Source organism: Saccopteryx bilineata, chromosome 1 (assembly GCF_036850765.1).
Source record: "Saccopteryx bilineata isolate mSacBil1 chromosome 1, mSacBil1_pri_phased_curated, whole genome shotgun sequence".
In the NCBI taxonomy this organism is placed as follows: Eukaryota; Metazoa; Chordata; class Mammalia; order Chiroptera; family Emballonuridae; genus Saccopteryx; species Saccopteryx bilineata.
The window spans coordinates 204,713,071-204,998,465 of NC_089490.1; the positions used below are offsets into that span (position 1 = coordinate 204,713,071).

General features: G+C 50.2%; 4 protein-coding genes and 1 long non-coding RNA gene across 6 annotated transcripts; 2 read left to right on the forward strand and 3 right to left on the reverse strand.

Moving 5' to 3' along the window:
- Positions 1-10,858: 10,858 nt before the first annotated feature.
- Positions 10,859-35,496, reverse strand: MYOZ2 (myozenin 2). Its single transcript, XM_066253483.1, has 6 exons — positions 35,305-35,496; positions 34,634-34,722; positions 24,561-24,730; positions 19,799-19,931; positions 16,538-16,721; positions 10,859-11,295 (listed from the first exon to the last, which is right to left on the reverse strand). Exons 2-6 carry the CDS (start codon positions 34,707-34,709, stop codon positions 11,061-11,063), a joined length of 798 nt encoding a protein of 265 aa, XP_066109580.1. The 5' UTR covers positions 34,710-34,722; positions 35,305-35,496; the 3' UTR covers positions 10,859-11,060.
- Positions 35,497-59,871: 24,375 nt separating this feature from the next.
- Positions 59,872-198,471, reverse strand: SYNPO2 (synaptopodin 2). Its single transcript, XM_066233948.1, has 5 exons — positions 198,227-198,471; positions 97,151-97,302; positions 92,575-93,389; positions 87,982-90,143; positions 59,872-63,487 (listed from the first exon to the last, which is right to left on the reverse strand). Exons 1-5 carry the CDS (start codon positions 198,329-198,331, stop codon positions 62,945-62,947), a joined length of 3,777 nt encoding a protein of 1,258 aa, XP_066090045.1. The 5' UTR covers positions 198,332-198,471; the 3' UTR covers positions 59,872-62,944.
- On the forward strand, positions 136,344-138,820 carry LOC136307146 (uncharacterized). The gene is made up of 2 exons (XR_010725833.1): positions 136,344-138,046; positions 138,335-138,820. It is a non-coding gene; the product is annotated as an uncharacterized lncRNA (long non-coding RNA).
- A 20,012-nt stretch (positions 198,472-218,483) lies between the features above and the next one.
- On the reverse strand, positions 218,484-223,175 carry LOC136319445 (uncharacterized). Its single transcript, XM_066252704.1, has 3 exons — positions 223,150-223,175; positions 222,290-222,837; positions 218,484-221,521 (listed from the first exon to the last, which is right to left on the reverse strand). The coding sequence occupies exons 1-3, from the start codon at positions 223,173-223,175 to the stop codon at positions 221,235-221,237; spliced, it is 861 nt and encodes a 286-aa protein (XP_066108801.1). The 3' UTR covers positions 218,484-221,234.
- SEC24D (SEC24 homolog D, COPII coat complex component) lies at positions 221,893-281,753 on the forward strand. 2 transcript variants are annotated; one of them, XM_066233950.1, is made up of 23 exons: positions 221,894-222,090; positions 224,169-224,327; positions 231,655-231,781; positions 234,136-234,284; positions 235,423-235,686; positions 235,920-236,047; positions 237,686-237,797; positions 239,865-239,992; positions 253,565-253,703; positions 256,264-256,379; positions 263,087-263,211; positions 266,572-266,763; positions 267,720-267,813; positions 268,261-268,377; positions 269,067-269,237; positions 270,114-270,210; positions 270,325-270,470; positions 272,081-272,219; positions 273,680-273,798; positions 274,362-274,541; positions 276,336-276,527; positions 277,852-277,941; positions 281,124-281,753. In XM_066233950.1, exons 2-23 carry the CDS (start codon positions 224,210-224,212, stop codon positions 281,262-281,264), a joined length of 3,084 nt encoding a protein of 1,027 aa, XP_066090047.1. In that variant the 5' UTR covers positions 221,894-222,090; positions 224,169-224,209; the 3' UTR covers positions 281,265-281,753. The 2 variants fall into 2 exon arrangements, with proteins under 2 accessions (XP_066090046.1, XP_066090047.1); XM_066233949.1 differs by having other exon boundaries at positions 221,893-222,090; positions 270,114-270,470.
- The last annotated feature ends 3,642 nt before the right edge of the window (positions 281,754-285,395 follow it).

Here is a 285,395-nt window from a genome sequence, read left to right on the forward strand (position 1 = left end):
CAGCCTTGGCACTCATTCCAAAGCGGGTGCAGCTAGGACCTACAGATTGTAACACTGATTTAGGTGAGCTCCTGGGTAATTCCCGAGTTCACTTGAAGAAATAGGGTGAAGAAACACTTTGGGTTGCGATGGGCCAATAGGGCTTCAGACGGACTCCACGAGAATTTATTGAGCACTTACTATATATTAGGCCTTGAAGGAAATTCAGTGTGATTTAAAACATAGTTCCTCCAAGAAATGTAAAACTTTTGGAGGAGGCGGATAAAAACTCGACGTTTAAAAAAAATAGTCATAACACTATTAACTCCTCTTGGTTTCCCTGGTGCCACTGTCTCCTGGTTCTATGACCGCCTGCCTGATGCCTGTTAAATATTCTCCCCTGGTGTGTCCAGTGCCTCCGTTTTTGTTGTTGTTCAGCGTTCCTCCTCTCGTCTCCTTGGGCAACCCCTTCCCCATCATGGACTTACCTACCAGGTATCCTGTGCACCAAGGACTCTCCAAGAGTGTATCTTCAGGTGAGGCCCTTGTAAGCAACAGCATCTCCATTTGTACTCCTGTGCCTGGCACCGTGCCACCCTTCACACAGTTTCCTTAAATATGTCCCATTTGGACGCTGGCATCTACCATTACCTAGTCAGACTCTGTGTCTCTCCCACGCATCCGAACCGAGCCCATTTTCATTCCCTATTTCAGATAACGGCACCCAGTTGCCCAAGTCAGAAATCTACGCGTACCCCTCTGTTACATTTCTTCTGTCCTGTTACCAAATTCTATCAACTCTTACCTCCTTAAGTATCCCTCACACTCACCCCTCTCCCTGGGCGGCACGGTGCCTGGCTCAGATGCCTAGCAAGTACGTGTCCAGTGGATGGAGTGACATTTTAGAGAATAGAGACATCTCTGTGGACCAGAATTGTTGGGCAGGGCTTCTGTGAGAAATAAAGCTGGGAGCCTCTGCTTGCAGGGTTCGTAGGCGAGCATTTTGAAGGTGCCGAGGAGGACACACGACCGGTTCTAGAGCATATTTTTAGAAACAGCAATAATCAAGACCAGTGCAGAGGGCTATAATAGGAAGTTTCTGTGTGTTCTTGAACGGGATGATTAGTTTAGAACTCTATACAGAAGATGGGTAAGGGAAATGATAGCTAAGCAAGGAGATGAGCTAACTCAGAGCAATTTCAGAAAAATCTTCAGGCTGTGACTTGAAGGTGAGGTCACCGGAACAATGTCATCACCATCCACCGCTCCGCCCTCGACTCACTCACATTCCAACAGGAATGTGAGTCTCACAGGCAACAGCCACCCTCCCCTGGCTTTGCCCCAACCTCACTACCTGCTCCTCTTAGTCTACTTTTATCTTCTAAACCAGCGAGTCTCAACCTTTGTCATCTGATGGCACACATTAGCTAATTACTGCATTTCTGCAGCACCCCCAAAAAATGTTATACTTTTTGCTGAATGACACCCCCCCCCAAAAAAAAGCTATAAATGTGAGGGTCCTGTGTCCTTTTTCAGATAGGGAATCCAGGAGTTGAGTGTTCGCTGGACTCCTCAGAGTAGCATGGCATTTTGTGAGACACCAGAACAGCGGTTCTCAACCTGTGGGTCACGACCCCATAGGGGGTCGCCTAAAGCCATCGGAAAATACATAATGCATATCAAGTATTTACATTCCGAATCATAACTGTAGCAAAATTACAGTTATGAAGTAGCCACCAAAATTATTTTTTGGTTTGGGGTCACCGCAACATGAGGAACTGTATTGCGGGGTCACGGCATTAGAAAGGTTGAGAACCACTGCACCAGAAGATCAAAATCAGTATTCATGACCTCTTACCAGTCAACATTGGCTAACTGACCCTAGTGGCTTAACTTTTGCTGATTTACTGCCAGCCTCGGCAATTCCATTACCCTTGTGTGTTGTTTCACTCTGAAACATTCTAATTTTCTTATCAGTAAAACTGGGAGGAGAACTAATACTTACACCTGATGTCTGCTGACAAGGCCCTAAATAAAAGCAACTGTGAAGTCCTGTACTGTGTTATTACGGCCATGAGTGCTGTTCTTATTACTATTGTCATCGGTGATAATGTGGCGCTGTAAGGATTTATCTATGGTTGTCCTTGCTGTGGAATGTATCTTATCACAGCCTTAAAGACACAGGAGGCTTTAGATGTTTTCCTGGTCCAGCCTTCCTCTCCCTAAAGGATCATGCCTGACCTCTGTTCCTATATGCTATAGGGTGACAGGGACAGAAAACCTGACGCTTTGTGGGGCGGCAGCCTATTCCTTTTTAAGACACCTCTCTGTTATGACATTTTCATCACAATCGGTTCATTTTCTGATGATGTCCCACACACTGGTCTTATTTCTGTCCTTTGTAGCCACAGAAATCTCTATTCTCTTTTCTGTAAGACTGTTTGACTTTGAAAACATTTCTTGTGCCCTCCAGCCAAAAAAGACTCAGATATCTCCATGTTTGAAGGCCTGGCAAACATTAGACAAATCAACTCAACTCCACCTCATCCTCCTAAGGATTTAAGTTACCTTTGTTAAAAGGTAACGTGAACTAAAGTGAATTCTAGCATACACTACAAAACAGTGGTCAAATATAAGTAAGAGAAAGCTTCTGAGCTGCAGGGAATTAAAATACAAGGAGAACGTAAAGAATGAGATCAAAAGAACAGAGCTACACACAAGCCTGTAGCTTAAACTTGTTTGGCTCAGACCTAAAATAAAAAAATAATGATAAAAGCAGCCATGATATTTAAGTTATCAGTAACAGAAAAACATTTTTCTGTCATCACCTAAAATGCTGTCCGTCCCCCTCTCCCCCTGACCATTCCCACCCCCCCTTCATCTAGGGAGGCATCTAGGGAGGCTCTTCTCTGTGTTCACTGACAAGGCACTCGTCAGCAAGGCGTGTAGACCATCCACGAAGCACCGAATTCACTGTGCTCTTCTGTTATCAACTTCCGGGAAAAAGAATCTGGCATCCAGAAGTAAAAACAGGTTTTCACCAATTAGCCTGATTTATGGTTTGGGGACATTATACCCTCTCTTGCTTCAGACAACCATGGTTTCCATCAGGACACTTTAAGATTGTTCTAACTTATTTTGCAACTGTATCACTTTGTTGGCCAATGTAAATTTAGGTTCAAAAGACGGAATTTTCTATTTGATCATTGTGTCTTTATGAACTCACAGGAAGCCATGTTTCCCAAATCTCCGCGCCATTACGTTTTCTTAGACCCAAGTGCTCGCCCTGCCTCAGAACACAAGCAACTCCATCGTCTGTTTCCCTGGCGCGTTTGAAACATGCTCTTAGGCTTTGATGTTTTCACCATCTGGCTTAAGAGTCACTCTTCTTCCTAGGTTTTTGTGTGGCCGCGTGAATGTCTTTCTCTGTCTTCAGCTACCTCAGGGAGGGAAAGGTTGAGGAATGCTGGATTCTCAGCACTGGGCTCTTACCGCAGCCAAAGCGAACCCAAACAGCAGCACTGGAACTGTGTGCAGAGCCAAGAGGACGCACATCTGTGGGCAGCGTGGTGCCAGGGGTCAGTTCTGCTCCTGACCTCGCCATTCCAATGGCGCCCCCCTCCCCGAGCAATTTTTGGCATCTCCAACCCTCAGTGTCCCTCTCAGTATGTCGCAGCAGCGAGTCCCGGCTAAAGCCCCACTCTGTGGCTGGTGACAGGATCAGCAGAGTTGCCAACAGCATGCGGATGTTTATTTGCATATGGTGTTTTGTTTGTTTCTTTGTTTCTATCAGGTTTTTTTTTTTTCTTTTTCTGGAGCTGCTGGTGTTCAGAGAAAGAAGAGTGAAGGGAAAATTAGGGACACCAATGAGGGACACCTGAAAACATGGCAGTGTGGCTGTGGGCCGGTCACTTTACCACTTCCTACAAGAAAGGACAGGCCTGGACCCCGCACCTTTCCATGCTGATCTAATTAAATAACGACTGGTGACAGACCCCACTGTCTCTGTTCCCCGTCGTCATCTAAGTCCAAAACATGTGTCAGGAACTAAGAGGGTCACGCAGATTATTTTACGAGGCTCCCCCAAACAACCCCAAAGTGCTAATATTTAGATTTTACGAATATCCTTATTTCAGAGACAGGAAAAGTGAGGTGCCCAGCACCACATGTGGCAGGCGCTCAGTAAACACAAGCTGAGCGGCCAGAGAAAAGAATACGTCAGGTAAAGGGTACTGCCGGGTTGCGGCTGAGGATGCCCAGCAAGCAGAAACAGTCCAAGGCCGATGGGCTCTACTAAAAACTTCAGGGTTTAGTATGTCTCGGACTGGCCTGATGGTAAAGTAGTTCTCTAAGACTCCAACGGCAGGGTGACATGTGTGCTTGGCCCCTGGCACGCTGGCTGCTGCCCTGAGCCCAACCCGAGGAAGTTGCCCCGGAGAGAACATTTCTTTGAAAAGGAGACAGAAATATTCAGGGCACCAGTGTTTTCAAGTTGAACTTCCTTGTTGAAATTCACTTTACAGTCAAAAGAGGAAAAGAAGACTTTTTTATTATTATTATTTTGAATAGTGTAATAAAATTGTTGGAAAGTACTGAGTCACAGAAATACCTCAAAGAATTATAGGTGTCTATAAAGGCAGAAATTCTGGAGTACTGAGTTCATTTTTTTTCAACTTTCTCTCTCTCTCTGTTTTTTATTTTAATGTTTATTTTAGTGATTTTAGAGAGAGAGGAAGGGGGAGAGAGGGAGAGACAGGAACATCGATCTGTTCCTGTAGGTGCCCTGGCCAGGGATCAAACCAGTAACTTCTGCTCTCATGGATGATGCTGTAACTAACCAATCTCTCCGGCCAGGGCGTGAGTTTGTTTCTAATTCTTCATTGTTAGTGCTCTTGAGCCTTTCATTCTCTTGTCTATGAAGCAAGTCCTAAACCTGAAATTACACTGGAAATTAAAAAAACAAAAAAGGTATATCCCTGGAACGCATGTGAAAACTTTTCTGTACCTTTTAAAGTCCAAGTCTTCTGATTAAATGGTTTTGTACCAGTTTTATTCTCTTGTGTCTAGTACTCTTAATTCAGAAGAATGCTCCTTAACAAACGAGTTATGGTAGTTTCCGTGTGATGGAGAGAAGCCGTTTCAGGGGCTACAGACAATGTTAACATTTTACTCTGACACAGCAACCAGCAGCAGGCAGAACTCCTTGTCGCCGAGAGGAAGCAGCAACACTGTACAGCGTGATCCTGTTCACATGACACACGTGAAACTGAACCAGAAGTCGCTGAGACAGCCCTGTGACTGCGCGTGACAGGCTCTAATGCTTTATTTCACTTTATTGTCCATCTCGTGTGAAAAGCAGCCGATCACAACCCACTGGATTGATTTCTGGACCTCTTAGCGGAACACAGCTGTAGTTTCCAAGGACACAGAGCCAGAGTTGTTCAGTGGAAGGAGCAACATTCACTCTTTTTCTTCAGTGCGGCGTGGAAATTCCCTCTCTTCTACTTGGAAAAGGGTGTTCATTTTGGTTCGATGTCATCACATTAACAATTGCTTACTGATGAAAGTGAAACCTTTACCGTTGTAGAAAAGGCCTGGCCTCCCCTGGCTCCCTTGGCGGGAACTCACGCTGGCGGGCGAGACAAACAAATACATATAATCCATGTGGAGGCCGTGCTCCTGACGATCTTCAGGAACACAAGTGACCAAGGGCCCCATTCTCTGCACTGTGAAAGCCATCATGGCATGACATTCTCTCCCAGGCTGCCTTCCACAGTCTGCTTCCCAGCCAGCTACTGACCATGACAGTGACATGAGAGCAGGACCCCTCCTGATGGCAACTCTGGTTCAAGGATTCCCCCGACGGCCTTGATGAATCTTCCCAGGACTGCACAGTGGTCTAGACCATGCCCATGTCTAGAACATGTCCACGGGAGGCCTTGAGTCCCTCCCCATTTTCTCTCCTTGGGCAGTGTTTCTAATAAAATTCTTGCAGGTTTGGCTTGGGCTGGTTGGCTCTGTGGTAGAGCATTGTCCTGATGTGTGGATATCCTGGGTTCAATTCCTGGTCAGAGCCCATCTGGAGAAGCACCCATCTGCTTCTGCACCCCTCCCCCTCTTGCTTCTCTCTCTCTCTCTCTCTCTCTTCTCCTCCCGCAGCCATGGCTCAACTGAAGCAAGTTGTCCCCGGGTGCCGAGGATAGCTCCATGGCCTCTGCCTCAGGCGCTAAGAAGAGCTCAGTTGCTAAGCAACAAAGTAACACCTAGATGGGCAGAACATCACCCCCTAGTGGGCTTGCCGGGTGGATCCTGGTCAGGACACATGCGGGAGTCTGTCTCTGCCTCCCCTCCTCTCACTGAATTAAAAAAAAAAATTCTTGCAGGTTTAACCCCATCTTGGCATCTACTTCTCAGAGGACCCAGACTAGATAACATTATGTTAGGGAGTAACCAGTGCTATAAAGAAAAATAAAAGCACGATATTGAGTTAGCAATAAGGCCTCTTAAATAACTGTGGCCAGGGATGGCTTCAGCCAGAGGTGACACTGGAGCCACTTAAATGAGCTGGAGAAAACTCATGTCCTTCAGAGTGAAGTGAACTGCTTATGATCATATCACTGATTTGTGACAGATCATGGACAGCTAGCACCTTGGCACACTCTGCGTTCACGTGTGATTTGCAAGCTAGCTATGACCAAACGGGGGGAGAGCCTCTCTTTGGGTGACGGTTCACCTCTGCCAGTTGCACGGGCGCAAACAGAGCCGCATGGACGGGGCGAGACCGCCGAGGCTGTGGAGCTGCCCCGTCTGTCCGCTCCTTTCTGGGCAGCCTGTCTTGCGTTCCCCTCGGCCAGCCTCACGCTGGCCACCCTCTCTTCCCTGCGCTGTCAGATTTATTTTGCTGGTGCTGCAGCTGCTATTACTGGTTCTTTAATCAGTAGTTTTAAAATAGTGTTTGACAGGGGATTTATCTTTTTCTTTTTTCCTCCGGACTTTTCCAGTCCTGTTTCCTGGAACATCTCTGACTCCCACCCTGCGTAAGTGCCCAATACTGAGTCATAAATGCCTTCCTTTGGGGTGGGAACTGTAACCTCTTAGAAATCACTTATGTCTCCCATCTCTGTGCCTCATCTGCACCAAATCTTCCTGTGGAAATGACACGGGGAACCCAGGGAATGTTGCTATCCAGGGTTGACAGCTAGCTCTTTTATTTAAATAGGAAACTGACCCTCTCACTGACCTAATAACCTGTCAGCCTCAGCCATGGAAACCCTTAGACAATTTTACTTCTGTGTTAGCTCTGAAAAGTTGCACCTTTTAATTAAAGCATCATCATTTTTCTAAAAAGTCCTTTGACACATTCGCGGTCCATGCGCTCAAGAGTCAAGGCCCTCTGCCCTTCTGGGGAAAACCTGGCCCTGGTCCGGCCTTCCTGGGAAGTGAGCTGCCCATTTTTCTACAGAACGGGGTGTGCGGAGCTCAAAAGCAGCCTTTATAAGAAAAGGGGTCATCAGAGCCATGCGGCTGAGAGACGGTGGTGATGTCACACAGGTTTTATCTCGCACCAGCAACAGAGGGAGGAAATTCCAGAATTTAATAAGTCTGCTGGCACCGCTGTGCCCGGTGCTGGGAAGTTCACTGTGTTCTTTTCACACTCACGACGGGACACCTTGCTCCACAGTAACCTTTGTGTGAGAGGAATTGGCTCCCTTCGTGTCCAAGCGGCTGAAACCTGTATAAATGTGTCTGTTTAAAAAGGGGTACAAATTTAAATGGAGGCAACAGACATTGTGACTAAAAAGCATTGTTCGTGTCTGCACCCGATTTTGTAATGACCAAGAATTAGTTTCTGTGTTTTTTTTTTCTTTTCAAGTCCTTTCCAATAGCTAGGAATGGAAAAGGAGGCATGATTGAACGCAGTGGAGAGTTATAACGCAAGAAGGATCTTTTTTTCTTAACTGTAGTTCTAGTTATTAATGGAGCTCAGCTGTGAGAACAATAGATCATCAAGAAATGGGCTCAATGAAATAGGAAACGCAGTTTCCCAGCCCAGAATTCTAACAATACAATGGCAGTAGGGAGGGCTTCCTCAAGAGCTCGGAACGCAGAAAATGTTTCCATTGACAGGAATGCTGTCCCATGAAGTGACTTACTTCCTTCTTCACCATATATGGTTGTCACTGGGGTACCCCTCCTCCCCCACCCCTTATCGTTGCCAGCTCAGGGAGGTTACGCAGATTTGAAGGGGGCAGATGCCAGGCAGAAGTGGGCAGTGTTCATCAGAGCACACGCTGTGCTCCTCTGGTTTCCATAATGACACATGCCTGTTGCTTGTTCAGTCTAGGTCACTTCCGGCACAGCCTTTTCTGATTAAGAGAGTTTGAATGGACTGGGAGAGTGATTCTGAAATACCTTGAGGATAGCTGTATTTGCCCAAGGAAAACAGAGGTTTTTAAAAAAAAATTTTTTTTTTTTTGGTCTAGATGTAATAAAAGAATTTAAGGCTCAATTTTACTCTGAAAGAGAAGCAATGAATATTAAGTTCTTGTATATACTGCTCACAAAAATTAGGGGATATTTCAAAATGAATATGAAGCGATGAAAAAGCACTTGATTTTTTTTATTTTTATCAAACAAGAATATCAGAAAAGCAAACGACAAGTCAAAGAAAGTTGTTTGGTTCTGCAAATGAGATGCAAAACCAACTTGTATTTCCTTGGTGAAAACGCACCAGACAAAAGGCTGAGAGTACTGGAGTGTCTGCACAGCCCCCGACCCCCTTATTTTAGAGAGCAGTGTATTTTAGAGTCAGACTCGCCAGCTCCTTCCCCGGGTGAGCCGGCGTCTGGGGAGGGACCCGTGTGCTCTGAGGCCCCGTGTTCCCGTATAACACGGGCTCCTTCATAACACCTTCCTTCCTCCCGGGATAATTGTGAAGATGAAATAATATGACAGTAAATACCAAACCATGTCTGCAAAGCAGTGAGTGTAGCGCTCGGCATTTAATCACCCATCGACACATGTACAGCCACCCCTTTACTCTACATTTCCTTCTCCTTCACCCCATTTTCCACATACACAGATGTGGGCGGGGACGTGCCCCTCTCTCTGCTGCTCTGGACTATCATATTTCTTCAGGCTCCAAAAGATGTAGCTGCCTCTTGGGTCAGTGGAAAAGCCATTAAAAATTCCTCTGGAACTCTCCATTGGAGAGCACTGGCGGGTGAAATTCTAGCGTTTCTAAAGGTGTCTGACAGCTGAGCTAGACTCAATAGACACTTCCAGGACAGAAAGAGATACAATAGTGAACAGAGGGTTCTTCCAGCATTTCCTACCCAATCTTAAAATGAATGCTGCTACATGGTGCCAGAGTGTCCTGTTCTATAGCTAACATATCTCATTGCTGGTCCCCTGGTGGTGGTGGACTGAACGGTGATCCAATATGAGACAGAACCATCCAATCAAATTCCAGTTTATGAAAAACAGTAACTCGTTTCACACTGCCAATGAAAACTAAACCACTGCAGCAAAATGCATAATTGAGTATGAGTGATTTCTTTTTATCTTGAAAAGATGAAAATGAACCCCCCAAACGTTATTATTTTATTTTAATTTTCATTCTTTTTTACAAACCCTTGTGTTGAGAACGTTATTATTTTAAAACACATTAAGCCCCAAAACATAAACAAAAGCAATGCATCCTAAAGACGTATTTTAAATTATTCCAATTTTTATCTACAGGGATGAAATGTGAACGAATGGCAGCTTGATATTATTACTTTCTAGGGGTTGCATTTTTCAACAAGAAAAAAAATGTTTTAAATTTCTTTACTTACAAATCTAGAGGATGATTAACCACTGATTCCAGCACCAGGTACGGATTCCTTGTACATGAGCAGTGCTGCTCTGTGGCATGTTTTTTTCCTTCTACTGTGCACACGCTTTCTTCCGTCTCCTGAACTTAATCTAATAGATAAGTTCCTCCTCCATTTAAACATCTATCCTAGTACTGTTCTCTGAATTCAAATGGGAAGAATGGATATTTATTTCTTACCAGTTCTGTGTGACAATACTTAGTCATATTTTAAGATACATGCGTTTGAGTCTCTTACACCACAGTAGGGACACATAGCATGGAGGATATGTGGGACCTCCCCCTCACTGTTCTCCGGCTCTGCTGTTGATTAGTCTTGTCTGTTCCACAACATGTACTCCCTAGTGCTTAAGGATTTGAGCAGAACTGCAAGATTCATCTAAAATGTCTGCCAGTTTAAATTTCTCTCTCCCTCTCTTGTTTATTTCTATGTATATTCACATGTGTTTTATTTGTTTCTAGTCTTCCAAAAATGTATACATGGAGTTGAACCTCATCGGCACACCGCAGTTGAGGTGTGAGGACTCGAATTTCCAGTAACCTAGGTCTTTAAAACTAGGGAGCATGTGATGTCCCTTGAGTCATTGTCTCCGTCTCTTTGACTGAGTGTTAAGTGTCTATAACAACCCAGTTGAACTCTGGAGAATGTCTGGAATAATTAACCGATGACTCAGAGCATGCAGAAGAAGGCAGAGTCCTTCAAAAGTCGTGAGGACATTTGGTTCAACTGGACATGCTCATTCATCACAGTCACCAGGATGGACCCAACCCAACGCTCTTCTGTCAATGTCTGTATGTCACCCTCCCTAACTCTAATCCCTTAAGTCAAATGTGAAATCTTGACTGTGTTTGGATTCTCAACTCCCCATGAGAAGAGAATTCGGGACGAGCTCACGAAAGGAGAAAGAATGGAAAGCCCTTTGTGGTCGGTTCTCTCGGACTTCCCGGGTTAGAAGCCTGGATGCTTCAGGCCGGGTGGAAAACAAAATGAGGAACGAACACATGTGAGTTACACAGTTTTTAAAACAAGAGCATGAGTTGTTTATTAGTACTTTGATCTGAGGTTGAAAGTAAATGCCATTAGAGGAAAACTGCTAAGTGGCTATGCGATTATCGCTACTGACAGAGTGCGAGAGGCTTCACCAGTTAGTGGAATAAGGACACTCGTGTTCAGAGGTTTCTGGGGTGCATACAACTTCCGGTTTGTTCATAAGTCTTCTGATTCCGGCACCGTGGGGTCCTCTGTAGGCTCAGTGGTGATCACTATCGGAATATTCTCAGAGATCCACCCCTTAGGAGTCCTGTTAAAGGACCGTCTGCCAGAAAGGGGATTGGCAAAGGCCATGAACCTGGAATCCGTTAGAAGGAGTAGCTCAAAATCTGGAACCTTGAATTTAACCATTTTTGATGCTTTTTCAAAACCTCCAAATGGGGTGGCAACTCTAGAGGAAATGGGAGAGAAAAAAAAGTAACTTAACTTTTAAATGCATTTACTGGAAAGTAGAACACAACTGAACTCAAAATTTTATGGACATAGTAGGCCACATCCTCAGTCTGATTTTCAGCTTTTGACCTCTGAGACAAACATTTCCATGTAAGGACCATGCCTTGATGATAAGACCGATGCTTGATAACAAACTGGTGTGAAGGGACTAATCTCACCTATTCTCTGTACCTGAAGATTGTCACCAACATTTCTTGCCTTTGGAGTCTTTGCTCACAATGTTGCCTGAATAAGATACTTCCTCCATGGGTCCACTCCACCTGCGTTTGGCTTGTGGCCTGCAAGCTCTAACCTCCCAACAACTATCCCAGCCCACCCTCCCTTCCTGGGCCAGATTCCAGTGGCCTGGGTTCTCTTACGTCAGCCAGTCAGGGCTTATTTTGTCATTCATCTGAGAATTCAACCAAGAACTTGATCATCACTCAGGTGCCCTGTGACAGTAAATGTCACAAGGCATAAATAATGGCGAAAGCTGTCAGGGGCAGGGTAGCATACACCTAGCCCCGGTTCCAAGCGCTTCTCAAACAACGTTGGTACAGGAGTCACCTGGGGCCTCGTTCAAGTGCAGATGCTCACTTGAACATCAGCCCAGGGTGCTCCTGAGAGCTGTGCCTCTGACCAGTTCCCGCGTGATGCCCGTGCCAGTCTGTGGCCCGCACTCTCAGTACCAGGGCTTTCCAGGACTGTCTCATTAAGTCCTCAGAGCAACCTTAGGAGTTGGTCCTACTAATATCCCTTCTGTGAAAGATGACACCGAGACACAAGCCTGTTACGTGACTTGCTCAAAGTCATCCACCTACTATGTTGTAGAACCGGGACTTAAACCCAGGCCCCCGGACTCACTGGAGTCATAGCCCTCTAACTAAGCCCTCGTGAGATCATTCTCAAGGAGTACTGGGCCTTCTGAACTCACTTTCTATATACAGTGGGTTTAGGAATGTCCACCCACTTGGGCTGTGTCTGAATAATGTCAAACCCTGTGGCTGCCCCACCCGTGATGCTGCCATCTGACTCTGACTCCACGCCCCACGTTTGGCCATTCGATCTAACAAAGAGCCTCCGTGACTCAGACTTGATCCCGTATACAAGTGAAAGCCATTGTGCCTGGATGCCCAAGATGTGCAGGACAATGTTCAGTCATTGCGGAAATGCACCACAATATATAAAATGGTTCGTTCACTTGCTGACACACTCATGTATTCATCCAACAAAAGAAGCGGTTGCTCAGGGTAGCTAGACACTCTGCTACATGCTAGGAATGCAAAGCAGTCTTCACTTCAGCGAGCTCACAGAGAAGTAAAGCATGAAACACCAACAAGAGGGAAAGACCAGCCTGACCAGGTGGTGGTGCAGTGGATAGAGCGTTGGACTGGGATGCAGAAGACCCAGGTTCAAGACCCCAAGCTCACCAGCTTGAGCGCGGGCTCATCTGGTTTGAGCAAAGCTCACCAGCTTGGACTCAAGGTCGTTGGCTCGAGCAAGGGGTTACTAGGTCTGCTGAAGGCCCATGGTCAAGGCATATATGAGAAAGCAATCAATAAACAGCTAAGGTGTTGCAACATGTAATGAAAAACTAATGATTGATGCTTCTCATCTCTCCGTTCCTGTCTGTCTGTCCCTATCTGTCCCTCTCTCTGACTCTCTCTCTGTCTCTGTAAAAAAAAAAAAAAAAAAAAAAAAAAAAAAAAAAAAAAAAGAACCAAGAGGGAAAGACCAGCCTGACCGGGCAGTGGCACAGTGGATAGAGCGTCGGACTGGGATGCGGAAGACCCAGGTTCGAGACCCCGAGATCTCCAACTTGAGTGCAGGCTCTTCTGGTTGGAGCAAAAGCTTACTGGCTTGAGCCCAAGGTCGCTGGCTCAAGCAAGGAATTACTAGGTCTGCTGAAGGCCCATGGTCAAGGCATATATGAGAAAGCAATCAATAAACAGCTAAGGTGTTGCAACATGCACTGTCTGTCCCTGTCTATCCCTCTCTCTGACTCTCTGTCTCTAAAAAAAAAAAAGAAAGAAAGAAAGAAAATTAAAACAACAAAGAACAGCTAAGGTGTTGTAACACAAAAGAGGGAAAGACCAGCATGTCGAGGAACCGGATAGATACTCTGAGGGAAGAAGACCCTGTGACAGCTGCCTGGGTTCAAAAGCACCAGTCTGCCTAGGTACTCAGGAAACACTCGCTCAGCTTGGAGCCTAGGATAAGGACCACAGCAAGGAGATCTGCAGGGCCCAGAGTAAGATGAAACTGCAGTAGCCCTTGTTCAAATGTGTTAAGAACAGCCAAGCAGGCCCTGGCTGGTTGGCTCGGTGGTAGAGCGTCGGCCTGGCGTGCGGAAGTCCCGGGTTTGATTCCCAGCCAGGGCACACAGGGGAGGTGCCCATCTGCTTCTCTATCCCTTCCCCTCTCCTTCCTCTCTGTCTCTCTCTTCCCCTCTGCAGCCGAGGCTCCATTGGAGCAAAGATGGCCCCGGGCGCTGGAGTGGCTCTGGTCGCAACAGAGCGATGCCCCAGAGGGGCAGAGCATCGCCCCCTGGTGGGCGTGCCAGGTGGATCCTGGTCGGGCGCATGCGGGGGTCTGTCTGACTGTCTCTCCCCGTTTCTAGCTTCAGAAAAATACAAAAAAAAAAAAAAAAAGAACAGCCAAGCAGACACAGCCCGGCATCAAGCCCAGCATGGCCCTCCTCAGCATGGGGCCGCCCCTTTGGCCAGGCTGCAGGTCAGCCCTGGGGGGTTTAAGAATACATGGCTTCCCCTGGACACCAGAGGCTGGCCTTTGTGTCAGGATTTAGGCTGAATCAGGTCTATTGATCGTATGTTTATGAAGTCCAGAAACGAATTGGACTCATGTTTATTTTTTTCTGCATTACATCAAAGAAAAAATGTGTCTCAGCCCCCCAAATCCAGTATTTAGATTTGGGTATTAAGGGTATTACTTTTTCTCTTTTTTTTGTCCAGTTCCATGCTGCATTTCCCTCCCAATTTGGGGGTCATTTTCTTCTCCCGTAAATGAAAACATTCCTTTCCGTCCCGTTCCCGGGTTCCCGCCCCCCTCCACAGACCCGGGGCAAGCTCGCTGTTTGGAAAGCCGTGTTTTCTTGTCTTTGGCACCCTCGAGGCTATATCCTGTTTGTCGGAATTTTTTATTGCTTTGGAGCCCACAATAAAGAAAGTCCAGTCACAGAGATGTGGCGTTCAAAGGGAAACTGCTGGTGGGGTAGCTCAGATCCCTGAAAACAGTTTCAAGTTCTAGTCAAACATGGTGAAGCAAAAACTTTCCATTTGGGAACAGTCTACCAAATTCAACCATACATCCCTGTTAATTCCCACAGAAATTCCCCAAACACAGGTCTGGCTTCACACGGTCTGTACACTTGACCATCGATGGAGCGAGTGAAAACCCTGTTCCACTCAGAATCACAATCTGTGAATGCTTTCTTGTTGATTTTGATTGATCAGGGGCGGAATTGCGTTTGTACTAATTCATAGTGCTGGACTTAGAACACACTCTAATGATTATTGAGTATTCTATCAGGGAATGTTGTGAAATGATTGCATAGAAATTAAAATAAGTTATTCACCTAAATATGTAGCATATGTAATATATATATTTAAAGGTACTTAATCGTATGATCATAGAATTCATTTTACGGATGAGGAAATGACCACAAGGAGCATGAAGTGACAGAGGCCACACAGCTTTCTGAAGCCGATCTAGAAATCTTGTTCCTCGTTAAATTTTCCTCATACGTTACATGGGTTTAATATCGTATTATTTAAACATAGTACAATATTTATTTTATTTTATTTTTTTTCATTTTTTCTGAAGCTGGAAATGGGGAGAGACAGTCAGACAGACTCCCGCATGCGCCCGACCGGGATCCACCCGGCACGCCCACCAGGGGCGACGCTCTGCCCACCAGGGGCGATAATCTGCCCATCCTGGGCGTCGCTATGTTGCGACCAGAGCCACTCTAGCGCCTGGGGCAGAGGCCACAGAGCCATCCCCAGCGCCCGGGCCATCTTTGCTCCAATGGAGCCTTGGCTGCGGGAGGGGAAGAGAGAGACAGAGAGGAAAGCGCTGCGGAGGGGTGGAGAAGCAAATGGGCGCTTCTCCTGTGTGCCCTGGCCGGGAATCGAACCCGGGTCCTCCGCATGCTAGGCCGACGCTCTACCGCTGAGCCAACCGGCCAGGGCCCATAGTACAATATTTAAATAGTGTATTTAAAATGAATACAAGAATACAACGTTGTATTAACTACGGGCTATTTTGAAATCATGATTAGATGTCATTATCTGCCATTATCCATGCTGAATGTGACTAAAAGACCGCTTCCTGCCTAATATACTTCATTAACAGTACCTAATAATTATGTTTAATAGTGTGGGGCCACCAAATAATATTTTACTCTTCACAAAGGACCTTGGGAATATTTGAAAACTATTTCTCTCTCTCTCTCTTTCTGCTGTTCTCATTTGTTTTTGTAAAGATGAAAAAAAAAACATGTATTAGAATAAAGTCTTTATATAATAATACTGCATTATTTAAGAACGAGAAGGAAAGCCCTGGCCAGTTGGCTCAGCAGTAGAGTGCTGGTCCAGCATGTAGAAGTACCGGGTTTGATTCCCGGACAGGGCACAGAGTGAGAAGTGCCCATCTGCTTCTCCACCCCTCCCTTTCCCCTTCTCTCTTTTCTCCTCCCACAGCCATGGCTTGAATCGATTGAGCAAGCTGGCCCTGGGTGCTGACGATGGCTCCATGGCCTCCACCTCAGGTGCTAAAATAGCTCGGTTGCCAAGCAACAAAGCAGCAGCCCCAGATGGGCAGAGCATCACCTGGTAGAGGGCTTGCCGGTCGGGGCATATGCAGGAATCTGCCTCTCTGCCTTCCTGCCTCTCACTTAATTTAAAAAAAAAGAAAAAGAAAAGAAAGAAAAAGAAAGTGAAGGAAAATTTGTACTTATTACTTTTTAAAAAAGAAAATGTGTAATCATGATGTGAGGAACTATGTTTCTGGTCAAAGTATCTTCTCATAATCTTGAATAGTTTGATACAATAAAACCAAATATGTTCCCAGCACCCCCCCCCCAGGCTTAGGGGTGTTCTATCAGGGTTCAGATCTCCGTGCTGTGACGCGAGAACCGGGCCAGAGCCCGCCGACTGTGTCACCCAGGAGAAGGGACATACCTGTTGAAGCTCCTGTAATCGGGCAGCTCCGCCCTTCCTTCGGGCTTGAACAGCTTAGGGTACAAAGCCTCTAGAAGCTCCGGGTTGCTGCTAATGGCCTGCTCCCAGGGTGACTGGTAGTACCTGGGGACAGTGGTGGTGTTGAATCTTTCGGGAGGAATTTCCTTCAGAGGCCCAGAATAGCCTTGGGAAAAACAGAGCAAGGGTGAGTCAACACGTAGCGCCTGAGAGGGGCTGAGATTCCACCTGACCTCTTACCGTGTGCAATTGCCACGCAGAACACATACATGAAGGACGCATCCTTTCTATGACTTCTCAGAAATGAGTGGTCTGAAAGTATGTCAGCCGTGCCGAAGAGCCCTTTGAAATGAGTTTTTCAAAGAAACCACTACCTTAGTATGTGTTTATTTGCTCAGGGTAACTATTCATTTAATTTTATTTTTTTTTAACTAGGTTCCTGACATTAATTTATCCCAGGGGCCTTCGCGATCACAATGCATGAATTTGAAAATGTGTATTGAGCATCTGCTGTGGTCCAGGCTTTCAGGAAATAACAGTGAAGACAGAACGTCCCTTGTCTGGGAGTTAATTTGTTGGAGGTGATGCTCAGGTCTCATCTGTCTTAAAGTGCTGAGTGGTTCATATGATGTTTAAGCTTCAAAATGGCGAAATAATTTGCATCCATGGCTTTTGTCAGGTCCTGGTCTTCTTCCTCTTTTTTTTTTTTACATTAATTAATTAATTTTTTGTATTTTTCTGAAGTGAGAAGCGGGGAGGGAAACAGACTCCCGCATGAGCCTGACTGGGATCTACCCGGCATGCCCACCAGGAGGTGATGCTCTGCCCATCTGGGGCGTTGCTCTGTTGCAACCGGAGCCATTCTAGCGCCTGAGGCAGAGGCCATGGAGCCGTCCTCAGCGCCTGGGCCAACCTTGCTCCAATGCAGCCTTAGGCCCGGTTCTTCTTAATCCCCAATATGTCTGTCCTGCGTTTGCTCTGTCCCTGAGGGTTCCTTTCCTATCTCCTCCACATCTGGTATCACCTCCACTTACACTCCCCTGGCAAGAACTTGCTATTTTCCCCAAGTGACGTTTAAGTATCACCCCAAGGCCTTGGCATAAAGTTCACACCAACTTCCACATGCAGTGAGTGACAGGCTTCGCGTCTTCCGGGCTTGGCCCTGCGCTCTCCATCCACACGACCACACTGCCTGACCATGATGGTCAGGTAGTCTCTCCCCACCAGCCAGACCCTGCACCCAGCCCACCCCCCAGGGGGGGCCTCCTGCTCCCCATTCCCCTGCGCTCTCCCCCGTCTCTGAGAGTTCCTGTTCCCTCCGTCAAACCATGCCTCGCCTCTCTTCCCCCTTGGCAGCCACCTCTGGGCAGTTCTTGGCCGCGGTAGGGTCATCTCCTTCTGCTGGCCTCCACCAGCAGTCCCTTTGTCAAGCCTCCTGGTCTAGGCTTGCCACTCGAATACTGGTGTCACTCACAGTCCCTGGTTTATACTACACATTCTTCCCAGAAGATTTTTTATTCCTGGTTCTGATGGCGACCCACTATTTCTGTTCAGATGAATTTCCCATCAGCACATTTCCAGCCTGTCCAGACCTAGGTGCAGCTGTGTCCTAACACATCCTGCTTCTATCCCGTATGGTTGCCTCAGCAAACGGTGGCGCTCTACCCTCGGATGCCTGAGACAGAAATGTATCCCAAACTCCCCCTCAGTCCCGCAACAAGGCCCTAAGTATCACCAACCACACTTCTTAAGAATGCCTAAAACAGTGGCTCTCAGATTTTCTGCTTCTGAATCACCTTGGGGACCTATTGGAAATGTTGACAGGCATCCCAATGTTGAGGGCTTTTCCTTCCGGGGATCCGGCTTCTGTTGACCTCATGGAGGACTCACAAATCTCATGCCCGTACTTTGCAAGGAGCAAACTGGGAAACTGTGCTCTAGAAAATTCCTTCTGTCCTCCACCTTTTTAATGATGACTTCCCTGGGTCAGGCCCTGCCCACCCCCTGCCTGGCCTCTCACAATGGCCTTCATGTTCACCCTTTAGTTCTCAACCACCACCACCCCAAACTCCAGATATCTTCCACACGGCTGTCCAAGTGACCTTGTAATGGGAAGGCTTGATCATGTCACTCACCTCTCCAGGACAAAAATCTAAACCACTCAGCATGACACCCATGTCCCCACCAGCCTGTCCTGCCTCACCTCCTGACAGTCCACTCTCACATTTTCTGCGTAGAACCGCAGATCCACTTGAAGCTGTCATCCCTTACCTTTCCTCCTTGTTCCATGAGCTCCCTGGTCCTGCTCTGGGCAACTCCAGCCACCTGCCAGTTCCTATGCAAGCCCTAGCTCGAGGGGGCCTCTTCTGCAAAGCCATTCCTGTCACCCTGGGGAGGTCACCTATCCTGCGTCTGTCCTTCGTACGGCATACATAACTCCATGATCCCTACTATCACCCTATGTTCCTTCTTCCTCTTCGAAAGCCGATCGGAGGTCAGGCATCCAGAACCTGGAAAATTGTCTAATTTCATATTTTTTTAAATTTCTTAAAAATCTCATTACCTTAACACAATCATTTTATTTTTTGTGTATTTCCCTCAGTTGGCCTTCACCCCTCCTAGACAAAATGATCACAGAACGGTACACTGGGTACCAGACCTGGTTTTAATCTCCACCAGTCGATACTGATGCCTAGCTATGCATCACCTTGGTTTCTGAGTGTGTGAAATGCAGGTTGTAAAACTACATTGTGGAGTCATCAGGATGTGAAGGTAGACACACACACACACACACATATCACAGCACGTCACGCATTGTGCTGTTTAATACAAATAGAATTCCCGCATAACTACAAAGTTCTTCACTGTGAAGGTAACAGTGGATGACCACCAAATACAATGGGCCATCTGAAAGAACAGGAGCCCACTGGCAATGCTTGGCATGACTCCTTTAGGTCTAAATCTTTACCCGGACCTTGAACTTTACCCACAGACAAACACAGGGTGGGCAAAAGCAGGCCTACAGTTTTTCATAGGGAAAATACAGTAATGAGTAAACAGAAATACAAGAATAAACACTAGGTTCTGTGTACGTACAACTGCCAACCCACTCAGTCCCTGTGTGTGCTGAGGCGAGTGAGGTTAGGTTACTCTGACAGCACACACAAAGGGACCTGTGTGACTCGAGTCAGACACTTAAATGCACAGCAGTGTTGTTGTTCTCTTGGTGAGGTGATGAGTTACCTGGTGCAATGCTTTCTGGATTTGGGGGGGTCCTCAGATCTGGGGTGTTGGGAGGGGTAAATGGAGCTTGCAGTGGGCCACCATCGTCCAAGAGGCTCTCGTCCAGTTTCCCATTCTGCATGGCGAGGTTGTGCTGTATTGGTCAAAAGTAAACTCTGGTGAAGCCTCCGAAATATTGGACACACCAGTAAGACAGACATCATATGGGCTAGCTTCCATGCATACATTTAGGATGTAAATACAATGTCGCAACATTGTTGCATGGGGCCTCAGTCATGGTTGTTGTTTGAGCTGCTGAATGAGAAATTTTACTTAAATCAATCTAAGGTTTGTTTTATGGTGGCAATTCACTTCACAACAATTAACTGAGTCTTACTGCACACCAGGTCCTGTGTCTAGGGATTTGTATCAATTATTTTATTCACTATTCACAATATCCCTATAAGGTGAATCCACTTAATTCTTAAGTCTTTACTCACCTATAAAGACTTTACACCTATGGCAGAAAAATAGACATTCAGACCAATGAACAGAATAGAAAGTCCAGAAATAAAACCACATATATATAGTCAAATAATTTTCGATAAAGGGGCCAACAACACACAATGGAGAAAAGAAAGCCTCTTCAACAAATGGTGCTGGGAAAACTGGAAAGCCACATGCAAAAGAGTGAAACTCGACTACAGTTTGTCCCCTTGTATTAAAATTAATTCAAAATGGATCAAAGACCTAAATATAAGACCTGAAACAATAAAGTACATAGAGGAAAACATAGGTACTAAACTCATGGACCTTGGTTTTAAAGAGCATTTTATGAATTTGACTCCAAAGGCAAGAAAAAGTCTTTACTCTGTATTATATAATACAGCATACTGGTAAAATATTTGGGTTAGTCATCATGACATTACTTTTTATTCATAGTTGGGATTTAATTAGACTCTTTAATATGTCTCATTTTAAAATTGAATCTGATATTTGAATAGTAGTCCTGTGTAACAAAAAAAAATGTTCCTTACATTTGTAGAAGGAAGACTTTGAGATTTCTAGAAAATAAAATGCTTGAAAGATGTTTGTCTTTTTCATTTTAGGTGAATTTGTTTATTATTATAACTTATAATTTATTCTATGGCAATAATAAAGCACTTTAACAGAGAAAATAGACAATGTAACAGGTTACATCCTCGGACATGTGACTAGACCTTAACTCTATAATAAAGCATGGTTTTACTTATATATGGGAAATATGTGTGTGTATTTTTTTAAATAAGCCAATCTATGTATATAAGAAGTATATAAAGTCAAATTATCTTTTAAACTTAGAAAGAAAAATTTAGCAAATAAAGATCAACCTGCACTTTTTTCTGTGTGACATAAGCAGAAAATTTTTTTTTTTACTACTTTACATTCCCACCAACAGTGGATGAGGGTTCCTTTTTCTCCACAGCCTCTCCAACACTTGCTATTACCTGTCTTGTTGATAATAGCTAATCTAACAGGTGTGAGGTGGTATCTCATTGTAGTTTTGATTTGCATTTCTCTAATAACTAATGAAAATGAGCATATTTTCATATATCTGTTGGCTATTTGTCTTTCTTCCTGGGAGAAGTGTCTGTTCATGTCCTCTTTCCATTTTTTTATTGGATTGTTTGCTTGTTTGTTGTTGAGTTTTATGAGTTCTTTGTATATTTTGGATATTAGGCCCTTATCTGAGCTGTTGTTTGAAAATATCATTTCCCATTTAGTTGGCTGTCTGTTTATTTTGTTGTCAGTTTCTCTTGCTGATCAAAAACTTCTTAGTCTGATGTAGTCCCATTCATTTATCTTTGCCTTCATTTTTCTTGCCTTTGGAGTCAAATTCATAAAATGCTCTTTAAAACCAAGGTCCATGAGTTTAGTACCTATGTTTTCCTCTATGTACTTTATTGTTTCAGGTCTTATATTTAGGTCTTTGATCCATTTTGAATTAATTTTAATACAAGGGGACAAACTGTAGTCGAGTTTCACTCTTTTGCATGTGGCTTTCCAGTTTTCCCAGCACCATTTGTTGAAGAGGCTTTCTTTTCTCCATTGTGTGTTGTTGGCCCCTTTATCGAAAATTATTTGACTATATATATGTGGTTTTATTTCTGGACTTTCTATTCTGTTCATTGGTCTGAATGTCTATTTTTCTGCCAATACCATGCTGTTTTGATTGTCGTGGCTCTATAATATAATTTGAAGTCAGGTATTATAATGCCCCCAGCTTTGTTCTATTTCCTTAGCATTGTTTTGGCTATTCAGGGTTTTTTATAGTTCCATATAAATCTGATGATTTTTTGTTCAATTTCTTTAAAAAATGTCATTGGAATTTTGATGGGAATTGCATTAAATTTATATATTGCTTTGGGTAATATGGTAATTTTGATTATATTTATTTTTCCTATCAAAGAACAAGGAATATTTTTCCATTTCATTGTATCTTTTTTGATTTCCCTTAAGAATGCTTTGTAGTTTTCATTAAGTAGGTCCTTTACATTCTTTGTTATGCTTATTCCTAGGTATTTTGTTGTTGTTGCAATCGTGAAGGGGATTATTTTTTTTAGTTTGTTTTCTAATGTTTTGTTGTTGGCATATAGAAAGGCAATGGACTTTTGTATATATATTAATTTTGTATCCTGAGACCTTACTGTATTGGTTTATTGTTTCTAGTAATCTTTTTGTGAAATCTTTGGGGTTTTCGATGTATAGGATCATATCATCTGCAAAAAGTGATACCTTTACTTCTTCTTTTCTGATATGGATGCCTTTTATTTCTTTATCTTGTCTGATTGCTCTGGCTAGAACTTCTAGCATCACGTTAAATAAGAGTGGAGAGAATGGACAACCCTGTCTTGTTCCTGATTTAAGGGGGAAAGTCCTCAGTTTTATGCCATTTAATATGTTAGCAGCAGAAAATATTTTAAGGCCTTTTATTTTTATATTTATAAGGTGATAGAGCATGGATTGGGAACCTTTTTGGCTGAGAGAGCCATAAATGCCACATATTTTATTTTATTTATTTTTAAAATTTTTTAAAGATTTTATTTATTCATTATAGAGAGGGGAGAGAGGAGCAAGAAGCATCAACTCCCATATGTGCCTTGACCAGACAAGCACAGGGTTTTGAACCAGCAACCTCAGCATTTCCAGGTTGACGCTTTATCCACTGTGCCACCACAGATCAGGCCAAACACCACATATTTTAAAATGTAATTCCGTGAGAGTCATATAATGACCTGTGTACGTTACACATTATCCAATAAAAATTTGGTGTTGTCCCGGAGGACAGCTGTGATTGGCTACAGCCACCGGCAACCATGAACATGAGCGGTAGGAAATGAATGGATTGTAATACATGAGAATGTTTTATATTTTTAACGTTATTATTTTTATTAAAGATTTGTCTACGAGCCAGATGCAGCCATCGAAAGAGCCACATCTGGCTCGTGAGCCATAGGTTCCCGACCCCTGGTATAGAGTGAAGTATAATTTGACATTTTAATACTTATTTATAGCTTTATAGAAACATAAAGATAAAAGACTATGTTGTCCTAAAAACCTAACTACTTACCATAATTCAAAGCCATAAGTTAAGGGCCTCAACTGAGGGGTTCTATAAACATAGTCAAAGTTGTTTTGTTATTTCCCCAACAAAATGAATACATAGAACCCTGAGCATATTTAGTTTGGTCTTAGTTCAGAATAACAGTTTAGAGTATAACTTCCTATTTCCCAATAGCATTTAAGATTTCTAGGGATGTCACAAAGTCCCTGCTTACTCAATAGATAAGTGACCTTAACAGGACAGTGTGGGTTCTCTTGCTCCATATCCTTTTGTCGTGACTTAGAGAATTTTAATGATCACGAACCTCTTATCTTATCTTCCCTCAAATGCTTACTTTCTTCACCTGTTCCCCTTCTCGCCTTTTTGTGTGGGAAGCTGAATCGTTCACCACCCAGAGCTTTAAAACCTGCCCACGCTCAAGTGATGGGTCCTCACCTCTTTGTAGGGAAGCTGTGGCCTGTTGTGACTATGTGGGTCAGAGAAGGTTTCTGTGGCTTGAATCGGCTGGTTCCTGGGCAGCAGGATTACGCCCCCCACCCTGCCCCATCGGCACTTATATTTTCTATTTTTAAAATGATACTTAATAGTTTGAGCCAATGGCATTGATCACCAGGGAGTTTGCTTGTTTGTTTATTAGCTTCTAATTTTGGAAACCTTTTGTCCCAAGAGTTTTTTTTCCCTTGCTGGTTCTGTGGTTCATGAGGCACCAGAGGTCCCTGCATGACCCGAGTCCGTGCTTCAGGGGACCATGTGTGTCTGCAGGTCCTAGGCTCCCCTGGGGGCGAGGGTGTCCTCAGATAAACAAAATGCTCCTACTTGCTCTGTGGAGTGCCGTGTGCCCTGAGAGGGTTTCCACCCCCAACGTTCAGGGGCGATAAGACAGCGTTAACTCCCAGTACCAGGACCTCTGCTCCCCACCCAGCTCCCAGCAGAACAAAGAGTTTCCCCTGCCAAGTCCACAAGCTCACGGTGTCCCTGTGGAACTAGAGAGATAACCCAATCATACACAATGTTTCTTTTGTTTACCCACCAAAGCCACTCAGTCATGAAACAAAAGAAATCTATCAGGATCAACAGAGAGAGAGAACAGACGTAGGCTACTGGTTTGTGGACCCTGTTGTCCGTATCTATTTAGAAATGCTGCCCGTTTATCTAGAGACCAGATCAAGGTTTACCTACATCGATCTGCGCTTTCGTCTCATACTGGTAGTTTTCGAACGTGTACTTGTCAGACCGTCTCTGCCGCATCTTGAACAGCCGGGCACCGCGGTTACTGAGGTGGGACAGTTCTTCCAACATGATGTCCCTGGGGATGCTGATCTTTTTGCCCAGGTCCATGCTGTCCATGTCTGGAAAACGACATTGATGTGCATGAGAACCCCAAGGTAGAGCATTTAGTTGCTTGGCTAAATTTCACCGCTGGTGGCCTGCTCTGTGCAGGTGTGGTGGCAGGGACAGGGACCCTTCCCTCAGGCTGCCGGGGACGGGGTCCTGGCTTCACTACTTTCTAACCATGTGACCATAAAGAGATATGTTCCTTGTGGTTTCTACACCTCAGCACCCTCATCTCTAAGATGGGGCTCGTAGGAATAAGACCTACCACACAGGGTCGAAAGAAAATGCTTGGTATAAAGAATTGGCGAGTACGGGGCACAGAGGAAGAGAGAATGAACGTGAGCTCCCGTTTCCAGCAGGAGACTTTCATCTTTCCACCCCAAGTGCGTTTTCAAACAGCACGGCTTAGAGGTCCCTTCCTGAGCTCCGGGTCGCTCCCCCTCTTTCATGCATCTGCCTGGCTGTCCCTGTCACTAGAACGCCCACCCTCCAGCCCATGTCACCCCTTCTCTACTGCCTTCTGCACCCAGCACCGTGGAGCCGGACCGGCTGGGAGCAGGTGATGAGGGCCGAGGAAACGATCCTTCCCCACCCAGCATCAGAGCCTCTTCGCAAACCCCTAATGTCTAATGGCTCTGCTTGCAGTCTCTCGTGCCTTTGGTTTATTCCCACGGTGCCGAATCGCAGGGACTCAGTTCCGTTTTACTTATTCTGTGGTTTGAATTTTCTTTGTGTTCTCATCTTTGTTGTCCCCATGATTCAATAGAGTGGAACCCCTCTAGAAATCAGAAAGATAACAGGAAACTCTCCGAACCTTTGGAAACTAAGTAACAACACTTCTGAGTAATCAATGGGTCAACAAGGGCATCTTAGGAGAAGTAAAATAGTTCATTGAGCCTAATTAATGCAAAAGAGAGTAGAGCCTATCAAAATGTTCGGGACATTGTTCACACAGTACACAAGGGACAGGCATAGCACGAAAGGTGTACGTACATAAAAAAACAAACAAAAAGTGGAACAGTCTCAAACCAATAATCTAAGCTACTACCTCAAAAATGGAGAAAAATAAGAGCCAAATGAACCCAAATCAAGCTGAAGCAAGGAATAAGAAAGATAAGAGCAGGAACTAACAACAGAAAACCAGTAGACATGGAGTTGGTCTGTGAAAAGAGCAATAAAATGGACGATTTTCTAGCTACACTAACACAGAAAAATAGAAACCCGGAAGACACAGATTACCCATATCAGGAACCAAAACAGGTTATCACTACAGACACTGCAGACAGCAAATGGTTGGTAAGAGACTACTTCACACAACTGCACAGACATGGACAGAAATTTGAAAATAGGAGAAAACTGACTCCGTCCTTGAAAAACACCAAGTACTACATCTCACTCAATGTGAAGCAGACAATCTAATTACTTCTATATCCACAAGGCCACTGAATTTATAAATTCAACCTGTCTCTCAAAAAAGCATTCTTCAGAGTTGGATGGAGTCACTGGAAAATTCTACCATTTCAGGAAGAATTGTCACCAATGCTTCACAATCTTTGCCTGAAAACAGAAGAACAGGGAACACGTCCCCATTTCTCATGAAGCTAACACGACCCTGACACCAAAACCGAACGAGGGTAACACACAGAAAGCTGTGGACCGATACCCCTCACGCACATAGAAGCAAAAGATCTTCACAGAATGTTAGGGAACACAGTTCAACCATACATAAAAATAATTCTACCCCCTGAGCAAGGAGGGGTTTATTCCAGGGAAACGACACTGGTTCAATATTCGAAAACCAATGGATCGGACCCCCCATCAAGATAACAGGCTACAGAAGAGTCACGTGGCTGTACCACGGGATCTAGGGCTGGACGTCTTGTTAAAGTGGACACCGAAAGCACAGTCGACAAAAGAATAAACTAATAAGTTGGACTTTATCAAAATTCAAAGCTTTAATTCTGAGAAAGAGTATGTCAATGTCAAGAGGATGAAAAGACAAGCTACCCAGTGGGAAACCCTCTTTGAGAAACACATATTGGACAATAGGCTAGGCCAGTGGTCGGCAAACTCAGTAATGAACAGAGCCAAATATCAACAGTACAACGACTGAAATTTCTTTTGAGAGCCAAATTTTTTAAATTTAAACTCTATAGGTAGGTATAGTTTTATTAACTTAATTAGGGTACTCCTAAGCTGGCCTTTGCTAAAAACATCCTCAATCTGATTAAGCCACATGTGGCTCACGAGCCGTGGCTTGCCGACCTCTGGCTAGACTATATAAAGAACTCTCCGAACTCACCAGTGGGGAAAAAAAGCAAACAATGCCATTAGAGCGTGGAAGAGACATGTCACTGAGAAAGACACACAGATGGCAAATAAGCGCATGAAAAGATAATCAAAAATCACTATTCAAACTAAAATGAAGACTTGCACTGAGCTATCACTGTATATTAATGGCTGAAATGAGTCCTAGTGACAGCATCTGATGCCGGGGACGGTGTGAAGGAACTGCATCCCTCACACGCCGCTCTGGGAATGGAAAATGGCCCAGCCACTTGGCAAAACAGTTCAGCAGGCTCTGTTTCAACCAAACACAGAACTAGCAGCATTACTGGCTTTTCTCCTAGTGAAGTGAAACTTATGTTCACACAGAAACCTACATACAAATGTTCACAGCCACTTCATTTCTTAACAATAATAAAAACCCAGAAAGTAGCCAGATGTACTCCAGTAGGTAAATGGTTAAAAAAAAAAACCAAAACACTGGCCCGTCCACAGCAGGATACACAGCCATAAAAAGGACAAACTCTGACGCCTGCAACACCTGGATGTGTCTACAGAGAGTTACACTGGGTGCAGAAAGCCAGACTCGAAGGTGACATGCTGCGTGATTCCATTTATATAGCGTTCTTGAGATGAAAAAGATGTGTGTGTTATATATATACTCTCTCTCTCTCTCTCTCTCTCACACACACACACACACACACAGAGTAGTGAGTGGCAGGAGTCTCTTGACTATCTCAAAGTCTATATTCTGGTTGGGGTCCTGTGTATTTGTTTATGAGATATAATCATTGGGGGGAAAGGTCCATGGGTATTATTTCTTACATTTGCCTGTGAAACTACAATTATCTTAAAATGCAATAATTATCTTAATGAAGAGCTATCAAACCATGAAAAGACATGAGTGACCTTTCAATGTCCACTGCTCAGTGAGAGAAGCCAGTCTGGAAAGATTTCACACTCCCCAATGTCCACGGGTAAAAATGTTCAGGGATTCTGTAAGCCGGTACTTAAACTCTATGAACGCAGCCATTATTAAGATCAAATTATGTAAAGTTAACAACTAGATAAATTATAGTAACAACAAAGCAAAAAAATACTTTCTAAATCATTGACTACTTTTTGCTATTATCTGTGTTCTTTTTGTGTGTATGGGTATGTGAGTGTGTGAGAGATAGAAACAGAGAGAGGGAGAGACAAGAAGGGCAGGAGATGAGAAGCATCAATTTGTAGTTGCGTCACTTTAGTTGTTCATTGCTTGCTTCTCATATGTGCTGAGATGGGGGTGCGGAGGCTCCAGCTGACCCTTTGCTCAAGCTAGTGGGCCTGTGCTCAAGCCAGCAACCTCAGGGTTTTGAACCTGGGATCTCAGAATCCCAGGTCAACACTTTATTCACTGCTCCAATCCCAAGTCGAGCTATTATCTGTGTTCTTGATGTTCTTTATAGCTAATGTGTCTGTTTAGCGGAAACTAGATAATGTCCTATTCCTGCACATCCACCTCTCTTCTCAAGTCTGCATGCAGCAGCTCTTTGAAATTGGCCATGGTGGGAGTATTTCTACCACAGAAATTAGCCATCTCTACAAAACAAAGCATCCCCTACCCCAAAGGACCAGTGGTCAACTGTTTACTATCATATTAGTAAACACAGGCATATGTTAAGTCAACATAGTTTGCACAAATAGCAAAAGACATAAAATAAATTCTCCAAGGCTTTCTTCCCTTCCCTTCCAATGGTGACACCTGTGATGTAACCAGAGCAGGAGTCCCAGACCCTCTGCAAGGGGAGAAGCTAACATATGGACACTCTCATTACTTAAACCTCCAGAGTGAAGAAGGCTGTCAGCCGGGCACCCGGAGTCCAAGTTCAGCTGTTCCCTGCCCTTTCCTGCAAACGCCCTGCGCAGGATCTCGGCCGTGTATGTGAGCCGGATGCCTGATAAATGATATAACTCATGCAGCATATGCATCCTTGAGGGTTGTCTTTGTTGCATTAGATCATCTCTTGAAAATAAGATTGCCAGGCATTCTTTCCTATTGCTGTCATTGATCCTGACCCAGAACTTCCCCTGTATTCTTCTAATCATTTCACAGGACTGCACCTATGATATCTTGCTTCTCTTCCAAAGATATCAGGGATTCTCTTTGAATAGATATTTAACTATAAAAAGGTATCGACCTACACCTTGAGGGTCTTGACCAAAATCAAATTAATTTCCATTAAAAAACACCCCACAATCTTTAATCCGCTAGAAATATTAAATAATTATTACCGATATTCCTTCTCCGTCGTATCCTCAAAGGTACAATATTTTTGTAGTTAAACCAAGATTTTAAAATCTTGCATTCAAAGTTCACGTAACTCGATTTCTGAGTATCCCTTCCTTCCACGTTGCATACGGGGGAGCCCCACGGCTGTAAAGATGGAAAACCGAATGGAAAAAACCCACATGTTCTTGGGAGAACGTCAGTCACCATTAAAAATGGGATCAGTTCCTGTTTCAGATCTTACTTCCTTCAATGACTAGTCCGATGCTTAGACACTAGGCTTACATCCCTCCGGAAGGAAACTTAAGTAAAATTTGCATAGATTCACATTCTGAAACTAAGTCAACCCATGTTTCCGTGTGCCCGAGTCGTTCTGTATTTTTAATCTGAAACATTGATCTTCCCAAAGTGACACAGGTTGTTTTAGGCCAGTGAAGCCAGTTCACACTTTGTAAAGATGCCTGTTTACAAACGATGGATGTGGTAAGACGAAAGATCTTTTAAAACTACTCCCCCATGGGCCCCCCGGCAGCTGCAATTCGGGCAGAATGGGCAAAACCAGAACCAGCTGCCGGTGGCCTCGTGACTTCATTTTATAGTCTGACAGAGGCTGAGAGGCTCTGCCTCTCCCCACCCGCCAGCACAGGACTGTCCACAAACGACTGGCCCAGGCAGACGGAATACGAATTCAAGAAACACACATCGTGGCATAATACAACATAGCATATAAAAGGTAAGTAACAGTGCACACTGGGGCTTTGCTAAATCATGCCGAAAACACGATCAATGATAAAAAGTGTATTCATAATTCTTTTCCTACAGTAAAAAAAAAAATTGATATTGCAATCCATCTGGGATTTTTTTTTTCTTCTTTTAGACTTCTTCACTTTGAGGTCTCAGGCTATTTGATAAAGTTCTCAAAAATGTACTGTGAATTAAAAAACACTGTCATTTAATGGCTGTGTAACTCTATAAACATTTGAGAAAGGAGATGACAGGTGGCCTGACTGACACGAACTGATGAGACAGAATCATTTAGGATGGGTTATAGGATGTACACCTAGACCTACAAGTGACCAAGCCAACAAAGACCTTGGGATGATGGAACCATGTGGCTAGACTTACACACGGTCCTTTCAAGTGTGGCGTAAACTGGAATTAAGCCAAGTTCGCTGCTGCTCCTTTCCGGGGCCTTACTCGAGGGCCAGCGTCTAAGGCATGCCTAGGACATTGGTGAGTTCACAAGGTATTATTGCACACCAATTTTCCAAATAAAACACCATTTCTTTTTCTTCTCCTTCTCCTTCTCCTTCTCCTTCTTTTTTCTTTTAAGGATTAAGAGAAATTTTAAACTGAAGGAAAACTAACAATGTTGTACACTAAAGCATCAGGTTAAATTCTCTTTCTGCCTCCCTGTTTGATTGGTGGGATTCAAGGCCCTCCCAGCGTCCTTATTTTTATATTGATGACTTGATTCATGACTGTGTAAGGTAGGCTTAGCCAGGAAAAGGGTCTTCACCTCATCTTTCATCTGAAATTCAAGATTTTTATCCTTGTCCTTTTCAACGAGCCCTCATCACGTACACCGATGTCATCACTGCCTTTGTTATTGTTGGCAACACCAGCACACTGGCGTTTGACTTCGGCACATCGCTGAGTAAAAACAGAAGGATAGAATCTGAGGATCAGGACTGTGGGCACACCCAGCCTCCTCCTGGGCGGCGAGGAATTCGAGGTGTGATCCGGACCCGGGGCTCCTGCTACCATACCCACCACCGCCCTCCACCTAGAATCTGGGCTTCCTATTTGCACAAAGCTAACCCTTTTCCTTAACTCACAAACACCATCTGCCCGGTCCTCTTCTGGGTGCTGGGATAAAGCCCTTCACCAGTCACGAGGGGGAGGGGAAAACATACTCAAACAAACAAACAAAAGAAACAAACAATGAAACACACAACGCCCCCACAGAGCTCAGGTGAGGAAACTGAAGGGTGATGGAAACATCTTTAGAGACCCCGGGGTCCTCCGGATCTTGGAAGCTCTCCTGCTGAACGGTCAGTGATACCTGTGCCTGCAATAAGGGACAGCACAGTCCTGCAGTCCTGCTTTTCTCGTGGGTATTTCCTCTCCAGGTCCCACCCCTCTGCTTCTGAACAAATACTGGGTATTTGCAGCACCTCTCCTGCCACTGTATTCCCCCTTCTCCTTCTCTCCCTTGCCCCCTGCTGTCTCTAAGTCTCAGAGTTCCTGAGAGAGGAGGACAGTATGGAGAACAAACAGGTCCCACTCGTGTAAAGAGCCACCTCCCCAGCCCCCACAACTCATTCGTGCACAGAGAATGGTTAGACATTCTGTGTTTCTGTCTTTTAAAGGAGCACAGAAACCAGCTGGCGGCTCTGACCCTTCCGCACAGCACGCAGAGATGTGGCACAACAGGAACCCAGGACGGCGCTCACCATCAGTTCTGCTTCTCCTAAGGCAGGTGCCTGGTCACGATGCCGTGATACCAAAGCGGAGGGGGCGTCAATCCACACGCACCACCTTAGTGCCAGGGGACCCCTTGTCTTAGTTATTTGTGGGGACTGTGGTGTGTTTGCTTCTGGGACCCAACGTGACACCAAACGTATTGGGTCCATCATGAGTAAGGATTTGGGGTGGGGTTAGTTGAGGCGAGGAGTGTCCATTTTTACCCAGTTCCATCTATCCGGTTTCGTTCAGGTGTTTCGGTCCATATGGTGAGGCTTTCTCAGTAATTCTTTGAGGGTATTTCTCCTTAAGGTGGGATGAGTGCTGTGATGTAAAACTCTCATTTTTGATTCGGGTCTCTCTCTACGGATTGACCCCACGGGCTCCCCCAGCCGTGGTGCCCCCACTACCGGGGCTGGACTGAAACCATCTCAGGTTTCAAGGACGGCTCGGTAGGCTGTCTCCTCATCACATGACACTCCCCTGCAAGGCTACATGTTTGTTTGTTATTTTGAAACGGGACATAAAAATGTAGTTACCCTACTACGAAAAAAATAAGTAAGTCCTGATACACATGAGAAGAACGGCTTTGGAAACATCCTTCCCTGGTTGTTCCGATAAAGGATAATCCTGTCCCAATTTTTCCGAAGGGATCCGATAATTAAGACTGAAACAGTTGGATGCTCGATCTTAAACCTTCTAGATTTTTACTGTGGTGACGTGTTGGGAAGTCCTCAGGACTGTGCTCAGGGGGGTCTCTCTGTCCCCTGCCAGGCCTCATTTCTGCAGCCTTAGAGAAACACTAGTCCCCTAGGCTCCGGGTCCCTACACACCGAGTCCTATGAGAGATAGAGATGTCCCCTAGAACAGTGGTCCCCAACCTTTTTTGGGCCATGGACCGGTTTAATGTCAGAAAATATTTTCACGGACCAGCCTTTAGGGTGGGATGGATAAATGTATCACGTGACCGAGACAAGCGTCGAGAGTGAGTCTTAGACAGATGTAACAGAGGAAATCTGGTCATTTTTTAAAAATAAAACATTGTTCAGACTTAAATATAAATAAAACAGAAATAATGTTATTCTTCCTCTGCGGACCAGTATCAAATGGCCCACAGACCAGTACCGGTCCGCGGCCCGGGGGCTGGGGACCACTGCCCTAGACGATGTCAGAGGAAGCGGGAGGGGGATGGATGATTGAAGCTGCTTCATCAAGTGTGGCAGCTATTTCCCATCTGTGATGGTCCCTGTGCTATCTGGGATCCCTGAGCTCCGGACTAAGGCCAACCATATGACTCCACTTACGGGGCCAGGACTCGGGCCTTGACCGGGAGGGGGGCTTCCAGGGACTGGCCGTAGCCAGGACCTGCTGGTGCCGACAGGATCATTAAAGGTTTTCTTTCTCCTCCAAGATATAATTGTGTCGTGTTACATTTCAGAAACAAAAGTTATGCTATATTTAAAAATTAAAGATACTCAGGCCCCTTAAACTGGGAATTCACTACATGGCTCAACGGATTTATGATTCTGATGCAACGAGAAACTGACAACTTATCTCAGGTCTGGTTTTAAAGTAAATAATTCAGTCTCTAAACCCAAGTGGCCATCTGATTTTTTTTTTTTTTTTTTGCCATGGGGTCAGGAAAACTATAAGAACAATTTCAAGTAAGCTACCTGAAGCAGGAAATACATAGAACTATGTCATTTTTAAAGAAGCGTGTATTTTTGAGACTCTGGACTGATTTCAGGTCTGGAATCTGATGAAGAGTTATTCTCATTTAAGCTCCTCTGACATCATCACAAAACACGGGAACCGCATTGCGTCCTGCGTGCTGGTGGCGTCTTGCAGAAAACAGAAACGTTAAAAACGCAGGGCCCATCAGATTTGACTGCCCCGTGTGGGGAGCATCAAACACCGTCTCCTAGGGGCTCTAGTCCACTTTCTTCAGGGGAGGGGAGGTGAAAACTCTGTCCTACCCTGTCTCCGCTGCCACCTCCAGGTCTCACACCCCTGCGTCTCAGTGTGGTTCAGGTGAAAGGTCACATTCCTCGTCCTCCGACAGGAAGTACAAAAGCATCCCGAGAACACCGGAGATCTGGCGGGGACGGCTCAAAGCAGCCCTTCGCGGGATCTGGATACTCTACTTATCCTTGGCTGGTGACCAGATATGAACTTTCTTTCTAACCACAGCACCATAGGCAGAGCATCGCTTTCTGGGGGCTATATGCTGGAACTTACAGAAAAGGGGAACCCGGACGATCGCCTCACATCTCATTTAAATTGGAAACGTTTTTGAACCATACACTTGCAGACTATAAGAACTTTATATCTGTCCCAGAAATTAGGAATGAAAGATTTCCACCCAAAATATCTTGGTAAATTAAGTACTTGGTAGGATGACCAGTGTCCGGGTTAGAGAAATTATACAATGAATATGAATTTGAACCTAACAGGTTTTGTAAAAAAAAAAAAAAAAATGTTAGAATCTTAGTTTGAATGAATGACTTACGTAATATAAGGGTAAATGAATCAAGATTGCCAGGTTGGCTGAACAATGAAACCTGTCCATAGAGGGAAAAGCAGAGTTGAGGGTGACAGTCACTTCTATTGAGCAAGGCCAGCCCTGCAGAATGTACATCAGCTGTCTTCAGAGCAGTTGTTCATCTGAAAATAGCTTCCAGATGAGAAAGGGTGATGACAAAAGGGTTAGTTACCATAGGCTTCTACACACACACACACACACACACACACACACACCCAGAGCATCAGGTCTGTCTGTCATGACTGAACACCGAGACTTTGAGGGACGCCAACTAGAGACCAGCAAACACGCTCAGAAAGGACCCACGTTAGTGCTGAGTGACCATTCATGCGACAGAGGGGTTTTGATTGGTACCATGTCCATGGATTTCCTTCATGATAGCCGAGGCTTGTTGCTTCCTCTGCTTCACCATGGTGCTGTGTGACAACATGGCTTTGTGTCCCCTGTAAAAAAGCAAACAAACAAACAGACATGGCTGAAGCGCTGTGAGGAGGACGTCATGGAGAGTGTGTCTACCATCACCCTTGTTGAAAGAGAGCATCTTTGTTCTATAGGAAGACTTTACTATGGCCTCCTACTGAGAGGCTCTCAGATGCACTCCTGGTGTGGTGACAGGGCCTGCTATTCACGGGTGGGTGGCTTCCCCGTGAACAGGGGCGACAGTCACCCGTCTCAGGCTGGGTCTTATCTACACACCAGTACAATGACCATCAGACAATGAGAAACAGCAAAGGAGCTGGCCTCTGTCCCCTCCCCCTATTCTCTTCCCATCTATTTTCATCTGTCATTGTTTCCGGACCGGCTCCTGCGTGTCCCAGCATCCCCGGGACATCACTTCCAGCAGACTGTAAGCACAGAGACAGGACACTAGCTTCATTGAACCAGAACGCTTTGGTGAGGGTACATTTTAAAATTGGCATCAACAGCTGTCCTTTTTAAAGCAAAGAATGCCCATTGGTGAGTCACGTCCCTGAACCCCCTCGGACAAGTGAGCAAAAAAACCTGTTAGAAAATGACACACTCACCTTGTTCCCCAACGGTGCTTCCCGGCAGGGCGCGCCCGGATTCGTGGAGGAGAGGCTGGGCGGAGGGATCCGCGCGTGGCACTCGGGCTGATGGATTTTATCCTCTAGCCTGAGAAGGCATGGTCCCTCGCTCTGGCTCCAACGGGGACTGAACCTTCTGAAGAGACCGGCATGCAGCTGACATCAACCGACTATATATAGCACCGCATACTTCAGCTACTCATATCTTCCTGGCGGCCGGGAGGGCCGGAGAGAGATTAGGCTGTGTCCATTGTGTCTCTGGTCTGCGGGACCGCTGAGCTCGCACACACAGAGGGTTTGCGGACCGCCTTCTGTTTGAAGAGATGGGGGCCGGAAGGGGTTTTCTAAAGGTTAAGATGCGGCCTGAAGGCAAGACGCACTTGGATGAGAACAGGTGGGAGGTGGTGGAGAGCAGGGAGACCCGGAGCACGGACCATCCGATCCGTGGATGTCCAGAAGGCTCGTGACTGGGAGCCGGTGGGTCAGCAGAGTCATCCCTCGACGAGGCGACTGAAACGGACGCTGTTTGGGCGGCGAGGCGGGGAGCATTTTGAAATGGACGTTAAGATGAACCAGGAAGCCGTCTGAGTAAAGCTGAGACTCGTGAATGGGTCACACTTTATAAAGAGACTCCCCGGAGGACGATGCACGCAGAGTGGGCCCGTGCCTGCCGGCTGTGGAGGCGGCGAGAACTCCTGCTGAGGGTGGAGGAAGGGGTGATGACAAGAGGGCGCAAGGGCGGCACCATGTCTCCTCGTTCGGCACCACAGAGGCCAGCTCCCATTGCTGGGCTTTTGCTTCTCAGATCCACCTGCTGGACTATCCGCCTTCCTCCCCACCCACCCATGCAGCTCCCTCATGGGGACAGGACTCCCATCGTGTCTCATGGAGTCCTGTCCCAAGCCTCCTGCCTGAAACACCACGGGGTGCCACCCGCCGGCCCCCACACCTGTTTATATTTGTGTGTATCTTGTTGGCTTTGGCAACCTGATTTCTCACAGAGGCCTTGTGAATACCTACCAAACATTTGTGTGGAAGCCATGGCAATAGCTTTGCTTACACCCACCATCGACCACCATGAACCATCAATCCTAGGATCAGACGACAAAACGTATAACCTGTTTCAGTCTCATACAAAACACTTTATTTTGTTAGTGGTCATTTAACTGATTTAAGTCAAATGGGAGTGACAAAAAAAGAACCCAAAATGCAGAAATTACAGAGATGGAAACTGGTTTTCCCACACACATGCTCAGTCCGGAGGGAAATCATCTCAGGTTTGGTGTAACTAATACCACATCAGGGGCTCAGTCACCTTCTAGCGTTGACTCCATTGTCCCTGAAATGCAGACCCCTTGGACCTAAACGGCAGCCCCAGCTGTGTGGAGTGAGCCCGTGTGTCAGTCTGCAGGAAAAAAAGGTCATGAGCTAGGCACACTGTCCTTTGGAACATGACCCAGCGCTGCTCAGACCCCGTTCCTTCTGTTCTTCGGCCAGAACTTAGTCCAAGAGGCATGCGCAGCTGGAGAGGTTGGTTACGTCAATGATTCAGTGTGGCCATGTGCCCAGCTGACATTCAGAGGCTAACTTACTGAGAGAGTTAGCCTCTCAGTAAGTCTCAATGGAGAGAGACGGTCACTGTGGGAACATATCCCCATTATTTTATCTGTCATCCATCTCTCTCTCACCTATCTGTAGATCAATATATTTATCACCCATCTCTCTGTCTGTCCATCCATCCATCCATCCATCCCCCCATCCCCCATCTGCGCTCTGTTTTCCTTACTAAAACATGAACTCCATAAGGGCGTGGGCTCTGTCTCTCTCTTGAGCAGCCAGACTTGCATCCAGCCTGTGCCGGCACTCGGTGTGCATTGAACAGATGAGTGGATTAGCTGTGGATGGAATGCAATAAAGGTCTGGCAGCAGTTTGGGAGTCTCTTCCTGTTGCATCAAGTCCCGAGGGGAAGTGCGGCTGTCATCAACAAACTGTCACGTGAAGAGGAGAAGATGGTAGCCACGCACGAGGGATGTTGTTTTGCCTGAGATTGAAATAGGTGATAGACTTTGGTGTCCGATCATAGGGCTCGATGTGGTTCAAGGTGGTCGGTGACAGGTTTAAGCCAAGCTACTGAAACTGCTTCCAGCAAATATTTGCATTGAAGGTACCAGGGGGGTTCCAGTGAGAAAACGTTTTGCCAAAGCCAACAAATTTAAAATCCCTCTCAAGACCCGTCAAGGGTCTTTATATTGCTGGATTAGCATGGACTGTAGTGTGCTATTTATCTAGCCTCTGAAATTCTTAGTGTTTTTGTCTATAAAATGGAGATGACAGTTTCTACCACATAGTATCATGGGTATTTTATATGTAATAATTTTAGACATTTTTGATACCTAATAAAAATGTAATACTATTATTATTCCTGCAACAGGAAAGGATTTAGAACTTTAGGATTATTACCTAAATTGTTCCGTGAAATCTAAAAATACATTCAGAAAGCCTCAGTTTTCCTGTTTGATTGCTTCAGTACGTTTGCAACATTGTGTTCTTTAGTCCCTCAGGTTGATGTGCTCACAGGAATTTTGGTTTCCAAAATGGAAGGAGATATTTTAAGTGTTTCTAAAAACATATCAACTCACTTGTTTTTGTTTCTTTTTCAATTATACCTAACTGTTTTGTTTTTGTTTCTGCCTTATTTTTAAGCTCATTTGTAATGTCTTCTGAGCTGTTGTTGGTTCTGGGAAAAGAAAAAACCAACCAGGGTGATGTGGCCCCCAGCCGGCGTGGGCTCTCTGTGTGCTCACGACACAGGGGCTACGATTCAGAGAGAGCTGAACGGCTGCTGTTGGGCATCTTGCCGTGGTCCGCTCCGACAGCCAACGCATCTTCCCTTGTACATTGAGCCACAGGGGGGCGTGGTTCTCCTGCACCTGCAGAGACCTAGCTCTGGATCGAACTCCGAGGTTGATCTTCCTATGAATTTGTCCTGTGGCTTAGTCGTCCCCTTTGTCCACAGTCCCCAAGACCCAGGACTGTCCCCACCCTCATGCACACTCTACACCAGGGGTTGGGAACCTATGTGAGCCAGATGTGGCTCTTTAGATGGCTGCATCTGCCTCGCAGACAAATCTTTAATAAAAAAAAATATCATTAAAAATATAAAACATTCTCATGTATTACAATCCATTCATTTCCTACCGCTCATGCTCATGGTTGCGGGTGGCTGGAGCCAATCACAGCTGTCCTCCGGGACAACACCAGATTTTTATTGGATAATGCATAAGGTACACGGGTCATTGTATGGCTCTCACGGAATTACATTTTAAAATATGTGGCATGCCTGACCTGTGGTGGCGCAGTGGATAAAGCGTCGACCTGGAAATGCTGAGGTTGCCGGTTCGAAACCCTGGGCTTGCCTGGTCAAGGCACATATGGGAGTTGATGCTTCTAGCTCCTCCCTCTGTCTCTCTCTCCCCTCTGTCTCTCTCTCCCCTCTGTCTCTCTCTCCTCTCTGTCTCTCTCTCTCTGTCTCTCGCCCTCTCTCTCTCTCCTCTCTAAAAATGAATAAATAAATAAATAAATAAAAAATATGTGGCATTCATGGCTCTCTCAGCCAAAAAGTTTCCAAACCCATGCTCTACACCAAAAAAAAAAAAAAAAAAAAAAAAAAAAAAAAAAAAAAAATCTCCCTCACCTCCAGGATCTCGGAACCTACACTTGTCCTAATCACCATTCTTGTCTCCGAAGATCCCTCCTAAACCCACTGTAAGCTGAGGAGTACCTCACACTCCCCTCACAGCCCTGAGTACATTACATTAATCTGTGCTAAAGATATACAACCAGGACTGTTCTCACAGGTGGAATGATGGGACTGTTACCGTAGCCTGCGGTGCCCTGGGAACCTGGCGAGGAAGGTGTTTGGCATGGACACTTCCACACCTCTGCGCACCACGACTGCCGCTGCGGGGGCCGCTGCTGTGACCCACACACCTCCCTCACCAGTCACGGAAAGAGGACAAGTTTACTAAGGTGAATTCTGCTGCCGATAAACCATCTGACCAAAAGCCACACGGTGAGGCCTCGTGAAAGGCGACCTTATTTAGCCCGTGGAGAACAAGGTCGACATTGATCTTCCTGGCTAGACACTTGTTTGCAAGTCTGTGGCTCTCTCCGTCCCATGTTCAGTCTATATTTGGTGGCTGTGGGCAGTTTAGAGATTAGGCTGGGATCCAGAATGGGGGGGGGGGGGAAGGTGGGTGGGCAGGATGTAGGCACTGCCTGTCTGAGAGGTGGGCAGATGGCACACAGGTGCAGTCCAGGCTCCATCCTGGACCGACACACACACATCACCCAGACAGGGCAGCAGCTGGGCTAGTGTGGAATGAGTAAGCTGGGGACGGTCACCACCAGATCGTCACTAGCCTTCATGCCTCGGATGGGTGCTGACCCTGGGAGGGCGGGGCCTGTGTGACAGTCACACCTGCTGAGGCTGTGCACAGGGAGCATGGGCCTGGGCCATGCTAGGCTCCTTATGAATTCTCCTCAGGGGCTTGGTGGCCTGCCACGTCACCATGGCGCCACTGGCCGACACTGAGGAGGGTCCAGCTCAGCAGTCCACTCACAGGCAGAGCCGTCATCAGCAGGGCTGTGGCGACCGTGCTGTTGGCCCAGGGGAGACAGTTTGCAGGTGGGCTCACTGCGGTACAGATCCACGGGCCCAGCGGAGGGGTGAGGGGCCGCGACAGCCACCTTTAGTTAATGGGAGGCCAGGCGTTGCCCTCCTGTCGCACGAGGAGGCAGGTTCTGAGAGATTCGATCCACACACCCCCACACCGCTCATCACACTTGAAAAGATACCAAGATGGAGTGAAGCCCCGGTTCGGCCTGACCTGCTTTTGTGTTCTGCACTGGATGGTGCAGAAATCTCTCTCTTCCTAAACGCCGAACATCTCGGTATCGACTGCTTCTCGGCTCAATAAAGAAGCAGACCTGAGCGCCGGCGGAAGGATCCTCGACGCCCTCGGCAAGCCGGCCTCCTCACACCGACCTCTCCACTCGAGCTTTGCTCCGGCTGTGGTGTTTTTCTTGGATAGCATCAGTGGCCCTTTTCCAAACCGTGTTTTTCTGGTCTGTGCACTTCCTGAGGTTCCTCCTCCAGGTGCCTCTTCTCAGGGTCCCCGCCCCGCCCGCAGCTGTGCAAATACTGAGGTTGTTGCCACGGCCAGACCACGAGGGGCAGGTCGCTCCTTCCCTCCCTGGCCCGTGCACTACCTGCGCACAGGCACCACCCTCCTCGCCAAAATAGCAGGATCCAGCCCAGCTCTTTCTACCAAAATAGCCCCGTGGACGGGCGGGCCCAGGTTTTCTGGCTCTTCCTCTGCAAATGCATTTCTTCTGCTCAAAGTCATTTCCTCCTAGACCCTTAAATTAAGCCTTAAGGTAAACCGGGGAGGAAAGGAGAGATAAACAGAGCCCTGAGGACCAGCCCGCTGGGGACAGAAGCAAACGTAATGGTGTCCGGAACTTGGAAGGAAAAGACGTTTCATGTACAGGAATATGAAGATTCAAGTTGCCAAAGAAAACCCGCACATCATTTTTTCCCTCTGCTTGCACAGTCCCGGTCTTTATCCAGCACTGGGTCCCATTTCCCTCCCTGGGGCTGGCCAACCTGTACTTTTCCGCTACTAGTAGAAGGCAGTCGGTCAGAGCTTAGTCAATGCTTGCTGAGAGAGAGGGCGTGGGCGAAGGGACAATGAGAAAGAAGTTAGGGAAATCGGGAAAGAACCCAAAAAGCAAAGTTCCAGAGAAGAGAGAGTTTTAAGGTGAAGAGGTCACAGAGGTCGCAGAGGCAACCGCGTACGGTGGAATGTCATCGGACTTGGCAAGAAGAGGTCATTGGGCAGGATTTAAACCTCTTCAGTGGGGAGGTAGCAGAACCCAGAGAGAACAGATTTAAGGCAAGAGTGGTGGTTAAGGGAGGGCATACGGCAGGTGGGAGCGACGTATGTGAAGGACTGGACCAGGCCCTGGCCGGCTGGCTCAGTGGTAGAGTGTCAGCCTGGCATGTGGAAGTCCCAGGTTCGATTCCTGGTCAGGGCACACAGAAGAAGTGCCCACCTGCTTCTCCACACCTCCCCCCTCCACTTTTCTCTCTCTTTCTCTCTCTCTCTCTTCTCCTCCCGCAACCATGGCGCAATTGGTTCGAGTGCATTGGCCCTAGGCACTGAGGATGGCTCCCTGGAGTCTCTGCCTTAGGTGTTAAAAATAGCTCGGTTGTGAGCATAGCCCCTGATGGGCAGAGCATCAGCCCCAGACAGGGGTGGCTAGGTGGATCCTGGTCAGGGTGCATGTGAGAGTTTGTCTCTCTATCTCCCCTCCTCTCACTTAAATTAAAAAAAAAGAAAAAAAAAAGTAGAAAGAAAGGACTGGCCGTGAGCTGAATGGAGAGAGAGTGCAGTTGCTGAGAGTCAATGAGGCTGTGCACGCATGTGTGCGCACAGGCGTGTGTGTGCGTGCGCGTGTGTATGGCGTAGCTTCTCATAATCTTGTGATCTTTTCCTTTATCGTCCACTTTCATTCACAAACACAAGCCCTAGACCCTTCTACTCTGTTCCTCCAGAGAGGGCCTGTGTGCAGACCTGCATCCGGGTCAGTGGGCCCAGAAAAGAAAGCGTCCCCCCTACGACTTCCTTGCCAGGCTAACAGCGTGCACGTGTGGATCTGAAATCAGTCTGGACCTTCCGGGGTAGCAAATCCACAGGGGAGCTTTTGTGCCCCAGGGCCAAGTTTCTCTAGCTGTTTCTCTCTCTAGCGTGCCTTTGAGAAGGGTTGGTCACTGGCTGCTGGTGAGCGCTGCCCTGGGGCACGGCTCTTACTGAACGTGGGTGGAGTGGAGGACACAGAGCCCGGAGTGACCTGAACGGAGAGATCCACCCAGTGCCCCCCCCCCCCCCGCTCACCTCCTGGGTCCCTGCTTGCTTCTTCGCTGCCTCTCCCGTTCACCTTCAACCCTTCAACGTGGTTCCTATTTTATTTTATTTTGTATTTTATTTCACAACTTTTTCAGTGCATTAAGAGAATAATGAATTCATTTCTCTTTCTCAAGTAGCATTTAAATACCATTGGACATGGTAAGATATCTGTAGGAAAGGTCTCTGTGTAGTCGAGGGCCAATGCTGAGTGCCTCCATGAATTGGGGGTGGGGGGTGGGGGTCCATGGACCGTGACCGCACCAGTGATCAAAAATGGCGACTTCTGAAACGGCACACAGATGGGAGCCACTGTTTGCAGGGACACCTGTGAAAACACAGTCCCCTATAAATGATGCTGTTAACCACTCTGGGGTCCAGCCACCCTCAGGAGCTTGACTTTCCTCATGCCTAAAAGGACATCCCAGGTTTCCCTAGCATGTCCGACCGCGCAGGTGGGTTACAGAGGGCCCAGAAGGCACCCATCTCCTGGACCCCAGCCTTGCCTGGCAGCAGGAGCCCCCGCGAGTCATCCTCACTCTCCAGACATCCTGTCCCTGGTCTCTGTCCCAGAGTGCCGCACAAACACCCGTTCCCAAGCTGTGCACTGTGCGGAAGGTTAAGAAGCATCTGGAAGATCTAACAGTCCTTCTGCCCCTAAAACTCCGGATTTTCGAGATGAACTATCCGTGCACTCTCCCTCTCTGGGCATTCACTCAGAGAACAAGCATGCTGTATCAGCTGCATCTCTTGGTGAACAAAACATATCTCAAGAACTTGGTGCCAAGCGACTTGATGAGAGCCAGTCATGCCATTCTGGGAAAGCGGTTCTGATGACTTGGAAGCGCTAAGGCCCTGGACGTCTCATGGGACACACGCCACGCTCATGGGTAGCGGGACTTGCTGGGTGTCTTCCCCTCCATCACCTGCTTCCGTCAGTACCCTGCCACAGAGGTGGCCACGGGCCCTCAAGGCCTCTGTCCCTTCTGTTCTTATAGGTTACTTCTTTAAGGAAAAAAGGAATGAGATGGTGTTCTTTAAGAAAGGTGCTAATTCCCGGACGACTCCTTTCTTGCTGGTGGTCAGTGTTGCAGCCAAAGGGCCACGAGCTTGCGGAAGATGCTGGACCTGTCAGCAGCAGGTGCTGGTGAGCCCAGGTGCCCAGCAGGAAGAAAGGCCTCCTTGGTTGGCTAGCCCTTCCGGGACAGCTCTACCCTGGCCAGCGAGCCCTGGTTCCGGCTGTGCTCATGTGAAATGGGTAAGTCCAGGTAACTCATGGCGTCCGTGCTGCGCAGGCCTCCAGAAGAAGGAGCCAGTCAAGAAATAAACAGGGTCTTGTTCTTGCCAGGTGAGCTGGGGTGCTGGACAGGGTTCCGGCCACGGCGAGGGGCTGGGGCACCGGTGGAGCCAAGAAAGACCTTGTAACCATCACTGGACACACACACACACAAGAATGGGGTTGGTCCAGGGGAGTGACTGACTCGACGAGCATAAGCGAGCCCGGGTCGATGGTACAAGGTGGGCTCTCCAGCCCACCTGCAGCCGGGAATGGGATATCAGTCATCCACGCTTCAAGTGTCAGCTCCCACAACGATGGGCGCCAGGCCTGGCATCCTGTGGGTGCCGGGTACGTATCTGCAGAGCGAGCGGGTGGCACACCCCGTGCGGGCATTGGAGAGACATGTGCGTGGCTGGAGAAAGTGTTTTTATCTGGCTCACGCCGGTGTCATTTGTATTTTGGGGCATTTTGACATTGAAAGAGACACAGATGACACAGGAGCTGAGCCAGCATAGTGTGAGACCCACGGGGGCTCAGCTGGCTCAGTCTTGGGAACTCAGAGGGCACTGCCCAGAGGAGCTGAGCTTGGAGGTTGTGTACAGCACGCGGAGGAGGAGGGGGCAGGCCTGTTTATATTTGTCAGGATGGCTTCCTGTGGGCGTCGACTTGGAGACATTGGCGTCTCCTTTTAAATCCTGCAACCTTGTTGCCAGAGACAGACACCGGACAGAGCAGGAAGACCCAGCAGACGCCACAGCGCAGGGGGCCTTCCGCACGCTCATGGAGAGCCGGCTGTCTGTTCCACACGCTTTGCCAGGGGCCATCCGTATCCGTTCCTACGAGGAGCATGGTCAGAGATGGTGGAAGTCCTGAAGCTGGTTGGAAGGCGGGAGTGGGCTCTCGGGTGGCCACTTGGGTCATGTCATTGACCACAGTGGGCGAGCTGCCAAAGAGTCCTGCGTTAGTTTCTCCTTCAGAAGCATGGCTTTGTATGATGGCCTATGTGCTACTAACAGGCATCAAAAAACAAAGACAAAAACAAAACCTGGACTCAGAATGTTCGCAGTGAGGAGCACTGCTAGATAAGGGTTATTTTCCCTTTTTTTTTTTTTTTTTTTTTTGTATTTTTCTGAATTTGGAAACGGGGAGGCAGTCAGACAGACTCCTGCATGCGCCTGACCGGGATCCACCCAGCATGCCCACCAGGGGGCGATGCTCTACCCATCTTGGGGCGTCGCTCTGCCACAGTCAGAGCCATTCTAGTGCCTGAGGCAGAGGCCACAGAGCCATCCTCAGCACCCAGGCAAACTTTGCTCCAGTGGAACCTTTGGCTGCGGGAGGGGAAGAGAGAGACAGAGAGGAAGGAGAGGGGGAGGGGTGGAGAAGCAGATGGGCGCTTCTCCTGTGTGTCCTGGCCAGGAATCGAACCTGGGACTCCTGCATGCCAGGCCAACGCTCTACCACTAAGCCAACCGGCCAGGGCCGGGTTATTTTCCTTTTCAACATAAGTGTCCTGCTCCGTCCCCCAGGAGTGCGCTCTGCAGTTCTGACCCCTCACATAGAGATCCAGGTATGGAGCAGAACCAGCCATATTATTTCTCTTACAAAAGGAACTTTGCCTCTTCGGGCTCAGTGTCTTAAATCCACTGGTTCTGCTTGTCGCTAATGCGTCGTCTGACGTCTGGCTTGGTGAACTTGCTATAGCCGGCCTGCTGACCATTAGCACACTTCCCAGGGAACCCGATACATAGAGTTGGGACCCAGGGCCAGATGGGTCTCTGCCAGCTTCCACCAGATTCCAGAAACCTGCTGGTCTGAGGGGAAGAAAAAATAACTGAAAATCCACTTATTGGAGAGCATTTTATGTTGTCAAGATGCTTTATCATATTTAGAAACCCCTCACCATGACGGCGTGAGTTCAGTATTATAATTTTACCCATCTGATAGTTGAAGAGAGCTGGGGGTAAGGAATGTTGCCTCAGACCCAGGAGCTACTGTGCTGGTGTGTCCTCACGAGGGCCGCTTGGCCTGAGGGAGTTGTGTCTGTGCTAATCCCCCCCACCCCAACACACTGGAATGAGGTTTGATTCGGAGCTCATTCAGGAACAGGAAAACATCTTTGCCTGGTTGTTTCCGACCCTGTGGCCGTGGTCATGCTTGTTACACTCACTGGGCAAAGTGGCCAGGACAAGAACAGATACCCACGGAAGGTAAATATGCTGAGAGAAAGGAACATTAAAGATGAAACCAACCCGGCGTGCCCTCGGGCAGTTAAGAGAGGGACCAGAGTGAAAGAGAAGGTGTTGCAAGGTCGTGTGAAGTCCTATGTGTGTGTCGCCCACCCAGCTGCCGCGCTGTGTGATCGGGGCCAGTGCCCGGTCAGTGTGAGCGGGCTCCGTCCTCATCCTGCTCACAGCTTCTCCTGCCATTACCAGAAAAGGCCACCGAAGCAAACGGCAAAAAGCACGGGGAGCAGAGCCATCGCCCCTGGCCTGAGTGTTCAGGTGACTCACCCATCTGGGTTTACGGCTTTCCATGAATCCAGTGTGGTATTTATTTCTCTTTGCCAAGTCACCTGGCTTTCTCCGGTCCTGGCTTGGGCACCGTGACGCGCAGGGACGGGCAGGGCGGCATGCCCTTGGCTCCCAGAGAGCCATGTTTGTTGCAAGTGCCCTTTGTTTTATTTTTACTGTACATAGCTCACCGTGCCATGTAATGACAAGGCTGGACTATTTATACTTCGAGGCTAAAGAAGGCAAGGGTGAGGCCCTTCGCTCTGTTGTTCCTGTTTTTCCCGGGGCGTTCCTGCTGTGCCCTGTACTCTCAGATCCCACGCTTTTATTTGCCAGAACAGTGATCTACATGGTGACGCATGGTGTATCAATGAACTCTTCAGAAATAACTGACTGTTTTCATATTTGGGGGCGCTCTCAGATTTGATGCAGAATTTGCACTTATCCCCAAAAAGAAGCGACCCTTGGGCTATGGCCATGCTCGTTGCCCTAATGGGCAAAGCAGCAGCAGCAACAATACAAATAGATACAAATATTTGGAGTGGAAGAACATTGCAGATAAAAACCAACCTGAGATGCCCTTATTCAATTAAGGGAAGGGGCAATACCCGCTCTAACTTGGGGGTGGCCGGGAAGACTTTCAGAAGTCACTCTTTTCTAAAGAAGAATCTGTTATAAAGCTTGGAGTAGCTGAAAAGCGGATGAAGAAAATCACCCTGTGTGGCGTGGTTTCACTGTTTTCTCGCTTATAAAAACCAAGCGTAGTCAGGTGTCAGAGGAGGCATGAATCACTGTGTAAGTATTTTCTGTGTCCTTATTACACACGTATTTTTCTTGCTTCACCTTCACAGCAAAGTGCACAGATGAGGCCTCTCTACCTGCCTTTTGCAAATGAGGAGCCTGGGACTCCGCACGGGGAAGCTTGTCCTCCACCTCTTGCTGATAAACAGGACTGGGTTAGAGGCCAGGCCTATGGGTTCCAACATCTACATACTGAACCCCTCTGTCATACCCTTTCCTTTTTATTGTTATTGTTATTTTGGTTCATTAAACAGAACAATAAAACCAATGTGAATATTTATGTTGTGGAAAAGAGACAGCTGGAAGCCCTCGTTCTTCTGTCACACATCTGAACCCCAACACACAAGGGCGTGCCTCCTGAGCTGACGCAACAGACTTCCGGTCCGTTCTGTGAGGGTTTTTTTTTTTTTTTTTTGTATTTTTCTGAAGCTGGAAACAGGGAGAGACAGTTAGACAGACAGACTCCTGTATGCCCCCCATCAGGATCCACCCGGCACGCTCACCAGGGGGCGATGCTCTGCCCCTCCGGGGTGTCGCTATGCTGCGACCAGAGCCACTCTAGCGCCTGGGGCAGAGGCCAAGGAGCCATCCCCAGCACCCGGGCCATCTTTGCTCCAATGGAGCCTCGCTGTGGGGGGAAGAGAGAGACAGAGAGGAAGGAGAGGGGGAGGGGTGGAGAAGCAGATGGGCGCTTCTCCTGTGTGCCCTGGCCGGGAATCGAACCCGGGACTTCTGCACGCCAGGCCGACGCTCTACCACTGAGCCAACCGGCCAGGGCCCTGTGAGGGTTCTTGAACTGAGCCAGCAGGTGAGGACGCAAAGTCATGAGCACACAGTACAGGGATTCAGAGAAGACACTGGCATGCTTATTCTCACCTAGACAAGGAGCCAGAGCTTGAAAACCTGTTTGTGTGGAAAGAAACCGAACCCTCTTTCTTGAGTTAACTCCTCCAGTGCCCACATTGAAACCGCTCAGGGACATTGCTAGAGGGGCCACTGCCACCTTGGGGGTAGAGACACCAGGATAGAGAATGAGGTGCTTCTGCTTTACGCTTTATGTTTCTTTTCTTTTCTTTTTTTTTTTTTCTTAGTCACCTATGACTGTTAGCTGCTGATAATCATAAACAGGAAATTATCTCGTCTTTTCAGGATTTCTGAGCATTAGGTCATTGTTACTAGATGGAAGGAAGCCGAGTGCTTGGAACTTAAGTGACTTACTCAGGATTACACCAGTGAGTCACTTACTCGGCCAAAAAGAGAGGAAGGGACTTCCTGCTTGTGCGTAATCGCTCATTCCCCATCACGTCCCCCTCGGGCTCATGGTCTTTCTGTGAAGGTCACAGTGGTTCGTTCTTCTGTGTGACCACCGCCACTGCTCTCCAAGGAGACAGTGACTTGAATTAGGCTCTGTCTCTAAGGTTGGTGCTGGGAGCTCGTGGTTTTATTGTGAGCTCGCCTCTGAAAGTGAAGATCCCCTGTCAGCTGTTCATTCCTTTGGACAGACTGTGCCTTGAGAGCTGCTGGGTCCTGGAGAACATCAGGCGGCCTCAAGTCAGGCTGTGAGCAGGCTCAGGGAGGGGGGAGCATGACCCAGTGCCCTCTTACTGTACACCCACCTGGTTTCTCCGTGGTGTGATGTAACACTTCAGGAGAGGCTCTGTGGCCTCTGACTCCACACAGGTATCAGTGCTGTCTGAACAGGGATGATTATCTCTGAGCTGTGATTCACACGGTACGGTTTCATCTGCTGTTTCTTAGAAGTTCAGAAATAATGCGACATCTGTATTGATCACTCTTCATTATCAGGTTTGTTCTTCGCTGTGTCTGCTCCCAGTTCTCAGCTCTGTCGGGCGTCATTGTCCTGCACAGCGGGGTCTCTGCCACACGTTTTATCCTGAGCTTTGAGGACATAAACTTGGCCTTGCTGGCTGACGCCTGGATGTCTTTCGTGAGACAAGCGAGAGAGGACCTCGACTGGGAGGACCCCGACTGGGCGGGAACCACAAGCCTGCTTGTTGGCATCTCTTCTATAGCTGCTATTAACAGGTCACCTTGAGCATCACCTCGGACTACCTCTTCTCAAAACTCTCCAGGGCCCTCATGGGTAGGAGTCCTGCCGACTAAATAAAAATTTAAACTTTTAATAACATTTTCTAAGTTCTTCTGGGCACGCTCTGCCTCCCTTGAGCAAGGGCAGCCACTGTCCATTGGAGCACAGGCTCTCTGTGGAGCGGGGACTGCCCTCTGTCCAGCTCCAACAGCCGTCCTCAGGGCTGCTGTGCTGTCCACTGGTCAGTCTTCAATGTGCTTCCATCTCCTCCCTAATGCCATCTCTTGCCTCCTCTAAAGACGCTGCTGAATTTCCTCCTGTACATCGCTTCTCTGCCCACAACACTCTCTGAGTTTATTTTCTTCAGGGAGTTTAGAACTAGGGCCAAGAGGAGAGAGCAAGTGTGGGAGGAAAGCCCTTTCCGCCCCTTCCCATCAGCGATCAGAGGGAACACCATCCCAACTGTACAGGATGACGTACCTGCCTTCTTTCCTGTTGTAGATCAGTGACGGCTTGTGTATGGAACGGAGCCATCCCCTGTGACCGCCTTCCTGCTGTCATGAGAAAGACCGTCCCCAAGGGTATCAACCAGAAGCTCCCACACACCGTTGCCTTCTGTCCCTTCGGCCTGCTGGACTTTTCTTCAAGGCATTTCATCACCACCAGACATGACCTCACCCGTTTACTCCCCTTAGTCCACTTAGCAGACAGGGCGGCAAACAACGGCCTGTGGTCCACATCGACCCGTCCCCCATTTTAATAAAACATTTTATTTTTTATTTAGTTTTTGTATTTTTCTGAAGTGAGAAGCAGAGAGGCAGAGACAGAGATATGCACCCGACCGGGATTTACCCGGCATGCCCACCAGGGGGCGATGCTCTGCTCATCTGGGGCATTGCTCTGTTGCAACCAGAGCCATTCTAGTGCCTGAGGTGGAGGCCGTGGAGCCATCCTCAGTATCCAGGCCAACTTTGCTCCAATGGAGCCTTGGCTGCAGGAGGGGAAGAGAGAGACAGAGAGGAAGGAGAGGGGAGGGTAGAGAAGCAGATGGGCGCTTCTCCTGTGTGCCTTGGCCGGGAATCAAACCCAGCACTTCCACATGCCAGGCTGATGCTCTACTGCTGAGCCAATCAGCCAGAGACTCAATAAAACTTGCTTGGAACACAGCCATGTCACTTGTTCACCTTGGATGACAGCATGGGCACTTAGAACGGTGGGGTGAAGTAGCCGTGAGTGAGGCTGTAGGGGACGCAACGCCTGACACGGTTATTACCTAGTTCTTCATCGACAATGGGAAACAGTCCTGCTCTGGACTCTCAGCCTCAGACAGGGGAGCACGTCCCCCCTTTTCTTCCCCATGCCCAGCGCCTGGAAGAACACGGGCGCTCAGTGGGGGCAGAGGAGACGGCCGCCCACGGTCCCAGCTCATCCCATGGTCCTAGCCCGCCCTTCACCCTTCCTGTACTCTTCCGTTCTCATCCTTCTTCCTCCGTTTCCCAGAAGCTCTCTCCTCTGGCTTCTTTCCACTAATCTTTCCTTCATATTTGTCAAATTTCCAGTTGGAGAAAAATCCCTACAGTGAGCTAAGCACCCTTTGGAAATAGGAAGGTTAAGTTAGGGACTTGGAGCGTGGGGGGGGGGGGGGCGGCAATAGTATTAACATGTATCCATTTTTTCTTTGCCAGAGTCTGTCTCGTCCTGTCCATAGTGGAGTAAAAACCATCAGGAAGACATGCTCTTTAACGGGCATTCTCTGCAACGACTCACCTAGGATGCTGCTGGATACCCTTGGCTGTCTTTGCTAGAAGGTTGGCATTTTTTTAACCTTTTTTTGTTTTTAACTCCATAGTTTATGGAGTTTGGTTTTCATGGACTAGTTCCTTTTTCTATTTTGTTGACTGAGCGCTTGTTATTATTCATATCTTACCACCCCCTCTTCCATTTTTTGCTTGTGAGAGTTCATCTGAAACGTAAACTCTTCCTGACACACATAGTCTTCTGTTTGGGTGTCAAGACTAGTGTTGCCACAGGCACCATCCACCCCAGCCTTCAGCCCTTGGACATGGGGAACAAAACCAGTACGAGATGGTACTGGTCCATCTCTACGTCCACGCCCAGACCAAAAGGAAGCAAACTAAAGTCTCTGCTGGGTCCAATGACCCCTCAGTGACTAATAATCCTGGGCAGCTGGAGAGTCTGGTACGTGCTGGCAGCAAAGAGCCTGCGTTATCTACTGGAATCTTTGAGCATGTTTTTAAAATAGGAGGTTCGAGCTCTCTCGTGTCCAAAAAAAGAATCCCGAATAGGAGTCACTCCTGTTTTCCCTTAGACGAAATTTTACAACTGTGTAAAATCTGAAGAAGGTAAAAACACGAGACTCTGAGTATACAATCACTGATGCATTGTGGTGAGCACCTGAGCCGTCCTGACATGATCACCCCTGTAGTCTGGGTCTAAGGCCCCAGGGGGCCCCTCCGTCCAGGGGATTTGCTGTTGCCTTACCATGCGTGACGAGGAGGGAACTTGACCCTTCACTCTGCCTCCCACTCTGGCCTCATGGATTTGATGGAAACCCCAAGGTTCACTCCCAACAGGTCTCTGGGTCATGTTCAAGCTCACTGAGAGCTCCACTGGGGTGCCTTCCCTATCATCTATCTGGGTGTCCCACGTGGTGACAATGGCAGGGGACCCTGATGACATATTCATCACTAAACAGCTAAGTACATTTCTAACTTTATTTCAAAATGGAAACCATAAAAAAAAATTTCCCTGCAGTCAGAATTGCATTCCCGAGTAGCTTGGATGTAGCCTCCTTCTCGAACCACCAAGCTGGTCAAGACCGCTAAGATAGTGGAAAATAAGAATCTATTTTCCACCATGTAACAGAAAGGTTTTTGGTTTGTTTGTTTTTTTAGTGTTGTTGTTTGCTTTGTTTTTCAGTTCCAATAGACTGTTTTCACTTATTTTTCATTCAGTCTCTGTCGTTGGATACTCAGAAGAAGCTACATTTACAAAATCTAGCATAAGCGTGTTTATCATCTTGGGGGGAAAAGGAATCCGCTTGTGACATGACAGCACGATGCAGGGGAAACACATCAGCCCCCCAGGAGTCCGGAGCCCCGGGCCTGGACCTGCACCTGGCCCATGGTGTGTCCTTACCGGGGCACGGGACCTGCACCTGGCGCGTGGCGTGTCCTTACCGGGGCACGGGACCTGCACCTGGTGTGTGGCGTGTCCTTACTGGGGCACGGAACTTCTCTGGGCTCTGACTTCCTCCTCAGTAATGGGAAACAGCTAAGTTAGGTGACCCCTCTTCCCTTCCAGATTGAACAGTCTCAGCCTCTATTTTCGGACCTCTAGGATGTGTGCTGTGGTAACAGATTCACCAGGTGGAATCCGGCATGGCTGCCAAGGTCTAGTTTTCTTCTTGTTGTTGCTCAAGACTGCTTTCAATATTTCCCTTTAAAACGAGGATAAAATGGAATTTATTGAGCTTATTCATTCTTTTGTTATTCCAAAGGCACACCCAACCATGGGGTCAGTGAGAAAAATGTTCAAACATTTGTAAATAATCAGCTTTCCTAGGCGTGGACTTCTCAGAAGGGTCCACAGTGAGGATTGTTTGTTAACCAGGCCTCTTCATCTGTCTTTCTGCTACAGCTGAGCTGCCTCAGGCAAAAGGGGTGGAGGGGGCTCAGGGGGCTGAGTCATCGGAATCGATCTCAGCGTGAGGACTCAACCACTGTGAGTGTGTCTGAGGCTGTCACCAAGCAGGGTGACCGGGCAAGCTGACGCCAGCGCAGACCGCACAGACAGTGAAGGACAGCTGGAGGACTGCCCAGTCTGAGCCCGCTGCTAAAAATGACATAGGACGTTGGTTGGAAAAAAAGAAAAAACAAACAAACAAAAAACACCAGGTTTGTGTCCACAAGCTGGAATTTTCAGGCCACGGATTCCACGCAGATGGGAACCCAGAGAGATAAGTCGAGTCCACCCTTGGCAGGTGTTTTCTGACCTGGATGAACTTGTATCTTCAAAGTTTTATGGGGATGGAAAACAGAGCCTAGGGCCGGCCTGGCACGGGAAGCTTATTAAGAGACATGCCCTCCATAAAACTGGGACACCCAGCATAATCCTCCCAGCGCCAGGGCAGGGAAGAGGCCAGCCACTCCAAGAGTTAGTCTGAAGTGCTCCTGGAGTGGTCGTGCCCAGGCAGCGGATGGAAAGTAATGGAAGTCCTTCTGTAAGAACCCGCTTTTCCCAGGCCTTACTGAGTGCCCCAGACAAATGAGCAGCTTATAAAAACATAGATATATGTATATACAATACACAGAAGGAAACAAGGTATCAGGAGAAAGAGCCAAAAGACAAAAGGCACAGAAATCTATTCTCTTCTCTGCTGCTGAAGTGTGAGGCACCAGCCTGCCCAAAGCTAGTCCCACGCTGGGAGCAGCTCCCGGAAGCCTCACTAAGGCCTCCGTCCTGCCCCTGAGCACCAGGCCTGGCCATGGAATGGTCCCTCCAAGAGCTCAGCTGGGTGAGGAAGGGCGCCCCGGGCACGTGGATTTGCTGTTGTAAAAATGAAGATGTAACAGCAGGACAGAGAGGCCGAGAGACTTGTACAAGTCACAAAGCAAGGGAGAAGCAGAACAGGATTGGAGCCCAGGCCTCCAGACAACAGGTGAGTTAGAGGGGCAGGCACTGGAAGTCAGACACCTGGGCGGACCCCAGGCTCCTCCCCTGGGTCCCATCGACTGCAAGCACCCTGGACATCGTCAGCTGGACCAGGCAGGTGCTGGTCGGCTTTGCTCATCACCAAACATTGAGCAAACATATTCACCTCGGTGAATATTTCTGGAATGAGTGAAGTCAGGCGTGTCTGTGTGTCTACTCCAGACACAGGTCAATGGGACGCACACGCCAGAGCAGAAGTACTTTAAGTTGTTGTTCTGTTTAGAGAGATGAAAAGAGAATGATCACTAATAGACTCATGGGGATTAAAGGGATGTGCAATCCCAAATGTACAGGAGACAGTGCGGCTGGGGACTCAGCCAAGGTCACAACGTCAGTGAGGGCTAGGATGGGGTCAGAACCGGCCAACCAAGCCTGCAGCCTCAGGGAGAGAGAGAGAGACATTCAGCTCCAACCAACCTGTCCAAGATACAAATATCACACAATCTAGAAAGACAGTTATGCTCATTTCCACCTGCAGGTAAATCACGGGTCATTTATGAACACGAAAGTGATGTTTGAATTACATAAAGGGAGCCGGGCTGGACCTGGAGCTTCTTCTGTGCTGTGGCCTCCCCAGCTGTGGATCCTGCCATCCTGGACACAGACCCACTCCAGACAGACCGCCTGTCCCTGCGTCCTCGGCCTCCTTCCTGCCCCATGGCGCTGGGGGAGACACTGAGGAGAGTGGGGCAGGGGGAGGGGCGGGGAAAACCGGACCCCAGCCCAAGCAGGACGCGGACGACCGGGAAGACCGGGACTCACCAGCCACGTTCCTCGTCTTCGTCACGTGTCCTTCCTCTCATTGCTCTTCCCTCTCCCGTCCCTCTTCCCTCGATTCCCAGACGCAGCAAACACGTCTCGCCCTGACACCCAGTCATGTCCCAGGATCCTCGTGGGCCCGACGCCCCTGAGTGAGCCCGTGGGTGGGATGCACGTCGGGTAGCAACCAGGGCCGCTTGCTCTCTGGACATGCTTGTCCTCTATGTCCCCCTTCCTGTCCTCCAGCCCTTTCTGCTCTCTCAGGGTTGTGGGAGGTGCGACGAGGAGACAGCGGGACACTTGGGCTCAGAGGCCACTCTGCATCACTCCAGGGGACAGAGGGGCAATGGGGGAGTCTCGAGGGCTCGCCAGGTCCAGGGTGCCCCACGGGCAGGGGCCACGTGGTGACACCGGAGATACTCAGAAAGCGCACGCGGCAGCATCACCTGGTTCTTGGGACACACTCTTTCCAATTATTTTTCTGTTTTTGAAAAATCCACGATAAACCTAGTGAATTTCTGTTTAAATTTATATATATATATATAAATATATAGATAGATATAAATACATCTATCTATATAGATATAGATGTATCTATATCTATATATTTCTGTTCTCATTGCTGTTACTGTCTTGCACAGATTTCCACATCCTCCTCAATCTGCCCTCCTTGGGCATCTGTTAGAGACTGCAGGGGTCCAGATTCCAGATGCCCCTCTGTTGGAAGGAGAACCTGTGGGCATCCGCCCCCGGCTCCCTCTTTTAGAAGCACGCATGACTGTACGCCCTCCAGGACGCTGTGCTGAGTTCACGTTCCCTGTTGGGGGAGGGTTTCGGAATGAAGATGATGATAGAGTGCCACGTGAAACTCTCCTGTCTGCTGCCAGCGACCTCACCTCCGTCTGCCAACCAGGAAGGGGGGGGGCGTTAACACGAGCTAAGTGTGGGGCAGCGGAAGGTGGGTGCGGGTCGGCCAGGCCCGAGCCTCCTCAGAGATTAAAAATGGAACCAGCAACGTGTCCACCTTGGTCTTGGAGATGGCCTCGTCCCGAAGGCGGGCAGGGGTGCCGTCTCGAATCCGGCAGACGGCTGACAGAGAAGCTCTGTCATCGGTTCTCTGAAGGAACATGGTGTCGGTGTCGGCAGGAGAGAGGACCTGGGGCTCATTTGGGCTTTGTTAGCCCCTTGAGCCCCGCCCTGTATCCCCTTACATGGGTCTCTCGGTCCTCTTCTGGGGGCAATGGTCCCTGAGCTTGCAACACCTACCAAAAATCTATCCCCACTTCTGTGCTTAAGCTGTTAAAAGTTAACTTTCGGTACCAAAGTCTCCTTGCGTGCCTACTTAATTTTAAATACTTGGAAATCAAGATGACTCTTAGGCAAAGGATCAAATCTCCGAGGAACACCGCGGCAACGGAAGTTCCCTGTTTCAGGGTTCTGAGACAGTGTCACTTCATCTGCCAAGTGCCGATAAAAAAGGAAAAAAAGTTTTAAAGCTGTTATTCCTGTCAACCGGACAGTAAGTGTCCCAAAGTTTGTAACCACGTCTGACAAGGGGACAGCTTGGTGAGAGATCAGGTCCCCCTCTCCTCGGAAATCAGGGACACGGCTGCCAGGGCTGGTTCCGCATGGTCCTCTGTCCTCAGCTCCGCTGAGGGCTTGTCAAGGGGAAGCCAGCTGGCAGTGTGCTTGGGAGGGTGGTGGCGAGATGAGAAAGGGAGGAAGACAGGGGGGTGAGGGAGCAGGGCCTGAGAACACGGTGAGCAGCCTGGGGATGGGCAGGGACACTTGGGGACGGTCCAGGATTGACTGATGTGTTACACAGTGTTCCAGGAGGCACGGGCTGCCTGCCTGTCCTCATGGGAAGATTGGCAGCTCTCTGTGTCTGTCCTCCCTCTGTCCTGCTCTGTCTGACCTCCCTTCCCTGGCGCTGCCAGAACAAACTTCCTTCTGAGAGGCTGGTCCTGCCCATGGCCTGTGGAAACCCTTTAAGGGCGTTCTGTTGTTGCCCTGCAGCAAGGACATGTGATATGTGGCCCATGGGCTGTGGTCAACCTGCAGTCTGGTTTTGTACTGTGAGTCGCAAAGAGTTTCAACATTTTTAAGAGCTTAAAACTTTTTTAAAACTCAGTTTTATTTATTGAGCGACTTTAGAGAGGGCGGGGGTTGTTATTATTCTATTTATTTATACATTGGTTGATTCTTCTATACCCTGACCGGGTATCCAACCCGCAACCTTGGCGTATCGGGGTGACGCTCTAACCAACTGAGCTACCCGGCCAGGGTCTTAAAAAAATGTGTTAAAGAATAATATTTCATGACTTGCAAAAATGACATAGCATTCCAATGGCAGTGTCTATCGTAACTTTTCATGAAGCCTCACCCACGCATTTTTCTCTCGGCTGTCGCCACTTCGGCAGAGTTGAGTCGAAGCCAAGTGTTTCTCTACAGCTGGCCTTCCCCACCCCCGAGGGGTTGACCTTTCCTGTCGGGGAACAGCCCCCAGATACTGATCCCACCTTAACATCCAGTAACAACCCCGGCGGTATGCAGTGTGGCATGACTCGGTCTGCAACGGCCTCGCTCTGGCCCGGTGTGGCCTTCACTGGGCACTCTGGCTCAGCCTCTGGGACTCGACTCTACAGCTGAAATCCTCCAGGAAGCTGTCCATGGAGACCTGTGCTCACCCCCCCCCCATGCTCAGCTCTGCACCCTGCAGGGTAGGTTTCTCTTGCTGCTCTTCCAGTACTCTGGGTACAATTCTGTCATTGTCCTCGTGTCTTACACCGTACCCTCCTGAGAACGGTCAGCTCCCTCAGCACAGAGGTCACATTTAAGTCCCTGGGGCCTCCCTGGCAGCCAGCACCGTTTGGGCACGGGACGGGGAAGCAATTGAGGTTGCTGACGATTGACCCTGTAAATGCATCTGTTTCCCCGGACACCACTTCCTGGAGCTGACACGGAAGGGCTTTCTATGCCTTCCACAAAAGCGCTGCATTCTGGAGGAATCACCAAGCGTTCACTGGCCATGATAGGTCATTCTCCTCCCTTGGGCATTATCCTGACACTCTGCCCAGAGTCTATGTCCACAGACCATGCTGGACCCACTTATCTTAGCATCCCACTCAGGGACGGCGTCTGGGTTCGCTGTCACTTTAATCTAATTCTAGGTCATTTCACTGTACCAGGAAAAAGTGTCAGGGACAGGCAGAGAGATACCACTCACTGTTATTAAACCTGCTGCAACCATGCGTACAGATACAATGTAATGTCTGCCTTTGTCAGAGAAATGAATAAAGCAGAATGCAGTCACCTGCCGACCTTGAATTCTGGTGTCTTCCCCAAAGCCTCTCTCTTTTCTTAGTTGAAAATCAAATCTTGTCATCGATAACTTTCAAATAATAGCAACTGGGGGAAAATGTTAAGTTAGGTAATTTAATGCTTGGAATTTCTTAAAGGGAACGCAGCACACCTGCTTTATGGAAATACTAGTGCCATAAATATCGATGTCGTCATGGTGGTAAAAATATTTGTTTCATACATCTGGCTAAAATTCACTAAATTCACTCTTTCCTTCCTTTTTTTTCTTTTCTTTTTTAAATTATCTTGGAACTGTCTTCTTCCAATGTGCTTTAAGCATAAATTTATAGTAAAATAACAGTAACATAAAAAGGTGTTACAAATTCTTTTACAACTTCCTTGGGCAAAGTTGCGATACATACTGCTCACACCTTGGAGTTTTTCCCACATGGTAGCCTTTTAGACCTTGAACGGTTCAGTCTTGTTTCTTTCTCAATCTCTCCCTTTTTAGGGCAAGTGATCAATCCAGACACCTTGGTTATTTGAGCCTCCGGTGGCGAGTGCTACCTGCCAGGTCTCCATGGGACACAGGCTCTTCAACAGCTGCGCTGGGGGACACGGTAGAACACCACACCTCTGCCTCTCCTTTTGTTTTCTGCAGGGACGGGGACTGGTGCTAGGCTGGGCTGAGCATTGACCCTTGACTGTTTTATCACACAATCAGGGTTCTCTTTCTTCTCCCCAGCCCTCTAGTAAATACCAACTTCAATGTAGACATTTTTGTATTCTGACAGAACAGTCATTACTATAAATAGAAGCCAGACAGACGTCATCTGAATTCAGGGACAGAGAGGCCTTTAACTGGCATATAAAGGTCCAAGTGATACCCAGTTCTGGGAAAATATGTAACTGCCTCCAGCTTTTCTCGAAGGCATCTTCTTCTCTGTCCTGTGTGCTGGTCTAGGAGACAGCTGCGGTACGAATGACACACGGAGAGACTGGAAAAACCACCCAGCCAACCTCTGGGACGGAGGCTCCTCCTGACTGGTCCACAAGCTCCTGACCCCTGTCACTGTCTTCTCTGTGCTCTGGAAATGGTCACTCCGTCCACGTCCACATCTGCCTGGGAGTGAGTCAAGACAGTGCCTCCCCCAGTATAAGGATGGGGTGCAGGGCAGGGACACGGGGCTGTTCTCACGGTTGCTCTGTGGCTGTTGTCCAGTGACGACCCAGGGACTTGAACTCTCCCCACCTCAGGCCAGGTATTGGCCCCGCAGGGAGGTAACACAGCCTACCTCTTAGCACGTCTGGAAGTGTTCAGTCACAAGCACAGGGGAGTCGTCTGAGAATGGGGGCTTCCTACAGCATGCGCAGCGTAAGACCAGGCAGAGCTACTAATCCTCCTGGCCTTTTAATTATGAAAACAGTCCTCATTTCTCAAATATATTACAAAGTGTTGGCTCTTTTAAATATATATATAAATAAAATTTTATCAGAACTCTAACAGCAGCCATTTGACTCAGCATTTATCAAAAGAAAAAAGTATCCAGAAGTTGTGCTGCATGGTAACAACTAACCAGGCTACACATGTTCCAATGATCGTTTTACTCTCCTGTGAAAAGAGCCAAAGTCACTTATAAACAATTTTTACTTAATTATACTTTTATTATAAGGAAGGCTTCCATTTTGCAGAGGTTAGTCTTGGGCCAGCCTGAAGAGGATAAGTTATTGGTAGGTTCTCTGAGTGAGTCCAGTGTGGCTTTACAAATTCAAGCAACATGTTATCAAGTCATATTACCATCAGCTACAGCTGTGCTTAGGACTGATTTTCAATCTACTATAAAGGAAAAAATTTTAAAAGACTAATATAAAAACCTGGATCTCAAACTTCTTACCTTACATTTAAAATTGATCATAGCCCCAGGTAAGATTTTTCCTAAAGTTTTTCAGTGTTACAGTGAACATGTTGCCCATGAGCATGGAATTCTTTTGATGTGTGTGGAAGCTGATATTGTAGAAACTAAAATGTAAAACTATATAGTAGGTAAGATGAACTCTTCTTTGGGGTGAAGACTAACTTGAAACAATTCTGTATAAGGAAAAAAATGAAAAGCCTCTTTAGGTTTGATTTTCAAGTCACCTTTTATTATGCATATAATTTCGGGTTTCAGTATGCATCTTTCAAATACAGTGTGTGGGATAAACACCAGTGGGAATGTCATTCTAAACAGCAGGAAAACAGTCCTTTTCTTTAAAAAAAAGTGCAGACAGTGTAGATACTTCTTTGACCAGAAATCAATTGTGAAAATCTACTTTCTTTAAAACCAAACAAACAGACAGCTCTACAGTTCCTCTCTGATGAGAATAACTGAGCCTACTTGATACCATAATTTTTATTGTTTCATTCATTGACACCTTCACGTGAATCACGGTGCCAAAACAGGAGACAGACCTACTCAGAGATAAACACACTAGAATCGTGCATTTTTAAAACTCCAAACACTAGACAAAGATTAAAGCCTCTTAATAGCAAACTTCACACACACATGCAATGATAAGATACTTCAACTCAGGATTGAGGGAAGGTGCTAGGTTTGTGTCCTTATAACTGGTACGGACTGGCATTTAATCCACGGTGAAACAGGAACTCTTTCTGCCTGTGTGGTTGCTACTGGGGGGAAAAAATAAAAAGGCGTCACAAGGAAGATGGCCTGTCGTCACAGACCCCAGCTCCTGTCCTCCAAAGGGGCCGTTTGCACCTGACGGTTACCCAGATATGTGTCCCCCCTCACAGCCCTTAGCTCCCAGGTGGCACAGGCCCTGTCCCAAACGCTGCTTGAATGTCAGCAATCCAAGGTTTTTCTCCTCTTCAAGTAAACAAGAGCTAAGAACCCACAGAGCACCTCCCATGACGGTGTGACAGTGACGTTTCTGCATGTTGGGATTCTCTCTGCAACGTGTGGCTGAAATGTGGGTTTCTAATAAGCACACGAGAGATGCTTGTCTCCCCATGAGTGTAGGGTGGGCGGCTTCCCTGCCGTGGCGTGTCCTTTTCCTGGTGTCTCAGATGGATTCAGAGAGCTTCGCACAAACGAGCATTTTGATCTAGGGGGTGTGTGCGTGCAGAGAGGGAGGTGGCTGTTTTAGAATAATCCTACTCAACATGTCTGTTTCTCTTTATTTTGAGTCTAGTAACAGTGTCAGGGACTGTTATCAGGTGTATGAACCTCAGGAGTTGGAGTATAGCAAATCCTGTGTGTAAGGGACATAACTTCTACAATTTATAACAGAAAGCAACAAAATACAACCTGGTCCTGTCAAAATCTTTTCCGCTAGTTCACTAATCATACCTTAAAACACGGACAGCTTCACAGTGTAAAGGTGAAAAACAAATAAGTATTTTACGTGGGGGAGTCCCGGGAATTTGTTGACAGATTAATCAATAGATCAGGCATTATTTTTAAAGATTCCATAGAAACTCTCAGGAATCAACAATGACATCATAATGATAAGTTCAAGATTCCCGGCCAGGGCACACAGGAGAAGCGCCTATCTGCTTCTCCACCCCTCCCCTTCTCCTTCCTCTCTGCCTCTCTCTTCCCCTCCCACAGCCAAGGCTCCATTGGAGCAAAGTTGGCCCGGGCAGGCACTGAGAATGGCTCTGTGGCCTCTGTCTCAGGCGCTAGAATGGCTCTGGTTGCAACAGAGCGATGCCCCAGATGAGCAGAGTATCGCCCCCTGGTGGGTGTGCCAGGTGGATCTCGGTCGGGTGCATGTGGGAGTCTGTCTGACTGCCTCCCCGTTTCCAACTTCAGAAAAATACAAAAAAAAAAAAAAAAAAGTAAGACAAAGCAAAAGTATCACTTTGAAAAACCTAAGAATATTTTCGATACCCAAAATGTTTTTTTTAATTTTAAAATATTCTTAATTACTTGCTTCTGATATGAAACATTTGGAATGGCCTTGTGGTCAGTACTTTGTGGGTATGGCCATAAGGAGCAGGTGGTTGACTGACTGACAGTCTCATGGTCATGCTCACGAGGCCTGGGTCACAGAATTGACCTGGCAGGTATCTAACTTCCTTGGAACATCCTAGCCGTGGCTTTCTAAAGAAACACCACTTGTTGCATAGGTGACAGTGGCATGTTTTCTATAACTAAATAAATGGTCATGGCCTTCAGTTGCCTAATCACAGACACATCCATCTACCACTTCCTTAAATCCACTAAGAGCTTTTTGATTCACATCAACCCGCATTCCACATAACACATAGCACACAAAACCTGCCGGCCGACAATTCCTTCTGGGTCTTTAAATGCTACACCTAGTGACGTCGTTGGGTCTGATCCACTCCTAAAGTCAACCTGCTATTTATTTGATGAGCCACCAGAATGAACATCCAAAGTCATCCTACGAACGAGAGACTCTCAGAATATCAGAGCTGTCAAGGATATAAGAGGTCAGGTCCTCTGAACTTCTCATCTGACCGGTTTCTCCCTGTCTCAGGCTGCTGGCTTTAAACAGATCAAAAACAAGTCCTACACCTAAATCTTTCTATTCTCCACATACAATACCATTTACCTCAAAAGTCCTTCTGAAATGTAGAATTGTGTAGTATTGTGTTACGCCGGCGTCACTTTCTTTCTAAGAATGCCTATATTGCAACTCTACAAAAATAAAGTCTGAATTTTATTAGATTAAAAAAAAAATGTTTCTGAGAAGTGCTTAAAATAATACCAAGGAAATATTTTTTTTGTATAATTATTATTCACGGGCGTGCTCCCATTGATAACTTCCCCATGTTATATTCCTGGCAGGCATACACCATATTACATTAATTCCTTCTCGGACCAATTCACATAGGAGAAAAGACCCAATTTCATTTTCATCAAGCAGGGTCTAGTTGTGTAGACTACCTCGTATCAAGGGAGTAAGTGGACTAGGGTGATGAATCAGATAAAAGGGCCAGCATGTCAACACAGAAAATGAATTTTTTTTCCTCAAAGAGATTCTCTGTGTGTCCACAGACAATGAAATGATTTGTACTCACGTGTTCGCATACTCACACACACACACACTCAGATAAGTGCCTTCTGGGACCTACCTAAGCCCAACATGAATCTAAAAGAACTGAAGAAGTCAAAAACCCGGCAAAGGAACTTTTGTTTTTCTTAAATTACTGTTAAGGGTGCCCACGATCAATTCTCCTAATGTTCATGTTTGGCGTCTCCACCCCCGTGGGTGTGGATTATAGTTGGAATCGGCTACTGAAAGACAGTAGTTGGACCTGGTCTCCAGAGACATCATATCCGAATCATTCCTGGAGGGCTGCCTGTACCACGCATATGGCATCGGTGAGCCACACTGGGAGCTGGTGGGCATGCTACTAGCGGCTAGGGATGCGACATTAGACTCTCGTCTTCCAGACGCGCTCACACTGGCCTTTGGGGCCTGAAGAATGGAGGGGAGCCTGTCCATCCAGTCCTCCGGGGGCCCTGGAAGCACCTTCCTCCACGCTGCTGAGACCACATTGGCTGCTATGGACTCCTGGATGTTTCTGGGTTGGAAGGCGTCATCCACTAGACCAAGAGGAGACTTGGCGGCAGCCTCCCAGGGAGTTAGTCTCCTGTTTGCTCTCTGCAGCCCATCGGTAGGATTGGGAGGGTGGCTGTTGGCAGGCTGGTGCTCCCAGACGAATGCCACAGGTGTGGTGGGCGGGACCAGTCTTCCAGGAAGGGACAGGGAGCGGCCACTCTCCTAGAAACGAGGGAAATGTCAGAGTATCTTATTTCTTGTGGTTTGTGCCCACTGCCTGTTATTCTAAAGCATCCATGGCCCCACGACCAAGCCCTAGAAGACCATGTCCCACAGTGCTTAGTTAGTCACGCACCGAGGGGAGGCTGCCTGTGCCTGGCGTGGAGCTCTGGCCTGGAACCCGGCCTCCCAGAGGGCCTCCTGGTCGCTCTCTGTCTCTGGACCCATTGCCCTGAGGCGACCATGTCTCTTAGGTTTGATCACCATCCTCACCGGAGTCCCCAGACTTCTGTCTGCCCTCCACCCACTCATGTCCGCACCCACAGCCCACCCTCCCTTGAGTCCTGCTTCCCGGCAGAAACAAATCAGGCTTATTTACAGCCCAGCAGCAGACCGTGACCTCCGGGCTTTTTCCTTTTCCCAAGTGACTTTCTAAGTTATCTCAGTTTAATCCACCGAATAGAGCAAAAGCAAACATAAGCTACTTAGCCTGTATTTAATGTTGCTAGTCCTTTCCTGTCCCTGCCTAGTTCTGAGTGGATGAGGATCATGTGGGTCTTTACAGCCTGGCATGTGGGGTGCTGCCCACTTCTCTGCAGGGGGACACTCCCCTGCTGCTCCATTGGCCTTGTTCCCCTGCAGTGAATTTCTTTGACAGGTGCATGCATCTGTCCCCACCACACTCCCCGGTGGGAGCTACTGTTCCATCTGTCTCCTATACAACAATACAGTTTATTGGAAGCTCTCCACCCCTCTGTGTTCCCACATGCCCTCCTGTCCTCATGATCTGCCCTGAGACAAACTCTGGGCTGAGACAGCAGATGTCCACCTGCGCAGACGTCCACTTGGGGAAGTGAGCCGCCCTCAGGGGGGCATCATAACAGGGTGTCTCCCAAACAAAAAAGCATCAACGTGCTTATGAATGGGTCCACGTTTACGGACGGTTTTAACAGCTTTTCTTTCTTAAGTTCTTAAACTTTAAGTGAACTACTGCTCACAAAACTTAGGGGATTGGGGACCATGCAGACACCACAGTACTCTCAGCTTTTGTCTAGTATGTTTTCACCCATGAAATAAAAGTTGGCTTTGCATCTCATTTGCATAATTGAACAATTTTCTTTGACTTGTTGTTTGCTTTTCTGATGTTCTTGTTTAATAAAAAATAAATCAAATGCTTCTTTTTTGTATTGCTTCATGTTCATTTTGAAATATCCCCTAATTTTTGTGAGCAGTATAGCAAACCTGCATCTGACAGAACAGCTCTGACCCTCAAGTTTTGTGAATACTTTAGTTCCCATCAAGCACGCCAAAAATGTACACGGTTCCTTCTTGGTTCACCCATGAAGCATAAAGTGGTCAATCTAATGGGTTCTCATCCCTCTTTGAATCATTGAAACTTCAGCAATATGGGTTGAATCCTAGCAAAAACTTATTTCCATTAATCTTATCCTAACATCCATCCAATAGTCAAGTCTTCTTCACTCTACAATCAGGGCAGGGGTGGTGGGCGGGTAAGCCTGATTTTAGTCACCACTGAAGGACCTGACTTCCATGTGACATTATTTACGCATTGGCTTCATTCATTCATTCCAGGACCGTTTTTATTGAACACGTACTATTTCCAAGCATTCTACTCGGAGCCGGAAAACACAAAGACCGTTCCGGGACGGCCTGGCCCTCAGGAAACACACTACGCAAGACCATTTTGAGCTCTGCGAGGGCAGCTTAGTCACAGGAGGTTAGTTTGGAGAAGAGATTCCTGCACCTTGGCTGGCACCAGCCTCTGAGCCCCCGCCATCTCTGCCCTGGACCATTGTCTCCTAATCAGTGTCCCTGGTTCCAACCTCCTCCTCTGGTCCACTCTCGACACGGCAGCCCCAGGGGTCCTGCTCACACCGAAGGCAGGCTGTGGGTCACTTAGTCCTCTGTTCAAAATCATCTCGTGGCTACTTATTGCAGAAAAGGAAAATCAACGTCCTTTTCACTGACCCCCCAACAAGGCCCTCTCGAAACTGCTGCCACCTCCCCCCTACACCTCTGACTACATCGTCTGTGTCTCCCTGTCCCTTTGATCCAAACACTCTGGCCTCTTCCTCCGCTATGAGTCCACCAGGCACGTGGGGGCCCCAGCACATCGACCCCTGCTGATCCTTCTGTGTGCGGACAGCTGTGCACAACTCTGGCTTCCTCTCCTTCAGGCCATTACTCCAATATCATACAGTCATGATTGGGCTAGTCTACCCCTCTCTCTCTCCCTCAGAATTCTCTACACCCCCTCCCCCTGCCTTATTTCTCCCCTTAGGCTCACAACTACCTAATAAATGTTTTATTTAGGTATTTTGCTTCCCTGCCTCTTCCCACTAGCTCTATCTAAGAGTAAAGGCTCCTCTCGTTTTATTCGTTAAGACAGCCTTAGACCTATGACAGTGCCTGACAGGTAGATGCTTAGGAAGCGTCCACTGGAAAGCGGATGGCCACTTCTCTATCAAACATCCAAACCCAGGAGATTAGGTTAGCTTCACCGAGACGTCTGGCTGTGTCGGGACACATGGCCCAACTCCCATGTCAGTTACATACAGTGGGGCTCGTACACAAGTGAACTAACTCATCCCCGCTGCCCCCAACACACACAAATGCATTGACACGCATGCCAGGTCACATTTGGAGAGAAAATCAGAATTAATCAACATTTACAAACGATACAGATGATGTAATATAGACTCGTGTACACCTGAAATTTATATAATTAATCAATGTTACCTCCCAATAAATTCAATAGAATATATAAAATAAAATACGAACTAGTAAAAAAAAATGAAGATATTTGCCAATGAATCCATTTTTTAAGCAGGTAGAAGATTTTCAAATAAAAGATCAGCCGCTGGGCCTATGGAAATGTGAGGGGTTTAAACTGCTTTGACTCTGCAAATGAGAAGAGTCTTAGAAAAAATCATATATAGAGATACGAGTTCCTTTATCTGGATCTTTAAATACAGGACAGATGTTCCCTGGAGGTAACCAAGATATTGTCAGGCTTGAAGACTGGGGGAAGAAGGAGAATTTTAAGGTCATTTCTGTTCTGGTCTCTTAATAAAACAGGCTCTCGCTCTCTCCTATTCCCTGGGACCTGCCTTCTTCAAGTGAATCTTAACATTTTCTTCTGCCAAGGGGAGTTTTTTGGAACTGTTGGCGGCAATGCTGGCTTGTCTCAGGGGAGGCGGCTGTCCCTCTCTGCTCCCCGAGAATGGTGAGGAGACCCCAGGACTCCTGAGTATTTTCTATTGCGTAGGAGAGGAGCTTGCACTGCTTACATAGCTTCCTGAGTGCCATCAACGTCCTCGGGCGTGAAGGAAGAGATACCCCCTTGTAGAGCGAGTTCTCAAGCTGATTGCAGCTGGATTCAATCCGGATTAGTTTAGATTACACTTTTGGCTCTATGGCAATGGCCTTTTCCTCAAGTTTTAGTTTATGTTTGAAGGTACCCCTTTGTGAGAAAAGGTCGGGGGTCGTGACTGTGGAAGCCAGTACGATACTCTGGACATGTGAACTTGGATGTCACTGTGGCCCGGGAGTCCTGCGCGTTGACCTCTGGTTGAATAACAACCAGATTCAATCTCACAGCCTTATTTTCTTTGGTTGTACAATGGTCAGCGTGCTGGCTAGCCTTTCGAGGTTGCAAGGGGAGGGGACAGACGGTGTGTGTAAATCAAACGCCACCGAGCACGACAAACATCGCTGATTCTTGTCACTGGGAGGCGGGTCTGTGAGGTCCCTAAAAGGTGTCGGGAGATCTGGCAGAATCTTTTGTTTAAGAGGCAAGTGCACGGCCAGGCTTCTGACCTGGGATAAAAATAGGAGGGTCCTTGCCTCTGACATGGCATTAGCAGCCACGCCTCAGATATAGCAGGTGCCACCAGAACCAGGCAGGAGGCTGGCCAGAGACATGGCGCTGACCGCACCGCCCTGCGGGCTCTAGGCAGGCCAACACACAGACTTCTTTGTGTTCCTGAACCTTCTATTACAAACTAATAAAAGTAACCACACGCGTTTAAGGCCAGGGGGGCAGGTGGAGGGAGCTTGGCAGGTACATGCGTCCGCGGTCCCTTTCATCTCAGAAGCAAGAATGACAATAACACACGAGTTCTTCCTTGACCTACGGGAGGTCTGTCACTCTGAAAGCAGTGGCCTACGAAAGTGGCCTTCCCAGAGGCCACGTTCTAGTCAGCTGGAATCGCCCATTGTGGCTTCCTGGCAATTCTCAGAGAAAAGCCGATCTATATTTATAAAATCCTACCTTAATTGGTTCGAACATAAAATCTTGTAAACACATTTCGAAACATTTTCTGATGACGGCTCTCTTGCGCCTCAAGAGTTAAACAGTCAAGGTCAGCTCGAGTAATAGCAGACATCAGAAGTCTGATTCTCACCAGTGCCCATGGAGAACAAAGTACTTTTCACACGAAAACAGAGGATGTTGAGCCAGGATGAAACCAATGAATTTTTTTTTGACCCAGTGGGAGACTTTTGTAGAGAAAAATGTCCCTTCCTGGCACATGTGAGCATGTAATAAGATTATAGGTATAGAAATTAGCAGTAGTAGAAAACGAATACCATGTGATGCATCCTATTAGCATTAGAATGATGATAATTACAAGCCACTGAAAATCCTTCCAGCTCTGTGAGCCCAGCTTCCGCTGTCCTTATAACCTAACTACCTTTCCCAAAACACGCCCGGGCAACCCTCTCCTTCCTTCCTCGTTCACAAAAAGCAATGCCACTGTACACGTACCTTGGTCTCTACAGGAGCAGTGGGGACCAGAGAGGAGGTTGTTTTTTGTTTTTTTTTAAATAGATGATATGCCTATTACAGTGCTTACAAAAATCAGGGGATATTTCAAAATGCATATGAAGCTAATCCCCTAATTTTTTGTGAGCAGTAGATCTATGGGTGGAAAAGGGGTCATAAATAATAAACTCTGTAATCCATTTCTAACTGGGCAGGTCACAGTGGGCAGTCACACCCCCACCTCATCCCCAGCCTGTAAGTTCTTTCATGAAAGGCTGTAAGCTGACCCCATCCCCGTCCCCTGTGCGCCTGTGGGTGTAGCTGAGACACCTTGGAAGTGTCACAGGCCATACCTGTCGAAGGGGATGTTAGCCCTCAGGAGAGCGCAGGGCCCTGTCGAGGGTCCTGGAGTCCTTCCCGGCCTGGCTTTCTCCTGCCTCCACGTCACCTCCCCGCCGCTCCTCCTGAATTCTGCACGCACAAGAAAAGCCGCAACACCGGCCTCCTCCTGAGCCTCTGAGATCTAGCTCCTGGCAGGTGTCATCAGTGTGGCTCCAGTCAACGCCCCGATACAAAGTTCTCTCCAGGTGTGCACATCTCCCTGCAGCGAGCCCACTTCCCAGGTCGAAGGGCTGTGGCTTGCACAGAGGAACATTTGTCAGTTGTGATTTTAAGAACAAGAACTCTTTTGAGAAACGTGCGTGTGCTGTCCAACACCCTGGCCTGGGCCCTTTGCACAACAACGTTCTCCACACCTCCCGCGGCCATGTTTTTAAGCCAGCCTCGGTCACCACTGCTAATCCCATCCAGAAACTGACAGTCACAGCTGGTGAAGGGTCAAGACGGAGCCACCCACAACTGAAACCGTGCAGGGACACTCCGTTTCTGTAACCTGACCCTTTCTCCCTTCTGTCCGTCCACTCCCTTCTGTGATCATTAAAACCCCGAGGACATCAGACGCTGGTCAGCATCAAACTCTCTTAAGGACAATGATCACAGACACGGAGTTTTGGTGAAGCTACAGAAGACATCATGGCTCATGATGTGTTTCAGCCCCAGGCCCATGGGAGTGGAGGACCCTATAGACCAGTGTTTCCCAACCTTTTTTGTGCCATGCCCCATCTTAACCTTTCTAAAATTTTTATGTCCCCCCCATGTAACATACATAATTTTTAACATTAAAAAATTGATTTGTTCACTTAATAAACATAAATGATAGGTTCTAGGAAGAAATCACTATGAAATTGTTAACAAAACACAGTAAGTAAAATTTCAAAACATATAATGAAAAACAGAAATTTAAATTCCAAATAATTTTAATACAGATTTTTCTATATTAATTTATTATTTTAATTTAGTGTGATCCTTGCGCTTGATGCTTGCTGCACAGAGATTTTATATTAGGTTCCAATTTGGTTAGCTTTAGTCTCAAGTCTCCACGTTGTGTTATATCCAGCCGATTTCTTTTTTTTTACCAGTAAATCACTTACAGCACTAAATCCACATTCAGCTAAAAATGAAGATGGAAACAGTAGCAATAGTTTTCTTGCACATTTGGTTGAATTTGGGTATTTGATATCTGTTTTCTCACAAAGCCATGCCATCGCTCCTTTGATATTAAATAAAGCTTTAACTGACTCATCATTTAGCAATTCTGCGAGTTCTTCTTGATACTGCATATTTGATATATCAGACAAATCCACTAACATTGGTTGCATCATCCATGTTGGGAAATCAATTTGTTTTAAATCAGAAAATATTTCTTTTAAATCAGCCGATAGAATATTCAAATGATTGACAATAACAAGTAAAGCTGTATCAGTTACTTCACATTTTTGGAGCCAATGAAACTGTTTAAAGTTTTTGTTGTTAATATGTTTCTGACATAACTCAATATTGGTAATGAAACCAAATATCTTTGCTTTTGCATCGACAAGAGTTTTATTTGTTCCTTGAAGTTGCTTATTTAATATATTTAGTTTTTCAAAGATATTGGCTAAATAACTCACAAATGCTTTACCATCTATTGTTAACAGATACTTCATTTCAGGTTTGTCGCTTAAAAAATCACTAAGAGTATCAAACAGTTCCATAAATCTTTTCAGTTTCCTTTAGATAGCCATCTTACTTCGGTATGAAGTAAAAGTCTCACATGGTCTTCATTTTGTTCTTCACAAAATAGCTTGAAAAGATGCTCACATTTGGGACTAGCTTTAATAGCATTAACACACTTTATTACTGTATGTAATACTTCATTCAGAACAGACGAGATGTTTTTAGCTACCAAGTGTTCCCTATGAATAACACAATGCACAAGAATCATTTCTGGATTTGCATCTTTCATCAATTTTAAGCAGCCATTTTTCTTGCCCATCATATTGGGAGCACCATCTGCAGCACAAGATGTTATATTTTTCACTGGTATTTCATTGACATCTAAGTAGTTTTTTAGCTTATTATATATATCTTTGGAGGTAGTGGTGCTTTCTAATCTTTTACAGAACAACATTTCTTCAGCAAAATGTCCTTTATCAATATATCTTACGTAAGTTATCAATACTGCCTCACTGTCTCTCAAAGTTGATTCATCCATTTGCAAGGAGAATTTTCTTGTTTTCAGCTTTTCAATAAGTTGTTTTTCAATATCCTCACTCATTTCGTCTATTCTTCTGCTAACAGAATTGTTACTGAGTGGCATAGCTTTTACATCTTTGTCATCTTTTTAGAGAACCGTTTTAAGAAATGCTGATATTGATGGTTTTATTAAATTCTCTCCTATAGTGTGATTTTCTCCAGTTTTAGTGATGAATAAAGAAATTTGATAACTAGCCTCAAGAACATGATTATTAGTTGAAGTATGAGCAGTAAATAGAGACTTTAATGTTCTTTTTTTCAAAATTTTTCTTTAAAGTTTTAAAGTAACTCAAATCTGAATTAATATGAGCACTATGTTTCGCCTTCAAATGTGCCTCAAGACGACCTCGTTTCATTGATTCGTTGGTCAAGCATTGCTGGCATAAAAGACAAAAAGGAATCCGCTCATCATGAACAGCGGGTATGAACCCAAATTTTAAACATTCCTCCAAATATTGACGAGTTTTTTTCTTGCTTGCACCACTCATTTTACTATGAGCTATAATAAAAATAAGATCAATTAAAAACTAATATTAAAATATGTGTTAAAATATATTCAATGTGACATAGAGTAAACGTATACTAAAAATTCATATTTATTTAAATGTATATAACAGATTTACTACACTACCACCGCAAATCAAAAGGTATCTATATTTTTTCCACTTGACAAAATTTTCTGGAAAGTTATGCTTCTAAAATTAAAATTGTCGTGCATGCACTATTATAGCCCCAATAATATTTATAAAATATTAGTGCTTTCTAGCCCCGATGCAAGAAGTACTTAATAAAGAGTTTAATATTGATAAAAATAAAATCAAATACCAATTATATCTATACAATATATATATGTATATTTATTAAATCAACGAGCTTTTACAACAGTTTTGACTGACACTTATTTCAAATTAACACCAACTGAATGATGTGAAACACTACAGAAGTTGTGATGGGCCAATTAGGTGAGAATAACTGCATTGTTTAGCGAGTTTTTAAAACGTCCAGGGTTCCCCGCGGCAGATAGCACGCTCCGCGGTGAACCCAGGACGAAGTTTACTTGACGACGCCAATCACCCAGTTGATATTTTGGTCTCGTCAAACGAAATTATACTTAATAATTATTTACCGCAATTATTTAAGAATTGCATTTTTTGTTAAATTTGGCACCGATATCTAGCATTGCATTTAAATAGCCCAGGGCGAAAGAGTTAAAGTCGTGTCGAGTCCATTTTCAAATTGCCCCCCTTAACTATCGAATTGCCCCCCTGTGGGGCATGGGCCCCACGTTGGGAAACACTGCTATAGACCCTCAGGAAACCGGACAGAACAATGCCACTGACATCAGGAGCTGATGCGGGGATCAACTACCTCCTACCCTGGCCCCAACCAATCAGTAGAGGCCAGGACCCACTCCCTTAGTCACCATGATTAGTGATTTTCCCCTGTGTAACCCACACCCTGGAAGCCACTGGGGAACCTGACCTTTGAGCACTGGTTTACCTGTGACTCAACCATTTCCTCAACTAATAAACCTCTACTTTCTTGGCTGCAAACTCCTGTTTGTGTTTCATTGGGCTTTGATGTGTGCAGGTGAATGGACCCCTTTAGTCTGGTGGCCAGCACAACTACACAGCCTGTGACAGCATTTTGTCACAAGGACGCGAAAAATAACGGGATAATAAAAGTCACTTACTTGATCTTGATAACTGTTTCTATGTCCATTATGTTTTTAAACTAATAGATCCTTTGATTCATATCTTGAGCACTAGGGGAAATGTTGAACCTCCTATTCTTGGGAAAATTCTAAAGATTTACTGCCAAACCACATTTATGTTTCCTTTGTCAAACACATGGCCTCGGAGTGATATTGAAAATTAGGAATAATAATAATAAAATACAATGTTTCATCTGGAAAATCACCACCTACTTGTTTTCTTGAGCACAGAGTGGGAAAAAATATCTTGCTTAATCATCTTACCACATTTCTGGGGCGGCCAGTCAATTTTATCTTAATGACATCTTTCGTATTTGAGGGAATTTACAGAAAAATCTCATGTATGTCACTCCATTTTAGAGGCACAAGAACAGCAGAAGGCAGGTGGGGTTCGAATGACTGTTCTTCTGGACTAGATAGACTACTGGAGGGAGTGAAGAGGGTGGACAGGAGATTAAAGCAGAGAAATAGAAGATAGCAATGATAGTCATGAGGGTGTGCTTTCCCAGGAAAACTGGGGAACTCAGAAACATCTTCTATCAGATGTGTCCCAGGCATATGTCTTCAGAACAGGAAGCACTTGCCTCACCTGAAAATACTTGGGCACCTGAATGACCGGAGGGAACACCTTGTAACCTCTATGAATGGCTGACCACGGTGCGGCACACCTGATACTAATACAAAACAGTGTTGAACGCAAACTGTAATGATAATAATTAAAAAAAAAACTAAACAGAAATAAATCAAGAACGATAGCACAGAGAACCATAGATCTGGTATCTTCCCATCATGGCGGCATCAGAGCACGTCATGAAGGTCCCATGTATCTCTGATTTATATACCTGGAGCTTTTCATAGCTCAGGCCTCCAGGCCCACACAGATCATTAGAATGCTGTGACATGCAAAAAGAAAAAAGAAAAAGAAAATACTACTCCCAGGCAAATCCGTAATCCCCTGAATGAGTCAAGGCGATGTCCCGTGAGGTAACAGTATGTCTATTCATAGGACTTCAAACATAAGAGACCAAGTCTTTCATTTTGCCATTGACATTAGGTGCTAACACAGCTCTTCCTATTGACATCGCTTTCTCCATGTGCCCACAGAACAGCCGTGCGTGATTATCGGGACCGACACCGCAAGAGTTGCTATGTCAGCCACGCAGTTATTTCCTGGATCTCACTCCTCCCCCCGCCCCCTACTCCTCGTGTCCAAGTTCACCTTCATCTGGGTAGGCTGTTAGGTCATTATTGACTGTCCGACTGCTCAACAACAGTCTTTTTCACAGTGCAGCATTGATTCATGCACGTGCAGAGCGGACATCAAAAAAGCCTATGAATTAGCCGCAGACACCTTATCACCCCTCTGAGCCCCTTTGCATGGCAGGGGCTCAGCTCGAGGTAAAAACCTTCAAGAGATAGAAACCTTGAGGCCCACAAAAACACACAGTTCAGAGCAGTGAGCCTCAATAATGTGTGGGTCTGAGTTTCTTTTTCTTTTTTTGTTTGAACTTCTTTAGCAACTCTTCATTAAAAAAGAAAGAAAGAGAGAGGGAGGGAGAAAGGGAGAAAGGGAGGGAGGAAAGGAGGAAGGAAGGAAGGGAAGGAGGGAGGGAGGGAGGGAGGAAAGGAGGGAAGAAGGAAGGGAAGGAGGGAAGGAGGGAGGGAGGGAGGAAAGCTGGGGAAGAGATGGAAAGAGAAACGTCTAGATCTGACCCTCAGTGACCGCGGATGACCTAGAGGCACACACAGTGACCTGAGCCAGACTCCCTGGTGTGCGTTTTACCCCGAAGGCTTGTTATCTCCTGGTTCTCTCATGGAAAGGGCCTAGAGGAGAATCTCACGATTTGTCACCGTGGGTCAAATACTGCCAGATCGGTCTCTAGACCAGTCTAACTGGGAAAACCTGAAGTCAGACAACAGGTTGGTAAACGGTTTATATGTACCGTGTCCACCCCAGAGTTCTGACTTTGAGCACAGTGGACAGTATCAGGTAGAATATTTACAGAGGTTTTTGAAAAAAAAGAAGCGAAATGACAACAGGGCAGGTTGAAGGGTGAAACAATTCCTACAGGAAGAGTTACTAAGTGGTTCTCCTTTGTAAACAATTGCTTTCGGTGTGAATGCCCAATTCTTTTGACATCGTCTTCTCTAGCGGAAGGTGCATTTGACAGCAAAGGCTGAGCATTCTCGTGATTCAAGGGGAACTACTGGCAGAAGGTTCTAGAAGTTCTACCTCTGGCATGGCGAGCCCATTCCCTCCCTGACTCTGAGTGAGCGCCTGATGGCTGTCTGAGGCCTGGAGGTCCCTCTGAGCCTCAGAACACTCACGTCTCGGGAAGCATCTGTTTTTCGAGAAGAGTCAGGGCAGCACCATCATCACATGGTTGAGACACTGAGCTGAGAGCCCCGTGCTTCTGCTCACCGCTCCGAGGAAAGAATTTGTCTCTCACCTCCTAAGCTCTCTGCATTTTCTGTCATTAGAAAAATGACATAAAACAAAAAGAAAAATGACATATATTTCATTCTAAGATGTCTTTTCTTTCAAATATCCTGGCATTAGCATGGTAGGGATAAACAAGTATTATCTTGCTGGGTTTTAAACTGGCCTTGGTGTTTAAACCCGAATGGTTTTTTTTTAGATGTTTATATGAAATGTTATAATCTTGGGAGCGGGGTTTCAGGGTTCCTCTGTGCGGTTTCCTGGGGTGCAGGAGTTCCTTATGCAAGAGCTGGGCACCGGCGTGGCGTGCAGAATACACCGGAGGTGAGAGTGGACAGGCTTGGGGTCACCTGCCGCGTCCGCCCCCTTACCAGCTGAGCTCTCTGGGCAATCTTCCTACTCTCGCCCAGCTTCAGGGTCCTTCTCGGTGAAGGAATAATTTCGTTAAATTTTCCTTAAACGAGGATTATTTTCGCCAAAGAAGGTCGTTGTGAAAATTCAGCTACGTCCATGCAGTGAAAAGCCTTGATAACACATTGTATATGCCGGGTGCACAGGGTCAAGTCCTTCTCCGTCCCTTCAGTTCAGCTGTGGGAGGTTTTCTTCAGTTCAACGGCAATGTACTGCATGCTGGTCAGTTCTAACTTCTTCTCTTTTCACCGAGAGAAACCTCCGCTCGCTTGTGCTCCACATCGGCTCCGCTGCCCCCCCGCCCTCTGTGTCCCCCCCATCGGGAGGTAGACAGACGTAGACCACATGTCACGGACCCTCCAGACACCTCACCACCCTTTTCTGTTTCAGAAATACACTTTAGTGTGTCAAAGGTCTGAAAACAATACTCTGGCTGGGTTCAAAGCGGCCACTCAGTGGGGACACCTGTCCCGCTGTTCCGCACACCTTCCTCCGACTGGAGGGCCGGTCAGTCCACCATCGTACAGTGAAGGCTCAGCGAAAAGACTGGGCTCTCTCCCTGGGGTCTGGAAAGTGCATGAGCTTCTTTTTTCAGTTTTGCAAATTTTACAATCATATATCTACAGTATATCTATCTCTATCTATATATCTATATATTTCATTTTGAGAAGCTAACAAGCACTCCGACTGCTTCCCCATTTTCCTCTAGCCTAGATCCCCCAGTGAAAATGTTTTTGATTAATGCCGGAGAGACTTCGGTTACTTATGGCTGAGAACATTTTTGATCGGAGATAACGGACCACTGCCCACCAGCCACAGGAAGTCATGCGGTCCCGTTCCCAAAGATAAGGAACTTGGGTACAGTCCCTCCTCTGGGTGATAAAACCGTATCATTCTGTCCCTAGAAATAGTTATCCTCTGCCTGGATAAGAAGGTGGGGGCGGGGCGGGGGGAGGCAGTCAGATGAAATCGCATTCTTCTGTTTCAGAAATAAATGAGAGAGAATGTTTGATTCCAATTCTGTGCCAGCAGGTTCAGAAGGCTCAGGAGGGCGGCCGGCGGTGGAGCCCCGCCCGAGCGGGGTGCCGGCGTTTGCTGCCACCTGCTGGACCTCGGCAGCAAAGTCGCCGATGGCACTTGACGCTCCCTCCCTCCACGCAGACACAGGAGAGAGGGCCTGCTGCCAGGTCTGTGAGGACAGGAGGACCTGGAAAGCTGCTTGCAGGATTCAAGAATGAGGTCGACTCCAGTGTCCCGGGTGTTCAGGAAGGACTTTTCACAATGGGGCGCCCAGCCCAGTAGCATCAGAATCGCCTGGGGGTCTCTGTTACAGAAACGGGTGCCTGGTCTTGCCCCAACCCAGACCCACAAAATACAAATTTTTCAGGTGGGGTCAGAGGACCCTCACTTTCCCTGGCGGGGGGGCAGAAGTTGGGAAGCGATGTGGGGGACCAGGGCCGTGTGGCACCAAGCGTGGGCGTGGGGCCGGTGGAACAGCTGGGCGCCAGGCGGTCAGGTCAGGGAGTTGGTGAATTCCAGAGTAAAACTGAAGTGAAACCCAGAGGTTCCAAGCCACGTATATTTTGCTTTGTTTACTGTGTCTCAGTAATGCCGCCCAGAATGAGCTGTGACATTCTGTAGGTTGTGTTGTAACATAGGACTCAAACTCCACATCGTCACTCTATGAAAAGCAATGCTTGCCCTTAGAAGTACCTTGGCCAGGGGACCAGACCATCAATATACTCTATGTGATTAGAAGAAAGAAAGAACCCAATTGTGGAAGGACTGGTATGATAAATCAGCACTTTATATTACTCCAACCTGTCTCTTACTGACTCTTTTAGCTTTAGAGGATGGTTTTGTAAATTTTTTAAAATCAATCAAGGACATGCTAGGCAAATAAAAAGGACTAAGTAAGGGGTATGCAATGCAAAATACAGACCTAGTTGGGGGTTTTTTTGTTTGCTTTATTTTTTATTTATTTATTTATTTCTGAAGCTGGAAACGTGGATAGACAGACAGACTCCCACATGCGCCCGACCGGGATCCACCCGGCACGCCCACCAGGGGGCGACGCTCTGCCCACCAGGGGGGGATGCTCTGCCCCTCCGGGGCGTCGCTCTGCCGCGACCAGAGCCACTCTAGCGCCTGGAGCAGAGGCCAAGGAGCCATCCCTAGCGCCCGGGCCATCTCTGCTCCAATGGAGCCTTGGCTGCGGGAGGGGAAGAGAGAGACAGAGAGGAAAGCGTGGCAGAGGGGTGGAAAAGCAAATGGGCGCTTCTCCTGTGTGCCCTGGCCGGGAATCGAACCCGGGTCCTCCGCACGCTAGGCCGACGCTCTACCGCTGAGCCAACCAGCCAGGGCCCCTTTTTTTACTTTTAAAGAAAACAATGTGGCCCTGGCCGGTTGGCTTGGTGGTGGAGCTTCGGCCTGGTGTGCGGAAGTCCTGGGTTCGATTCCCGGCCAGGGCACACAGGAGAGGCGCCCATCTGCTTCTCCAACCCTCCCCCTCTCCTTCCTCTCTGTCTCTCTCTTCCCCTCCTGCAGCCAAGGCTCCATTGGAGCAGAGATGGCCCGGGCGCTGGGGATGGCTCCTTGGCCTCTGTCCCAGGCGCTAGAGTGGCTCTGGTTGCGACAGAGCAATGTCCCAGAGGGGCAGAGCATCGCCCCCTGGTGGGCGTGCCGGGTGGATCCCAGTCGGGCGCATGTGGGAGTCTGTCTGACTGCCTCCCCGTTTCCAGCTTCAGAAAAATACAAAAAAAAAAAAAGGAAACAATGTAATAAAATGTCAAAAGGAAAAATGAACTGAATTCACTTAATTGCATTTGAAATAAAAGCAATGTTGCAATCAGATACTTTTTTTCCCCAGAATTTCAGCTTGTGTTGATGTATTTTTTTCTCTCCGGGCTCAGTCCCGGCTTCTGCGTCTGACTCAAAAGAATTCTAGAAGTTCCAGAAAACCCACAAAAATTCCCTGGGCAGCTGGGATGTCAGGTCCCTCCCTGTACCCTCCGCTCGCTACTGCTTCTGAGAACTGCTTGTCATCGCTGGCTGGGCTGGCCAGCCGGCTGGCTGGCAGGAAGCAGGGGTTTGTGCCTGTGTGCAGAGTCAGCTCCACCCTTTCAGTGTTTGCAAACCGATCCCGCTTACTCCTGGGGCAAGGGGGATCGGTTACTCTGAGGAGGAGGCCAGGTTGCTGACCCTTTGTCCTGGGACATCGGTGGGGAGAGGGATGGGAGCAGCTGTCCCCTGTGGCTGAAGGCTGGCTGCCTGTCAGCATGGGGGCAACTCTGCCCACAGCCCCCCACCCTCTCCGTGGGAGAGGTTTCTTTCAGCTTCCATCCTCCTGGTCTGTGGATACATCTAATGTACAAGCGTTTTTCCCTTGTCAGACCACCCTTTGCCAGGGCACCTCGCTGGGTCTACAATAGTTAACCCTGGGGCTTGGCATGGAACACAGCTAACGTTAGATTTCTTTAAAAAACAAAAAACTACGGAGCCAGTGTTTTTAAACCCTGGTCTCAACTTTGTACATCACTCCGACAGCGCCAGGACAGTAGATGGAGACAAAGAAGGAAGAACAGCAGCAGGCTGGCCAGAGAGGGACAGGGCGTGAGACAAAGGTCTCTCATGGCAACGGGCCACGGACAGATGCTGCTTGAGCTCTAGTAGCTGTTAGGCCCCCTCAGCTGGGCTTCCCACCAGAGGAGCACCTGTTTAGCTGGTGTGTGTGTGGTGTGTGTGTGTGGTATGTGCGTGCGTGTGTGTATATGTGTGTGTGATATGTGCATGTGTGTGGTGTGTGTATATGTGTGTGCATGTATGTGTATGTGTGTGCGTGTGTGTGGTATGCGTGTGTGGCATGTGTGTATATGTGTGTGTGGTGTGTGTGCGTGTGTGTGGTATGTGTGTATATGTGTGTGTGCGTGTGTGGTGTGCGTGTGTGTGGTGTGTGTGTTTCTCCTCAGAAGTCTCTGAAACAGCAGCTCGTGTTCCCCGAGCGCCCTTTACAATATCAGTTGGTGGGCAGGGTGGAAGGTTTTCCGTGTACCGGTCTCTGACGGGGCGCACACGGATCCCTTGTGCTCTCACGGCTTGTGGGAGACGCCTGTCCCTGTCTCTGCATCCTAGCTGAGTGGACTGTCGTGTCCCTAGCTGGTTGTCGGCAGCTAGAGAGGTTCACACTGGGTCTGGGCGGGTCACAGGAGAACCACAGAGCCTAAAGGCATTGGGCCATTCGCCAGGGAGCAGGGGGAATCGCCCGCGGGGCACATAGCCGCAGCCTTACACAGACTGCACACGAGTAGCACTTTCCAATACGTGCTTACCTCATTGAGTGTGCAAAGGCACTGCAGCCGGCAAACAAGAGGGCAGGTCCACCTGCAGCCTCTCCCCTGTGGGGACCAAGGCAGAGAGAGGCGCCCTGTCATCCCGTTGGGGGGTTTGGCCCATCCATGTCCCCCAGCACAAAACGTGCCTCTAAACACCCCACGCCACCTGCCTGCAAGGGGTCCCCCTTGCCCATGCATTTCCTTTAGGGACGATGACCTCTTCCTTCTCCTACCTCAAATCATGTTTTTTGTTTTAATTCAAACATTGTGGGGGAAACTGCTCGCACTATCCTTACTGAATGGGAGGACTTCCTTTTTCCTTCTTTTTCCTGGTGTGACTGTGGGCAGCCCCAGTATTATGGTGTGGGTTTGCTGGGGCATGTGTCTGGGGCATCTGGCCAGGGACCTCGCTGTGTCCGGTGAGCGGTAACCGGCAAAAGGTCAGGTGTCCCCGACCGCTGACCGGGCACAGGGGCTGCCGGAAGTAAAAATGACAGCTTGCCCATCCCTCCCACCCGGTTTACAACTGTCTCTCATTCAGGGATGCCCAGCTCCAGGAAGTTCTGTCAACGTGTCTGGCTTTGATGGAGAAGATTTAAGTGCCTGAGTTATTTCTGAGACAGTCTGTCTGTCGATTCTGACAGGCAAGTCCTCCCTGGGGACGCTCCTGGGATGGAGAGGACTGGTGGGGCCTGTGACTGGAGAATCACAGTGGCTCAGGAGCCCAACACGGCAGACAAATTCCTTCCCTTGTCTTGACCTGTTTCCTCCTCGGTCAGGTGGGGGATAACAGTCCCTATGTCATTCTGCAATGATGAAGAAACGGAGTGTGTTGACTGTGCCTCGCGTACAGTAAGCCCGCAGCTAATGGGCAGCTCGGATTTTAAGTGAAGACAGCGGAGCTCCGCGGGTTACACACGAGGGGTTTTTACAAATGACCGAGAAGCTCACGCCTCCTCTCCTTGAACTGAGAGAGAGGGGAATGTTCAAAACCACCCGCTTTCAGAATCCACCACGCTAGTTCCTCGGGTGTTTCCAAATAACCACAGGGCCTAGGGTAAGGGGGAAAAGACTGTAAAAAACGTAAGTTGTAAAGACGTCCTCGCTGAGAAGTCTTCCAGTGAGGACAACGGGGGCGGGAGGGGACACTGTGTTGCCCTTACACCCGGTGACAGCGGCTCCTGAGCGTGTGGCTGGAGACACTGAAACCTCATGATTCTTGCAGCATTATTCAGATTCAGAATCACTCCTGCTGAGATGTCTCACGTTATTATCAGTGCAGCAGCGAGCCAAGCTGGACACGGAGTCTCTCTCCTCCCGAAGAAGTTCCCCTGCATGGCGTGTGGTCAGGATGGCCGGAGGCCCAGGGGACACTTCCTGCTATGTGGGGACTTCCATCCTGCTTTATTTTTATATTTGATATTTGTTCCCACTGCCAGCCCATGATCTCAACCTATTTGTCCCAAAATAGAGAAACAAGAGAGCAGGGGGAGGAGGGGCGACTCACACGAGATCGCTGCCCCGTCCACCTTCTTCAGAACCCAGATGCTTCCCCGCGGACCGGCTGTCCCCTTCCATCACGGTATCCGCCCTCGCGAGCAATCTTACGGGAGGGCCGGGGTCCTTTCCTGAGGTCGCTCGGCATGGCCAAAGCCATCCACAGAGCAGCCACGGAGTGGGCTGTTGTGGACGGGCTTGGGGAGCGCACCCGGGGCAGGTCTCAGGGAATCCAGGTCCAGCGGGACCACGGAGACCTTGAGGTGCGCACTGTGGGGACAGCACAGGTCTGGGTGTCTGAGCTCTAGGTTCAATGCCAGCCCACTGCTGACGAGCTGGGGGTGCTGGAGAAGGTGCTCTGGATACCCCGTCTCTAACATGGGAACAAGAGAAGACTCCCTTTCAGGCTGGTTCTGAGAAGCGGAATAAACCCCCCAGGCAGCAGCTGGCCACGAGTGCCCATCCAGACTAAGTGTGGGGTCTTCTAGGCTGAACAACGTGTGATCTCGGGCCAATTACTCAGCCTCTCTGTGACTCAGAACCCCACCTGTGACCTGTGAATGGGGGTCATCTACCCTGAAAGGACTGCTGATGAAAGGAGATCATCTGTGTTTGGGGGTGGGAGTGGGGAGGGCAGAGGGTCCAAAGGTGCAGACTTCCAGTTATAAAATAAGTCAGTTCTGGGAGGTGGAGTGCAGCCCAGGACTCTGGTTAACAGTCCCGGGTGTCGTGTGTGTGGATGCTAAGTGTGCAGCCCGGGGACTGTGGCTAACAGTCCTGGGTGTCGTGTGTGTGGAAGCTGCTAAGTGTGCAGCCTGGGACTCTGGCTAACAGTCCCGGGTGTCGTGTGTGTGGAAGCTGCTAAGAGTGCAGCCCGGGACTCTGGCTAACAGTCCCGGGTGTCGTGTGTGTGGAAGCTGCTAAGAGTGCAGCCCGGGACTCTGGCTAACAGTCCCGTGTGTCGTGTGTGTGGAAGCTGCTAAGAGTGCAGCCCGGGACTCTGGCTGACAGTCCTGGGTGTCGTGTGTGTGGATGCTAAGTGTGCAGCCCGGGACTCTGGCTAACAGTCCCGTGTGTCGTGTGTGTGGAAGCTGCTAAGGGTGCAGCCCAGGGACTCTGGCTAACAGTCCCGTGTGTCGTGTGTGTGGAAGCTGCTAAGTGTGCAGCCCGGGACTCTGGCTAACAGTCCTGGGTGTTGTGTGTGTGGATGCTAAGTGTGCAGCCCGGGACTCTGGCTAACAGTCCTGGGTGCCATGTATGTGGAAGCTGCTAAGAGTGCAGCCCGGGACTCTGGTTAACAGTCCTGGGTGTCGTGTGTGTGGAAGCTGCTTGAGAGTGTACCTGCTAGAAGTTCTCATCACAAGAGAGAAATCTCTGAGACTTCTGGTGTTGATCATTTCAGTACATGGAATCATTATGGCTTACACCTGAAACCGATATATGTCAATTACGTGTCAGCAAAAGAAGAGATACATCTATGAAAGACACACAGCAGGAACCAGGGCCGCAGGTCTGTGCTCAGGTAACGTTACCTGGCGTTATAAAATGTGTGTGAAGTATGTAACCTGGCTCTGGGGCGCAGAGGAGCCACTCGGTCCTGGGGCTCCCACCACCCCACCCCACCCTGCCACCCTGACTTAGACCTCAGTGCAGGCCTCAGGGCCTGTGGGTGGCCTTGAAGATGGGTGATCCTGCCAAGCACAGGTACCAGAGAGGCTGGGCTTCCACAGAAGCCTCTGGAAGAAAACGAAAGAAGACCCTTCGCTGTCTGCTTTCTCTAGTTTCCCCAACTGGACATTTCTTGTCAGCTCAGAACCAACTGTAATCCTTTCATTTTCCATGAACAAACCATGATTAAAGGGATTGAGGCAGGAGGGTGTGTGAGGGTCAGGGGTTCCCGTGGTCCCTGTGAATGTCATCGTCAGTTTGAGTGTTGTCAATGTCACTGGGCTGAGGAAGGAAGGCAGGCAGGCTGCAAGGCTGTCCTGGTGATTTTACTTTTATTAGGGACCCTGTGTGGAAATTCCACCAGTCACAAAGCACACATGACTTAGATCTACATGAAAGAAGCACTGAAAGCCCAAAAATAAAAACAAAAACTTAAAAAATTCTGTTACTAACCAAAAAAATAATTATTTAAATTACAGGACCTTGTGGAAGCCTCACTCTCTCTCTTTATGCTTGAGACCTCCTTGATCAGCTCGCACACCTCTCGGTTGGAGTCTGAGACGTGTTGGACAGGATCTGGCATTCAAACTTTTAAATTAAAGTTCTCTACATCTGGTTGCCTTTGGATGGGAAGCTTGGCGGTTTCCCGATGCCCGGTGGGAAGTGAGTGTTTTAATGTGCGTATCGTGGAAATGTTATTTTTTTTAAAGAGCTGAAGAAACTGGCTCTGCCTGGCGACACCAAGGAAAGGGGGTGCCGACTCAGGGTTCCCCCAGACTTGGTGCCTGTGTCTTCCTGCTCCCTAGGACGGCCTGTGGTTTTTGTACTTTATTTATTAAATCATTAGTGGGGAAACAGAGGCTGGCCTCTCTTAGCAGTTCTGCCGGGCGTTTGGGTCCTATGGGCGGTCAGCAGCCAGCCTGCTGGTGGGAAGCCCGGCAACGCGGTTCTGCACTTTCCCAGAATACTTGTTGATGACTTCAGCAGCACTGCCGTGTTACCCGAGTCCCCGGGTCCCCCAGAGTCTGGCAATAAGGGGACATGGGACTAGCCAAGGGTCAGCATTTCTGGGAATATGATGTTGGGCCTTAGAATGCACATATTTTTCTCATGAACTTTTAACGATTTTTAAAACAAACTCGATAACTCTGATTTCAAGAGAGGACGAGCTCACAGCTTCCCTTGGGAAGCCCTGTGCCCATTCAGCTTTTCAGAAGATGGTCACTTCCTGGCGACTGTCCCCAGGACCCTCTCTGCCTAGGCGGCTCCAGGACTGCCCCTGGGGACCGGTGTGCTGGCAGGTGCCCGAGGTCAGACCACAGCACGGCCATCTGGTGGAAAGAGTCAGCTCAGACGTGTCCGTGCACTCTGAGGCTTCTCTGTGAACGCTCAGAATCAAGTGTTCAGGGTGCTTGTGACAGCAAAGTGAACAGTTCCCGAGACAGGACAGTGATCCTCCCTATGCCAGCACCCCCTCAAACATAGATCGCTGGGTTCTGGCATCTCAGAGATGACTTGTCGCCCAGCTAGAATTCAGGTTGCAGGAGAAGACCCAGTTCTCCTGCAAAGCCCACCCACTTCCAGACGGCCCTGCAGAGCTCTCTAGATAGTTGCGGGAGCCCTGGCTTACTTTAAACCACTACCTGTCGCCCAGATCAGTTTCCCTCCGGTCAAAATGAGTGGCTTCCCGTGAGGATCAGATGAGATATATGTGATCATTAATAGTCACACCGGATATAGTCTAAATGACAAGCGTTTCTGTGCTCTTGCATGGTAACCCGAATGTGTGCTATAAACATAGCCCTAAAATGTTTATACTATCAATGAAGAGTCAAAATGCAGAAATGGCGTGGGTTGTTTTTTTTTTACCTGCTTGCCTCAAAACAGCATGTGTCTATTGTTGAAGTATTAGGAAAAAAAATCTGAAAATGCTGTGAGGTCCAAGGGGCAACAGGGAGATGCCCAGTGTGACCAGCTGTGAGATCCACCCTGCCCTCCGAGCAGGCTTGGATACCTAGCGCTGTTCAGACTGGCTGGGGCCGTCCGTCTCTGTGGATGGGAGGTTCGAGACAGCATGAAGCAGGAACTGGTGGGAAGAAATTTGCATGAGGTCCTGCCGAGTCTGTGCCCGTGGTGACATGTCACTTCACGTCCCAGTGTCTGTGAGCCAGGCAGCGGGTTCCTGGGGTGAGGCTCACAGGCACCTGACATCACACAGGCTCTCAGTCCATCAGCGCTGCCCTTGTGCTGACGATGAAAACCTGACCTCACTGGTGCCCTGCCTGGACATGTAGTTGACTGAGGACAACGGGGGGGGGGGGCAAGGTGTTAGAAACCAAACACAAATGGCCTCCTCAAAACCCATCACCAGCCAACACAGCCCACACCTGCCACCACGGCAAAGCCAACAACACCCAGGTTGCAAAGGGTGCCCAGTGGGCGGGACGTGAGCTCCTGAGTCTTAAGAGTCCCATCTGCCATGCTGACATCATTAACAAAGTGCCCTTAGGGCCCTCAGTAAGTTCAGGGCGGAAGCTGGTCAGGGAGGAAAGGCAGAGGACACCTCTCTTTCTCCCGGAGCAGGCATGGTCCCTCTGCTTCCCACCGCCCATCTCTCGAGGTGAGGTCCATCTCCATGTGGGAGGGAACCTGGGATTCGGGGTTAGAGGGGACCAATGCTCCCAGGTCCCAGGTGAAGCTGTGGGCTTGCCACCTGCATGCCTGGCACATGTCTCAGAAACTTTCTGAGAACCCCATGGCCATCCCAGTCATGTCTGTTGTGTCGTTAGTCATGAACCCCCAAAAGTGGCTCTGTTCAGATCAGCACCTGTCCAACAGGAAGTGGACAGAAAACACGTGTCGTGACTGCAAACCGCAGAACGCCGGACAACTGGGAACACCTCTGGGCCGTCACCACCACCCTGGGCTCCTTTTGAACTGATGAGCTCAAACTGACTACCTTGTGTTCAGTGATCTTTCCTCTAATTTATGCCGTTCCTTAAATGCTATGCAAGGAATGCAAAGTAATAAAAAAAAATCTCTCCTCTCCTGCTTGACCTGGAAGAAGCCTTTTTTGGTTGTTCTGTTAGAACAGAATGCGACATGCACAGCACCCAACAGACTCCTTTGCAGGAAGGAATCCCTGCATGCAGGGCTGTTCGAGGACAGACAGACGGCTTCTTCCTTTATCTTGCACGAACCTTGTCACTGACTTCCCGAAAAGCAAATGAGAGACCCAGCGGCATCCTGTGTTTGTCACTTCTGAGAAAACTGCCACCAGAGGTGACAGGAGAGCTCCCAGAGACAGGGCAGGAGAGGCAGTGGTGCAGAGAAGCAGACAGGCTTGCAGAACGGAGAGGCAGGTGTCTGAGGAGCGGTAAGGGAACGTCAGAGAAATGGCACAGACCAGAACAGCTCATAGACAGGGAAGGTTGTTGTTGTTTTTTGTTGTTGTTGTTGTTTTTTAAAGTACATTGAACAGATAAAGAAGAAAGTCGTATTTTAATAGGAGAGTGGAAACAGAGCAGATTGACAGGGATGGCAGGAAAAGTCAGGAACACAGAGGCTTCCAGAGGGTTACAGTAGTGCCCTGTCCCCCACCCCCTCCCGAGCCCCAGAGAGCGGTGGGGAGGGGCTTCTGAACAGACCCCCTGTGTGGAGTAGACAGTTTCCCCGGAGCTGTCAGAAATGCTTTGTGATTCTCTACGCGAATTCACATTGAATATTTTCCAGGGTTGGTCAGACTCAGACTTAAAATAGATATGAGAAAGGTCTTTGGGTTCCTGTCAGTAATGTGGCTCACTTCATGGCCAACTGGGTGACGGCATGGTGTGGGACCAGTCCAAATTTACAAGGTAACCTTGTCTGAGTCCTCCTGGTCCATCAAAGAGAAATGATCAAAGGTAGGGGCAAGGACGGAACTGCTAGGAGCAGTGGGGGAAGCAGTTGTCAAACAGCAAAACAAACACGAGAAAAAAAGAACAACAGAACCTGTGAGGTCACTCAGAAGTGGTGTAAATCATGGCGGGGGCTCACCCTGCGGCCTCCACACACCGGGTTGCCCTTGCTCCACAGTCAGCCTGCGGTGGGTTTCCCTCCTCTCTCCCAACCACGCGGTCTCTCGGGAAGACGATGGTCAGGTGGACCCTTAGCCACAGCCCGCCTGTCCCTGCGTCTTCGGACGCCTCTGTCCAGGAAACCAGCTGCGCTCTCTGGGGCAACTGGAGAAATGCTCACTCAGTCTCCCAAGTAACTGGCGAGAGAGGGAGGCGCCGTGGAATCACTGTCCCAGGGCAGTTTTCCTTCTCGTCCTATCCACCTAACTCTAAAGATGTCTCTCAAAATGAGTTCCTGTGCTTCAGACATCCCGCAAGGAGCCAAATACAGCATAAGTGCTCAATCACTTAGCAACAGCCTCTCTCTCACCCACTAACAAAACCATGTACGTTCCCCAAATCCCTCTGTGCCCGAACTGCAATGTCATCCAGGTGGCTGAGGTGTGCAGAACAGACCACCCTTGCCCTGATAAACTTCTTCTCCCTGAACACTAGTAATAGAGATACATCACTACTTAAAAAAAAAAAGAAACCTGTCGATGCGTGTTATGTGCTTGCAACTCCCAACTTGTCACCCTACGTGCACAGCTGTCCTGTCCCAAAAGGGCTGTGCCCTGATGTTGGAGAACAGTGGTCACTGCTGGCTTGTGGCTAATGCATGAACCCTAAGTCCTCTGCTTACTTAATGTCATGGCACATGTCTATTTGGGGTGTCCCCTGATTTTTTTTAAAAAAAAGAAGATAAATATGGTGGAAGCCTATCTGAGTCAAATTTATGACTCAGTGACAATATTATGCTCCTTGGACCCACATTGGGAGGTGACATCTGAAATTAAGTAAGTGAAGGACTTGCTAGGCATTCATGGGGAATCAAGTAACACTGCAAACAATTTGCTGCAAGCAAAGTGGATACCCAGCTTCTGCCACAAGGTTACCCTTCTGCGATTGAGGGTTTCCACACCTGTGCTGTGACACCGCTTTTCTTGGCTGAGAACTTGGGCCTGGGTGCCGCAAAATACGACGTGGAGGCTGACTCTGGCTTTGGAGAGCTGGGGACGCCCAGGGGCACTGGGGATGCGCTGGCCTGTGAGGTGGCCTTCGGGAAGAAGGCCGGCTGGGGGCTGAGGGCTGGCGCCAAGTACACGGAGGAGGGCTGCGCGTGGGTGGGCGAGCTGGCGTTCACCATGGGGGTTGGGAGATCCTGCTTCCTGGCCGGCACGGACTGGACCTTGGCGGATGACCTTTGGGGGAGGGCAGCCTTTGCATCCGGAGGTTGGAACGTGAACAGGGATGCATTTAGCTGATATGGTTGGTGCTTCATGACATCCAAAGCGTTGAGGGGTTTCTTGCCCTTTTTCTTGCTGGTTTTGGAGGCCTGTAGGGCTGACGGCTGGGACTTGACAGCGGCCAATGGGTAGGAGGGCGAGTGGATGGGGTTGTAGGCCACCGGAGGCGGCGCTCGGATGTTGGAGGAGTACTTCCACCCGGGCGGGAGCGACGGAGTGGGGGACTGGGTGCGCGCGGCGTGGGCCTGCACGGTGTCGGAATCCACCACGTACTTCTCCATCCTCGACTGCCTTTTGGCGAAGAGCTGGGCCCCTTTCCCCTGCATCCTGGGAAGCTCACTGGACGGCTCTACGGCACCCACGTGGTGCGCAGCGGTGCGGGCTGGCGTGGGAGCGGCTGGCTTGGCATGGCTGACTGTGTAGTTGACACTGGCCACGGCTGCCTGGGGGCCTCTGATGGGGCCGGCCAGATTGAGGGCACTGGCGGGCCGCGCGGGAGGGTAAGGCGGCTGGGCTATTTTGATGGATGATGCAACCGGTCCCTGTGACTGGGTGGCCATCGGGAAGGCTGGAGGGTGGGCTGGGGCCACGCCCAGTGACCAGACTGGAGACACAGGAGTCGCTGGCTGGGAGGAGGAAGACTTGACTGAGGGTTTCGGAGCGACAGGAGGGGGAGTCTTCTGCTTGGCAGACGGGCTCTGCATGAAATTGCAGGCCTCTGCCCCTAAACTGAGGTAGTCTTCCTCGGGGCCCGAGTCGCCCCCAGCCCCGGCGCCGCGCTTGCCTTCCGAGTTTTGGAGAAGCGACAGGAGTTCAGGATTCGGGCTGACTTTGGGCTCCTTGAACGTGAACATGGGTTTGGTGGTGCTCCTGCGCTTGGCCTCCTGCAGGATGCCGGTCCTCTTGGCGGGCACCGCGATCCTCTCGTCCCGGGAGGCGATGCGCTCTGGGGACCAGGGCGCGGGCTGCGGCCACGGCGGGGGCGGCGCGGGGCTGGCCAGGGGGCTTGTCGCTGCTCCACGGGCCGAGACTCCGGGGGGTGGCGTGACCGAGGAGTAGGGCGGCGGCGCGGGGAAGTCGGCCGTGGGGCTGGTCACGCTGCGGGGCGGGGAGAAGGCGGCCGCAGGGAGGGCCCCGGAGCCCGGGAAGGGCCGCGCCGTCCTGTTCATGGGGACCATCCTCGGGGGCTCCGCCGCGTTGGGCGCCGCGCTGAAGCCATTGTGTTGCGGCACGCTGCTGGGAACGCGGCTCACCTCAATGTAGCTCCTGCTCACCGACCGCTGAGCGCTCACCGTTGCCTCCTCCGTCCGTGGGTAGGCGATCACCGGGCTCGGGCCGTCTTCGCGCGCCCCCGTGCCGGCGGCGTCCTCCTCCTGCTGGGCCGAGATCTGGTCCATCCGCTCCCTGCGCCTGGCGAACATGAGGGCCCCCTTGCCCGACGTGTCAGGTAGCATCTCCATCTTGTCCCCGCGGGTCAGTTTCTTCTCAATGTCCCCGAGCCCAGAATCCCAGTCGAAGGTCACAACTGGCGCGCTGTCGTCCGTGCCGGACAGTAGCTCCTCGTCCCCGTCCGAGTCGCTGGCGCCCAGAAGCGTGGCCTCAAAGGAGCTATCCCAGTCGCCGTCCTCCGGGTCCCCCAAGTCCTCCCGCCGCTGGAGCTTCCCGGTCCCGTAGCTGACCAGCGTGAACTTCCTGGCCCTCTGCCGGCGCTTCTTAAACATCAACACGCCCCGGGAGTGCGGGCTGGGCGCGGCCGTCAGCAGCAGCGCGATGCTTCTGCATTTGGACTTGGCTTCCTTAACCTGCTTCTCGGAAAGGCTCTCGCTCCTCCGGAGCCCTGGGGAAGGACAGAGTCACATTGAGCCGGGAGGGCGAGGCAAGCGCCCAGCTACTAGGACGTGCCCCCCTGGAAGAGGAGAGGGGGAACCCTGCCGGCCACTGGGGACTGCCGGTGGGCTGGGGGGGCCTTCCAGCCCCCTTCTGCTCCTCATCTCCCCGTCTGCATGGCCACAATGCCGCGTGTGTCCACGGTGACACGCAGAGGTCTGCCTGCTCCTGAAAATGCACGGTTTGTGTGTGCGGATTAGAATCTACACCTCATTGTTGGTTTCTAGGTAGACCCTTAAGCTTTGACAATAAATCTTGGCTGCCAGGAATACCAGTTACTCAGATGCGATCAAAAGGGGATAATTTAAGGACAATATTTTGTGGAGAGAAAAAAAGTTAAGACACAGCTTGTACATCCATATTTTTTAAAAAATAAAATGTCAATATAAAACTATTCTCAAGCATTTATTTTTTTTTAAAAGTAGGGGTGGTATGAGAAGGGGGGTGTTATTTAGCTTAATTTACTTTTAATGTAATGACTTTAAATATTCAAGGTTTCTTTTTACTTAATTTTTTTCTGACTCTGATTTCCCTCCAAAGTCTTTACGCTCCTGGAGACTGAATTAGTGCAAATTCAGAAAACTAAATGAATAATAACTGAATAAAAAATGAATAATTCACTAATCATGATCAACAATAATTCAGGACATTAGATCATTGTTCATGTATGTAACTTCAGCTACAAAGCTGTCTAGATAAATCTGTGTATCATGAGTTGTTATAATTTAGAAATATACTATTTTAGTTGCAGCAAGAATAAGTGTAAATCTTGGGATCATTTAAAAGTTATACAACTGGTGACCCTTTTAAATGTGGGTAAGAGCTGCTACAGAACTTAAATAATTTAAAATGAGAATTGGACAATTCAAAAATATAAAATGTTATCATTGTTATAAAAAATCGGTGGCAAATGAATTTACAGCCTCTATTATTTACAACCATGTATTCTATGATAACGAGCACAATTCACAAGGAAGTTTTGAAGTCCTCAAACAGGTAAAAGGGAGTTTCAGAAAAAAAGTTTTGCATATTTTATGATTGAAAATTAGCTCTTTTTGCATAAAAAATAAACAAGAAATTAGCCTTCTTAGTGAACTTAAAAAAAAAATTAAAAAGAGCAGAGTTGTTTTATAACCAAGTTACAGATATTCACTGGTAATAAAATTTTTACTTAGAAAAAATAATAAACTGTATGGTGACTCCTCGATGTAACTTTTTCATGATGGGTTATACAACTTAACGTGAAATTGACAGTCACAGTTGCTGCTGACATCACTGCCAACATGTAAAGTATGTGAGTCCGCCTTAATACATTTGTTTAAAATCTATAAATGTGAAGATGCCTACAGACGCTTCCCATGCATGAAATGATTAACAGCACACTTGCCAATAAAGCTGCAAGTGGTCATGCTAAAAATATGCTTTGAAAGGAATGACGACAGGTTAGAAGACTCAATCGGCTTTTTTGAATAACCAAGTTCATGACTGTTGTATATCATTCAGACATCTGAGTGCCTTTGCCCACCGGCTTTTACCTTCTCAAAAGATGTTCCAAAATTTGTTGGGGGGGGAGAAAAAAGAAAGAAAATTTGCACACAAAAAATAATCATAAAACTTCATGGCTGTTCTTATCCTGGTTCTTCTTTCTCTAATCACTCCCCTGGGTAAAAACCAAAACACTGGGAAAGGACTCGAATTTAAACACATTTTTCTGTCTGGGGACATTGAAATGCTTCCACGTGGCCCTGGAGACTGAACTTGGGCGACCGGGGTGGGGGGTGGACTGAATGCTCTGCAGTTCTAGTGAAGACTTACAAAACGGAGTGGATCGGGTAACTGCCCGGGACCCACATGTTCTTGTCCGTCAACTCACTTCTGCAAGCATCATCAAGCTGCACAGTGATTTGTTTCAAAATGAGAATCTGCCCTGAGAATCGGTGTGCAGCCTGCATTTTACAGACACCTGTGAGCAGCAGGCTCGACAGTTCCTGACATTTAAACTCAGAGTCCACGCTCCTTCAAGTCCTGTCCTGTGCCCTTTCAACATGGAATAGAACAACATTCCGAGATGTATCAAAAGAGGCTACATGAACCATGTCATCATCCTTAACAATTCTTGTGCCTTTGGGGGATAAAAGAAAGTGCATTAAAAACACTGAACTCTCTACTGCACAGCTCAAACGTACTGCCTCCAGTTCAGAAATTGGTATTGTCTACAGTTTCATGGTTGTTATTTTGTGCATGAATACTTTTTAAAAGCCAATGAGAGACAGAAGAAAAAACAATATTTTGAAAGAAAAAAAAAAACCATCCATGCAGACCAAGCAGCAGAGTGCCCACGAACCCCCAAACCCCTCGGCCAGCCCCCCGGCAGGACTCACGTGCGTGGCGCGCTCTGTGCTTGTGGGGTCTGCTGTGATCCCTCTCTGAGTGTGGATCTTCCCCCTGCTCCGTGCCTTCTGATGAGACTGCGAAGGCTACCAGAGGGGGAGGTGCTTCTGACTGCCCTCCTTCTACTCGAGAGTCCACACCCCCCTCTCCTGGCGGCAGCCAGCACCCTCCTGTCTGCTGCCTGTCAGAGCAGTCGAGGATGACTTCCACTTGGGGCAGCCCCGCGGCCCCCGCTTCCTGCCCCGGGATCACTCTCAGCTCTTGGCCGCTGCAGATCTGGATGGTCTTGCTGGACCTACGAGAAGGGTCCCACTTCTCACGGGTGGAGGCTGAGTTGACGTGGGCAATCCCACTGTGGTGTATGTTAGGATCTGGGTCAGGACACTTAGATGTTTCAGCTCCCAGGACAGCCGCCACTGCAGGGTCAGCAGGGCCTGTGTGTGCCTCCCGTGAAAGAGACAGCTGTCGCTCAACCACAGGGCCTGGCCAGCCCATGTCCGCCTTCTCCTGTAATGTAACCTCCCCTGCTGAGCATCCTCTCGGGGTGTCCGGCACGTGTGGGGGATCGGGGTAGCAGAGGCCTGTCTCTTCTTTTTTGCTCCCAGGAAAAGTGGGACCACGTCCTTGGTCCTCAGCGAGGGGAGCTCCACTCTTGGCTGGGGCGATGCAGGGCTCGCCATCCTGGCTCTCAGCGGCCGGTTGGATCTGCAGTGTGGCACTTTCCACGTACCCCCCGTGGGGGAGGTGCTTGTGGGCTTGGTCTTCGGTTCCAGAGATCAATGCCTCACTTATTCCACTGGAAGTTCTGCACACAGAAAAATCACCCCAGTTAGAGCCAGTGCCTAACACCTACCTGTCAAAGGGCTTCCTGACGCTTTCATACATCTAATATGTGACACAGTCACAGTGCTTCCTCCGAAATGTCAGTGGCAGTATTTGAAAACAAACATTGGCAACATGTATATATCTTATGTATGTTTAAAGATCTCCCAAAAGAATTTTTCTTTAAAGCCAAGCTTATAAGAGATTACAAAAGCTAAACTCATCCTAAATCCAGCTTTTTTTAAAGGACAGGTTTTAGCCACATGGATGCTCTTTATCTATAATTATTTGATTGTTCCCCCCCCAAAAACTGTGTTTGTTACAATGCAACAAAGCATTTGGGTGTCTTAATGGACTAAGTGTAAGGTCTGGGGAGTATAAAGTCACATAAACACCTTCAGCAGCGTCCGAGCGGTATTAATACACAGATTATTCAAAGAGTCCTTTTAGAGGCTGCGCTTTCTCGAAGGGAATGGCACACAGGCTTGTTTGGTAAGCCCCAGTGAGTGTATTTGGTCATCAGTGGACCCCAGCCCAGCACTCCAGGGGAAAGAGAAACCCTCTCTGCAGGCTGCAATGAATCAGTGCGTCATGCAGTATTTATACCCGGGGACGTCTCCCCTTCTCTCGTGTGAACCTGCCTCTGGGAGCATTTTCTTTACAGGACCTCTGAGGTCAGACTGTCCCCCTCCCCCTCCGCTGAGAAGCGCAGGTCTCTTCTTTTGAAAAGACCCTAAAATTCCCATTTGGTTTTGCAAATGTGGATTGGCAAGGAGCAATGGCGGTCCATGGGCAGAAATTCTTGCTAAAACTCTGTAACCTCTGAACGGCGCTTGGAAGCGAAGCCGTTGGAAGACCAGCTGGAGGAGATGCCTCCTCCATGTCTCCTGTTGGTAAGCTCTGTTTTTTTAAGGAGCAGCAAGGGTCTCCCTGGCCCTCTCTCCCACCCTCCAAGTGTGCCCCGACTCATGCGGAACCCCTCAGATGAAGGGACGGAGGAACTCCTTCTTGTCTGCTACAGCGAGTTAGCTCAGGATTTAGGTGGTTGTGCCATTTCAGATGAATATTATACTTGGCTTTGGACCGCATTTAGCCAAAGAAAACTCAACAAAAACAAATGAAACGCAGCTTTTTCTAAGCATGTAAATCAGTACAGCTTCCTAGGGATACAGGGGAAAAAAATTTGTAATGTAGTATTTTGAAAACACAATGACAGAAAATCAGCTCTTTCTTAAGTTGGAGATGATGGAGACGCTCTCAGCAGCTGAAGCTGAGGGCACCAGAAGGTCAGAGTTTTCGTGGGCGAAGGCCTCATGGAGGGAGCTGGATCAAATCACTTCGAATTATGTGAGCAATCACTTCGGAAGCAGAGCCCAGTCTGAACTCCTTCCAGCCGCAGAGGCTGTCAGACAGGTTTGTTGGTCAGATAAATGTTAGCCCTCCTTGGTCGCCAAGGTAAGAGGACATCCAGGAATAAAATCCGGAGAGCGCCAGTGGTTAAAGGTCCACACCCTGAAGGGCTCATTTCCATTCGGTCTGCACAGGTCCACCATTCCAGGATCGATGTCTGGTCGGTCGGGCAGCCAACCCTGACACCCCAAAAAGGGTTTCTCTGGCAGTGAGGGGGATCATTTTATTTTGAAGAAACAGAAGACTCAGGAAGAACCTTTGACCTCTGCCCTCACTGCCTAAAAGAACTGAGACAGGCTACCTCTTCCCAGAACAGAGCTGTCACCGGAGACATCTACACAGAACGGGAGCCAGGCGTGCGGGATGGGGAGACTGAGGGAGCCCCGCCATCAGACTCCTCTCTGTGCCCCGTTGTCCCTTGTGGCTCCCTCTTCCCCTTGCAAGTCCCAAACCCCAACCTGTTTCTTTAGCTCCAGGTAGCATACGACCCTACCTGACCCCTCGGACCCCTTGTCTTAATGAGCTTCATACATACAAACATAATTAAATCTGCTTGTTTGCTTCTGTTGGTCTTTCTCATGTCAAGTTAGAGCAGCCAGAAGATCCTAGAAGATTAGAGTAAAATCTCCTTCTCTCCCATGCATAGTTGTATTATTAAAAATGTCTTATTTTAATAACATTTAAGAAAATAGAGACTCAGTGATGAAGAGGTGGCCCAGAAAAAGTAAACCACCTGCCTTAAAGTGACCGAGGGCAGTCACATGAGCGGGAGAGAGGTTTACACCCGGAAACCATGGTCAGACAACCGAGTGGCAGTGATGACGACGATTACTTCACCAATTACTTATTTGGTGAAGTCAAAATACTTAAGAGAAACTAATAATAGTCATGATTCTATTTATTGAAGGACGGAACCAGTCCAGTGATTTCGGACAGTTCACATATACGTAAGACTCAACTTTAAGCCACGGCAGGTTTCCCTGGGGAGAGTCATCCCAGCCAGACCAAGAGCTAGTAGGGAATGTCCCAACCCGAGCACATTCCAGAGACGCTGGCCTCATTAGGTCAATGCAGACACTGAACAGGGAGCCAGCCAGAAAAGGCATTTTCCCCGTTTTGGATGTGATGGAACCTTGTCAAAGAGGGTAGTGTTCAAACGAATCAGGTTCCTATGGGCCCGTGGCATGCACTGTGACGGCACAGGGCGGTCTTCCTGCTGGGTTCCTTTGAAAAGCCAGTGGGGGCTCTATCAATAAGCAGCACCCTCAGGGCGCACACACTGGGCTCCACGGGTAAATCTTTAGATGGGAGACACTGTGGGCAGTGCCAGGTTTCTTTCCTATTCATAGGACATTGGCCACAGTGTGAGCTCCTGTTTGTACAGAAACGCAAACATGCTGACTGGTTGTCGGAGGGCGGATGCTGTATGTCGTGTCTCTGTAGGATGAGGACAGAACCTGGGGGTGAGGGGTGGCGGTTCTGTCAGGGGACCTCTGACACCTCCAAGCAAGCCGCCCCCCAGGAGGCCAGCGTCTTGCTCTTTGGAGTCATTAGAAGGCCATGGTTGGGGTCTAACTGCGACGTTGGTGTAGACTGGGCTCTGGCTTGCACACACATGAAATGTGGATGCTTCAATCGTGTGTGTGTGTGTGTGTGTGTGTGTGTGTGTATGTGTGTGAATGCCTTCATTGTTTGCTTTTACCTTTAAACTTCACGTCTGCGTTTTCAAGCAGTTAGTGGGGAGGTTGGATTTGAGGAGATCAAATTAAACAAGTAATGTGTGCTGACAGCCCCCAGACTTGATTCTAACCACCTGCTCTTGCCAGACTCAAGCTTTGGTTCTGTTGGGGGTCCTGGCAAGCAGGAATTGGACTGCTTTCAAGGTGTTTTGTGGTTGTTTGTGTCTTTCTCCTACGTGTTTTCTTTCGATAAAAAGGAATAGGTGGGTAGTGCATTGGTTTAACGTTGAACTGTTTTGAACTCATCTGTGAATCTGGGGATTATAAGTTAGTGATCTCGGTCCACCACACAACCCTGACCCGGGAGGATTAAATTATGCTCAACCGACTGAACTTTCTTAGAAACTAGTTTCCAATAACTCAGCTTTTCAACGAAGTTCTTGAAACAAAGCTTATTCAAGTTAATTTTTAACGAAGCAGAGAATCCAGTGGATTGGGTGGAGTCGCCACTTTTCCCAGACGAAGTGGTTCTTCTATTTAACTGCCCTGACTTCAGCCGAGGACCCCCAATTGCCCCATGAAGGACCACCGTGCGTGTGCCGGAAGCCGGAGTCAGCTTCCGGAGGAAGCCCGTGTGCCGGCCCAGGGGGCTTACCGTTTGACGAGCATGTGCAGGGAGTCTGCTACGCTCTCCATCAGCCTGATGACCTGGGAGTAGGTAAGGTCGGAGCATGGGTTGCCGTTGATGGAGACCACTTCATCCCCCTCACAGAGCCCGGACCCTGACGCTTTGCTCTGCCTGCGGATCTGAGTGGAGCCAAAAAAAAAAAAAAAAAAAGGCAACAGTGAAAGGGGTGTAACTTGTCAAAACCACGCCACCATTGCCAAGAAACCTGCACTTGGGACAGGTAAATTGATGGGCCATCTATAACATCAGCCCTGAGTTTTTGTTCACCTGTTAACCTGTGAGACTGTCTTAAACATGTTCCCTCCCCTCCCCCACACACATGTAGTATGCACCAGGATATCTCTATTTCATTCACAGCATTGTAGATAAACAGAAAAGGAGAGGAAATCTATTCCATGGGAACGAGAACACAAGAAATAAAGAATAGAGAATATGGACTCCGACCCTGATCAGAGAGTGACTTCTCCCATTCAGATAAAAGGTAAAAAGCCTGTCCAACTAGGAAGGCAGGTGGGCACTGACCGTCGGAAGGAGAGACGGGACCGGCAATCCACTGAAGGACGGAGCCTTACAGTGGAATGAACCCAAGGAACTACCCTAGCAGAGCGGGGAGATTAGACAGCCAGGGTACTAAGTATGATGTCAAAGGGAAAAGACCTACAAGACCCCAGGAGAAGAGACACGCGGGATAAAGTAACGGCAGAAGACCCCCGCCAGGTCTCGGTGAGGAGCGACTGAGGGGTTAGATATGTATCCTTACGATAATGTCAGTGTTGGGCTGGTCATCGTCCCTCTGCCCTAACAGGTCCTTTCCCATGGGCGCCTGGGGGACTGGATCTGGCCAAAGGGAACCCCGGTCAGATATCGAAACACGAAGGGAACATAGTCTGTTGTGGACCGTTAATGGCAAAAAGCCATTATAGATTCGAGGTTTGGCAGGGGGCTAAGTTCTCCCCCCTCCATCTCCATATTTGGCTTTGATGCTGAGTATCTGCACCCACTCCACTTCCTTCCTTGGGTTGCAGGAAGCAATATACATGCCCTTCCTCTGACTCTTTGTTTGTTTCAGATGTTTGTAAATTTCACTAATGTATCCTGTTTTTGCCTTGGGAAAGTTCCTGTCTTAGCCTTTGATGTGCAACTTTGTATCAGGGCCCTTGATTTGTATAGGTCTATATAATAAAGAGAACTGGGGCTATGAGGCACTCAGATACTGCCAGGCAGTTTGAAGAGTCCTCCCGGTCCCATCGGTTTTGTTTTGACAAAGTGTGTTTCCTCAATTCCGCACCGTTATTTGGAGCCGTGCTGGTCCGCGGCAATAGTCAGGCAGGGATCTCCCTGCTGGGCCCCTGGCTGTTTACTGATCCAGATGGCCATAGGTCCTGTCCCATCTGTCTGCCCCTCACCACGGCGGAACTCTCGTCCTGCCCCAGTGTGTGCATCCCTGCACACCACCTCCCTGCGTGTTCGAGCCCAGGGGTGATAAGCAGCTCCTGCTCTTGTCTCGGGTAAGGAGTTATCATCGGTGCGCGGAGCCTGCCTTTCTAGTCTGTGCGTCACCTCGTCTTTGAACATGACTTCCTGTGGGAACCCCAAGTGACAAACGTGTTCAGATTTCACTTTACAGTGTGAGTTCCACAGTTCTCCATGAACTATGTGCTGTGATCCCACACTCTCAAACTCGAGAACACTTTAAGGTACGAGTGTTGACACCTTCTAGGTGACCCCTCTCTGACCGTTAAAATCAAGGTTCTGAGTCAGAGAGGTCGCCACCAGGTCAGCAGCTCCTCTGAGAGGCTGTCTTCACAGCCAGGCTCGTGGTCGATGGGGCACAAGACGGACTTCGGTTCCTCTGCCAGGCGTCCCCAAACTACGGCCCGCGGGCCGCAATGCGGCCCCCTGACACCATTTATCCAGCCCCCACTGCACTTCTGGAAGGGGCACCTCTTTCATTGGTGGTCAGTGAGAGGACCACTGTATTTGGCAGCCCTCCAATGGTCTGAGGAACAGTGAACTGGCCCCCTGTGTAAAAAGTTTGGAGACCCCTGCCGCTGCCCACTATTTCCTCCTATGGTCCCAAATGATCATATGTTCGCTGACCAAGAGGTGAAGTGGGTCTCTCCGAGGACGTTCACATTTTAATCGAGAGCTCCTGGAAGCAGAAGAATGTCGTTCCCTGCCGAAGCACCGACCTGAGTGAGGTGGGTCCCGCAGGCTTTGTTCCAGAAGGCTCCAGCCTCTCAGGGTCGCAGTGCTCATCTACAGAAGGCCTTCCCCTTTGCTGACCAGCCCCTCTCATTCCTCGTGTTTGGGAAGAACACACGCTAACTTACTGCAAAAAATCAAACGGGCTGAATATTCCCAGGCCCATAAGGAAGCAACAAATGGCAACGAGAAAAGAGTATGGACCCACATTGTAAAAATAATCTGTTTAACTGTCAGATACATCTGCCTTCTTTTGTTTCACATGAAATTGTTAAAATAAAGACTCACGAGAAAGCAGCCAATATGTGGAGGATAAAACAATGTGCAACAATGAACATTTACAGTTAGGGGTGAGAGTTTTCTTGTTTATGTTTCTTTCACTTAAATATATTTAATTTTTTACAAAATAAGGTTAGGTGGATAATAAAACTTTTTTTTGAAGCATAAACCCATTCGTACACCCCTGGAGTATGGGGGCCCAGTGGATAAAGTGCTGACCTGGAACACTGAGGTTGCTGGTTCATTCAACATCCCTGGGCTTGCTGGACCAAGGCACGAATGACAAGTAACCAATGAATAACGAAAGCGAAGCAACTATGAGTTGATACTTCTCACTCCCCCCTCCTCTCTCTGTAAAGTCAATAAATAAAATCTTAAAAAAATAAAAATAAAGACAAACCCATTCGTGCAGTCCAGTCAGATGTACCGGAATACGGACAGAAAATTCACCCTCCGGAGAACCAGAAAGGTTCTTTCTATTTATGTTGCTGAAATGTGTGACGGAACGCCCTGCACCCCACATGGCCGGCCTATGGGGGGCGTGTTCTCTTTATCCACTGTGAGCTGTGTGTGTTTTAGCAGCTTCATGGGTTTGCAGGGCAAGGTGAGGAGGTGGTCCTTGCGAAAGCAATGAACCCTGGATGGATGGAGTGGTCAGTCATCCCGACGTGTGTGTGTCGTTGCGGGGAGGTCGCCGCCCCGATGGAGGATGGCTGGGCTCACTGCATCTCTGAACTTAGATGGGTTCTCCTGCACCCGGGCCTCAGTTTTCTAACGAGCTAGTAAGCGTGGCCTCTCCCGACAGCTAAGGTGGACTGGAAGCGGTATGTGTGGGCACAACGGGAAACAGTCCTCGGACATGCTCACGGGAGGCCAGAGTGAGGCTGTGTTGGCTCCTTACACACACAGGCGAGGAGCATGCCAGGTGAAGGGAAGGGGCATGCAATGTTGGTATTTGGTCACAAGATGCTTGAAAACATCTGGGTGTGGTTCTGTTCTGGCTGGTTTGCCCAGTGGTAAAGTGTCAGCTTGATGTGTGTAAGTCCCAGGTTTGATTCCTGGTCAGGGCACACAGGAGAAGCAACCATCTGCTTCTCTGCCCCTCCACCTTTTGCCTCTCTGTTTCTCAATTTCTCATCATCTCCTGCAGCCATGGCTTGATTAGAGCAAGTTGGCCCCGGGCACAAAGGATGACTTCATGGCCTCCACCTCAGGCACTAAGAAGAGCTTGGTTGCTGAGAAAAGAGCAAGGGCCCAGATGGGCAGAGCATCGCCCCCTAGTGGGCTTGCTGGGTGGATCCCAGTTGGGCATATGTGAGACTCTGTCTCTCTGCCTCCCCTCCTTTCACTGAATTTCAAAAAAGGAAAAAGAAAACATCTGGGTTTATTTTCAGTTCTTATCCATATATTTTGCATTATCTTTCTGTAATACAGTGTGTTCATAAAGTCATGATGCACTTTTGACTGGTCACAGGAAAGCAACAAAAGACGATAGAAATGTGAAATCTGCACCAAATTAAAGGAAAACTCTCCCAGTTTCATACCTATTCAGTGCAGTTCGATGTGGGCTCACACATAGATTTTTTAGGGCTCCTTAGGTAGCTATCCAATATAGCCTCTACAGACTCGTCACTGACTGATGGCCTACCAGAACAGGGTTTCTCCACCAAACTGCTGGTTTCCTTCAACTGCTAATCCCACCCAGTAATGTTAGTCCTATGTGGTGGCGCTTCGTTATAAACGCACTGACATTCACTTTGCACTTTGGTCACGAATTCAAATTTAGCAAGCCACAGAACACACTGCACTTTCCTCTGTACCGTCCACATCTCGACTGGCATGGCTGTGGGCTGCTCCTCTGTATACATGGTGTTACGTCATCATCTGCGCATGCGCACATGCTGCCACATCATCCTACAGAAACTAGGGTGACAATGGGTGAGGGCAGGGACTAAGGTCAGGGAGGACACGGAAGGGACTGGGTGGAGGTCACAAACCCTGTCCTGCTCAGGGTATGCACCATGGTTGAGAAAGATGGGTTTTGTTTGATCGTGTTTTCTTTCTTCTTCTTCCTCCTTGGTTACTATGTTAAGAGTTATATATATTCTTGAAAAATTGGGGAATACTCAACAGTACAACCCACTAGGTTACGAATGCCAAGTCGAGCATGCTCATCTTTTGCAAACTGTGACCCATGTCAGCACCTGAGGTAACCCCCTTTTCTCTGAGAGCGTCCACTCAGAGACACCGTTCCACACTGTGGACGCCCCCCCAGCCATCTCCCTCCCAGTGCCTCTCGGTGCCATCAGACCACAGGACGAGCTGGGACGGTGGCAATGTAAGTCTTTACTAAGTATTCTGCCCTCTTGCTTACGACCTCTTGACCCTGCCAGGGACAATCTACTTCACGGCAACCAAGTGAAAGCGGAAGCTGAGGTTTCCTGGGAAACACAGCCTTATTTTTGGACCACGGGATGGATCCCTGAGGAGTGTCAGTGACGCTACATAGTTTCCCAGATGGACACTTCCTTGGCAAAATGACAGAATTCCTTCTGCCTGTCCCCTTATGATGGCTTCATTTCTAAGTCTTCCAGGGACTGGCTTAGAAGCTAGGATCAGGTCTGAGCTCTCCTGGGACCCTGCCCTTCAGCTCGCCTGCGGCGGGTATGTCTGCCACATCTACCCGGTCAGCTTCCTGTCAGTGAAACGAACCTCGTCTCACGGGCTGCGTGTTCACGTGGGAGTCCTCGACAAGTCCTCTTGGGAGGTGTCAGTCAGTGGCGGAACCAAGACAATCTCCTCAAATTCCACGACTCTTATCTGTTAAAATATATGAAAACGATCTAGCCTATGGAATGGAGGAGGGCTCTTCTTAATCTGTCCAGTGCAGTCTGGGAGACCTGGCGGTAAGTGAGAGAGGGTGAGAAAGATGACCGTGGACCATGGGCGAAGTTTGAGAGAGACGCCCTGATGGGAAGGGGAGAGCAGCTCTCTCCGAAGTCCCCGCCCTCCCCCCCCACATCAGGCCCTGGACAAGACCCCCCCTCACACCTGAGCCGAGGCTGGGTGGGCATCCCCTTTGCCCCGCCCCCGGCTCCCAAACCAAAGCCCTGGGAAAGTCTGTAATCCTCAACTGACCCGGGAAATGGTCAGAAAGGTCTCCAGGAGGCTCAGCAGAGCGATGAAGACGCAGCTCAATTTCAGACGTCAGGAACCCGCTTTGAGTGGCTGGCTCTCTGGACTCTGAGGTCCAGCCTCAGTTCTTGGCAGGGTGGGGTGGGATGGGGTTGGGGGTCCCCAGCACCGAGGCTGAGTGCACGGCTATTGGGATTCATGCTCACAGGGGGTACGACGTTTTAGGGAACCAACAGGGGAGAGCAGTGTAACTGTCAGGGAAACGAGGGGAAAGCAGGCCAGGATCTGGTGGGAGGAGTGAAAGCAGCAATGGCCCAGGAAGCAGAGGGCATCCTGGGACCGAGACCAGGAGCTCAGCTGGTCAGCCAGAAAGGACGGCCGAGAGAATATCGGGAATGCGGGGTAAGTGAGCGGGAAACAAGTGGCAGCTGAGGAAGGTCAGAGAGAAGATGGCGGCCAGCTTCTGTTCCGAGCTCCTTCCAGGCGCTGGTGCGCTGCAGCGTGGAGACGACAAAGTGCTGTCCCGGACGCCCCCGGGGCTGGACCTGGTCTGGAACTGAGTGACACAGAGAAGGCCTGGGACGCCGACAATGGCTTCCATCATGTGGGGCGGTTTCCTCTGGACACAGAGGGGCCCCCGGCGGCTCCTCCAGCCCAGATCAAGGCTGAGGCGTGAAACCCACGACCCAGTGCTGCCCCACTGGCTTCCTGACTGTGGCAAACGGTGCCAGTCCCGTGGGTGGCCCGTTGAGAGTGTTGTCTGAAGCCATCCTGGAGGCCTTGCCTCAGGCCAGCCTTTCCAGGGCTACCAGGACCTACCGAACCCCTTCCTGACCAGAACAACTCCAGGGGGTGCTCTTTCCTGCCAGTGAGCTCTGAACCGACACCGAGCAGCAGGACTAGTAGCTCTTATGGAGGGGCGGCTACGTCTCCATGCTGCCAAGGAGAATAGGTGGGCGCTCTGGCCGGGGGGCAGGGCAGAGCGGGGGTGGGGAGTGGGGGGCTGGCACAAGGTGAGTGGGAGGGGGGCACGTCTGCAGAATGAGGGAGGGGCCGAAGGAGGCGGCTCCCGAGGAGCAGGAAGGATGGTCAGGGAAGCCCCTGTAGATCACACAGGAGGACACCTGCGTGAGGGAGACGAGACGCTGTGTGTGTGAGTGTCTCTCGCGGGGAAAGTGGGCGATGACTGTCCACTTGCGCAGCTGTCCAGAGGAGGGCAGATGATTCTGGAAGGGCTTTTCTCCTCCACGATAGCACCGGTCAGCGCAGACAGAGCCGAAGACGGGACACGATCAGACAAACTGCTCATGTCTACACGGTGAAAATCAGCCTGCGAAGGCACACGCAGGTCGGAGGCCGTGGGCGTGGAGGCGGACCACCCCGGGTGTTTCGGGGGTCCTACCCTCAGCACCTCACTTCAGGCTCAGTCGGGTCGTTGTCACATTGAGTGTGGGGCTGAAGCCGGAGCACTACTGCTCCGGGCGCTCCTACACATCCAGAAACTTGGCAGAAGTCTTCCTCTCAGGTGACTGGCTGGATCCTTAGGGACCAAGTGTCCATAAAAGTAGAAAGCATTCCTGATAAGAGGCCCTGGACAGGCTCCCGGAGTAAATAACCGGCTTCGACAGGAGCAAGAGCCCTGATCCATGGGCCGAGCGCTGAGGCTGCCCTGTGGGGTTGGGAGAGCACGTTCAAATATGGAATGGTATTCTCCGTGCCCCTGGCCTCCCTGGGGATGTAAACACCGGCTCCTTCAGAAGGATGCAGCCCGGGCAAGCATGTTCCTGTCTGCTTTCTGTTGGATTCCGTTGTAAGGATCGCACCAAGGCCCCGAACGACAGACAGACTCTTTTCACAAACATTTGCACAGGCTCTGAAAGAAGACTTTGGAAAGAGCTCATAGAAAACACACGTGAGACCTAAAAGGTGAGATAAGGAAGTCGTGGGTATAATCAGGGTTACTCAGAAAAGACAGGAATTAGAACCCCTGTGTGGGTTTCCTGGATCTCTGTGCGGGTTTGTCAATGGCACAGGCTCCCGTCGACTAAGTGGTTCCTATGCCACAACGCCTCGCCTCCTAAGATCTTGGTTGCTCGGCCCTGGCCAGCTGGCCCAGTGGTAGAGCGTCGGCCCCCTGCGTGGATTTCCCAGTTCAATTCCCGGTCAGGGCACACAGGAGAAGCGACCAACTAAGGGACCCCATGGGGCACCAACCCTGGTGGTCTGGGAGATTGGATTAGCGGACCATTCCAGCCTGGTTCTGGAGGTTAAAAGTCCACGGTCCATGCACAGGAGAGACACAGGGAGAAGAACGTCTCCCCTGTGCTGGAATGTCCAGGTGGCTTTGGAAATGGCGCTCTGGCACTTTGAGTCCGACTCCAAACGACTGGCTGGCTGAAGTGAGCAGTGAGTTGTGACTGCGTGCAAGAACCTTGTACCTTGTACACCCTACACAGGTCTTGCACGCAGTAGGCGTGCGATAAATACGTGCTGAATACGTGGCAGTGTGGGTAAACTGAATTTTACCCAAATGTCGGTCTCAGCTTCCTTCAGCCACCAGGCAAAGAGTGGCTCCCAAACCTTCCACTCTCTGTTCTCTCCTCATCTCCTCTTTCAGGCGTGACGCTGCTACACACGTGCTGAGGGGTCACCAGGGAGCACCTGCAGTACCTGTGCACTGGACTGGACCCACTGCACATGGGACATCAGACATGATGGAGGCCCCAGCCACACCATGGCCACCCTGGGGCTCAGTAAGCAGCCCGTGGCTACTCCTGCAGACACTGAATTGCCCCAGACCCCTCCGCCTGCAAGAGGTGAGGTCACAAGGGAGAGAGTGGAACCACCCACCTTGGTAAGTGTCTGTGGAGGTCAGCACACGTGTGGGGTGGCACGTGGCTGGACCTACACTAGCAGGACATGGCCACAGGGCATGGGTGCCCGGGCGGCCTGGCAGGTCCTCTGCAGGTGGACCTCTCCAAAGTCCTGCACTTCAACAAGGGAAGCCGACATCTTGCCAAGCGCCCTCTGCATCCTCCGCAACCGCGTGAGTGTTCTGTAGAGGCGTTCAAAGCCAGTGACGCTCCCCATGGGGACTGAGGAACACACCTGTTTGTTTCTGCATGGGCAGACCCTGCTCCAGTGCCAACGTGTTCCAGACACAACCAGACCAGCAGAACCTCGCACAGGTGACAGCAGTTTTTCTGTGACAACAATGTCCTGAGCCCTGACCTACAATGGTGAATAAACCGAAGATGATGGAATTCCAGTTTCCTCTCTATAATTACATAAACCTGAAGCCAAGAAACGGAATTACCAAGCACTTGTTTCTGTTTCATTAAAAAAAAAAAAATCTCCACGTTAATTAAATTGGCTGTGCATAACATGGCATCTTCTAATATTTGAAGGAAATGGCCTGGTTCAAATAGAAGATAACCATATTAAAGTATTTTAATGAGTGGAAGTTAATATATAAACATTGGCTATCACTCGAGACAAGTGCCCAATAACCTATAGAAATTGTCCTTTTGAAGGTCAAAACAATACAGTATTAATTTCTTGAAATAAGGACTCTTCTAATTTTACAAATTTGTTGCAAAGGAAAATTTAAGCCATAATAAGTCTCCCCCTCTTTCTTTAAAAGAATTTGGCTCAGAGCTAAAGAGAAAATGGTTAACCTAACTGAGCTGTTTCTAGCAGATGTGTCTGCTATAAAAAAATAAAATATTACAGGCCCTGGCCGGTTGGCTCAGTAGCCCAGCCTGTGGAAGTCCCGGGTTCAGTTCCCAGCCAGGGCACACAGGAGAAGTGCCCATCTGCTTCTCCACCCCTCCCCCTCTCCTTCCTTTCTGTCTCTCTTCTCCTACCGCAGCCAAGGCTCCACTGGAGCAAAGTTGGCCCGGGTGCTGAGGATGGCTCTGTGGCCTCTGCCTCAGGCGCTAGAATGGCCCTGGTTGCAACAGAGCGACACCCCAGATAGGCAGAGCATCACCCCCTGGTGGGCATGCCAGGTGGATCCTGGTCGGGTGCATGCGGGAGTCTGTCTGCCTCCCTGCCTCTCGTTTCAGAAAAATACTAAATAAATAAATAATACTAAATACTAAATATATATTACAGATAACATAAAGAAAATAAAAAATAGACCACCAGCATGTTCCTTTGGGAATCATCTCAAATTCAGGGCATGGTTTTATACGCAGATAATAATGGTGCTGGGGGCTCTGCGCTAGTGTCCGCCTAGATTCAGGGCAGTTTCGGATAGGGTGCCTGCCTCCAACCCTGAGAAATCATCTGTGGGCTCGGTGGATGGGAACATCAGCCGCCTGCCTGCTTCCTGTGTGAGCAGGTAAGTGCCTGACTGAGGACAATATGAAGATGCTGCTTTTGTTTCGGCGCCTGTCCTCGGTCACGGCCAGTCCACAGACACACCGATGTGCATGCGTTTCTTATCAGCGGCTGTGTTCTGTACGTGAAGAAGCGCTTTCCCTTTCTCTCTCTCTTTGTTGTTTCAGTCCAGTCCATCAATCCATTCTCCCTCGAAGTGTCCGTGGCAGGACCGCAGGGCCAGGACGCTGCCAATGCCAGGGGCCCCAGCGCGCTACATACACGTTACCGACACCCCCCTTGGGGGCACAGAGTCGGGGGGACAGTACAGGCTGTGAGTGGCAGTGAGTTCTGACCCCTCACAGGGACCTGGGAGGGCGGATGAAAGCAGTGTGAGGCAAGAATGAGCCAGTGGTCAGCACAGAGGAACGCCCACCTCCTCCACGTGTTTGGAGCCCTGGACCCCTCAGACCGGCGCCCCTGGGAATGACTTCAGAGCTCTGGTGCTTCGAGGCTGTCTAGGCTGGGGTCCCAGCAGCAGTTCAGAGAGAAGGGAGGGAGGCAGGGAGGAGGGCTGCGAGGAGGCGCAGACCCCATCTGAGCAAATGATAGGAATGACCGGTTTCACTTGTCCAACCTGCGGAGTTTGGCTGCTTCTCCGCCGTCGACCTCCCTCCCCCCTTCTCCTGGCACCTGGCTCTGGCAACTCAGACGGCGATGAGGTCACAGGCTCCAAAATATGGCCCTGGTATGGAGACAGCCGCATAAATGTTCCAGCAGCACCGCTGCCCTGCACCACAGTGGCCAGCGGGGAGCCTGTGTAATGTAAGCAACGGAGCTCGGGCTGTTCGGTGGACCCGGGCGCTGACCCGAGCATAGACCAGGGCGTGGACCTGGGCTGTGTTCCGTGGGCGTCTTCTTATGCAGTCTCCTGTTCTATGTGGCAATCACCAGCAAGTCCTCCCCTTCCCTCGCATACGACAGGAGGGAAGGAGGTCACTGGGTGTTCACCCGAACTCGGAGGTTCTTGCCTACGAGCAAGGTCCTGCACGTTAGAAGCAAAGAGGGGTTGAAATGAGAATGACCCTCTCTGCCGTCCCTTCTTCTGGACTCAGTGTGAGTCCATCTTGGCTTTTTGACACGTCATTAAGTCATCAAACCTTGCCACCTGGAAAGAGAGGCTGACAGAGGGGTGGCCCCAGCTCTCTCGTCACACTGTGGGCACCATGTGTGTCCCCAGGGGGGCCACACTTGGGAGCCCCACAGTGTCTCTCTCTCCAGAGTCCTTTCCCTGCCAGACCCTTCAGGGAAAATTCACTCTTGGACCACTATGTGGTGGTACCCAACATCTCTACGTCAAAACCCCTAGAAAGTTCCAGGTGACAGTGCCTGTGAGAGGTGACTCTGGCTGTGGACTGGAAGATAATTCTTCGCTCTTCAGGCTCTCCCCCGCTGCCTGCACTGTTCACCCGTCTTCAACTCTGGTGTTTCCTTCAGGGCTCAGATCCCACAGGCCCCTCCCTGAGGCCCTTCCCCCGATCACCCGCCTGCCCCCCATGCAGACATATCCCATCTGTAACCTCACGAACGGTGGCTTTGAATTTCTTTCCTGGCACTTTGTCACTTGTGTTCTAATGAGGAGAAAACATCATCTCCGCTCCTAACTCGTATCTTCACGAAAAACACCAACCTTGCGTTTACCTCCTCAGTCTCCGATGTGGAGAAGCGGTGATCTCAGGACCCTGGCCACACCACTGGCTGCACACCTGCCCTTCCCCAAGCTCGCAGCAGCCAAGGGGGCCGCATCCATCTTGCAGAAGAAGAAGAGGCCGAGTCTCTGAAGCGTGGCATGGCTCGCCCAAGGTCACGCTGTCGGGAAGTGGCCCGTGTTTCCCCGAGCCTGCCCTCCCAGCCAGAATCTGCCCTCTTACCCTCAGCTACACACTAGGAGCGGGGAGGGAAGAGAGAGGTGAAAATCTCAGCCTTTCACCCGTGTGGTGGACCCGCTACTTCGCAGACTTGCAGAGGTGTGGAGTTGTGAGACTGAAGACGCTGGGCATACCCTGTCCTCGCTGTTTTCACAAGAGGGTCTTCGGGTCCAGTGGCTAGGGTCCTAGCTCAAGGCCGCATGGCCAGTGAGACTGCTAGAGAGTACGGACTCCCCCCAGCCAGCCCCAGGGGAACATGCTGAACGGGGAGGCACCCGCCCAACACCTGGACTTGTCTGTCTGCTTGTTTGCCTCAATGTGTTTCCTCTGGCTGCCAAGAAGCAAGAACGGCCATTTCTAGAAGGGTTTTCATTATTTTTTAAAATAATTTTCTTGTCTCCAAACACGCAGACTCATACTTAAAATATACAAGGTAACATGCTTGTCTTTTGTTGGGTCACCAACAAAGGAGATATTTCGCCTTCCCAGTGTGCTTCCTCCTCCGTTGTCACCACAGCACTAACAGGGACGGCTCCGCTTGGGAGCACCTGCTGGGTTCATACCTTTGAGCAGCACAAAGGCAGTAAGTTTAGAACATGACCACGCGAGTGGGGGGCAGGGGGGGTGGGTATGGAAATTTCTTTAGGGCCAAGTTCAGGGCCTTGTAATTTTCCCCAATTAACTGATATCTGCTTTCAGGAAAATGTGTTTGGCCAGCATGGGCAGTCAGCCAAGTGCCAGATGACCACGAATCTAAAACACAGAACCATGTGCTCTGGCAGTGTGTGCCAGCGCCCGCCCCACCCTGCATCAGAGCCTCCCGCTGTGGCTGCGGGCATCGGGGACGTGGACATCTGGGAAACAAGGCCGGGCGTTGCCTCTGAGCACCAACTCTGAGATCGCAGGCAGGCACATTTGAAATGGCTTTTAGATAAATGGGCGGAGCTCAGGCCTGGGCCACCTGGTGGAGGGTCACAACCACGTCTAAGGAAGGAAACAGAAATCAGACGATAGAGTAGGAGACAGTGCCCATGTAAGTGATGCCCAGAAGAGCAGGCGCCCAGGCCGGGGGCTCGGTCTGCAGGGACAGGTGCATCCCCGTGAGCAGGTGAATCCAGTCTGGCAGACACCCTCCGTCGCATGTACCCGCCTCGCAGACTTGGTTCTGACCCACACACCACATAGACCCAGCTTTGCAGACCCATCTGGATCCTAAGGGAGTGAGTGAGTCCTTGGCACTGGCCGAAGGACGCGAGTGTCTGGTCTCCATGACCACGTCCTCACTTCTCTCTGAACGAAGAAGTCAGACTCACAGCCTGCCCCAGCCCCGTCTTTGTCTGCAGGTGGCGCGAGCTTCGATGCCCAGGTTGGGTTACTGCTTGCACAGGGACAAGGCTGTTGTAGAATCTGCACAACCGAGGGTGGGCCCACCTTCGACATAGACCCTTCTACCAGGCGGCCAGTCAGAGGTTCCCACTGCAGTGTCCCTCCTTTCAAACGTCCATCAAAAGCGGCCGAGTCTGCTGCCCGCTGGTAGAGACACTCGCTGACCTCTCTTGGGCACAGCCTACGCCTTGTGTCATGTTTATTTTTGTTGTACCAAAGTGCCTCTTCCTGGGAGCAGGTGTTTTGCTGTGTCTCTTCAGTCCCTGCTTCTCGGTGTCCACGCGGAAGTGAGAAAGCCCTCGGGACAGTCAGGCTTGTGGCTGGGGGAGGGGTGACAGGGACCACGCCTGTGGTCAAGGCAGCAATAAAAAGCATCAGGAATTCAAGGATTGTAAGAGGGAGTGGCAGCAGACAGGGCTGGGGGGCCTCCTGTGGAGGTGAGGTCCGAGCTAGGCAGAGGAAAAATGAAATGTCCCCGAGAAGACCAAACAGGACTCAAAACAAAAGGGGACAAACATGTACAAAGGCGAAAACATAGGAAATGACCCGGGACCCAACACACAGGTCGGTCCTGCGGAAACATGTCAGGTCGTGGAGCCTGGAGAGTGGACCAGGGTCTGGGGTGGGCTGCTGGCCTCGCCCCCGTGGAGTCCAGACGGAGGATGATGTAATCGGGGCTTACTGAATCCCGGGCGTGGGGGCGCCGCACCTATGGACAGAATAACGCCAACAGTGTCCACTAGAGAACGCGTCCATCGTTCGAGCAGCCTTCTTAGTGCCTTCCGGATGTGAACACATTCAGTCCCGCAAACAACACTGTGAGATGGGTACTTCGCCCGTCCCACAGGGAAGGGACGGGCAGCGTGACATGCAGACACGGGAAGTCACTTGGCCCGGTCTCACCGGAAAAGCAAAGATTCAAACCCAGCTGGTCTGGCTGCCGTGTCCAAGGCCATAGCCACACGCTGTCCTGCCTCCCCGGCTCCCTCCCTGTGTGGCTTTGAGCACACGATTTAACCGTGGGATTAGGTTTTCTCATCTGCAGAACGGGAATAACAGGCGTATCCCACGGGGCTGTTGAGAGGAATGAGCAGCAGAGTGCATGGACAGTGGTCACCATGACGCAGGGCATACAACAAGCAGTGAGCAGGGGCCGCCGTCACTACCACAAATGTCGGGCTTGGAGCTCCAGGTTGGGACATGTATTTCCCTTCAGGTGCCCACCAGGACATCTGGTCTGGGTTCCGTCTTTTGAAGAAATGACTTTGGTGCATGACAAAGGCACCTCTTTAAAGAACTCCACAGAGGAGAGCTATCGGCTGGAGTCACCCCACGGCAGCAAGAGCTGTGACCAGCATGGCCCCCAGATCGCCAGACGTTGCTCGATACCCCGTGGCACGGTGCTGAGGCACTGTCGGTGCAGAACCTCGCTCTTCCTCCGAGGCATCAACACAAATGCACTAAACACATTGGAAGAACCCACTTTTTTCTGCTCTTGTGTCCTTTTGTGAGCGATCAAATACTCAAAATGATCAGAGACAGGGCTCCGTGACTAATGCGTGGTTATAATCCAGGCATATTGAACCACGGGTCTGGGTTGACCACATGTCCCATCCAGATGACATCAGTATCTTGTGGGCAGGCACGTGGATGAGTAAAGGAAGGACAAAATTAAACAGCCAGACACCATAAGGCAAGAGCTTGCTGCTCTCCTGACTGGGCATGGTGGACACGAGCTGTCCAGCTTGTGCCTGTTAATGACGTGCCATTTCCCACCATGTAGGTGGCCATGTGGCACCGCCGGCATGCGCGGGAGTTAGTGTTGTCTTTCACAAACCGCGGTGCTTTCCTGCTCCGTGTTGAGATGCTGGGTGAGGAGCCCTCACGATAGTTTTAAAGAACACCTCAGCACCCAGGGACCCCAGCACACAGGTGAGGACAAGCCCTCAGGTATTGCCCCATCCAAGCGACTGCCGCCCCGTCCCTCCCTCCACTGAGGCCACGCAAGGCGGAGGCCCTGCCTCACATCCCCTCTGGGCTAAACCGACCACCCATCAGACACTCCATGCCCAGCTGCTCCAGCCCTTCTCTCCCTGCACCCCATCCAGAGGCCTCGGGAACCTCTCTCCCCGTGAGATGCTCACATGGGCCTCACACCTGACTCGCCCGACAGGTGCAGCAGATGAGTACCTGGGGCGCTTCTAGATTTTGTGGTCCTCCAGCTGTTGCTGACGTCAGGGTTTGCTGCCAAAACTGTGTATTTCTGGCATGTGCCTCACCCCCTGGGCAGTTCAGACATCACCGGCCAGGCCCCAGGAACCATGGGGCCACACTGCAAAGTGAGAGTAGACTGCCCACAGACCTTGTAGTGCCTTCTCTTCGTTAAAAAATAGTAAACAAACAAGCAAATAAATTAAATAATGTGGTCACACAGAATAGGAGGCATTGAGTGGGGCCAGAACCAGACTTTGAAAATGTATCTGACGCCTGGGACCAGGGATGCAACCCACGTGGTTCCATGTCTACATCCAGGAGAGCTGACTGGAAAGGCCCAAGCCGGTCCGGGTGCTCTTCTCAGAAGACCTGGAAGAGGTGTGCCCAGGGCAGGCCCTGGTGATGACAGTGCTGGCCAGACTCTGCGCCAGCGCTGGAGAGGGGCCGCCGCTTTGGGACTTTGGGCTGCGCACAGGACTCGCAGGGATGTCTGCGCGAAGCAGGGAGCAGTGGAGCGCACAGTGAGCTGGAGGCTGCGCTCCAGGGCCTCACCCTGGTTTGTGCCTTTCGCTAAGTGCGTCCTGGGCGATCTTAGCTCCCTCGCAAGCCCGAAAGCATCTGAGACAGGGAGCGCGCTATTTTTGATTTCCCACAAGAATTTGCCAGAGTCATCGGCTCATCCTGCTGAATGGCTGACCATTGGTGGTAGCAGTGACTTCAGCTGCAAATATAGAAGGCCAGCTTGTGTTCCAAGTGACAAAGGACTGTCATGAGCGATGCGTCTGTGGTATTTCATTGACCACCGAGGTGGAAACAGACTATGAGGCACACAGAGGCCAAGGGCGCGCAGCCTCTGGGGACCTGGTGGCAGGGACAGAAGAAGCCAGGGCCTGGGTTAAGCCACCCAGGGCCTGACTTGGGGGCACACCCCCACCCCTGGGAGGCTCTCTCCAGGGAGTCCCTGAGAGCATGCCCTGAGCCTTCCCAGACAGACCCGCACTCATTTGTGTTGGGCTCTTCCACCCATATGGGATGGCTGGCAGCATGCTCTGAGCTATGAACAGAAGGTGAGGGGTGTGATCCTGCCTCCCCGGTGACACAGCCCTGTAACCACTAGTTAGGGACAGGCTGTGCACGGCAGGGCCGCGGGGGGATTTTGTGGAGGGTTCCACAGACGCGGGCTGCGGCCAGTGGCGCACAGAGGCTTTTCTCCGCTACCGCCTGTCTGTGTGTGCGGACTGCTGACTCCTCCAGGGAAAGAGCATTTTTGCTCAATCTTGAAGAATTCAAAAGCCCCTCCTCCAAGTATTTCTTCAGCACACAAGTACAGGGCACCCGTTTGCGCCAAAGACTGTGCCTGAGGCTGGGGACGGAGTGGTCAGTGGAGCAGACGGGACCCCTACCCTCACAGAGCTCACCTGTCACAGGGGAGCAGACCAGACCCAAGTGAGCTGGGTGGCGGGGACAGGATCCCCCATGCTCGGCTGTGTGTCCACTCTCCAGGGCTGGGCACCGGGCCGCGCAGCCTGCGGCCCAGCCGGACAGCCTCAGGCCTTTCCCATCAGCTCCGCTTGGTGTAAACATGAAACTATGCCAGCCACATCCCTGGTGTCCCAGGGTTCCAGGTGCATTTCCAAAGCTCAGTGCTGGCCCCACCCGATGCCCCCTACTTAGTGTGACTGCCTTTAATCCTGAGTGTTTAATCATGGAGAGGAACCACGAGGCCTGCTGCTCAGCACCAACACCTGAGAATCCTTCCACAGGAGTGTCCTCAGGGCCAAACCTCCCATCTAAGTCCAGAGACCCTCAAGCCTGAATGGCCCGACTCTGAGGCTCTGTGGCCATTGCCTATGCAGAACGCCTGCAGAGTCCGGGCCCAGCCCACCGGCTGCTCCCTCCTCCTGACAGAAAAGGGGCTGCGGGTCTGAACCTGGAACCCCTCATTAGAACGTAAATTAATTTCCTTCCTTCCTTTATCAGTTTACAAATAAAAGTCCAATTCTTGCTGATCCACACTCCATCCTCGGAGCGCTTCTAGAGACAATCCAGGATGTAACTCCCCGAACTTCAGTTAGAAATCAACCGGAAGCCAGAGCTTCACTTGGTGGTTCCAGGCAAGTCCTATTTTTAGAACGAGGCTGTCACTCAACCCACCTGCCTCGGGAGCTGCTGGGCCCGGAACCTCTGCTTTTAGGGCCGTGCCTGCCTCACTAGGAGCAGGGGGCCCCCTGTGCTTGTCCACGAACCGTGTCCTCCCTCCCTCGGGGGAGAAAGCTTCCTTCTGTCCAGCGGTTTCCTTAAAGGTATAAACATGCCCAACATGAAAATCAAGAAAACAAAACTGATGCAGAGCAGGTGAAACCAGGAAGCCACACAGGTGTGCGCGCACGTGAGCGGACGTCAGAGGTAAATGTGGTCTTCTGCACCGTGGGCTCTGCCTGTCCCCATGGACAGGGCTGAAATGAGAGTCTGCTCACAACAGCCGGTCTGAAGTCTGAGGCAGCCTGGGTCTAGCAGCGTTTGAGCTGGAACGCAGAGTCTCTTGTTGAGTAGCCTGTGCGACCCCGGGGAAGAAAACGGTAATTCCAGCGCACGGTTATTGAAGCCGTGTTGCGCGTGTCAGGCACTGAGCTCGTGATTTCACACCCCACAGCTTTCCTGAGCTGTCCCCTTCTCTGCAGAGTCCGGACGACAACGTGGACTTGATGGGCAGTTGTGAAGGAGATAGGAAACGCATCTTAAACAGCTAGACGTGGGGTGAGTGAATACAAAAATGGATAAAGATGAAAGTGGAACACAGAAAAGCCTCAGGCCATGGCCGGTTAGCTCAGTCAGTTAAGGGTCTTGTCCCAAAATGACAAGTTTGTGGATTCGATCCTTGGTCGGGGCAAACACAGGAAGCAACCAAAAAATGTACGACTGAGTGGAACAACAAATGAATGCTTCCATTCCCCCTCTCCCCCTCCTCTTCCTCTCTCGGTCTCAAAAAAAAAAAAAAAAAAGTAGGCCCTGACCCGATAGCTCAGTTGGTTGGAGCATCATCCTGACACACACAGGTTGCTGGTTCGATCCCCAGTCAGGGCACACACAGGAGCAGCTCAATGTTCCTGTCTTTCTCTCCCTATCTCTCTCTTTCTCTTAAGGGGGGGGGGAGCTCTGCTAGTGTATTTTAACAGCAATCTAATTCTTACTTTACCCTTAGATGCATCAGAATTATGGGAAGAAGAGATTCTAGGAGCTAGGATTAGGGTGCAGATGAGGTATTTTAATAAGTGAAGGAAGTGAAATAGAAACTAACAGAACTTTAAAGCAGGGTGGGATCCTGAAGAACGAAAACCGTGTTATTCAAGTCCTCCTGAGGGTTCTTGGGTGGGGACCGTCGGTGTCCCCAGAGAGACAGTTTTCTTGCAGCCCTAGGAGAAAGTCACCAGATGTCACTTTTTTGGTCGGTTCTACCTTAATTATCTTGCTCTGTGCACTTGACCCAGATAGTTAACTTTTTCCCATGTCCACGTCGATACCCACAATTCATTCCCTCACGGTCTTTATTGGCAATTTCACCGAGAACAAGGGCCAAGGAACCACACAGCCCCTGAGGGAGGCTTCATCCTGGCGGCTTCGTGAGTGAGAAGTGGAACACTTCTCAATCCACGGGGAAGGACAACCACCCGCCGGAATGTTCTGGCTCGTTCAGAGATGCTGACGGGGACGCTGTTGGAAGCTTCTGGGGCAACGTCAACGGCGCACTGAGTAACATTCTGTTTCCTGGTTCCTGTGACCCAGCCAGGGGGTCGGTGTCAGGGCCAGGGGACGGGGGGGAGTGGGGGGAGGGAAAGTGACCGGCTAGATCCCTTTCAGGTGCTCAGGCCTTGCTCTAAATCCAGCCTGCTCTGGACGGGAGAGGGTGCCATCGTCAGGTATCACTCAGGGAACGGCCCACACTGCGTCCCAGCTGTGCCCTGCAGAGAGCAGGGTCAAGTTTTCCGTCTACCCTTTCAACCACCGGGGATCCAAGCAAAAAGGAGGCCAGGGTCTTCCAGGCCTCACCATGGGGCTTTGTACCAGATCCCCTGAAGGTAACCAGGGACGCCTGAATTCTGGCTTCCGGGATCCTGAATGACCCTGCAGAACGAACAGTGACCTAGGACACTCTTGGCCCAGATGTTCCGGGCTGAGCTGACACTTGGACACCTGCTGAGCTTGTTTTACCATCTTTGGTCAATAAAAGAGTAAAGGGAGAGAACAGAGAGGAACCGGTTGTGGTCCCCACGTGACTGTCACCAGAGAAGTGACAAGTGCTCGTGACGTCAGCCTGCGCTCGAGAACATGCCCTCTGCCCGCTGGTTCTGGTCAGGAGCCCGGGGCTGGGCACAGGACTGGGTGTCAACGGTAACCATAACCTGTAAAGCAGTGGTCCCCAACTCCTGGGCCACGGACTGGTACCGGTCCGTGGGCCATTTGGTACCGGTCCGCAGAGAAAGAATAAATAACTTACATTATTTCTGTTTTATTTATATTTAAGTCTGAATGATGTTTTATTTTTTAAAAATGACCAGATTCCCTCTGTTACATCCATCTAAGACTCACTCTTGACGCTTGTCTCGGTCACGTGATACATTTATCCATCTCACCCTAAAGGCCGGTCCGTGAAAATATTTTCTGACATTAAACCGGTCCGTGGCCCAAAAAAGGTTGGGGACCACTGCTGTCAAGGGCTCTCTTGTGACGACGAAGACCGCAGATGCTGATGGCGGGGGTCTGAGTGTGTGCGCCCGGGTTGGGGGAAGAAGAGAGCTTCTTTCATGGGGTCACAGACCTGTCCGCGGAAGTTCTCATGTTAACCCCATGCGAGACCGAGCGAAACTTAACACTGTCGGAGGCACATGGCACGCGCAGATCCCTGAACAGCTGGTCACCTCCGAGCAGCCCATCCCTGCTCCTCTGGGCTTTCCGAGGGCTGCTGAGTTGCGTAAACAGTATTCGTCCACGTGAAGCACATCCCAGGGAGCTGGCATGGCCACAGAGGCGGCCCAAGCAGACAGCATGGTCCAGATTTAGATCCTAGATCAGGGATAACATAAGGTCACAGCACCGAGTTCCGACAGGGCCAGGCCCAGCCAGCAAATGCTGGGACGCTTCTGGGCACCAAATCGGATTTCGGTAAATACTTGTTGATTAGTTGATCGACTTACTGATTGACAAAGTGCTCAGTGGGAATGCCAGGCTGGACGACAGGGCTTTCAACAATCATTCTATTCATACCTCAGGGGCTTAGGCGGGTCTCCACACTTTCCTGCCTCGGGACCTTTGTGTCTAGACCCAGAAACCATCCCCTGCCTGCAGCAGTTCCAGGAAAGGAGAGAAGACGGGCTAATGGCTGAAGTCGGAGGCACCCTTTTCCAGGCAGAGGGTGCCAGTCCAGCTTTTCTGCAGGGACTCAGAGCCTGAAAGCTCAGCTGTCAGCCTCTGGGAAGGGGAGACCAAGGGTGAGCGGGGCCAGGAGCCCGGGGCACAGCTGGGCACAGGCTGAAGGGCTGGCAGGAACCCAGGATGCGGAGCACAGAGGCAGGGTCAGCTGAAGGAATCTCGGGGAGTCTCCGCCCCCAGAACCTCCCTCATCCTGCCCTGTCCTCTGGGAGCCAAGACGCTCACACTTGAGGGGACACAGGGTCACTTGGGATGCCTGCTCTAATCTGAGACCACCCGACCCAACCCCAGAGATCCTGAGGCAGCAGGTCGGCACAGGAGCCTGGGAGCCTGCATGTTGGCTAGCGCCGGGGCTCCTGTCTTGGTGCTCTGGGCCCCCAGCGGGAGGAGCACTGGCTGAGAGGGGCCCCTCACGTTTGTGCTTCCTAACGGCACAGAGAAGCCATTGGCCTCATATCCGTTCTCACTTTGGATCCTCAGAGGATCCAGGACCGATGACGTTCAGACACTGCTTACTGAGAGCCCATCAGGTGAAAAGCATTGAACTAAAGTGCAAAACATATGAGGAGGAGAGCCGTCCCATGCACAGGTGTGAGGACCGGGCTGACTCGGGTACACCCGGCTGGGGCTCGGGCCTGCGGTGCATGGGAGAGAAAGACTGGGCCCCACATGCTGGGATTGGGGAAGGGCCTGCAGACACTGGAGGGAAGAAGGAAAGGAGGGAGGGAGAAAGGAGGAAGTAGGGAGGGAGGGAAGGAAGGAAGGAAGGAAGGAAGGAGGAAGGAAGGAAGGAAGGAAGGAAGGAAGGAAGGAAGGAAGAAGGAAGGAGGAAAGGAGGGAGGGAGAGAGGAAGGAAGGAAGGAAGGAAGGAAGGAAGGAAGGAAGGAAGGAAGGAAGGGAGAGAGGAAGGAAGGAAGGAAGGAAGGAAGGAAGGAAGGAAGGAAGGAAGAAGGAAGGGAGAGAGGAAGGAAGGGAGAGAGGAAGGAAAGAAGGAAGGAAGAAAGGAAGGAAGGAAGGAAGGAAGGAAGGAAGGAAGAAGGAAGGAGGAAAGGAGGGAAGGAGGGAGGAAGGAAGGGAGAGAGGAAGGAAGGAAGGAAGGAAGGAAGGAAGGAAGGAAGGAAGGAAGGGAGAGAGGAAGGAAGGAAGGGAGGAAGGGAGAGAGGAAGGAAGGAAGGAAGGAAGGAAGGAAAGAAGGAAGGAAGGAAGGGAGAGAGGAAGGAAGGAAGGAAGGAAGGGAGAGAGGAAGGAAGGAAGGAAGGAAGGAAGGAAGGAAGGAAGGAAGGAAAGAAGGAAGGAAGGAAGGAAGGAAGGAAGGAAGGAAGGGAGGAAGGAAGGAAGGGAGGAAGGAAGGGAGGAAGGGAGAGAGGAAGGAAGGAAGGAAGGAAGGAAGGAAGGAAGGAAGGAAGGAAGGAGGGAAGGAGGGAGGGAGGGAGGGAGGGAGGAAGGAAGGAAGGAAGGAAGGAAGGAAGGAAGGAAGGAAGGAAGGAAAGAAGGATGGAAGGCCCACTAGTGGTGATCTGTTCAGCAGCATCCTGTGAAAACGACCAGGTGGTTTTGATGCTGGTGAGGCAGGTTAGAGATGAAGGCTCAGCACGCCTCCCTGTGATGGGGGTCCCTGTGGACCTTTCCCCAGAGCGTTGGTTCTGCAGGGACAGGGGCAAGCCTTCCTCCTCTCTACCTCTCCCTCATGAACTACCCCCCTCACCCTCCTACCTTCCTCAACTTGCTCCCAGAAATGCGGCAGAAAGGCAGCCCTCCTGATTAGGCTCAGAGGGGCTCTAATGGGGACAAGGTCCTCTGTGAAGAGCTGTGTCCCCAAGAAGACCAGAAGGACCTGCAAAACCACCCACGATTTTGCCCCCACGCTAATGGCAGGATACGTTTTATTTTACTTTGTTTCTATATCTTCCGGGACTTGGTATTTTGGTAAACCTTCTGGTAGTTTTAAGTCTCTGCTCACAAGAATGGTTTCTGTTGTGCCTGCCTCTAGCAATTATATTACACAAGAAAACAATGTAAGTACGTTTAAAATTAGACATGTATACCTTCATTCTTAAATGTGAGACAGCTGCCCTGGGCGGGGGTGGGGGAGGGGCAGTATTCTCACCACCTGTGGCTTTATTTCCTGAATTCAAGTCTGCTGCAAGAGCGGGTCTGATCGGCTGATCCTAAGGCTATGCTGCCCCCCGGTGGTCACGTCGGAGAATAGGCAGCGATTTTTTTTCTGCGGTTTCCAACCAGACTTGTGTGACTTAACCCATCACCCCGGACCTAAAAAAATCTACATATGTTATAATGTGTCAAGTCCGAGGGGCATGAGGAAAACAGGGAGGCTTTATTTTCCAATATTCCCTCGGAAGATATAGTTGTAAGAAGAATAGCAGCGGCACCACGAGCTTGTTTTCTGCTGGTTACCCAGTTACTGGGTCCTCACACGCGGCCCTGGGGACCCAGCCAAGGGGGGGCTGCTGCGCTGGCCCCGGTGGGCCTTTGGGGGCCAGTCTTCAGCTCCTCAGGGGAAGCCCTCATCAATGCTGGTGACATCATGTCCCAGGACTGAGGACGGACGTTGCCCAGAAATAGGGGGCTCAGAGAAAACATTCAACCCTTCCCCTGTGGCCACAGCTCCCCAAGGGGGTCAGTCAGGTGATGGCATGAATCCCGGGGGTGCTGGAGAGCAGGGCTTGAATGTGGATGCCCTGGGAGGGCGGCTCAGCTTCCCCGGTGTCTGTGCACAAGGGACAAGCAGCTGGGCTGGCCAGCTCAGGACCAGGTGGCTCTCAGGGCTGGGAGACTGCCCGGCCAGGAGCCCTAGCCACCAGGCTACACATGCGGCTGTGCTGTCCCGCTGGTTATCAAGCAGCTCCTGGGAACTTCCCTGATTTCTGTAACTTTCTAACAAGCCCAGGTTTTCAGTGACAGAGGGGCTTGTTCCCGTGAGCTGCTTCTGGGCACAGAGGGGAACAGGGCTCATCCAGGGAGTAGGAACGAGTGCTAGCAGGTCCCTGGGGCTGCAGGGATCCGGGAGGGGACCCTGTGCTTAGAACTCGGGACCTAGAGTTAGCTTGGGCACAGCGTGGTCGCGTGACAGACCGTGTGTGAGGCGCCCCGCCTCCCTGGGCTCCGCGTCCTTGCCTGCACATGGTGGGTCTGAGCTCAGGGCAGGGGTTGACGTGCGGAGGGCACGCCTCGTGGACAGCCACCCTCTCTACGCAGATCAGGACCTGAAAACCGCTTGATTCAGTGGTCTGTCCGTCCGTCCTTCCCTGCTGTGTCACACAGGGACGGGGACAGATGCTGTGGACAGGACAATGGTGACACGTAATAAATTCTTTCTCTTTCTTAGTGAAATGATGTAGGGCTCTGGGCCAGAAACGTCCCCATAAACAGAACGCGCGACACAATGACCCTGAGTGTCAGAAGCCCGTTGGTGACAGAGATGGCATGGAGCCCAGTTTCCCTGCAAGTGGTATCCTTTTCTCATTAAAAATAAGGATGAGACCCAACCCTTTTGTCTCTTACTTCCCCTTTTTTATGTTAGAAAAGTGACATTAAAAAAATTTTTTTAGATGGTATTGGACAACTGAAGAAAACAACTATCTAGAATTCCAAAAATTAAGCAACCTGGTCACAAGATGTGGTCGCGGCATTGACAGACAGCAGCGGGCTGGCCGCTCACCTGGAGACAGCTTTGGGGGAAACCAGGAGGAAGAACCCCTCCCCTCACTGGGGGAGGCGGCAGTCCCTCCAGGCACATCTGGCTGAAGAGTGAGTGTCAGCTGGACATAAATCACAGGGCAGTGGGCTGTGACACGCAGAGGAAGCCATCGAGACCTCAGTGACTCCCCGTCCTTCCCCCACAAGTATTCACGCCGCCCCACGCCAACTTGGCTGCCACGGGGGCCATGACTCACCGCTCAGACCAGCACTCCCGCGCGGAAGTCACGTCCCCACGGGGTCACGGGGCGGTGCCATGACGCCTGGGGATTACCTGCAAGAAGTCCGAGCTGGGACAGCTGAGCCCAAGCCCGGTCCAGTGCTGACGTGTGAGATGCCCGCTCGGAAGGGGCTAGAGAATGGAGAGACCCCGTGCGCGGGAAATGCTGACGCCCCCCAGAAGGGGCGGGCGGTGTTGAGGAGGGGTCGTGTTCCCGATGGATGGTGCCAGTGAGGGTGGAAGAGGGGGCGCACCCCAGCGAGGAGTCTCACCAGAAGGATGGATTTCTCGCCTCTCCTCTGCCTTCCGTGGAATGGTGGGGTCCTGCTTGTGGGGGTGCTCCTGAGATCAGTCCTTCCCCTGGGCAGCAGAGAGTCCAGAAGCTCTGGCGGAAGGCAGGGAGCCTGTTGTTCAATGGCAGATCCCACGGCAGGCATGGTCCTTAACCATCTGACCGCATCTGCGTAATTTCTCATTCTTCCCGTGTTTATATATGAAGAAATTGAGGCTAAGGAACTGACCCACGATCACACTGCCAGAGGCAGGAGAATGAAACCATGTCCGAAGGCTCTAGCCACGGGAGAGTCCCTCTCAGGCTCTGGTGCACACGTGAGCAGCCCCGTGTGCTGGGTCCCGGGCCAGGGGTGCAATACCACCCGGCTCTGACGGGGTGACCCGGTTTTGACAGGCAAGTTGTTCTACAGAACAAAGCCCATAGCCACCTTCCAGCCCTCATAGCCTCTGCAACCCAATCCTGCCCTTGGTGAGGTGCACGATGACCCAACTCCTCTATGGTGACAGGCTTCTCTTGTCCTTGTCACACCTCCCTGCTTCCTCCCCAGGGTGGGGTCCTGCTTGTGGCCTTCACAGGGATGCTTGGGCTCCTCCACGCCTCTCGGCAGCTGAACCGGGTGCTGTCTGTGTGCCGGGTTTCTCAGCATGCTGCCCCACCCTGCACCACTGCAGGTTCCCCCATTTTTTTAAAAAGAGGGAAGACAGAGAGACAGACTCCCACAAGTGCCCCAACCAGGATGCTCTAGCACTGAGCTATCCTCAGCATCCAGGGTGACGCTCCATCGAGCCACTGGCTGTGGGAGGGGAAGAGGGAGAGAAGGGGGAGAGGGAGAGAGAAAGAAGCAGACGGTCACTTCTCCTGTGTGTCCTGACCAGGAATCGAACCCGGGAGATCCACACACCAGACCAATGCTCTGTCCACTGAGCCACCAGCCAGGGCCTGGCTTCACTCTTGCAGTCTGTCTTTTTTCTGCAAGAAAGACGTGCCCAGACCTCCCCCATCCTCCCATTCTCCTCCTTGTCCTGAGCTCTGGTCTACCTGGTAGATGTGTCTTCCTTCTACTCCTGGGACCCCATCTCCCAGATGGCTGATCGCCCTACGCGGAGTCTTTGCTCAGCCCCTCCAGCCCCATCATGGGATGCGTGGGCCCTTCCCGTCCCTCTCCCTCTGGCAGAAGCGGGGGAGGGGCGCGAGGCAGGTCAAGGGAGGAAGGTGGCCTCCTGGGCTGTAGCAGCAGCTTCGAAGGCCAGGACGAGCCATTCGGGTGTACCCCGTCGTGACAGGAAACCATCACAGCTCCTGAGCGGCCTGGGGAGACCCATCTGTGTGCGGGACGGACCGAGACGACCAGAGGCAGAGGAACCAGGACACCGCCCGGGCCGTGCAAACATGACGTGGCGGAAGCCTGCCTTAGCATGTGTCCGTCACCACCCGGAGGAGGGAGATGAGGGGCAGGACGGGGAGCACAGACACCAGGGGAGAGCAGGGGTCCCGGGGGAGCAGAAATGTGAGTGACGGCGAATTCGTGATGGGGTGGTGTCACTGGCAGAGGAAAAGGAGTCTAAGGAAGGGACTGAAACCACTGGGGACAGGACCCTCGATGCCAGCTAAGACATTTCAAGGACAGCGATCGTATCAGGGAACACTGCTCACAAGGATTTAAGCGGAGGGATGGTGAAAGCATCCCTCTTACAGCCTAAAGGTGTCAGAATTCGATTGTTGCAACGGGACTCGAATGGAAAGGAGATGTCAGAGCCAAATGGATCGACTGGGACGGATGTGGGAAGAGAGGTCACGAACGTGGGTGGATGAGGGAGCTGCAGGGAAGTTAAACCCAATCCGGCAGGAAGTCCACAGCACCCAGCATCCTGGGGTCTGGGCCTCTTGGGCCCATTGGCCGAGGATGGGCCGGGGAGTCAGGGACGGACCGAGTAGTCACCCCCCAGCAGAGCAGTGACACAACTTGGCTTTGAGAAGATTCGCCTCCGGAACTGGACTCAGGCACATGAGAACGCCGGAGGGAAGACGCCTGAGTAAGGTGCCCGCAGCTCCGCCTGTGAGGGGAGGCAGACGCGGGTCTCTGTGGCCATGTCCCCCCCCCCCCCCGTGCTGACCGTGTTGTCGAAAGTGCCCCCTCTGGGTGGCATCTAACCCTCGTTCTCAATCCTCCTTTCCAAACTGTGTGCCCCGTGACCCGCATGACCGCGTTGCTGGCTGTCCCTGAGTTGGCCTCGGCTGTCGAGGGGCAATGTGAGTGGCTGCCCTTTCTTCCTGAGACGAAAGGGACGTCTCCACATTGGTCAGCACAGAATCTACACTTCCTAAAATATGGTCAGAGTGACGGCGGGTTACTCTCTCCAGGGCGATTCTTTAGGCTCAGAAGCCACTGGTGGGTGCGGTCAACGTAACTGCCCTGGAACATCGGGAACAACCCAGGCTTCTTTGGGTCCCGAGCCTTAAAATCCAAAATTGTGGTTCAGAAGGCCAGGAAGGAAACACAAAATGTGGACATTTATGACGGCTCTCTGGTGGGGTGGGGACGTTAGGGGTAGATGCGGGCAGTTTGCCCAGTAGCCCTCTGAATTTGGTGACAACGTCGGCACGCGTGGGTTTAATTTCCAACAAAAAACACGAAGTTTAAAAACTGGAGAGTACTTGGCAGTATCTGTGCTTACGTTTGATGAAGGGAAATTCTGACAGTGGATGGTCAAACCTCCTGCCCGGCCCGGGGATGGACCCACCTCACGCGCCCCAGTGACAGAATGATAACAGGTCAGTTAGCAGCGGCACCGGTGGCGGAGGCATCCTCAAACAAAGGGGCCCCACCCGGAGAGGAAGCTGACCTCCCAGTGTGCACACCCTCAGGGCGTGGGCCACTCCTGACGGAGTTGTTGGGAGAGGCCAAGACAGTCTGTCATACCGAAAACCTTTCTAACCTGTAAGGAGTCCGATGCTGGCTCCAAGACTCTCTCCCGCCCACCCGAGTCTGGCTGTGGGGCTCCTTTCCCAGTGGGACGGCCTTGTCAGCGTAGTGGACAGATGAGACCTCTTCAATGACCCTCCAGCTGCACAACTGGTGGTGGACGATGGAATGGGGACGCAAGCCCACGACGGTCTCACACAGGGGCTCAGCCGCTGTCCTCTGCGCCTGCTGTCGGCCAAGTCGCTGTGTGGGACGCAGCAGCAGGCATCAGAGGGGACAGCCAGCTTCCAAAACTAGCACCTCTGCGTCCAAGATAACTCATTCATTTCTGATGCTCAAAGGAAAGGCGTTAAATGTATCAAGCACTTCCTCTGTGGTGCAAAACCAACTTAGACTCAGAGATTTCAGTGGCCTGGATGAGGTCACAAAGCTAGCCCCTGTGACAGCCAAGGGTCAAACCCGGAGACGTGTGACTTATGTTAGGTACAGGGAGAGATGCTTCCACCCACGGAACCTCAAACCTGACGCCAGTCCCAGGAGAAGGCCAGAGGTGACGGAGAGAACCGGGCTCAGCGCCTGAGAGACGTCTGCCCGGCTTCCCTGTGGGTTCCTTCCACCTGATTAGCTCCTGCCTTGTTGGAGGGGGAGGGGAGGAACATCTGTCTCAGATGCTTGATTTTCCCAGGTGGGGACCCAGGGGTTGTCCGTCCGCCTTGCTTGCGGGCTGTGTGGTAAATGCTGTCTGGTCTCCCTCTCTCTCTTAGGCTCTGTCGGGGTCCATCGAGGTCAGGTGCATCCTATGTTAGGATGTCTGCGAGGATTCGGTTGAGTTCTACCTGTCAATCTGCAGCGGCTCAGGGCCCTGAGAGCGCCAGGAAGGTCCCAGGCCACCAGCACGGACGGACAGCACTGTGAGGTCCACCTTGTAGAGTGACCTGGGGCTGGGAGACCTTTCCCAGCTTCCTCACAGGAGGGAATTCCGTTCTTCTCGTAGTTGAGACAGGACACAGTTCTGCGGGCTCCCATCACTCCTCTCTGGAGGGCAGTGGCTAACTGAATAGGGGGAGAGCCCCTGACCTACGCCTTTCCCCAGGATTACAGGTGAACTGAAAAGCGGGGGGTGGCCTGTTCTTTGTTCTCCAGTCCGGGACCAGGCTGGCCTGCGCTTCAAGACCCCAGGAGGAAGTGAACATTTCCCTGAGAACGAGTCAGGCTGGCCCCCACCAGAGGCGTGATTTTAGCCTCAGGTCCGAGTCATGGTGCGGGGCCCACCTTCAGGGTAAGCACCACAACAACCTGGAGGCCGGCCCTGAGAGCGTGTGAGCACGGCTCCGCCGGGAACACTGGACCCCAGGGAGGGCCGCCGTCCTCAGCCGTCCTGCACCCGCTGTCCCGGCGTGGCCTGGCCTCACAGGTCAGCTTCCTGCTCTCGAAAATTGTGGGCTCGCTCTGTGTTTTTCTTTGCTTTCTGTTTAAAAGGCTCATGATAAATGTCTGTTGATGGAGGGCAATGAGTTACTGAACAGCAGCTGGTGTTTAAATTAATCCCCCTTGAGCCGGAGCAGCTGGCCTGAGGCGCTGAGCAAACCCCAGAAATGCAAGCTGTCTGCCTCCGGTTGGAAGGACCAGGCTGCGGGTTAAGATGGAGCAACGGGGTGGGGGTGGGGGGGTGTGAAGGAGGGTGGCCCTGCAGTGGCACCAGGACGTGCTCAGCCCCCATGCCAGGCCAGCTCTGCCACTGCTGAGGGGCTCCTGCCGGCAGCTGGCAAGGCCCCCCCCCCCCCCCCCCCCCCCCGGTGCAAGGTAAAAGGAAATGGGCCACGTGTTCCGGAATTTACATGACGTTCCCAGGAGCAAAGCACAACCTGTCCCACTGGCCACTTCCTCTGCCCACTGCTAACAAGGGGCTGGTCCTGGGGCCATGCCCATGGGTACACGCTTCGGGGGCGAGGGGACCGCAGAAAGCCCACTGGGGCCAGCTCTACCAACCAGAAAGCTGGCTTTTTATTATTATTATTGTTTTAATGTTTAGCTCCATATGTCAAACTCTGGCCTATCTCTTAATTGATTCAGAAATCCGGGGAGGGAGGACTGAATAATGCCCCTAAAATTTCAAAACTCACTTATTGTATATATATAAAAAAATTATGGAGCATTTTCTTGAACTATTCCTTAGAACAGACAGGTTTCCATCGGCTGGACACTGGGTAAGTGTGCACACGAGATGTTACACACTGACAAGTCCCTATCGCTCACCTTGCTGGCAGACATGCTGGCCACAGGATGGAGGGGACAGAAGGGAGCTGTCCAGACAGAAGGCCATGCTGTTCCCACGTGCTGGTGGCCCCCAGAGACAGGCTGGGCTCGGCTCACTCAGCTTCTCAGGGAGAAGTTTGGGGTTTCTGTTCAGGGCTTCCACATATGGACAGGCAGCCCAGCTCCTGACTTACACACCACACAGTGACTCCGACGACATACTCTGAGGAAAAACTGGAGCCAACATAACCAAGTCCCTACTTGACCACAACAGAATGACATGGAGCAGCGACAGGGCCTGTGTATTCGATCCTTAGGTGGCCTTTGGCAAAGCCACCTCCCCCCCCCACCCCCAATCCTTGTGTTTTCAAAACATGCTCTTGGTGACCGAATACTCTAACTTGCTCAATAGGTTTACTGAGGCCTCACTGGTGACATGTCATCATCTCCCCCTGAAGCTGTGGAGGCTGCAGCTCTCTGTCTGGGCAGTAATTGGATAAGGTGGGACCATTTGCTATTACAGTCCCTCCAGATTTAAAACAAGAGGTTATCACCTGACCAGGAGGTGGCGCAGTGGATAGAGTGTCGGGCTGGGATGTGGAGGACCCAGGTTTGAAACCCCAAGATCACTGGCTCATGTGGTTTGAGCAAGGCTCACCAGCTTGAGCCCAAGGTCGCTGGCTTGAACAAGGGGTTACTCGGTCTACTGTAGCCCCCTGTGGTCAAGGCACATATGAGAAAGCAATCAATGAACAGCTAAGGTGCTACAACAAAGAATTGATGGTTCTCATCTCTCTCCTTTCCTGTCTGTCTATCCCTGTCTGTCCCTCTCTCTGCCTCTCTCTGTCACAAAACAAATAAAAAATAAAAATAAATAAAAATAAAAACGAGATTATCTGCACCTGAATGTACATTATCTTTCTATTAGTCACAAACACTCTTGTGACTAGAGAACAGGTGGGGTGTTTAGGGCAGATGCATGTACCCTGTCCCAGGGAGGTATCGAGTTATTAACAGGTATACAGTTAAAAAAGGAGAGGGAGGCATGTCTTTAGTGAGTATGGAGGGCTAGCGAGGGGCAGGAGCAGTCATGAGAGACCGTGTCACAGGTCTCGATGGAAAAGCAGCAAAGAAGCAAACTTCTGGGGCTCCAGCTGAGAACAACTGGGACATAACCTGTGGAAATGTCTCACCAAAGCACCTGTTGACCTGAACTGTGAGCACCGTAGGACACAAGCACAGTTCACTCATATGAGTGTTTGCCGGGCGCCTGGTTGACATCTGACACCCAATGGGTAAGTGAGTAGAATCTGTTGATAATGTTCTTTCTTCTTTCTTTTCTTTTCTTTCTTTTTTTTTTTTTTTTTTTTTGACAGAGGGACAGATAGAGACAGACAGACAGGAAGGAAGAGAGATGAGAAGCATCAATTATTTGTTGTGGCTCCTTAGTTGTTCATTGATTGCTTTGTCATATGTGCCTTGACCAGGGAGCTACAGCAGAGTGAGTGACCCCTTGCTCAAGCCAGCGACCTTGGGCTTCAAGCCAACGACCATGGGGTCATGTCTATGATTCCATACTCAAGCCGGCAACCCCACGCTCAAGCTGATGAGCCCATGTTCAAACCGGATGAGCCTGCACTCAAGCCAGCAACCTCGGGGCTTTGAACCTGGGTCCTCTGAGTCCCAGTCCAATATTCTATCCACTGCACCACCGCCTGGTCAGGCTGCTGGTAATTTTCAATTCAGGAGTAGACCAGATGTGAGGTGACACTTTTCCTGGGTGAGCAGTGAATACATATGATAAGCAGATCTCCAGGGAGGCTCTTGGGTGTCCGTTATTAATTATTTTTGCTGCTATTATGAAATAGAAGCTCTGGAGAGAGAGTGGACAGAGATGGCCCCGATGTTGTTAATTAAAAGTTAGAAGAAGACAATCGAAATGGAGAGCGCCCTCTCCATTTTCTCCTTATTCCAAGAACCCACTATTTAATTGCAAATGACAGACCATTCCCACAAGAGGAGGCAATTCTATCAAGTAAGCTTCACTCCATTTTTAAAGAAGAGAGGCTCTCCAAGATCAGTGTGGTTGCCATTTCTACTAATTTTCCCTGTTTGAAAAACATAACTAACATTTTACAGCAAGAAAGAAAAAAAAAAAAAACTCTTGTAACCAATCTCTAGATAAACAGCTTTTGCCATTGTGAGGGACCTTGTGGAAAGAACATGCAGAACTCCATAAAACCCTGAACCCTGCAGAAAACCCTGACTCACGAGAACACTCTGCTCATGTGGCTTCAGGCCACTGGCGGCTTCACTGTTGGGAAATTCCAAGTCCGGTGGTGCTGCGCTTGCTTGGAATGTGCCTTGTTCCCCACCCGGGGGCAGGGCCAGCTCTCCAAGGCCAGCCTTCCCGGCGAGGGCGGCAGAGGGCAGTGGAGGCTCTGTGGACGGACCATGCAGGCTCTTCACGAGGATCTGCGGGGGGAAGGAGTCTATTTCCTCCCGACCGACCGCAGGCTCCAGTCTCAACACCACACGTGTGGGTTGGTTTGAAAGACAACACTTTTCCGAGCCCCGTGCAATGGAAAGTCTCTATAGCATCTTGGGGACTTCAACGTCACACAACCGAGAAATGTTTCAGGGGATTATAAAGACCGCGGAGAGACGCCGGCCCCCAACGGGCCGCTGCGGCGTCACAGCCACGACCACGGTGCTGAGCTATCGGGGACAGAGCACTGTGATCCTGCTCTGTGCCAGGGCCCTGGAGCCCACTGCGCACCCACGCCCCGTCCTCGGCAACCTGGACAGAGGCCCGGGGATAACCCGGGACCCCGGTGTCCTCACGCCCTTCGTCCTGCGGACTCGTCACACCACGCTGTGATTCCCGGTGTGGAGCAGCTGGAGTTCTGGCCGCTGGAGCGCTTCCCCGGGACACCCCACCTGGGGCACCCCACCTGGGGCACGCGGGCACGCAGCCCCGCAGACGCACACGCACACGCACACGCAAAGGTCTGCTCAGGCCCCGGCCCAGCGCGCTTCGGTCTCAGAGAGGAAATCCCTCCGCGGGGCAGGGGGGGATAAACCCGTGATGTCGCCCGTGGGAAACTCACAGTGTTTCTCTACCTATTCACAAATTGATTTTGTTTCACGTTCTTCCCAAGGCAGACCTCGTTACTTGGCAACCCAAACCCTAGGGCTCAGGGGCAGGCCCTGGTCTCTCCCGCTCCGCAGGGTCCCCTGCCTGGCGGCGTGCCCCAGCGCTGCACCCTGGCTACACATTCTACTCCGTGGTGCGGCGACTGGCCCCCCGCCATGAGCTTAGCTCTGATCGTCCAGTGTCCGGGCTTCCGTCTGGAAGGTCTGTCACTCACACGCCCTACTGAGTTGGGGATGTCAGCACGGGGAGGGTGGGTTAAATGGTAGTTTTACATAGAAAATAACAACGTCGGGGAGAGAGAACATCTTGAGGAGGCCAGGGCCTGGCTTTCACAGTTCCATTGAAACCATTTCCTCTGGACCCAGGGTCTGTCTGGAGCACAGGAGGCCTGGCTGGCCTTAGCAAGTTCAAGGGCCGCCAGTGCCCTTCTCCTGACTCCAGGGCGTTCCTGCCTCTTTAAAGTACATAAGCAGCTGGGGCTCCCCCCAAATTCCTCCCGGCATCCGGGGGGCCAGACTGACCCCAGCCGGTCCTTCCACTGCCAGATGAGGAGCCGTTTGGCTGGTCCTTGACCCTGAAGTTAATGCGTGTACTGGATGGTGTGGGTCCCTCACCAGCATTAGACTTCTGTGGATTAGCCGCGTGTCTTCATTGCATCACATTCCCCAAGGTCACAGGTGCACAGAAAGGTCCCCATTTTAAGGGGGTCTACTTTTTGTTAAGTTATAAAGCCCCCACCCCACCAAAGCCAAGTAAAGGGGGCTACCTCCCACAGGCTCTGGTGTTACAAAGCTTAGTCAGATGTTGCGTATCTCATGTTTTCTTCAGGAGATGGTCGGTACCTCAGGGAATCACCCAGAGGTATCCAGACACACAGGAAAAGCGTGGCACCTCTCTGTACAGCAGCGATCGGGGGTCCTGCAGAGGTGGGTATGGGTACAGCAACCCCCCTCAGCCCTCAGCTGAGCTGTCCGTGAAGCCCCAGGGCCTTGGCCGAGGACTGAGTGCAGCTCGGTGTCCCTGGGCGCTGACATGGGTCACCACTCAGCAAGGATCAGGCTCTGGGCGTGCCGCATGCTGGTCGGGAAGCCCGACGCCAGGACCCTGGGGAACCCACACACACAGGGGGGAACTGTGTGTCTGCAGAGCCCCGTCTCAGGGAATGTCAGTGCTCAGGGTCCACGGCAGAGCTCTCAGGAAGCTCAGTGGCTGCCTCTTTACTCCCTATGGGGGGGGGGGGTAGAGGGGGCAGGAGAGAGGAGGGGAGGGAAGGCAAGCCGATGGGTAGCAACACAGGGCCTGGACTGTGATGGGCTCTCAGTTAGGACCCACTGACGGGCTGAGTCCCACCTCCAAAGGCTCTAAACATTAAGTGGAGGAACAGCGGCCACCCCAGGCACGCGCAGTCAGGCAGCCACCATGACGGGTACTTTTGTGTAGCTGGTTAGGAGGGAGAAGACGCACCCACAGTGCAGCTTCTTGAGGATGGCCGTTTCCTTGGTGACTGTTCAGGGCTTTTGTGAGGAGGAGGAACCTACCCTCCAGGCCCCTCCCTCCCTCCCTCGGTGGGTCAAGTTCCACAAGACCCTCATCAGTCCTCTGGGCCCACAGCAATAGAATCCACACAGCTGGGGACAAACCGGGTCCCCACTGGGGCCACACCCTCCCAAGGGGACCTGGTGGGGGGCCCTATACTCTGTCTCTGGGATGCATCGCCCCAGAAGTGGTGCCAGGATGTTTTTAGTTTTGCATCAATGGTCCATCCCAGCCCCATAGTCCTTCATGGTCAAGGCAAAGCCTCCCAGCCATGCCATGGACCCCCTGGGCCTGGCACTGCCCAGGGGAAGGAAGCACACACTAACTCTCCTCTCTCATCTGGTGGCTCAGCCAGAAGCTGCAAATCCAGGGCAACCTGCCGTTCCCTCCTCCCTGGGGACCTCACGCCTCTGTTCTGCCCATGAGCCCTGAGGTACAGGAGGAGCCAGAGGGGAGAGGACGATGACAGATCAGCCGCGTGCATTTCCTCTCTCCACTCCAGCAGCCCAGCGCTGGGAGCACCCCAGGGGCAACTCAGGCCTGGAGCCCCTCTCTGTGCGGCTGTGGTCTGGGGTCCACCGAGACGCATGCCACCTGTGCTGTGACCCAGCTCCTGGGCCAGCAGCCCCATCCCAGTACGCGGAGGCGGCTCGAGTTCTTTGCAGCATCTCGTAGGCACTCTGGGACCTGTGTCCATGAGGATGGCGCCTGTGCCTGGCTCGTACGGTTTCCTGCCTGGTGCCAGAGCCTGGCACGGAGCAGACAGACCCAGCATGTGCTGCTGCAGGAGCACGGAGGTGAGTCGGCATGCAGAAAGGAGTGGCGAGCGCATGCTCCCACCCCGTCTTTCCCAGAGAGGCTGCAGCGTGGACGCCAGGACGCGAGAGGACCTCTGCCCGGGGCCAAATCAGGTCTGGACAGAGCGGGCCTGGGTCTGAATTTGGGAAAAGCGCAGAACTGCCTGCACAGCAGAGAGCAAGGACGGCCCAGAGCAGACAGAGGGGGCGCAGGAGGGGCTGGAGGTGGGTACGCTGGACAGAGGCTGGATGGAAGCCTGGGCATGGGTGGGCGACACGGACAGTGAGAGAGCCCTGGCGGTGGGGACCGGGGAGGCCCACAGGAGGAACGTGCCCTGTGTCGTTCGACCTTCATGGCTGTGCTATCCCATGTCCCCACCGTGCTCCGGTCAGCTTCTGAGGCACACTATCAGCTGTCCTCGTGATGGCCGTGTGGGAATGGAGGGACCCGGCATTGGGCTGACGTCAGATCGGAGATAAAGGAGCAGCTAGCCGCACCACGCAGATGACCGGAAGGCAGATGTCCGGGCGGAGCAGACGCCAGTGCATCCGGGGTTGGAGGCTCGCTCTGGCCTGTGTGGGGACACAATCACGGGGGCTGGGACGGTCAAGTTTCTTGTGTGGGACCCCCTGGGCTACGAGCTCCTCGGAGGCAGGGTTATTTCCACATTTGTAGGAACATCTGCATCTCTAGCCCAGTGTCTAACAAATGTAAGGAAGTGTTTGTTAAATGAATAAACGACCGTTTTATCATAGATCTTCTTCAGTAAGAACAGCCACAGATGAATGAAAAATCAAATGAGAGGACATGGAGGGAGGGGAACGGAACCCTAACATACCGAGAACTGAAGTGTCCTCGGGTAATGTGCTTTCCTTATCTCTGACTTATTGCTGACTCACTGAAACTTCCTGGGCACCTCTGAATTTTAGCATTAGATTGAGTGGACCCAGAAGCCTGGCAAGTGGTCTTCCTGGGGCCCCGCCCTCATCCAGAGGCCGTGCTTGTCCCAGCAGGCTGTGTATCCAACCCAGCGGGGACTGTGCCTTGCCTGGCCAGCATGTGACTAGAAGTGCTCACATTTCCAGGACAGCATGTGTCCAGGACTGCTCTGGCCCCCGTGCTGCTGTGGGCTTGTCTGGAGACAGCACTTCAGGGTGAATGACAGGTTTTCTAGCCCTTTATGCAAAAAAAGTTTTGGTTTTTTGTATTTTTGTGACAGAGACAGAGAGAGACAGAGAAAGGGACAGATAGGGACAGATAGGAAGGAAGAGTGATAAGAAGCATCAATTCTTTGTTGCAGCTTCTTAGTTGTTCATTGATTGTTTTCTCATATGTGCCTTGATGGGGGGGGGGGTCTACAACAGAGTGAGTGATCCCTTGCTCGAGCCAGTGACCTTGGGCTCAAGCTGGTGAGCCTTGCTCAAACCACATGATCCCACACTCAAGCCAGCAACCTTGGGGTTTCAAACCTGGGTCCTCCGAGTCCCAGTCCCACGCTCTATCCACTGCACCACCACCTGGTCAGGCTGTAAAAATAGCTTAATACAAGCTGTCAGGTGGGAGGGCCTAAGGACACACCCCTGCAACACTGGGTTTGACAGACGATGCGATTAAAATCATCACAACATGTCATAACACTACTTTTAAAAAGCAAGCTGAGCCCTGGCTGGTTGGCTCAGTGGTAGAGCGTCGGCCTGGCGTGCAGGAGTCCCAGGTTCAATTCTTGGCCAGGGCACACAGGAGAAGTGCCCATCTACTTCTCCACCCCTCCCGCTCTCCTTCCTCTCTGTCTCTCTCTTCCCCTCCCACAGCCAAGGCTCCATTGGAGCAGAGATGGCCCGGGTGCTGAGGATGGCTCTGTGGCCTCTGCTTCAGGCACTAGAATGGCTCTGGATGCAACAGAGGGGCAGAGCATCACCCCCTGGTGGACATGTCGGGTGGATCCCGGTCCGGCGCATGCGGGAGTCTGTCTGACTGCCTCCCTGTTTCCAGCTTCGGAAAAAAAAAAAAAAAAAGCAAACTGGTCCTCGCATCCCTTTGTATTAGATGGATAGATAGAAGAAATAGGTAAATTCAGATGTTTAAAGAAAAAGAGTTAAAGATGCAGAACTTAAAAAAATAAGTTTGGGGATCAGCTCTAAATGCATGAGAACCCAGATGTCACCAGTCTGCCTCATTGTCACCGAAGATGGATGACAGCCCCGCAGGGCAGGCCCCGAGGTCTCTGAGTACGGAGGCCGGTGCAGCTACGCCCTTAATCTGAATTAATTCAGCTGTGAGGTTGTAGACAGGAGTCAAATTTAGTCTTTCTGGGGTGCAAACATGCTTAAATGGGACAGAGACTCCTGTCCTGGTCTCGCAGGGTAGATATCTGCTCACGGTGCCTGGCGGAGAGTCTGACTTTGGGCACAAGAACGCACTCTCTCCCAGAAGGTGTTCCAACAATGGTTCTTTCTTAGAGTCGGATGCAATATTTACCCCTCTCTCTCTCCACTCTGCTTTAAAAAACGTCTCTCCTTCACCTGTCTCCTCACACGGAGGGACAGCCTTCGCCGCCGTGAGGCCAGCCCGGTCCTGTGTGGCCATCACGTGGTTGGTCCTCCTGAGGTGGCTGCACCCACACGTCACGCACGTGCCCTCCGTTTACGTTCCCTTGGGTTCCGGGTGCTGTAGACGGTCTGCATTCCTCAAGGTCAGGACTGTGGCCACGGTGGTCGGTGCAAGGTGGGGGACAGGGGGGAGTACCCGTCATTCTCCCAAGCCATGACAGGCCAGCAGAGTGCGGACACGCTGATGAGACCATTTCTCAACACGGACGCAGGGCTGGGTCCGTGCGGGGTACAGGGCGGCTTCTGCCAGCTCTTCCTATTGCCAGTCCCCTCCCCCCCCCCCCCACAAGCTGATTTCTCAACACCTGGCCCAGCATAAAAGGAAGCCAGAGGCTTCTAGCTCTGGCCTTCTGGAAGGAGCTTTGGGAGAGGATCAAAGCCTGGCCCGACAAGTCAGACAGACACTGGGGACACGAGGGATCCTAGGAGGGCCTGGACACCCCTCACAGTCACGGATGTTTCAGAGCAGGGGCTGCGGTTTTTGGAAAGTCAGATCTGAGTCTCTGCATGACCTTCCTGTGTTGTAGGCATTTCTTCAAAGCGACGTTTACTTTTGCTTTGCCAGAAGATGTTTAGCTACTTGCCGATTAATAAAAGGAACGAACAGCCCAAAACACATGCTCAAAACTCCAGCATTGCACGAACAACGCTGCCTTTATCCGGGCAGACTTCCCTCGCTCCGTGGCTTGGGCATCGGGGACCTTGTGACTTTGTTCACCTCGGTTTTCCTAGTACCTGTAAGGTCGGTGGATGGGGGCATGGTGACGTAGGGACTCAGACCCGCCTACTTTGGCTAGGACCGCCCACAATCAAGCCCGCCAAAGGAAGATTCCCAGGAACCATTTGGAAAGAAGCGATCGTCTGCCAGCCAGTGAAATTTCACCACGTCATAGTAGCTCCACCTCCCTAGAGGGACCCTTTAAATATCTGCCATGCAGTTTAATCTTTGCAACTTCCCTAGCCTCCATTTTCTCCATCTTTCTTTCCTTGGGCCAGGGAACCTTGCCGGGCGGGGTGTGAGCTCTGTACTCAATAAAGCCGTTTATTATTCCACACTTTGCGGTTCCAAGCCCTGTTCCTTCCTTCTCGGCGGGGAAAAATACCTTACATATTTGGTGCCGAAAACCCAGAAGGAGTTAGAAGTCTGCAAGGACCGCTACTTTCCTTTCCCCCAGGAGAAAGAACCAGGATCTCCGCTCTCCAACTTTCACCCACTTCGGTGCACGGTGCAGTAAGTCCCCTGCCTCCAGCTTTCCTCTCAGTTCTTTCCTCCGAGACTCCCTGTCCGAAACCGTAGCTATGTCAGGAAAGTCTTTTCCGTCCGTCTGAGTGAGCATGTGCTTGTGGAGACCTCCCCAAGCACATCCACTTTCATCCGTGGCTGGACATTGAGTTTTTAGGACGCTAATGCTCAGGTCTGACCACTCCGAGAACTGAGTGCGGCTGTTGGGGCACAGGAATTTCCCTCCCTAAGGAAGAAGAAACTGTTCTTCTTCTCCGCTGTGGCCAGGCCACAGAACCCACTCAATTAGCCTCCTGAAGGGACTTTCGGTGTTAACACCCTCACCAATTTAACTATCGCCAAAGAAAGCTGGGAACTCATTGGAGATCTCTTTCATACACGGCTCCTAATTATTTGCGCAACCGTCCTTAATCTCTGTGCCACCTGTTCCACACCGCGCAGGCCTTTTTCTGGCCAGAGAAACCTCACCTGAAACCTCTATTCCTAATCTTTCCTTCTCCGCGGACTCCAAACTCTCTCTCCCCTCCCTTCGCAAAAACCTGTTTCTTATTCGCCATCTACTAACTACCTTCTCTTTCTCCTCCCCTGCTGGCCAGGGGCCCCTCCCTTCACTGTGTTCTCTAGTCCCGCCTCCGTCAGGCCTTTCTCAGCCTGGCATTGGCTCTTACACCGGTTTTCCGGAAGTCCAACCCCAATTTTCTTACAGGAAGTTCTTGCCCTGTCCTGCCTTTGGCTCCAGCGTTTTTCCTGCAGGATCTGGGTGCCGGGCTCCGCATGAACCCCTCCTCTTATTCCCAAACCCCTATCCGGAACCTGTGAACACGGCATTTAAAGTTTTTAACGGTCCCAACTAGTAAAAACAGGCCTGTTCGCCAGGCCCCCATGCAGCAGAAGGTAACGCTCCAAACCCAAACTCTTGTGGCAACCCTGAGGCCAGCAGAGCCACCAGCAGCTTGCTTCAAGTGTGGCAAGCAGGACCACTGGTCCCAGCAGGGCCCCTGCCTGCGGCTGCCCACTGAGCCCTGCCCTGACTGCAAGCAGCCCAGTCACTGGCGGAGAGATTGCCTCTTTGGGCAACAGGTTTTTTCCTCAGCGCCTCTACATGGAGAACAAGCCGCCCAAATGGAAGGCCAATCCAGCCAGGTGGGTGCATCGCTCGAACTCCTAGGACATGTCCTGGACTTGGAGAACCCAGGGTTCTGCAACAAGTGGGTAAGTCAGTCCACCTCATTTCTTGTGGACATGGGGGCTGCCTTCTCTGTTTTTGCCTTCATACTCTGGACCTCTAGTTCCCTCACAGGTTTCGGTTATGGGAATGGATGGGACCCTCTTCCTTTCCCCTTTTTACGCCACTCCTGACATGCATTTTTGCCTCAAGCTTGCCTCCTTATAGGACCTCTGGCAGTCGGAACCACTGGACTCCATCCATCTCCAGCTCACCAAAAGGCTGGACCCTGCAAATTCCCCTATTACTCCTCTCTTTTTTTTAAATCCTTACAGGACCGCCTCTGTGAAGTTTCTCCAATCACGGCCACACAGATGTTCCTCCTGACACCCCTCAAAGCCACCACCTTCTGATCTCCCCCTCCCCATGATGCCCCTATTCAGCAGGAAGTAGCCAGACAAATAAACGGCGCCCCTTTTTCTATTTAACACAAAAGGTCAGAATGTAAGGTCGGTGGATAGAGGGATGGTCACATAGGAACTCAGACCTGCCCACTTTGGCTAGGACCGCCCACAATCAAGCCCGCCAAAGGAAGATTCCCAGGAACCATTTGGAAAGAAGAGATCGTCTGCCAGCCAGTGAAATTTCACCACGTCATAGTAGCTCCACCTCCCTAGAGGGACCCTTTAAATATCTGCCACGCGGTTTAATCTTTGCAACTTCCCTAGCCTCCATTTTCTCCATCTTTCTTTCCTTGGGGCCAGGGAACCTTGCCGGGCAGGGTGTGAGCTCTGTATTCAATAAAGCCGTTTATTATTTCACACTTTGCGGCTCCGAGCCCTGTTCCTTCCTTCTGGGCGGGGAAAAATACCTTACAGTACCGTATTTCCCCATGTACACGACACACCTTTTTCTTTGAAAACTTTGGGGTCTAAAAACTGGGTGCATCTTACACAGTGGTTGTGGCATTTCAAATGCCATAGATGGAACTGAGGACGAGGCGATCTATAAAGACTGATTCGTCATCAGACACAGAGGACAAGCTAACAGACGGGAGTTTTGACAGTGATGAGGAGTTGTATGAATTTTATGATGAATAAAACTTCAGTTCAATCACTTATGTAATATATATTTTTTCAAATTTTGGGCCCCAAAATGAAGGTGCGCCTTATACATGGAGCGCAGCAGCCAGAAACCTAGAGTTCTGTGAGCCATTACGGTTGAGGTACATCAATCAGCTGTCCAAGTGGAGAGGTCAAGTGGGCAGTTAGGTGCATGGTCTAGCGCTCTGGGGACAGGTCGGGACTGGAGAGTCAGATCTGCGGGGGGAGGCAGGGAGGAGGGTCTGAGGAGGAGACGTGGATGGGACCGCTGGGGTACCTGCTTCCCGGGGAGCTGTAATAAGCGACTGCAAACCGCAGGCTTCACGCAACAGAAACTTGTTCTCTTGCAGTCCAGACGTCAGAAGTCTAAAAATTCCAGGTGTTTGTGGGGCAGAACTCCCTCTGGAGGCCCCCAGGAGACCCCATTCCTGGGTCCTCTCAGCCTGAAGCGGCTGCAGCGGTCTCTGGCTGGCAGCCTTGTGGCCCCATCACTCTGAGCTCCCCGTCTTTGGTCCCACTGCCGTCTCTCTGCTGTTTGTCAAGCCTGTCCCCTGTGTCTCTTACACGGACATCTGTTGTTGGATTTAGGGCCCGTCTGAATAACCCAGGATGATCTCTTCATCTCAGATTCTGTCCCTCAACGACATCTGCAAAGACTCCTTTCTCCCAAAGGAGGTAACAAAAGGGAACCATCGCAGGCTCGGGGAATTAGGGGGACACATCTCTCCTCGGGGTCACCCCTCAGCCCACTGCACCCTGGGAGAGGGTGAAGAGAGAGAAGACAAGAGGCCTCCCCGCCCCCCGCTGACGCTCGAGGACAGCCCTGTGGGGACTCCAGCACATGGAGTAGTTGGGAGAGGACCACGGCTAGGGAAGAATGACTGGGGAGGGGGTCACAGGCAACAAGCGAGGGGGGCTCTCTCTTTCTTGATTCTTTTATATCTCCCTGTTTCTTTGTACCAGATGCACCCCAGAGTAATTTAAAAGAGGCCTTGGGTGAAAAAAAAAGTGAATGTATATAGCGATCTTTTTATAAAGCACATTGTCCGTGTCCTTAAATTGCCCAGAGGTGGCTGGAAAGCCTCAGGGTTATCACCCGCACATGTTCTGCTTTAGGTGATCATGTGGAGGGAGGGGGGAGAGGGAGAGAGGGGGGGAGGGAGAGGGAGAGAGGAAGGGAGAGAGGGAGGGAGAGAGGAAGAGAGGGAGAGAGGAAGGGAGAGAGGGAGGGAGGGAGAGAGGGAGAGAGGGAGAAAGAGGAAAGGAGAAGGAGGGAGGGAGAGAGGGAGAGAGGGAGAGAGGAAAGGAGGAGGGAGGGAGAGAGGGAGAGAGGGAGGGAGTGAGGGGGAGGGAGAAAGGGAGAGAAGGAGGGGGAGAGGGAGAGAGAGGGAGAGGGAAGGAGAGAGAGGGAGGGAAGGAGAGAGAGGGAAGGAAGGAGGGAAGGAGGAAGAGAAGGAGAGAGGGAGGAAGGGAGGGAAGGAGGGTGGGAGGGAGGGAAGGAGAGAGGGAGATCGTTTCTTTCTGTGCCGAGCTCTCACTATGACAGGACCATCACTCCTGTTAGACTTCTTCACTCCCGAGTCCACAGCGCTAACATTTGAAACCAATTTAGCAAATTCTTTGGCACTTGTGGCAAGCTTCCAAAGCTAAATTTAGGACCCAAACCCCTGTGACTCAGTCAGTGAACTGAACGGGACAGAGAGGGCTGATTTGAGGAAACCGTTTCCACTCCGTCAGGGGATACACCTCGGAGATGCAATTATCAGTGCCCTGCTCCTGAGGAAAATACACGCTTGTCTTGTTATAAAAACAACAGAGTCCGCGTTACCAACACCTTTAGAGTCAATGCACTTCGGCTTGACTTACTGATGAACAAAGGTACCCCAAAACCCTTGAGTGGAAATACACCATGGAGGGTCCAGGTGTCCCCTGTCTTACGTCAGAACGGATCCCTCAGAGAAACACATTTCAAATCAAACCACAGTGGAGTGTCTGACCTCGGAACACAGAACCACTGGGGTGTGCTTGCAGGCGGAGCTCTCTCAGTGGCTGTCGGGGCACGCCGGGGCTGAACCCTCAAAAACTCGAGGGCGAGCAACGGAAGGGAAACTTCAACTTTTCGTCTGACAGAGTTCTCCTGCCTCTAGAAGAGAAACAAGGATGGACGTCGTCTGTTTCTCTGGATGGCCGAGGGGCGGTCCACGTCTCCCTCCTTTCACACACGGTGGACAGGCGCAGGGCAGAGCTGTTGGGGGAGGGCTGGAAACTGCAGCCGTGAACTTCTGACCCCTCTCCATGCTCTCCCCCCCACAGCCCCCCACCTGCCCCAAGTCCTAAGGGGTGAACAAAACCACATAAGCCCGGGACCGGCCTGTCTGGGGCAAGTTCAGCACTTATTCTATAATGGACCGCTCGATCACGTAGCTTGGTAAACAAAATGGAGAAAAGCGCACTTTACTCTTAAGATTGGAGGATTTAAGGTAACAGGACAGGTCTGAAAATCTGTGAGGTTAAATTTCACCTTCACTTTCCTCAAGGTGGCCAGGGCTTGAATCCAGGTCTGATAACTGAGCACACGGGCCCACTGAGTGGGTCACGAGGATGGAGGGTCAGAGAGGGATGGGACGTGGCCCAAGGGCACGGGTGGGTGCACAGACAGCCCCCGCCCACTGCCCTTCACTAATTCTCACAACCGTTTCAGCTCAGAGCATCACATAGATCGGGGCCACGGAAGATGGCAAGACCTGCTTTCCACGGGGTCTCAGCTCACACGGCTGCCCGCCCGTGTGTAACACCCGTGCAGTACTCTCTGACGTCTCCTCGGCTCCATAAGTATCCAGGCAACTCCTACTGACACTTCCTCAACGATGTTTCTAGAATGTCCACCTCTCTTTGTCTTCATTTAACACCTATCTGTTGAATTTCAGGCGCTCAGCTTGAAAAAAATGCACCCAGTGCTGAGTGGCCCTGTCCCTTGTGGCTCCCCAGTAGCCTGCAGGTGGTGGCTGGATCGACGCCCCCCACTGCACGCGATCTCACTCCCCTCCCAACCTCATTTCTGACCTCGCAAGACAACTCTGCTTCCTCTGGACAGTGAAGTCCAAATTCTCGGCCTGCTTACCACGTCCTGGGAACTTCTGGATGTGAGCAGCCTCCCCAGACACATCTACTTCTCTGGACTTGAACCGGCGCCCCAGGCACTGGCCCCCTCCTGCTCCCCTGGAACAATGCCCTGTGCCATCCGAGCCCTGCACATGTCCGCCTCCCTTTGGCACGTGGTGGCGTCGATCCGGCCACCACCTGCAGGGCACTGGGGAGCCACAGGGGACAGGGGCCACTCAGAACTGGATGCACTTTTTCAAGCTGAGCACCTGAAATTCAACAGATACATGTTCAATGAAGACAAAGGGAGGCGGACATTCTGGCCTCAGGTCCCCCCTCCCTCCTGCGCGCCTCCTCCTGGGCACCTCCTGTCCGCATCCTGGACCTGCCCTGCGCAGGCCCTGTTCAGTCCTCTCGGAAGAGCTTGCCTGCTCACCTGGGGGCACAGGGAAGCAGACAGGGCACATCCTCGCGCTCACCGGGACTGGCTGGGGGCCCACACGCCGCCTGAGTGCACAGGACGGTGGCACAGTTCGTAGCGTGGGGTTATTCCGCTTTCCGTCATGGTGCGGACATGGAGAGTCCCCACTGGCTCCAAGGACAGGAGCATGTGGCATTTATCCCCTTCCATCTAAATGCCTCCTCCAGCTCGGCATATCTGTCATCTGTCCTCATAATAACCCTCAAAGCAGTGTCGGGGATTTCCAGTCCCGGCCTCTGGTCTTTCCGGTGCAGGGGGGGGGGGGACGGACACTGTTGTCTGCTGTTCCATCGCCGGTCACTCACCTCTTAAGGAGGAAGGGCAGCACTTTGCCCGATGGCCGAGCCTGGGAGGAGGGACTGAGGGAGCCTGGCTCAGGTCAGAGCCCTCTGGGCCCCCCACCCAGGAGACCCCCTCCGCGGGATACATCTCAGTGGTCCTGAGACCAGGTTAGAAGAGGGGCTCTGTCTCCAGCTTGGCTAAGTCTGGGTGGGGGGCTCACTCTGGGGGAATATCAAGAGGTCCTTAAGGCTTCACCTCCGCACATTCAGTGTAGCTCTCAAAAAATCTTTCATTTAAAACTTCATCCGTTCCCTACGTGTGTTTCTCAATGGCTTCTAATCTCAGGAATAGATATAGTCAGCATTTCACGATGAAAAGAAGCTCACGTCTGGAGAAACAACACACGTAGCCCGAGGTTCGCTGGTCAGTGAAAGGCCGCGTGAAGACGTGGGTCGCGGCCACTTCCCTGCACAGCTGGGAGTCAGGGTCCTCTTAGGACCCGGCACTGCCTGCCGCTGGCTGGACGGTGGACATAACCACAACGATGATAAAACTCCTGGTCCTGTTTGGAGCAACACGCTTTCACCCCTGGGTCCCAGCAAACTGGCCGTTTCTTCCTGTACTGGTGCTGTCCGCTCACAGGGACTGCCTGCTCAGAGCCTCCGCTTGCTGACGCTGCCCACGCACACCAGCACAGAGACACCAGACAGGAGCCCAAGCCGACCAGGCCAGAACACCAGTCAAGCCCCCTCCCGCAACCCCTCCCAGTAGGTCTCACGGTTCGGGACGGCTGATTCTTCCTGACCCGTGTGCACAACACCATGGAGACGAGCATACATACATGGTTAAAACCGCCTGCTTGTGTAGAGATGGACCAGATGGAATTGTGCCCAGCTATGTGTTCTCCACAACATCTGTCTGTCTCTGTCCTTCTCCACAACCAAGCTAGTGTGTGGCTCAGACTTTCTGGGATACAACCTTGCATTAACTATGCTTAACAATAGTCATTATATTTCCTTATTTTCTGCAGTCTTTCTCTCTTTTTTTTTCATTTAAATCTTATTTTTCAATGACAGTTTACTCTCAGTATTACTTTGTATCAGTTTCGGGTGTCCAGCACAGTGGTCAGACAACCAGCATTCCTGATGCTCTGACATCTGTGACACTCTCCCCATAACTGGGGATGGCCCACCCCGCCCAGGGGCTGCCTACTCCTAGAGACAGTAAGCGGCTCACTCGGAGGACACCTTGGATACGCAAGCTCGTTGATGCTGAGTCCACACCCTCCGCTGCCTCCTCTACCCGGCATCCTAGGAAACTACCTTTCTTCCCCTAATTCTCTCAGGGGCAAAACCAAACGGCTGGGGACAGACAGACACACACACAGACACACACACATACATACATACACTGCCCGTCCCACACCTGCTCACCTGGGAAGCACACACAGGCTGTTGCCCATGCTCCCCACCTCCTGACCACCCCGCCTGGCCCCTCCCTCTGTGGCCCTGCAGGGCCTGGCACAACCCCTCCCCTTGAGAACTGGGAGGGGGGACAAACCATCTTCCCAGTGTCTCCTGATTTGTTGGCTTCACTCGGCCAGAATAAAAACTAACTCCTGAGGGACACTTTAAAACGAAAATGTACCCTTGCACATAGCGAAAGAATGCACGCAGTTAGAGATGTTTTGATTTAGTTGCTTTTTTGTAGCAAGTTATACTCTAAAAGTTATGTTATTACAAATGAATGAAATGATAATTTACTAGAATTCTTTAGAAAAATGACATGCTTGAGACCAGGACACAGCGGTGGCTGTCCCCTGTGAGGTTGTAGCATGAAACATTGTGTCGTGCATATCTGACAATGGTGGAGAGTCAGAGCAATTGGAAGGTGCTTGGTTGCCTTACAGGTTAAAAGTGGATTTTTCTGTAAGTCACAGGAGGATGGACATTGTCTTCATTACAAAATACATTGCTCACAAAAAATAGGGGATATTGTATAGCTTCATATTCATTTTGACATGTCCCCTAATTTTTGTGAGCAGTGTATATTTTGAGAGTGAAGCTGAAGCCAGAATCAAACAAAACTAAAACTTTGATGTATACTTTAAACAAAAAACACAGGGTGGCCCTGGCCATTTGGTTGAGTGGTAGAGCGTTGGTCTGGTATGTGGAAGTCCCAGGTTCGATTTCTGGTTAGGGCATACAGGAGTGACCATCTGCTTCTCCATCCCTCCTCCTCTCCTCTCCTCTCCTCTCCTCTCCTCTCCTCTCCTCTCTTCTCTTCTCTTCTCTTCTCTTCTCTTCTCTTCTCTTCTCTTCTCTTCTCTTCTCTTCTCTTCTCTTCTCTCTCTCTCTCTTTCTCTCTCCCTTCCCCTCCTGTAGCCATGGCTCATTCCAGCAAGTTGGCCACAGGCGCTGAGGATGGCTCCACAGTCTTGCCTCAGGCACAAAAATAGCTCACTTGCCAAGCAACAGAGCAGCAGCCTCAGATGGGTAGAGCATCAACCTCGAGTGGGCTTGCTGGGTGGATCCTGGTTGGGGCACATGCAGGAGTCTTTGTCTCTGCCTCCCTGCCTCTCACTTAAGGGGGGAAAAAAAACAACACAGGGTAATGAGGAGTTAATGGGTAATATTTATAAAAAGCACCTAGCTAGATGACCCACGTGTAATAGAATTTTAAAATGCTATTTTTCCCTGTCAGTATCTATAAGAGCATGCTGCTGGATCTGCATTGCAATGCAAAAGGCAGGTGGATCCCCACACACTAACAGCAGTCTCCCCGAGGCAGAGAGACAGGGCAGAGTTCCCCAATCTCGTTTTCACGATCTCTTCCCAAGTACTCTTTTCTGTTATCACCTGGTCCCTGTGAAGTGCTAACACCACAGTCGGACTAGACACCTATGTGTGTGTGTCCCTTTGTTACAGATAAGATATCCCCCCACCCACCCAAGAACCAGTGTTCAGCCCTGGGGGCGCTATCACCCACTGAGAACCAGTGAGAAGAGCTATCAAAGGTTCCACACCCCGGCTGCACTCCCAGCTACCTGGAAGCGTCTCCTAACCGAAAACATAACTCGTCTGGCCCCAGACTCTGCTATTTTAAAACCCTCCAGTGGGTGAGAGTCGGTCAAGAAAGACACTCCAGTGCGATGCAGAGAGGAGCACATCCTATAGCTTATTTGTTGACGAGCTGACCAAGAAGCAGGGCAGGGTGACTTTGCAATTCACCTTACTTGTGACACACATCGCTGCTTTCCCAAAGCAATAGAAACCTGTTTATGTATGTGTATGTGCATGTGTATGTGTGTATATGTGTGTATGCATGTATATGCGTGCATATATGTGTGTGCATGTACATGTGCATGTGTATGTATGCATGTGTATGGGAATATGTGTGTATAGTATGGGTGTGCACATGTGTATGCGCATGTATGTATACATGTATGTGTGTGTATATATGTATGTGTGTGTACGTGTATATGCATATGTGTATATATATATATGGATTCACTGTGTCCCATCAGGGGATGGATGTAGTGGAGGAGAAATTTCTGGAATAAAAGGACATGAGCAAAATTAGGATCCCGGAACATGGCGTTTGAGGGAGAAACTCCCCATCTTCCTTTGGGGGTTGGCAAAGTGGCATTCTCTGGGCCCAGAGCGCCAGCCCTACAGTGGACCCCCAACAGCCTGTTCTGAATGCAAATTATTGGGCCTCACCCCCAGACCCACTGAATCAGAAATTTGGGGGTGGAGGGACACAAGTGTGCGGCCAAACAACCCCGCAGTGAGAACCTCGGTGGTCAAGGGGTCTCCTCCATGTCCTGGGTCCCAACTGCTTCTTTTCCTCCTTAAGAAAACCCTCTTTTTATTCCTACTGCTTTTTTTACCTTGTTCTAAGTTCATTTGTTCTTAATTCTGTTCCCATGAACCACGAGTGTTATTAATGCAATCAACTAACTTCAAAAGTTCCATCTTTCACAAACCATAACTGAGAATCTTGAACCGACACAGCTCTCAACCAATCACTTTGAATCTCTCTTTAAACCAGCAGTTCTCAACCTGTGGGTCGCGACCCCGGCGGGAGTCGAACAACCAAAACACAGGGGTTGCCTAAAGCCATCGGAAATACATATTTTATTTAAAATATGTATTTTATTTAAAAATGTATTGTATAATAAATATGCATTTTATTTAAAAATGTATAATAAATATGTATTTTATTTAAAAATGTATTGTATAATAAATATGTATTTTATTTAAAAATGTATTGTATAGTAAATATGTATTTTCCAATGGCTTTAGGCAACCCCTGTGTTTTGGTCGTTCAACCCCCACCGGGGTCGCGACCCACAGGTTGAGAACTGCTGCTTTAAACAAACTCTATAGAAGGAGAAAAAAAGAGAGAGAGAGAGAAAGATTTATTTCTCCTTTTGCTTACAGACTCAGCTGGCCAAAACAGTTTCCTTTTCGATCATTATGAACCACTGTAATTTTTTTATGTTTGCTGGAAATACCAAACAGATCCCCCAAACTTGGGTGACACCAAATGAAAAGCAATTTAGACTATGGTGATAGTGGCACCCAGACTGGCCTTTATTATTTAAGTCATACCAATGCCTGAGCTACACTGTCCTATGATTAATTACACACACAGAGCTATGGAGGCACATCTTACCAGAACCTGAACATATCCTCCATGCTAGAATTGAACAGTTGTTTCAGTGTTCTGTGGAGTTCGAGTGGGCAGAGTCCTCCTACCCCCAGGCCAGGCGTCATGAATGCTGGACGGTCAGCCCTTCTGGGGAAAGGAACAGCTGAGTCCCCAGGGGACAGAGAGCAGAGTCTGGGGCCATACCATATACTTATTTCAGGTGGCTTTAACCAGACTCCAGAGGGCTGGGACCAAAGTCCTCTCCTCAGTCTGCTTCAAGAGGATGTGCTGCTCTAAATAAGGTTCCGCTGGTGGACACAGACGTGCTTAGACAGTAATATCCCATGGAAACCAGGCGTACCAGTGAGCAGGGTGTCCCATCTGGGCTGAAGCTGAAGGCTGGCTGCCTGTCCCCCGGCCCATAAAAGGCAATGCAACTCTGCGGTGACCTTACTGTTCAAATATACATCAGGCCTGATGTAAACCATCTTTCCATCTGACTGTGAAAGAGATAGCGCAGGGAAGACAGGGACATGGATCATCAGAGACTCCCAAGTTCACAGGCGTCCGGCCAGCGCTTCAAGATGAATTAAACTGACTTGAAGCCAAGTAAAAAATGGGATCTCTTGCACAAAAACCACAAAAACCTGAAACATCCACCCAAGATTTCTCTTGATAGAACAGAGAGACTAAGAAGAGTCTTTAGTCAAAAATCTCACCTGCAGTTTCACAAAAGCTCGACCAGTGAGCATTTCAGTGTTTAAAAAAAAAAAAATGGTTGAGACCCAGAAGTGCGAGCCTAACCGTGCCCCTTCTAAACCACGCTGTTCTCAGAAGATGGGAGAGCCTTTGACGGTTTCGTTCTTAAGGGACCGGGAGCATTTCCTCGGCGCTTACCATGAGACACTTAGAAAAGAGAACATGCTGCATGGGTGTTTTTAATAGATTTGAAATGTTTAAGAGTGAAAAGGTAAGAAAACCAACATAAGTACAACGTTCTAGGATCTCAACATCTTCCACAACATTAATGAGGACATAAATGTACTGTCATGATTCTAGGAAGGTTGAAAGAAAGAACACAGGAGGAGTGACCAGCTGCTGCTTTAACTTCAGAGTGTGGACACAGCTGGGTGTGAGCCAGTGACCTGGAGGACCCAGATTCCCGGGGCTGACTGCTGGACTCTTCCTTTGGGGTGGCCAATTCTAAAACTGGGTCCCAGAAAGAACCAGAAAGAAATACTTCCTGCTGACCGCCGGCCACGTCCAGAAGAGCACCCCACCCCCATCCCCGCAAAGCCAACCCCGAGCCCATGTCTGGCTGCAAAGTGCTGCTTTTGGCCTGACCTCATACACCTTCAAGGTCAGGTCTCACGCAAAAAATAATAAAACTAGATAAACGACAACAGAATACGTATTTTTAAGTATGTAGTGTCTGGACCTACTTCCGGTATTCCATGAGGCAACCTTTCTGGGTGGAAGCTGCCTGGTGTAGCCCCTTCTCTTTGCTTTCAATCTGTACCCAGTCATCCAGGATGGACAGCCACCTGATCCTCACATACCTTTATCTACTACGCCCTCCAATGGACACACCGGGCTTTCTCAGGATATTTTCCTAGTAGCGTTTTTTTTAAAGAGTGTTGAACTATTCAGCCAAAGAGCTGCTTTTCAAATCAGCTAAAAGAGAAGCTTTTGTTTTTGTTGACTGTTTTTGATCCCATCTGTGACACCCTTGCGTGAAGTCAGCGAGCTGTGGGACAGGCGTGCAGGGAATCACGAAGTATAAGCTTCCAGTTACAAGGCGAGGATGCGGTGGACACCATGGAGTCTGCAGCTACCAACTCTGTCTGGTGTCTCTGGAAGTTGCTAAGAGAGGAGATTCTGTATATTCTCATCACAAGAGAAACATTGTAACTGTATATATGATACTGATGGACTTTAACTAAACCTATTGAGCTCATCATTTGCAATATAGACACATACAGTGTGTCCATAAAGTCATGGTGCACTTTTGACTGGTCACAGGAAAGCAACAAAAGACGATAGAAATGTGAAATCTGCACCAAGTAAAAGGAAAACCCTCGCAGTTTCTGTAGGATGATGTGGCAGCATGTGTGCATGCGCAGATGATGACATAACATCATGTATACAGAGGAGCAGCCCGCGGCCATGCCAGTCCAGATGTGGATGCTCCAGAGGAAAGTTCAGTGTGTTCTGTGGCTTGCTAAATCCATGACCAAAGTGCAACGTGAATATTGGCGCATTTATAACGAAGCACCACCACATAGGTATAACATTACTCAGTGGGATAGCAGTTGAAGGAAACCAGCAGTTTGGTGGAGAAACCCTGTTCTGGTAGGCCATCAGTCAGTGATGAGTCTGTAGAGGCTATACGGGATAGCTACCTAAGAAGCCCTAAAAAATCTGTGCATGAGCCCACATCGAACTGCACTGAATAGGTATGAAACTGGGAGAGTTTTCCTTTTATTTGGTGCAGATTTCACATTTCTATCGTATTTTGTTGCTTTCCTGTGACTGGTCAAAAGTGCACCACGACTTTATGGACACACTGTATTCAAATCATTATGTTGTACACCTGAATGAATACAATGTTGCCTGTTAATTATATCTCCATAAGAGTGGGGGGGGGGGTTCCCTCTCAGTCGTCCTGGGAGGTGGGTCTGTGTTTCCCTATGGTCAGCTTGGGCTTCCCTGACGCCAAAGATGGCTGTGCTCTTGGACCTTGGAGTAAAGCTCCCTCAAAATATTCCTAAATAGGGCACAATGGTGAAACTGGTGAAGCTATAAATATTCCAGGACCAGGGTATATTTTTGTCTTCCCTTTGCCGTGCCAGAGGCCGCTGGGCAGCCGTTAACCGTTACCCCGCGAGTGTCGTTAATGTTGTTGTGAGGGAATGTGGGTGGCCTGTCGAGGCTCTTTTAAATGCTGTGCCTTGTGTCACATTGCTACTTACCCAGAGGAAGGTGTCCCAGTGGAAATCGACACATGGTCACAATCCCTCCACACAGACCAGTACTGTGACTATGCAGACCCTGTAGAAGTCCTACCAGGAAAAGAGGGAGTAAACGAAAGGGAAAGGTACCATTCTCCGCCAAAAGTTGGAGTTTATAAAAAAGAAACAAAATCCTTGTCGAGAGGCCCAAGCAGTTTGCTGTGTGTTTGAAATGTGCTCAACTCACCAATCTCAATGGAAAAATATAAAAAGGCATGGTGGATTATTTGTATACCATCTAAAAATAAGTACTTATATATAGATATACAAATTAAAAGAAAACTCAATGTAGTTCAAGACAATTTCAGAGGGAGAGGTGAAATTATGGCTCAGTTGAAATCTACTGCTCACAAAAATTAGGGGATATTTTATCGCCTCATATTCATTTTGAAATATCCCCTAATTTTTGTAAGCAGTCTATTTGACGATGAGAAAAACACGCTTAGGGAGAATCGCATATTATCTGTTAAAAAAACAAACAAACACAGGTTTTCAGTGCTGCTCTAATTTGCATAGCAGCAACTTCTCTAGTGACATTCTGGAATTGTTCAAGAAACGGCCTCATTCCCTAGCATCTGGCCTAACCTGAGCAAACGCACCCTGAAGGCAGCCGCAGGGTACGGACAACCCACACACAGGGCGCAGCTGTCTGTGCCAAGCACCCCGAGCACACCACGTGGCCTTGTGATATGATCCTTCAAACAATCCTGTCACAAAGGGAGGGTTATGTCCTCTACTAGGACAGGTGGGGAAACTGAGGCTGCATAAACAAGCCCGTGTCGCTGCCCAGGGAGCGCATGGGGGTCACCGGGGGGTCCTGCAGTCGGCCAACCCCCTCTTGCAACGAGATGAGATGTTCTTACCTGTCTCTTCCCCTTGAAAATTATGTTTCTGTCCTCGTACGCAGCATCCCAACTTAGAAAGGTGCATTGTAGCGCGTTCTGGTTTGAAACAGACATTGTGGATTTTTGCCGGGGGGGGGGGGGGGTGCCAGGTCATCGGGTGCTTCCTTACTTCATCACTGGTCACGGACAAGACTCCAGCCCCTAAACATGGGGGGGGGGGACGCTGTCGCCAAGACCACACCACAGGTCCTCGGGATGTCTGCCCAGCACACTCCGGAAGCCAGGTCCCGGTTCCCACAGGACGTACCCTTGAACTCTGACCGTGCCTGTCAGCCGCCGTCATGAACAACAGTAACTGAACATGTGGGCTTTTCGATAGCAGAGAAGAAATTCTTACGCAGGTGCTCGTACATTTCAGCTTCACGCTGATGACACAGATCACACCGTTTTATGTCAAACGCCAACCCTGAAGAGGGCCCGTGTCCAGTTCCCACGACGGTTTCTCATTTAACCAGGATAAAACCGCTGATGGTGGATAATGCATGAAGTCTAGGTATTTGTTGGCTAAAGTGAGCAAGAACCATTCAAAGCAATTTAAAACTTTATAGCTAACAGAAGACAAATTGCTTCTAGGATGCTTGCTTTCGTGAGATGAAATGTTGTTCCCTTATAAACAACTGGTCCAGCACAGGCACCTTCACCAGCTCAGAACCACTCTGTTTCTGAAGGTGGGGGAGGGGAGCCTCTCAGAGTGAGCGCTCTGTTCTCTGAACCCCACCCTGAATGCTGCCTTGTCCCAGTGTGGTCCACGCTGCCTCTCTCTCTCGGGACACAAATAGCTCAAAGAAATTGCTCTCCTCTGTTTTCCAACACCCTGGAATCTTTGAGGTGAAAACTCTTATAAATAGCAGGAAGCCTATTATTTGAAGTCTTTTTGGAAACTAAGCCACTTAGGTCAGGAAAAAAAGAAGAGAGAGACCCGGTGAGGGAAAGGATGGCAAGATTGTGGAAAAGGATGAAATCAAACGTTTTACAGCAGCGGGCTTACTGTGTGTGCTGTCCCGGGCTGGGGGCCACGCCTCCCGGAACAGGGTTGAGAAACAGAGGTGTTCCAACCTGTAGGAATTCTGAGTGGTGACAAGTGTCCCATTCAAGATAAAACTGTAACTCAGCGGAGTCCAGTGAATGGCTGGTGTCGTAAGAAATTTCCACCTGGGAAATATACAAATATTTACTGATGTTTAATGATGTGTCGGGTCGGTCCTGGACGAACCAATCTGTAAATGCCTTGGCCTCTGCTGGCACTCCTGAGCCAGGGGCTGCTGACTCTGTGAGCTAGAGGAGCAGGCGAGAGTGGCCACGGGCCGTGGGTGGGGTGTCACAGCTGGGTGTAGGGTGGGAGCCCGCCGATCTGCTTACCCCTTTTCCCATACCTCCCTCCCTCCCGGCTATTTCTGAGCTGGGCAGCAGAGCTAGGTTCTGTCTGCGGCCAGATGATAAAATCAGAGGAGTCCTAAGGGTTCATCTTGGCGTCTCTGTACAGCTCCTCCTGGAGGAAGTCAGGCTTCTTGAGTCTCCAGCACGGCTGTCTGACATTTGTCACTATGTAGTCTACCATATTGTCAGTGTTCCATAACTACTGAAAACTAGACGCTGGGCCCTGGGGGAATTCAGTGTTCTCGTAAACCGAAAGGTCCCTGTGACGTGGCTAAACACCCAGGCAAGGACCCCCACTCATTGTCAGAGGCCCATGTTCTCATCTCAGCTCTGCCCCCACCCCCACCCCCGAGCGCCGGCAAATGTTGGGTCACACACGCTTTGGAGCTTGGTTTCCATATTCATGAGTTTCTAATTTCTCAGGTTTATTGTGAGAATTCAGCAAATGAGGTTCACAAAACCGTGAATATTCTAGAAGAAGACACAGACAATAAAATCTCGGACATTTCTCATAGCAATATTTTTTTCTGGTCTATCTCCTTGGGTAAGAGAAATAAAAGAAAAAATAAATAAATGGGACTACATCAAATGAAACACTTTTTGCACAGTGAAGGAAACCATCAAGAAAATGAAAAAACAACTCACTGAATGGAAGAACATACTCAGCCATGATATATCTGACAAGGGGTTAATAGCCAATATTTATAAAGAACATATATAACTCAAAAGAATGTATACAATGCAACACCAAGAAAATAAACAATCCAATTAAAAAATGGGCAAAAGACCTGAATAGACACTTCTCCAAAGAGGACATACAGATGGTTAACAGACAAATGAAAACATGCTCAATGTCACTAATATTCAGAGAAATGCAAATTAAAACTACCATGAGATATCACCTCATACTTGTCAGAATGGCTATCATCAATAAACCAACAAACAGTGAGTGTTGGCGAGGATGTAGAAAAAAGGGGAACCCTCTTACATTGTTGGTGGGAACACAGATTGGTGTAGCCACTGTAGAAAACATTATGGAGGTATCTCAAAAAAATTTAAAAGGGAACTGTTTTATGACCCAGCAATCCCACTTCTGGGTATATATTTAAAGAAACCCAAAACACTAATTCAAAAGAATATAGGCACCCTTATGTTCATTGCAGCATTATTAATAATAGCCAAGATTTGGAAGCAGCCCAACTGCCCAACAGTAAATGAGTGGCCAGAAAAGCTGTGGTACACTTATACAACGGAATACTATGCAGCCATAATAAAGAAGGAAAGCTTACATTCTGCGACAGCGTGGATGGACCAGGCGAGCATGATGCTAAGTGAAATAAGCCAGTCAGAGAAAGACAAATACTATGTGATTTCACTCATATGTGGAATCTAATGAACTAACAAAATAGAAACAGATGCACAGACACAGAGAACAGACCGACAGCTGTCAGAGGGTAAAGGGATTGGGAGGTTGGGAGAAAAAGATGAAGGGAATCAAGTGAAAAAACAAAACAAAACAGAAAAAACAGACATAGACCACAGTATGGTGATAGCCAGAGGAGAGGGGTGGGGGAGGGGATAAATTGTCGTGAAAGGAGACATGACTTTGGTTGGTGAGTGGACAATCACATATGCAGATGAGGCTTTATTGAGTTGTAGACCTAAAACCTGCACGATTTTATTAGCCAATGCCACTCCAACAAAGTCAATAAAAACAAATAAAGTGGAAGGCCCTAGAGGGTGTGATATCTATCTATCCATTGGAATATCTGCAAAAGATGTGATAGTAATTCCATATCTTAGTCAACACAACATAAGAGATACAATTCAATGTTCTTTGTGATATTAAATGCTCATTGAATAGAACACTCATGCCAACCCTCAATTCCACTCAATATATATTAATGTGAGTCATCAGCATGGGTAAAGGAGTCGCAAGTCAGAGACTTCGTCACGACCTAATGGTGACAGACCCAGATACCACCCCTCATTTATTGGGCAAACATTTTGCTGAGTTTCCTCCAACCAGATAGCAGGCCCTTCGCTACAAACACAGAACACAAAGATGTCCTCTACCATGACTTCATGGAGCTTGCATGCTCCTGAGAAAGACAAAGCTTGTTTTTTTTACGTTGCAAATGATTCCTGTACGGCACACAGACGCTATGACAGAAATCCCAACACAGCTGAAGGGCAGGTGTGGCAGGAAGGCATGGGAAGACGTAAGAAAGTGCTAAAACATGGTGGTCAGAACACCTGATGGGAGAGCGGCTCAGGACCCCTTACGGTACATTTCCAGCCACATGACCTTTTCCAACTTCCTTCTCCATTAGTTTCTAGGTGTGTCAAATGGGAGCAAAATAACATAATTGCTCATAAGACTTGTGTGTGGGTTACGGTTAACACTCAACCTGGCATGTGACAAATGCTTAATAGATATCCACTTCCTGGTAACGCACACACACACCCCATCTTATTCTCTCTGCTTGAGGGACGGATACAATGTTAACACACCAGACAAGTTCTCCAAAAATGCCTGGTTACAATTCCACAGGGTCATTCTTACAATGTTTATCTAAAGAATGATCATTATAAACATCTCATCTAGCAATATAATATTGAAGGTGTAATTCTTGTTGACTAAGTTAACACTATCTACTTGCTCTCTTAGTCCTTGGCCTATTACTTCTACAAGCAGAACGTAGACACAGATAAACCACACACAAAGGATACATGTCCCTGATGTATCACTGATTGCAAAGTCTGGTTCACGGAATCTGACTTAGATCAGTTTGTCTATGAGTTATGATAACCACTGTGTCATTTTATTTTAAAAAGTGCACAAGTATATTTTGGAACTTTCCCTCAGGGCTAACTTAGTGGAAAAAAATTTTTATTTTGTCAACTCTTGAAAGATAATTGAAGGACTCTATTAGTTCAAACAAACAAATAAAAATATTATGAGGATGTGAAGAAATCTAAAGTGAGGGGTGGGATTCAACTAAATAAAATAATAAAGTATACATTTTTCTATTAGAAATTAAAAGCCAGCTATACATTCCTTGGGAAAATATCATAAAATATATTTCTATTTTCCTCTACATAATTAGCCAAAAAGGAGACTAGAAATCTCTTGATTTTAAAACTTTGAGAGGCTATTTAATTTTCTCAAGGCACATTCTAAATCTTTCTGTTGACCTAAATTTAAAGATAGAAATGATTCAGTTATTCACGTAAACCAAAAAAACATTCATCTACTTTTAAAAAAGGTCCCAGTTCCTTATTTTTATGGTAATTAAAAAAACAACCACTCAACTGGCTTTTTTTTCCCTGTATGCATCTATTCCTTGGTTTTGTTGAGATATAATCGACATATAACATTGTATTAGTTCTAGGTATGCAAGATGATGATTTGATGTATGTAAATAATGCAAAAATGATTACATAAAAAAATGATTACATAGTTAAGTCAACATCCATCACCTCCCATACTTAAAACATTTTTTCTTGTGATGAGAATTTTAAGATCTACTCTCTTAGCAACTTTGAAACGAGCAATGATACAGTATTTTTTTTTTTTTTGTATGTTCCAAAGAAGCCAGGAGGCAGACACAGAGAGACTCCTGCATGCACCCAACCGGGATCCACCCGGCATGCCCACCAGGAGGCGATGCTCTGCCCATCTGGGGCATTGCTCTGTTGCAACCAGAGCCATTCTAGCGCCTGAGGCAGAGGCTATAGAGCCATCCTCAGTACCCGGGCCAACTTTGCTCCAATGGAGCCCTGGCTGCAGGAGGAGAAGAGAGAGACAGAGAGAAAGGAGAGGGGGAGGGGTGGAGAAGCAGATGGGTGCTTCTCCTGTGTGCCCTGGCCAGGAATCAAACCCAGGATTTCCACATGCCAGGATGACACTCTACGACTGAGCCTACCGGCCAGGGCCAGTACAGTATTGTTAATGGCCAGTACAGTATTGTTAACATTGGTCATCATGCTTCACAATCACTTCCAGAAGTTACTCAACTGGCTTTATTTTTTGCTCCTGTTACCCTCCCCTCCTCTCTCTTCCCCCCATCTTTCTCTCCCTTCCTCTCTTCTTTCATTCTTTCCATTCTTCTGCCTTTCCTTCCTTACCTTTTTCTTTCTAATTCTTTACCTCTTTTTTTCTTTCCATAGCCAGGGACCCAGAACTTTCCTAAGTGCTGGCAAAGAAACAATGAATAAAGCAGACAGGGTTCCTGTCTCATGGGGCTATGATGGATGGAAAACTGTTAATTACACAAGCGTGTTCACTGTAAGTGCTATAATTGGGCAGGAGCACATGGCTGTGGAATGTGGCTTCAGTTCAGAACAAGAAACAGTTCAGTACGCAGGGTTTGTGAAGTTGCTTTATGGTTGACTATGTATGTAGTTCTATGTAAGTACATAAGCATTAAAAAAAAACCACACAACATAGTAAAACTTTGCCTCACAGTATCCCTGGGGAACTGGGTGTTAAATATTTTAGCTCACTTTGATAAACAGGCTAATCTCCTCTTCACCATGCATTTAAAAATCAGAAACAAATAGAGAGAAAGCATCTTTCTGTATCTATGTGAAAGTGACCTGAGCTTATTAAGTGACGTTTAACCTCTCCAAAGCATCGCCGCTGCCCACATTCATTCGGATGCCGTTCGAACTGGCCTGGATGTTCAAGCCTCCAAGTGTCGGCTGTGAATTCACGAGACCGGTGCCCCCTGTTTTCTCTCGCTTGGGGGAGCTTTATAAAGCTTACTATAGAAGGACATATTTTACACGTGTTTCTTCCCACCCGGAGTCACGTGCAGGTTGGCAGGCTTTCTCAAAGATCAACACTCCCGACCCCATCACAGGGTTCTCTCCTGCATGGTAATCACAGCGGACTATTTCCCAAATGCTTTTCTGTACATTTTGATCCTGACCAATTAGCTAATAGACCCCTACATGGACCGATTAGTTCTGTACAAATAAACCCCCTGCCAGAAAGCATCAACGCTTCTTAAAGGGTAACGTATCCACTGCTCCAATCTGTTCTGATTTACGGCACCCCCTCACCCCTGGAGTGGCAGCGGGCCCAGCGGGGGACACGTTGGCACTGTTTGCAAGCATGGGCTGGTTGCCTAGCAAGCCCCAGTGCTGGGAGCCAGGCAGTCCGGCCTCTGCCGACACCCTCTGCTTGCTGGGACGAGGTCCAAGAAGTGTTTGCAAATGGTTTTTTAATAAGAGAATACTTGATTTGTTTCTGTAATCAACCCATGTACGTGCTTAAGACAGTGCCTTATAAAGGTAAAATCAGGGGAAGACATTTCATGTTCCTAGAGCAACATCGTGTCCTGGCCAAGTTCTATGTGATGTCAGCACAACCCATACAAGCAGGATGCTCTTCTCCAAGACTGACAGCACGGCTAAACTTCCCACAGTAAAAGAATTTCAGGTGTATCTACAGAATATGCGTAGAACTAAGAGTGGCTACAGTCCAGCAGTAGCAGCAACGGCCTCTGCAGTCTCGCAGTCATCAACAGGACATGAAGCATCCTTGCCTTTCAAAGTTCTGCTACAGTTGTGACTTCTCAATCCCTTTTAGGAAGAAACAGGCTCTAGATCAGCACCATTAAAAGCCTCCCTGGTCCCAACTGGCACGTGTCCTGAGCAGAGGGACCATCGTCTACATTCAGAGGCCCGCAGAGCAGCCCGCCTGCAGCGCTGTCTGGAAGGGCACAGTTAACGAGAGGTTTCTTCTGACCTTCTTCCTTTCCAGCAGAGAAGGCTAACGCTTCTAAGCTAACAGATGCACTTCTTTCTTCTTCCTGCTGGCGCAATTCCAGGAAAGAGCCAGGTGGCAGTGTAGCCAGGGGAGGAACACCTCCTTCGAGAGGCGGGGCGCTCAAATGCAGACTCAGCTCCGACCCTGCCTGGTTGTAGAGCTTCCAACAATTCATTCATTTCCTGGGCCTCGGTTTCCTCACCTGGAAGAGGACAGGACTGAGGAAGGGTGACTTCAGGGTACCTTCTGATTGCAACATTTTCTGTCTTGTCATTCATGTAAATGAAAGAGAACCCAGCAGCCACTGTGAGTTAAGGCAGTGCGAGTAGGAATCCAAAGGCTGTCACATTTCAGGGGCTTTTATATGTGGCAGGAAATTCTTCTTGCCCCTCTGCCCAGCACCTTGGAGGGGTGGTCCAGGCGAGGCTGTGCGTGGTGGGCAAACGGGTGAGACCAGACTCAGAGAGGGCCACCAGGGGACAGTGTTGGTTTTGTTCTGGTGGACGCAGGAGCATGGAGGACACCCTCCCCCAGCCCCCCAGTGAAAAGCACACTATACTATAAGAGTAATACTTTACCTTGATGACTTTCTGTAACTTCAGAGCATTTTACAAGTTTGGTTGTATTACAATGTTTAATAACCTAACTAGTAACTGACTGCATTTCTTCTGCTCTGCCTACTGGACAGTTTGGAGACCAAATGGCCATAGGGTTGTGGCACATTGTGAGATAAGTCTACTCCACACAACTCCAGGGGGCGCTCTAGTCCCTTCTGAGTAGCTGCCAGCACCGGTTAGTCGAGGTGGAGAGAAACAGATCTCTGGTCACCACTCCAACTGATTACACAAACTTTTCCACCGCATGGCCCAAATGTGTCATCACCACAACACTCCTCACTGTGGACACACAGGCCCTGTCCCCACCAGGTCCCACGGTTGCTGTGGCTTCCCAGCAGCTCTGGACATGGGTGGAAAAAAACAGATTTTCCCCTCCCGGAATCACGTGACTAAACGTCACCCTCGCTAACTCACTCCCTAGGTCCCCAGGACACACTCCTAGATGAGACTTGAAATCTGTATCTTGGTTTGCAAAGTCCTCGCAGATGGGGCCCCCCAGGTCATGCTCTGAGACCCAGCTCTATTCTCCATCCCCCAGGTGTCTGGAGCTCTTCAAAGTCACACCATACCCCGTCTTCTTGCCAATGCAAACATGGTTTCATTGGATCCAACTGACCCCTCATCTGCCTGGTGAAAATCCTTTCCCTCGGCCCCCGGCGAGGCGGGGCACGCTCTGGGAGCCGGATCCCGGTCTCTGTTAGCGTAATTTTCCCGGCATCTAGCAAACATCCTGGTGCCTGACCTGTGGTGGCACAGTGGATAAAGCGTCGACCTGGAATGCTGAGGTTGCCGGTTTGAAACCCTGGGCTTGCCTGGTCAAGGCACATATGGGAGTTGATGCTTCCCGCTCCTCCCCCCTTCTCTCTCTCTTTCTCTCTCCTCTCTCTAAAATAAATAAATAAAAACTTAAAAAGAAACATCCTGGCATTTCCCAGACACTTTGAACACATTTTGGAATTTGAAAACAGTTCTGGGAACGGGTCACGCGAAGGTCTCTGGGCTGTGACTGCCTGTCAGGCTGTCTATACTGGTACCTACACCTGGCTGGGCAGTGTGCGAGCCTCACACAGCCCACCCACACGGTCCTGGAGAAAGGAGGACACCTCTTCTCCTCAGGACGGTTCCCACCTCCTTTTTCTCTGAATACACCAGAGATGGATTTAACCTGATGCAGTGATTTATAATAACACCCGAACACAGTCAGGGTCCCTGCTGGGGTCAGACGTTAGTGGGCCTGAAGGGGACACATGCTTGGGGGAAAGTCGTGGAGCTCAAGATATTCAGGCTTCTGTCCTTACAGAACAGCCTTAAAGGACAAGAAAGAGGACACAGGTCACAAACCCTGAGATTTAAGTGATGACAAGACGTGATGACCAGCCCCAAACCCAACCACTGCAGTGGGATCTGGGGGTGGAAAAATAATGTCGAGGTCTTATGTCCAAGTGGGCTGGGCTTTGAGGTTCACAGCCTTGGGGTGTGAGGCTGGCAGGTTCCTGGCTGCCGACTGTGGACCACACGCCTCCCACTCAATGCCTACCCTTACTGGTGAGTCCAGGGGATGTAAGTCAAATTTCCTTGCGTCTCTTGCCATGTCACAAGTGCTTCCATCCTAACGCCATCCTAGCACGCGTTTTCTGGGTTACCACGGCACTGGAATTACTGCCCACTGGAAGCTTTGGTGCCCTTCAGGAAATGGATCAGACTACAGATGGAGGCGTGAGCAAACCGCCGTGACTCACTGTAGGCGAAGCATGGTGTGGCGGGAACATGGCCCCTGCAGGGAGGGCCGCCCTCAGTCTGAGAAACATTAGTTACTGGACTAGCTAGCGCGGCTATGAGGATTGCGAATTATACTTTATTGCTTTGGACAGCAGTTTGCAAAATAGTTTCCCAACATCCAGTAATATGCTGGCTACTCGATCCAATGCACATTATATGGGCTTTTACAAGCGAGAGACAGACAGAAATAGGATCGGGGAGAAGCTGCTTCAGGGACTAGAGAGCAGCCCAGAGGGAAACCTCCCTGGAAAACAGTGGACCTGCTGGCAGGACCGACTGTCCAGCTCCCAAGGACTGAGCGCTACCCACCTGGCCGGAGAGGGCACAGTCTGAAAATTTCTCCACATCTCCTTGGAGATTCTTCAGCCCTTCACCATGTCCATACAGAGGCGGTATGCCAAACATCTCGGGATTAGGGCTATCGCCCTGTCAGGTACCTGGGTAGGTGGGCATGGACAAGCAGGGACAGGAGAGGATCCAACAATACGGACCAAGGTCCTGATTATTTCTGCTACGAATCCCCATATTGGCTTCAATGTTGCCAACACACAGGGTGCATGTCTGGGGACACATTCCTACCCTTGTGAGAGCCACATTATTACAAAGAAATGGAGTCAGAGTGCCCGTGGCTTTGTCCCATCCAAAATGGTAACACTTCAAAGGCTGCCATAGTTAAAGTTTCCATCCTTCTCCTTAGAGTCAGGCCACAGACCCCTCTTCTGTGGCTTCTGAATCCCCGTGTCCAGGAAGAATGGGCGAAGATTCCCCGCAGAACCGTGCAGCACTGCAGTGAGGGTGTCCCTGTAACAGACGAGCCACTCTGCACTGAAGCCGCTGGGGCACGCCCCTGCCCCCACAGAGCCCCGGTCTCTGCCTTCCACACTGCCACCCCCTCCCTGGCAGACGTGTCTGATCTGAAGACCCAGACAACCATTGTCAAATACAAGTGCGCAAAAGCACAGATGACAGACAAGGGCAAACCATTCCAGTTGAGCTCAGAATTAACTGGAACTCAGAATAACAAGACCCTGGAGACCTGCTGGAAAGACTGGCGGCCACATGAACTCCGCTTTGTTGATGTTTTCTGGGCACCCTGTTGACACATGTGCCCTCCCCCGGGCAGGGGGCAGGGGTTTTTCTGTGAGGAGAGACCCGTGGAGGCTGAGAAGGAGTTGGCACTGAGAAGGCACAAGGACTGCAGTGGTGTGACGGGCCTGGACCCCCTCCAGGGGGCCATCTGGGGGGCCGTCTGCACCCTCACAGTGGACTTCTGTATTCTAGATGTGATGACACCCTCAATTACACATATATTCATATTAGTCAGCAATCCTTTAATCCCTCAATTACCAGTCGCATTTAGACTTAGAGCTAGGAGGCAACCTCCAAGGTCAACAGCATGGTTCTTAAACTACATATTACGTGTGAAATTCTGAGGATGCCACCCTGCTGTATGCACGTGTGCGTGCGTGCGTGTGTGTGCGTGTGTGTGCGGCTGCACGGCGAAGACTTTGTCCTTCCCAAATATATGCAAGGAACATGAACGCTAGTGCCTTTACTACATATTCAGGGAATCTGTTTCATTTGAAGGGTTTGCTTTCTGCTATGAGCACAGGGTATCAACAAAGATTGCTGTACTATGTGGACACTTCCTTCTAGTAAGAAAAAAAAATCTCCTCTCTTCTTGACAGGCTGTCTGAGATCCCTAAATACAACATGCTTCTTATGGGACACTTTTCCTTTGAGTTTAAAGTGTAAGACGACAACACTATGTCTGTCTATACTATTTTAACGCCAGCCTTATATTTACAAGTAACATAAATTTTAAAAAATGCTCAGGGTTCACGTACTGGAAAAAGCTGTTAACCCTCTTTGGCTTCGTAAGGAAACCTGGCATGTGAGTCTTCAAAAATCACGTATTTGTAGGTAGAAAGGCATGATGCAGGCTGAAAAGGGTTAAGAGCAAACCCATCTGACCAAACTGTCAGGCCAGAAAGTATACCGTGTGACCTTCCTTGGGGAATTCTCTGGAGGAATGAAGTTAGGAACACCGCAAACCTTACCTGGTTTTCACTTCTGGAACGAATCGTCTACCTACAGCTCCTGGAGCAGAGAGCCAATCTTTTCTTCTCTCAGACTGAAATATTTCTGGAGGGATGGGACAGACAGACAGCCCTGTCCGGGAGGCAGACCTATGTGTCGACTTCAAACAACAGTATCGGATGAGGAATCCAGGATTAGAACTAGTAACACAAAGCCTGGGACAGTAACAAATCCGGAATCATCAGTGGCTAAAATGTTACACTGAGGTACAGACTGAGTTTTTCTTTGACCTTCACTCCTCCCTCGTTTATTTGACCTTTCTGTAGCACGTGCTCCAGGAGAAGGAGGCGGAGAGGAATAGGAAACAGCCCCAGCTCCCAGGGCGCCCGGGGTCGTCATGGAGACAGACAGCCATATGCACCGACAATTGTGAAACATTGTGTTAAGTGACAGAGATATGCCGTGTTACAAAAACACTGAGATGAAGTAATGGATTGAGGGCCAGGCCAGGCAGTGCGGAAACAGGGAAGGCTATTATCAGGAAAGTGGCCTGGGCCCATCCGTGATTCAGCACAGAGAGATCCTGGCAGTTGGCAGAAGACAGACGTGAAATGAAAGATCCGAGCTGGACACGGAGGCGTGGGTGCCGGAAACAGAAGGAAGGGGGCGGGGCCTCTGAGCATGAGACAGCCGGTGAGGATCGCGTGGTCAGTGGACCGACCACGAACCCTGCAGCCTGCAGGGAGCAACACTTAATGGCTAGGTGAAGTCCCTCTGTGGGTCTTCCCTGAGGTCTCCTCTGACCAGAGGAGGTGATTCTTGATTTGACCAGTTCTCCCACCTTCTGCCTGGTTATTCCACGACTTGACTGGTGTCCAGAAAAGTGGTTTCGTATGTGTATTGTGAAAGTCTTCGTTTAAGATTTATTTCACGCTCGGCCTAATTGTTTCAGCAGGCAATTTTAATAAAGTTGGAGCATGAAATACATATTTCTTATCCTATCACACTAAAACTGCAAGGAGTTTTTTATTTATTTATCTTCTTGTCTTAACCAGAGAGGAAGGAGAAGAGAGAGGGGAATACCGACCTGTTCCTGTCTGTTCTCTGACCAGGGATAGAAATGGCAACCTCTGTGCTTCAGGCCAATGCTCTAACCAGTGGAGCTGTCCCGCCAGGGCTCAGGAGGTTTTTGTTTTGGTTTTTTTATGGCTTAATTATTCTGCAGTTTAGAGAGAAAAAGCCCACGGCACTGCCTGCCTTCCCTTGTTGCACTGAGGTCTCCGTTCTCAGGGCCCTCGATCTTGGCTGCGTGCCCCCTGTGGGTGCCAAGTGGGCTGCATCTGCTCCCAGCACTTGGATAACTTAAGTGGGCAATCTCCCCCACCAGGGGCACCCCCACGGATCCCCAGTCCCTCCCTCCCCTGGACTCGGATCTGTGCACATGAGTTGAAGAGGCTCTGTCTACAGTGGCCTCCGGGAAAGTCTGTGCTTCGAGTGCGTGAAGATAAACGCTCCACATTTCCCGTGCACCTGTTCCTTCTGTAATCCCTGTCTCCCAAGGGGACACAGGCCTCCAACCAGCTTATCCTCAGAATCTCGTGGTCTCCATCAGTGACGTCATCTCCTCTTTCCTGCCCCACCCTCTGTCCCCTTGACTCGGACAATATCCGTGATAGCTCTCCCAGCCTGCCATCTCTGACCTCACCAGTTCTTTCTCCGTGAGTGGATCATGTTATTCCTTGAAGGTGGAAAAGGGTTTTAGTGGGTTCCCACTGCCTTTATAAATTTCTGACTTCCTAGAGGCCCTGACGGAATACCTGCCTGACTCTACCTCTCTCTCTGGTCTGCTGCTCTAAACCCTCAGCCTGCCCCATGGTCGGAGCAAAGCCCTGTATGCAGAGGCTCTTACCAGACATTCTAGTGTCAGCCCAGGACCCCAATGGATGTCCTCTCGCATGTCAAGCTTCAGTTGATGTCCCACCTTCTAGAAAATATCCTGACACCCCTCCCCGTACCCTTTTGTATCTCCACTGTCCCCAACACTGTCTTCTACAGGAACATGCACACAATCTTATTACACTGTGTCCCCCGTGTGACCCCGCTGTGATACGGGAAGCTTTCTGAAGAGAAGAATCTTATAAAGTTCATGTCCCCCCCCTCCACCCCAGGGACCTTGTGTGCTTCACGGCGAGCCTTAATGGATGTTTACTAACATCAGAACAGTTTTAAAACTTGATATATATATATTTTTCTCTTTGCATTACATTACTTTGGTATATGAAAGTAGCCGAAACCTGAGGGGGAAAATTGCCAAGTGCAGTGATTGCAGAGATTTTGGCTCCAAGTCCAAGTCTAATCAATTGCAAAAGGCTCATTGGGTGCAAGCAGAAGGGACAGGCGGTCCCTTCAGGCCCTGAAAAAGCAGAGTGGCAACCATTTGTGACCCCCCCCCCCCCGTCACATTGCTGCCCTCAGCTTGCTCTCCCTTCCCTCCATGTGAGTCTTCAACGAGCAAGTCTTTTTGTTGAATAAGTGCTGAGTAAGAATTTTTAGAGATCTCCCTTTGGGCACATGAGTAAGGAGGTGTCTGCATTTTCAGAGAATATATTCACAGTGGGAACTCCAGGCGAAAACCCACCATGGGCACTTCTGTTTGACACAGAGAGCTGTCCTAGAATTTTGCAACAGCCTCAGTTTTAGCCTGTGTACTCCACCTGGTGCAACTACCTTCTTCTATGTACGCTGATGGAGTTGGTATTACCTTTGAAATGTCTGAATAAAAATTAAAGGATTGCTGACTAATATGAATATATGTGTCATTTTTTGGCAAATATGAAAACTAGCTATGCTGAGTTAAAAAGGCAAATGAAAATCTTATTTCGATGTTTGGACTGTCTTTTTATTTATTTATTTTTTTAAGGAACAACTTATTTTTCTTGCAAAGCAGATTTCAGAAAATGTAACCCCTACAATGCCCTTTTTAAAATACCCATCTCGGCCCACTAGGTCTGATGAGGGTCCGTCCCGTCCTACTCTAATCTGGATGCAGACGCTGTAACACGGCCCTGGACAGTGAGTCAGAGGACAACCATCCCCAGCCTGTAGCCAATTCTCCAGAGAAGCGAAGGAAAAACGAAACAACTGCCTTTTAAGGAAATCAGACCTGTTTCTGGCGATAAACCTCTTTCCATTTCCATTTGAACAAGCTCTCAACAACGGAAGAAGACCGTCCTACAAAATCCATGACCTGACGGATGCGCCCCACAATCCGGTCCGTCTGTGGGCTTGTTCAATATTTTCTCCTGTGCTGTCATCTGTGATATATAAACACGTAGCATAAACATATGCACCTGGGCACCCAGGGGATGGGAAGATCAAGGACATTTCGTCTGCAAACAGGAAAACATCTGGTCTCAGTTTGAATTATATTTTGGCTGCTTTGTTTAAAGAAATTTGTTTTTAAAAGTAAAATAAAGTGTGTGTGGGGGGGGGGACTTGCAGTTTCTAGGAAAGGTATAAAGCTTAGAATTTGTATTGCAGAGGATTCATATACAAAGATGAACAGGAACAATGGTTGAAAGTGGGTTTTTGTAGCAGACACGGGCCCCTGGACCCCCCCCCCCATGCAACCGCTGATGGGCACACGGTCACTCGCCAGTAGACTTCTCTGTGACCCTTCTCATTCATGGAATTTGAAAGGGAGAGAATGGAAAATTTTAGTATACGGTGGCTGGATAGTTCTTTTTCTAAATTTCTCCAATCGTTTTAGTATTCCCACTTTATATCGAAATAGTTCTACCCTTCATCTTTTTTGTCAGTGTCTTAGAATGAACTAGAACCCTGGTCGGCAAACCGCGGCTCGCGAGCCACATGCGGTTCTCAGATTGAGGATGTTTTTAGCAAAGGCCAGTTTAGGAATACCCTAATGAAGTGAATAACAATGTACCTACCTATATAGTTTAAGTTTAAAAAATTTGGCTCTCAAAAGAAATTTCAACCATTGTATTGTTGATATTTGACTCTGTTGACTAATGAGTTTGCCGACCACTAAACTAGAAGAATGACCCCTGGCATAATGAAATTCTTCTTTTAAAGACAAGGGTGACAGGTGTTTACCCAGTCACACAAAATCATTCTTACAGATTAAAATGTTAGTGTTGCTCCCTAGAAGTCACACACACATGCACACAGGCACGCACAGCTACATAGTATGTAGAACCAGGCTTTGGTTTTGACTAAAGTCTTTCCTACTTTTCTTATCTGAACAACAAAGCTGGAGCTAAAGAATTAAAAAAATTAAAATACTCGATTCCCATCTTTTAAGTCACAATGTATCAATGCCATTTCCTACCAGGGACAGCAAAGGTTCACATCTCTGAATCCGAGGGGTTTGTTTCTTTTTAACCAAATTACTTTTAACCTTTAAGATGATTAAACTAACTTTTTTGGAAGTAGTAGAAATTCTCTGGAATGTAAGAAAAATAAAAGGTTTATTGATATATATATATATATCTGGTAAAAACGTCTTAGGAAAGGCACTTTAAAGTAATTTCAAAACTCAAGATCTTACAGAAAGTACGATGTTGGCATCAATCAAAGATTTCTCTAAAAAGACCCCAAAACATGAACTACAGAAGAAAATGAATTGATGCTTGGCTACAGTAAAACTGTCGTTCATCCACAGAAACCTTAAATAATATGCAGGCTACAACATTGGGAGAGCATTCACTATACACATGACCGACAGGGTTTCACATAACGAGAAAGGACAGAACCGTCCTAATCGATGTAGGGAACGCAAGGAGCCAAAGAGGAAAATATCCGAAAGCTATGAAGAGGCGATTCACAGAAGAGAAAACACAAATGAAGAGGTAGCCAGCTTTCACAGAGGTCAGAGAAATACAAACGAAGACCACGGAGAGAGAACACTGCAGAGCGGAACTGTGACACCTAGAAGGTCCTGTCAGACCACACTGCGGAGCAGAACCGTGACACCTAGGAGGTCCAATCAGACCATGTGTCGGAGAGGATGTGGACCCACCACTTATGCAATGCTGGTGGAATGGTAATGTTGGCATCGATGTGCAAAGGGGCTGCCTCTTCTCCTGAACCTGCTCGCTCACACACCCACAGCCAGGCACGTCCATCACTCCTCCTGCATGTAGAACTGGAGGAGACCCGAGGGAGCCACAGGGGACATGGTCTAGCAGCACTGCGCTCAACGGCAAATGCAGGGGAAACCCACCCGCCCACGGACAAGACGCTGGTGAACAAACTGTAGGACAGATGACCCCGAGTTCAGGGGTGGGATTCAAATAATGGAACCACCGGTTCTCTGCCCTGATAACCGTTTTAAGTGTAAAAGAACAATATACCGAAAGGCAGCTTATTATTTCATGCATTTAATACTTAAGAATACATAAACAAGAGGTATGCAAAACTGTATTATGTTATAAGAAAGTTTTAAAATATTGATGAAAAATATTAAATAATACCTGAAAAAAACAATCAAACTGTTATTTAAGCTATTTCCATATTACTTCTTGATGGGCGTCCTCACTCTCAATGTTTTTCACCTGCGGACAGAATGAACACGACCACAGGTGCTTAGAACACGCTGTTGTGCAGATCAACGTTACAAAAGAGTAAGGAATGTAAATGTGTGATTTCCACATTGGGTGGCTGCCCAGATGCCCATCTTAGAGAGAACCCTGATGACAACGGCCATTTTAACAACCTATTTGCCAAACTCAACAAAAAATTAGGTATCGGTTCTGCTGAACAGTTGCAAACCCGCTGACTCCCACCGCTGCCTGAGTTGCAGACAGAGGGACAGGTCCTACCGATGACGCCTTAAGTGAGGGCATGACACCCTTTTTGTAAAGCTAAAACAACTGAAATAAAAATACCAACTTCTGAAGAATGCATAAATATTCCAAAAGACTACACACAAAGAAAGGCAAGCAGTGATAGATGCGGAATTCAGGATGGTGGTCCCCCTGGGGTGGTATGTGGGGACACATATTGTCTTAGTTTTTGTTTAGGGAGTTGGAGTCACATGTGCTCGTGAGGTGATTAAAAATAACTCAGGATGTGTCATATGAACCAAGGATTATCCTTATTCCAATTCTGTCCTTCTGTTGCCCAGAGTAAGAAAAAAAAATTAATTTCAATAAACAAAAACTCACACTCCATGGATCAAATGCTTTGGAAGATTTACAGATAATGACCTGATTTATATAGTATTTTTTTTCTGTTCTTTTACAGGAATTTTTAAAATCTAATATTTTTATAATATAAAAAACACTTCCAAATACCATAATGAAATCTATAAAATATCAATATCAACGTATTAAGCACTAAGGCCAATGGGTTTATTCCTTCCACCTCCCCTGGTTTTGCTAAGAGGAACTACGTGGTCTTACCTGCCATCTTTCTCTCTTTCTCCACCCAGTGTTCTCAGAAACACGCTCCAGGGCCACCTTCTCCCTCAGTGGACGCCATCTCCCCTCTTCTGACCCGCCATCGGTCACACCAGTGCTGTCCCTTCCCCGTGGTCAGAGCTCCCACAGGACAGTCACCCCTTGTGTCTCCTGCTCTCCGCCAGCCCCACCCTTCCCAGCAGGTACTACGTGGCTTCCTTCCCATCATTCCCCGGAGGAAAGGCCACCCAAACCTCCAGTGTCGCGGGTGTGTTCTCACCATCCTCCTCCAGGGACCCTGAGAGACCTGTCCCTGAAGACCCGTTCCTTGCAACAGTCTCCTTTCACCACTTAATCAGAAACACTCACGCTTGCGCTGTCTCACTGGTGACCTCTTTTGACCTCTCTCACTGGCTCCTCGGTCTTGGTCCCTGCTGTCCTTGCAGGTCTTCCCCAAGCGTCTGTCTTCTGTCCTCCACTTCATGGAGTTCAGCTATTGTCCCCTGCTGTCCTGAACCCAGATCAATAACCCCACCTCTTCATCACACAGCCCCTTCTGTAAGTCCCCAGGTAACGCAGATTCGATTTATTGAAGATTCAATTTAGTCTCTTCTCGCCCCACCTGCTCTTCCCGTGCAATGTTTCGGCACACGTCACATCCACCCTCCTCCACGTGGCTGCTCCCTCTTCCCCTCTTCTTGTTATCCACCTCCATCATCCTTACAATTTGTCTCTGTTCCTTCTTTCTCCGCCCCAGAGCTACGAGCCTGATCCACAGTCTCCTGTTAGTCACTGTGGTATTAGAATCACCTCCTCCCTGGTCTTCACACGCAGCCTGCACCTGCCCATCACCTGCACATCTCCACCTGTCAGCTTCCTAAGTGGCACCAGGACGTGCCACGCCCCTCGATGAACATCTTCCATAACAACTGGAGAGGGTTAGTAACGCCTGAGACGGTGAGTTTCAAAGGAGGAAGCTGGTGAGTATGAGCCCCTGGTTCTTCTCAACTTCTGAGTCAATGAAGCAAAGAATCTGAAATGTAGTGTCCTCTAACTCTCTCCACGAGGGCGAGGTGGCCAGACTGTCACCACAGTCTTTCTCACAAAGAGGCTTCCTTTCAGTCTGACACAGACCTCCCGTGAGCTATGAACGAGTATTGTCTCCAGTATCACCACAGAGACGCACCAGTGAGCTGCTGTGCTGCACAAACACGAAACCACAAAGAGAAGAAGGCTCAGGCATTCATGGGGGACGTTCTGAACCCTGTGCAATTGAACTGCCTTATTTAAAACTCACCTGCATTTATGCTACATCATGGAAGAAGTCACCGCAGCACCAGGACGGAACGTTCTGTCAGAAGGCTCATGTCTCTGCCGACCACCTGCTGTCCCTGAGCACGCTGCAGTCTCGCAGGTGCTGGTGTCCCTGCTGGATGGGCTCCCAGGCCAGGAGGCCAGGAGTGTCCCCTCCACAGCAGGGTCCAGTTTGGATACGGGGACGCCTCTGCTGCTCCCTGATGTCACTACGCAGAATTAGTCTGTTCATGATTTTTATTTTAGAATACAGGACCTCTGTCTCTATTGAAAAGCCTTGTCACCTTGTGCAACAGTTACAGCTCTTCCTCTTCCATGGAAGTTTGTTTCTCAAGATCAAGAACAATGTCTTGTTCACTCCAGAATCTAGCATGGCCGTGGTAGAGCCAGAAATAAATTTAGTCTTTGTCTCAGGTACCTGGCTCAAAACTTCTAAGCCCCTGGAATTTCCTGAGTGACAAGGGCATCCTTTGTTACCCATAAAGAGCTTCTTTGACACCCTTGAGTTGATGCTAATGAGGTGACTTAGGGTGGGACCCCCTGACAGCCTCAAGATGGGGCTGGTCACCAGAAAGACCAAGTGAATAAAGGGTGGGCGCTTGCAGCCCTGCCTGCCAGGCTCCAGGAAGGGGAAGGAAACTGGATGAGGCTGCAGAGCCAGTGCTATAAAAACTCTTGAACACTGGGGTTACAGAGACGCATCCATGTGCCGGAAGGGCGGCTCCCCATCCCACAGGGACAGAAGTGCCAGCGCTCAGGACCCTTCCTGCCCTCACTCTGTATCTCCCCACCTGGCTCTCTCCCTGCGTTCTTAGGACAGCATTTGCGGTAAACTGGTAAATGCTTCCCTGAGTTCCATGAGCCGTTCTAACCAATCAACGGAATCCAAGGTGGAAAGGGGTCTTGGGGACCTTCCATTGATAGCCAATGGGTCAGAAGCACGGGTAACTATCTGCATCTATGGCTTCTGAAGAGGGGGCTGTCCTGGGGGACCAAGCCTCAAGCTGTGGGCTCCAACACCGTCTCCAGGCAGAGGGGAAAGGGGACTGAGCTCACTACGTCAGATACCTACCTGGTCAGTGTCCGCAGAGACCTGGAGAAATGCCTAGTGTTCTTAAGGGGGAAAAACAACCATATCCGAATAATACTTTTTGCAAAGCAAGTGGTGAGTATGCTTACCTTACCTAATTAGAAGGCATCTCTGGAGCTGATGCTAAAAATTAAGTCGGACCCACAAATCTGGGTAGTGTGGTTGATTTTATCCTGAATCCATTCCCCTAAGGGGTGCAGACCCAACTTGGAAAGTTACATGGAAAACAGTTCTGACGATGAAGCTGAAGTGATAAACATTTAGCTGAACACCTGCCTAATTAGTAACAATGTCTGACATTATTTCATAGTGGCTGAACCTCCATGTAATGTGACAGTGAGCCTGGCCAACTTAAAACCCTAAATGCCGGCCCTGGTCAGCTGGCTCAGTGGTAGAGCGTTGGCCTGGTGTGCAGAGGTCCCGTGTTCAATTCCCGGCCAGGGCACACAGGAGAAGCACCCATCTGCTTCTCCACCCCTCCCCCTCTCCTTCCTCTCTGTCTCTCTCTTCCCCTCCCATAGCCGAGGCTCCATTGGAGTGGAGATGGCCCGGGCGCTGGGGATGGCTCCTTGGCCTCTGCCCCAGGCACTAGAGTGGCTCTGGTCGCAACAGAGCGACGCCCCAGAGGGGCGGAGTGTCGCCCCCTGGTGGGCGTGCTGGGTGGATCCCGGTCGGGTGCATGCGGGAGTCTGTCTGACTGTCTCTCCCCGTTTCCAGCTTCAGAAAAATACAAAAAAAAAAAAAAAGAAAAAAAAACCCTAAATGCCTTATTTTTTCTCAACAACTATCTAGCTAGGGTCACCCCCATCAACTTATAAAACTGATTATTTTTAAATTAAATGCAGAGCTCTGCATTTACTGGCATAGCAAGGGCTTTGAGGTTGATGCGTTCCATTAGAAAGGGCAATCCCAGGGGAAGAATGATTGGAATTTCCAGAAGTCTTCATTTGAACAGCTGTCGCCGGAAGAAGGGGTGGACAGTTCAATACTTCAGTAAAGGCAGAGTTTGAGTCACGGAGTAGAAGTTACAAGTAGGAAGATGTGACCTAAACGTCAAGAAAATCGTTCTGTGGATAATGGTGATCAACAATGAATTCTTTGGATTTCACTAGGTCCCAAGACCAGAATTTTTTTTTTTCCCTTGCAGGCTGCTTGTTTATCTATGAGTGACATTGTCAAAATAAGTCCTCCATCCAGGGGCCAGCTCCATTAGATGAGACGCCTCTTTCAAGTGGAGGGTTTTATGATCCTATGAATACGTCCCATAGCTTTCAGTTGCCGCTATCCTGCAGTCGGTCTTATGTTTCCCTTAGACTTAATCCTGTCGATTGGGGTAACCTGTTAATTCATGCCTGTGCCTCTGGGGAAATTCCTCTTTAGAAAATAAGTCTGTGTTCTCACTGTGTACAGATATTATAAAGAGAGAAAATGGGGCTTGTGAACAAAATGGTTTTTAGTACACATCTTGTCTCAGTGCCTAGAACTAATGGTCTAAAGAGCCTCTGTTTGCTGGCACCTCACCTCTTTCCATGACGGTGAGATGGTCGGACCTTCAGTGTGACCTCATAGGCAGAGGGCTTTCCTTTGACTCTGACACAGAAAATTTCGTGAAAATGATGGAGGAAGAATGTAGAGTTTGTAATGAGACAGCCAAGAACCTTTCTCGTGTGCACGAGGAAAGAACAATAACAAATGAAGGAACAAAGGATCAGGCATCCCAGAACGTGTTGGTATTTCTACTCCGGCAGCTTGAAAGGTGACTAGATTCAGTGGGAAAGGAAGTGAGGGAAGAGGAAAGACAGAGACAGACATAGCCACAGACCATTCACCTGGAGTTCCTCAGAAGGGAGCAGAGACGTGCCACGTGGCTGATCTGTATTAATGGTGACTGAGAAGTTTCACATGGGTGCGATGCAGGCAGTTGCCAATCACCAGTGACGATGGGACCAAGGACAGCAAAAAATGATTAGAAATATCAGAAAACTCCAAATCTGAATTCCATCCTCATGCCCATTAGGTTTTCTTTTACTTTTACTTTGTGTGTGTGTGTGTGTGTGTGTGTGTGAGAGAGAGAGAGAGAGAGAGAGAGAGAGACAAACAGATAGGAAGACAGACTAGAAGCTTCAACTCATAGTTGTGGCACCTTAGTTGTTCATTGATTGCTTTCTCATATGTGCCCTGATGAGGCGGGGGGGGGGGGGTCGGGAAGAAAGCATCACATTTTGCTTGGGGAGGGCTGCGTGAACACAACTGGGCTGAACTAGACTTGAAAGGCTTATTAGGGAAATTAATGGATTGCGTAAGATAAGAAAGAGGGATTTTGGTTGGGCCCCCCCTCCGCCACACACACACTCAGTGAACTTTTAAACCACTTGGCTGTTCTATGAAATCAGTTAAAACCCCCTAAAGCACTTCTGTTTTTTGTGGGGGGGGGGGTTCAGCATATCCCAGTCTTCCCTCTCTATCCTACCAACTGATAGAAGCAGGCAATTCTTAAAAGCTCCCTTTTCCCATAAGTACATCTACATACACGAAATTAATCAAGTCATCTCTAAGCATCTGTGCTCACGACATTTAAAGAGCTGTGGATGCTGTAAAAACGAGGTTCCCAAGGGCCACACTCCTCGTTCAGCAACGAGTGAAGTCACGTTCTGCAAGGTCAAAAGCGAATTGGGGGACACGGAGAAACAAAGTCCCAGCACACAGAATGGGAACAGCCACATAGAGTGACCCCGTCCGCACGCCCCTCCATCCCTTTTCCTGTATCTCCCGCATCCTCTCCCGTGAGGGGCCTGGGGCACAGGCAGGCGGGAGGTGGCAGGTCCGGGCTGCCCCCTGCACCAGGCACCACCTCAGAGCTAACACAACGGCAGACCCGGCACTGTGTGCTGCTGCCAAGACAGAACACAGACCGACAGCAGCCACACAGGAGGGATGGGGGAACCATCAGTACTGCAGCTGGGTCAGTGCCGAGGCCTCATGGCGGGACTCGGGTTCTGGGGATGAAAAACAAAGACATGGCTGTGGGAACCACATTCATCCACCTGCAACAAGCGGGAGTGTCCCCGAATGGGGTGGCTCGGTGGGAGCGTCATCCCAGTGTGCCCAGGCTGTGGGTTCGATTCTCGGTCAGGACACACACAAGGACCAAGCAATGAATACGGAAATAAGTGGCACAACACAAGAAATGTTTCTCTTCCTCTCTCTCTAGAATCAACCAATGAATAAACATTTTAAAAGTATAGTTAGAGGGACAGGCACACAGTATGACCATCCATGACCACACTGTGCTGATGCCTTCATCTGTTGGTGAGTACTTCCTTCAACAGTTTTCTTTTTTTTCTTTTTTTTGTATTTTTCCAAAGTTAGAAGCAAGGAGGCAGAGAGACAGACTCCAGCATGCATCCGACCAGGATCCACCCGATATGCCCACCAGGGGGCGATGCTCTGCCCATCTGGGGTGTTGCTCCATTGCGACCGGAGCTATTCTAGTACCTGAGGCAGAGGCTACAGAGCCATCTTCAGTGCCCGGGCCAACTTTGCTCCAATGGAGCCTTGACTGTGGGAGGGGAAGAGAGAGATAGACAGAAAGGAGAGGGGGAAGGGTGGAGAAGCAGATGGGAGCTTCTCCTGTGTGCCCTGACTGGGAATCGAATCGAACCCAGGACTTCCACACGCCAGGCTGACGCTCTACTGCTGAGCCAACTGGCTGGGGCCAACAGTTTTTTTTACCTGGAATTGAATGTAAATATGACTGTTGGTTGGTGTGTGTATGTGTGCACGTACACAGAGAGAGGGGTCTCAAAAGTATTCACCAAAGTGTTAATAATGTGCTATTTCTGGATGGTAGGATTTTTACTTTATTTTATCCTTTTCAATAATGTTTGAATATTTTTACAATGACAATGTGCTATTTTTTGTAAGCTATTTTAATTTATATATATATATACATATATATATATACATATATATATGTGTATATATATGTATATATATATGCGCCATTTGGTGCAGAGCCACAACTTGACTGAGAATCCTGCCTTTTGATATGTGGGACTAAACTAATCAAGGCCAAGTCTATCGAGGACTCTCTCGTCTTCCCTGACACATTCCACCCACAGGAAAGGGTTTCCGGGACTCGGAGGAGACTGGGACACACAGTTGCCTTCCCCACGCCGCCGCTCAGCCTCCCTAGTGGTGATCGCACAGTCCGGTTCGTGAATGGCCTGACCCTGACGCGGTCCCTTCTGTGGTCTCTCTGCAGGGTTGAGCAGGCTGAGAACAAGACTTAAAAGCTAAACATCAGGCCCTGGCCGGTTGGCTCAGTGGTAGAGCATCGCCCCCTGGTGGGTAGAGTGTCGCCCCTGGTGGGTGTGCCGGGTGGATCGCGGTCGGGTGCATGCGGGAGTCTGTCTGACTGTCTCTCCCCGTTTCCAGCTTCAGGAAAAAAAAAAAAAAAAAAAAAAGCTAAACATCATGTTAGATCTAGAATTTGAGTAATGAAGAAATGAAGACAGATCTATTAAAAAAAAAAAAGTCAATTGTTTTAAGTCCATGAATGCTTAATGTCATTTTAAAAAACACAGTGATAACATTTACACAAAAGGACTGGGGTTGTCCTTTGCCCCCCTGGCTCCAGGACGAGGCCTGAGCAGGCGTCCAGGTCTGGGGGCAGTGAGGGCACTGAGCGCAAGGACGTCCATCCCCTTCCGTCCAGCGCCCAGCCCCTCCCGCCTTTACGGGGCCCTCCACCCCGAAGCCCTGGCTGCCGTGATGCAGGTGATGAGTGTCAACCCACATCTTCATCCATGGGCTCTGAGCACCCTGTGAACTTCCCCAAATGCTATGCACTGGCCCTGAATGGAATGAAACCTGTCACTTCCTGTGTTAACAATGGAAATCACTACTAATCGATGTGGTAAAATCATAGTCTTATTGAATGATAAGAATAATCTTTATTAGATACATAGCAGAGGCTGGAAAGAAGTCCAGAGGGGAACTTTCTGTTTCTGAAAAGACCACGGGACCAGGCACAGAGGCCTGGAGGAGAGACCAGGGGGCAGTTCTCAGAGAAAACGGGAGCAGCCTCACAGGAGGGCAGAGCCACTCTGACCAGACAGAGAAAGGGGTGAAAGGGCCTAAACTTCTTACAAAGGAGTTTCTATGAGTGAGCTGCTGGGCTGTCGGAATGCACTCCTGGAGAAAAGTTAGGAGACAAAATAACTCTCCATTCTCGTTCGTCTGATTGCCCAATTTGTGTCTGCTCTCCCTCTCTCTCTCTTCCTCCCTCTCTCTCTATCCCCTCACTCCCTCTCTTCCTCCCTCTCTCTTTCTCTTCTTCCCCCTCTCTCTCTCTTCTTCCCTCTCTCTCTCCCTCTCTTCGTCCCTTTCTCCTTCTCTCTTCCTCCCTTTCTCTCCCATCCCTCCCTTTCTCTCCCTCTCTCTCTTTCTCTCTCCCTCTCCCCCTCTCTTCCCCTCTTTCCCTCCCTCCCTCTCCTTTACTCTCTTCCTATCTCCTTCCCTTTCTCTCCTCTCTCCCCCTCTTATCCCTCTCTCTCTTCCTCCCTCTCTCTCCCTCCCTTTCTTTTCCTCTCTCCCCCCCACCACAACCACTCTCTTTCTATTGCAGATAAGGCAACATCAGATTCGATGTCCTGGCTTGCTCAGGAAGCTATGGGAGGTGTGAGAACATAGAGACAGAGGACAGAGAATAGGACAGGGCGACAGGGATAGAGTTTTCCTTCCCAGACACAGAAGCGCAGAATCAGGAAATGAAAGGTAACAAGCACAGAACAAAATAGCCGTCATCAGGGGCCCCTTACTTGAGTTTGTGTCTATGCTCAGGCCTGTGCCTGCCTCTGAGAACCCCTGGTAAATCAGTGAACACAAGGAGGCAGCATGGTGACTTTGGCAGCAGGGACACAGGCAGGAAGGGGTGTCCTCTCCTGAAGGGCTTTGCCCCAAGGGGACACTGTTCTGACCGCAGCTCTCTGGTGGCTGACCAGCAGCCAGAAGACAGAGGACCTACAGTGGCCCCCGCATTCTGACTGCCTGCAGCAGCTGACAAACGTGACATAGTCTTACACAACACGATCAGCGTCAGTTGTGCTGCGCACCGGCCAGTGGACAATGCTAACATGCTGTGTTCTTCACGGAAGGAATAAGAACAAAGGTGACCTCTGGGGCCGCATCAGACTCCTGAGGCCTGTCACAAGTTCTGCTCTTCCCTTCGCTTGATTGTGATGGATGAAAATAAGCCACCGCTCTTTGGAGAGCTAAAAACACCGAGTTGAAAGCATTATCATTTACTTAGGAAAAGCAGCCTTATATAGTCATAACTTCTCATTTAGCAGACAAGAGTGTGGGGGTGGGCGGGAAGGAGGCGGGCTCATCCGCTGGCCCTGGGGGCTCTGGCAGGGAGCCCTCCCGAGTCATCGGAGATCTGTGTCTTCTATTTACCCACCAAGGACAATTTATTTTCTTTTATATCTTCAAAAGCATCTAAATGACGCCTTCCCTTGTGATAATTTTCATATGCTGCTGTTCTCAGAGGGAGGAAGGCCTGTTTGGAAACCATAAAAGGCCATCTCACGGGGAGGGGCCCCACGGGCTGCAGGAGCCCGTCCACTGACACCGAGATCCGACCCCAGAGGCGGCCGTGGCTATGGTAGACGGCGGCTATCCCTTCAACGTCACGCAGGTCAGCCGAATAGAATCCGAACCGCCACAATGTGAGCAGAGCGATGCGTTCAAGACCTTGGATGTTCCTGCTGTGCGAAGCCACTTGACATGTGTAACGTCTAAACCCTGAGAACAATCCTTGGGAGACAGGTGCGGACACTACACCCACTTTACAATTGAGGAAACTGAGGCACAGGCGCTAATGTGACTGCAAGAGGCAGAGTCACCTGACCTGCAGTGGCGCAGTGGATAAAGCGTCACCTGAACGATGAGGTTGCCGGTTCAAAACCCCAGGCTTGCCCGGCCAAGGCACATATGAGAAGCAAGTACAATGAGTTGATGTTTCCCGCTCCTCCCCACCCTTTCTCTCTCTTTCCTCTCTCTAAAATCAATAAATAAAATATTTTTTTAAAAAAAGAAAGAAAAGAAAAAGAGTCAGAGTTGCCTCCTCCTAAATGCAGCCCAATGTAATTAGAAACGACCAATTCTGTACAGGCTGAGGGATTTTCCTTTTAAAACTCCGTACTGTTTTTAAGTGGGACATTCTATTGAGCCTTATAAAATATATAACTTTAGTATAACTTTAGGACCCATGGCCTCCAACTTATTAAACTGTATAACAAAGAACTCTTGATAAGTAATTCATGCCGCCAACATTGTGTGAAATGTGGCATTTCACCAACAATGAAAATTTTCCCTGGATGAAAGAGCTATCACAAGTCGTTTTGTTCAACTTTTGTGCCCTTAACTCTCATCTGTGTATCTGGAGCACAAGGAACTGGATTACTGCTTATCTTCGTTTCTGAAGAAAAGGAACTTGTATGGAAGACACTGACTTCCATCCCTGAACAGGATAATGAGGGCAGAGCCCTCTGCTGCCCTCATTACACGTAGTATCGAATACTACGTGTGAGGTATTTATTCCCTTACTGTGGAATCCTCACAAAGTACTGCGAAATAGATGATGAACTGATTCCCTGGGTCTTGGATGCCTCACCTGTAACACTGGTGACATTTTCATCTACAAACACAGCCATTCCATTACACAGTACCCATTTTGCTGATGAGGGAACTGAGGCTCAGAAATGTGGGTTTCCAGCTACACAGGAAGCGGCAGTCAGCACTGAGATGCTTCTCTCTAATCAGTGGGTCAGCTTCCAAACAACATCAAAATGAGAGCCTTTTTTTTTGAAGGAGAAATGAAATGACACATTAGAAGAAAATAACAAAACTCTTCTTTCCTGATATCAAGGTCAAAATAAACAGGATCTTTGTGGCCAGTTCTCCGGAACACCCCTTACATTCTTCTCTCACCGGAGAATCAATTTCAGAGGGAGAATAAAGATGATTTTAATGTCTTTTTGGAACCAAAGTTCTCCATAAGAAGTGGTGGCAATCATTTATTTCAATAGAGTAAGTGCCCTAGAGACTGGCCAGGAACCTGCCACTGTCCCAGGAGCTGCCATGGATGAAGAGGACCGCTCCTGGACCCAGTGTGTTACTGTCTCACGTTGGGGACACGACGCATGGTCAGGGGCCCCAGGGGAGACAGTTTTTCACTGGGAAAGACAGGACTTCTTGGAGCAATTCCTCACGGAGATACGTCCTGGCTACACTGGCGTCTTTGCGGTCCTTGGACCTGCGCGGCACGCCTCTGGCCCAGGGCCCTTCTATACTGGGAGTACTGTGCCTGGAAGGCTCCCCGGCTTACCTGCCAAGACCACTAGAGCCCCTGCGAAAAGGAAATGAGCACTGATAATGTGTCGTCTATGTTAATATGTGAACTGACACGTCTCCTGGTCCAGACAGTCATCAATTTCATACTTCAGGTGACGCCCCCCAGCAGGGGACCTCCTCAACATGGTGTTGCCATATCTTATGTTTTACGGTCCTTGGATAAGTGAATTTCCCTGTTATTATCTGGTCTTAACTCCTACAAAATGACACAACCTTGAAAACACACCTGAAAAGAAGCTTTTAATACAAGGTAACACATCACGAGCTCACGAGAAGAATACGGCAGACTTGACTTTTCCCCACGTTCCTATGGAAACCTCCATCAGCCAGGCTGTGAGACAAAGACCGTTCCTGTCTTATCGTAAGTGACAGGCAGGTAAAATACTCAAAACTCCCAGGAAGACTCTTTGGAATGCGGGTGAAACCCACTTTGTCAGAGAGGAACTTCGCCTTGTGGCCTGAGGTCTCAGCTCGCGTCCCTGTGAAGCAGTCAGGACTGAAAGGGTGTTTAATAATGAAGCAGTCATCACGTGAGAAACTTCCAGATATTTTTTTTTTCAAAAAAGGGTAAACTCAGGCAATACTTGATTTCAAACTTGACAGAATTTAAAACAAAGGAGGCGTGACCGGTGGTGGCAAAGTAGATAAAACGTAAACCAGGGACGCTGAGCTCCCAGCTCCCAGGTTCGAAACCCTGAGGTTGCCGGCTTGAGCGTGGGGTCACTGATAGGAGCCCAAGGTCACTGTCTTGAAGTCCAAGGTCACTGGCTTGAAGCCCAAGGTTGTTGGCTTGAGCCCAAGGTTGCTGGCTTGAGCCAGGGGCCACTGGATAAGCTTGAGTTCCCCCCAATGAACAACTAAAGTGACACAACTACAAGTTGATACTTCTAATCTCTCTCTCTCTTCCTGTGTGTCTGTCCCTGTCTGCTCCCCCACACACACACACTAAAAAAAGGGGGGGGTTGCAGAACTCAAGGGTATCTCCCAGTTTTATTAACAGACAAATAAATATGACACATTTGTTGACACCTTTTCTGAAATGACCAAGTGCTCTCAGCCATCAGTTACCTGGCATATATTTTAGAATAACAAACACAGCTTTGAAAGTGACTTACAGAGGCAATGAAGGAAACAGAAGATGTTGAAGAGCTGTTCCAAGTGCTCCCATCACGATGTACCTTTCCTACAGGACAGTCCTTGTGTTGTTCTTTAAAACGTCCTGTCTATCTTCGGTCTTCACTGGAAAATACTTTCTAATTGCTTTTCACATCTTTGGACCAAAACGTAATCGGCGAGATTTTAACGCTAAAACGTAAGAAGTCAGCCTATTCCAATTACTCCGTTAGCACAGAGAGTGGACTTTAAGGAAGACGGAACTCCGCCAGTCAAGTCACGACACAGGTAGGCAATGTTGGTTCACGGGCACAAAGACAGATGTGCAGCTGGCGACACTCTTCCCCATGGTGGGGCCGCCCCTGTGCAGGGAGGGACCCTCCCAACCCGCCCGTCTTTAGAGACAGGTATTGCAATGAATTAACATTTCACTAGACCTCTGAATCACTGTGCCAGCTGGGGTCATAACAAGATAGTCAAAATTATAGAGTCTGCCAATCACATGGTACCCACTAGAAACAACAACAAAAAACAAACAAACAAACAAAAAAACCCTTCTGCTCAGGGACTGAAAAGACTCCGCCTGCCATCTGAGTAAAATAAAAATTCATTTAAAAATGTTGCGTCTTTCATCTTTATTTTTTCTAACTTTTTAATAGGTAGTATACTAGACATAAACTATTTGCACAGTATTAATAGATAGTCTATATATTCCATTTATTTCATTTCCTAGACATTACATTGTTATATGTAAGAATTCTGAGCATTCTGTGTATGTAGATGTGTAGATACATATAAATGCTCAAAATTATGCTATGTAACATTATCTATACAACAATATAACAGTACCCAAACCTCCGCAGCTCACTGGTCTAATGGAGCGAGCAGACCGGAGCCTCCGTAGGCAGTGGCCTGAGGGAGCAAAAGGACTGCTGTGTGTGACACAGCAAAGCAAATGGTCACCTCCCACCAGAAACTGAGGTCAACCTCCCAGGGTCCTGACTCTGAGCAGAGTCCCCCAGAGCGGGCCATGGGGTCAGTCAGCCGAAGGTTTCCACAGAAGGGAGGATGCCGCCTTTGGAGAGAACCGCAGAGTTTCCCAGGGGCTGAGCGCATATCCGCAGGAAAAGGGGGGACAGGGCTGGACGGTGCAGCAGGGACCAGCTCCCGAAGCTATGCACGCCACACAGGTTGTGAGCCTGGGAACACGCCCCGGCGTAGGGGTCATTCAGAGCACGGGCTTGGGCACCAGAGTGATGACCCCTGTCCTGACCCCGCCAGCTGCATGATCCCAGTGACTCCCTCCTGCTCTCTGGTCTCAGTCTCCTCCTCTGTGGGGGCAAAGCTCTCAGAGCGCTTCCCTGTCTATGCAGAACAAGCTTCCATAAACCGCACGGCTATTTTGATGACTATGATGGGGACACTTTGAAGTATTTTAAGCAGTGATATAACAGGTGATTTAGAGAAATCTCTCTGGCAGCTCTCTGTGGCATGGACCTGAGGAATATGAAACCTCAGGCCAGGGGACAGTGGAAAGGCCAGTGTCCTCATCGAAGAGACAGCGCTGAGGCCTGGGCCAGGGCCATGGCAGCAGCACACAGAGGAAGGGACAGTGGGGACCCTGAGGAAGGAGAAAGGCAGTACCCGGCTCCCACCCCTCTGATATGTTCACCTGTACTGCGTCTTAAACCACATGACAGAATTCTCCAAAACGGTCCTTCTGCTAGACACTATTTCCTTCAAAGATAAAGTAGCATGTCCTACTTGAAAGACAACATGGGAAGTTTTATAAAGAGGAAATCCAAGAAGAACTATCCTTCAGAAGACAAAATTATGAAAGTTTATTTTTTTAATTTAATTTTATTAAAAAGATTTTTTTATGTAAAGTTTTTAGAGAGAGAGGAAGGAAGAGAGAGAGGAATGGAGGGAGAGAGAGAAGAAGGGAGAGAGAGAGGAAGGGAGTGAGAGAGAGAGGAAGGGGGGAGAGAGGAAGGGGAGAGACAGGAATGGAGGGAGAGAGAGAGGAAGGAAGAGAGGAAGGGAGAGAGAGAGAGAGAGGAAGGGAGTGAGAGAGAGAGGAAGGGGGAGAGAGAGGAAGGGAGAGAGAGGAAGGGGGAGAGAGAGAGGAATGGAGGGAGAGAGAGAGGAAGGAAGAGAGAAAGGGGGAGAGAGAGAGGAAGGGGGAGAGAAGGAGTAAGGGAGAGAGAGGAAGGGGGAGAGAGAGGAATGGAGGGAGAGAGAGAGGAAGGGAGAGAGAGAGGAAGGGGGAGAGAGAGAGGAATGGAGGGAGAGAGAGAGGAAGGGAGAGAGAGAGGAAGGGGGAGAGAGAGGAATGGAAGGAGAGAGAGAGGAAGGGAGGAAGAGAGAGGAAGGGAGTGAGAAAGAGAGAAATGGAAGGAGAGAGAGGAAGGGAGAGAGAGAGAGGAAGGGAGTGAGAGAGAGAGGAATGGAGGGAGAGAGAGAGGAAGGGGGAGAGAGGAAAGGGGAGAGAGAGAGGAAGGGGGGAGAGAGAGGAAGGGAGAAAAAGAGGAAGGGAGGGAGAGAGAGAGAGGAAGGAGAGAGAGAGGAATGGAAGGAAAGAGAGAGAGGAAAGAAGGAGAGGAAGGGAGAGAGAGAGGAAGGGAGAGAGAGAGGAAGGGGGAGAGAGAGAGGAAGGGAAAGAGAGAGAGAAAGGGGGAGAGAGAGGAAGGGGGAGAGAGAGGGAGAGAGAGAGAAAGGGGGAGAGAGAGAGGAAGGGGAAGAGAGAGAGGAAGGGGGAGAGAGAGAGGAAGGAGAGAGAGAGAGGAAGGGGGAGAGAGAGGAAGGAAGAGAGAGAGGAATGGAGGGAGAGAGGAATGGAGGGAGAGAGAGAAAGGAAGGAGAGAGAAAGAGGAAAGGAGAAGAGGAAGGGAGTGAGAGAGGAAGGGAGAGAGAGAGGAAGGGAGAGAGAGAGGGAGAGAGAGGAAGGGGAGAGAGAGAGAGGAAGGGAGGGAGAAAGAGAGATGAAGGGGGAGAGAGAGAGGAAGGGAGAGAGAGAGGAAGGGGGAGAGAGAGGAAAGGAGAGAGAGAGGAAGTGGGAGAGAGAGAGGAAGGGGGAGAGAGAGGAAGGGAGAGAGAAAGGAAGGGGAGAGAGAGAGGAAGGGGGAGAGAGAGGAAGGGGGAGAGAGAGAGGAAGGGGGAGAGAGAGGAAGGGAGAGAGAGAGAGGAAGGAGGAGAGAGAGAGGAAGGGGGAGAGAGAGAGAGGAAGGGGGAGAGAGAGGAAGGGAGAGAGAGAGGAAGGGGGAGAGAGAGAGAGGAAGAGGGAGTGAGAGAGAGGAAGGGGGAGAGAGAGGAAGGGGGAGAGAGAGAGGAAGGGGGAGAGAGAGAGAGGAAGGGGGAGAGAGAGGAAGGGGGAGAGAGAGGAAGGGAGAGAGAGAGGAAGGGGGAGAGAGAGGAAGGGAGAGAGAAAGGAAGGGGGAGAGAGAGGAAGGGGGAGAGAGAGGGAGAGAGAGGAAGGGGAGAGAGAGAGAGGAAGGGAGGGAGAAAGAGAGATGAGGGGGAGAGAGAGAGGAAGAGAGAGAGAGGAAGGGGGGAGAGAGAGGAAGGGAGAGAGAGAGGAAGGGGGAGAGAGAGGAAGGGAGAGAGAGAGGAAGGGGGAGAGAGAGAGAGGAAGGGAGAGAGAAAGGAAGGGGGAGAGAGAGAGGAAGGGAGAGAGAGAGGAAGGGGGAGAGAGAGAGGAAGGGAGAGAGAGAGGAAGGGGGAGAGAGAGAGAGGAAGAGGGAGAGAAAGAGGAAAGGAGAGAGAGAGGAAAGGGGAGAGAGAGGAAGGGAGAGAGAGAGGAAGGAGGAGAGAGGAAGGGGGAGAGAGAGAGAGGAAGGGGGAGAGAGAGGAAGGGAGAGAGAGAGGAAGGGGGAGAGAGAGAGAGGAAGAGGGAGTGAGAGAGAGGAAGGGGGAGAGAGAGGAAGGGGGAGAGAGAGAGGAAGGGGGAGAGAGAGAGAGGAAGGGGGAGAGAAAGAGGAAAGGAGAGAGAGAGGAAGGGGGGAGAGAGGAAGGGGGAGAGAGGAAGGGGGAGAGAGAGAGGAAGGGGGAGAGAGAGAGGAAGGGAGAGAGAGGGGAAGGGGGAGAGAGGAAGGGAGAGAGAGAAAGGGGGAGAGAGAGGAAGGGAGAGAGAGGAAGGGGGATAGAGAGGAAGGGAGAGAGAGGAAGGGAGAGAGAGAGGAAGGGGGAGAGAGAGAGGAAGGGGGAGAGAGAGAGAGGAAGGGGGAGAGAGAGGAAGGGGGAGAGAGAGGAAGGGAGAGAGAAAGGAAGGGGGAGAGAGAGGTAGGGGGAGAGAGAGGGAGAGAGAGGAAGGGGAGAGAGAGAGAGGAAGGGAGGGAGAAAGAGAGATGAGGGGGAGAGAGAGAGGAAGAGAGAGAGAGGAAGGGGGAGAGAGGAAGGGGGAGAGAGAGAGGAAGGGAGAGAGAGAGGAACGGGGAGAGAGAGAGGAAGGGAGAGAGAGAGGAAGGGGGAGAGAGAGAGAGAGGAAGAGGGAGAGAAAGAGGAAAGGAGAGAGAGAGGAAAGGGGAGAGAGAGGAAGGGAGAGAGAGAGGAAGGAGGAGAGAGAGAGGAAGGGGGAGAGAGAGAGGAAGGGGGAGAGAGAGGAAGGGAGAGAGAGGGGAAGGGGGAGAGAAAGGAAGGGAGAGAGAGAAAGGGGGAGAGAGAGGAAGGGGGGATAGAGAGGAAGGGAGAGAGAGAGGAAGGGGGAGAGAGAGGAAGGGGGAGAGAGAGGAAGGGGGAGAGATAGAGAGAGGAAGGATGAGAGAGAGGAAGGGAGAGAGAGGAAGGGAGAGAGAGAGGAAGGGGAGAGAGAGAGAGGAAGGGAGAGAGAGAGAGGAATGGGGAGAGATAGAGGAAGTGGGAGAGAGAGAGGAAGGGGGAGAGAGAGGAAGGGAGAGAGAGAGGAAGGGAGAGAGAGAGGAAGGGGGAGAGAGAGAGGAAGGGAGAGAGAGAGGAAGGGGGAGAGAGAGAGGAAGGGGGAGAGAGAGAGGAAGGAAGAGAGAAAGGAAGGGGGGAGAGAGAGGAAGGGAGAGAGAGGAAGGGGGATAGAGAGGAAGGGAGAGAGAGGAAGGGAGAGAGAGAGGAAGGGGGAGAGAGAGAGAGGAAGGGGGAGAGAGAGGAAGGGGGAGAGAGAGGAAGGGAGAGAGAAAGGAAGGGGGAGAGAGAGGAAGGGGGAGAGAGAGGGAGAGAGAGGAAGGGGAGAGAGAGAGAGGAAGGGAGGGAGAAAGAGAGATGAGGGGGAGAGAGAGAGGAAGAGAGAGAGAGGAAGGGGGAGAGAGAGGAAGGGGGAGAGAGAGAGGAAGGGAGAGAGAGAGGAACGGGGAGAGAGAGAGGAAGGGAGAGAGAGAGGAAGGGGGAGAGAGAGAGAGAGGAAGAGGGAGAGAAAGAGGAAAGGAGAGAGAGAGGAAAGGGGAGAGAGAGGAAGAGAGAGAGAGAGGAAGGAGGAGAGAGAGAGGAAGGGGGAGAGAGAGAGGAAGGGGGAGAGAGAGGAAGGGAGAGAGAGGGGAAGGGGGAGAGAAAGGAAGGGAGAGAGAGAAAGGGGGAGAGAGAGGAAGGGGGGATAGAGAGGAAGGGAGAGAGAGAGGAAGGGAGAGAGAGAGGAAGGGGGAGAGAGAGGAAGGGGGAGAGATAGAGAGAGGAAGGATGAGAGAGAGGAAGGGAGAGAGAGGAAGGGAGAGAGAGGAAGGGGAGAGAGAGAGAGGAAGGGAGAGAGAGAGAGGAATGGGGAGAGATAGAGGAAGTGGGAGAGAGAGAGGAAGGGGGAGAGAGAGGAAGGGAGAGAGAGAGGAAGGGAGAGAGAGAGGAAGGGGGAGAGAGAGAGGAAGGGAGAGAGAGAGGAAGGGGGAGAGAGAGAGGAAGGGGGAGAGAGAGAGGAAGGAAGAGAGAAAGGAAGGGGGGAGAGAGAGGAAGGGGGAGAGAGAGGAAGGGAAAGAGAGAGAAAGGGGGAGAGAGACGAAGGGAGAGAGAGAGGAAGGGAGAGAGAAAGGAAGGGGGAGAGAGGAAGGGAGAGAGAAAGGAAGGGGGAGAGAGATAGAGAGAGGAAGGGAGAGAGAGAGGAAGGGGAGAGAGAGAGAGGAAGGGAGAGAGAGGAAGGGAGAGAGAGAGAGAGGAAGGGAGAGAGAGAGGAAGGGGGAGAGAGAGAGAGGAAGGGGGAGAGAGAGAGGAAGGGAGAGAGAAAGGAAGGGGGAGAGAGAGAGGAAGGGAGAGAGAGAGGAAGGGGGAGAAAGAGGAAGGGGGAGAGAGAGGAAGGGAGAGAGAGAGAGGAAGAAAGAGAGAGAGAGAGGAAGAAAGAGAGAGAGAGAGAGGAAGGGAGAGAGAGAGAGAGAGAGAGAGAGAGAGAGAGAGAGAGAGAGAGATGTGTTGCTCTGCCCCTCCGTACACTCATTGGCCGCCGACTGGGGATCAAACTGGCTACCCTAGCATATCTGGGCAATGCTCTAACCAACTTGAAAGTTTCTAGCATTTCTATTTCACTTTCTAAAGCACTTCTTCTGGAAATAAAAGTTTCACATGAACTGATGTGACACCAGTTTAAATTCGTGAAGTTACACCTAGGGTCAGAACAGGAGAAATCAATGGGAACCTCGGAAATCTCTCCGCCATGGTCTGTTTAGGATCTTCTCTCCTCCTTAACTGCTGCTCAAACTACACTCGACCCCAAAGTGCCGCGTGCAGCTGTCGTGTGTAGGTTTGTACAGAACACAAACCCAGGAGCCAGACTCTCCAGGCATCTGGCCCTGCTCACCCAGGGGACCCCAGGCAGCCACTTACCCGTTGTGCCCCTGTGGGGGAATCTCATGTAATAGGGGTCATGCCCCAGGGGCTCCCTCCTCATGCCCAGAAGGCTATTAAAGAGGTGCCTGGCTCCCAGCACCCAGGATACGTGAGTTTCTGGAACAGCCTTCTCTCCACAAGGCACTGTTCAAAGCAACGAGATGTTGGGGGTAAATGAGACTCACGGACTCTTTCTCACAGGTGTCTTCCCTAGAAAATAATCTGTGCCCTACAAAGGTGAAATGCAAGCCAGGTCAGCTGTGCTAACAGAGACACGGGCGGAGGAAGAGGGTCAAGGACGGCGGACCACCGAGGGAGAGTCACATGGGATGCAAAGGCTCCATTCTGTCCAGGAACACGCACTCAGCATGTCCCAGGACCCAGGAAGGTAGGTCACAGGGACCAAAGACCAATGGACAAGGAAACAGCTCTTTATTGCCTTATCAAGAACCAATCTTTCATTCACCACATTTCAAATGGTGAGTCCACCACATTTCTTAGTACATTTGTCTGAAACACACTCCGTTTACATTGTAGTTCCCCAAAACAACGTCCAGACCATTGGCACGCCAAGACCCTGCCCGCCATTGCCAAGGACCCGCCATGCACCAAGGATTTCATGATGACTACAAACACATTTTTTATTTTATTTTATTTTATTTTTTGTATTTTTCCTAAGTTAGAAGTAGGGAGGCAGTCAGACAGACTCCCGCATGTGCCTGACCAGGATCCACCCAGCATGCCCACCAGGGGGTGATGCTCTGTCCATCTGGGGCATTGCTCCGTTGCAATTGGAGCCATTTTAGTGCCTGAGGCAGAGGCCATGGAGCTGTCCTTAGCACCCAGGCCAACTTTGCTCCAATGGAGCCTTCGCTGTGGGAGAGGAAGAGAGAGACAGAGAGGAAAGAGAGGGAGAAGGGTGGAGAAGCATATGGGCGCTTCTCCTATGTTCCCTGGCCGGGAATCAAACCCAGAACTTCCACACGCCGGGCCAACACTCTACCGCTGAGCCAACTGGCCAGGGCCCAAACACATTTTTTTTTCTTTGAGAATCTCTCCACCTCTGCTCTTTAAAAAGAAAAAAATGGTAGATAATTCAGAAAAATAAAGCATCTAAGATAATTCAACACTATAAATACATCCTCACTGAGGTGGCCAAACAGTGGAACACCCCCCCCACACTCCCAACCCCCTGCAAACAGCGATGTCACCTTGGTTCTCACATGAGGTTTTTAACTCCATGACCAACCGCTGTTGACTCGCTAGGGTTATTTATTTAATGGAGCTCTTAAGGGAATTCTCCGCTTCCTTTTACAGAGAGCCTCCTGGTGTTAGGTTTCATCGTGCATCCATGAGCACAGACACGGCACACACACATCCTGGAGTCCAGATTGGTCTCGGGTCTATTGACAAGTACACTGTGTCATCTCCCACTGGCCACGAGCTGGAAGAGGCATTCCCCTGGGGGCCTCTCAAAGAAGACATAGTTCTAAGGGCTGCTGAGGCCTCGATTTGGTGAGAATCTATTTTATCCGTCTGAAGCCCCTGCCATGTCAGCATGACTAAGCCTGTTCCCCGCCTCGATCTGATGCAGAGGGTGGCGTGATGCCCCTGTGAGTGGGAAAGAGTTATATTGACTTTGCATATATATATGTATGTATACATATATATATATATGTATACATATATATATATATACACACACTTTTTTTTTGGCAAATTATTTTTTTCGGGATCAGTTTGTTTTTTGGGTTTTTTTAATTTTTATTTATTTATTTATTTTTGTTTGTTTGTTTTTTGGTTTTTAATCTTTAAGCTGAGAGTAATCAAACTTTGTGTACCAGCTGGTATCAAAGGGATAACAGAATGCACCTGGATGAGTAAAAGGTATACACAAGTGACGTACTTTTAGTTAAATACGTAAATTAGCTTATATTCTTGAACACATGAACTGACAGAGGCAGGTGAAATTGTTTTGGAAGCAAATCTTCTTTTTAAAACTATTACCATGAAAAATATGCAAAAGTTATCTAGTTAGGTATGACGCAAATGTCACCAAGCTATTACATGCTGACTTCCAGGATTTGCAATATGACATTTTTAAAAACAACAATCACTTTAGTTTAATGTCCAAATAAAAGCCCCGCGTACTTACTTTTAACGTGAGGGCTTTAGACTCTGACAGAACGTTCTAGAAACAGCTCCCTAGACAAACTGAATGTGTGTGCATCCTAAGAGCACAAAGCATCCTAGGTTATTCAAGTGCTGGCTCACGTTCAACAAAAGAAGATGAAGAAGAAGAAAGTGTGGTTTACATTTCTTGTGAAGCCCAAAGCCCAGCTGTGATTCTAAGTAGTTTTCATTCAGCTGAGAAACGTCACTTCGACATGACCACCAATGGAAGTCATGTGGGTGGGTGATAAACTTCCACAGCTAACATCCAGTTCATATGACTGATCACAGGAACCTGTGAGATGTAACTGATTTTTCTGAGACATGTCAAACCCACTCAGTTAGAAACACGAAATGGTTTTATTTCTCCCATCAACTGATTTCAACCATGATCTGACCAAGTCAAGGCCCTCCCTTAATAGTACGTTGGTCGGGTTGCATGCATTTTCTGGTGGCTCTTGGTTATTCAAACAGTCAAGTCCAATCCCAGCTTCAATCTCCTGCCTGATGCTAAACTCTCTCCCTAAGATCCGTGGCAAGGTTTGGGACTCAGGCTTTGGGTGAGAAGGACGGTGTGGTCTGCTTCTTACCACCTCAAACTCCCTCCCCCCAGGTTGATGGCAGGAGGTAAGGCTGGAGAGGGAGGGATAAATCTGACATATTTATCTGTGAATGAATGAGGGGCATTTCTCTCCAGTTAACAATGAGTGGCCATCACTGTCCTCTCTGTGGCTGGTATCCAAATGCTGGGCACTCATGGGTTTCCTCCTAGGAGCTCTGGAGAGGGCGCCAACCCACAGCTTCCTTCTATAGGAAACAAGGCTCTTGCCCAATTCCTTTATGTCCCTTCCAAACCCCCTGGAGTTCCTCTCAATGCCAGCTTACTTCCTGCCAGCGCCAGCCCATAAGAGCTTGGCCTGTGGAGGCAGGGTACTTACTGGCATGATGGCTCAAGTTCAGCCAGTTTCTGGGACAGTCCTTCATCCAAGGAAAAGGCAGGGATCCTTGCTTTACCGAACAGACAAGGTGCTGTGCGTTCTCTGTATCTTTCCCTGCCTTCCCCTGTATCTCTCTCCGGTTTTATTCTGCCCCCTCTCCATCCCACGGTTCAAATGGGCACCAGGCAGACCAGCAACTGCCCCGACAAAGAGGGCATCCCCAGGGACGAACTGCCAGGCCTCCAAGTGGTCGTCTCTGAGCTTCCCAGCACCCCTCCTTCCCCATGCCCCACCCACACCCACCTTGGCTTCAGACAGGGCAAGTCTCCCCATTGCTTACAATCAGGACAGGACAGTGCTCACCCCTCCCTGGTCCTCACCTGACTTCCCTGGGGGAAGGAGCTGCAGGGGAGTGCCTCCACTAGTCAGGAAGCCCTGGGGGGACATATGTGACCCCCACTTTCCACAGTGATGATTCCAATCTTGACCACATGCCAGTCACCTCTGGGTGCCCAGGGGCTCCCCTGACTGATTAAGTCAGATCTGCATGCAGACCATGGTGTTTTTTTCAAAACTCCATTTTTCGGGCCACGTTAGCCTGCGTGTATCCTCTGGGCACCTGTTTCTGCCAACGCAGAAGGAGAAATCAGACCTGCCATGGAATCTACTGTATTCTATGACCTTCGGCGGGTAACCTAGCATTTCTCTGCCTAGATGTCCTCATCTCTAAAATGAGGGCATTTTTCCTTTGCGGGATCGTTTGAAGAGAGAATACCCACGAAGAACTTGGAATGTTCCCCGGCACACGACAAGGGGCTGGTAAAGGATGTTGCATTCTGTGCTATGACCAGACCGTGGCAAAGTTCATGCCTTCATTTTATCCCATTGTCCCTCAAGAGTGATCTGTCTTAAAATGTCCAATTCCCAAACAAAGATTTTATATAACATCTGTATAATAGATTCAGCTAGTCTGCGCTGACTTCTGTAAGCACAGCTGTTTTAGAATTTTTACCAAGTTAGTGCTCAAAAATCAATAACAAATTAAGTGTCCTATTTTCCTATAAAGATGTGAGTGCTTTCCGTATATCATAGGGAGCACTTATCCTCAAATATACACATTCAAACCAAACACATTAAAATCTTTGTTTCCCCTATAGAAAATGCTTCTGGAGTCATTTTATTTGAAACATTTTAGAAACTTCCTTGATGGATCTAAGGCAGGGGTTGGGAACCTTTTTTGGCTGAGAGAGCCATAAATGCCACATATTTTAAAATGTAATTCCGTGAGAGCCATACAATGACCTGTGTATGTTACGCATTATCCAATAGAAATTTGGTGTTGTCCCAGAGGACAGCTGTGATTGGCTCCAGCCACCCGCAACCATGAACATGAGCTGTAGGAAATGGATTGTAACACATGAGAATGTTTTGTTTTGTTTTTTGTTTTTTTGTTTTTTTTTTTCATTTTTGTGAAGCTGGAAACGGGGAGAGACAGTCAGACAGACTCCCGCATGCGCCCGACCGGGATCCACCCGGCACGCCCACCAGGGGCAAGGCTCTGCCCACCAGGGGGCGATGCTCTGCCCATCCTGGGCGTCGCCATGTTGCGACCAGAGCCACTCTAGCGCCTGGGGCAGAGGCCACAGAGCCATCCCCAGTGCCCGGGCCATCTTTGCTCCAATGGAGCCTTGGCTGCGGGAGGGGAAGAGAGAGACAGAGAGGAAAGCGCGGCGGAGGGGTGGAGAAGCAAATGGGCGCTTCTCCTGTGTGCCCTAGCCGGGAATCGAACCCGGGTCCTCCGCACGCTAGGCCGACGAGAATGTTTTATATATATATATATTTTTTTATTTTTTTGTATTTTTCTGAAGTTGGAAACGGGGAGGCAGTCAGACTCCCGCATGCGCCCAACTGGGGTCCACCCGGCATGCCCACCAGGGGGAGATGCTCTGCCCATCTGGGCCGTTGCTCTATTGCAACCAGAGCCATTCTAGCACCTGAGGCAGAGGCCATGGTGCCATCTTCAGTGCCCGGGCCAACTTTGCTCCAATGGAGCCTTGGCTGCAGGAGGGGAAGAGAGAGACAGAGAGGAAGGATAAGGGGAAGGGGTGGAAAAGCAGATGGGCGCTTCTCCTGTGTGCCCTAGCCGGGAATCGAACCCGGGACTCCTGCACGCCAGGCCAACGCTCTACCACTGAGCCAACCAGCCAGGGCTATGTTTTATATTTTTAACGTTACTATTTTTTTTTAATTAAAGATTTATCTGCGAGCCAGATGCAGCCATCAGAAGAGCCACATCTGGGCCCTGGCCGGTTGGCTCAGCAATAGAGCGTCGGCCTGGCGTGCGGGGGACCCGGGTTCGATTCCCGGCCAGGGCACACAGGAGAAGCGCCCATTTGCTTCTCCACCCCGCCCCCCTCCTTCCTCTCTGTCTCTCTCTTCCCCTCCCACGGCCAAGGCTCCATTGGAGCAAAGATGGCCCGGGCGCTGGGGATGGCTCCTTGGCCTCTGCCCCAGGTGCTAGAGTGGCTCTGGTCGCAGCAGAGCGACGCCCCGGAGGGGCAGAGCATCGCCCCCTGGTGGGCAACGCTTCGCCTCTGGTGGGCGTGCCGGGTGGGTCCCGGTCGGGCGCATGCGGGAGTCTGTCTGTCTCTCCCCGTTTCCAGCTTCAGAAAAAAAATACAAAAAAAAAAGAGCCACATCTGGCTCTCGAGCCATAGGTTCCTGACCCCTGATCTAAGGGGTAAGAATTATGTTAGTTGACTGTGTTTTGCCTAAATAACACATTTTTATTCAAAGTTTTAAAGAGAGAATACACAGTAGTAGGTAAGAATCATTAAGTCCACTTCTGCCTCATACTATATGGGTAACCATAATTTGTCATTTTAGTTTTAAGAAACAATTATTTGAAACTTTGAATTAAAATATAATAGAGGTGCTGGCCAGTTAGCACAGTGGTAGAGCATCAGCCCTGCACGTGGAAGTCCCAGGTTCAATTCCCAGTGAGGGCACACAGGAGAAGTACCCATCTGTTTCTCCATCCCTACCCCTCTCACTTCTCTCTCTCTCTCTCTTTCTCTCTCTCTTTTTCTTTCTTTCTCTCTCTCTCTCTCTCTCTGTCTCTCTCCCTCCTGCAGCCATGGCTCCATTGGAGCGATTTGGCCCCGGGCACTGAGGGTGGCTCCAGAGGCTTCTGCCTCAGATGCTAAGAAGAGCTGGGTTGGTGAGAAACACAGCAATGCCCCAGATGGGCAAAGCATCGCCCCCTAGTGGGCTTGCCGGGTGGATCTGGGTCGGGGCGTATGCAGGAGTCTGTCTCTGCCTCCCCTCCTCTCACTTAATAATAATAAGTAATAGAAAAATAAGAACCATAATGGTCTATAACTTTGGCTTACAGTTTATATTTCTAAATGTTAAAATATGGAAAGAATAAACAGTGTAAAAATGTAGTTAGTCATTATTTTCAAAACACAGGTTATTTCTGAATTATTCAGAAGATGTTGTTTGCAAAACAGTAAATCTCTCCCCCCGCACACACACACATTTCTTTATACGAAGATTTTTCGAGGAGACTTGCCAAGAGCATGTTCAGAGACAGAGCCATGTAAATACACGCTCCGAAAAGGAGAGCCTGTGAAGTGCCAGCGTGCCTTTCACAAGGACAACCGCACACACGACGGGCTTTTCTGCTGTAGTGACGTCAGGACAATCTGTTTCTGCAGATGATCTCTTGGGGACGAACTTGGCCAAGCACCGTCTTATGACTCTATTGGAAATATTTGCTTCCCGTCACATGTGTTTAGAAAACAAATGAAAAGATACATAAACATTTTTTAAACCAGGGTAATGTGACTAATTAGCTGGGCCTTTTAAAAATTCAACTTACTCTTGAAAACAAAACAGGATTTTATGGCCTTGGGCTGTCATGTCAATGAAAAGTTACGAGTATTGAGATTTTTGTTAGTGACCTTCGAAAGCTGGGGTTCGTTCATGAGATTAGTGTGCTAGCCAAGGAATAAAAATGTTTGAACACCTCTCAAAGGTAACTTAGTCCAGTCACTAGAAAGATATTTATTGGGCATTATAAAGCTATTCAATTTCTAATCATATGCAGTAACATTAGTGTTTCTCTTGCTATCTTAGCTTGTTAGATTTTCATGCTATACAGGATTATGGAAATCTAAACACTAGATAGTTTACAAGCCAAAAATAAAAAATGTGTTGTTATCTATAGAACTGCTTGATAGCATTCCCAGTTTAAACAGCATGAGCCAAGCACTATCTGAAATTTTCTTGTCTTTGGAAATTATATATATTGTTTAATTCCCAAATTAATTGCATGCATGTGCTTCTAAGCCATGAGTATTTCGTTGGCTAACAACCATCGCCTACCCAACCTTCCTGTCTCTTTCATCTTTTATCACATCGAGATAACTTGGCCCTAAGAAGCTCCTGCTAGTCAGAGGAAGAGAAGAAGGTCAATGCCCAGTGACCTTCATCTCACCTTGACCTCAGTGAGAAACCATGAATGGAACCAAGTTGATTCAATGTTTAAGTGAAAAGCAGTGACCCCAGTGAGGCCAGGGACTTGATGACATAGAAAATGATGACAACTTTACTCCAAGGGTTTTTCTACAACAAGCAAAGCTAGGATAAGAAATCCTAGCTTTCAAATACAGTTTGAAAGCTGTATACAAATCAAATACAGTTAAGTTTGAACAGAAGAAAAAATAGACAAGATGGATTTTTAAAAGGTGGGCACACCATAGTAATAATTATATCTTATTTTGAAGGCTCTCCAATCAGTTTTTATATATGCTAAAATCTAGACTACGGTAGCTCTCTCTCTTTCTCACACACAGACACATGCACGCATACACAAAAATTAAGGCCAAGTGGCCAGGTGCTTTAATAATGATCTTTTTAAAAGCACAAGTCACTGTCTGGGTGGTCAGAAAGATGACCCGGGGGAGAGCAGGCCTGAAAGTTTGACCCTCACGCCGTGGACAGCCTCTCTGGCCTCACTGTCAGCACGGACACACCGCAGAGCACCCCCGGTTCGTCAATGTCTTTGGCTCTTCAAAAAGTCCACATACACAGTGGCTCCACTTCTAGATCAGTGCACTGAGATGTCAGCAAAAACGCATTAACCACTCTGTTCTTAAGGTCTGGCTACAGAAGAGCCGCCAGGGAACGGCAGCTTCAAGCAACAATGTCTGTCCCCACATTTGAACTGCTGGACAGACTAGGACACTGAGCAACACAGCCCCTCGACGGTGGTGCCACCCAATCCCTCCTTTCTTCCCTCCCTTCCCACCCCACTGAAATGTCTCTCTTCCTCTACATACCACACACACCACACACACACACACACACACACACACACACACACACACACGAGTCAAAAAGGTTAAGAGATTTGTCTCAAGCCCAGCTGCAAGTTAGATCAGAGTTGGAATTAGACCCCAAATCTCAGCACCTGGAGCTGGCCAACGGCTATTCTCGACCCAGAACAAAGCCAGGCTCAGGAATCCTACAGGCACAGAGTCAGGCCTCCATGTTTGGTGTGGTACTGCCTGCCCTGCCTCCCGGAGAAACCCATCGACTAAACGCCTCCTGGACCCTCGAGTCTCCCTGCCAGTCCCAGCCTGGAGTCCTGCCGCCAGTGACATCACCTCTGGGTCTCTTCCTCACCCAACACGAGGGGGGGTTGGCGATGCGGTGGGGGGTGGAGGGGCTGGAGAACTCTGAGACATTCTGAGAACCATTCCATTTCTGTAAACCGGGCCCTTCACCTCTGGTTTTGTGCCGCATTCCTGCTGCCTGAGATTTTCGCTAGGTGGCAGGATTCCACCATCGCGCTGGGAAAGGATTTTCTGATGGAAGCCTGCGAGCAGAAAATTTCAAAGAAACTCCCTCTCTCCCCAGAGTGAACGTTATACAAAACAATAAAATAAAGCCAAAGGTGAAGAAAAACTGTGGCCCATACATTCCATGCAGGCCTAGCTCCATGTCTGATGTAAGTACAAAACAGGAAGTCCATCAAACACGGTCTTTCTCACTGGACTACACTAGTATCAACAGCAGATACAAGTCTGCTTCTGCTCATGGATGTTACATTTACTTCAGCTGGGTCCCCGCAGGACCATGAGCACATCCCCTCCAGCAAACGGGGAGCACATGGAGCGAAGAAACAAGCCATCCCACGGCAACCAAAACATCGAAAACGTTTAAAATCATCATTAGCTGCAGGTATATTTTAGTGTCATCAAATTTATTCTGAGAGCTTGACCCGCTGTGGACTCATAAATGGGTGGGGCAGAGTGCTTGGATTTTTGCATTTATTTGTCAAATCCTTAAATGCATATACTTTCCAATAGACTTTATGACATCATCCTACTTTTTAAAATGATTGTCCAAAATTGTCCTTTTGGTGAATGCTGCATGATAAAGGTCAGTTCCAGCGCTTCAGGGGAGTGAGCCTGGCCATTGGTGAGGCCGAGCGGGGGCGCTGCTCCTCCCCGAGTCAGGCCTGGGGACCCGAAACAGAAACTCAACGGGAATTTCCAAGGCCGCCTCCCAGACAGCGCCCAGGTGTCGCCAGAGGTCCGAGGGGCCCATTAACTGATCCACAGGACACGCTTTCCCCCATCAGTGGCTGCTTCATTACCTATATCATGTGCTCTATGTTTTCCTCCAAAGTTTCCTGGAAACAAACAAACCCAACGTCCTAAAAATAACAATTCAACGACAGCACCCACGTCAATCTCATCTATGGACTTCCCAACTCCCATCAACAGGTTGCATCCGCGCCTCCCTCCGGCACAGCTCGGAGGGAGCCACGCCTTTCTCCGGGGTCCTACCTTGGCCACCTGGAGGGGCTGCTTCTGCTCCTTGCCCCCTTGCAGCCGGAACCCCCAGGGCGCCCCTCCGGTCATGGAAATGCAGATAAAATCCCCGGTGCCCATCCTGTCCCGGGAGCCGGGGAGCCTGCAGGGATGGAAGGCAGCGGACAGAGCCCCGAGGCGGTCGCGGCGGCAGACGCGCACGCTCCCCTGGGCGCCGGCGGGCAGGAGCAGCAGCGGGCAGGGCGCGCGGAGCCTGCGCTGCAAACGCGCGAATGCGCTGGTCCCCGGGGCCCCGCGCGCAGCGGTGGGGACACAGCCCACTCTTGCGTCATGCGCCTTCGCTCGGCCCACCTTCGGGGAGGGGAGAGGCTCGCCCAGGAGACAGTCCCCTTTTGCGGCAAGATGGGGCTGGGAGCACAAGCTCTCCAGCACAGACGGGTGAAACCCCCGGCACCTAAAAGAAGCAGTGACTGCAAACCATTCACTTAATAATTCTATAAATAGCAGAGGACACAGGAGGGCTTTAGCCTTCCGGCTGCCAGACACCTAACATGAACTCTGAGAACTCAGCAACCAGGACCAGAGGATAAGTGTTTTGAGAATGACCACACTGAAGATGGAAACAGACAAAAGGATCTAAAATGGGTTTTTTTCTGAGCTTTACAGTCTGTACCTTAACGCGACCAAGCACGTAAGAAGAGAAGTTAAAAGCAGAACATTAGTTTTTATAAACTTCGTATTCTTAAAAGTCGTCTTTCAAGGTTGGAGGAGGGAGGATTTCCTCTTGAAAACCACATTCTTAGAAGTAGGCCTGTTGCACCGTTTGGAGTGTTTTACCTTTAAATAAGTGTTTCATTTTCTTCCTCGCAGGAAAGACACTTCTTGAGCCCGGAATGGAACAGTCGGGCAGCCTGACACATTGTTGCCTCCAGGTTTCTTATCTGTATAGTCTCTCATCACGTGTTTGAACCTGAATGGTCCAACCTAAATGTTGATTTCCTATGCAGCCCAAAACGTTTTAGTGTTTTAAATCTACCAAGATTATACAAATGGAGCATCTTTATTTTCCCATGACAAGCGCTTTCTTCCACAACAGCCGTCCACGTGAAGACACCCTCAGGTACAGAGCCTGGGAGGGTCAGTTTGTGTCATGCGGGGCAGCAGTCGTGGACACTGCCCGTTTCTGTCCTGGGAAGCGCTCTATGGTGAACACGTACTTGCCAGCTCCCGAAGCCCATCGGGTCAGGTGGCTTTACTCCCGTGTTTCCATCACGGAGTGGGTAGGTGGGTACAGTCCCCGGCCCCGGAGGGCACTGGGAGAGACCCCTAGAAGGTCACAAGACCAAACACTCTGCAGCTGGATTCTCTTCAGAAAGCTAAATTGACCTTACCAAAAATCTTTCTTAGAAAGAAAGAGAGGAAGGAAGGGAGGAAGGAAGAAAGGGAGGGAGAGAGGGAGGGAGGGAGGGAAGGACAGACTTGTACAAGTGAACTCTAAATATGAATTCTAAGAACAAAAAGAAGTATTTACGTTTCTTCTTTCTACTTCCTCGTGTCCCTGGCGGTTCTCAACCAGTCTAGCCTCTCTCCCCACAATGGGAGAAGCTCTTGGCGAGGTCCCTAACACCGCCTTGCTTCTACGTAGCACCTGATGCTTTTCACCATGCAGCTGCCTTCTGCCGTGGCATCCGGGACATGGCATGCCTTTGGCTGGCCTCTCATCTCTGGCCGTTCTCGCCTCTCCTCACCCATGAGCCGTTGCTCTGTGTCAGAGCCGTGCCCTGGCCCTCTGCTCACATGCCCTTCTCCTGTGGGTTCTCGCATTGCCCCGCAGAACTCTGCCTTCCCCCTCCATCTCAGATGTCTTTCCATGATTCTGCACCAATATAGCCAACTGTCCAGTGAACCTGTTTCTATGTGACCATGTCATAGAAACCTACAACTCAGTATATTCAAAATCAGGTTCATTATTTCCCCCCCAAAGTCTGCTCCTCCTGTGTTCCCCATCATGACCTGTCTCTTATGTCTGGCTCGCATCCACCCTGACTTGAAGTTAAATGCGGTGCTGGAGCCTGGCACTGGGGCAGCCATCTTGTGACCAGGAGGTAAAGCTGAGGGTAACTGCAAAGACAGTGGTCCTGACTGACTGAATGCCAACAGCTGCCCACCTCCAGTCCTCTGGTTATGCAAGAGAAACAACCCATATTTGTTTCAACTGCTGTGGATCCAGTTTATTGTTACTTGTAGCCATCATACTCCTAAGAGCTATACTGGAGGAATAGCCTCTCCATCCAACCAGCTCCCTAACATGGGGAACCAGGGACTCAGAAATCGCTAAATTTACTGAAGATTTACTCTGTCAGGAAACTGACACATAGTATTTTATTTATCCTCAAAGCAACCATGGTAGGTCCTTATCAGTGTCTCCCTTTTATTGGTAATTAACTCAGCCTTTGATCCTAAGTGGGAGAATCAAGATTTGAACTGCCTGCCGCGTGACCTTCACATACGTGTTTCTGTCATTGCTCTCCTGTCTCCAGGCTTCTTGATGTCCTTAGGCTCACCTCATGCATCCAGTCACTCTTTGAGACCTACAGATCCACCTTCTGAATGCATCAGACACCTGCCCGTGCCTCCATTCCCATTGCTGTGGTTACCGGTGTCCCTGGCCTGGATTCCAGCATCTCTTAACGTCTGTTTATGTTTCAGCAGCACTTCCCGTCCCTGTTTCCTGCTCCACGGGGTGACATTTCTGAAGTGCAGCATCTATCCTGCTGCCCCTGCATCCTTAGCCTTTGAGGGCTCTCAGGACAGTCCAAACCCCTTTCCACAGGTAACACCTTCCGCTTCCCACTCCTCCCTTCCTCTCCCCCTTATCTCTCACCTTGGACTGTGGGTTCAGACACACAGAACACCCTTTAGTTTCTCTCACTGGGTTCTCCGCTCCATCTGCTAAGGTGTTCCTGCAGGCCGCAGACAGGTCGCCACAGGACCCCTGCTCATACCTCTGGCTTCAGATCAGACTTTGTTCTCCAGGAAGCCTTTCCTGCCCCTTCTCCACCCCACACCTCCCCCCCCCATGTCTAGGTCAGGGGCTCCCTCCACGTCTGCCATCACCTGCACCGTCCCTCTCATCCCATGGTCACTTACGTTAAATTATCAACCCCGTCTGACTAACCTAGCATTGCACGTCCATGTCTAGTACATTCTTGACATCCAACTGGTGCTCAGTCAATAATGTAGACTAAAAGGGTAGATAAGATTCCTTAGAATAAAGGTAAAGAAAAGAGGTCCAAAGAGGTCCAGTTTCTTTATCCTCCATCCATTTCACTGACTTGGGAATATCTGAAGTAAAGCCCATTCCTGGCTGTACCACGTAGAGACCAGTAGGATGGGTGGAGCCTGCCTCCTTAACAGTCTGTCCGGCCCCCCAGCTGGCTAGCAGCTATTGTGTGAGGCAGCTTGGGTGACCTGCTTATCTAAGGCAATCCGAGGAATCTTTTCTCCTTAACACAGAGATTAGTTCAGAATCGGGTATAAAACCTAACTAAGTGCAAGTCCAGGACAGTCCCCTGGCCCCACCGGTTAATTCACATGTGGTCCAAGCACAGGAAAGCTCAGGACTTGTCCAGATAGCTGTCCAGAGTCATATCTCCCCCCATGGATGTTGGCAGCAGCCAGTAAGGGAAGCCAGTCTAAGAGGAAGCTACCACGAGCTCTGGCAGGAGGGACAGCCCTCCACGGGTCTCCAGCCCGCCTCTGTCTTTCTGGGTATGTTAGACTCCAAGGTCCTAATACTTCTTGACGTGAGCCATTTCTCGAGGTCGTGTTTGCAACAAACAACCTGAAGGGATGTAGTCACAGCTTGATAGGGGGACAAAGACCGAGGTCTCCAGCTGATTGTTAGCAAAACCCCTGCCCCCTCCAAAAAAAAAATTAAATAAGCAAAGAAAAGCAATGGGCTCACTAAGCATAGGGTTCCTTAAGGGTAATGTGACCCACTGTGTGTGCAACATTCTCGTATAGCACATCACCCCTGTGGAGTCGGGGGCAGAGTGACGTGACGTGACCACGCTGGGGGTCTTGCTCTTGCTGTGCCCCGAGTCATAAAGCTCCTTGCCCTGACCCAGGAGTCTCCTGTCTTTTTCTCCCACATCCACGAAACTGGAACAGGCTAACCTAGTAGCCCTGTGAGGAGGCTGAAATCAAATCGTAGACCCAACAGGTGAAACTGAGACTCTGCTAGAGAAACGTGCCTGCTCTTCATTTCACCTGGGATTGGGCAGTCCAGGCCGGAGCAGGCAGCGCACCTTTGTCAGGACAACGTGTGACTTACCTGGTTTTGAAAGTGCTCTTCTGACAATGTATCGGATGCTCTGTTTTGTAAGACCGTGCACTCATTCATTCCTTCACTCACTTGATTGTTAAAAAGAACACGGGCATACCTCATTGACCTGGGGGTTTGGCTCCAGACCACCGACACAAAGCAAGGACTGCCATGAAGTGAGCCGTGATTTCTCTGCAGGTGGAGAGCCTTCCGTGCGTAGAAACGCAGCCCCTGGGGACGTCGAGAGAGCAGGGAGCAATGAGACGGGCTGTGCCGACGTCGGTAAGGTACTGTCCTTCCCAACTCTGACAAGACAGTAGCAGAGGCCGAGAAGGCGCACAACCGAGCAAACGCGTTCCATAAGGGATGGCTTAGTCCATGATCGCTCACCTCTGCCGCCTATGCTTGCTGGTGCCTCATTTTATTTTTCTAATTCAATTTTTCGCCCCATGGCCAGGTAGCTCAGTTGGTAAGAGTGTCATCCCAATGTGCCAGGGTTGCGGGTACGATCCCCTGGTCAGGGCACATACAAGGATCAAGTAGTGAGTTCATGAATAAGTGAAACAACAAATCGATGTTTCTCTCTCTCTCTCTCTCTAGCTTATCTCTCCTCTCTAAAATCAATTTTAAAAATTATTAAAAAATTTATAAAGGAATTAAGCCACAGGAACTTGACTGTCTGATAAAAATAATCCAATACCATGAAAATACCTTATCGACCTCTAGAATATTTAAAGATATGCAATAAATCTTTATCACTTATAAAGGTTTTTACATTTCATCCTACAGTGAATGCATAAATAAGTGGGAGAACAAATCAATGAATGGTTCTCTCTCTAATCAGTAAATTTTAGAAATTAAAAAGTCGTTACTTTCCATCTTGAGTGAATGTCTGTGATCTCTAACTATTCAAAAGTCCTAGAAGCTATTCTTCATTATGAATGACACAGTAACTTTTTTTTGGGGGGGGGGGGAATAAAGCGTTGCAGCCAGAGAAATGGATATTATAAAGTTATGTGAGATTTAGACTGACTAAAACTGGGCTTATGTAACATGATTTCAGAAGCCAAACCGCAGTCATCTTCCTTTTGGGGCCATAAAAACCTGGTGCTTATTAAAAGGCCTTTAAAAATGCTTGCCACAAAGACTCATAGACACAGGCCCTGGCCGGTTGGCTCAGTGGTAGAGCGTCGGCCTGGCGTGCGGAAGTCCTGGGTTTGATTCCTGGCCAGGGCACACAGGAGAAGTGCCCATCTGCTTCTCCACCCCTCCCCCTCTCCTTCCTCTCTGTCTCTCTCTTCCCCTCCCGCAGGCAAGGATCCATTGGAGCAGCGTTTGCCTGGGCGCTGAGGATGGCTCTGTGGCCTCTGCCTCAGGCGCTAGAATGGCTCTGATTGTGGCAGAGCGATGCCCCAAGATGGGCAGAGTATCGCCCTCTGGTGGGCGTGCCGGGTGGGTGCCGGTCGGGTGCATGCTGGAGTCTGTCTGACTGCCTCCCCCGGTTCCAACTTTAGAGAAATACAAAGAAGAAGAAGAAGAAAAAAAAGACTCATAGACACAGAGAACAGGCTGATGGCTGTCGGAGGGCAGGGGGTTTGGGGGGCTGGAGAAAAAGCTGAAGGGATTATGGCTGGTCGTTACAGAATAGGGTAACATGAGGATGTTAACGTGCAACACAAGGAACACAGGCAATCCTAGTGTAATAACTACGATGGTGCTGGGTGGGCACCAGAAGTACCAGGGACAACACTGTGTAAAGGATACGATTGTCTAACCACTACGCTGGACACCTGGAACTAATATAAACCGTAATTGAAACAAAAATTTAAAAAAAAATTTTAAAGCTAGCAGGCACCTTACAACATTGGCTAATACATTTATGGGAGTTAAATTGGCATGAATTAGCAAATAAATCCACGTGGGTTAAAGTCCTGGTAAGAGACACAAGGTATATTAAAAAATCCTTCTCAAAAGGGAAAGTCGTTCACTTGTCCTCTGTCAACTCCGCCGGGGCTGATGCCACCTGAGGCTTCGCGCTGTTTCCCAGAACACAGGTGTGTGCTTTGCCCTCTGAGCAGGTGGTGCTGAGTGCGTCCCGATAAGGGGGGACCAGGTGAGAGAGGACACCCCTGCCTGTCCCGACCCCGGGAAGCACGTCCCTGCTCATCCCGTGCTCTCCTGATCTGAGGTCTGGGAGCCAAGCTCGCTGCAGCTGCTGAAGTGACTTGAGGTTGTGCTGTCATGAGGCCACAGAGCCCGGACGGCTGCCCTGCCTGACCACATGGCAAGATGGTGTGTGTTCCTTTGCCAGGCCTGCCTCCAAGTACCGCAGATAGGGCCACTTTAGGACAGAAATTTATTTTCTCACCATTCTGGAGGCGGGGAGTCCAGACCACGGCCTCAGCTTGGTGTAGAAGCGGCGTCCGTGCCCTGTGGACGGCCAGCTTCTGCCAGCATCCTCACATCAGCCTCCCTCCGCCCCTGACGGCCTCCTAATCTCCTCTTCATGTCACTGTGATTTCCTCAGGGCCCCTATCTCCAAACACAGGTGCCTTCTGCGATGCTGGGTGCCAGGGGTGGGGCTGGACCTTAGAAGTGGGGGTGCAATTCAGCCCCTAACAGGGGGCACAGCTTACAGACACCCCACCTGGCTCCGGTTTCATCTCCAATTCCCGGCAACACATCCAGTGTGTGCGGTAAGATGATGCGGGAGGTCCTAATGTGCTGTTTCTTCCTCAGATCTCCACTTTTTCCTATTCCAAGAAAGCAGTCAGAGCCTTACAACCCCCTCAACTCGGGGGCTTGAGCTGAGCAGGATCGGAAGGGGGCAGCAGCGTCCCCAGTTCTGTGAGGCTCCGTGAGAGGCACACTCCATGAAATGACTTTGCAAGGCATCCCCGAGGAGAAGAAAGCAGGGGAGGTGGTTTGTCCTGACTAGGAGGGTCTAGTAGTGCCTGCAGGTCCCTCTGGGGTGCTGTCAGGAGTAACGGCAGGGCCTCGGAGGGAAAAGGCTGCAGGGTCTTTGGAGAGAGGCTGGACACCAAGAGCAGAGTGCTCAAGGCCTCTCCATGTTCTTCGGGCAGCCACATGTGTGTCATGGATGATCACATGTGTGCCATAGGCCACCACATGTGTGTCATCGGCAGCCACATGCGTCACGAGCAGCCACATGCATGTCATGGACAGCCACATACGTGTCAAGGACAGCCACAGTGGCAGAGGGGCAGGATGGGAGCACCAGGAGACAGGATGAACCTCCCTGAGCTGAGACTCGGGTGGTGAAGGGACGGTTATTTGAAAAGCAGGAAAAGTGGGACGCAAGGCAGAAAAATCAGCTGTGTGGACACAACAGGAAGGTACGTGTAGGAAGTCTGTGCTCTTCTCTGGGACTCTAACATGGAGACTCTAGTGGGGTGGAGGCCTACATTACCTTCCGGGCATCAGGAAGTAGGCCCCACCAGCTCCGCACATACAGAGCAAGGTACATGCAGGTCAGAGGCCATTTTTCTGACAACAGAGTCCGGGATTCTCCAGCTTTTGTTTTCAGGCACTTTGCTGAGTCTGGCCTTAAGTATCTCTGGTGATGGCGTTCCCTTCCATTTTCTGCCTCTCCTACCTGGGTAACCAGACTGCTTCTAAGAGCTCCGGTGGCCTGCTGGGAGGGTCCCGGCTGTCACATAAAGCCTTCCTTCCTGGTCTCTTCTTACTCCTAGTGCCACTCTGCCTTTCCTCCTGTCCTCCTTTTCAGTGTGACACTGGTGATGGTCACCGCACTGGGAACAAGGCCATCACATGTGAAAAATTTCTTCTTGGCAATCATTTAAAATGTCTTTGAAAAACCTTTCCATCATCAAGGAAAAGGTAGGGTGCTTTTTTTGTTTGTTCTGTATTTTTCCGAAGTGAGAAATGGGTAGGCAGAGAGACAGACTCCTGCATGTGCCCGAACAAGAGCCACCCAGCAAGCTTACTAGGAGGTGATGCTCTGCCCATCTGGGGCTATTGCTTTGTTGCTCAGCAATCGAGCTCTTTTTAGTGCCTGAGGTGGAGGCCATGGAGCCATCCTCAGTGTCTGGGGCCATCCTCAGTGTCTGGGGCCAACTCACTGCAGGAGAAGAGAGAGAGAGAAGGGGAGGGGTGGAGAAGCAGATGGTATCTTCTCCTGTGTGCCCTGACTGGGAATTGAACCCGGTACAGCCACGTGCTGGACATCCACTGAGCCAACTGGCCAGGGCTTTTTTTAAAAACTAAAACAAAGTAATGCTTGAGGAAACATCTGTTCTGCCACAAATTGATTCTATTTCAAGAAAATGGTTTGGGTTTTTTTGTTTGTTTTTTTTTTTTTTTTTGTATTTTTCTGAAGCTGGAAACGGGAAGAGACAGTCAGACAGACTCCTGCATGCGCCCGACCGGGATCCACCTGGCACGCCCACCAGGGGGCGACGCCCTGCCCACCAGGGGGCGATGCTCTGCCCCTCCAGGGCATCGCTCTGTTGCGACCAGAGCCACTCTAGCGCCTGGGGCAGAGGCCAAGGAGCCATCCCCAGCGCCCGGGCCATCTTTGCTCCAATGGAGCCTCACTGCAGGAGGGGAAGAGAGAGACAGAGAGGAAGGAGAGGGGGAGGGGTGGAGAGGCAGATGGGCGCCTCTCCTGTGTGCCCTGGCCGGGAATCGAACCCGGGACTTCTGCACGCCAGGCCGACGCTCTACCACTGAGCCAACCGGCCAGGGCCGTTTTTTTGTTTTTTGGTTTTTTTTTTGCATTTTTCCAAAGCTGGAAATAGGAAGCAGTCAGACAGACTCCCACATGCACCCGACCGGGATCCACCCAGCATGCCCACCAGGGGGCGATGCTCTGCCCCTCTGGGGCGTCGCTCTGTCGCATCCAGAGCCACTCTAGCGCCTGAGGCAGAGGCTACAGAGCCATCCTCAGCGCCCGGGCCAACTTTGCTCCAATGGAGCCTCGGCTGTGGGAGGGGAAGAGAGAGACAGAGAGGAAGGAGAGGGGGAGAGGTGAAGAAGCCGATGGGTGCCTCTCCTGTGTGCCCTGGCCAGAATCGAACCCAGGACTCCTGCACGCCAGGCTGACGCTCTACCACTGAGCCAACCGGCCAGGGCCAAGAAAATGTTTTTAAGAGGCATACAAGACGTGCACAGAAATCTGCACCTGCCTGACCTGTGGTGGCGCAGTGGATAAAGCGTTGACCTGGGAATGCTGAGGTCGCTGGTTCGAAACCCTGGGCTTGCCTGGTCAAGGCACATATGGGAGTTGATGCTTCCAGCTCCTCCCCCCTTCTCTCTCTCTGTCTCTCTCTCCTCTCTCTCCCTCTCTGTCTCTCTCTCCTCTCTAAAAATGAATAAATAAAATTTAAAAAAAATCTGCACCAGCTGGCAATTTTAAAACATGGTGCAACGTTATCATTGTGGGAGCATTGAAAGGACACATGGAATACTTCAAATACATCATTCCTGGCATATCTCATTGATTAATTCATCTTAAAGACCCAAGAATCACCCAAATGTAGACAATCAATTTGCAAAACTGTAAAATCTAGAGCAAGTGTGCTGTGTGTGTTTTTTTCTTTTTTGATGAATGAAGAGTTTTAACAACTGCAGGCAATTAAAAAATACGTAGGTAAAATCCAACAGAGCCGTTGCAGAGAAATTTCAAGTAAAATGATGTCTCTTATTCCAACATTTTTGTTGTTGTTGTTGTGTAGTTTATTTTTTCTAAGTCAGCGGGAGAAGAGGCATAGATTAGGTCACGGTGACTTTTATTCCAATGAAGCACACAGAGTTAGAAATGACAGAGCCTGACTCAGAGGGAAATTTTCAGTCCAAAGAAGAATCAGAAATGATCGTTAAAACTGATTTCACTGCATTCTTTCCAAATCCATCTTATCGTGCCTTCATAAGAAATGAGATCCAGATGTTGAAATGATGTGAGATACTTTGTTTCAAGCCCCGCAAAGCAGAGACATGCTTTCTAGTTAGCTTGACCATTTGTGTGTGTGTGTGTGTGTGTGTGTGTGTGTGTGTGTATATATATATATATATATATAAAACTGGCCCTTCCATTTCTTTACAAAATTGTTTCAGCCACAGAAACCCAGGGATGTAATTTATTAAAAAGTACCAACCGCCTTCAGGAGACAATAAATAATAGGTATTACCCGGGTATAACTCAAAATCATAAAGAGATAGTTTCAGACTTTTAAGTAAATTTACTTCAAAGGTAAGCGTCCCTTTGTCACAGAATTGAGAGAAGGACACATAAACACTCATTAATATTCAAGATGCAAAGTGAGTTCAGGAGAGCACCATTAAAAGGCTAGCAGAACAAATCGGGAACAGGAATGACAAGATTTTGAAGTGGAAGCATACAGGTGACCACTATCTTGGTAGATAACTTACACAAGTATTATACACCAGTATTATTTGAGTAAAAAGACAACTAATTTCAACAGCCCTGACCTAGCAAAAAGTTTTCTTTCTTTGGTTTCTGAGTCTAGTTGTGCCATGTGCTTATTTATGCTAATTACCTCTCCCTCCTGTGTGCCGCGAAGGAGGCCAGAAGAGTGATTATCAACTTCTTAAGGATATTGTTAATATTATTATTGAATTTAGAGAGAGAGGAAGGGAGGAAGGGAGAGAGAAAAACATCAATTTGTTGTTCCATTTACTCTGCAGTCAGTGGTTGATTCTTTTTTTTTTTTTTTTTTTTTTTGTATTTTTCTGAAGTGAGAAGCAGGGAGGCAGAGAGACAGACTCCCAGATACGACTGACAGGGATCCACCCAGCATGCCCACCAGGGGGTGATGCTCTGCCCATCTGGAGTGTTTCTCTGCTGCAACCAGAGCCATTCTAGCGCCTGAGGCAGAGACCATGGAACCATCCTCAGCACCCGGGCCAGCTTTGCTCCAATGGATCCTTAGCTGCAGGAGGGGAAGAGAGAGAGAGAGAGAGAGAGAGAGAGAGAGAGAGAGAAAGGAGAGGGGGAAGGGTGGAGAAGCAGATGGGTGCTTCTCCTGTGTGCCCTGGCTGGGAATCAAACCTGGGACTTCCACACATCGAACCAATGCTCTACCACTGAGCCAACTGGCCAGGGCTCAGTTGCCGCGGACCAGCGCAGCTTCCAAATAACGGTGCGGAATTAAGGAAACACACTTTGTCAGAACAAAACCGATGGGACCGGGAGGACTCCTCAAACTGCCTGGCAGCATCTGAGTGCCTCACAGCCTCAGTTCGCTTTATTATATGGACCTATGCAAATCAAGGACCCTGATACAAAGTTGCACATCAAAGGCTAAGACAGGAACTCTCCCAAGGCAAAAACAGTATACATTAGTGAATTTTACAAACATCTGAAAACAAAGAGTCAGAGGAAGGGTATGTATTTTGCTTCCTGCAACCCAAGGAAGGAAGTGGAGTGGGTGCAAACACAGAGCATCAAAGCCAAATATGGAGATGGAGGGGGTAGAACTTAAGCCCCCTGCCAAGCCTTGAATCTATAATGGCTTTTTGCCATTACCGGTCCACAACACTCAGTGGTTGATTCTTGTATGTGCCCTGATCACCGGGGATCAAACTCATGACCATGGCATATCAGAAAGATGCTCTAAGCAACTGAGCTACCCTGCCAGGACCTGTATAATTCTTGTTATCAAATAATACATGAATGAGTATATCAAATATATAAATATATAAATTATTATATTGATCAGATGAATTTCAAAGAGAAGACAACCATGTGTGATGTAAAATGGTACACACAGAAATATTCTCTTAATATTAGACGAGGTAAATAACCACCTTTAATAAATATACTGCTTGTTTGGGCTTTTTTTAATCTTGTATTGATACATTTATTCACTTTGTCCTAGTCTCCTTGTAAAAAATAACACCATTTTTTTGGGAGGGGGGACATAGGTCAAGAAAGGAGCAGTCTGAGTAACAAAACTAATAAGTATAGCCAAGAATTGATCTATCCTCTTAACATTCAATCCTTTTAGCACGATGCTTTCACCAACCATGCCATTTGACCTACTACATGATAATGCAGGCAAACACAGTAACATCTTCCATTGCCATCAAGTCATTTTAAAGACAAGAACTCAGTTCAATTTATATTTCTGGATAAATCTAAGAAAAAGGAAACATGCAGTCTCTCAGCTACAACGTATCAGACGCCGGAGATATAGACTCTTGGCCCAGATCTAGAGCAGGCTGGTGACGCTGGCCTGAGAACCTTTGATCTCTGTGACAACCAGTCCGCAGCCTCAGACAATGTGTACGTGACAGTGTGGCTGTTGTCCTGAAACTTGATTTCCAAGCCAGGCCGGAGCTGGGTTTGGCCCATGGGCTGGAGCTTGCTGATCAGTCAGTTAGAATAGGACCAAACCAATGACTCAAAAACACCAACACAAGAAGATAGTGCTCTCTACCTCTGCTTCTGGACAGTAGGGGATTCCCTTCAGCAGAACCAGACTTCTGGGGAGCTACTGGAACAGCCTCAATGATACATTTCCTCAATGTCTGTTTAAAGACATCAGACATGCTGAACCGACTGGGAAAGAGGGTGCCGAGATTCCGGAGGACAAGAAATTAGAATACAGGCTCTGCCTAGAAAGGACAGCGGCTGGGGACCAGGGGTCACATGGAACCAGAGCAGTGGGGTAATTCGGCCTCCAGGGGACATCTGACAATATTGGGGGACATTTCCGATTGTCATGATTGTGGGAGTGGATGGCTTGCTACTGTTTGTTAGTGAGTAGAGGCCAAGGATGCAGCTAGCACCCTACAATGCACAAGCCAGTAGCCCAAAACACTGACCCTAAGGGCTTAATGGTCAGAAAACCCTTTGGTTTTCAACGATGAGGAAGTATAAACTGTAAAGAAAGCAAGAGAAATGCCTCCAAAACAAGAAACAATCAACACTTCTTAATTCCTGCAATCTTACATCATTATTTCTCCCCAAATTACTTGTATAAGTCAAAGTGGTCAAAAACCCCTCTCAAAAAATCCACTCATTTTTCTAATAAATAAAAATACCCTAAATGCATCTTAGTTATGATAGAATGATCAGTGTTACTCAGTTCATTGGTTCTAGAGAAATCCATACAACTGTTTGCATGAAAGCATTCTACTCAACTGGACATTACACAAGCTTCAGCTTGACACAGAAATCTAGAGATTTTCATGTAACTCATTTTCACATTATGTTAATCTGTGAATAAATTATAAGTTTTAATAATTTCACAGATTACCTAAACTATTTGATTAAAATATATATATCCTGTTTCGATAAACCATATGCTCCATGTAGTTCTTTCCAGACAAATCCAGGAATTTTCCACCCAAGGCTTTCTCCTGTCAAATGCAATCTGAGCTCCTGCTAACTCACGGTATCCTGGCTGGGTTTTGGGGTTACATTTACATACTCATTATATAATAGGCACACTTATCACAAGGAGTCCTGCGCTCAGTTTAATATGGTGACCACTTTATGATCCTTCCTGGAGAAACCAGTTGTTCTGTGTGGCTGTTATGCACTCCATCCACATCAGTCTTTGAAATGAAACATTTTCTCATATTTAGTGTTTCTTCTGCACCACTCTTAAATTACTCAGTACCTCTAGTGCAGAAACTCAAAGAAGAAATGCAGGTCTCTATTTTGTTATTTTGTTCCTTTAATGTTAGGAAGATAATTTATACATACATACATATATATAATACATACATATATGTATATATATATAAACACTTCATATATATATGTATGTATGTATCAGTCACCATAGCAATTCAGTAAAATAAATGAAAGTTTTTTAAATAAAAAGGTGCCGGAAAAATTGGATATAATACTGGAAAGAATTAAAAATGATTCCTGTTTCACACAAAAATTAGAGATGGTTTCTGCTCTACACTGAATGTTTGCTTCCTTCAAAATTAATATGCTGAAACCGAATCCTCAATGTGAATGTGTCCATTCAACAAATTCCTATTCAACAATAACAAGGAATGAGCCACCCGCACACCAACAAAATAGATGAATCTCAAAATAATTACATCGAGTACAATAAGCCAGACTCCCCCACCCCAAACAGTATATACAATATGATTCTACTTCTATAAAGCTCCAGAAAACACAAACCAATCCTTGACAGAAAGCAGACTAGTGGTTTCTTGGGGGTGGAAGGGTTGAGAGAGAAATGATTACAAAGCAGCACAAGAAAGCTTCTTGGGTGGTGGCTTTGTTACTTGTTTTAATTATGATAATTTCACAAGTGTATACACATGTCAAAACATCAAACTGAGCACTTTAAGTATGTTTAATTTATTGTACATCAATTATATCAATAAAACTGTTAAAAATAAGATGTGTGGCTCTATGGTAGCAACATAAATTTCTTATCTTTTATTTCATAAATCATAATTTAGGTATTGTTTCTCTTCCACAGAATATACTAACAATTCAAATTTTGTTTTTTGAGAGACAACGGCATTTTTAATAAAAAGCATTCATTAAAATTGTTTTTCTGGTGTGATATAAGAGATATAAAATGTAAACAAATTTATAAAACTTTTTTATTACTAATATTTAGATAATATATATATCATAATCAGTTAAGAAATACAGTGTGTCCGTAAAGTCATGGTGCACTTTTGACTGGTCACAGGAGAGCAACAAAAGACGATAGAAATGTGAAATCTGCACCAAATAAAAGGAAAACCCTCCCAGTTTCTGTAGGATGATGTGGCAGCATGTGTGCATGCACAGATGATGACATAACACCGTGTATACAGCGGAGCAGTCCACAGCCATGCCAGTCGAGATGTGGACGGTCCAGAGGAAAGTGCAGTGTGTTCTGTGGCTTGCTAAATTCGAATCCATGACCAAAGTGCAGCGTGAATATCGGCGCGTTTATAATGAAGTGCCACCACATGGGAATAACATTACTCAGTGGGATAAGCAGTTGAAGGAAACCGGCAGTTTGGTGGAGAAACCTCGTTCTGGTAGGCCATCAGTCAGCGACGAGTCTGTAGACGCTATACAGGATAGCTACCTAAGTGGCCCTAAAAAATCTGTGTGTGAGCCCACATCGACCTTCACTGAATAGGTATGAAATTTGGAGAGTTTTCCTTTTATTTGGTGCAGATTTCACATTTCTATTATCTTTTGCTGCTTTCCTGTGACTGGTCAAAAGTGCACCATGACTTTACGGACACACTGTAGACCACTGAATGAATTATTTCAACCTAAACTATAACAGTTCTCTTTACTGCCTACGTATATACCTTTCTATATTCTGAAAAGAAGGCTAAATGTTTATGCAAGCTAAACCAAGATGTGTGCATTTTATTTCACTTTGAAACACCCTTCAAATAACTATCCAATCAGCTAACTACTAACTGAAATATTACTAATAAAAATGAAATGAGTGCACTTCACGTTAAAAGCCAACAAGTCATGAAAGCAACAGAATACAAACCCAACCTAATGTGTTGCCTCCAGAAAAAAGACTTCAGCTTTTGCTTCAGTAAAAACACGTCTGAGAATCTCATTTTTGCCTCTGCGAGGCTGGCTCCCTAGAACAGCAGTTCTCAACCTGTGGGTCGTGACCCCGGCGGGGTTGCCTAAAGCCATCGGAAAATACATAATGCATATCAGGTATTTACATTCCGAATCATAACTGTAGCAAAATTACAGTTATGAAGTAGCCACCAAAATTATTTTTTGGTTTGGGGTCAACACAACATGAGGAACTGTATTGCGGGGTCACAGCATTCATTAGAAAGGTTGAGAACCACTGCCCTAGAACGTCACACCTAAACGCTGGGCGTGCCAGGGGCTGCATTCTCCATCTACCATGCAGCCCCTTCCTGGCTCCAGATCTGTATGTCCAGCCCCTAGGTGTGAAACCCACTAGCTATCCCAAAAGGAACCTGCACTAGACTTACCCATGACCATGAGAACTTCACCCCCAAGACCAGACTTCCCCTCTGGCCCCAGGTGGAAACACCGCAATCCACACATGCTATCAGCACTGGGATGTCACAGTCACCTCATATTGAACTTGTCCCCACCCTGGCCCCTCCTCGCAGGATCTCCCCCAGCTGGGGTAAGGGTCCCTTGCCCAAACCAGTCACCTATAAACCCTTAGCAGACTCAAGGGCCCAAGAAAGACACTAGCTTATTATTGCACCCCTTCACGATGCCTGTCAATCACAGTGAACGCAAACCTGCGTACACTTGCCAACGGTGCCTCAACCTCCCTCCGCACCATCAGCCCTTTTCAGACAAGTCCCTTCACCCCATTTCTCGGGGAGTTCACAACATTTCACTGCATCCCGGTGGTTCATCTGAACCCACACCCGACCCGTGACTGAACCCAAACGAGGAAGATAGGAAGACGTCCCCCGGGCCCAGTGGGGAAAGCCTGGAGGCAGCGCGTCTCCCCAAGGGTAGCACGTGCCACTCATTGTTGGCACGGACCTAAGCTGTGGTCAGGCACGCTGGCAGGTGCAGGAGGGCGACGCAACTGGGGGGGGGGGGGCGGCCCGGGACTGGGAGGGCTGCAGGTTTCCCAGGCAAGGGGAGTCCCCCGAGGCCCACCTGCTGGGTGGGCACGTGACCCCACTCACGCTGCTGGCCAGACCTGCTAACCACGTGCAGGCCTCCCCTGGGATCCAGCACAGCTGCGTCAAGGTGCGGCCGTGAAAGTGTTCCCTCCGGGGCCACTGTGCGCAGAACCCATGTTCTGAGGACAAGTGGGGTCCGGGAGAAGCCTCTCCCTGTTGGGTCCAGTTCCGGGTCAGTAGGGTCACCTGATCCCCTTGACCTCCTCCGAAGCAGGGGTGTGTGTGTGTGTGTGTCACTTTCACAAGCCAGTGATTCCAGGACGAAGTCACACTACGGGAAATGGCGCACAGGCGCTAGGTGGTGGAATTCCGTCCCCACTCTGGGTGATGGATGCCGCACTTCCGGAATGTCCCTCCAGGATTGTACGTGCTCCTGACCTCGTGCTGGGGACTTCCGGCCGGCGGTGCCCTGCCATGTGCTCGTCCTCGGGGACCCCTCCAGTCGTCACCCTGAACCATCGCTCCGCGCGCTGGAGGCCAGGCGCTCGAGAAGCCAGGAGCCCACTCTGCCTACCACCCACGCAGGACCATGGAGGGCCGGGGTGACTCTGGACCTCACCCAGCAGGCGGAGCCGCACACCTATCAGTGCCTCCGGGTCTGGACTCAGCCCCTGGGTCTGCGGGGCCTGAGAAGGGGAACCACTGCTTCCTCCATGGGAAGGCCATGTGAGGGGAGGCCAGCAGATCCCTCTTCCCTCTGATGACCCGTAAGAACAGCGCCCCCTTTCCCAGGAACCTCCAGCTTCACCCATTGGGGCCTGTGGTCCTCGCTGGGCCCTGTGGGAACAATAGCCTCACCTAACTGTCCCACATCTCCAGCCACGTGGTCAGCAGCACGGTCTTTCCCTGTCTCAGTCTATGCTCATCAGTTTGTCCGTGGCAGGCTTACCCTGACCAGCAAAATTTACTAGTGTCTTAATTTTTAAAATAGACTGATTTTAAAGTAGTAGTATTTGTTTTAAGTGGCCCTTCCCCCACCCATGTAGTTTCAGCAGCTGAAACTACACAGTTTATTTTTCTCTTGTGTAACAGCTTGGAGGTAAACAGGGGTTCAAGGTGAGGAGGTGGTTCTGGCTCATGGAGAAATCCGGGTTCCAAAACGTTTTTGGCCATCAATCCTATGGACTGTCCTCAGCTGGATGATGAATTTGGCCTGACCGCCTCATCTAAGCCCAGCCTGTGAGAAGCGGAGAGAATCAGGATGAAAAACGTAAAGATGAGACAGAGAAGTTGCAGCAATGATTCCCACTCTGGTGAGGGAGTGGGGCTTGGGGCTGCAGCCTCACACCAGTTAGAGCTCAGAAGGCAGTGTGTTCCAGAAGAAAACCAGCCATCTCTGCCATAAGTGTAATATGCCCAAAACTCAAGTTCTAATATTTATTGGCAGCAACAATATATACATAGAAACGTATTATTTTTCTAGTTGATCACATGAGTGGATTTGAGGACGGAATCAAAGGAAAATCATTTCTTGTAATGATCATATATTCAAGCACTGACTTAAGGTAGCACGTTAGCACTTTTCTGTTTCATCCCACTGTTATTCTGCTGAGTTACCAGGCCTTTTAGTTCTAAATTCAACCCTAATAGTTAAAAGGGAAATATTTGGGATAAAATGTCACATAACAAGCTTTCAATATTATTATTATTTTTAGCAAGAGACACAGAGAGGGAAAGATTGGGATAGACAGGAAGGGAGAGAGATAAGTATCAATTCTTTGTTGTGGCACCTTAGTTGTTCATTGATTAGTTTCTCATATGTGCCTTGACCCTGGGCTACAGCAGATCGAGTGACCCCTTGCTCAAGAGAGTGACTTTTGGGCTCCAGACAGTGACCATAGGGTCATTTCTATGACCCCACACTCAAGCCAGCGGCCCTGCGCTCAAGCCAGTGAGCCCATGCTTAAGCTGGATGAGCCTGTGCTCAAGCTCGTGACTTTGGGGTTTCGAACCTGGGTCCCCTGAGTCCCAGGCCGACACTATCCACTGTGCCACCACCTGGTCAGGCAAGCTTTCGATATTCTGAAGATGAGAGTAACTTCCTTATAAGCAGTTGCATAAAAATTGGGTTTTGTTCACCCCTTACGTGCCTGCCCCCGGGAAGACTGCCCACAGTGTCCTCACCGGTCTCCACCCACCTCTCCTGCCCCCTGCTCTGCTTCCTCCTTTCTCTGACCCAGGTGGATCTGTCTGGTCAGGCCTTCCCCTCCTCACTGCTTAGAACCAGCCCCCCTCCTTAATCCACTTCCAGTTCTTCCTGCCCAGTTTTGGCCTGTGCTCAGGGCCTGAGCTCCTCACAGAGCCCTGATCCTGCGTCTGGATCTGTAGGTCCCACGAGACCGTGGGAAAGTCCAGGTGTATTTGGGGTTCTGCCGGCCTTGCGATCTCTGTCACAACTACTCAACTCTGCCATTGTGCTACCGCACACCAGAGACAGTACATTAGGAGCACCATAGCTCGTTCCAGTGAAACGTTTTGGACACTGAAATGTGAATATTATATAATTTTTGTGTGCCACAAAATATTACTCCTTTGTCTCTCCCCCCCTCCCCCACTGTTTAAAAATGTGAAGAGCACCCTTAGCTCTCAGGTTACACAGAAACAGGCAGGTGGGCCGGATTCTGTAGCCTGCCAGTCCCTGTCTGATTCCTGGACCTTCTGCAGGCAGCAGGGTGTCTCACCTGATGCTGAATCCACAGGACTCAGCATCCTGGGCAGGATCGCTGCTTAATAAAGGCTCTCAGGTCAATGCAACTTGCTCACTAGGAGCGAGTGGAGATCAGGGCTCAAACCAGAGTCAGCCTGACAGTGTGGTGCCACCCTGCTCATTCTGTGGCCATAGCCACTGCGGTGCGGTGCAATCAGCGTGACATCGGACATCTTCCGAAAGTCACTCCACCAGGAGTGGAACTGCCGGCTCACATGGTAAGTCCACAGTTAACGTTTTCCTAGTTCTTGGATCAGCTTGGGTGAGTTATATTTTTCTTTTTTTCCCCTTAGAATTTGATGATTTTATCTAAGGTTTTAAAGCTTATTAACATAAAGTGACTCATAACTGTCTCGGACCTTTTTGTTGTTTTAGTACCTGTCATGAAGTCAGGTTTTCTTATAATTAAAATATTTACTTGTGCCCCCCCCACCTTTTTTTTCTTACTCATTCTCACCAGAGATTTCTATTTTCAATAGTTTTAAGTGTCTTTTTTTTTTATGGGGGGGGACATTGCGTACTCTAAAGTTAAAATCTCAAAGTGGCAACATGGCGTCACTGCCAAGAGCACAGACTTTGAAACCAGACTGTCAGGGCTTTTTGATGGATTTATTCATTTTTGAGAGTGCATTGTTAATTTGAAATTCCCAGGAAAAAATGAAGAGATATATCCAGACAAAAACTTGCACGTGAACAATTATAGCAGCATTATTCATAATAGCCAGAGGGGGGCAGCCACCTAAGTGCCCTCACTGATGGGCAGGTGAACGAGGGTGGCTGTGTCCACCCCGTGGTCGGTACTTGGCACAGAAAGGAGAGGAATGCAGATACATATTCCAACGTACGACAGGCTGCTAGGTGGAAGGGCTGTCCCAAAGGACCACATCTTGTTTGGTCCCATTTGTATGAAATGTCCAGATCTGCACAGACAGAAAGCAGAGCAGTGGTTGCCTTTGGCTGTGGCAGGGGAGGGAGAGCAGGAAGTAGGAGAGGGATGAAAATCGTTCTGAAGGGGTGGCAATGGCAGTACACCTCTGCAGAAGTATCCAGACCTTTGGGTGTACACTTGGGCAGGTTGTTAATTATATCTCAGTAAAGCTGCTGTTTAAAAAAGAAAAAAAATATATATATTCAGTAATTCCAGAAACAGCTTGTGGTTGGCCCTGATGAAAACTGGAACTCTATTGTTATTGTTACTGGTTGCTACTCAACAGGCCTACTGTATGTCGGCCCCCATGCCATGTAACTGGGCCTTATTTACTGTGCTTCCCCGTGTTTAACACAGCCCAGGTCTTGGCCATTTCAGTTATTTCAAATATAAATCTTCTTCAAACTGTTTGTGGGTGGGGAATCAGAAACCTCTAAACTACTTACACTACAGAACATCATAGCTCTGACTTTCTGAAAGCCACTCCCTGAGGATTGTCTTTTGTAGCGTTGACTCTCTGCTTTCTTCTTCCTTTAAAAAAATTTGTTTTAAATAGATTTTTAGAGAGACAAAGAGAGGAAGGGGCAGAGAGGGAGAGAGAGGAAGAGAGAGGAAAGCATTCATTTGTTTGATTTAGTTGGGCCCTCATTGGTCACTTCCTGTGTGTGCTCTGACCAGGGATGGAACCACAGCCTTATTTCAGGATGATGCTCTAACGACTGAGCTAACCAGCCAGGGCTTCCACTTTCTTCTTTGACAGAACAGAAAGACCCTACAGAAGACAGAACTCCAGCGCATGGGCATTCCCTATGACCTCACCTGGCAATTAAGGAGTGGTTACCAGGGTGACATGGAAGGGCAGAGGCTGAGCTCAGGTGGCAACAGGTCTGGTGAAGGCCAGTGATCTGACCACAGAAAGAAGGTCAGAAGGTTGTCACACTTAAGGGGTGGGCACTGGCACCACCAGAGGGAAGCAGTTCTGAAACCAGAAGTCCATTTCATAAGATAAAGATATTTGTGAGTTTAAGTCCAATCACTGGTGGAACTATGTGATCAATTAGTATTTTAGTTATTTGAAATCTTGATGATAAGGCAGTCACAGGAGAAAAAAAGCAGAGCCAGTTAATGGAGAATAGCAAATCAGAGCACTATCAAAAAGAAAAACATATGAGATGAAAAGACCTTTGGAATCAGAATCAGAAGGCACGTCTTCCAACTAAGGCTGAGACTAGTCATGTTCATTTTCTGAACCTCAGTGCCTCAGTCTATAAAATGACTCAGTCCTCAATGAATATTGGATTCAATATCCGTTTCTCTAAAATATCCGTTTCTCTAAAATCTCTTCCAGTTTTGAACATTTAGAAACTTAAAACTGCCCTCTGAAACCACAAGTTGTCCTGATATCCCTGAGCAAGGGGTGAGAATGAATTTACAAATTCAAATTTAGTGGTTTTATAGGCACAAGTGAACCCAGGAGCACATGGTATTACTATTTCCAAGTGACTACTTGCCTGCATTGTGACATAGCTGAGATGTAGCAACTTAAAAAAATTATTTGATTTTAGAGAGAAAGGGAAAGCGAGAGAGAAACATTAATTCATTGTTCCACTTATTCATGCATTTATTGGTTGTTTCTAGTATGTGCCCTGACTGGGGACTGAACCTGCAAGTTTGGCACACTGGGACGACGCTCCAAGCAACTGAGCTACCCAGCTAGGGCTGTGACTTAAATTGGCTTTTAATTTGCTACTTGTTATGTAAAGCTATACTGCAGAGCCTCCTAAACGCCATCCAATATTGTCATCATGCAGAGGATGGAGGAAACACATTTCAAACAAAATTTTCATTGTAGATTTTCAAACCTGACCAGACTTGAAGCTGGCTGTAGGCAGGGCACCACTGCTTGGGATCTTGCAGAAGGAGAGTGGAAGAGGGACCTTTCATCTTCATCACACTGGGACAGCAGGGAGAGCTGGGACAGCTTAGAACGCCTGCAGAACTCATGTAGCATTTCAGGGCAGCATCATCCTCATGTATGTTTTTACCGAGGTGTGTCCTCAGTAAGGGATATGTCCAGTAGCTTGTATTTTCTTGTATCCCAGAAGAAAGTATATTTGGAAAACACGGCTGTACTTTTACCTTTTGTAAGTTTGATCCGAGTGGTAGCTATAGCAAACTGAGGGCTGGTTGAAGGCTTTTCTATTTAGCAGTGTGTGTGTGTGTGTGTGTGTGTGTGTGAGAGAGAGAGAGAGAGAGAGAGAGAGACCAGACAGATGTTCCTGAAAAGCTAGAGAGGTCAAGTTCTAGGTCTCATGTAGGCGGCCTTTCTTTCCCAGCTGCGTCAGTCACAACAGAGGGAGCTAAACGCTGGGTGGGAGACACGTGGCAATCCCTGAGACGTTTTGGGGTGAGGTCAGCCACCCTACTTCAGAGACAGGGGGCATGTAGACTTCCGCTGAAGGAATACACAGAAGTCAGCACTCCCAATCTTCAGTGAAGACGGCGGCGCTGCCCATGCTTTCCAGCTAGCACAGCTCTGCCTCCCCGGCTGTGCATTGCAGACCTCGGCCTCCAGCTGTGGACACGGGCCAGGTTCGCCTTCCCCCGCGATCCCGTGGAGGTCCGGAATCGGGCGCCTTCTCACAGCGGCCACGCAGCACCTGCGATGTACGGGCACTCCAGGAACGCGCAGGGCGCGGATGGATGGACCTGCAGCCTGCGAGGGGAAGAGTGAATGCACCGTCACACGCATTCCCGCCGTCCTGCAGGCTGCGCGGCGAAGAGGCGCTGACTGAGCCATAGCCTTAAAAAGCTGTGACCTGTTGGACGGAAACAAACAAGCCAGACAGGAAAGGCGGATAGAGAAGAGGGAGGGCCCGCCGTGGACCGCCGAGGCGCTGGGCGAAAGGCCACGCCCACCCCGCTATAGCCCCGCCCCGGTCACTCCCATACTACCCTAACCCGGCCCGCCCATCCTGCTATAGCCCCGCCCCAGACCCGCCCACCCTAACATAGTCCCGGGCCTGGCCCCGCCCAGCATACAGATAGCCCCGCCCCGGAGCCCTGCGCGCGTGCGCGGCGGGAGCGCGGCCCCGGGGGCGGCCCGGTGCGGGGACGCGCGGCCGGGAGTTTTGACGTGGCAGTTGCCGGCCGGGCTGAAGTCCGCGCGCCGCCAGCCTGTGGGCACAGCCGTACGGGAAGGCGCGGCGCGAGCAGCGGGAGCTCGGGCTCCAGGCGCGGGCACCGGGAGCGGAGCCGGGCGGCGGCGGGTCACGCAGGTCCGGACGGGCCCCCGGGTTCGCGGTGTGGGCGTGGGCGCGGGGCGGGCTGGCGGACCTCGGGTCGCTCCAGGCCCTGCCGTGCAGCTCGGGACCGGACCGGACCGAGCGCGGGGGCGTGGGCGGCCCCCGGCTCCGAGCCCCGATGCCGCTTCGCTGCAGGCCCGGAGCACCTTCTCCTGTGTCCGTGGCTACTCACCCCGCTTCCCGGCGGCGGGGACGTGGGGTCTCTGCGCGGAAGTGTCTCCGGGCGTCGGACCTGCCGGCGGGGACGCGGGCTGCTCCGATCCGACCCGGCCCGGCTGGTCCGGCCCCGGCCCCGGCCTCGGCGCGGGCGTGCACCGGGCTGGCCGTCGTGGGAGCGGGCGGCGGGCGCGCAGGTCCGGAGGGCCCTCCCGTGCCAGGTGGCGCGCCGCCACGTCGCGCTGCCGCCGCTGACTCAGGTTTCTGCCGCTGGGACAGCGCGAGGAAGTTTGACGTGGCGCCTGGAAGCGGAGCCTTGCAGGGAGCTGGGCCGGGGACCGGCCTCCTGCGCACACCCGCCGGACGCCGGCTCGCCCCGTCGCGCGGCAACAGGCGCCGGGCCGCCTCCCCGCGCTGCGGTCGCGCTGCCACGTCTCCCTGCGGGGCCGGCGGGCGGGGACGCGGCCTGGGCTGGGCTTCCCCTGCGCGTGGCTGCCTCTGCCCCTGCCCCTGCCCCTGCCCCTGCCTGATGCTGCCTGGTCGCACGGAGTTTTCACCTGGTTACTTTAAATACCCAAACTTTAAGAGTTTAATGGGAAAGGACTCCAGTGAATAATGCCTCTTCCTGAATTTTGATTTAGTTTAGTTCTTAGTAGGCACGACCCATCTTTTACATTAAAAGGTATCGTAAGACAACAGAAGGAAGAGGACTCCTGAACTGGGTGAAACACTGAGGAGACATTATAGAATCGGTGCTTTACAGCTGGAAAGGCTTGTGGAGGCTTCGCTCTGTGGGAGGGAACGAGGCCCAGAGAGGGTCTTCAGCTTTTTCCAAGACGCACAGCTAAGGATTGGCCCATAGGAATAAAAACCCACTTCTCTTTTTCAGCCTGGATGTACATTTTTTAAAGAAGACAGTTCTGTCCTGGCCAGGTGGTTCAGTTGGTTGCAGCGCTGACATGCCAGGGTGACGGGTTCAATCCCCAGTCAGGGCACATAGGGACCAACCAATGAATGCGTGGATGAATGGAACAACGGTGGTTCGGTGTCCCCCCCCCCCCCATAAAAATCAATCAGTAAATAGAATGACTATGGTCACTATTAAAAAAATAGTCAATTTTGTGAAACCTGGAAAATGGAAAAATCTTAACAAATTGTTTGGTTTTCTCAGTACAATCAAGATGGATCTGTTGTGTTTGTGTGTGCGTGCCTGCCTAAACACATATGAAATTGTACTTTTTCCCTTAGTTCCTTAAATACTTGTGCATATGTTCTCAAAGGTGTGATAGTTAAGTCAGAAAGAAGTCTGTCATCTTGGCCCGAGAAACCACTGACAACTCTCCAGTGCTGTCGGCCGCCACCTGGCTGAGTTGACTTGTGACTCATGAGTCCATTATCCTCTTCTTTATCTTGTGCTGTATTCATTGGACTATTGATTTCTCCTGGTCCTAAGTGCCTGATTAAAATGACTGATTAGGATGGCACTATAAAAAACACGGGTTATACAACAGCTGATTGCAGCCTGCTGCCAGTTAATGCAGTCAGGGAGCTGAGTGGCACGGGAACACTACCCGTGGCATGCTCTGCGCTGAGGTGGGGCCGTGGAAACGAGAGGCACAGAAGTAGTAGGCCCACTTTTGTCTGCAACATGTGAGTCTTCCGACGCAGAGTGCTGGGCAGCTGGGCAGGTTTCATACCTGAGAGTTTGCCCAGGACTGTAGGGTGACTTCCTGAAGTCTATGAGTATTTTAGGGGATGCTGTGAAGATGTCTTGTGTGCCTGGTGATTGTTCCCATCCTCAAACCAGCAGAAACACCCATGAACAGTGCTTACATTTTTGATAGCGTCCAATGACCTGTTCCTCTTGTTGACATCATTTTCCCTTCTGTTTACAGGGTTCTTTTGTAGAACTGTCTCTTGGAATGGTATTTCCACAATGAGTCAACAAGGTTACGTGGCGACACCCCCGTATTCTCAGTCCCAGTCCGGGATGGGCCTTTCTCCACCGCATTATGGCCACTATGGGGACCCGTCTCACACAGGCACTCCACCAGGTGAAGTGTGCGGTTCTGACGTGTACACGGTTGCTGACCTCTCAGGCTCAGAGCCCCGTGATCTCCCAAAGGAGTGCTTTGGGAGCGTGGGACGACTGTTACATAACACAGTGGCCCGAGCTGACTGGAGAAGGCTCTCGGGGAAGAGCCATATCACCAGTTTGGTTACAGTGTGGAATACGAGTTTGGTTTTTAAGTGTAGATTTAAACAAAGAAGAGTCCCTAGTGTTTTATTTTAGACTTTCTTTGGGTGTGGTATCACTGCAAATGCTCAGAAAAACACTCGATAGCTATGTGTATGCCCAAGTGGGCTTGGCAGTAACATTATACAATCAGTTTTGATACTGGAAAAAATATCCTTAGATTTGCACAGTTAAGAGTACTCAATGGTAAGAGCGTACATGCCTGTGCCTTGAAGTTTATAATTGTACAATGTTAGCTGCTTTAAAATATGATGCCCAGTGGGGACTCTTGTCCTCAGGAATAAACGTGGGAATAAAAGAGGTAACAGATTGGGACTGCCTTTGCTCCGGTGGCCGCGAACCCACGAAGGCTCCTCCCTTTATCAAGGGGTTGCCCTGAGAGACCAGGTTTCAGAGCCATGAGTGAGGCTAATAATAGCTTGTTTCGGGTCTGAGGGTCCCAGATTCTCCGGAAATGTTTATGTAAGACAGTTCTTGGGGTTTCTAAGAGATGCTGAGGGATTCAGCTCAAACTCTTGGTGGAAATGGGCTGTGTGTGTCCGTGAGTGTCTCTTGGGGCTCACGAGGCCCGACTCAGACATGTAAAACCCAGGCTGTGCTAGGTAGGATAGCAGGTGTGGAGAGCGGGAGTTCTTGAGGGGTGAGGGCGCCCCGGGGTAGCAGCCATGCACCGTCTGCTGTGGAAGACGCTCCGAGACTGGACTTCCTATGGAAAGCCATCCTGAGGATCCAGGCACCTCTGGCTTTTACAGACCTTTGGCTGAGGCATGCTTGTCTTGTCCAGGGCTGGTCCTCCCATAACATTCGTGGTACTGTCTCTCTGGATCCTTTAGGAACCACTAACCCATCTTTCTCAAGTTTTCTCTGTCAGGTGGTCCATCATCCCTTGGATTTATGTATAATGACAATTGTATAAATTACTCTCTTTCAAGTGTTCACCATGTATCAAAGACTGATCCGAAAAGCTTGACGTGCACAACCTCATTTAATGTGCACGCAGTGATGGGCGGTAGATGCTTAGCCCTATTTTGTAGCTAAGAACGGAGTATCTGGGGTGCTGTGACTTGTCCAAGGTCTCAGAGCTGGTGGCATAGCCAGGGCTTTGTACCCAGGGCCCTCACGGGCACAATAGCAAACTCTAGTGCATGCTGGAGTGTGACACTCAGCACCTCCCACCCCTGCTCCTCTTCACAGCTGTCGTCTTCAACAAGCGCTCCACTCAAGTTCTCTGTTCCCCTGGGGCTCAGCGTCATGTCCACTCCACAGCCTGGGCCTCGTCCTCTGTCTCCTTCTCCCGCCGTGTCATCCGTGGCCTCCAGTTCCGGAATGCGATAGACACTGTCCTGTCCACTTTTGAATCTGACATTGTTTACCGCTTTTGTTTGTTCAAAACCCTCTTCTCTGTGGTTTCAGAGACACTATCCTTTGTTATTTTTCTTGGTGTCTTTCTGGACAGGTCTTTCTAACAGGCCCCTTCTTCCACGCCGCCGTCAGTGTTGCTGTTCTCCTTCTTTGTCTCTTCACCCTCTTTCTTCTCGCTCTCTGGGTTTCCCTGAAATTGTGTCATTCTGTGCAAAGAGCTGTCTCTCAGACCTGCTTCTTCAGCTCACAGGTCCCTCCTATACTCCACACCTTGTTCTTGGTGGCCTGCCTGGTGACGTAGGCACAACACACCTGGCATTTCCAAAACAATTCACATTTTTGGTTTTGTTACTGTGAATTTTTATCTTTTTTTTTTTTTTTTTTGTATTTTTTTGAAGTTGGAAATGGGGAGGCAGTCAGACAGACTCCCGCATGCGCCCGACTGGGATCCACCAGGCATGCCCACCAGGGGGCGATGTTCTGACCATCTGGGGTGTCGCTCTGTTGCAACCAGAACCATTCTAGCGCCTGAGGCGGAGGCCATGGAGCCATCCTCAGTGCCTGGGCCAACTTTGCTCCAATGGAGCCTTGGGCTGCGGGAGGGGAAGAGAGAGACAGAGAGGAAGGAGAGGGGGAGGGATGGAGAAGCAGATGGGCGCCTCTCCTGTGTGCCTTGGCCGGGAATCGAACCCGGGACTCCTGCATGCCAGGCTGATGCTCTACCACTGAGCTAACTGGCCAGGGCCTACTGTGAATTTTTTCCTGGCATTCTATATCTCACTCATTGGTAGCATCTTTCATTCTCAAATTAGAAACTTTTACTGTGTAAAACAAAAACAAAAACAAAAAAATCTTCCCCCTTTACTTTCTCGGAACCAGTTGGTCTCCCAAAGTCCTCTGGGTAATTGTTAGCACCTCCCGCACCTGCGTCCTCCTCTGTGTCCTGTCTCTCTTCCTGTCCAGCCTCCCAGCTCTACCCCGGGTCCTCTCTCCGGTCCTGCCTTGTCCCCGCCATCCAGTCCTGGCCGCTGGGCTTTATACCAGATCGGTGCTGACCCCCTTCAGCTGGATCACAGAGTCTATGGCTTCCCCTCACCCTGAGTGGATTGGAAGCTCCCAGGCCCTTGTTACTTTACCTGTTTTCTTCATTTCAGCTTACCGGCCCCATTCCCGCACCTGTCACTCCAGGGACACTAAGCTGTTCGTCACTTGGGGGCTGGTTTGCTTGGGCCCTGACTTGCCCTCCGCTCTACTGGAAAGCCTGTCCGGCTGTCACCTGGCCCCGCGCAGGGCCTGCCCGCACGCTCTGCCTCCGCGCAGTTCCGGTGTGGTGCTTCAGGCATGCTGCCCATGGTCCTTCCCCAGGCCCCTCCTGGGTTGTTCTGACGCCTGTGCTGGTTCTGCCGTTCACCGTGCTGCGAAGTCACAGACAACCTGGAGCAGAGCGCGCTCACTGAGTAATTATTCATGAGAGAGTGAGCGTCAAGCTGCTGCTCCCTTCAGCAGAATGCGCTGGCATTGACCAACGTTTAAGCCACTGTCTCTGTGGGGTCACTTCCTGCTCTGACCTCTGCTCCTTGTTCAGTTCTCAGGGGGACCCTGAGCTATCAGGCCCTGGGCGCTTGCTCCTCTGTAAATTGTGATGTTTTTGTTTAGTGATGGAAGGCTGTCTGCACCTGCACCTAGCCTTTATTTTCCTGCGCTGACAACCTCAAATCTTGTCGTTAGCAGGTGTATGTGCCTTCTTTTCTTGTCCTGTGGTGATGCTTCTGTCAGTAGTACCCTGACAGACATAGGCAGCTCGGTTGTGGTTTCGGGAAGGTTTTGTCCTGCCGTAGGTCTGGTAGGGCGGACGGCATGGCTCCTCACACACATGTCTCCCTCCGTTTCTCTGTGCAACGCTGTTGCTCGGTGGCACCAAATGGCACAACCCCACTGGGGAGCCATGTGACTGTGGTGATGTTGTAGCGAGGGCAGCGCACCTAGTCTTGGTCCTTGTATGCCTGCCAGGAGGACGCGCACTAAGGAGGCTGACGAGGACCTTGCCGAGAGATCTGTCACCAGGAAGTGGAGGGTGGTGTGGAGGCATAGATAGGGCCACCTAACCAAGATGTAATGGGTGCAGGGAGACTGGAGGGAACGGGAGGTGAGGGTGGCCAGATGGGTGTGGTCCTGCAGAGGACCTGAGGGAGGGTGTGCGTGGCAGCGGTGCCGCGGGAGTGGTGAGAGGTGCCCGGAGTGGAACTGGCCATCTGGAGACTGTGTCAGGCTTGTGTTGGGGCAGTGGGCGCCATGGAAGCACTTTGAGCCAGGAAAGGTGAGACCCCACGTCGAGTTTGGGAAGGCTGCACTCCATGTTACACCATGGGGAGGGGAGCTGGCTGGACGCTCTGCTCTTGGGAGTGGGCTTCTCCTCCGCCCACTGTGGACACCTGGGGCCTCCAGTTCTGCACTGGGGGCTGTGCTGGGCGCTGTAAGAGGGTTAGCAGCATCCTTGGCCCTGCCCATCGGGTACCAGTGCTCTCCTACCCCACTGGGGCAACCAGAACCCCTGGCCATTGCTGAATGTCCCTTCATCAGGGGCAGACCCATCTCTGGCTGAGGACCACTGGTCTGGGAGCCGAGAGGCAAGAGCTGTTGGTGTACGGGGTTCAGGCTGGGCTTCTGTCGGCATCCGCCCCGCATAGTCATTGCGAGTCAGCCTACCCGGACCGGGCGAGCTGGTCTTTGTGTATTCTAATGCACATATTTTTACCAATGGTTTTTAATTGGGTTTTAGTTTGTCAGCTCCAGGGCCAAATCCAAGTTGTGCTCTCATGTGACATTTCAGTTAGGGTTTCTTTGCTGATGTCAGAAACCACTCCCGCAGAAGGGATTTGTTAACGGGCATCAGGGAACCAGGGAGCCAGGCTTGGCAACCCCAGAGGCCTGGTCCCACAGTGACCACTGCCTCTCCACCCAGAGCCACGTCTCTGCCCCAGCCAGGGCCCCGAGTGGTGTGGCTTTGCTGAGTTAGAGTATCCAGGAAACAGAGATTCCGTCTGTCCTGCTCAGGACCCTGCAGAGAGGCCAGCAGGGAGGACCCGGCCTTGGCACTGAGCAGGCTAGTCAGTGTATGCGCCCTGCGTGAAGGCTGGCCCCTGATGGTGGTGTTTCCTTTTGGTGTAAGCGTCTTCAGTCCTCATGGTCCAGTTTTTCTTTCCTACTGAGAGTCTCACACTGCTCTGTGAAGAACCCGACTTCTCTTTATTTCTGATCACTTTTCAGTGCTAGTGATGTGGCCAGTGGATGGCTGTGTCTGCAGATAACGCGATCCTGAGTGCCCCTTGCCCTGAGGGTGAAGTCCAAATGCACACGAGACTTTGCAGTCTGACCCCAGCCAACCTGGGTGCCCTCTGCTTGGGCCCTTCCCACCCTCTCCACAAAGCCTGTGCCACGCCAGGGAGTCCTGACCATGCCAGGCTGTCTCCTGCCTGTGCCCAGCTTTGCTTCTGCCCAGAATCCCTGTCCTGTCTGCCCTGAGTGACCACGGGCTTGTCCTCAGGGCTTCCCTCAGCAGCTCCTCTCTGAACTTTCCTCAAGTCCCTGGAGGGGTCCGGTCGTCCCTGTGCACAGGGCCACTCCTCACGCTCGCTGCTGGTTTGAATACAGTCGTCTTGTCTGTGTGAGCTCAGTGCCTCGAGGGCTCTTTGAGTATGGTGAATGAGAATGAGTTTGAATCATTGCTGTAGAGTTGATATACAAAAATAAAAGGGAAAGAAAGTTTTAGTAAGGTTGGTGTATAACGGCAGTTTTGCATAAGTACAAGAGAATCATGATTCTTTGGTTTTGTTTTGTTTTTAGAGGCAGAAGTTTATTAGTAGGTGCAGAGCATTCACAGGGCCCTCCCCCCCCCCCCGGGCCTGGCCTTGACCCTCTGTGGACCCATGTGTAAGGTTTGATGCGATTGCTGCTTCCATCCTTCTTTCCTTAAGACGTGAGAATAACTTTGGTTTCCTGTAGTGCATGTAATTATTTACTATTTTAGTAAATTGTGAATTTACTAAATTCCCACTTTTGTCCCAAATAATGTGTTAAAAGTGAAAATACGAGTGTGCATATAATGATGGTGCACCCATGTTGCTAGAACGTTAACCCCTGAGAAAAGGAGGCGGGACATGGCCGGGGCGCGGAGCCGGGGTCGTGAGTGGTTGCCTTTATGTGCCCAGTGCCGTTCTGGGCACTCCTGGACCCTCCGCGTGTTGAGCACTCAGCACTGTCTTCAGAGACGGGCACGTTATCGCCACCGCAGTGCTGGCGGCCAGGTTTTGAATGACTGTGGTGTCCTGTCAGGGTCCCAGAGGTCACGTGGTGGGCGGAGCTGGTACCTGTGACCACTGGCCTCAGGTTTTCTCAGTGGCTGGGCTTGGGGTTTAGAACTTCGTGTAGAAGTGTCGTGTGATAAGAACTGTAGTTTTGGTTTTGTTCTAGGTATACAAAAAACTGGTAAATAAAACTGACTGTAAAGAGAATATAAGTTTTCCTTATGTTTGAGGAGCCCTGTTTTAAGAGAAGACGCGTCTGTGAGGTTGGCTGTTATTCAGGGGTACTGCCCTCCCTGGCCGCGCCCATTCCAGGTCACCCGCACATCTGGCCACATGCTCTCGGGTGTGTTATGATGACAACATGAGACACTCCTCCTGGGTGGGTGGCGGCACGGGTGGGAGGTAATCTTCCAGAGGAAGATAAAAGAAAAAAAGTGTGTTGAGTATGAAATAGCACTGTGAGATCACAAGCAGGTGTGTCCAGTAGGCCACTAGGAGGTCGCTGAGGACAAGCCACAACGCAGGGTCGGTCCCCGTGAATGGAACGGGTTGGAGCAGAAACCCGCAGGATGGGGGTTGGAGGGCAAACAGAAGATGTACCTTTCTTCCAGTCCTTTTAACAGGCTAAGAGGGGCCACCAGTATTCCAGTTGAGAGGGGAAAGCGAGGTCCTCACTTCTAGCCAGATACACTGCTAGTGTGTCAAGAGACACACCTCTCTAGTGCATCTGATGGCGGGCTCCATGGTTGGTCTCCTGTGCCACTTTCTCTAGAAGAGAGAGAAGCATCTGAGAGCAGGTCTAGAGAGAAGCCTTTCAAGGCCTGTCTCGGAAGAGCTGCTTGTGACTGAGCATGCAGCCACGGCTGGAGCACCCAGACCATGCGTGACACGGAGGACTGAGCAGTCGGCTGCAGCTGCCTGTCACCTAGGGTCTGCACTCCTAGGGCGATGGTCAGCCCGGGACGGTTGTCATCCCACAGGTCACGCTCCGGGGGGCCTGGGGAGCCCCGGGTGGTAGCCCGGGACAGTTGTCATCCCGCAGGCTGCACTCCGGGGGGCCGGGGAGCAAGGTCTGGACTCCTGGATGGTGGTCAGCCCAAGACGGTGGTCAGTCCACAGGCCATGCCGGGGTGCTAGGGAATGGGCCCCTCTCTGCTTCTCTCAGGCGCTCACTCACACGGGCAAGTTCAGAGGCTCTGCTCCACAGTTGGAGTTAGGATGCTGTGTGTCTTACCCTGACTTTTGTCCAGCTTGGTCTTCTGACACCCTCTGGTATCTTCTGTTCTGTGTCCTGTCATGGTGCCCATACCAAAGCAAAACTCACGGCTCCTGCTTTAGTTCTTGTTTCGTGTGAAAACGGTTCCTTTCTTCTCTGCTCCATCATCCCCCCCCCCATGCATTTCCCACAGGTATCTCTTAACTTCTTCCCTCTAACGAGTCCGTACCCCTCCTTTGCAGGTGTGATGAAGCCCACAGGGCCCATGGTGGCTGCACCTGGGGTGGGGCTGCCTCAGAGCCTCCCACCTCCTGGACCCCATCAGTTTGGTCAGAATGGAGCTCCTGCCCAGGGTCATCCTCTTCAAAGGTGAGTGCGTGGGTCAGCCCTCATAGGTGTATTCTGCTCACATTGTCAAACAAGCTCTTTCTGAACTTGAGTGTTTGTTGATCGCAAGTTTGCGCTCTTGACCTGGCCACCTGGTTGAGAGGGAAAACTGCCCTGGATACAAAGCGCTTTGCAAAGCAAAGAGAAAGAAACAATACCAATACACGTTAAAAATACATCAGTACTGCTGTGTCGACACCGGAAGTTTTACTGGGGGTTCCATTCATCTTGTTTTAGAGTCTTGTATGAATCGCACTTCCCTTCAGATGCCTCTGGCCAGGAGCCCCCAATGGAGTCTTAAATCCCCTGGTCTCTGTTTCTTCATGGTACTGAGCTCAGTGCCAGTAGGAGCTCGATACAGCCTTTAACAAACAGTTAAATCTGGTTGCGGCCCCTGAAGGGGGTTGGATGTCCAGGGAGGGCCTCCTGAGTGGCAGGGCAGTAGTGAGAGCAGGGGAAGGACACTTCAGGTCTGTGTTTGTAAGAAGGTGAGGAGGGCAAGCTGGAGGCGGGCCTGGAGAAGCAGATGTGGGGTGTGGATGCCTCGAGCACCATAGTCCACTCAGACCGGCCCTGGTAGTAGAGCCACATCACACTCCGCGGGGAAGCCCCGTGTTTGTCCTGTGAGGCGTTGCTGTGGACGGTGTGGAGCCTGCATACAGTGCCCATGCTGGAACTCCCCCAGGGACCGCCAGAGACCGCCAGAGACAGCCATTTTCTCAGGTCTCTTCCTGGCTGTCAGGCAGCCCAGTTGGGGCTGTGGGGGAGGAGCACCCCCACCCCCACCCCGTGTGGATTTGGACCCTGCTGATGGTCCATTTAGTCACCCTTGCAAGGAACTGTAGTCCCTGCTAGTGAGAACAGTCCCTGGGGGTTTAAAGTCATCGTGGTGGTCCTCTCATAGGGCATCTGCGAGGCTGGCGTGTCCTGGCTCCTCTGTCCTGGTCACTGTTGCTGCTGGGGTGGTGGCAGTGAGGGCGGGGGAGGCTGGCTTCAGGAGACAGGGTGGGCAACTGACAGGCTGTGGCTATGATCGGAGAGAGGGCTGATCAAAGGGCAGCCTGCTCCGTGGCTCACCGAGTTAGAGCGTCGTCCTAGTAAGCTAGGGTTGAGGGTCCGTTCCTGGGCAGGGCACACACGGGAAGCAGGCAGTGAGTGCAGGACTGAGTGGAGCTATAAACCCACGTCTCTTTCTCGGGCGCGCGTTCTCTCTCTCTCTGTTTTGCGCGCGTTCTCTCTCTCTCTGTTTCTCTCTCCCTCCCTCCCTTTCTCTCTTCCTCAAATCCATCAGTAAATAAAAGTTGGGAACAGGAAGTCAAAGTGCAGACTGGGACCCGCCCCCCCTGCCCTGAGGGAGGAGGGGAGCCGAAGGCCTGAAGCCCAGGAAGCCTGCTCTGCTTGCAGCCGTTCACTTGCTCCTGGTTGTGGGTGTGGGTGCCGCTGGGCTGCTGTGGGCCCCAAGACCTGGTTTCCCCATGTGTGCCCAGAGGATGCAGATTCTCAGTGCAGGGGACAGCGCAGGAGATCTGGGAGACTCACTGTTCTAAACTGCAAACATCTCAGGGGTTTTTTTCTTTTCTTTTTTTTTTTTTTTTAAGAAATCCGAACATCAAACAGCTCCTTTGAAGTTAAGAGCAGGTTCAGGTCGCTGGTATTAGCTGCGATAGGGCTGATCTTTCTGTCCTGCCATTTGGAGTCAGTGAGCTATGGACTTTGCCCTCAGACAGACCCTCTCTGTGGCCGTGGGCTATGCACAGAGCACAGTGTGGCTCGAGGCAGGATGTGCTTGCTGCTCTGGGCTCAGATGTGACTAGCTGGACCAGGAACATGCCTGAAACAGTCGTCCGTGTGGATGAAGGGCTGAAGCGTGTATGGAGGAGACATGTGCCATGCACAGCACCCAGGCAGGACTCCATGCACGGTAGCCGTGGCAACACCGTTTCCGCTGGTGGGGACAGTTCCCTCAAAGCCGGCCGTTGCGCTGGCCTGGGCCAGACCCACGTGACAGCGGTGTTTAGGCATCTGCTCTGCTTGCGAGTCCTGGCCAGGCACCCCCACATTCTGCCCGTCTCCTCCACTGTCCGCTTGCTGCAACTTGAACTGTGAATGAGATTGGAAACGGGGTGAAGATGACAGAGTCGGGGAGAGGTCTGGAATTCAAGCTAAGCCTCAGGATGAGGCTGTGTGGTCACCAGGATGAGGCTGTGTGATTCACTGTGGCATTTCCCTGGTGCCCTGTGGTTGGGCTCATTTAGCTTCACACGTCGTTGATGTTTGTTGTATGTCATCATATGTGAAACTCTGCCTTACTGCTCAGTATCCTCCTTCCTCTCCAGATTTCCAGGTGCTCCGCCCATCAACAGTGCAGCACCCTCCTACGCCCCATACTCACCCACTGCGCAGTCGTCGTATCCGAGTCCCATGTCCACTTCGTCCGTCTCCCAGCTGGGCGGTCAGCTCAACACCATGAACATCAACAGCTACGGTAACAGGTTCCTGGCCAGGGTTCTCTGTCCCCTGTCATGAGCATTGTTCATGAGAACGCTGAGAAAGGCGCTCTTCCTCTCTGAAGTAGACGCAATGCTGGTGCACCCGACCGACACAGTCTTTGGGGCATTTCTGTACTGTTTGTCTGCATTGTGTGTGGCTATAACGAATTCCTTCCCTGATCATGCTGCCATTTATTTCAAGGTAATTGAAGGACCCTCAGAATACCTTATGTTCCATACTAGAACGACAGAAAAAGAAATGCAAGGTCACAAATAAAGATTAGAACAGTGAAATTGTCTGAAGATCCGTGAGGGCAGTTGGGGCCCTGATGTATGGAACAGGAGCGCTGTGTCTCAGCAGTGTGAGCATTCTAATCACAGGGAGAGGGGCTTGGGCTGCAAGCCAGCAGGACAGTCATGGGAGAGGCCATCAATGCTGAGAGTCATGTCACAGAAACGCTGGGTTTTCTGGGGTCAGCCTTCTCGCCTCGTGAGGAACCATTTTCATCACATAGAGTTAGTGCTTTAGGATCATTAGTGTGAACCCTCAGAATATTTCCTGTCTTGTACTGATTGCAAGTGAGGCAATTCAGTGTCGCATGACCAGGTGAGGCAAACAGCAGTCTGGCTGGACCACTGCTTCCGGGGAGACGGGAAGATGTGAGAGGCCCATCCCTTCTCCCTGGTTACTTCTGCCCGGTCTGCAACCCCCGTGGGCATGGAGCGCAGGGCGCGGTAACCCACTGCGCGGGCCACTCCAGTCGTGCCTGTGACACTGTGGCATTTCTTCTGTGGGACTTGCTAGATTTCAGGCTACACACAATTCCTTAATTAATGCCATGTATCATAGAAAATTGATGCAACTTAGTTAAAATTTAATTTCCTCACTAAAATCATTTGTTTTTACCCTTTTAAAAACTCTCCAGTATAAAATGCCCAAATAGTATTTGTGTCACATTCTGATTGAAGGTTTCATCTTGGGCAAAAAAGAAAAAGTTTGGTTTGTAAGGGTGCTTCCTTCATTTACATCAGGACAGTGTCCCTGCCATGTCCTGTGCAGAAGTCAGAGCAGAAATGCAGCATGTGGGTGACTGGTCCTCTCTCTCTCTCTCTCTTTCTTTCTCTCTCTCGCAGGTTCGGGCATGGCTCCCCCCAGCCAGGGCCCCTCAGGCCCCCCATCCGCACCCTCGCAGGGTCCTCCACGGCCTCCTCAGCCGTCCATTCTGCAGCCAGGGTCTCAGGTTCTGCCGCCACCGCCCATGGCTCTGAACGGCCCGGGTGCACCGCCACCAGGGCACAGGCAGGACGGGTTCCCGGGGCCCGCTCCTCCAGGCACCCAGCTGCAGCCCCCGCCACTCCCAGGACAGACCCTGGGCCCAGGATGTCCCCCACAGCCGGGTAAGGGGCGGGGCTCCCTGGGGCTGCCCTGACTTCAGGTCTTCAGGTCAGCTGTGTTCCTGCTTTAAGGACAAAGCTTCAGGGAAGGGGCGCTGCGGGGGTTACGGGTCCCGCCCCACCTGTGTGAAAGCAGGAGAAGGGCAGCGGGCCTGACAGAGAAGCAGGATGCTCTGTGGGCCCCGCCTCTGGGAGTTGGGCTATAGTCATTTCTTTGTGCAATTCTTTCCGAACAGCCGGCTATGGTCCCCAGATGCCGGGGGCGCAGCTCACGTATCCAGGAGGCTTCCCTGGGGGACCTGCGCAGATGGCCAGCCTGGCCCCGGCCCCAAGGAAGCTGGACCCTGACTCTGTGCCCAGCCCCGTAAGTGCCCTGCTCAGTCCTCAGGCCCTCCCGAGGGGCCGCCCTGTGCGCTGTTCTCAGAGGCTCAGGGGCAGCCGTCTGCCCCTCATGGAGAGTGGGCGTCCTTCCCTGTGCGCGCTCGGTAGATGGGTCTCAGGACGGACACCGCCTGGGAGCTTCTCTCTGCTCCTCTTGAACTCGGCCACATCCCTCGGCCTTCATGTGGCGTGTTCTGGCAGAACTTAGTGTCAGGGAGGCCTTGTCAGTGAGTCTGTCTTGATAAACACGCTCTTCTAAGTAACTGAAGGACGCTTTTGTGTGTGTGTGTGTGTGTGTGTGTGTGTGTGTGTGTATTTTTCTGAAGCTGGAAACGGGGAGGCAGTCAGACTCCCACATGCACCCGACCAGGATCCACTCGGCACACCCACCAGGGGGTGATGCTCTGCCCATCCAGGGCGTTGCTCTGTCACGACCAGAGCCACTCTAGCGCCTGGGGCAGAGGCCAAGGAGCCATCCCCAGCGCCTGGGCCATCTTTTGCTCCAGTGGAGCCTCAACTGCGGGAGGGGAAGAGAGAGACAGAGAGGAAGGAGAGGGGGAGGGGTGGAGAAGCAGATGGGCTCCTCTCCTGTGTGCCCTGGCCGGGAATCAAACCCGGGACTCCCACTTGCCAGACCGACGCTCTACCACTAAGCAAACTGGCCAGGGCCACTGAAGGACACTTTTAAGACCCCCATGGAGAGTAAAAGTATGAAGTGTATTTTGCATATTGAACAAAATTGTTCACTTAGAGCTCTGACTTCATTCTTCTCCACCCAGGTGGAGGGTGTCTAGTCAGCGTTCCTAGGTGGCTCTGCGTGACAAGGAACCCCCACTCCTTTGATCCTGTGAGGAGGGAGGAGGCAGGGGAAGGGAGGAAAGGAGTCCCTGGGGTCCCTTCTGTCTCTGTGAGCTCCTTATGGCTGGAGCCCGCCCCGTCTTCACCCCAAAGCAAGTGCAACAGAAAGAAAACTTTTTGTCTCCATTTTTCATCACTAAATGTTTTCTTAGAGAAATATGGGATGTCTTCTAGTGAAACAGCACATTGAGGGACTTGTGTCCCGTCGACTCCTGTCCTATGGGAACCCCCGGGGACCCTGCGGTCTATCCCCTGTCTCGGGGAGCTGGTAGGGGCCGCAGACACGAACGAGAAAGTGGGTTTGAGCAGGAAGTTTGTGAAGACTTATTCAGCTTTATGTCACAAATCACTTCTAGATTCAGTCATTTCTTTAGCCTTTTAGACTTTTGTGTAACGACCAAAAGTATTTTCTTTACAAAAGTTATTTTCAATTTATTTTCCTATCAGATTTTTTTTTTTTTTTTTTTTGAGAAATGCTCATCTACGGTCCCAGTAAACAAACGGAATAAAAGCAAAGTTCTGTGCAGGTCAGGTCAGAGCTTGGAGTCCTGAGAGTGACATTTGGCAGCTGCAGGTCTAGACCTGTGACAGTGGCCATGGCGGGCCTGGCGACAGGGCGGCTTCTGGGAAGACTCTGCTCTGTGATGAGCCCATGGAATAAGATGCCGGTTTTCCCGTGTGCATAATGCGGGCGGGGCAGGCCGGGGGCGGAGAACGCTGGGGAGACCTGGACTCTGACTTGCTGTTGACATCTTCTCCGCAGATCCAGGTGATTGAGAGCGACCGAGCTGCCAGAGGAGGACAGGTGTATGCCACCAGCGCCCGAGGCCAGGTCCCTCCGCTGGTCACCACAGACTGCGTGGTGCAGGACCAAGGTATTGATCCGCAGCGGTCATTTTGGTTGAAGTTTACCAGATTCCGTACCATTGTTTTAAAGCTCATAACACGGGTGCCCTTCTGTGATGCTTTTACTGATGGGTCCCCTTTTCCAGGGGAGTCTGTGAGGACTTGTCTCCATGTCTGCAGGGCATAGGTAGGGGACACATGCAGTGGTTGAGCTCTGTCACCCTCCATGAGTGTGACCTGAGGCTGGGACCTGAGCTCTGCTGGCCTCAGTTCCGCACACAGCCTGGCACTCACCATGTGGTTTGCTGAGCCCTCCCCCACACGGTGCCTAGAGAGCACTTAGCACAGCACTAAGTGAACTTGCCATCAGCAGTGGCGTGCAGAGCAGGGACTGCACTGAGCTCTGTTCTCTGCTGGCAGGCCTTTAGAGTTCCCCTGAGGGTCAGGGCGGCGACACAGCAGGGTCAGAGACCCTCTGCTTTCACTGCTGGATGCCCCTTTTTGTCACCTCACGTCCTGCGCTGGGACTGGTGGGCGGCGCGAGCAGAGTGGGGGCTGGAGGACGGCCCCAGTGGCGTCTTCTCAGCAGGTCCTTGCCGTCCTGAACCTCCTCTCCCTCTCTCAATCAGGATGAGGGCAGTGGGGCACTTACAGGCTCTTCCCTCCTGCCCTTTCTGCAGTCCCTTTCCTGCCCCATCAGCCTGTACGGTCGGTCTTCCCAGGAGCGTAGTGCCTGTGGTTTATGCCAAGGTGCAGTGTGTCCCGGTGGGAGCAGACGTCTCAGGTTCTCTGTGTGTGGTGTGCCTGGCTCGTGTGCTCAGTCCTAGAAACAGAACGTTGTGTGCAAAGAAATGTTTTGTGTCATCTTGGAGCCATGGAGCCAGCCAGGTTCTAGCAGGGGGTCTCCGGGCCTGAGTTTGTTCTCTGAGCCGTTCTCAGTGCTGTCCTTGCAGAGCAGGCAGCCAGCAAGGCAGAGGGGCTGCGTGCGGAGCCTGCACACCTTCACGCCTCGCACACCTGCCCACCTTACACACCTGCGCGCCTCGCGCACCTGCACGCCTTGTGCACCAGCCTGCCTCACGCACCTGCCTGCCTCGTGCACCTGCCTGCCTCATGCACCTGCCTGCCTTACGCACCTGAACACACAAGTCCAGGCTCCCACTGCCCGCTGTACCTTGCTCCTCTCACCTCTCTGCACCTCTGCTCTGCCACCCTTGGTAACGTGAGCACTAACACCTGCCCGGGGCCGGGCCAGGGAACCCTCTCCCTGGGGTCTTTGCTCAGCAGTGCCTGCAGTGTTGCCATGTCTGCCTCCCTGGCTTCCACGTGCGTTCTCCCAGCACTCGTCATTTGACGTCACACCCTTGCTGCGTTACTGGGGTGGTGCGTATTGTCCGTGTCCTTTGCAGAGCAGTGTCTGCAGCTCAGTTGACACTCAGCGAGTGTACCTATGATGGTTATGTTCTTTTGATCATAACATAGTATAGTTTTAAATTATATTTGAACTTCATAGTTTGTCTCAGGTAGTTGTTCTAATGACTCAAAATGTGTGCCATGAAATAAAGATACTTGGTTAGGGAGCCCTGTGTCTATTAAAAATAGAGAGTTTTAAATATTTTCAATTACAAGTAAAATTTTCATTGCTAAATTTAATTTTTAAGTTAAAAAATCCCCCACTCAAATGGACTTGTAGTTGACAGTGTCCCTGCTGACATGACGCGGTGTCTGAGTGCTGTCCCGTTGGAGGAGCAGGGAGACGGTGCGGGGAGGCTGCCCTGTTTCCCGGGTCCTGTCCTTCTCTTCATTCCCCCCCCTCCCGACTCCCGCCAGCTCTCAGGTCTGCGCATTGGCCGTCAGACACCCGCTTGCGGGAAGAAACAGTTAACACGTCTCTCTCGTATTTTTGTAGAATTCAGAGTGTTGTCTTGTGCAAGAAATTACAGTGTGCCTACGCTACAGGTGGTAGAATTGCACAATACTGGTTTTTTCCATGAAATCATTAAGAGTGTTTCACAAATAAGGCAGTGATTATCCAGAAACAGCTTAGAGACATCGGAGTGTCTCAGCCGATTTGAAGTGTGTCTCTGATGTTCCAGGCAACGCGAGCCCCCGCTACATTCGCTGCACCACATACTGTTTCCCGTGCACGTCGGACATGGCCAAGCAGGCGCAGATCCCCCTGGCCGCCGTCATCATGCCCTTCGCCACGATTCCGCCAAACGAGGTGAGGATGATCGAGGCCGCAGTGCTGGGACCTGCCGGCTCCAAACACCGGCTCGCCACGCTGTTCTCTGCGTCAGATCCTCTGTGCTATGAACGGAGAACAGGAATCTGTATAATGCGGAGCACATGGTCATTTCGTCTGTCAGGGAAACGAGTCTGGCGAGCTGTCTGTTCTGGCATCCTGAGTGCCGACACCAAAGGGCTGGGTCACTTCCTGGCCCCTAGAACAAGGCAGGTAAATGCCACGCCGTCCCGCGAGGCCCTGAGCCCCTCGTGCAGGGCCCTGGTACTAGGCGTGCTGGCGAAGGAAGATGACAGAGCCGAGGTCCCCGGTCTCCCTGCATCTGCAGTAGCAGTGGCTGGGCCAGATGCCCTGGGCTCCTGCTCAGATGCAGTAGGATTGGAGAGCTTGGGTAGGCGAGTCTGTGTGGCTCAGCTCGGGAGGATGCACTCAGTGTGTGGCTGAGTGGGAAGAAGGGCAGAAGTGGTGACTGCTTACAGCTCCTGGTACGAGGATGCTCTCAGCGTGTATGGTGGTCAGTCATGCATCCAACACGGATGCTGTTCCTCCTGGTGCTCCCGAGTGACGGCGCCACCTGCACGCAGAGACACAAGCGCTAGAGTGGAGCAGGCCTGGTGGGAGGTGAGAACAGCTTCACTGCCGCTGGAGCTCTGTCCGGAACCCAGCCCAGGCCCCCTGCCCTGTGTGAGGCTCTGCGGGGCTGAGCCGATCCCCAGGGGCCAGCTGGTCTCCTGTGGACCAGCAGCCCTGAGCAGGAGGCAGGGCCACTGGGCAAGAGTGGGTTAGTGCCCATCTTGGGCTGGCCCTGCTGCTGCTGTGGGGTGCTGGGGCATGGAGCAGGGGGAGCGGTGACCAGAGAGAAGAGAGGGTAGCTTTCTTCCCCTTTGAGACGGCGCTGACTCCTCGTGAGGGTGGTGGACGGCTGCTGCCCCTCCTTGGAGGTAGGGTAGCCTGGGCGTGGAAGAGCCACTGGGCTATTCTAGAAGCCATTCTCACCTGCAGACACGTGTTCAGTGTTCAGGCTTGGTCTCTTACGTGACTGGCCCAGATAGTATGGTGCTATAAACTCCTCTTTAAAGTCGCTGTCTCAGCAAGGTAAGCAGAGCGTGTGGGATGGCAGAGAGGTCCTTGCGTATGTGACGTCTGTGTGTGTTTCATAATAAGACATTGAAAATAGCTAGTTAGATTAGTTACTTATGATGAAAACTTTCAAACATGCAGAAAAGTTGAAAAATTTCCATTGAATACCTGTGTACCTGCCACTAGGTTCTGCCATTAACATTAGGCTGTACCTGTTTGATCACATGTCAACTCATCTGTCCCTCAGTCTGTCTCTTCTCGCAGATAGCAGCTCCGTCCCTCGGAGCACTCCCACAGCACCCCTGTGACCAGGCTGATGTCCTCCTCAGGTGACACTCACGTATAGTGAGGTGTTGCTGTCTAGAGTAAATATTTCACCGAAGTTTGACAGAGGCATATGCCCTTGTGACCCAAGCCCCGATAAAGACGTGAGACGTGACTGTTGCCGCCTGCTATCCTGGTCAGCATCCCACCCTTCGTGTACCCCCTCCTCCGGTTGCCAGTGTCCTGACCGCCCCACCGCGAAGTTGGCTCCTGTCTTAGGTCTTCATGTTGGAGGCGCCAGGCGCAGGCGCTCTGCGTGAGCTGCTAGCACTCCGCACGGCGTCCTCAAGAGCATCGTGGTGCTGTGTGCACGGCGGTTTCATCCTTGCTCACTGCCATGTCTCCCTGTGAAGCTCTGCTGGCTTACCTGCCCTTTCACAGGTAGGCCACAGGGTCACCTCTAGTTCTGGCCGTTGTGAATGAAGCTTGTGTGACAGCTTTCCTTGCACAAGTCTCTCAGTGGCCCCATGTTCCTACATTCATCTCTTTCGCGTTAGCACCTGCACGTGGATTGCTGGCTCCTGGGTGCCTGCTTGTTCAGGTCTGTCGTTTTCCAGGGTGGCCACACCATTCACAGCCCTCCCCATGCGCCATCAGCATCGGCTGCTCTGCCTGCTCCTCAGCCTTGGCTGTTGTCGTTTTTCTACTTTAGTGGCTCTGATGGCCGTCACCATGAGCAATATTTTCATTTTGGTATCTGTGCCATTGAACAAATGTGTCACGCTCATGTGCATGCCACTCGTCATTATCAGACGTTGTGTTTTGTCTTGTGCTAAACGTCATTTTCTGAAAGTGAAAGTTTTATCACTATATGAGGTGTCCCCTGTGGTCGGGCCATCCTGTAGGGCAGACGTGGATGTGGGCCGTGCTCCCACCTCCGCTGCCCTATGTGACTTCACACATGGACTTTGTTTTGTGTGGCCATCATGTAGTGTTGCTCTCTGCCTCCTCTCTGGGCATCTCATGGGACCTCAGCATGGGGAGTGCGAGGGTTGGGGTCCCTCACTGCTCCTCAGTGGGCTGGTGGGTGAAACCTGTCACCCCACATGGGGCCTTCGTGACACTCTCTCCTCTGCGGTCTCCTTGACTCCTTCCTGGTGTGTTTGTTCCTGCCTCAGAGTCAGGAACGTTTCAGTCACTCGGTGATTTTCCCGATATGTCCTATTTGGATTTGTGAAGGCTTGGAGTTGGGGACCTCTCTCCTCACCTCTCCGCTCCCTTCAGACTCCCTGTCCCTCCAAAGGCTGACTGTTACCTGGAACAGTGGTCACAGCTTACAGGCTCTTCGTGAGCTCAGTGACGAGTCTTTAACGTATTTTCAGTTATTTAATCCCCACATCGACCTGTTACTCCACTTCAGATGTAAGGAAACCGAGGCACAGAGTTAGCAGCATGTTATGGTCAACAGCGATCAGTAACAGCCAGGATTCCAGCCCAGGCGTCCCATGCCCAGGTGTACCCCTGCCTCAGGATGTGAAGACCCCCACCCATCCCCGGCCTCCTCCCCGCCGCCCTGTGTGCGGTGCCTTTCTGACGTCTCTCCGTGGGCACCTCCTCAAACCCACAGACGTAGCGTGTTCTACGCCGATAGCTTCTCATTCCTCCACAGACCCATAAACACACCGTTGTTTCTTTAAGTGCTGAAGCCAGAAACCAGAAACTAAACAATTCTAGTTCATAATGGAAACGAGGAGCATGCTGCTTTTGGATACTCATAACCTACAATCAAAGGAAGTAGATTTTAAAGTATCTTTCTTGAAGATGATAGCACGAATACTACTCCTTATCAGTAACGTTTTAATTTCTTCTACAGTAAATGACTTGCTTACTTTTACGTATGGTAAAATTTTAGGATTTTATTCTGTATCTGACTGATATTGCCATCATAACTGCAATTTAGAAAAAGATATCCTTAAAGATTTTCTGGTTTGGCATCTATCCAAAGGATTTATTTAGTATATTACAATTTTCTTTTTTAAAGTTGGTTCTGTTCTTTAACAGAAGCTTTTAAAAGCATGTCGTCCTGCTTTAACGCCGGTTGGCTCAGTGGTAGAGTGTTGGCCTGGCGTGCAGGAGTCCCGGGTTCGATTCCCGGCCAGGGCACACAGGAGAAGCGCCCATCTGCTTCTCCACCCCTCCCCCTCTCCTTCCTCTCTCTCTCTCTTCCCCTCCCGCAGCCAAGGCTCCATTGGAGCAAAGTTGGCCTGGGTGCTGAGATGGCTCTGTGGCCTCTGCCTCAGGTGCTAGAATGGCTCTGGTTGCAACAGAGCAATGCCCCAGATGGGCAGAGCATCGCCCCCTGGTGGGCGTACCAGGTGGATCCCGGTCGGGCGCGTGCGGGCGTCTGTCTGACTGCCTCCCTGTTTCCAACTTCAGGGGAAAAAAAATACAAAAAAAAAAAAAAAAAAGGCCAGTAAAACAAACCTAAACCATGCGGTGATGGCCGGGAACCCCCTGAGGCCGTTTGCATGAAGATGTGCTGTCGCTGAGCACATACCTGCCCTCATGGTGTAGCATTTTGTACTCCTTACTGTAAATTTTAATGTTTGTATGTTTTAAGTGAAGCCCACTGCCACATTTGACATGATTAACTATGAAATACTTGGTCAGCATAGCTAATCGGCTAGCTTGTCAGCCCTTCTGTAACCACTGCTTTATCTCTGATGCTGTATTTTAGGAACTCGGGTAGAGGTGATAGGTTTCCAGTTCAGGGGATTGAAGATTACACTTAATTTAATTTTGCATTTTCTTTAAAATAAATGTTCACACTTTGGACAATTTTATCACAGTTGGCAATTTTGTGTTTGTGTGTTTGTGTCTTTCTCCCACTAGTCCTGTGCGTGTGGGTAGGGACAGCTGTCACCTGCCCAAGACCTCACGCAGTTCCCGGGACATTTTTGTGCTGCATACACATTTGATACTTTCTTTGCACAAAGTCATCTGTATACAGAAGTAAACGAGAATTTTGAGGACGAGTAATCTGATTGGATTACCACTGTTGGGATCTCTGAGTGAGCATTTACTGAGCATCTACTGTGTATGAGTGCTGTATCTGACACTGATGCATCGCACAGGAGACAGGGGACAGGCACTCCTGTGGCCAGGCGCAGGCTGGACCTGCATTTCTGAGTCATGTGTCCAGGCATCTGACAGTTATTTGAATTTCCATGTTGTGTATCAAAGAAAACTTTTTATTTACTACACACATGTTCTTATGAAAAGTAGCCATTTGAAGACTGGTGGCCAGAGAGACAGCTGTGCCGAGTGGGGTGACAGTTGGTCAAAGAATTCTCTGACAGTGAGGGTCAGCATATGCTTAGCCTATTTCCACTTTTAGTCTCCCCTCCAGTGTCTTTCTTTTAATATCACCACACTATAAATGTTATAGAGAGAAAGGGGAGGATGTTTGGGACAGATATGTTCAAAAGATTAAAATCTTTGATGAAACAATGTCATTCATTGTTTCAGACAATAAGGTTGTCATTGGCTTTCTTGAATAATATTTCTGCAAAATGCAAGTAAAACTGGAAAGTCCTAGTTATAAAATGCCAACACCAGGCACTGACCCACCCCAAAGACCACGTCTCTTAACCCTGAGTGGAACCATGTTGCTGGTGAACTGAGTTTGCTATGGACTAGAATGTGGGAGAGAGATTGAGTTTTCATACTCTCTTGTCCTGTGTGGCTTAAAAAGTTTTGAAGAACCTTATCAAATTACTTCAAACATAATTTTGTCTACATTTCTACTTCTTAAAGGAAAAGGGTAGAAAGTGGGTATCAGCTCATACCTATCAGTTTTTATTTTTTTATTTTTGATGAGAAGTCATTGTCCCTTTCTTTCCAGCTTAGTGTTGATATATATGAGTATGTAAGTATATTCATTTCTCCAGAAATGAATTGGTCACATATTTTTTTGTTAATTAAAATTTTTCCTCAACTTTTTTTAACCCTATTTTCCAGCCTTCCCTCCAAATGGCTTTTGGCTCTTTGCCCAAATCAAGGGAAGTCACAAAAGATGGTTTGCTATATCACTTGGAGCGGCCCCCGGGGTGGTGACTGGCAGTGGGGCCGTGTACAGCGCTGCAGGTACTGGAGGCCTGCGTGTCCTCCTCTGGAAGCAGTTCTGTGAACAGCTTTAGACGGCTTGAACAAGTGTGCAGCGTCCCTGGAGGTCTGCTCCGAACAGGGAAATGGTCACGTGACTTGTCTGTTAGACTTATTTACACCTTCGGTTTTATTACTGTATCGTCACGCCTGGATTTAGGGATTTCTTGAAATGGTCGCGCCCACCACAGCCTAGACTGCGGTAACACATCGTCGTTGGGTCTGATCATTTTTAAGCAGGGTCCACGTTCCTGAAGGGCTAGTACTGTGTGCATTCTGTCCTCTGCTAACAAGGATTCAACTTGGCAGATATGGATAGCTCTCTTGGCCAGTGCTGGAGACTGTTCCCGGTACCCAGATGCATCTGGTCCTTGAGCAGACAGGCAGGGTCTCTGCCCTGGTCCCTCCGTCCCTGGGGGGGGGGGGAGAAAGCGGAGGCTGGGGAGGAGGGAGTTACCCAGAGGAGAAGGGAAGGGGAGGGGGTGAGCAGGTGGGCGTGGGCCACCTGTGGGAGGCGGGACTGGCTCTCAGGTCAGATTGCAGGTGGGGTGGCCAACCACACAGATGTCCTGCAAACAGGCTTGCCTCCTGCAGGGTTGAGAAAAGATTTGACCTGTTTTCACAGCCACTTGAAGAAGCAGAGAAATGGAGGGCAGATTTAGCCTGACAGGCCCTCCAGGTTTATTATCTTTAATCCTTTCATCTTTAGAGTATTTTACAGCTTCCCTTTGAGGGACAGAAAACTGTCAGTGATTTTGTTATTGAAGGAAGAAACTTGATTCATAATGAGTTTTTGTTTGTTTGTTTTTCTGAAAGAGGGAAGGTGGTAGAGAGGGAGAGGGAGGGAGGTGGGGGAGGGAGAGGGAGGGAGGTGGGGGGAGGGAGAGAGAGGAAAGTGGGGGGAGGGAGAGGGAGGGAGGTGGGGGAGGGGGAGAGAGAGGAAAGTGGGGGGAGGGAGAGGGAGGGAGGTGGAGGAGGGGGAGGGAGAGGGAGGGAGGTAGGGGAGGGAGAGAGAAGAAGGTGGGGGGAGGGAGAAGCATCATCAACTCGTTTTTCTACTTGGTTGTGCTCCTCATATGTGCCCTGCTCGGGTCTCGTGGGCTGTGCCCTGACCTGGGCTCAAGTCGGTGAGTTTGGTACTTCGGGACACTCTGCCCACTGCACCAGGGGCCACAGCGATTTGTAGGGTTGTTAAGTGTAGAAGAGATCTCGTCTTCTGTGGAACACTGCATTCTTACAGTAATTAGGTGTGCCTTCTGCAAGGGGCTGTGATTATAAACAAAATTTAGTTCTCAGGTGAAAGGTGAGCTCTCAGGGTCACGGCTTCAGAGGAAAGTGGGGAAGCATCTCTCAGCCACGGAACTCCTGGCTGTGGTTGCCTGCAGAGCAGTGGCATTCCACCCAGATAACCCACGCTGGCAACCAGCTGGGCTTCGCAAATAGACCCATAATGAGACGCTTCTGCATAGCGGTCCAAACAGGCCACGTTTGCTTAAGTATCATTTAGTCATGAACTAGGTGCTACTGAGCACACTGACGTCACTTGTGCTCCTCCCTGCCTGATGCGTATGTACCCTTCTGGGGCTGTGGGTCCTTTCTGAGATGCAGGTGCCCAGGCCCCCTTGGCCCCCCACTGGGAATGGACAAGGCTGAGTTGGCCATAGCGGACTTGCTGTTCATGCCAAGGGAAGACAAGCTGTCATCGTTTTTACTTGTTCTGGGATGAACGCAGCATATCAGGATTCATCACACCCAGGCCTGATCCTTGGTGACAGAAGCCGGCCGGTGTCCTCAGGTCCAGACCGACTTCCCTGTTTTCTTTCTTCTTTCCTATACTTTTCATTCAGACTCTTAGACTTCAGTTCTTCCCTCCTCTCCTCCCTCCCTCCTCCTCTTGTCAGCCAATCAAACTGGGGACCGGGGCGAGGCTCAGTTTACCTATGCTGTCAGGGAGCGAATCCTTATAGGTAGAAATTTCAGGTAAAAAATAGAGCTAATGTTTAAATATCTTCTGCGATTGTTTTTAAAAGTTATAGGAATTGAATAAAATATAGGTGATCATGCAACAAATAGAAATTCTAAAAATTTCTCATGGTAATTGTAAAATATATGCCAGAATTTACAAATTTTAAGCAAGTTTTAGATCATGTATCAAAGGTACCATTTCCCCCAAAGATACTGTTTTAGTTTAGTGAAATGTGAAATCTTTTAACCAGTCTTCCATCAGAATTGTTACCATGCAGTGAACAGCTGATTTGAGGAGGGAGAGACAGAGACGGGGAGAGACCCGGCTAGTCAGGACCTGCCACCGTGCCCAACGTGGAACTGTCCGCAGTCACCCAGCCTCCTCTTCCTCTCCAGCGTCTCGGTGGGCATGCCTCCCTGCCACCGGCCACCAGCACACTTCAGGCTTTCCTCCTGTGTCAGGGTCCCACTGATTGACATGGCGTCTCTGCCTGGAACAAGTGACTCTGTCACTTCCCATCTCTTCTCTGAGAAAAGCCCTTATTGACTAGATACAGTTTAACAAGAACAGATTGGAACAGCAGTGTGGGAGAGAAGCCCTTATTGGCTAGATACAATTTAACAAGAACAGACTGGAACAGCAGTGTTGAAGACAAAAACTGGGAGATTGTCTCCCAAGTACCATAGACACTCAGCATAGCCAGGGGTTAGTGCTCTGGACACATGAGAATGCAGTGTTTTAAATTAACAAGGGCCAATTGAAAACATTCTTGAAAAACAGAAATCTGTTCTTTGAGCGAATACAACATGTTTCTTTCTAGAAGGTGTGTTCGATGATGTTTAGAGGGCCTTCAGAAAACCTTCTTTGTGCCATGCTTATTTCATTTAGAAGGTCAAGCAAAACAGCGCTGTATCTTAGAGGCCACGTGAGCAGCGAGCAGCCAGCAGCCGTGGCCCTCATCTCCCTTTCTGTCTGCGGAGGCTGACGGGCATCCTAATGTGGAAAGCTAAAAACAGAGCCCTGCAAGCTGCCCGCCCTCCTGCTGATGGAAACATCTGTAGTACAGGCAGCGTCCCCACCCCTCTCCTTTTCCCTGCTGGGCGTAATCCCTGGAATCTGCCCGCCTGTTTGCTGCGTGCCTGGGAGTTTGGGTGATCGACATTTTTGAAGGGTGCTGGTACCTCGCAGGTTATTGGTTATCGTTTCACATACCATTGTCAGGCCTCTGTCCCCCAGTTCACCCAGAGGACTCCCTGACTTCCTCCCAGGGGGACCCGGGAAGCGAGCAGCCCTCAGGCCGCAGGTGCAGGCTTCGCGACGTGGCGGACCCCCTGACGTGAGCCCTGGCTGCTGGAGTGGGCGCTGGTCATGAGGCCCTGGGGACAGCAGCGGTGTTGATGTGTCTTTTTTCTGGGGGGTGGGGCTGCCACATTTGTGGGTCTTCCTGCTGTATGTCTGAGCTGACGCAGGAAGCATGGTGTCTGAGACCTCTCTACCATCACCTGCTGCAGTGCAGGGGGAGGCGCTGAGTGGAGTCCTGGACATGTGGGGGCAGCATTGTCATGGGACACTGGTTGCGCTCCTGGAGGTGCTAATGAAGCATGTGACAGATGAGTGAGAAGGGAGAAGATATGCACATTAGAAAACGCAGAGCGTGTATTCTCAACCTGAGCAGACATGTCTGAGGTCACCGCCGGGCTCTGGGCTGCCTCCCCCATGGGCCTTGGTGTCCCCACAGCCAGTGCAGGAGAGTGGGCGGAGAGTTAGACACGCTGAGTAGGTTTTCTTGTCTGTTCTCTTCAGTAGCTTGCTGCATTCTGTAATTTCTACACAAGTTATCCTTAAGAGCCTGTACATCATGTTGTTTAACCTAATTTTGTTTTACCCAGAACGTTTTTTAACCATGATCAAAGGTTTTTTTCAAGAAGAGTGTGGGTTTCTCAGTTTTGGGATGGCAGCAGCTGAGCCCTTCGGTGACAGGCTGCTGAAGTCACACCAGATGAACAGGGCACCATCTTCTCTGGCGTTTCCTGACCAGGGACAGAATGTGGCTTTCATTTTCATTTTCTCAGCACCACCTAGTGGTCAGCTGCCCAGCGCGGCCTTCATTCGTCATCCCGTCTCAAAACTCAGGCTACATGGCAAGACTTATGTGTGTTCTTAGTCGTGTAGTGCCCTAAACAAAAACACACTGGTTGCACACTTCATAACAGCCCTCCACGCGGGGTCTTTGTGCGCTGTGCCCGTTGGCTTCGAGCGTCTGTGCTTGCCCTGGAAGTCCTCTATGTGAGGAGAAGACATCGCCTCTGCACCAAAGAGAGCTTGTTAATGGCAGCGTGCTGGGGCCTCTGGTCGTAGCTCTGCATGTGGCTCTGACCAGTGCCTTTCTGGACGATGGGCTCACGACCAACTGCACGCATATCAGGCTACCTGGGAGAATGGCAGGAAGACGTGGAAAACCAATAATATATTGAAAGAGAAAGCTTGAACAGTTGTGTCGTTAGTGCCAGGGAACCACTGATCAAGCCGTCTTGCCGTCTGCTCATTCATGTGGGAAGATAGCCCAAAATGTTTGGTTTTGCTTTGTTGTGAAATCTTTTCACACTGAGCCCATTTCTCACTGAACTGTCTCTGGTTTGTGGTTCCAGACTGACCATGATGTAATTATACACACACAAAGAAAGGCTTTTTATTCAATTAGTGCATCTTAATTAAAATTAGTGCCTACATGGACTCGGCCAAGCCCTGGTAATCTAAAAATGAGCACAGGATCCGATGGGGCGTTGTGTGCCTCTCCTCAGCTCCCTGTTGTCCATGCTGGGTGAACTCACACCGCGTGGGGCCAGAACCATGATGGCCACGGCAGGGCTGGACCCTGTGTTCCACTCTGTCACTGTCCCCTTGTGAGGACAGAAAGGCAGGAGCCTGCAGGAGGGCACCGAGGCCGGAAGAGTGAAGCACATTTCTCAGCACAGTGACAGAATGTGAAAGTATTTCTGAAGTCACTGTGACCTAATGTGCTTGCTCAGGGGGAGACAGGACTCGGTGGGGGTGGGATTTCACAGAGCACAGTGCACACTGGAGATGCACTCAGAGGAGAGGACAGGAGCCGTCTGAGCAGCGTGCCGCTGTGGTATGTGGGGGCAGCGTCGGGGGCGGGCAGGGAGGACCCGGCTTCCCGCAGGGCCTGTGGGATGGACAGGATGGTGTCACCTTACCCTTGTCCACAGCCCACGAGAAAACGTAAACACTGAGAAAGCTTTTAACATTCTTTGCTGTCACCTCCATTGTCTGAAGACCTTACTTACCTATCTATCACCCCGTTTCCAAAAGGGGGCTGATGCAAAAAATGTGAGTGTGCCTCACAGCCTGGACGCAGCTGTCACCGGACCCCGGCTTGCGGGGAGCCTTTCATTCCATCTGCAAGTCTGAATCTGCCAGGACCAGAATGAATGTGGACATGTCAGAGGCGACAGTTTCACAGTGGTTTGAGGTGGGGCCTGCCCACAAGTGCTTCCTGTCAGTAAAAACAAGGTTAATTCTGCCTGCCTTGCCTTGCCTTTGTCTAGCAGAGAATTGCATCTTATCTTTTCTCTAAAGTCTCTGGGGGCACTGCTGGTAGCCTTGGACCTCTGAAAACAAAAGGGCAAGAGAAGTGGACCTGACCGGAAGGAGTACGTGTGAATGGCAGCCTCCCTTCCCACTTTGACTCTTGAAGGCGTCTCTGGCCTGGGTGCTCCCCTGTGGGACGGATGGCAGCCCGAGGCGGGGTTCTCATCTTTGACTTCAGACTCTCCTTCTCCATTCGCTGCCCCAAGACCCCCTTGTTGTATCTACATCTTTTCTCCTGCTCCCTGTCATGCCACAGATGGCGTCTTCTCAGTCCCTGCTAAAGAGAGCGGGGACCACTTTACGCCTTTCTGACACAAGGTCTACATGGAAAAGTGTCTCTGTCAATACCTGAACATACATGTGTATGTGAATCAGATTCCCACAATGTTTTAAAAATCTGCACTTCTCAGCTTCTGTCAGATTGCATGGGAACTCTTGAGAGGATTCCCCACACTCTAGTCTAGATCATTTCTACAATAACAAGTTAGCTAAGTTAAGTGTTTGTATAAACAAAAGCCTTTAGAAACTCAAAAACCCGTGTCCTATTAGACATGCTCTGTCCTGAGCTGAGGGGGTTTGAGAGAGGACAGTCATTCTGTGTAGGCAGATGACAGTCACCACTTCTCCAACCCCTCTGTGCCAGGCACGGTGCTCTGTGTGGCCCCTAGCACACAGCCCCGGCGGGGCTCAGAGGAGAGAAGCAAGAAAGACCAATCCATTTGGGATTCCTCTTGGCAAGATGGGGCGGGACGCTAGGCATTGGGGAGCGATTCTGAATTTTGAAAAATCCTTCCCTTGAATCTTCCATGCATTATCCTAAAGCTGTTTTTTTTTTTTGTTTTGTTTTGTTTTATTCCTGCTCTGACACTTCAACTCCTTTGTGAACCCTGAGCAGTGGTTAGTTTTCACACAGCATCACCTTGAGCAGCTGGGTGGGGACAAACAACCTCTAGGTCAGGGGTCTCAAACTCGCGGCCCGCCGAACAATTTTGTGTGGCCCGCAGACTAATCCACGGGCTTACTTAATTTTATCCAAAATATTTTGAACTTCGTGGATTAGTCTGCGGGCTGCACAAAATTGTTTGGCGGGCCGCGAGTTTGAGACCCCTGCCTAGGTTTTCTATGAACAGAAAACGGCCTTCGGACTGTCCCTGCCGCCACCCTGTGGCCAGCTTCCTCCTGTTCTTCCCCATAAAGCAGTCTGCTTATATGTGCATTCTTTTCTTCAAAGAAAAACGTAGCTAATGCACCAGATCCTGTAATTCTATGCCTTCCCAGGAGTCCTATCTTTAAGGAAACTTCTAAAAACAAGGAGAGAGAGGCTTGTTGCTTTCTGCTGGAAGCGGCCGGGGGTGGGGGTGGGGGTGGAGAAACATGGCAGATGCCCAACACTGGGCTCTTCCATGTTCACGCGGAAAATAAAAGATGTGTGATGGCTTCACGCACGTTTACGAGGACGAAGCAGTTGAAATTTTCATTTTTTCGGGCCTGGCAGAGCACGTCCAGCCCGCTGCACAGAGTCCCGTGAGGAACACTTTGCACGGGCCACCGTCAGCCTCCTTGCGGGAACCAGTGAATGCCCTTGGAGCTCCGCAGAGGGCTGCATTTCCAAGAAACGCTGTGCATGCTTGGCGGGAGCGGGCCCAGCTGCACACCAATACGTGCACCAGAGCTCTTGAAGTCAGGCCTCATTCCCTTCTTTATCTGCAGCAAATGAACAGAACTTGGCAAAATATGTGCTACAAGGTCTTGAGGACTTTTTTTTTTTTTTTTCATTTTTCTGAAGCTGGAAACAGGGAGAGACAGTCAGACAGACTCCCGCATGCGCCCGACCGGGATCCACCCGGCACGCCCACCAGGGGCGACGCTCTGCCCACCAGGGGGCGATGCTCTGCCCATCCTGGGCATCGCCATGTTGCGACCAGAGCCACTCTAGCGCCTGGGGCAGAGGCCACAGAGCCATCCCCAGCGCCCGGGCCATCTTTGCTCCAATGGAGCCTTGGCTGCGGGAGGGGAAGAGAGAGACAGAGAGGAAAGCGCGGCGGAGGGGTGGAGAAGCAAATGGGCGCTTCTCCTGTGTGCCCTGGCCGGGAATCGAACCCGGGTCCTCCGCACGCTAGGCCGACGCTCTACCGCTGAGCCAACCGGCCAGGGCTGACATTTTTAACATAACCTCTTACTTGTGTTAGTGCCATGCTTTTAAGTTCCCTGTATTCACAGAGGGAGGTGTGCATGCATTCACAACAGTACGTGCGTGTGCGTGTGTGCTTGTACAGAGGTATTGCTTTGCTGTTGGCGGAGTGCCTTGAATTCACAAGGTGTCGAGAGAAGCACCTGGACTCGCTTAGCCATCACGGAGGGCTCAGGGGGCTCCCTTTGAAGACTTGAGCTTACAGTTCCCCCTGGGGTTTCTGGAACACCCAAGACCCCCAGAGCCACCTGCTAACTCGGTTTTCTCCTTGCAGACGCCCCTTTACCTGGTGAACCACGGCGAGATGGGACCAGTGCGATGCAACAGGTGCAAAGCTTACATGTGCCCCTTCATGCAGTTCACCGAGGGCGGGCGGCACTTCCAGTGTGCGTTCTGCAGCTGTGTGAACGAAGGTATGTGTGCGCTTACGTCCCCGCATCTGTGTCAGGAGGCCGGTGTTTCTGCTCCTGGCGGGACCCTGAGCGCTCATCTGCCAGAGTGGCTCTGGGGGCAGGGAAACCCTCCCTCCCCGTCTTGTCACCTGTGATGTGGTGGCCTCCAGCCCAGCCCTGGAAGAAGGGGATGAGCGGTGAGATGGCTTCCGTCCTTCTGGATTTTACAAGAACCCCGGTGACGTCCTTATGGGGCTCCTGCCCTGCTGGAGGGCTCGTGGGGCGTGGGTGTCCTGGGTGGAGCATGATCCGGCTGGTTCCTGACATGAAGGGAGGGAACACTTATCTGTGCTCACGGGTGATGAACGAGAGAACTCTGCGTGTCCCCTGCTCCTCTGAGCTGTTTCTGAGTGTGAGCTGTCTGGGCTTAAGGACGGCTCACACTGAGGGTTCTGACGTGCATGTGGGTGCCCTCCAGTGTTAGACACGACTGAGAGGTGTCCCCGGGTCCCCTGCGTTCTCAGTTCCGTTTCTGTAGTTCAGGGGTGCTGGAAAACACCGCAGTCGCTGAAAGTGCTTACAGTGATCGTATCTAGGACAGTCAGCATGTTTAACTCCTAGTGTCAAAGCCGCACTCAGGTGCAGGGTGTTCCCACATTCAGGGGTGGTTAGACTGCTTCTGGGAGCACGTGGTGCCCATCAGAGCGCGAACTTCCTGCTTCCCTCAGTCCTGAGCTTTGCGGATGCACGTCCCGCAGACCATGGGGGTGACGCTGCCCGGCTGTGTGCCTGGGAGCCGGTGCCCTGGCTGCTGGCTGTGCCCAAGGGCAGCTGTCTCCCACGTCACCACATCCATGGCCCTCGGCTCCGGGGACGTTTCCTGGTGGGACAACAGTGCCGTCTCTGTTTCTCTGTCCCCATCACAGTCCGTGGCTTTGCCCAACTCAGGGGGCCTGAGACTAGCATGGCGAGGCTTCCTCAGGTGACCCTCCATCAGCTCTGCTGTGGCCTGGAATCATTGGAGTCTAGCCTCATCTCGAGGACTGTGTTGCTCCCTTATTTTGTTGAATTTATTGGGGTGACATTGGTTTGTAAAACCATACAGGTGTCAAGTGCACAACCCAGTAAAACATCGTCTGCACTTTGCATCCTGTGCCTGTTGCCCATTGCAAGGGGCATCCCAGCTCCAAGTTCCCTGCCTCTATGGCCTCCGCCAGGCCCCGCCCTCTCCCCCGGCCCTCACCACACTGCTGTCTGTGTGCTATGTGTGTGCTGTATGTATGCTGTGTGTGCTGTATGTATGCTGTGTGTGTTTGTGCTGTGTGTATGCTGTATGCTGTGTGTGTGCTGTGTGTGTGTTTGTGCTGTGTGTTTGTGCTGTGTGTGTGCTGTGTGTGTGCTGTGTGTATGCTGTGTATGTGTGTTTGTGCTGTGTGTGCTGTGCAGTGTGTGCTGTGTGTGTGCTGTGTGTATGCTGTGTGTGTGTTTGTGCTGTGTGTGCTGTGTGTGTGCTCTGTGTGTGTGCTGTGTGTGTGCTGTGTGTGTGTGTGCTATGTGTGTGAGTGCTGTGTGTGTGTGTTTTGGCTAGTAGAGGCATGGACACATGAACAGACCAGCAGCTGTCAGAGGGGATGGGTAAGGGGACTGGATGAAGAGGGTGAGGGGATGAGAGGATTATTAGCTCGGTGATCATCTCGGATTTGGCCTCTGCGACCCCACTGTAACCCAGGAGTAATTCAGTTCCCAACTGAAAATAGAGGAGACTGAGCTGTTGATTCTAAAACAAAAGGCCTCCACCGTCCTGTGGGTTCACAGATGGGTGTGTCCTTTGTGAATTGCTGAAAAGCAGAGCACAGCTGGTGATTGTGAGCCCTTGTGTTGCCCGTGGCCCCCGGCCACCTGTTCCTCTCCGGGCTGTGGGCACCTCTCACAGACACCAGGGCGTATTTGTGTGAGTGTCCCTGTGACTCATGACTGCTCCTGGCTGAGCGGGGGCTTCCAGGCCCTGGCCGGGACGAGCCTTCCTGGACATTGGAGTCAATGGAGAGTTCTTCAGCTGACAGCCGAGTGGTGGAGCCTCCCTAACACAGTAATCCTCTCTACTCGGAAGCCCATGCATGACCATACAGACTCCCCAGGGCTGAAGGCGTCTCTTACTAAAGGACAGAAAAGCTGTAGTTATAGGGTAGTACAAACAGCCCATGTATATTTCTGTTAGGTGTACTGAAAATTGGAATAGTTAGAAAAGCCAGAATTCCTTTTAAAAGAGGTGACTCAATACGGACAATGAAGTTTTGGATGTGCCAACTAAGAACATCAGTCTCGTTAGCCATTCCTCTGCAGTGATCCAGATCATGGATGTTCTTTGTCATCAATAGCTTGTCCAGGGGTCAGAGGACTCTTTTTAGAAAGCCCTCATTCTTTCCAGAGCATGCTTTCTAAGCAGCGGGCATTTAGAATGTACTGCGTTCCAGCTTTCAAGCCCTGTTTCCCTATTGACTTCTCTCCTCCTGTAATAGATTCTGAGGACTTATTAAATTGTCTGTGCTATGCAAACAAAAGGTTTCCATATTTCTGTTAGTGCCAGCATTCTACTTCCAACATCTGGACCACGTTGGCAGAAGACTGGACCACTATGAGAAGCCGGAGCTGTCCCTGGGGTCCTACGAGTATGTCGCTACCCTGGACTACTGCAGAGTGAGTGTTCCCAGGGTGCCCAGGGGATCCCAGGGGAATAGCTTCGTGTGCAAAGAGCTGACTCTTGACTCTAACAAAGCATGTTGGTGCTGCCCAGGGGATGCAGAGGTGCCCAAGGCACAGACCAAGCTGACAACAGGGCGAAGTAGCCAAACCTCCCACCACAGTGATCATTTTGAAAAATGGCGGCAGAAATAGAAAATGGTGATTTAGTTTTCATGTCTGTGCCACCATAGAGCAGGCTGGGTCCTTCATGCAGCCTCTGCCTTGTTTGCTTTGTCATCATCTCAGAAAAAGTTCGCTCTCCAGGCAGAAACTCCGCTCGTGTGGTCAGTGGGACCATTGACATGTTTCTGAGGCTCTCTTCTCTGCTTGCCACAATGAGTGATGATCTTTTTTTTTTTTTTTTTTTTTTTTTTTTCATTTTTCTGAAGCTGGAAACAGGGAGAGACAGTCAGACAGACTCCCGCATGCGCCCGACCGGGATCCACCCGGCACGCCCACCAGGGGCGGTGCTCTGCCCCCCAGGGGGCGATGCTCTGCCCATCCTGGGCATCGCCATATTGCGACCAGAGCCAATGAGTGATGATCTTAAGATCCCCTGGATTCTCAGCTGCCTAGCTTCCTGGTCCCTGGTCTCCTTGGCTTTAAAATGTAGCCACACTGCCTTAATCTAAAACATGAGACTCACTGCTGTGTTTCCCTGTGCGACCGCGAGCTGTGGGCCCCAGGCTACCATCCAGCTCTGTCTGCAGCTGTACAAAGCTCAGCCCTGCTCTGAGCTCAGGTCCCCTCTGCGGCTCCAGGCTTTCCTGTGAGGTCCTCCTCCTGTGACAGTGCCATGCCCACCCACCTCCGTCCCTGCCCCGTGGCCCGCAGATGCCTACGCACTCGCTAGTGCCCAGCCAGATTTTCAGTTTATGTGAATGTGTACACATGCGTGCACACACTGCTTCCTCTAGCTCTATTATGGTGGCTATTTACTGAATCTTTGGGGCTTTTTCCCCTTAGAATTTGGGCCGTTTCTGTGTTTTATCAGTCATGCTGCAGGGTTTAAAATCTTACCTGTTTTCCCTTTCCGTGAGTTCTGATATCCACGGGGAGAAGAATCTTATCCTAGCTACCTGGTGGCATCTGCCACAGTGTGGGTATGGCTCCAGGCAGACAGCTGACCAGAGGATAGAGAACGAATGAGGGAGTTTGCAGGTGTGTGATATTCCCAGGAGTGGCTGTTTTCCTCCCCAGTTTCATAGTGATGGGGACCCCGTCGCGGGCACCTCACAGTGCTTTACAGCTCTCCAGTGAATGGAGAGACCTTCTGTGGAATGGGCTCAAATTCCCGCGCATGTCAGAAGTGCCGTGTGTAGACTGAGAAGCAGCCGTTCCGGCCGACTGCCTCCCCCTTGCAAGAACAAACACCTGCTCGTGTGTGGTTCCTGGGAAGGAGCCTCTGACCCGAGTTCTTTCGTAGGTGTTTGCTGGGGGACCAGTCCACATATTGAGTGTAAATGACAAAGAACATTTTTTCTAACCAGAAGTTTTCTCAACTGCCTGGATTTAAAATCTTTCTCAATTAGTGTAACTTTTGCATTTATTTTAGTATTCTATATGTCTTTTTTTTATATTACATAGAACTAGTTATTAAAGGTTAATGTTTTATTAGTTTAAAATGTGACATTTAAACATAGTTTGGGAAACAAGAACATTTTTGGTACAAATGCTTTATAACGGGAAAATAGTGTCCTAAAGTACCAGCTGCTGGGGGACAGTGTTCCTTACTCTGCTGCCTGAGGGGTGACTAGACAGCAGAGTAAGACCATTTAATTACACGGTCTAATTAAATGTAAGGAAGCCATCGTGAGTGCTGGTGAGACAGCTACTCGCTGGTCCTTGGACTGTCGCCTAACTATGTTCTGAGTCTAGCTCTTTCCCAAAGAGGCCACGTTATCTTGACTTTATGCTTTTTTAGTAGAAACTTAGGCAGAGAGTCAGATCTATTTCTGGAAACAAAAGTCTCTACCTTAAACTCTATTACCTGAAAATGGCCCAGGTGTCTAATTGATAGGAAATCTCAACCAGGAGGCAAAGAACCAAATGAACATTGGGATTTATTTATAAGCTTAATCTTCCTTTTATTATTCCAAGTGAGGGGCATAATTAAAGATGCTATAAATGTCTTCAAATTTAATTATAATTTAAATGTAGATAAAGTATAATAGTGAGTTGCCTCAGATATTTGAATGATGAAAAAGAGCTTATTTTGTGTGTATCTTTTTAACACCAAACAAACTTAAAGGAGAATTACCAAATCACATTTTTCCCTATTCCTTTCACTTTATCTTAGTACCAGTTTCAGATACTGAGATGAATATTGGCTGAACACTCGCTGCCCATGGTGCTCTGGCTGAGTGCCCTCTAGTCCCCCTACGAGGGAGGTCTCAGCACACCAAGTGGTGAGGGCCAGGCTGTGTGGGGAACTGAGGCCTGACCTCCCCTGCATGGAGGGTGATGGAGCCAGACCACCACACCCGTCCCCTGCCAGTGCCCTGGGGACACGGAGACAAGTCTGCATAGATTCATTGTGGTTCCCTGTGGAAACAGACTCCACCCTGTTGCGTACCTGACAGCTTTCCACTTATAATTAACAGACTGTATCCGCATATAAAGTATACCTGAAATGAAAAGTCTCATTCCAAACCAGCCTTTTATTTCCAGATAAGAATGTAGTTTACCCACTTAGTTTTACTTCACTCTGATCTTTTTTTGGATGCCTAACATACCCAAGGCACTTGGCTCCGTGTCGCGAGGGAGAGAGACCAAAAGTAGGGGGTGACGTGCCCGCTCTCCAGGCGCTCGCCATGTGGGGGCCCCCAGGAACGTGTCGTTCTATCAGCCCAGGTGCAGGTGCAGCTGACGCTGACCATGCAGAAGAACCGAACCATGGTTGGTCGCTCAGAGCTCTGAGCGTCAGGGGCAGGCTCAGGAGCGCCCCAAGCTGCTGGAGCTCTGGGTGGGTGTGGCCAGGCGGAGGCTGAATGCTGAGCAGGTCTTCAGGGCTGTCTCAGCTCCCCGCGGGTGAGTGGGCGCTGCTCGCGGGCCGTGGGCCTGGATTAGGGACCAGCATCATCGGAGAGTTTAGTTTCTCTTCCTTCCAACCATATTCACATTCAAATATTTTTAAAATCACTTTGCCAAACAAAACACTTTTCTGGCCAAATTCTTGGCCCAGGTCCCCGAGGCCGTGACTTCTGATTAGGAGAAGCTTTGAGAACGCAGGAATGTGTGTTGGAAACAGTGGGAAGTAAAGCTGGGGAGTGTCCTGCACTAGGCTTGACATCACAATTTTATCTCCTAGGTTTCTATGCCTGTCCACAGGTATGTGGTGAGCACAGGCATATGGTGAGCACTGTGGGAGGCTGACGTGCCTGCCCACTGGAGAATGTGCTCACTCAGTGGGCACGAGCACAGCTCCACCCACCCTCCAGCCATCCTCACATGTGTCCCCCTGGTGCTGGTAGTGAGTACTGTGTCCTGAGCCACGCTCTCTCCTGGCTCTGGGACTCAGCAGGTGTCCTGTCCCCAGAGGCACAGCCTGTGACCTCAGACAGGTTGTTCTGACAGAAGTCTTCACAAAGCGAGGAGAGGGGCCAGAGGTGGGAGGTATTAGAAGTTCACGTAGTCGTCCAAGCCAGAGAAAACGAGGGTCGTGTACAGCAGTCCCTCCAGAAATGAACAGAACGACCACTTCTGGGCATCTGTCCCAGAGTGATTGACCCCAGGGTCTCAGAGAGACATTTGCACACCAATGCTCGCAGCAGCATCACGCACAGTGGCCCAAAGGTGGAAGCACCCCAAGCGCCCACTGATGGCAGGGCAAGTGCTAATACCCACACTGTAGAATATTGTGCAGCCTTAAAAAGGGAGAAAATTCTTGCATGTGCTACGACATGGATGATTGTTAGGGGCAGTATGTGAAGGGAAGTAAGCCAGTCACATAAAATCCAAATACCGCATGCTCCACTTACACGATGTACCTAGCGTGGTCACATTCCTAGAAGTAGACTGTAGACTGTAGACGGGGGCTGGAGAGATGGGGTGCAGAATCTCAGTTCTGTGAGATAAAAGGGGTTCTGGAAATGGGTGGTGGTGGTGGTGGTAGACAGCAGTGTGAATGTGCTTAGTACCCCTGGACTGTGCCCAGAAGTGTGGTTACCATAGAAACCTCTGTGTCCTGTGTATTCCATTACAGCTGAAGATAACTTGGAAAGTAGTGAGGGTCTGAGCTGGGGGACGGGACTAGAAGAGGCACTGAGGGCTTCGCGGGGGAGGGGTGCGGAGGGCCAGGCAGAGGCAGCTGCATGGAGGGGGAGGGCAGACTGCCTGTCTCAGGCCTGCGGGTCTGCATGTGTCTGATGGAGAAGACCTGGAAGGGGGAGAAGGGTGTCTCAGCTCTGGATTCTGAGTGCCGTGAGCTGGCAGGCCCTGCAGGTGGCCATGGGCTCTGGCTGGTGGGATGTGGTAAGCCGGCAGGCCCTGCAGGTGGCCGTGGGTTCTGGCTGGTGCTGCTCTGGAGCTCAGAAGAGGCTGTGATGAGGGCATCTGAGGGGTCATCTGTGTGGAAATGCCAGGTCAAACTGAGTAGATGATGACATTTCTGTGATGGAGCTTGTGCTAAGGAGAGAGAGGCTTGTGTTTTTAGAGAAAGGTAAGAAGGTGAGAATAGAAGCCATGGCCAGGAGCGCGGAGCACAGAGTGCGGGAAGGCAGTGACAGCCCAGTGCCTTGGCTGCTGGAGAGGTCTGCCATGCAAAAATCGCAGAGATTCGAGGGGCCCAGGATGGGAGCTGGATTCTGTTCTGTCCCTGTCAGGAAGCAGCAACCCTCATGAGAGCGGCTTTATTACGGTGTCATTTAAAACCAGGTTTCTATGGGGCTCATCAGTGCTGAGCTTGGCTGGGCAGAGCCCGCCGTGGTGGAGTTGGCAGTTTCTGGGCCCTGGGTGACAGAGCTCCCCGTGGGGAAGCATGGGCTGGCGTGTGACAGACGCAGTTAGAAAGAACGAGACAATGGGACTCAGTGATAGGAGGAGAGGGAATAGTCGAGTCTAAGGTCGTGCGTCCGAGCCTTTCACTTGGCGCGTGGTGGTGTTAGGATGGAGATGTGGGATGAGTGTCAGTGGAGGAATGATGATGAATTGGTGGTACGCACACAGGGACGCTCCCGAGGGCGTCTGTTCATTGAGACCTGGAGACACCAGCGTGTGTGGGGGAGGGGTAGTAACGGCGAGAGCACCCAGGATGGGAAGGCACATTCTGAAGGGCCGTGAGGCAGTTTAGTTTAGTTGACGGGGAGTGTTGTTTTCATGCCACATACATGAGCGCAAGTCTGTCATGACTTAGACCAGGTGGGATGGCGGTGACCTGCAATGAATGCTCTCCTGAGAGGCGAGCCCTCCCCGGGTCTGGGGTCTGACTGCAGATGCGCGGGGTGGGGGTGGGGCAAAGCAGGGAGGCTTTCAGGTGGGTGATTTTAACCCTTTGAGCAGTACAGATGTTCATTCACGTCCTTGTGCCTCCTGGCCATCCAGAGCACGATTGAATTATTTTAAAAATGTGTAAGGCAACATTTAAAAAAAGGCAAATGTATGTTCTTCTTGTTTCTATATATTGGTTATCAAACAAACATGACTTTAAGTTAATAAAATTGTAACTGGAACTAATTTCATTTTTTAAAAAAAAACTTACTCCCGGGGGTAAGCGAGCATGAAAATAACTCACTACTCAAAGAGTTAAGTCCTGTATTTTTTCTTCTTCTTTCAAACAAGGAACTTTTATTAGAAGAATGTTGTATGTAGCCTTGTAGTGTAGATTGAATCAGTAAGGTAATTTGGAGATAGTATCATTATGACTTTATTACAATTTTATTATGGTAACAGTTAAAATATAATTTTTATAGAGTATTTGTATCATGTATTATAAAGTGGAAATTAAATTAGTCTTCAGTCTTTTTCCCATGTCAGTGTGCGTCACTGAAGTCGTTTGCCCCTGGCTCTCTTTTCTAAATATTTTTGTAAGGTCTGGTTGAGGAATCACTTCCTAAGAGCCGTGTGAGCACCAGCCAGGAAAAGGACCAGCGACCACAAAACATCAATGTAGCAGCTGCTTCGTGTTATAGTAGTTTTTTCTTTTAAACAGATAGAGACAAGGCCGAGTATCCCATTTTTTCTCTTAAATATGCTAGAAATAGCTATTTAACAATACAGTACAATATTTTTAAAGTATACAGTTATAATGTAGCATATGAATTCACATCTTTAAAACAGAAAAACTCATCAGGAAGAGATCTGTGAGAACAGTGTTATGAAGTTTTACTACAGCTTCAGAAAACAAACGCTAATTAATGGTTTCCAGTGCTATTTGTCAGGGTGCTGGTCACGTTCGTTCCTACACGGTGGACCGCGCTGCCCTGCCCCGCTTAGTCTGGTAAGACTGGCTCAGCATGGGGCCCCAGGCCACACCCTGGAAAATACACCGTTTCTATAATTTTTTAGCATCGAGACAGTGTTCTAGAAAATGATTTGATCCTGCAGATGATGTGTCCTGAGAACTGAAAGAATCTCTGATGACCTTCAGGGGCCCTGAGTGTGTTAGTAGGATTGTGAGTGTGCAGGCTTCACTGTGACGTGTCTGTGCTGCATCTGTCCTGCAGAACAATAAGCCCCCTAACGCCCCCGCCTTCATCTTCATGATCGACGTCTCATACAGCAACATCAAGAGTGGGCTCGTGAAGCTGGTCTGCGAGGAGCTGAAGACAGTGCTGGAGAAGCTGCCCAGGTAGGAGCCTTCTGCACGGCTGCTCATGCCTGCCTGCCCGCTCATGCCTGCCCGTCCGTGGGCACCCTTGCTGAGGGGCATGGTAGCGGTGGATTCCTTGAACAGCACTATTCAGAGCTCTGAAAGGTCAGAGCGCTCTCTCTCACCAAGCAAAGGAAACACACTGGGGAAAATGATGCGATGTAGACGTGCTCAGGACCCTTTGTAATCTCTGTGGGAGTCCCTGGCTCTGGGGGGAGCTAGGGAGATCGGTTGTTCATTGTCCAAAGTGCTGGTTTCCCGTGGAAACTGGCAGTTCCGGGTGTGGTGAGAGTCCTCAAGGATGGCAGAAGAGGAAACACAGAGCTGTGGTCACCAGGTCCCCTTGTGCCTGGTCATGCTGGGCTGCTGTTAGCCCAGGTGGCTGCTTGCAGGGCACAGGCTCAGGTGTAGGGAGATGCCTTGCCTCCCTTGCTGATGGGGAGGTGCGCTTCAGACACCAGACGAGCAGCCCTGTCTGCTGTCTGCCCTCCAGCCTGGTGCCCGGGGCTGCAGCCTGCAGGGCTCCCATCCTCCGGCGGTACAGACGAGCCACTCAGGGTCTCTGGGAGCACTTCTGTTTATCTCCATGGCCCTGAAGTCACAGTATTCCCCAGGATGGTGTGGAGAGGCCAAGGGGATGTTTAAAAACAGGGAGGTGCTTTCAAATGGAATTCTAGAGTGAAAGATGAGCCCAGAGCATGTGGAGGACGGGGCCTTGGGTTACTGTGGGCAAGGTGAAGGGCGCCTCCCACTGGCTGAGCCTGACGGGTGGTATCCTGCGGCTACCCGGAGCCTCGGCCTGCGTCCCATCCCAGCTCCATGACAGAGAAGCAACAACTCCATTTAGATGTCGAGGCCAGTGTTAAGAGACTTGGTGGGGGAAAGCAGAACAAGACCGTGCAGTCCAGGTGGCTATCCTCACACCTTCTCAATGTGTGTGGGGTCAGTGCGGAGGGTGGGCTGAGGTTTTGTTTCCTCCGGATGGGATGCAGCATGGCGTTACACTGTCGAAGAGGAAAATTTGAAGATAGCCCTGTTCCTCAAATTAAAAACAAAAATATGTTCCCATAGAAACAGGTACTAATATTTTGCAATAACATGAGATGTTTTGATTAGATGTTTTTTTAAAAAAAAATTTATTTGATTTTGAGTGAGCCCATGAATTCCAGGATGTTTCTTTCCCACCACTTGCAAATGTCCAAATCCAATGGGCAAACCAATCCAGATTCTTGTCTTTTTTTTTTCCTTCAGCTTTTTGCCTTAGTTGACTCCAAATCAACCATCAAAAGAAATAAATGTCCTTTGTGTCTGCTGTATGTTTGCACCTGTGCAATACAGGTTGGCTGAGGAGCAGGAGTCAACCTGTGGTGTGCTGGCAAACCTACCCTCAGATAAAGCCTTGATGGTCATGTTTGCTCAGGGCTGTGGTGTAAATACCTCCAGCCAAGCTGGTTTTAGTGTAAAAAGTGACACTAAGCTGGAGCTGGGAGGAGATGCTGCAGTCAGATACAGTGTTTCACTGTGATGGGTGCAGTCAGTTACAGTGTTTCACTGTGAGGGGTACAGTCAGATACGGTGTTTCACTGTGACGGGTGCAGTCAGATACGGTGTTTTGCTGTGATGGGTGCTGCAGTCAGTTAAGGTGTTTTGCTGTGATGGGTGCAGTCAGATACAGTGTTTCACCATCTATACCTGCAGTCAGATACAGTATAACTACTACATTGTTTAGGCTCCCTGATAGCAGGGAGCACAAACTTCAGGCCTGTCCTCTATTGGTTCATTGTCCAGAATTCATGATATGTTGACTGAGAGGCACTGTCCATGAAGAGCCCAGTGGGAACAATTCTTAGTTTACAAGGGGAAATGCCTTCTGGTTGGTGCCACCAGGGATGTCCCACAGAGGAGGACAGATGTGTTCTTGGTCCTGATAACACACAGCAAGGGAAGGGAACCGTGGATGCAGCCTGCTGCGGTGGCTCACTGCGTGTAGTCCAAGAGCGTGGGACTCCGAGGGCTGTGTGTATGTGCACGTAAGTGCAGTTACGAAGGGTGAGGATTCCCGTCTCTGAAGACTTTGCAAGTGTCAGAATATAAACATTTACCAAAGACTTTCAGAAGGGATTGTGAGACTCAACTGCCCACCCATTGGTCAAGGCCGCAGTGCAGAATGAACACCCTCAGTTGGCAAGGGCAGTAGAGGAGTAGTGAGAGTCTGATCTGTCACTTATGAGCCTGTTCCCGCTGGGACGACAGCGGGACTGGGAAGTGCACGTGTGGGATCCATGCGAGGAGCCCCAGAGCCTGTCACCCAGGGCTCAGGTCGCTGTTCCAGCTGTATGTGCAAGCTGGCTTCCTTTTCTCAAAGCTGTCCTTTATGCAGGTCAGTGTTTCAGTGTCTCGGGGCTGGAGAAAGTGGCCTCTGTCTTCTCTGGCTCTCATGGGACCTCCAGCACTGTTGTGTCCACCGCGCAGACTTACTAAGAGCCTTGGGAGTGCTCAGTTGTATTATTCTAGTGGCAGGACACACAGCAGACAGACAGACACACTTCAGGAACTGTGGGCTGGGCTGTGGACCATGATATTGTTAGTACACTTAGTATAGACTTGACTGGGGACACTCACGCCTGTCTGCTCCTCTCAGGAGGATATCAGGCCTGGTCTCAGAGGGCCTCAGAAATGTTTCCCATTTGCTACAGTATTGTAGCTTACTGTCTGGCCATGACCTCACAGTGGTCACTTATCACCTAGTAAGAACTACGTCCTCAGTGCGAATTCGTGACTTGTTTTCTGTACTTACACCGTGTATGTGGTATGTGGCTCTCAGAATCAGCCGGTTTTCTACAGCGAGCCCCCAGAATGTGTGGGAGGAGGGTCAGCAGGAGCCGCGGGCCCTTCTTGGCAAGAAGGGCTTCCTGTGTGGAGTGTGGCTTCTCCCTCAAATACTCCCTCTGCTCTGCCCCAGGGCGGCTTCTGAGAGGGCTTGTTTAGAAGGGATAAGACCCTCGTTTGTCTATAAGGAACATTTTGGTATGGATACAGAATAAATATAAGAATTATGAGATTAAAGCAATACGAACAAATGGTTTTCATAATATCTATTTGACTTTTTTACTTGGAATTTTGAAAAATTTTTTATCAACTGACTTATTTTTGTAACTCCTCACCCCCAAACACCGTGACTCAGTATTGTTTATACCCAGTAAACAATAATTTAGACCAAAACTTTAAACATATCTTCTGTGTGTTTTATGCAATTATGCTTACTGAGTTTCTGATAGAAAGCTTTCTCCTGTAAATTTAAGAAAGAACCTCTAACTTTTTTTCTTTTTCTTCTCCCAGGGAAGAGCAAGAAGAGACTTCTGTAATTCGAGTTGGTTTTATCACATATAACAAAGTTCTCCATTTCTTTAATGTCAAGAGTAACTTGGCCCAGCCTCAGATGATGGTGGTTACCGACATCAGCGAGGTCTTTGTTCCCTTGCTGGATGGTTTTCTTGTCAACTATCAAGAGTCCCAATCTGTGATTCACAAGTAAGTATCACGTGTTCATAACTTATATGCACATCCGGTGTCTTTGTTATGATTCAGTCACACATTTAGTTTGGCCATTTGGGGTTTGAACACAGGGATTATAAAACTCTTATTTATGTTCTCTTTTTCTTTTTTAAAATTTTTATTTGTTTACTTACTTTTCCAAGTAAGAGGAGGAGAGATAGAGAGACTCCTGCATGTGCCCTGACCGCGATCCACCTGGGAATCCCCATCTGGGGCTGACACTCTGCCCATCTGGGGCCATGCTCGCAAACGAGCCACTTTTTAGTGCCTGAGGTGGAGGCTCCATGAAGCCATCTTCAGCACCTGAAGCCGATGTGCTTGAATCAGTGAGCCTTGGCTGTGAGAGAAGAAGAGAGAGAGAGAAAGAAAGGGAGGGAAAGGGGTAGAGAAGCAAATGGTCACTTCTCCTGTGTGCCCTGACTGGGAATTGAACCTGGGATATCCACATGCCAGGTGGATCCTCTACCACTGAGCCAACTGGCCAGGGTAGTTCTCTCTTATTAATGTAGACCAGTCTCTAAAAGAAGGAATTTATTTAATACACTCAACCCTCTCAGTTCCTTCTCTTTACTGGAAAGTTAACCCCAGGCAGGTATGTCCAGTGTGTGGCTGAGTGCATTTAGTTAGAATGATGTAAACAAAAGAATTATTCAAGAATGTATACAGTGTAAAAGATCAGAAATGTCATGGAGAGAAAAAATACCTACAAAGACTGGATTCTGTACGTGTTCTGACCCAATCATAAATTTTGGAGCCAAGCCTTGCAGGTTTTGACTCCCTGAGGAATGAGCTGCGAGACCCACCCTTAGGTGTTCGGGGCAAAGGAAGGGCCACAGGCGTGAAGGCTCGAAATGTGAGAGCTGTATCTCGTGAAGTTTATTACACACGCGCTAAACATTTACTGCGTTTGTTTGCTCCTGGGTTTCTCACAGTTTATTGGACCAGATTCCCGAGATATTCGCCGACTCTAATGAAAATGAGACCGTGTTTGCTCCTGTTGTGCAAGCCGGCATGGAGGCCCTGAAGGTGAGAGGCCCCTCTGACCACTGGTGAAGACAATACAGAGACAGACGCACGTGTGCGCAAGGAGGTTCCCCTGTGAAAGAACAGGTCGTCCTTAACACGCGTGGCGCCCGGGGGCTGCTCTAGGCTGGGCCGCAGAGCTGGGGATGCGGCCACCCACGGCCACTCCGGCTCCGCCAGCGTCCCCACCACGGGTTCTGTCAGGACGTCCAGTTCAGCTTTAATATGAACTTTATATGATGAGCAGACCGTTCAAAATCTCAAAGCCTCAGTTTCCCCATCTGTCCAAAGGTAGACTGGAACCCACCCGAGGACGCAGAGGTTATTGTGAGCATTAGTAGAGGTGTGCTCAGTACATGGCCAGTAGAAAGTACTTATATTTTAATTTATTTTCTGATCCCCTTAAACTAAAGCCTTCCCACCCAAGACGTCTCCCGTGACTGTCTTTAGGCCGCTGAGTGTCCTGGGAAGCTGTTTGTCTTCCACTCTTCCCTGCCCACGGCAGAGGCGCCTGGCAAGCTCAGGAACCGAGATGACAAGAAGTTGATCAACACGGACAAAGAGAAGGTGTGTACGCAGTGGCCTGGGTCTGCACACCCGTGCGTCGAGGGGCAGGGAGGGCACGTGCGCTGTGCGTGTGCATGGGGCGGGGGGGGGGGAGGGGAGCAGTAGCACCCCACAGCCCAGGACCCTGTGTGTCATCGGAATCTTAGGATGTCAGATACATGAAGGGCTGTCAGCTCACACAGTGATGTGTGAGCTGCAGCGCCTCACGGTGAGGCACTGACTGCTGTCACCGTCGGCTTTAAGATGGGTGATGAGAGGGGAAGGGAGGGACGGGGAGAGAGAGGTGACAGTGGCGGAGGGGGCCCGAGGACTGCACCCTGGGACACTCCGCTCAGTCTGCTCTGCTCAAACCCGCTGACGGCATGGCCGCGGGGGCCATGTCTGTGGGCAGGACCGCTCCATGAGCTAGGCGCTGGCTGTGTCCTGGTCTACAGAGGGGGGATGTTGGGTGGCTTCATGGGTGTCGCAGGAGCTGAGGGAGAGGCAGAGCTGTGTGCAGAAGTGGGTCCCACAGCTGGAGCCCAGCGCCCCTGCTGCTTGGTGTCACAATTCTCTTCATCCCTGTTCGCTGGATGCAAAAATAGGTTCTTTCTTATTTATACAGGTCCAGTAAGAATTCCACAGGCTTTAACATCTAAACCAGAACCATCTCGTGGTCTCACTTTCCTTCCTTGCTCTTCTTTCCTCAGATGCTATTCCAGCCTCAAACCAGCATCTACGAGTCCCTGGCCCGGGACTGTGTGGCCCACGGCTGCTGCGTGACGCTCTTCCTCTTCCCCAGTCAGCACGTGGACGTGGCCTCCTTGGGCCTCGTGCCTCATCTCACAGGAGGGACCCTGTACAAGTACAACAACTTCCAGGTAAAGGCCCACCATCGGTGCACCTGGGCTCCCATCAGTCCTGGTATTCAGGCGCCTGGGCAGAGCAGTGCCCTGTGAGCGGCAGGCAGGTGGGACCTCAGAGCCCATGGACACGATGGCTCTCTGCGCCCTGACAGGCTGCAGCCTGCCAGGCATGTATGGCTCGCAGCTGGAATCTGTGATGAGAAAACTTGAGTGTTCAGAATGTTCATACTGAGTGCAGTTAAGACACTGTACTTTTTTGTGTGTTGAGTTGCTACCGTTTGGGGGTCAGTTCATTACACCTGACCTGAGACAGAGTCAGGAGCGGAGCAGTGTCAGCATTGTAAGGGACCAGCTCAGGGTGCAGGTATACACCAGGCATGGGGTGGGCAGCATCACAAACTTCTCCTGGGAACGCTGGTACCTTGAAAACTTCCCATACTGAGGGCAGGACGTGCCCGCCAGCTCCCCGGAGACGGGGCTCTCAATGCCATTATTGCCTTCCCCCAGACTTGCCAATCAGATAAGTGACCTGCTTGCTCCTGCGCAGAGGGGGCGGGTGCCTCTGGTGTATGAACTTGTGCAGGGCAGCGCGGTGTGGACACGGAGCTGCCCCAACATAATGCCGGTGTCAGTCACCATCTACTTGCATTCATCATTAGTAATTCCTTCTAATCGCCTAGCCATATTTATATGGCTGGTGAACGGAGAACTGGTAAGCCAGGTAAAGGGTTTGATTAGACTGCAGATTGCAAATGACACAAAATTGAAAATGCTTTAGGAATTCTAAGATTTCTGGATAAAATTTAGGTTTTAATTAAGAATTTTTTTAAGTAGTTATTTTAAGTATTATACTGCCATCTGGTGGGCACTGACAGGACTTCATCTTTTCAGATGCACTTGGATAGCCAGCAATTTTTGAATGACCTCAGGAATGACATTGAAAAGAAAATAGGATTTGATGCTATAATGCGGGTCCGCACCAGCACAGGTACTGTTTGTCTATACAGCAGCTCAGGTCTCTGTCATCTGACTGCTTCCTCTGAAAGTCACAACAGGCCAGGGGAGGACAGAACAGTCAAGACCCCCTTTCCCTGGCCCGCAGGGTTCAGAGCCACCGACTTCTTTGGCGGGATCTTCATGAACAACACCACGGACGTGGAGATGGCTGCCATCGACTGCGACAAGGCGGTGACCGTGGAGTTCAAGCACGACGACAAGCTTAGTGAAGACAATGGGGCTCTCATCCAGGTAATGCTGGGCTCATGTCCATCCCTGCTATCTGGGGGGGAGGGGGGGAGCACCAATCGTGTCACCTCTCCAGAGGCTGAGTCCCTGGATGGAGCACCATCGTTTCTCCGTGTGCTGGTCCGTGTGTTGCACTTATGCAGGGTAACAGTGACGTCACTGTGGAGGGCTGTGGACGGGCTTGGTGATGTCACTGCAGGGGGCGTGTCGGGCTCGGTGACATCACTGCAGGGTGCCCATGGACGACTGGGTATCCAGGCATCTGGATCGTTGTCTCAGGCTCTGCGCTGTCCCCTGATCCCCGGCCCCTGCCACACTCAGGCACCATGTCAAACAGCTGCGTTCTCAGGAGTATAAGCAGGATTCGGCTTTGTGCTCAATAGAGTAAACTAGAAGCCCTGGAGAGTTAGAATTAAAATAACAGTGAATGTGACAGCCGCAGTGTCCAGACCTGAGCTCCACCCTACAGGGTGGGGAGAGGCTGGCCCTGGTACAGGAATAAGAGTGCCTGATGTTTACGTCACAGAGACTGGGAAGTGGTTGCGTGTTGTCACTCTTGAAACGTACAGCTACGTCAGCGGCATAAAATCTCAGTGGGCATCACGGGGTATGTTTCCAAGGGAAGGGAGGCTTGCATAGGTTGTGAGAACACAGGGCACTGTTTCTGGGTCCTGGCCGTGAGCAAGAGGGGAAATGTATGGAGATGCAAACTGGTGTTTACATGAGTAGCCCAGTGGAAGTGGGAGCTGAAACCTTTGAAGTGTCACTTAGAGACCCAGTATATGAAATGCCCACCATTCCTTTTCTTTTTATTGTTGCTCAACCCTTAGTGACCAGTAGGCACGACTATGGGAGGAAGATGTGGTCTTCAGCCAGTGGTGGGAGTCAGCGGGTTCACACTGGTTCAGCAGAACCAGTAACTGATTTTCTGTTGAGTTTGGCGAACTGGTTGTTAAAATGGCCCTTGTCATCAGGGTTCTCTCTGAGGTGAGCACCTGGGCGGCCACCCAGTGTGGAAATCACAAATTTACATTCCTTACTCTTTTTTAACGTTCATCAGTGCAACAGCGTATTCTAAGCGCCCGTGGTCATGTTCATTCCGTCCACAGGTGAAAAAAATTTGATGGAACTATGCTTGTAATATTTATTCATTTCATAAAACTCATTATACCTTTTATGAAATACTAGATTCTGATTCCTTCACATTTGTTACCTGAGTAAACAAACATACGACGTAAAGAGAAAAAGGGCCACACAACCAGGGGTGACAAGCTCCCATTTGTTTTAGCTTGTGTTACACAAAATTCTCCCAAGATATTATGAGTATTATTTAAGATTTTTTCATTAATGTTTTAAAACCCTTTTTTGTAACATAATCAAGTTTTGTGTTCTTTTATTCTTATTTAAGTATTAAATGCATGAAATCATAAATTACCTTTTGGTATATATTTTTTTATATTTAAAACAGTCATCAGGGCATAGAACCGCCTGTCACATTATCTGAATCCCACCACTGTCTTCAGCTGTGCATTGCTCTGTAGCTGTGAGGTCGGGCTTACAGGCGGGTGGGCGGGTGTGCTGACCAGACGGCGTGCTGGCTGTCACCTCTGCAGTGCGCAGTGCTCTACACCACCGTCGGGGGTCAAAGGAGGCTGCGTATCCACAACCTGGGCCTGAACTGCAGCTCTCAGCTGGCTGACCTCTACAAGAGCTGTGAGACGGACGCTCTCGTCAACTTCTTTGCCAAGTCAGGTAAGGCTTTGCTCACCCGGGAGCGGCGTCCTTCCGTGTCTGTGGGGGCTTGGTTCTCGGACCCCTGAGGACAACACAATCTGTGGATGCTGAAGCCCCTGACATTGTATTTGCACAACCTACATATCCTCTCTTAGACCTTTTATTTTTTTATTCAGTGAGAGGAGGGGAGGCAGAGACAGACTCCTGCATGAATCCCGACCAGGATCCACCTGGCATGCCCACCAGGGGGCGATATGCTGACCATCTGGGGCTGTTGCTCTGTTGCTTAGCAACTGAGCTCTTAGTGCGGAGGAGGAGGCCATGGAGCCATCCTCAGTGCCCAGAGCCAACTTTGCTCCAACTGCGAGAGGGAAAGAGAGAGACAAAGAGAAAGGAGAGGGGGAAGGGTGGAGAAGCAGATGGGCGCTTCTCCTGTGTGCCCTGGCTGAGAATCAAACCCAGAACTTCCACACGCCAGGCTGATGCTCTACCGCTGAGCCAACCAGCCAGGGCCTCTCATAGTCTTGAGATTATTTCTGATCACTTAGTGTGGTACACAGTGCAGGTGCTGTGTAAGTAGCTGTGATACTGTGTTGTTAGGGAACAATGACCAGAAAACGTCTGCACACACTCAATACAGACCCAGCCCTTGTGGCCTAACTACATAGTACACATCAGCAACTACGTTACCGTTTTTTGTTAATTTTTGATTCCCAGTTAATTGAATCAGATGTGGAACCTGCCACTAGGGAGTGCTGACTACTAGCCCAGCCTGTTGGTGGACCCAGTTGGTAGCAGACGAGCACTGTGCTGGTGCAGCCTTTAGGGTCAAGTCAGAATGTATAAACACACGGGTTTGGGAGACTAGTCAGTACCTCTGACTCCGGATTAATAACGAGGTGACTGAGGCAGCCACACTGTTCAGGTTTAGTCAGAGTCCTTCTGGGGTTTGATTGAAATTTAGGCTGTGATACTTAGTCTCATTTTGGCTGAGCGTATGCCCTCTGCCCCAGGGGACAGTGGGAGAAAAGATCCCTAATGTGGACCTAACTGGCTCACCCACACCATGGTGGCTGTGACGCGGCAGGGCCGGTGGTGGGGTTTTCTCTGGCGTCTCCTCCCCCCCCGTCCCCCAAGTCCTATGGAGGCTCCACACTAGGGTTAAGAGAAAACAGCGCCCAGCCCATGGGCAGTCAGGACGTCAGAAGATGGTGAGCTTGTCGTTCTTTCTCTGGGCGTAGAGTTCTGTTTCTAATACCCTGAGGAAAAATGGGGTCCAGGGATCCGCCTTTTGTGACAGGAGGCCCTGGTTCTCCGTGGCGAGGTCATCCCGCGGAGTCAGGAGGGGTGTGAGCAGGTGAATGACAGGCTGCCGTCCCTTGCAAGTGGGCTGAACGTCATAGTGGCTTCTTCTTCATTATGTTTGGGGTGATCGTTTCTCAGCTGACACTCACGCTTCCACTGCTTTGTGCAAACAGCCTTTAAAGCCATTCTGCAGCAGCCCGTGAAGCTCATCCGGGAGATCCTGGTGAACCAGACAGCGCACATGCTGGCCTGCTACCGCAAGAACTGTGCTAGTCCGTCCGCGGCCAGCCAGGTGAGCGCCACGCCTCCACGCTCGCTCTCCCTGCCCCGCTGGCTGTGGGGAAACACTGCTCCAGGCCCCTAGATACAGCCCAGGCAAGAATGCCCTTTGGGCCACGGTAGTTTACAGCCAACTTAAAAAATTTAGTGAACCAAAAACTATGCGTGCCCACTGGGTCCACAGTGGCCGGGTCCCGGGCGGGTGGGGGGCTCGGCTCAGCGCCGAGTGCGGAGCTCTGGGGAGGCCAGACCGCGCCTTGCGCAGATGCCTGCCCAAGCCAGGTCGGTTCTTGGGGCGTCTTGCCTGGAGGGGCCCCCTGCGGAAGGGCCCCGTGTGGAGGGGCCCCCTGCGGAAGGGCCCTGCCTGGAGGGGCCCCCTATGGAAGGGCCCTGCCTGGAGGGTCCCTGTGTGGAGGGTCCCTGTGTGGTGGGGCCCTGTGTGGAGGAGCCCCCTGCGTGGTGGGGCGCCCTGCGCGGTGAGGCTCTGGCTCCTCCCAGCCTTTGGCTGGGTGGCGTTTCTGTCTTGCAGAGAGAGCCCGGAGGTCTTATCCTGTGAGTGAAACAGGTCTTTTTCAGCTGATTTTACCAGATTCCATGAAGGTCCTGCCCGTGTACATGAACTCCCTGCTGAAGAACTGTGTGCTGCTCGGCAGGCCCGAGGTCGCCACGGACGAACGGGCCTTCCAACGGCAGCTGGTCATGAGCATGGGCGTGGCCGACTCCCAGCTGTTCTTCTACCCGAAGCTCCTGCCCATCGTAAGTGCTCCTCCCCTGGGATGGAGTGTAGGGGTAGGGGGCTGAGCAGGGCTCCCCAGCCAGTGCACACGCATGTGGGCCAGGAGCCCCGCTGCCCTGCCTGCTTAGTCATTTCCTCTGTCCCCAGCTGGTCCCTTTCACCAAGGAGGCAAGTGCGGAAGTCAGGGAGCCAGTCAGAGTGAGCGAGTTTCAGATGTTCAAGACAGTGGCATGCGCGTGTCGTGTGTGCTCACGTGCGTGTCTGTGCTCCCATGTGTATGTGTTCCTCTGTGTTTATTCAGCCGGACTGTCTCAGTGGCCTTGACAGAGACAGCGTGGTTGACAGGCCAGCGTGTGTGAGGACGCCTACACTGTGGCCGGGCTTGCCCTCGAGGATGTGGGGCCCACGCACCCTGCTTCTGTGGAGTCAACCCTTAGTGTTCAGATGCCCCTGTGCTCTGAGCCTAACAAGTTCAGGTTCAGATTGAGCGAGAGGGAGAAGGCTGACAGCTTCTTTCTAACTCCTGCTTAAACTGAGGCCCAGGCTCTCAGTAACGGTGCAATTAGTTAATAAATTAAGTGGGAAATAAAAAGCTAGTGACAGTTTCAATCAGCATGACTGTTAGATGCGAATTATCACAGACAAGTGATGCTCCAGTGAAACCAGGCCATCGAGTCTCTATGCAGAGGAAGCAGAGCTCTGAGGGACAGGAGCAGCGCCTCCCACTGAAAGCACCAAGGTCCCCCGTGACCTCGTTGACAAGTCTGGTGGCAGCTGTGTCCCAGGCCTGACCTGTCAGTCGCATCGCAGTGACTTTCCCTCTGCAGACCCCTACCTAGTTTTCCTGCTGCCCGTTGTCAGGGCCCCGGGCAGCTTCTCTTTCTGTCCACACTCAGTCCCTGGCGTCTGACCTGTCCTCATGGCTTCCAGCACCATTGAAACACTGCCAAGTCCCAAGTCCTGCCTGTGTCTTGAGCTCTAGATGTGTCTCTCCCTGCAGCCTCCCGAGCAGCTCTGTGGTGTGACACGACTTCACACTGGACCTGCTTCTCCTGCAGGGTCCCCTTCCCCACTTCCCTGTCCTTCTCTTCAGTGCTCCCGGCCGGAGCTCTTGCTGTCCATTCGCCATGAGCCTTCTCTGGCCCACATGCAGACACATGCTGCCCTTCCAGGAACATCTAGCGTCTAGCCCCGCCCACCTCCCCGTAGATGCAGTGGTCCCCCGCCCGCAGCCAGCCCGCACTGCCCTGCAGACAGCTCGTGCTCCCACCTTTTCCCCTCCTCCAGGGTGGGGTGGAACAGGGATTAGAGCGGTCCTGTTCAAATAGTGTCAGCTCATGTCTTTCATTGCAGAACCCTCCAATTGCCCACTGCACTGCCCTGCCGTCTCCACTCCCTTCCTCCTCCTCTGACCCACACCGGCCACTCCGGCCTCCTTGCTGAACTCCCAGACAGGCTCTTTGCCTTGGGATCTTTGCACCAGCTGCTCCCTCCCTCTGGGATGCTCTTCCCTCCAGAATCCCCATGGCTCCTCCCATCTCCTCAGGTCTCTACCCAGAAGCTGCCTTCTCAGCTAGCCTTCCTGGACTCCACCCTGTCAGTAGCACACCAGCAGGCCACCTGCACACCTGTCCCCCTCCTGGTCTCCCCAGAGCACTTACACTGTCTAACGTTCTACACACTTACTGTATTTGTTGTCTCTTCTCCACAAAACCATTAGCTGTATGGGGAGGGGGTGTCATGTTCAATGCCTAGAATAGTGAGGGGGGGAGAGGAGAGGATGGTTTCTAACTCTCCTGCCTCTGCCTGCCCAGCACACAGTGGATGTCACGAGCAAGAAGGTGCCAGCCGCCGTTCGCTGCTCTGAGTCCCATCTTTCAGAAGAAGGGATGTTCCTCCTCACCAACGGACTTAACCTGTTCCTGTGGTTGGGCGGGAGCAGCCCCCCTGAGCTCATCCAGGGAATATTCAATGTGCCGTCGCTGGCACATGTCAACACAGACATGGTGGGTACTTTTCCTTGTTCTGTGGTAATGCAGAGTCTTAAAAATGTTTCCGTTCACGTGCAACCATGTGTTATGAAGCAGAAAAAAGTGGCATACAGCTCCGTATAAGAGCGAGGGAACTGCATGTTTTGGTGAGTAACAGCTGGTATAAAGCTGTTTGTGGAGAGCCTTCCAGAATTTCTGGTGTTGATGGACCCTGTGCTGTAACCTTTACACACCGCACTTGCAACAGGCCAGTGGGGCGGGTCCCACGATCAGCACTGCAGACGCCTCAGCTGAGGCCTGGGGGAGGGTTCTCTCGAGAGGGTGGTGCCAGGGGCCGGAGGGGGCTCTTGGGCTCTGGGCACGGCCCTGGCGCTGAGCCACACCTTTCACAAAGGCAGTGATATGTTCACAGCACCTGTGTCTGCTGTCCTGTGTTGCGGTTCATGACTGACCAGAGGACTCAGCATTTCGTTCCCCATGTCTGGGGCACAGGGCAGGACTAACATTCCAGGTTAGAAAAGCGGCCAGCTTAGGATGCTACAGTTCCATCATGAACGTCAGAAGTCCATTTTTAAAGGAATGAAAGATGTCCATTTCCCATTAAGAGACTAGTTTTCAGATGATCACGATTTAGAAGTCTGTGTGCAGTTGAAATTAAGGAATGATTAGAAATGCAATTTTTAAAAAGTAAAGAAATGATCATTTCCTGAGTCACGTGACCAAGCGGAAGTGTCGGAACTCACCTTTCCAGGCCCAATGCACAGAGGTCGTGTTACTCTGGGTAGCTTCCGCTAAGAAGTCACATGAGCAGGTTGCTCCGTCTTACTGGATGGAAGCAGGGCCAGATCCGCGCCTGCCCGGAGGCCGTGTGTCACTGGACCGTGAAGGAGACTGCGGGTCCCCTGAGGAAATCAGCATCTGGTTTCCCTGTTGACCAGTGGACTTGAGTGGCGTGTCCCAGGCCCTGTCCTGCCCCAGGGCCCTGCAGCTCATCGCTGAGGGAACAGTCTGTCCTTCCCTCTGGCAGCAGAGCTGGAAATGCCCGTCTTGCAACGGGCACTGGTCCAGGGCCGTGGGACTTCCGGAATGTGCATGGGTCAAAGCCCAGAGAAGGATTTGTGTTTTTAAAACACAGTTCACTGGCGGAAATGTTTGCCAGTAAGAATGAATCATTTCAGTGCATTTTCTCACACTTCTGATGTTTAGGTAAATGAACTAAGTCAAATGAAATATATGGTTTAGAAGGATATTTTTTAACTTTTAACATTCTAATCATCTCATTGCTGCATCTACTTAAATGTTATAAATTATACTAAAATGTTGATTTTCTTAATTTCAGACAATACTGCCGGAAGTGGGAAACCCATATTCTCAGACACTCCGAGTGATAATGGGCATCGTCCAACATAAGAGGCCATATTCGATGAAGGTAAGAAGGAGATTTTACTTTTCGTTTCTTCATTTTTTGAATGTCATTACAGACTTTATAAATGCATGTCCTACATTTCTATAGGATAGAGAACTGACACTAAACATCTCAGTATATCTGTCTACTTAGCAGATATAAACATACAAAAATAAATGGCTGTCACCATGGGTTGCCATGGTAATTTTAGGAAGATCGAGTGACCTCAAAGATCGCCTTTACGGATTGGTGGCAGTTGATGTCATCAGCAGACTTTGAAATAGCTTTTCCTATAGTGCTCAGAGGTAGATGATTATAGAAGCATCATTCAGAACATGTGTAAAGTGTTATTCTTACAGCTTTAGATCCATGATCTTTGAACAGTTGTTTCCTGCACCTTCTTGGCCCTTTTCAAGCCTTGTTTGTGTGAGTCTGAGTAAAAGAACTGAAAAGGTCTGACTCGGGAATCCGGTCCCAGTCCCGTTGCTGAGCCCCGCTGTGCGCCTGCCTTCATCCCGAGCTCCATGCCCATCTCCTGGGACTGGAATGCGCAGGTGGTGTGGCCTGTCCTGCCCAGGTGACAGGTGTGGGGGCTGTCGCAGGCCGCTGTCCCGCACCGGGACTGTGTGGTCGGTCTGAGTCAGCTCCCTTCCCGCACAAGGTGCTGCTCCCTGCAGACGGCAGCTCCAGGCAGATGGGCGGACGGAACGGGTGAGGGGCTCCAGCTTCTCTGGGAGGTCAGACAGACAGAACTTTCCAGAACAGTTGGCACACCGCATGGCACCTGCTGTGGTTCAGTGTTAGGACAAGACCTAGAGACCACAGGGAAGTCCCAAACTCCACATGGGCTTCACATGACACCGTCTGACCACCCTGGAGACATAGGAGGACACGCGTGGCCTCCTGGGCCGGGGAATGTGGGTGTTCAGTGTGTGCAGCAGGGAAGGCTACTTCCCTGTGACCACACCCTCACCCCCACGCTCAGGAGCCTCCTCCCTGGATCAGGAGCCCCTTTCTTCTCCCCTCTGCTTTCTGTCGCCTGCTTCAGTGACACCTCCAGCAGCCATGTCAGCCTTGGTTATAAGACCACCTGGTCAGCGTGATGGTGAACACAGCAGAAGCCATCACATGGGGCCCTGGCTGGTTGGCTCAGTGGTAGAGCATTGGCCCGGCGTGTAGAAGTTCTGGGTTTGATTCAGGTCAGGGCACACAGAGAGATGATCATCTGCTTCTCTATCTCTTCCCTCTCCCTCTCTCTTCCTCTCCCTCTCTCTTCTCCTCCCACAACCATGGCTTGATTCAAGAAAGTTGGCCCCGGGTGCTGAGGATGTCTCCATGGCCTCTCCTTAGGTGCCAAAACAGCTCAGTAGCTGAGCAACAGAGCAGCAGCCCCAGATGGGCAGAGCATTGCCCTGTAGGGGCCTTGCCAGGTGGATCCTGATTGGGGGGCACACAGGAGTCTCTCTGTCTCCCCGCCTCTATGTAAAAGAAAGAAAAAAGCAGTCACATGATAAAGTGATTTAGCTTAGGCACTTAAAAAGTCAGATTGTCTTATGTGTCTTTTGCAACTATATCTGCATGTTAGATGCCTTAGACCTGTCCAGGGCACTGTCTGTAGTATAAAGATCAACAGGTGTCAGAGCTGGAAGGAATCTAGGGTACACCTGGTCCCACCAGCCCTCCGGTCTGTCTCCATGTCTCAGAGGTGAATGTGGGCACACAGGTGCTCCCTCCCTAAGGTCATGGCAGTGGAGAGAATCAATATCCCCATGTGAGCAACTGAACTTCCCCAGACTACTGTCCACGGGAAGAAAGTCCCAAAGAACCAGAGCCTTCAGTCCTTCCGTCCAGTGCCTCATTCTGACCTGTCCCAGCCTGGTCCATAGTGCGGGGGCCAGACCCACAGGGCCACTGCCCACTGTGGACATGGCCGAGTCCTAGTGGCACATGGACTCGGCACAACCCAAGTATGACAGTAACCTTGGCAGGATGCAGGTCTCACAGTTGCTCCGGAGTCACTGGGCCTGACGCTGACCTCACGACTGCTCTGGAGTCACCTGGGGCCGGGCGCTGACTTCACGGCTGCTCCGCAGTCACCTGGGGCTGGGCACTGACTCTCGTGAGCCCACTCCTTGGCACATCCTGTCCACACAGAGTGCTGAGTTGTGTCTCAGCAGCAGTGGCTGCAGCCCCGGACGGAACCAAGGGGAAAGATTGGCTGTGCTAACAAAGGGGTCAGATACTGACCTGCCTGGAAAGGACCGGCAGGGGGGGCCAGACCTCGATGAGGGGACTTCCCGCCGCGCTAATGAGGCGGGGGCTGCAGGACCTTGCGTGTCCCCTACCCACGTGACCATGCAGGAAGTGGGCACAGCTGCTCTGACCGCACTCCCAGCCCCTCAGACTCCAGGTCTGACCATTCTGATCACCTCCCGGCCCCCGAGACAGAGTAAGGACGGGCAGTCAGGGCCGAGCTCACGACAGAACGCACTCTGTGGCCCCTCCCCATGCATCTGTTCCCCATAGCGGCACCGCCCTGGGACGACATACTGAGAGCGTGAGGAGTCATCTCAGTAGTGTACACAGACAATGGCCCTGTCCCCACGTTGTGCTTCCTTTCTCCCACAGTGAAGATCCGCAGTCCACTGTGTCCTCCCCTTCCTGCACATCCAGCTGGGCCCGGCCACGCCCAGGTGTCCAGCAGCCATGGGCTGGTGGCTGTGGTGGTGGGCAGCACCGCCCCAAGAGCCCAGAGAGCAGGGTCAGGCCCCTCCCTCTGCACCACTCGCTGGTTCAGACCCGGTCACCTCATCTCTGGCTGGTTCCTCCGCCCCCCTTCAGATGGCTTCTGTTGTGACCTGTGCTTGAACCTTCACTGCATCCAAGGTCCCACAAAGGCCTGACTCCTTCTATGTCCTTTATCCCCAAGCTCCCACTTTGACATGCCAGCCAAGACAGTGGCACATGGCGAAGTCCCTGCATGGGGTGGGCCGAGCTCGTCACCATGCCGAGGCCTTTCCCTTCGACTGCCCTTATCATTCTGGTCCCGGCTTCTGTGTGTGGGGTGAGCGCCCTTCCACTCGGCTGGTAGCACGTTCCCACACCCTGCAGGGCTCCCAGGTGACACTGACTGGTGGCACTGAGGCAATCGGATGGAGCCACACCAGGAAACATGTGACCATGGCCTTGTCCCTGTCGTCTCCTAGCTCGTGCTGGTGAAGCAGCGAGGCCAGCTGGAGGTGGCCTTCCGACAGCTGCTGGTGGAGGACAAGGGGCCCGACGGGGGACCGTCCTACGTGGACTTCCTGTGCTGCGTGCACAAGGCTGTCTGCCAGCTGCTCAACTGACCTGCCCGCAGCGCCTGCTTCCCCGGGGCCAAGAGCAGCCCCCCCCCTCCCTGCCTGTCCAGACTGGCGTCCTGGCATCCTGGCCGCCGGCAGAACTCTGCTTGGTGCTCAGGTGTAACGGGGCCACTGAGCCTCAGAGGGAACCACCTGTTCTGCTCGCACAGTTGTACCCGGTGAAGCTGACCGGCCCGGCTCCCGGGAGGCGGAGCTCACAGAACTGCCGACATCCTCAATCCCTTCCTCTAAGCTAGACATATAAATTATTTTTCAAAATGTATAGATTTGGGGTAAAAAGTTGTCTTGGTTCCTTTCCCATTTACAATGAGGGAAAAATCCTAATTTTTAACATTGTATATTTTTAAATCATGTGACCCCTCTGAACACATTTTGCAACTTGAGGTTTGTGTAGCAGACTTTTAATGACCTTGGAATCTACTTGGTAGAACAATTTGTGTTCTACATTTTTCATAATTATATACGTTAAGAGGACTTCTCAGTTTGTGTGTGCGGCTCTCTGTGCGGCTTGGACGGCTACCCATCCAGGACGGGTCGCGGCCAGCCTGTGAACGCCCCCTGCCTCTGTCACTGGCAGGCTCTGCGGGATACGTCTGATCCCGGCCCCACGCACGTCTGCAGGGGCTCTTGAGGGCAGCACCTCCGCTTGGAGCCCACCCCAATGGCCGAGACAGGGGATCCTGGGGACCGGTGTGCCTACTGCTAATGTGCAGCAAGTGGAAACAATAAAGAGTATAAAGCTCAGAGCTTAGGTCACGTCTCTGAAGGTAGAAAAGTAACCTGAGACACAGCTTCAGCCCCAGGAGGAGGCATTAGCCTTGGACCGGTCTGAAACCTAGAAAGGGTAGTCGGACTCTTCAGGGAGGGCAGTTCTGGGGGAGAGCTCTGTGGACTTCAGGTGCTGCAAGCAGACTGACGGGATGATGTGAGAAGAGAGCTCTGTGGATGGGCTGTGGGGACCCCACCCACAGCTTGAATGCTTGCTCGCTCCCTCCCGGCCCTGCTGGTGAGACAGCTGAGAAGCCGTCTGGACTGTTCTCTGCAGGGACGTTCCTGCAATGTCTCCTTCTGCGCGGCCCTCTACCTGAGGCCCCAGGCGAGTCCCACCTCGCTCGGTGGCAGTTTGCAGGTGCTCACAGGCCACTGCGTGAGCGTGATGCGTTCCCATCTTGTCCCCCGCCCAGGCCAGGTCTCCCAGCGCCCATAGCCCTGCTCCTCCAAACACGAAGGTTGGTTTTACCTATTTTTTAATGTGTATTTACTGCTTTGTCCCGATTCCGGGGCTACCTGCCTGGCTCCTTACCGAATGCCCCATGTGGCCTGCTGCTCGGGCCCTTGGCACGTGGTGTTTGTCCCCCGCATCATAAATGCAGCAGACAGCTCCCAGGTGAGGACAGTGGGAGCAGAGCTGGGAGTGTCCCCAGCAGCTTCCGAGCCCCCTGACCCCTGTCCTGTCAGCACCATCCCCGGGGGCAGCGGGATTTCAGGGAGTTTGTTGGCTGGTTGGCTGACAAACTGATATTTGAGCTAAATTTTGCTTTGGAATTCCTTTTATAAATAGAACATTCTTAACCATGCTTCTGTGCTTTAGCCGTCATATTTCAAAGAGGCAGGACCATAGAAAAGTCAGCTTTATTCCTGTCGCCCTGCTGACCGGGCACAGGAACCCAGGTCTTGGACAAGGCCATGTTGTCTCTCCCTGTGTGGCTCGTCTGAGTTACGGGCAGGATCTTATATCAGAGACCCCTCCTTACCCAATTCTGAAGTGTGCACCCTATCGAGAGCTGTCCTGAAAAGTGTCAACCCACAAAAGGACAGCAGGCCCACAGGACATCTAAGCAGTGACCCCGGCCCTGTGACCGGCATGAAATACTAATCGTAAGAGGACAGAATAATGTGGTTCTCCGATAGTGCTGGCCTGGATGCCTCACCCTCCCGCTGCACACAGGGTGGCTCTGTCCACGTCTGCCACCTCGCCTGCCACAGGGCCCTGACCCTAGAGCCCACGCTCAGGGGCAGCGGTTTCCTGACCCAGCGGAGCAACTGTTTTTCCTTGTCTTTCAGGGAGTTAGGGTGCGTAGTATTTACAGGGCAGACTGAAACATGCACGCATTTAGCTGGCAGGGTAAAGTTTAAGGAATTTTAGTTTCACGAGAGGCACACATGGGGTGATTTCATGAGAATGTCTCAGATGCACCAGCTTCCCTCTGTGGTGACCCTTAGCTGGAGTGGAGCAGTGAGTTCCACCTGCCCCAGGGTGAGCTCTCCTGTCCCCACATCCAGGTCTGCACAGCCCTGACATCAAGTCCAGCTGTTCAGTAAGACGCTTTGAACCGCTCCGCTTTTCTTAGAGGAGCAGAGAAAAGCATCCCAGAGGGAAAACAGCAGGCACGATAAATGGGAGAGAGGGAGAGGGGACTGTGGACACAAAATGAGATTGCTGTGCCTCAGAGCAGACTCACGGCCCCTCCACTGACCCGTACGTGTGCTGGCTCCCTGGGCACGCTGCACTGCACGCCCCGGTGCTCTGTGTGGCCGTGGTTCCAGAAAAGCCCACCTCACCAACTTCGTGTTTATCAGCACCTCTCCAGTTCCAGGGGCAAGAGCTATACCACATACACCCACTGGTCAATGTGCTGTCCACTCTGGGAGGAGGGTTTGCTGGAGTGTCTCCACTCAATGGGTGGTTCTCTGCGCTGTGGCTAGCAGTGTCCACATCAGAGGGAACGGTGCAGGCCTTGAGGGTGGGAGGCCTTTCAGAGACAGGGGACTTAGGGGCCCGGTCTACTGAAGCAGCTCTTTCCGGGGAGTCCTAGATTTATAGCTTCAAAATTGACGACATTCACTCAATACCCACGCTGAATCAAAGACGGCATAATGCCAAGTCCTACATGGCCCCCCGAGATCACAGGATGGTTCTAAGAAAGGGCCTGCTGATGTTTTCAACAGCTCACAAAAACGAGCAGTGTTCAGATCAAAGAGGACCAGTTAGCATGAACCCCAACAGGCCATCATTCTGTCAGGTCAGTAACGACTGTGTCACACTGATGTGGAACTGTGTGCTTCAAAGACCACGTCTCACTACTGAACCCAGGAGAGAACACTACAGCTCCCAGTGAGCTGCTGTGACTAACCAGAACACAGAGTGACGACAGGTAGCAAGCACGCCAGCAGCATGGAAGCGTTCACTCCCGCGGCAGCCAGGAGATGGGTCTCGACAGTCTTGGTGCTCACCCCACGCTCTGTCCACATGTAAGCGACTGGCCCAGCGCTCACTTCGCTGCAGAAGAGGGGGTGGGCAGTCAAAGCTGCCCCCTGTATGTGCTCAGGACCCACAGGAGGCACTGTTGTATCGATGTACCTGAGCAGTACGCCACCACGGCGCTGGTCCATTCCAGCTGTGGATGCCATGTGGCTGCCGCGCCCAACTCCGCACCTGACCCCCATCTTGACGCCTCTGCTGTGCCCAACTCCGCGCCTGACCTCCATCCTGACGCCTACCCCTCAGTGCCGTCCACGGGGGCCACTCTGCACCCTGGCCCACGTCTCCATGGTCTCATGGGAGTTTGGGTCTGGTATTCCTCCCCGCCCCTGCCCATGACGTGCACCAGCCTTCAGGTCCTCCCCTGTCTACACAGTGCATGCTGGGGACCCCCCGGTCCCCCATCTGGAGGACGTGGGTGCCAGGAGAGGTGTTCCGTCTTGAGGATGTGGGTGCCAGGAGAGGTGTTAACACTGAGAATACACCCCCATGTGGCCCAGAGTGGCGACAACTGCACTGATGGTAACGTCAGGGATGCCCATCTCAGAACGGAGACAGGAGGCCAGTTCTTCTAGAAAGACCCACTTCCAGCCCAAGCCCGAGTCAGTAGGAAAGCCACTTTTGGTGATTCCTGGATAATTCTGTGAAAATCGACATGAAATGTACCCTGACCAGAGCTGAAAGGTAGGAGCACTGACTGCACATTCACAGGAAACTGTCCTCAGTGAGGAGACTGGACGGGAACCATGGTGCTGCGACCCTGACTGACAGGAAGAGGGCTGGCGGGTAGTGCCAGCCCCTTCCAGCAACGTCCTGTTCCGCTGCCATGGACAGGCGGGTCTCGCATCCCTTCC

Excerpts from the sequence above, each read along its gene's own strand:
- MYOZ2 (XM_066253483.1), bottom strand. The coding sequence starts at position 34,709 with ATGTTGTCACACAGCACCATGGTGAAGCAGAGGAAGCAACAAGCCTCG. Across the intron at positions 19,932-24,560 it reads AGACGAAAGCGCAGATCGAT|CACAACCTCGCCATGCAGAA; the intron begins GTAGGTAAACCT and ends TGACCAATACAG. Across the intron at positions 16,722-19,798 it reads TCCAGAAAGCATTGCACCAG|GCTATTCTGGGCCTCTGAAG; the intron begins GTAACTCATCAC and ends GTTTTTCCCAAG.
- SYNPO2 (XM_066233948.1), bottom strand. The coding sequence starts at position 198,331 with ATGGGCACCGGGGATTTTATCTGCATTTCCATGACCGGAGGGGCGCCC. Across the intron at positions 93,390-97,150 it reads CTGCACATGCTCGTCAAACG|AACTTCCAGTGGAATAAGTG; the intron begins GTAAGCCCCCTG and ends TTCTGTGTGCAG. Across the intron at positions 90,144-92,574 it reads GCACAGAGCGCGCCACGCAC|GGCTCCGGAGGAGCGAGAGC; the intron begins GTGAGTCCTGCC and ends GTCCTTCCCCAG.
- LOC136319445 (XM_066252704.1), bottom strand. The coding sequence starts at position 223,175 with ATGTACATCCAGGCTGAAAAAGAGAA. Across the intron at positions 222,838-223,149 it reads ATCCAGGCTGAAAAAGAGAA|TAACCAGGTGAAAACTCCGT; the intron begins GTGGGTTTTTAT and ends GGGTATTTAAAG. Across the intron at positions 221,522-222,289 it reads CCCCGCCGCCGGGAAGCGGG|GTCCATCCATCCGCGCCCTG; the intron begins GTGAGTAGCCAC and ends CGCAGGCTGCAG.
- SEC24D (XM_066233949.1), top strand. The coding sequence starts at position 224,210 with ATGAGTCAACAAGGTTACGTGGCGACACCCCCGTATTCTCAGTCCCAG. Across the intron at positions 234,285-235,422 it reads CATGAACATCAACAGCTACG|GTTCGGGCATGGCTCCCCCC; the intron begins GTAACAGGTTCC and ends TCTCTCTCGCAG. Across the intron at positions 267,814-268,260 it reads CCGGCATGGAGGCCCTGAAG|GCCGCTGAGTGTCCTGGGAA; the intron begins GTGAGAGGCCCC and ends GACTGTCTTTAG.